The sequence below is a fragment of the Mustela putorius genome, unplaced genomic scaffold (genome assembly GCF_011764305.1).
Source record: "Mustela putorius furo isolate JIRA1106 unplaced genomic scaffold, ASM1176430v1.1 tig00000242_pilon_pilon_pilon, whole genome shotgun sequence".
NCBI lineage: Eukaryota > Metazoa > Chordata > Mammalia > Carnivora > Mustelidae > Mustela > Mustela putorius.
Window position 1 is genome coordinate 15,104,511 of NW_025421325.1, and position 288,358 is coordinate 15,392,868.

The window sequence follows — 288,358 nt, forward strand, 5'->3', positions numbered from 1 at the left end:
AAGAACTGGAGAATCAACAACAAATCAAACCAACTCCACACATGAGAAGGGAAATAATCAAGATTAGAGCAGAGATCAATGAGGTAGAAACAAGAGATACAGTAGAACGTATCAATGAAACTAGAAGCTGGTTTTTGAAAGAATCAATAAGATCAATAAACCATTGGTCACACTAATCCAAAAGAAAAGAGACAAAGCCCAAATTATTAAAATTATGAATGAAAAGGGAGAGATCACAACTAACACCAAGGAAGTAGAAACAATCATCAGAAGTTATTATCAACAGTTATATGCCAATAAGCTAAGCAACCTAGATGAAATGGATGCACACCTGGAAAACTATAAACTCCCAAAATTGAACCAGGAAGAAATTGACCCACTGAATAGACTGATATCTAGTAACGAGATTGAAGCAGTGATCAAAAACCTCCCAAAAAACAAGAGCTCGGGACCTGACGGATTCCCTGGGGAATTCTACCAAACTTTCAAAGAAGTAACACCTATTCTCCTGAAGCGGTTTCAAAAAACTGAAGCAGAAGGAAAACTTCCAGACCCTTTCTATGAAGCCAGCATTACCCTGATCCCCAAACCAGGCAAAAACCCTAACAAAAAGGAGAATTTCAGAACAATATCACTGAAGAAGATGGATAAGATTCTCAACAAGATCCTAGCAAACAGGATCCAACAGCACATTAAAAAGATTATCCACCATGACCAGGTGGGATTCATCCCTGGGCTACAAGGATGGTTCAACATTTGCAAATCAATCAATGTGATAGAACAAATTAATATGAGAAGAGAGAAGAACCACATGGTCCTCTCAATTGATGCAGAAAAAGCATTTGACAAAATCCAGCATCCGTTCCTGATTAAAATGCTTCAAAGTATAGAGGGAACATTCCTGAACTTCATCAAATCTATCTATGAAGACCCACAGCAAATATCATCCTCAATGAGAAAAAGCTGACAGCCTTCCCTTTGAGATCAGGAACACAAGGATGCCCACTCTCACCACTCTTGTTCAACATAGTATTAAAAGTCTTAGCAACAGCAGTCAGACAAGAAAGAGAAATAAAAGGTATCCAAATTGACAATGAAGAAGTCAAAGTCTCTCTCTTCGCAGATGACATGATTCTTTATATAGAAAACCCAAAAGACTCCACCCCCAAACTACTAGAACTCACACAGCAATTCAGTAACGTGGCAGGATACAATATTGATGTACAGAAATCAGTTGCTTTCTTATACACTAACAGTGAAAATACAGAAAGGGAAATTAGAGAATCGATTCCATTTACTATAGCACCAAGAACCATAAGATACCTGGGAATAAACCTAACCAAAGAGGTAAAGGATCTGTATTCGAGGAACTACAGAACACTCATGAAAGAAATTGAAGAAGACACAAAAAGATGGAAGACCATTCCATCCTCTTGGATCGGAAGAATAAACATTGTTAAAATGTCTATACTGCCTAGAGCAATCTATACTTTTAATGCCATTCTGATCAAAATTCCACCAGTATTCTTCAAAGAGCTGGAGCAAATAATCCAAAAATTTGTATGGAATCAGAAGAGACCCTGAACTGCTAAGGAAATGTTGAAGAACAAAAATAAAACTGGGGGCATCACGTTACCTGATTTCAAGCTTTACTACAAAGCTGTGATCACCAAGACAGGATGGTACTGGCATAAAAACAGACACATAGGCCAGTGGAACAGAGTAGAGAGCCCAAAGATGGACCCTCAACTCTATGGTCAAATAATCTTCGACAAAACAGGAAAAAATATACAGTGGACAAAAAACAGTCTCTTCAATAAATTGTGCTGGGAAAACTGGACAGCTATATGTAGAAGAATGAAACTCGATCATTCTCTTACACCATACACAAAGATAAACTCAAAATGGATAAAAGATCTCAACGTGAGACAGGAATCCATCAGAATCCTATAGAAGAACATAGGCAGTAACCCCTTCGATATCAACCACAGCAACTTCTTTCAAGATATGTCTCCAAAGGCAAAGGAAACAAAAGTGAAGATGAACTTTTGGGACTTCATCAAGATCAAAAGCTTCTGCACAGCAAAGGAAACAGTCAAGAAAACATAGAGGCAACCCACGGAATGGGAGAAGATATTTGCAAATGACAGTACAGACAAAAGGTTGATATCCAGGATCTATAAAGAACTCCTCAAATCCAACACACACAAAACAGACAATCATATAAAAAAAATGGGCAGACGATATGAACAGACACTTCTCCAATGAAGACATACAAATGGCTATCAGACACATGAAAAAATATTCATCATTACTAGCCATCAAATTAAAACCACATTGAGATACTACGGTACACCAGTTAGTATGGCCAAAATTAGCAAGACAGGAAACAACATGTGTTGGAGAGGATGTGGAGAAAGGGGAACCCTCTTATACTGTTGGTGGGAATGCAAGTTGGTGCAGACACTTTGGAAAACAGTGTGGAGATTCCTCAAGAAATTAAAAATAGAACTTCCCTATGACCCTGCAATTGCACTCCTTGGTATTTACCCCAAAGATACAGAAGTAGTGAAAAGAAGGGCCATCTGTACCCCAATGTTTATAGCAGCAATGGCCACGGTTGCCAAACTGTGGAAAGAACCAAGATGCCCTTCAACAGACAAATGGACAAGGAAGATGTGGTCCATATACACTACGGAGTATTATGCCTCCATCAGAAAGGATGAATACCCAACTTTTGTAGCAACATGGACGGGACTGGAAGAGATTATGCTGAATGAAATAAGTCAAGCAGAGAGAGTCCATTATCATATGGTTTCACTTATTTGTGGAGCATAACAAATAGCATGGAGGACATGGGGAGTTAGAGAGAAGGGGGTTGGGGTAAATTGGAAGGGGAGGTGAACCATGAGAGACTATGGACTCTGAAAAACAATCTGAGGGGTTTGAAGGGGCGAGGGGTTGGAGGTTTGGGGAACCAGGTGGTGGGTATTAGAGAGAGCACGGATTGCATGGAGCACTGGGTGTGGTACAAAAACAATGAATACTGTTATGCTGAAAAGAAATAAAAAATTAAAAAGAAAGAAATTAAAAATAGACTTCCCTATGACCCTGCAATTGCAATACAGGATATTTACACCAAAGATACAGATGGAGTGAAAAGAAGGGCCATCCCTACCCCAATATTCATAGCAGCAATGGCTACAATTGCCAAACTGTGGAAGATCCAAGATGCCCTTCAATGGACAAATGGATAAGGAAGATATGATCCATATATACAATGGAGTATTAAGCCTACATCAGAAAGGATGAATACCCAACTTTTTAAACAACATGCATGAGACTGTAAGAGATTATGGTGAGTGAAATAAGTCAAGCAGAGAGAGTCAGTTATTGTACGGTTTCACTTACTTGTGGAGCATAAGGAATAACGCAGAGGACATGGGGAGATGGAGAGTAGAAGGGAGTTGGGGGAAATCGGAGGGGGAGAAAAACCATGGGAGACTGTTGATTCTGAAAAACAATCTGAGGGCTTTGAAGGGGCAGTAAGTGGGACGTTGGGTGAGCCTGGTGGTGGGTATTATGGAGAGCACGTATTGCATGGAGCACTGGGTGTGGTGCATAAACAATGAATTCTGGAACATTGAAAATAAATTAAAAGAATCACTATATTATACATCAGAAACTAATGTAACATTGTCTGTAAACTATATTCAAATAAAAAACCTTCTTAAAAAATAAAAAGAAATATCTTGCACTTACCTGTGTTTTGGGGGAAGAGGAACTTCTTCAGATTTTATTCTACTTGAGCTTTGTATATTTGTTAATGAGAGAAAGAGAGGGGCAGAGGTTCACACACTGCACCTATCCTCCCCCCCCACAGACGATGGAATGATAACTGAGCATCTTTGTTCTGCAATGCCCCCCGTTTATTTTTAAAGCTGATTTATTTAAGTAATTTCTATACCCAGTGTGATGTTTGAACTCACAGCACTGAGATCAAGAATGGCGGGCTCTTCCGACGGAGCCAGTCAGGTGTCCCTGCAGGGCCCTTTGATTCATGTCCTTCTCTGTGTTCCAGGGGCTTCCTCTTTCCTTATTCAGCAGCATCATTTGCAATGAAACCAGGCGTTTCACTCTCCCCCACGAATGCTGGGAATTTCCTATTTTCTGGCTCTCCTTTGGGTTTGCCTTCATGCATTTATTCTTCTTTAGTGCTCATATCTTACTCTTTCTGGGCCTTGAGCTGCACTAAGATCTGAGAAGCCATTTGGGCTGCAGTAGTTTAAATGTACTTTGGTTGTGTCTTAAAACTCTTCAGCTACAGTGTCTTCAACGAAAGATGGTTACAGATAGAGAATTTTTGTGTAATAGGGATTTTTGGCTTCCTCTTATTTATTACATTATTTACTATTTATTAAGTCATTCTAACTTTCATAGAGTGAATGCCAGGAAAAGGGTGGGCTAATAATCCTATTCTGTATGTCATGTGTTCTTGGGAATGATAGGGTATTTGTATATAAATGTGATATTTCATGAAATGAGAAAATCAGAGGACATAAACATACATGAGTATCACATTCAGGGATCTTGGGCATTTTAAATTTATTTATTTATTTGTTTATTTATTTATTTAGAGAACCAGTGAGCACGAGCACAGGAGGGGTGGAGGGAGAGAAAGAATTTTAAGCAAGTTCCACACACAGAGCCGACGCAGTGTTTGATCTCATGACTGAGCCATCTAGGCTTCCCTCAAGCACTTTAATTTACTGTTTTTTTCCTCAAGTGAGTAGACTATGTTCTTTGAGTTCAAATGACTTGTCCAAATTCACCATCTAGCAGCTGGGAGAACTAGGTCTTCTAATTCTAAGTGCACTCTCCCCTTTTTTTGCTATTTCATATTTTAGAAGAAAATGTGAAGGGATAGTACTACATTTTGTGACTGTTAAGTAAAGAATATGTATTAAGGGAGATAATATTTAAAATCTATCTCTAAGTGTCAGCTGCTTTACATATATTTTTTTCATTAAGTCATGCAAATTTTCACAATAACTGTGAGAAGTAAGTGTTATTGGTCCCATTCTATTTTCTTCTTCTTGGCCTCACACGCAAACATAATGGTAAATGAGAGTTCACTGCTTTTTAAGGAAATTTCTAGCAAGACATACATAGATCAATGTTAGATAAGTCTTGTTCATCCCCATTCTGTTTTATTTTATTACTTTTTCATTGGATCCCTGTTGTATAGAATTGGGTTAGTCATAATCCTAGGTTAATGACATATTCTTGTTATTGTATTGTGCATGGTCGACTTTTATTTATAAAGTTGGATATTTTCTAGTAATGTGAAAAACACCCACATTCACTACCCAAGACAAAAGCTAGGATCTTGACAATAACTACATCTGCTTCCATCTCACTAATTCCTCCCAGCCAAGCTAACCATCATCCTGGATCCTGTGTGTGTTGTTATCTTGTATTCCTTTTTACATCATTTTATTACATCTGTAAGTATTCTTACACTCACTTTAACTTTAAAAAAAGTATATACAGTAGCTTCTATTTTACAAAGCCTACTTTTTATATCCAGTATTATTTAGTTAAGATTTATCCACGCTGTGTGGATGGCTACCTTTTGTTCACTTTACCTGATGTATTCTATTTCATAGTGTAAATACATTCCAGTTTGTCCCCTCTCCAGCTGATAGGCACCAGGGTCGTCTCCAGGATTTTTCTTTTGTGAATGATATTGCTATGAACATTCTTATGTGTCTTTATTAATTAATTAATTAATTAATTAATTATTATTTAATTCCATTATAAGTAATATACAGTTATATTAGTTTCAGGTAAACAATATGTGATTCAACAATTCTATGCATTAATTCTGTGCTCATCATGGTGTGTGCTCTCAGTACCCTTCCCCTACTTCACACATCTCCCCACTCACCTCGCCTCTGATAACCAGTTTGTTCTCTGTATTTAAGAGTCAACCCAAGTGCCTATCAATAGAGGAATGCATAAAGAAGATGTGATATATATAAACAATGGAATATTACTCAGCCATAAAAAGAATGAAATCTTGCCATTTGCAATGATATGGATGGATCTAGGGGATACACTGCTAGTGAAATAAGTCAGTCAGAGAAAGACAAATACCATATGATTTCACTCATATGTGAAATTTAAGACACGAAACAAAGGAAAAAAGAGACAAGAAACCAGACTCCTAAATATAGGGATCTTTCTTGTGTGATTTTTTCCTGTATGTGGGTCAATCTGTCTTATGTGTGTTTCTAGGAGCGGAGTTGGTGAGGCAGAGTCTATAAATATTCAACTTTAGAAGATCATGCCAAATTGTTTTTCAACATGGTTGCACCAGTTTTTATATCTATGAGTAATTTGTAAGAAATTCAACAGTTTCACATACTCTTCAACACTTGGTATTGCCAGATTTTACTTTTTTTTTTCTCACCACATGGGCGTAAACTGGCATCTCATTGTAACCTTGAATTACATTTCTCTGAAGAAGATGATGTTGAACATCTCCACATGCTTCTTGGCCATGTGTATTTCCTATAGTGGAATGTCTCCTTACTCCCATTTTACAAATGAGAAAATGTAGGCTCAAAGAAGTATTGTACGTAAATGGTATCATGGGGCAGATGCAGCCTTCAAAGTTAAGCCCATAGGTACACACAACATTCGTTTTCTCCACCATCCGACAGTTTCCTTAAGCAGTGGGACTGGTTTTTAATAAATTTATCTGAAGTCATTCACCCATTCTGCATGACTCTCAGCTGTTTAAAAAACCAAAATACCATTAAAATTTTTGAAAATGTGTCTCACAGACTCATTTCAGTGACTTTCTGGCTGTGTCCTGAAGCCCTGTGGACATACCCAAGGAAGAAAAGGAAGCTGAGTACCCATTTCTTTTTTTTTTTTTTTTAATTTAATTTTTTAAAATTTATTTTAAGCGTAACAGTATGCATTGTTTTTGCACCACACCCAGTGCTCCATGTAATCTGTGCCCTCTCTAATACCCACCACCTGGTTCCCCCAACCTCCCACCCCCTGCCCCTTCAAAACCCTCAGATTGTTTTTCAGAGTCCATAGTCTCTCATGGTTCACCTCCCCTTCCAATTTCCCTTCTCCTTTCTCTTCTCTAACTCCCCTTGTCTGAGTGCTCATTTCAACCGAGAATTTCATGTTTCTGTATTAGGATTCTGCATAATATTCATTTGGAAGAAAAGAATTTGGTAAAAATCAATGTATGAGATGCCTTTCCCAAATCCTTAAGCCCCTCTGTTACTTCCCATCCTTTTACCCTGCTAATGTTCTTCATGACTCTTACCCACCTGATCAACACTTTGACCAGTCGTTGGCTCTGTACCCACCGGAATGTAATCTCCACCAGGGGAGCCTCTCTTTTCCTATGTGCTCTCATCATACGAGAGCGCTAAATACAGAGTAGATATTCACCAACCCTTCGATAAAAGAAATAATGAGAAATGTTACCCTGAAGGGCCACGGCTCTTAGGAGCACACTCATTCCATCTTTGCCCGCTGTTCTACTTCCACTCACAGATTGCAAAAAGAAGGGGGGAGGAGATGCCAGGGTGCATTGCCTCATGGGAAGTCTAACACCCACCTCCTTGCCCCCTGTAAGTAAGCATTCGATGTGGGAATCAGAGACTAAAAGAACTCACACTGGTACATTTTGGGAATTATAATTTTATATGTGCTTTATCCTTTCAGAGCCTCAGAATCAGGTCCTGGAAATAAAATTTGATTACATTTTAGCTTAACAGACTCACATCAGATAAATCTTCCTAGACATGAAAATTGACCCAGAAGCTGAAGTATCAACTCCTCTCCAGCTGCATATTTGAGAATAAAATTCAGTTAGCACCCAAGTAGAGAGGACTTAGGGCCAAGGACAGTCCATACACCTTGAATTTTAGTAAACATCGAGTCCAGATGGATATCTTCTCTTTACCAAATAAGTCAACAGAAAAAATTTCATCATGGACCTTATGAAATCCTCCTGCCAAAGAAAGAAGAGGGCACATCTTCCTGAATATTCAGTTGGAGATTAAAGTCTGGAACAACTTATTGCAGAAGTACAAGAACATCCCAGGGAACATTTGCATAACAGGATACAGGAAGACCTAGCATAAATGATGGAGGAATAGATGTTTATAATAGGAGAGCCTGCCTCCCTGAAAATCTAAGAGGATAAAGTAAGAAGGGAGTTGGGTACATTAAGGAACCTTTGCAAAGTCATTAAAAACACAACAGCTGCATCATTATCCACTTGCAAGGCAGTAAACTGCAGGGTGGGCAGAAAGTAACAGGCCCACTAAGGTAGAGCACAAATGTTATAAGCTCTTCTAGAATGCAGAAGAAAAGTAAAAGGACTTTTAATCAAGATGATGTGGGCTGGATAAGAGCCACTGAAGATAGCAAAGAAAGCCAACCTCAGAATTTCAGATATTTCCAAAGAGGAAACAAAACAATGGAAATGGAAGCAATAATCAAAGATCTGCTTAAAACAACTTTTCTGAGTTTGTTCCAAGGAAGACATTTTCACCATATTCTAGGAAAAGGCAATGAAAGATCTCACTCCCTCTCCTTGCTGCTGTTAATTTTGGAGTAGTGATGGGTGAGGCAGTAGCAGGAAGTGAGGTGTATGTCACCAGGACCTGAAGTAGTGTCTTGGAACAGAAGTGCATGGTGGACAGGGTATGTAAGTCTTCTGTTGTGTTTCTAGAACAGGTCGGTGGCTTCTTGTTACCTTTTGAACTGGTGTAGCTTTAGGACTACCTGGCCAGAGGCTGCGAATTTTATGAGATCTGTATTAGTCAGAGTTCTCCAGAGAAGTAGAACCGATAGAATAGAATGCATGTGCATGTGTACACGTATACATGTATGTATGTGCATACATGTATATACACGAACACACATATATACATGTATGCATATACATACATGTACACATACACATACAAGTATATGTATAGATATACATCCCAAGATCTGCAGAGTGTGTCAGCAGAATGGAGACCAGGAAGTGTAATTCTAGTCTAAGTCTGAAGACCTGAGAACCAAGAGAGCTGATGGTATAGTTCTAGTCCAGCAGACCAACAGACCAGCAAGTTTAGATCTGGAACAGTTGATATTTGAGTTCCAACCTGAAAGCAGGAAAAAGCCATTGTCCCAGTTTGAAGACAAGTAGGCAGGAAGAATTCTTTCTTACTCGTGAGAGTTGGCCTTTGTGTTCTGTTCGGGCCTTCAAGTGATTAGACAAGGCCCATCCACATTTCAGAGGCAATCTACAATATCTATAGACTCTATATCTATAATCTATATCTATATCTGTATCTATATCTATAATCTACAATATCTATAGACTCCGTCTACTGATGTAAATGTTAATCTCATCCAAAAACCCCTTCACAGAAACCACTGGAATAATGTTTGGGCACTCCATGGCCCAGTCAAATTGATGTATAAAATTAACCATCATAAAGTTGTTGTCTGTCTCTGATCACATATGCTGATTTTTCTATCTTTTACTTTCTGTGGCCTGGGGAGGGAAGGAGCCTAGAGTGAACTTGGAATAGTCCAAAAACACAGCCTCCAAGTCTTTTTCATGTCAAACAGGACTATTTTGGGGCCTTGGGCAGGGGTCTCAAAGACAGAAATTCATACTAACCATAACGAAAGGTGTCTCTATGAGAATTGAAGCACAAAAACTCACCTTACACCTTAAACTGTGGCAGGTGGGTCCCAGCTGGCAGTTCTTTTGGGAGGTGGGGAAGTAACTGCCAACAAAGCAGCAGCTTTTCTGGGTAAGGAAACATTATTCACGTAGGCCAGTGGTTCTTAACCTTGACTGCACAATGAAAACTCCCGCAGGTTTTAAAAACTAGAGATGCCTGGATCCCACCTAGAAATTCAGAATTAATTAATCTGGATATGGCCTGGACGCTTGGATTTAAGATGAAATATATAAGTACTATTCACTTTTGGGAGGATGTATGTTCCTATGAGCTTAACACATGTATAACAGACTCTTGTAACACACCCATCACGATCAGGGTACAGAGCAATTCTAATACCTCCCAAATGATCCTGGCTCATTCTTTGCGGTCAGACCACCCTCCCCTCCACCCCTCAGCTCAGACGCCGGCTACCATGGATCTTTTCTTTGTCCTTATAGCCCCTCCCTCCTCCCTTTAAGAACCTCATGTAAATGGAATTATATGTATGTGGTTTTTGGAGCACTGGGACTTTAAAAAGCTTTCCATGTGATTCTGATGTGCTGCCAAGGTCGAGAACCACCAACAGTCTTTGTAGCTTATTCCTTCAATAAGTGTGAAGGCTGCTTCCTTCTTAACTGAAAATGAGCAGGGACATCGGATAGAGACTAAGAATATTTCAACATGAAATCCAGAAAGTCCTCCCGATATGGAAAAAAGATAAATAATTTTTAAAGGAAAACAGGTGATGCAAATTATTGAAAAGCTAGTCCAGATTAAAAAAAAAATGTCCTAAAATGGGATTGTTCTAGGAGCTTAAAAATAGGGAACGAGACCTTCTTGGCAAAGAGCAGCATTGGATGACATGCGAGAGCCCTGCCTCCTCTGATGGCCATACTTGAGGGTTTGCACATAAGGGAGGAAATAAGACACCATTCATTCGGTCCAAATGAGTAAATTACGATTGCCGCCAGATGTCCCTAGGCAAAAATGGAATTTCAAGGAAACGATAAAGCTGTGTCGTTTTTTTGTGGCACTTCTTTGTGAGATTGTCCCTGAACTATGACAATTACAACAGCGAGGTTCTAATTAAGGCACTGTGTACCCTGAGCCAATTCACCGCGGGGGGATATCTCAGATAGCTTTGAGGATAAAACTTACGGGTTTTTACTGCATTCTTCTGTGTCAGGCGTTCAAGAAGGAGTTCCCCTGGAGGAATGACAGACTCCACCTCCCTCCTTTATGAGCTAGTTGTGAAGGCAGGATTGCCCGCCTCCCTTGGACTAGGAAGCACCCCTCCAGTGCACATTCACCCTCTTGCTATCAATCTTCACCTCAGGCAGCACCAGGAAGAGCATTGAAATTCAGGCCCGAGTGGAGGATAATTTTGAGGAAGCCCCTGAAGCCCATCAGAGTCCCCCACGCCATATGCAAATGCATTCAGGGGCGAATTTGTACTTGAGTATTTCCTAATGGAAGTAGATGCCTCTCTGGTGCCTCTCTGGGTAATGCTAGGAGGCCAGGAATAAGAAAATCAAGCTTCCTAATTTAATGTAACTACCTCCTTTGGTTTTGTGAAATACATCAAGGGAGTCAGTGATACTACAGTTTTGGGTTCACCTAAAAATAGCCAGACTGCAGACCTGAGACTGTGGATGGTATCCTTCTGGCAACAGGGATACTTGGCTCTTGACATAGAATGAGTTGTAGACACTGTTTTATTGAAAGCAAATTGTGGTTTTCCTTAAGAGGTCATAAGGGTTGGGAGTTTACTTGCTCCGTAAAAGTCCCGACTTCTTGTCCTGAAACACTACATTTGAAGTCAAAGAATTCTTATTTTATTATTGTTGGTACATTAAAAAAAAATTTTTTTTGGGGGGGGGGTCGTCTTTCCTGTGTGTGGGTCTCCCACTGGCCTGAAGTTCAGGCTGGGTGACTTTTAGGTCATTTACTTCTCAGTCATTATAATGAACACATGCTGGGTGATGAAATAATATTCGAAACGGTCGCCATCATCTGGATTGTTTTAACCAGAGCCAATCCCACATGTAGGGGTGCCGGGGACCTGCTTGGCCCCTAGCCACCACCCACTGTCAGTGGTAGGTCTGGGCAAATGCAGGTTCAGTTCGGCAGCCTGGGTCTTCATTGTTTTTCCTCCTCTCTGAGATCTGTACTCTTTTTTTTTTTTTTTTTTTAAAGATTTTATTTATTTATTTGACAGACAGAGATCACAAGTAGGCAGAGAGGCAGGCAGAGAGAGAGGAGGAAGCAGGCTTCCCGCTGAGCAAAGAGCCCGATGCGGGGCTCAATCCCAGGACCCTGGGATCATGACCTGAGCTGAAGGCAGAGGCTCCAACCCACTGAGCCACCCAGGTGCCCCTGAGATCTGTACTCTTGTATGTCAAGAAGCAGTTGGGTTGCATCCCTGTATGTCCATGGATGATAACAGTAAGGCCCTCAGACCAAAAGCCAGAGTGGGAAGAAGTGGATCTGATATTCTCAAACAAGATTTGGAGTTTCCCAGGACAGGGGAGCCTTTGGCATTTTGTGCAGAAATGTCTCATCTATTGCAAGACGTTGGCACACTTGGCTCCAACCCACTAAATGCCATTCTTAGTCATCCTGAGAGCTCACACATAATAAATCAAACAGTTAGCCAGCCAACCAACCTACCCAGAAGCTAGACAAATCCTGTTCCCATACACACCCAAATGCCTCAGGTGGGGAGTACTGAAGAGCAGAGAAAATTTCAGAGAAAGAAGACTACAAGGAATGACCAAAAGTGATGAACGTCTTTGTTTTTGTTTTCTTTTGAAGAGGTTAAATGTTTTAATTTATTATAAAAGTTATATGTTCATTTCAAAAATTTAAGCAATATGGAAGCATAAAGTAAAAAGAAAATATCTGTAATACTCCCTGATAATGCATTTTAAGAGATTTATTTATTTATTTTAAGAGAGAGAGCGAGCACCCATGGGCACTTGCGAGTAGGGGTTGAGGGGAGGGCCAGAGAGAGAGGGAGAGAGAGAATCTCAAACAGACTCGACAGGCATGGGGCCTGTGGCAGGGCTTGATTTCATAGCACTGGGATCATGACCTGAGCTCAAACCAAGAGTCAGATGCTCAACCTACAGAGCCACCCAGGTGCCCCCTGATATTACATTTTTAATAGTAGACAGTTAAAGATGTATCTATGTTTGGACACAGAAAGATCATTTCAAGGAATCTGTTCTTTAGAAATGATATCACTTACGTGTGCCCACAATCATTCTTATACATATAAGGGCACCTGGGTGGCTCAGTTGGTTGAGTTACTGCCTTTGGCTCAGGTCGTTGTCCTGGAGTGCTGGGATCGAGTTTCACATAAGGCTCCCTGCTTGGCAGGGAGTCTGTTTCTCCCTCTGACCTTAAAAAAAAAAAAAAAAAAAATGATTGTGATTGTGGCAGATTTACTTAGTTATGGTGTATACCATTAAAAGTGGCCAAAGTATATCTAGCTGTCATGATTCATCCCAGATACATTACTCATTCGGAATATATTATTAAATGAGAAAGCAGAATATAGATAATTTTGAATAGGTGGATTTCTTTTTCATTAAAAAAAAAAAAAAATGTCTGGCTCTCTGCTCCGCAGGGAACCTGCTTTCTCCCCTCTCTCTCTCTGCCTACCTCTCTGCCTACTTGTGATCTCTGTCTCTCTCTGTCAAATAAATAAAATCTTAAAAAAAAAATGTGTGTGTGTGTGTGTGTGTGTCTGTATATGTATATGCTTTGGAGCCAGGAAAGAGATGCAGTGAACAGAAATTCTTTAAGGATGGGATTAGATAGGAGGAGGGAACTTGAGGGGGAAAGATGACTTTCTGCCTTGACAAAATTTAAAAAATTGTATTGCTGACTTTTAAATTTTTGTGACTTAAAGAAATGTTTTAGTGACACTATTTTTTTTCTTAAATTAATTTTGTCCTTTAAAATTACATAATAGCATAGGAAGATTAAGCTGTGATAAAGCCAAGTTGAATATATTTGACACACAGTAGACAATTTAATGACATTTAGTGAAGTAAATTTGAAACAACAGAAATCAAACTGTGCAGTTCATGTGGAGCTCTTGAAAGAGTAAAAAAAGTAATTGACTTTCTAATTTGAGATAATTGCAGGTTCCCATGTAGAAAGCATCCCCTGTATCCTTTTACCCACTTTCCCCTGCTGGTAACATTATGCAGAACTTATGGTACAATATCATAACCAGAATATTGACAATATTTGATATAATATTTGATATAATACATAAATATTACTAAAATTTTCCCAGTCTGACTTGTACTCACCCATGTGTGTATCTATTTTGTACCGGGCCTTTGTATCACATGTGGAGGCTCTGTACCCATGACTGCCAGTCTAGATACTGAAGAATTCATCACCATGAAGATCTCTGTGCTGCCCCTTATAACCACATGAATGTTCATAGCAACTGTATTCATAATGGCGCCAAACTGGAAAGAATCCAGATGTTCTTCCAGGTGGTCAAACAAACTGTGGTACATCCATCCATACTACTCAGCAATAAAAAGGAATAAATACTTTTTTAAAAAAGATTTTATTTATTGATTTGACAGAGAGAGACAGTGAGAGAGGAACACAAGCAGAGGGGAGTGGGAGAGAGAGAAGCAGGCTCCCCAGTGAGAAGGGATCTTGATGCTGGGCTCCATTCCAGGACCCTGGGTCATGACCTGTGCCGAAGGCAGATGCTAAAGACTAAGCCACCCAGGCACTACAGGAATAAACTCTTGATACACAGAACAGCTTGGAAGAACCTCAAGGGAATTGTGCTGAGTGAATAAAAGCTAATCCTCAAATGTTGCATACTGTATGGTTCCATATCTATGGCATTCTTGAAATGACAAAATTATAGAGACAGAGAACAGATCACTGGTTGTCAGGGTTTAGGGATGGGGTGGGTAACCACTGAGACATATGGATGTGTTTACAAAAAGACAAAATGAAGGCTCTTGGTGGTAGTAGAACTGTTTTTAAGTATTTTTTTATTAGTTTTTTTTTTAAAGATTTTTTTATTTATTTGAGAGGGAGTGAGAGAGAATGCAGAGAGTGAGAGGGAGAAGCAGACTCCCCACTAAGCAGGGAGCCTGACAGGGGACTCGATCTCAGGACCCTGAGATCATGACCTGAGCTGAAGGCTCCCTGCTCAGTGGGGGGTCTGTTTCTCCCTCTCCCTCTGTCCCTCCATTCATACTCTCACTTTCTCAAATAAATTTAAAAAATAAAGTGAAACAGATAGGAGGGGTCAAGATGGCAGAGAAGTAGCAGGCTGAGACTATTTCAGCTAGCTGGAGAATCACTATAACAGGCCCCTCCCCCAGAAGATCAACAAGAAATCCAGCCGAGACCAAGTTCACCTACCAAGGAGTGTGGTTTCAATACCAAGAAGAGCAGCAGAATTCCAGAGGAGGAGAAAGCAAAGCACAGAACTCATGGCTTTTTCCCTGTGATTTTTTTTAGTCTTGCAGTTAATTTAATTTTTTTCTTTTTCATTTTTTGTTTTTTTTTCTCGCCTTCGGGTAAAATTTTTTTTTAACTTTTACCTTTTCCGTTTTTAACGTTTTTTAACTAGTTTATCCAATATATATATATTTTCTTTTTTATATTTTTCTTATTTGTTTTCGTTTTTTAAATTCTTTTCTTTTCTTTTTTTCTTTCTTCCTTTTTGAACCTCTTTTTATCCCCTTTCTCCCCCCTCACGATTTGGGATCTCTTCTAATTTGGTTAAAGCATATTTTCCTGGGGTTGTTGCCACCCTTTTAGTATTTTACTTGCTCCTTCATATACTCTTATCTGGACAAAATGACAAGAGGGAAAAATTCAACACACAAAAAAGAACAAGAGGCAGTACCGAAGGCTAGGGGCCTAATCAATACAGACATTGGTAATATGTCAGATCTAGAGTTCAGAATGACAATTCTCAAGGTTCTAGCCGGGCTCGAAAAAGGCATGGAAGATATTAGAGAAACCCTCTTGAGAGATATAAAAGCCCTTTCTGGAGAAATAAAAGAACTAAAATCTAACCAAGTTGACATCAAAAAAGCTATTAATGAGGTGCAATAAAAAATGGAGGCTCTCACTGCTAGGATAAATGAGGCAGAAGAAAGAATTAGTGATATAGAAGACCAAATGACAGAGAATAAAGAAGCTGAGCAAAAGAGGGACAAACAGCTACTGGACCACGAGGGGAGAATTTGAGAGATAAGTGACAGCATAAGACGAAACAACATTAGAATAATTGGGATTCCAGAAGAAGAAGAAAGAGAGAGGGGAGCAGAAGGTATACTAGAGAGAATTATTGGGGAGAATTTCCCCAATATGGCAAAGGGAACGAGCATCAAAATTCAAGAGGTTCAGAGAACACCCCTCAAAATCAATAAGAATAGGCCCACACCCCGTCACCTAATAGTAAAATTTACAAGTCTCAGTGACAAAGAGAAAATCCTGAAAGCAGCCCGGGAAAAGAAGTCTGTAACATACAATGGTAAAAATATTAGATTGGCAGCTGACTTATCCACAGAGACCTGGCAGGCCAGAAAGAGCTGGCATGATATTTTTAGAGCACTAAATGAGAAAAACATGCAGCCCAGAATACTATATCCAGCTAGGCTATCATTGAAAATAGAAGGAGAGATTAAAAGCTTCCAGGACAAACAACAACTGAAAGAATTTGCAAACACCAAACCAGCTCTACAGGAAATATTGAAAGGGGTCCTCTAAGCAAAGAGAGAGCCTACAAGTGGTAGATCAGAAAGGAACAGAGACCATATACAGTAACAGTCACCTTACAGGCAATACAATGGCACTAAATTCATATCTCTCAATAGTTACCCTGAATGTTAATGGGCTAAATGCCCCTGTCAAAAGACACAGGGTATCAGAATGGATAAAAAAACAAAACCCATCTATATGTTGCCTCCAAGAAACTCATTTTAAGCCCGAAGACACCTCCAGATTTAAAGTGAGGGGGTGGAAAAGAATTTATCATGCTAATGGACATCAGAAGAAAGCAGGAGTGGCAATCCTTATATCAGATCAATTAGATTTTAAGCCAAAGACTATAATAAGAGATGAGGAAGGACACTATATCATACTCAAAGGGTCTGTCCAACAAGAAGATCTAACAATTTTAAATATCTATGCCCCCAACGTGGGAGCAGCCAACTATATAAACCAATTAATAACAAAATCAAAGAAACACATCAACAATAATACAATAATAGTAGGGGACTTTAACACTCCCCTCACTGAAATGGACAGATCATCCAAGCAAAAGATCAGCAAGGAAATAAAGGCCTTAAACAATACACTGGACCAGATTGACATCACAGATATATTCAGAACATTTCATCCCAAAGCAAAAGAATACACATTCTTCTCTAGTGCACATGGAACATTCTCCAGAATAGATCACATCCTTGGTCCTAAATCAGGACTCAACCGGTATCAAAAGATTGGGATCATTCCCTGCATATTTTCAGACCACAATGCTCTAAAGCTAGAACTCAACCACAAAAGGAAGTTTGGAAAGAACCCAAATACATGGAGACTAAACAGCATCTTTCTAAAGAATGAGTGGGTCAACCGGGAAATTAAAGAAGAATTGAAAAAAATCATGGAAACAAATGATAATGAAAATACAACAGTTCAAAATCTGTGGGTCACAACAAAGGCAGTCCTGAGAGGAAAATATATAGCGTTACAAGCCTTTCTCAAGAAACAAGAAAGGTCTCAGGTACACAACCTAACCCTACACCTAAAGGAGCTGGAGAAAGAACAAGAAAGAAACCCTAAGCCCGGCAGGAGAAGAGAAATCATAAAGATCAGAGCAGAAATCAATGAAATAGAAACCAAGAAAACAATAGAACAAATCAACAAAACTAGGAGCTGGTTCTTTGAAAGAATTAATAAAATTGATAAACCCCTGGCCAGACTTATCAAAAAGAAAAGAGAAAGGACCCAAATAAATAAAATCATGAATGAAAGAGGAGAGATCACAACTAACACCAAAGAAATACAAACTATTATAAGAACATACTATGAGCAACTCTACGCCAATAAATTTGACAATCTGGAAGAAATGGATGCATTCCTAGAAACATATAAACTACCACAACTGAACCAGAAAGAAATAGAAAGCCTGAACAGACCCATAACCAGTAAGGAGATTGAAACAGTCATTAAAAATCTCCAAACAAACAAAAGCCCAGGGCCAGACGGCTTCCCGGGGGAATTCTACAAAACATTTAAAGAAGAACTAATCCTATTCTCCTGAAACTGTTCCAAAAAATTGAAATGGAAGGAAAACTTCCAAACTCATTTTATGAGGCCAGCATCACCTTGATCCCAAAACCAGACAAGGATCCCATCAAAAAAGAGAGCTATAGACCAATATCCTTGATGAACACAGATGCGAAAATACTCAACAAAATACTAGCCAATAGGATTCAACAGTACATTAAAGGATTATTCACCACAACCAAGTGGGATTTATTCCAGGGCTGCAAGGTTGGTTCAACATCTGCAAATCAGTCAATGTGATACAACACATCAATAAAAGAAAGAACAAGAACCATATGATACTCTCAATAGATGCTGAAAAAGCATTTGACAAAGTACAGCATCCCTTCCTGATCAAAACTCTTCAAAGTGTAGGGATAGAGGGCACATACCTCAATATCATCAAAGCCATCTATGAAAAACCCACCGCAAATATCATTCTCAATGGAGAAAAACTGAAAGCTTTTCCGCTAAGGTCAGGAACACGGCAGGGATGTCCATTATCACCACTGCTATTCAACATTGTACTAGAGGTCCTAGCCTCAGCAATCAGACAACAAAAGGAAATTAAAGGCATCCAAATCGGCAAAGAAGAAGTCAAATTATCACTCTTCGCAGATGATATGATACTATATGTGGAAAACCCAAAAGACTCCACTCCAAAACTGCTAGAACTTATACAGGAATTCAGTAAAGTGTCAGGATATAAAATCAATGCACAGAAATCAGTTGCATTTCTCTACACCAACAGCAAGACAGAAGAAAGAGAAATTAAGGAGTCAATCCCATTTACAATTGCACCCAAAACCATAAGATACCTAGGAATAAACCTAACCAGAGAGGTAAAGAATCTATACTCAGAAAACTATAAAGTACTCATGAAAGAAATTGAGGAAGACACAAAGAAATGGAAAAATGTTCCATGCTCCTGGATTGGAAGAATAAATATTGTGAAAATGTCTATGCTACCTAAAGCAATCTACACATTTAATGCAATTCCTATCAAAGTACCATCCATCTTTTTCAAAGAAATGGAACAAATAATTCTAAAATTTATATGGAACCAGAAAAGACCTCGAAAGGCAAAGGGATATTAAAAAAGAAAGCCAACGTTGGTGGCATCACAATTCCGGACTTCAAGTTCTATTACAAAGCTGTCATCATCAAGACAGTATGGTACTGGCACAAAAACAGACACATAGATCAATGGAACAGAATAGAGAGCCCAGAAATAGACCCTCAACTCTATGGTCAACTAATCTTCGACAAAGCAGGAAAGAATGTCCAATGGAAAAAAGACAGCCTCTTCAATAAATGGTGTTGGGAAAATTGGACAGCCACATGCAGAAAAATGAAATTGGACCATTTCCTTACTCCACACACAAAAATAGACTCATAATGGATGAAGGACCTCAATGTGCGAAAGGAATCCATCAAAATCCTTGAGGAGAACACAGGCAGCAACCTCTTCGACCTCAGCGGCAGCAACACCTTCCTAGGAACAATGCCAAAGGCAAGGGAAGCAAGGGCAAAAATGAACTATTGGGATTTCATCAAGATCAAAAGCTTTTGCACAGCAAAGGAAACAGTTAACAAAATCAAAAGACAACTGACAGAATGGGAGAAGATATTTGCAAACGACATATCAGATAAAGGACTAGTGTCCAGAATCTATAAAGAACTTAGCAAACTCAACACCCAAAGAACAAATAATCCAATCAAGAAATGGGCAGAGGACATGAACAGACATTTCTGCAAAGAAGACATCCAGATGGCCAACAGACACATGAAAAAGTGCTCCATATCACTCGGCATCAGGGAAATACAAATCAAAACCACAATGAGATATCACCTCACACCAGTCAGAATGGCTAAAATCAACAAGTCAGGAAATGACAGATGCTGGCGAGGATGCGGAGAAAGGGGAACCCTCCTACACTGTTGGTGGGAATGCAAGCTGGTGCAGCCACTCTGGAAAACAGCATGGAGGTTCCTCAAAATATTGAAAATAAAACTGCCCTATGACCCAGCAATTGCACTATTGGGTATTTACCCTAAAGATACAAACGTAGTGATCCAAAGGGGCACATGCACCTGAATGTTTATAGCAGCAATGTCCACAATAGCCAAACTATGGAAAGAACCTAGATGTCTATCAACAGATGAATGGATCAAGAAGATGTGGTATATATATATATACACAATGGAATACTATGCAGCCATCAAAAGAAACGAAATCTTGCCATTTGCGACAACATGGATGGAACTAGAGCGTATCATGCTTAGCGAAATAAGTCAAGCAGAGAAAGACAACTATCATATGATCTCCCTGATATGAAGAAGTGGTGATGCAACATGGGGGCTTAAGTGGGTAGGAGAAGAAGAAATGAAACAAGATGGGATTGGGAGGGAGACAAACCATAAGTGACTCTTAATCTCACAAAACAAACTGAGGGTTGCTGGGGGGAGGGGGTTTGGGAGAAGGGGGTGGGATTATGGACATTGGGGAGGGTATGTGCTTTGGTGAGTGCTGTGAAGTGTGTAACCTGGTGATTCACAGACCTGTGGGGATAAAAATATATGTTTATAAAAATAAAAAATTAAAAAAAATAAAGTGAAACATCATAATATATCCTTTTTTACATAAACAGGATCATTTATCACATTTTTCTTGAAATTTAGTTTTTTACACTTAATATGAATTACCTATGTATCCTTTCATCACATAGGGGTAACTCATTTTTAAAAATAGTTACATATTGTTTATAGGATGGATGTATCATAATTTTTAACTAGTCTCCTATGAATAGATGAGAAGGTTTTTGCTATTGCAAATAGTAATGCACATTTTTAACAGTAAGCAGTTAAATAAAAACGTGCTGCAAAAAGCATCTCTGTAAATATAGCTTCGTGCACTGGTGTGACTTTGTAGAATAAATGCATAGAAGCGGGATTGTTTGGTCTGAAGCACTTTTTAAGTTTTGATAATGATTTGTCAAATCATTCTTTGAAGCATGGTAACTTATACTCCCATGTCTGTTTCCCCATACTTGTGTATGGATTTCAAAAGGATAAAGGCTCGTTTGTCCACAGAAGGAGCAAAATCTGTTTAGAAATAGAGGCATTTACAGGGTCATTCAATCAATAGGATCTCTGCTCAGCCCCAAGACCAAGGCCCATGGAAGCCTACCTTCAAGAGTGATCCAAGTTATTTGTAGGCCTGTATAGGGTTCTCCAGAAAAACAGAGCCAATTGGAGGGACACACACACACACACACACACATATTTATTTATTTTGAAGAACTGGCTTATGTCACTTTTGGATTGAGAAGTCCCATAATTTTCTATCTATAAGCTGGAGATCCAGGAGAACTGTTGGTGTATTGGAGTCTGATTCTGAAGGCTTGAGAACCAGGGGAACTGTTGGAACTCAAGAAGAGATCTATGTCTAGCTTGAGCAGTCAGGCAGAGGGAATAAATTTTCCCTTCCTCTACCTTTTTGTTCTATTTGGACCCTCCATGGATTGTATGTGGCCTGCCTGCCCTGGAGAAGGTGATATTCTTTAATCAGTTTACCAGTTCAAATGTTAATCCTTCCTCATAGGCATAACCCAGAATCATTTTTAACCACATATCTGAGCACCTCCTGATTCAGTCAAATTGACACATGAAATTAATCATCACAAGGGCTATGCTTGTCAAGCTAGCAAAGTCTCAGGGTGTCCCAACAGAGAGGGCATCACGTAGAATGGCTCAGGACAATGGCTGGTATATGTCATTTTGCAGAAAAACTACATGCTTGCTCTTTTCTCCTGCTGTGTGTTCAAGTCCTGGCTCTCTGAGCCCTGACTCCGTGGGATCTCAGTGCCTGTGGGTTTTCCCTTCAGTTGTGAGGGCCTGTCCCAGTTCCAGTCGTTGGTTAAGTTCTGCTGTGTCCGTCTGACTTTGGTGTCCCTGGAGCCTTGCAGGAGTGACTCGGACCAGATGCAGCTGGGCACAGCGCTTAGGAGCACAGACAGTGGTGTTAGGCATGCCTGAGCTCAAGTCCCAGCTTTAGCAAGCGTGTGACCATGTGCAAGTAATTTAACATCTTTTTTTCAATAAGATTTACTTATTTATTCCAGAATGGGGGAGGGGCAGAGGGAGAGAGAGACTCCCAAGCAGACTCTACACTGAGCACAGAGCCCAAAGCAGGGCTCCAGCTCATGACCCTGAGACCACGACTTGAGCCGAAACCAAGAGTCAGGTGCTTAACCAACAGAACCACCCCAGGGCCCCAGTAATGTAGTCTCTAACTTCAATTCCTTCAGGGGTAAGATGAGGAGAGCAATACTATGTACAGTGTTGTGTAAGGTTCAAAGGCGAGAAAGCATATTAATTGCTAAATATTAAACATACAGTGTCTCGCACTTAGACCTTTTCAGTCTCATTATCTTGAGACTATAAAACGGGATTCCATAAACTTCTCATTCACTGATGTACTTTCTGGAAACATTATCCCCTGAAAATGTCAATCCCCTCCCCTGACTATTTCTGCAGGTTCCCAGGGCACTGACTGGAAGTGTCCAGAATCCGTGTCTTGCTGCCCTGACTCTTGTGTGGCCTCCCCACTGCTGCCTCACTTCTCTTGCTGGGAAACCCCTGTCTCTGTGTCCGCCATGGACACCCCACTCTGGCCTGTGCAAGGAGGAATGCCCTCTCTGCTTTCCTCCAGCACAACTGCTGCCAAGCAAAACCTTCATGCACCACTGGACTGAGGGCTCAGGGCTAATGGAAGTGCTGACAGGAACCTGCTTCTGGAAGGCCCAGCATGGTGGGCCCACATTGGCAGCATCTCCACAGCTCAGAGTCCAGGCCCAGAGCCCCTTGACTTCCCCAAGGCTAACTGCTCTGCAAGTCCACTGACTAGTAGAGATACAGTCTTTCAGGGGGACACCTTGACCCTCATCCCACCCTCATGGCCTGGAGAAGGCAACCACAATAAAGATCTCTCAAGGCTTTCTCTCAAGGAAGGCTTACTTCCTTCTAAATAACTACTTGTGCATAAAACCTGCAGTGCAGTTCAGTGTGCTCTGCATCAGTTTCCATGAAGGTCTTCTATAATCTTTCCTCCCGAGGAGACCAAATCTATATTTTCCATTCCAGGCTCAGGACTTCATTACCGGTAAAAAACATACCTGGAGAAAGATGACATGCACATCCCTTAAGGGTATTTTTTTTTTTTAAGTATTGGAGAGTCAAAATAAAAATTTAAGAAAAGCCTTTTTAAGATTTCACAGATGAACCATGATTATCCTCCAAAAGAACCCAAGTGAACTTACTCAATAGAACAGTTAACCCTCTGAGCCTGGATCACATCCATGTGAATTATTTCCTGCCTCTACAGAAACATCTCCATAACTTAGCAAGCTTCACAAAGTGGTCTCTTCCAGAACAGAGTGAAGCTCTATCTTGAAGACAATTTTGTTCTTCGCCATAAGGTGCAAAAGCTTCTCGCAACATTGCAAACACCGGCTTTGGGGCTTTGATAATTCAGAGTTGCCATTGTAGGGACCTTATGTTGACTGTACCTGGACCCCTTGGAGAGGGAGACTGAGGCACTGAGTGATGTAAACTATATTCTGCTGCCCAAGACCATCCTAACAATCCTGAGAGATGAGAAGACCAGGAATTAGTCACATTTCACAGATGAAGAATTTCAGTTTCAGAGAAGCTAAGTGACTGCACAGCTATATGTGGCTGAACTATGACTGGATTCCTGACTTTTGAGCCCCAATCTCGAAATCCACATAATAAATAAAAGTGATATTTACTGAGCCCCCAAAAAAGTCATCTTGAAGGCCAATCCTCTGAGCTGGTTGATAGCCTTTCCACGAATCTCAGGTTTCAGAGAGCTGATTTCTATTACTTGCAGTCAAGAATTCTGTCTGCTACTTAATGTTTTCTATCATATGCTGAGCTCAGTTAAGATGTACTGACTGTACCTGGATCTGAGTCAAATGATATAACCCTCCATTGGGGGCTTGAAATCAGATGGTGGATGTCACCAGAAACCAAGCTAAAGAGCCTGCGAACTAAGAATGTGTGAACCATGTGAAAAGTGAAAGACTCAAGCAATTAATTCACTCAAGTTTTCAATTTATTTTATTTTATTTTTTAAAAGATTTTATTTATTTACTTATTTGAGAGAGTGGTGGGGGAAAGGCAGAGAGAGAGGGAGAAGCAGACTCCCCACTGAGCAGGGAGCCCAATGTGGGGCTTGATCCCAGGATCCTGGGATCATAACCTAAGCCAAAGGTGGATGCTTAACAGACTGAGTCACACAGACACCCCTTCCATTTATTTGATTTTTTTAATTTGATTTTTTCTAGAGTTGATGGCATTCCTGGACATGTGTTCATGTAGGCTGTATGTAAGCCTTGCACCGGATTCCTCCCTGCAAGATAATTGGGTAACCAGGGGTGGGAGGGTGCTGATTATTTAGCTTCCAAAATTTATATCACATATTTGAACATGGAGATCAGGTTTGGACATCTGATGGGCGCTAGTGCCAAGGACTCCTCAAGGTTAGGTGTAGGATTTGATTTCTGCCCTCCTTCCAAGCTGAGAAGGTAGTCTGTCACCATTTCATAGAATGTTTCATGGAATCTGGCAGAAGAATCAAGTCTCCTGAGTCGGAGATGAAGGACTTTGTTACTCCTGACACATACTGATACTAAAAAAATTATTTGTTGTTCATCTGAAATTCAAATTTAACTGGGCAGCCTGTAATGTGATTTGCTATACCTGGCAAGTGCAAGCACAGCAGTCTGCAGGAATGTCAGTGTATTTCTGTTGGTTGGTGGTCAAAACCGTGGATCCTTGGCATGCCCAGCAGGGCACACAGGACCACGAGAGACCCGCGGGGACAGTGGCAGCTGCACTGGCAGGTGGTAGAGGCATGTCAGGCAGCCATGGGCTCAGCAGCAGAAGTGCTTTCTGTCCTATTGGTGGGTGTCTGGGCTGCTGGTGGCCTGAGCCAGCAGCATGCTCCCTCCGGCAGCATGGCCATGGCTCAAGGAGCTGAGCACCAAGGGTGGGTCTGAGGTTTCCAGGCTAGCTCTCTGATATTTGGATAATAATTCTCTTTTTTCTTTTGCTCTCCTAGCCTTTCCCCACACCCTTCTTTCTTTTGTCCTTTCAGTCACTACAGCACATTTAAAACTAATTCCCTGCATTATATTTCTCTTTGGATTATTTAGAGTGATGCCCATTTTTCTGGCTGGATATTGACAGATATAGCTAGGCTGGCCTCTTCTTACTTAATAAGCCTGTGAGTGTAGCCCAGTGCTCAGCATGTCATGGATGAATAAGAAATGCTTAAGCTTCAAATGAATTAAATTACTGCTGGAGATTCATAGGTACAGATACAGGATAACACTACCCTAAAATAAATGGGAATCAGAAGCACTGGGGAATGTCACAGGAAAAGCTTCTCAAGCCAGGTATAAAAAATGGTGGCATTTGAGAAGACATTATATATAGCTTAGAAGTATAGGCTGGGGAAGATAGATTATTAGACTGAAAGAATTTTTTTTATTTTTAGAACACTTTCATTCATAGTTCTAATCAGAGCATCAAAGTGTTATTCTCTTCCATAAATCTCCCCAAGTGATGAAGTGAAATACAATATCACATGCATAAGAGAAAAGTATTTTAGCAGCATGAGCATAAAAGTAAAATTGGATATTCTACATTCATTGATTCAACAATTTTTATTATGTACTTCGTACAAAGTACAGGGTTTTAGGTATGTATTACTAGAGTTAAGTGACCTTTCAGATATAGTATATCAGTATAAATGTAATGATTCTCAAGGGAATCTTAAAACATTCCCCTTGAAAGCTATGGGCTTGATTTCTCAGTTTCTGTCAAGCATAATTTGTCAGAACTGATTGCATATGGGATATGGGTTGAGAAGGTAAGAGGCCAGCTGGTATTTACATTGTTATTTGGTTTGCTAATAAATATTGCTTTATTTTATTGCTCCTGTGTCAGGAGCCATGAGAGGAAGAACACTGCCTCCCATTACAGAAAGACGATTCTGGAAAAATCTCAAACCATAGCTGGAGAAAAGCTGCAGGAAGATTTAGCAGTTCCAAGTTGCTGAGTCTCTGATTTTAGTGATCAGTTGCACATTGCTCATTAGCAGAGCTGGAGCTAATTGCTACTCCTGTGTATCTCTCCATGATGGTTAATTTTATGTGTCAGTTTGACTGGGCCGTGGGGTGCACAGATACTTGGTCAAACATGATCCTGGGTGTGTCTGTGAAGGTGTTTCTGGATGAGATTAACATTTGAATTAGTAGACTGAGTAAAGCAGATTGCCCTCCCCAAATGTGGGTGGGCCATAGCCAATTAGTTGAAGACCTGAATAGAATAAAAGGGCTGAGTAGGAGGGATCTCCTTCTGCCTGAGTACTTGAGCTGGAATTTTGGCCTTTTCCAGTCTTTAGACTCAAAATTAAACATCAGCATTTCTGCATCTCCAGCTTGCCTGCTGCAGATCTTGTGACTTCTCAGCCTCAATAAATTCTCTCTCTATAAACACACACACACACACACATCCTTTTGGTTCTGTGTCTTTGGGGGAACTCTGACTAACATATTCTCTAAGTAACAAAGGTTCTTATGGGGGAGGAATTCAAGGAAATTAAGAAAAAGTTCTACCTCAAAGAACTTAAACTATGGGAGACAAAGAAGAAACATACAGAAAGTTAAATAATAATGTAATTCAACTCAATTACTATTGGTCACATAATAGCATAAAAATTGTCAAAATGCAGTGCAAGTGTCCCTTAAGTGGAAGGTACAAACAATAAATGCTTATCCTTCATGCAGATATCATCAGGGAAGCCTTTTTGGAGAGCTGGGGGTTGAAGATGCATCACAAAGGATGAGAAAAAGAAGAGAAGATGTTCTAAGTGTGAATGTGGGAGAGAAAATTGTAGCTTGGTACTGAGTAGAACATTTCCGATTGAAGTGTTGCTTGATATAGGGGAAAAGAGGACTGAAATGCAGGCTGGGGAAAGATTGTGGAGGGCACTGAAAACCAGGCTAAAGAGTCTGTGATTAATTTTATAGGCTATGCATTGCTAATGAAGATTAACAAATCATACTTGAGAAAAATTAGTTTAGTGGTTGTAGTAGGTTTAATGGTATCTTCCTCATCCAAAGGATACATCCACCCAGAGCTCCAGGGTATAACCATATCTTATTTAGAATAAAGATCTTTGCAGATGTTATTAGGTTAAAGATCTTGAGGTGAGATCATCCTAGATTAGTTTGGAATATAAATGCAATGGCAAGAGTCCTTATAAGAGACAGAAGAGAAGGAGACACTGATACAGAGGAGAAGGCCATGTGAAGATGGATGCAGAGTTATATTATAATATTATATGATATTATAATATTATATTATCAATATTATAATACTGTGCACCCTATGGCCCAGTCAAACTGACACATAAAATTAACCATCATGGAGAGATACACAACAATATAATATCAATATTATAATATTGATGATATTATAAGCCAAGAAATACCAAAAGCTTCCAGCAATTACCAGAACCTAGCAAAAGAAACATGAAATAGTTTCTTCCTCAGAGTCTCCAGAAGGAACCAGCCTTGCCCGCACCTTAATTTTGGACTCCTCACCTCCAGAACTGTGACAGAATAAGTTCCTGTTATTGTAAGTCTCCAAGTTTGTGGTTATTTGTTATAGCACCCCTAGAAAACTAGTGTCATGAAGATGTGTAGGTAGTTTATAAAGGGCAATGAGTCTAGAGATGGAACAGCTAGCTGGTAGTAGTATATTTCGACAACCCAAGTTATTTCTATGAACTCTACTTTATCAACACAGTGTACCTGTGTTCATTTCTCATAAACTCTGCCTACATGAAGTGAATACTAAGTGGTTGGAAAAATTTTAGGTATTATGACCTCCAAATCTTAACAGGAAATTTAAAAAACATGAGCACTGGGTGTTATAGGCAACTAATGAATCGTTGAACACTACATCAAAAACTAATGATGTACTATATGTTGGCTAATTGAACATAATGAAAAAAATAATGAAATTTTAAAAATTAAAAAAAAGTAACCCAATGTTTGTTGTTGTGATGGTTAATTTTATGTGTCCATTTGAATGGGCCATGGGATGCCCAGATATGTGGTTAAACATTGTGTCAGGGAGTGTCTGTGTCAGGGGTGTTTTGAGATTAGCAGATTGTCCTTACCAGTGCAGGTGGGTATCGTCCAATCTGCTGAGGGCCTGCACCAAAAGGCGGAGGAAGGTTGAATTCACTCTCTCTGCCTGATTGCTTGAGCTGGGACATTGACCTTCTTCTGTCTCTTCTCCCCTGGTTCTCAGACCTTCATATCCAGGCTGGATACACAATCTCTACCTTGGGTTCTCTGGTTCTTAGGCCTTTGAATGATACCACCAAATAATATGGATGTGTAAATAAATTTAGTAAGACAATTTCTATAAATGGATGAATCCTTAAGGACACACTCCCACAAATGGACTTATCCTACCCCTCCTCCTTTTTAGTGAAGCCCACCCCCATGCTTATTCTGGAGACATCTTCCAAATTAGGATGAATTAGGCCGGAACTTCTATGGGTTAGAATGAGGGGGTTCAATTCTATAAATGAAGATTGCTCAGGAAAATGATGATACTGGTGACATCCACAACAACTGTGGTTTTAAGGACTATGAAATGTTCTGAACATTCATAGGCATCAGTTTATTTCATTCCCTCAGTGACTTCCCTCCTACCACATAAGAAGCCACCCAGGCTTTGAGAGATTAAGGAACCGGTCAAGGTCACAGAACTGGTAAGTGACACCAGAACTCAAATCTAAGTTTGTTAATTCCAAGGGCTTATTTAAATCCTAACCAATCTCCCCTGTGAGTAATCACATAATCATGGAATTGCAGAGCATTAATGCTGGAAGTGCTGTCAGAGACCATCTAATTTAGGGGTGAGGTTTGCTTACATACCAAGGCCTTAGCGTGTGGTTTTTATCTGATCTGGGACCACGATCCAGGGCTTACCAATGAAGACATTTTCTGTAGTACTTTAGTTGTGCAAAGGAAAAGATGGTATGGCGTGGAGAGGATTTGATGGCATTCAGTTTTCCTTTAAAAGCAAAGAGTTTTCTAGGAAAAAAAATAGCAGTAATGCAAAGGTCAAGGCTGATGCTCTGTGGGAAGAAGAGCAGGACAGATTGATTTATAGGGATTGGAACAGAAAATGTGGTTTAGAATGACAAAGAGGAATAAAATAACATGGCTTGGCTAGGAAGGTATTTCACTGCTTGTTTATGTGATCTTGGTAAGAGAGGGCTTAAGGGAATGTCCTTCAAGGGAACTGAGACTGTCATTTGCAAGAAGAGTAGAAAACTTTAAAGCCAGAATGAAAAAGAAATTAGAAATTCTTTGGCTAGCATTAAAACTGCAACCCCACTTCATTTATTGACCTGGTCAACAGATATTTTTAAGTTATTCCTATGGGCCAGACACCATACAGGACACATGGAGGCCACAGGAATTCTGTCAGATGTGGTTCCCACCCACATGGAGCTCACAGTCTAGTAAAAGAGAGAGATATGGGTCAGATAATTACATATTAGTTCTGTAATTATAATTTAATAAGTACTATCAAGAAGTATGGGATGCTGTAAGACGCTACAAAGAGGATCTGACTTAGTCTTGTGTCTAGTGGTGTTGAAGATGAGATTCAAAGGATGAGGAGAAAGAGACTGAGTGGAGAAGGAGGAACTTTCCAGACCCAGGTGTGGGGAGCGGGGAAGTCCAGGAGCTGGAAGGCAGACTGAGTGGAAAACAGAGAAGTGAAAGAGAGGCCTGTTCAGCCAGGGATTCGTTAAGGATTCTGGATTTTTTCCTGAGGGCCATGAGAAGTCGTTGGAGGGTTTCAAGAAGGGAGTGACAAGATTGATTTGGCAGGAGACCAGAAAGGGATTTGAGCCAAATCCTCGTTAGTAATGATTAATTGTCACTTGCCTGGCCCCGCTCTTCTTGCCTAAATGGCTTGGAAACCCAGCAGGAATAGCTAGCGGTGAAAATAGGATGCCAGGTCTCTAGATCCTGACTCCCCTCCTCAGATTCCTAACCTTCTTCTGCCGGGTGGCCAGGGCACCTGTCTGGGGCCTTGCCTTGTTCTTTCAGATCCTGCCAGTGTGGGATCAGATGATGTAGTCTGTGTTGAATTCCCATTGGAAGAGAGTAGGCACTTGTGGAAGGAGAAGTTCCTCAAGGACGAAGTTCTGTAGTAGGCAATGAACCATCAGTTCTAGGGTCAGCTTGGCTATTTCCACACTGCAGCAGGTGAGCTCTGACCCTGAAGAAAAAGATTCAATTCAAAGGCCACAGTGGACTCAGCTCGAAATGACCTCCAGGGCAGAGGCTTTTAAGGTAGGAGATGGCTTGGCATTTATCACTTTCATCTCTTTGTTCCTCTTTATCCTTCCCCTTAACCTGGCTGGCAGTTCCTTAACCTGGCACTGCAGAGGGAAGGATTTAGGTGGGTACTACTACTGTAGTCATGTAGTACATGTAGACATGTTGAAAAAGAAACTTTTATTTCCCACGTGCTCATGATGTTTATTCTAGGACATCACATCCCCATCACATCTCTATTTCTAGAGAGGCATGGTCTAGACAATAGATCCCGAGGCACAGACTTGGTGGCATTTGGGACAGAAGCAGCATGTATCTTAGACAATCCGGACTTTTGTTATCTACTTAGAGACATAACTGGAAAGACAGCTAACACTCAGGTAGTACCTCTTATGTGTCAGGGCAGCAAAAGTCTAAGCTGTAAATGTGTATGAGCTCATGTAATTCCTACCATAGGTCTGCTAAGTAGATGTTTAGTACCACCCTCATTTTACAAATGGGGAAACAAAGGCAGAGTGGATTTTTCACTGCTAGTAAGAGGCAGAGCTAGGATTGGAATCTAGGCAGTCTGGTACCCAAAGCCATGAGGTCAAGCACTCTACTAGATTCTTCTGTAGAATGAAGAACAGGGGACCGACTGGGCTTGTGCCCATCCATTCGCAAAGTGCTTCTTATAAAGGGCCGATGCTTTATGTCATAGTCTGCCCAGACTGCTATAGCAAAATACCAGAGATCGGGTGGCTTATAAAAGGAGAAATTTATTTCTCACAGTTGTGGAGGCTAGGAAGTCCAAGTTCAGGGTGCCAGCATGGTTGGGTTCTGGAGAGGGCCACCTTTTAGAGGACGTTGACTTCTCGCTCTGTCCTGACATGGGGAGAGGGATCCCTCTGGGGTCTCTTTCATAAGAACACTGATCTCTTTTATGAGGGTTCCACCCTCATGACCTAAGGTTTCCCAAGGCCCCACCTTCTAACACCGTCACCTTGGGCGTTAGGTTTTCAACATAGGAATTTGGGGGAAACTCTAACATTCAGATCATAGCACCCCATCTGTAATCTAGAGTGGAGGCTGTGTTATTAGATAGGCATGCATTGAATTTGGCTTTGAGGTACCAGGAACTCAAGGATAGAAGGATAGAAGAAGATAAAGGGAATCTCTGAAATTTTGAAAACGGAATTTAATTGGAGACACTGAAAGGAATAAGGGGTCTTCGGAAATAGCTTGGGAACCAGAAGGGCCGCAGTCCACAGACCTAAAAATTTCAAGTATTCACAGTTATTTCAAATACTACTTTACGAGAGAGAGGCTAGTTTCTCTAGTTGTGGATGCCCTCCCCCACCAAAGAAAACTGTACAAATTAACCCTCTATGGGGCAAAATCTCCCAAATGACTTTTAGTTCAGAGAAATAGTCTTTTTGACTTGCCACTGGCTGGGGAAAAGAGAAGCCATGAATTATTTTCCTCTTCCTCCATTTCTGTCTACTTACGCCTTTGAGAACTGTGGAGTGCCAATCATGCTCCATGGCCAGTGCTAGAAGTGTGTTATCTTGAACCCCACCTACCTGCAGAATACCCAGCCACATAAAAGGATGCATACCTGTTTTGGAAGCTGCTGCAAGGAGTCCTATCTAGTTCTGAAGCTGCTTCTGTTTTCCAAATTCTGAGACTGGAAGGAAATACAGAGTCTTTCAAACTGATGGGCATCTAGGATTGGTCTACTCCGATTGTGGTGGTACCAATGGGTCTGATCACGTGGCTGTGCCTGCTGAGGAGCAGACTCACGACCTAGGCCCCTGAAGACACCCTCTGTGGGGGCCACGCCAGAAGATGGGATTGGGGGTTCCACTGAGTCCTATTTTATAACTTATATGGGAGGCATATAGGAAGATTCATTATGTAGAGCCAATGAGATTTCTTTTCGGGTATAGGGCATTGAATTGATAGAAGAGTAAGTTCAAAATGTAAAATTTTTATATGGTGATAAAACCAATGAGATAATTTGAATATCTGGAACACATTGAATTGTCTTATCTGTTGAGTTTGGGTGGATGGCACAATTAAGTATACTTGGAAGTAGAAAATAAATGAAGTGGCTTCTTTTTTTTTTTTCCTACACGATTTTGTTTTTAAGTAATCTCTACACCCAATGTAGGACTTGCACTCACAAACCTGAGATCAAGAGTTGCATGCCCTACCAACTGAGCCAGCCAGGCACCCCAATGAAGTGGCTTCTTGATTTAGTGTTTATTGTAATGCCAGAATGAACAAATTCAAAGATTTCTGGGCATAAGGGAAAAGATACATCTACCAAAGTTCTGAGGGACTGAATGCCAACCTTCTTTATTCCACGTCAGTTTATAGAAGCACTGACGAGACCTGAAGGTCAGCCGTTAGACTTTGTTGGAATAATTAGACAATTATTTACAAAAAAATAAATTTAGAGCCTGGCCCTATATCACAAACCAAAATAAATTCCAAATTAAATGTGTTAAATATACCTTGTAAGTACTTAAAAGAATGAGAAGAAAATGCAGTTGAAAATTATGTTGTGGCCGAAGTCCCTCTCATGTAACCAAAAATCAGAAATCATAGGAAAAGGGGGACATATTTGACTGGCTAAAATTTTTCAAAAGGTGAAGCAAAATAAAGCCTGTACATAAAAACACAGCGTAAACGAAACTCAAGCAAAACACTCAGAAAGCATTTGCAACATAGGTAATACAAGTTGAATTTCTTGGTATGTAGAGTCCTTACAGCTTAATAAGAAAAGGCAAACATTATAGTGGAAAAGGAGACACAGGTTGTACAAAGAAATGAAGATAGACAGATTGTCAGCGTGTCCGTGAGTTGATGAAGCAATGTTTCACCTTCCTAGTACTCAGACCACACTTACATAGCAAGCGGCCGTTTTGGTCTACCACATTGAAAAAGAAGAAAATGGGACGATAACACTGAAACGAGTGGTGTGAGAGCATGGGGACATCTGTGCTTGGGAATGCTGCTGGCAGAAAGGTAAATTGACCCTTTTCAGATGGCAATGTGGCCATCTGTATCAGAGACTTAAAAATAGACATGTGCTTTCAACCAGAAGTTTCACTTCTATTTATCGCATCCAGGAGCTAATAGTGGGCATGTGCAAAGACTTAGCCATAAGGTTGTTTATAGAAGTGTTTTAGAATAGGCAAAAATCAGAAATAGCCTCAGTGTCCGATGGTGATCATGGGTTAAGGAGCTCCCTCATCTAATGTATAACAGAAAACTCTAGCTACAAAAGAGCTAAATAGAGCCCAGAAGGATCGAGGCTTCCCTGTCCCGGGCCCAGTCTCAGGGACTCTGTGCTGCTCCTCTCTTCCTCTGTGGGTCTGGTGTGCTTGAGCTCTTGGAAGGATGTGTCCACCCCTCACGTCCTACTGACATGCTCCTACTGAAGGAGATGTATGCAGCGTTGCCCAATCATGCCTTCCACCCCTGGCCCGAGCTGGGCTTAAGGATATCCCTGCTCAGGAGGAAAGGCTCATAGCAAAGATAAGAATTCCTCTCAATTAATTTATGAATTTAATGCCATTTTAATAAAAATCCAGTGATTTTTTTTTTCTTGGAACATGGCGAACTAATTCTATGGTCCTGAGATTTTCCTGTAGATTAAACGGTTAAGTCTAAACAAAAGCTTTTGGAAAAGGGATAAACGATGTGAGGAACTTGTCCTAGCAAGTCCTAAAACATACTATGAATTCCCTGGCAGGAATTTTTGTAAAGATAATAAAGCATGACTTGCAAAGTTCCTGGGAATGGTTACATGGCAGTTGATGCTATCTTATTCTTGGTGTGGCTTAGATACATTTGTGGGGCCGGAGGTGCAATAAAATCGATACCTGCCTTCTCACCTGTGCTGTTGAAATACGGAGTGAGGACTTCTGTGTGGGAAGTGGGGAAGGGGTTGGTTTGGGACCCAAAGAGTACCCCAGATTTGGAACAGCAGCGGATGGGAGTGATGGTGATCAGGGACAAGTGTGTTGAGAGCCTGAATGTAATTGGAACCCAAGGATCCATCGACATTGCTCTACAATGTCTACAATGTCTACAATGGCTGACTCTCTAGCTGCTCAGCCCTGGGCGCGTTACTTCACCTCTCTCGACCTCGGTTCTCTAATGTGTAAAATGTGCATGAGTAATTACCATCTGTAATAGTGCTGTGAGCAATAAATGATAGGATATGCGAAGGGGCTTGTGTATTGCCTGGTGCATGGAGATCATGTTGTAAGCGGTAGCAATGATTGTTTCTGAAACACACGGTTGGTTTTGCGGGGCTCTTCAAGGAGAGGATGACTGAGCTAGGCTGCTGAGGGCTCCCAAAGTCCCAGGGTCCAGCCATGGTGAGAAATGAAACAGGAGACTGAGAACATGGAGCTATCAAGAAAGATGGGGGTGATTCTTTTGGTATGTCCAAGCACACCGTGGTCTTCCACATGGACTTCAATTCACTTAGGTCAAGATTGGGCTTGTCCACTCATTGGCTGCCATTCACTGGCCAGTAGCTCTGCTTGGCCCCAAGACTCTACTCTGGGGTCTACTCTTTCATTGATGAATGTCTGAAACTTGCACCATCTGTCATGTCAATTTTCTTTGCAGACACACCATTTTCAAGTTGCGTGAGCAGATTGATGGAGGAATTTATTTCTTGTCGACAGGCCTGCTCTTGACATTTCTAACCAAGGCCCAAATACTGCCATCTTAAATCAAATACAGTCCTCCTCATTCTTTCCAGATTCCATATTTGCAAATTTGTCTACTTGCTAAGATTTATTTATAACTCCCGGATCAATACTTGTGACATTTTTGTGATCATCGGTGGGTTCCCGGCAGAGAAAATGGCCTTCCTGTTTCAGCTCTCAGACTAAACACATGTCCTTTGTGCTTATATAGTGTCACTTTTTGCATTTTTTGTGCTTTTGTTGGGGATTTTGCTGTTTAAAATTACCTCCAAGAGTAGTGCTGGAGTGCTGTCTGGTGTTCCTACATGTGAAAAGGCTGTGATGTGGCTTACAGAGAAAACATGTTAGAGAAGCTCCTTTCAGGCATGTGTTTGAATGCTGTTGGCCATGAGGTTATGTATTGATGAGTTGACAAAAAGTTGTATTCAGAGGCCCATGGGGCTATCACCCAGTATTTCCCTAGAAGCAATGGTTCAGTATTCTCTAAACCAGTGTTTGTGGTGCCTTTATAGAACATAACTACTGTGAATTAGGAGATATGACTCTGTGTTTTTCCTCCTCCTATGGCACGTATATATTCCAGGCCAGAATGTTCTGGAAGGCAGCTTCAGATGGCAGAACCAGTGCTGGAGAGCTGGCCCCGGCCTTTGGCTCCCTTCTTCTCTCTACCCCCGAGCTTGACTCTGGAGGCCACAGGTCCAGCCTCTGCCCACAACCCTGGAAACCACCCCCTTGACCACTCCCTGCGCTGAAGTGGGCAGATGTGGGGAGAGACCAGGGAGAGTTTGAGAAGCAATCTCTGGGCTGCCTGGGCAGGGCATTCAGGGCCTAGGGTACTGGACTGTGGTCTAGAAGTTTGAAGGGATTATGGATTTCTTGCCATATCCAAAGTGAGGTCTCTGAAGGTCAAATTTGATGGCTCGATTGCCTGTCTGGACAGCTTTGACCCCAAGCCCACGGAAACGCGTTGTTTGCCAGTCAGAGTGATTTTCTCATTTTCTCTTGATTGTTTCTCAGGTGGCTGCAGTCCAAACAGTGCACAGGGACCTTGTGTCTGGGGCATAAGAATCTTGTCTGTCCTGCTTTGTTCCCGCATTTTCTTCTTTAGGTTTATAGCTGCTGCCACAACTTGAAGATGTCTCTTCAAATTCTTCTCATACCTCAATATTCCTAAGTTGCCGTAGGGGCCTGGGCCTGGAGACGAGGGTCTCTTTTTTGCCTTACTAAATATTTACCATAATGTGACAAGACTTGTCCTGTCCTTTATGGGGGCACCCAACAGTGATCAAAACATCAACTCTCCGATTACCAGCTAACTGGGGGGCAAGGGTATGAACTTGGATGCCATTTTTGCAAATGATGAGAAAGAGTGTTTCTGAGATGAATTCTAGGAGGAGCTTTTTATGGGGGTAACATCTGGAGAATTTCAAGATATGAGTTCTAAAGGAGGCTTCCGCTGCAAGGCTGGAAGTTGCTGCAAAAAGAATCATTTTCAGGGCCTCGATGCTGGTGTTCACATTTCATTGGTGCTAGGTTTCTCCATGGTTTCTCTCTAGAAAGTCAAGAATCAGTTGTATCAGCTCACTCTTAGGACCATGAAATTAGTCTTGGGGATCCTTACTGCAGCTGAGCCCAGGACGGTGTTAAACTGACAGTGCTTGCTTTGTTAGCTGGGACCAGTGTCCTCAAGCAACTGCGTGTCCAGGGAGGCCCCACAACTAAAGATCCTGCCTTGTTTCAAAAACTGCACATCCTACATTGGGGAAGAGAAAATATCGACAACTGTAGGAACTGAGTATACTTTCAAAGAGAAGCCACAATTAAACATTTCATTAAAAGCTTTACTCTATGAAATGGAGAGTTCTAGAAGCAGTTCTATAATTCAGGGTAGCATTTGAATATGTGTGCCCAGCCCCAAGTTCCTCTTCTTTCTCTGCCAGAAAGTGAGGTTTACTAGAGGGAGAGCCATTCGCATGGCCCTGGCATTCCATAGCTGGGAACCTGGGTGGGTACCTAAGTCTCTCCAGACCTCAGTTTGGTCATCTGTCAAAGGAGCACAGTACGTGCTTTCAAAGAGGGCTGTACAGAGCGGATCAGGCAATACGTGTGGTGTGCTTGTCCCATGAACGTGTTTGGAGCCATGTAAAGAATGGTATAGGTGCTGACTCTTTGCCTAGCCCCAAGTTTCATTTTTGGCAGTTTCTTTCATCCCAGGATATTCCCAGGTTTTAGACCCTTTGCAAGCAGTCAGAGCATCCACTTTACTTTATCACAGGTTTTTTTTTTTTTTTTTTTACCACCCTGTGTTTTGTTTCTTACTGGACTTGGGGTGCACTGCTTCCCTGATCTTGTGTAGCATCCTGTGTGCTTGGGGTTAGAGGGAGGGTTTTTACTTCATTTTCATTCATCCCATGGAGGAGCTTAATCTGATTGAAGAAGTTGGAAGAAACAAACAGGACAGGCTCAGCTCAGACTCTGTCTCTTTTTATCTGGTGAGCTGGCCTCTGGGAGCAGTTGAGTCCTTCTGCCCCTCCAGGCTGTGCCCTTCCTGGGAAGCACCCCCCATGCCCCCAGAGCCTGCCTGCCCACAGGGCAGCCCCATGCAAAGCTTATGTGCCTGATAGATGTGCCCACTGACAGAAGCTCTATCCTCCAACTTGGAGTTTTACTAGCAAAAAGCCCCCCGCAGTCCAATTTCCAAAGCCATCATGGCATAGTAATTAAGAGACTGGCCTCTGGAGTCAGAGAAATGGGATTCATATTCTAGCTTGGCCACTATCTGGTGCGTATATTCATAGAGCCTTAGTTTCTCTTATGTGAAAGGGGGAAAATAATGGAACCTGCTTCATAGGTTTGTTGGGAGCATTTGATGAATTAGTATATACAACACATTTAGAATAACACCACTGTTAGTAAGTAGTAGGCAAGTGTTAACTAATTGCCACTCCCTGGTCAAATTTTTTTCCTTAATTTATTCAGAACTTGCTGAGGGAAGGTGGATGGTGGATCCTGGGTCTCTCAGAGGCCCAGTTCCTCCTCCTCCTCCATGGGTCTCCTCCACCACTGCCCCTGCTTCTGACCCAGGGTGTCTCCTGACCACCCCTTGGTGGCTGTGATTGCCACAAATTTCTGCTCAAATGCATATGCCTCACTTGTCTCGTTTTTATCTTCATTATTTTTTCTTTTCTTGTTTTTACATAGACTATTATCTCTGCTGTGGAACAAAATGGAAATCAAGTATTTGTCTTGTCCTCTGTCGTTAGTTGTCATTACACCATTCACTCCACCTGTGTAGGCCTGTAGGCCTGTCCCTACAGGAGTAATGGGTACTCATCACATTAGTAAGAGTAATGGGTACTCATCACATTAGTAAGTCAGAGAGAGTTAGAGCACCCCTATTTCTTTTGGCAGACATCACCACTTTCTGCTTGCCCTGGATTCCCACCTTCAGGAGCTCATTCTGGCAGATATGAACCTCTGTTTGGTAGTTCTCTTTGGTTATTGGCCCTTTATTGATCTTTAGCAGGCCTTTCTAGAACCTGAACTCTTTAAGGAGACATCTCACTCCTCTTCTGCATAGCCTTTGGCTACCTGGCCCCTCTGGCTCTTGGGAAAACTTTATTGACTGAATGCCATGTGCCAAGGCTATGGGAAGGTAAGATACCCTTTTCCCCAGAAGAATGTGCAGTTCAGTCATGCTTAAGTCCTGCCCCAGGGGGTCCTAGGGTCCTGTAGCAGTCACCAGGGAGAGGGTGTGTGGTGGGGTTTTACCCTACTCCCCACATCATTCCAGAACTGTTCTGCTCTTCTTTGTTCTGTATATTGGGCTTCTGTGTGAGTTTCCATCCAAAGAACAGATTGCACTGTTGTCTTTTTTTAATAGTTTGAAAACCATTGACCTAATTTTTTCCACTGAATTTATGCAGAATGGCTTTTTATAGTGGTTTGACTCTCCCAGCTTATGTTTGGCCAACATGATGACAGAAGAGTCTGGCCAAGGCACTGGCACCAGTCACCCACAGAGTCAAATAGCGCCGACCTCTGAATTTGTCCCCTCAGCTGAAAGGCTCACCTTCTGTGTTGGAGCAAGACCTTTCGTGGTCTGGTCTAGTACTATTTGTGGTAACATGTAGGATTTTTTAGGGGAGGTACCATACATAAATTGACCCTAAAGGCAATCTCTGAAGAGCTCCAAAAATATTTTAAGCAGTGACAACACTGTTGAAATAAGTTTATGGGCCCCTAAATATGCTAGAAGCTCTAAAATAAGCTCTCAAAGTTTTTTGTAGGACACATGATATCAAACTGTAACTTTCCAAAGGGCAAGAGACTGGATTTTGCTTAATAAACTTTGTGAGGTGTTTGTTAAGGCGAAACTTTGGAGATCTGAGATAATCAAGGATCGACCAATTGTTTCATCATCAAATTATAAAAATGCATCTTCCGTAACTGATCGGAATATCTGGCTTATTCTGATTTTACAAAGATATTTAAAAGTTCCATATGTTTGCCTCTACATAGAACATTTCTGAAGATAAATGCTCTGAAATGAGAGTTTCAGAGGCAAGCCTTTTTTTCCCCCTGGCTTTGCTTATTAATGTTTCCTGAGATGGTACCTGGCGTATAACCCATGTTCAACAGAAACAGGTTGAATGGACACATTCACAAGAAAAGGTAATGGTGGTTAGTTTTGGGGAGTGGGACTGGGGCCAGAGTATGACTTTTCAACTTTTACCCAGGTGTGCTATATCTGTAGGGAGTGTGGGAAGAATGACAGCTTCTCTTGTACTTTTATTCATAGAAAGGAAGAAGCTGTGGATTTGTTATCACTGTTGTCCTTTGCCCTGATGGTCACCACATTGCCAAACAGAGGAGAAATGTATACTCTGGCTGGTTGTTCTTGGACCTTACATCCTTAGTGGGCAAGATTTTATTCTTCTTCCTCCAATTCCCATCCCCGTTGCATAGTGATCTGCGTTTCACCTGGAAAAGTAGAAGAAGGAGAAGCAGGTGTGGCTGTAATTAGACTTTCAACTTCAGTTTCCTACCAGAGCCTAGCTCATGGGGCTGAATGGAAGTGGACACTGACACTGGAGCTTGTTCTTCAGATCTGGACATTTCCTCCTCCTCTTCCTCTTGCTCTTCCTCTTCCCCTTCTTCTTTTCCTCCTCCTCCCCCTCCCCCTTTCTCAACCTTCCTCCCTTTCCCCTCCTCCCCCTTCCCCATTCTCCCTCCCCTCCTCTCTCCTCCTCCTTCTCTTCCTCTTCTTCTCCTTCTTTCCCTCCTCCTTTTCCTCCTCCTCCTCTTTCTTCCCCTCCCTTCTCTTCCCCCTCCTCCCACTCTTCCTCTTCTTCCTCCCCCCCCCTCCTCCTCCTTCTCTTCTTCTTCCTTCTCCTCCTCCTTTAAAAATAAGTTCCAGGGCACCTGGGTGGCTCAGTCAATTAAGCCTCTGCCTTTGGCTTAGGACATGATCTCAGGGTCCTGGGATCAAGTTCCAAATCAGGTTCCCTGCTCAGCAGGGAGTCCGTTTCTACCTCTGACCCTACTCCATCTCATTCTCTCTCTCTCTCTCTCTCTCTCTTTCTCTCTGGAATAAACTTAAATAAGATCTTAAAAAAAGAAAAATTGGCTTCATGCTCAATGTGGAGCCCCATGTGAGACTTGAACTCATGACCCTGAGATCAAGGCCTGAGCAGAGATGAAGAGTCAAAAGCTTCACTGACTAAGTCACCCAGGTGCCCTGGACATTTTAGATTCAAGAAAGTTGGTTTAAGAAAACTTAGGTGGGAACAGAGCTGTAGGTGATTAATAATTTCTGCTTTGGTTCTTGTCATTCTCTGCATTGTTTCCCAAACTCAACCCAATTCCTTGATGCTGCAGTGATTTAATTACTTTTGTTATGTGCATATATTATTTTTGAAAATAGGGTTTGGATCATTACATAGTAACAGAATGAAGAGTGGGCACAGAGAGAGAGGTTTTTCTGTCCACCTACAAGAGAACAATTATTTTTCACAAACTCTGTTGGAGGCAATTTGCATTTATAAAGTGGAGAGATAATAATAATTGGCTGGCAGAATGATTTGGCATTAAGAGGCTCTTGGAGAAAACCAGTTCACAGGATCATTAAATGGTTAAAATGAAAAAGAGCAGAATTTCAGTGAGACACTTTGCAGTCTGGAACAGAGACTAACAAATCAGTGGGGATGGGTTTGGGGGTATGGAGTCAGTTCAATATAATGTCCGAAAAAGGATCACAATACTGCCCCTGAGGAGCTGCTGCACTAGGAGCTGAGTAAGAACGAACACTTGCTCTTTGGAGATGGTCCTTGCTTTGTGCCTGGATGAAGCAGTACTATGCGCTAAGCACAGAAATTCCTTACACGTGTAGTGCAATGAGGAAAGTATTATCATTATACACACAGATAGGCTTACGCCGCACATTGCTAAGGGGCAGAGGGGGGATTCCAATGGTGTGTGGGGCGGGGGGGATTTGTACAGGCTCTAAAGAGGCAACTGGGTCCAATCTATCCCCCAAATTATGTTCCATGACGTCATGCTGGCCACTTGACATCTGCCAGTGTGGGAGAATTTACACCACGGAATTCGCAAATACTGCCCATGGTGTGTGTTTTTAAAATGGATTTCCCTCTGAGATGTGGTTGCTCAATGTTTACTGACACATCGCTGGATAGGGGTCATATTCAGGCAACTTGAAAAGATAAATGTTTTCCTGCCAAATTATTGGTAATACACTGTAATCAGTGGCAGAGCTGACCAGGTCTCCATTTTCTCTGTCTTCCGTCGTCTAGATCTGGGGGGCAAAAAATAAATTAGTTAAAAAAAATGAAGTCGCCAGGATAACCCAGGGACACTAGTCTACAAACAGCATTTGGCAAAACCCACGTCAGCCTAGGAGCTGTGGTACTGTCGTTTAACTTAGATGCCAAGGGCTCCCCCTCAACTCCAGGAAGGCAACGGTCATCTTTGTGGACAGCCTCAATGGGAACTGCTGGGTGCCAACTGGATGTCAGGCATTTTTCCGAAACATTTTACAGTGTTCTATTATCTGAGTGATATATAGTAGTCATTCCTGTCTTTGAGAGGAGAAAACTAAGGTACAGAGAGGTTGACTAACTGGTTTGAAATCATGTAGGTACCATGGGGCTGAAGGAATTGGAAGCCTGTGACAATCTGCCCCCAGGGTTCTTGTCCCCAGAGATGCTGACATGCTACTTTGAGGCCTAAGAGGGTAGTCCTGGGGCTTGCAGGTTCTGAGAATGTGGTCAAACAAGAATTTCCATGGAAGAACTCCCCTTGAATCATGTAGCCCATGACCTTCTCTGAACACTAGTCCCCTATCTTATTGCCTTGGCTTCGGGTCACTTAACACCCCAGCCTTAACGACATTCATATTCTCCCGGGTCTTACTGCCACTACCACATTTCCCTCCCTCTAAACCGGATGATGTGGGTGTATTTTGGCTCTTACTGGTGCCTCAAATGCTGCCAACCAGCATATTTTACATCTACGCTCCTTAGCTGGTCAAAACCCAGCTCTCCCTCTCTGAGCTACCCTTTCCACTTCTCACCGACATGGTAATGATCCACTATGATTGAAGAGCCAGGACATGGTGTGTTGAAAGAAAGAGGTTTAAAATATTTTATTAGGGAACATACATCAATATTCAATAACACTTAAATATTATGGCATCCATATTTAGAAGGACAATATAAATGCTTATAACCTGAACAGTTACTTTATGAACAAATAAAATAAATTTCTTTTGAACGGTGGGCTGTATGATCCATAAAGCATATTTTTTCACTTTATTTACTCATCTGCTTAGGAATATGTACATCTGTTTTCTTCAAAAAAAACAAAAACAAAAACAAAAAAACAAAAACCAATGTGATCGTTCACCGTATCACATCATAAAACAAATGGACCTGTAAAAATGGCATGTAGAAAATTCAGAAACACTTAAACAGCGCATTCCAAAGATACTGAATCCATTTAAAAGGAATTAGATGCGTCAGAAGCCACTGCAATCAACCTGGGTGTCATATATATGCGTCAGTACAAAATGCTGCAGCAAGTTCTGGAATAACGACTCACAAGCATGAACATCTTTATCTGACTTAGGAGAGAAGTCTCTCTCTTACAGCATAGGACACATACCAAACTCTCAGCAAGGTTCAGACGGATTTTGTTTGTTACATGAAGGGCAAGTTCGTGACAGCAACTCAATCAACCAAATACTAAAAACCTGGAGAAGGTGGCGTGGTCTGCAAACACTGCAGAGTTAGAAAATGTCCCTGCGGGGACCTTATTCACTGGGAGAGTTGTAAGGGTTACAGGAAAATCACAGCAGCTAAAATCAGCCAGTCTGGCAAAGTGGAAATGCCATATTTGTATTTGAACAGATCTAATGAGTAGACAAGCAGCAAAGCTGCAGTAAGCCAGGAAATGTCACAGGGTTCATATTTAAATGGCATCGGCTTTATTTGCTAAAATACAGTTTTAATTTCACAGGCAAAATGAAATTCCAGAATTATTTTCCGTAGCCCCACTCAGCAAGTCAAGTCCTTCCAATTGGTAGCTGATTGGAGAAGTGCAGCTTCAAGGTCTTCATTTTGTTTCAGTTGCTCCCACCACCTCCCCTGCATTGTGGATCTATCACAGAAAAATCTACTGGGTACCCTTCGCTACTATATAGCGGTGTCCTGATGCCGACCCTCCAATGATGGGTGATGTGAAAGTCAGCCTCCTGGGGCTGTAGCGATCCATTTATTTTCTGCATTTTTTGAGGGTTAGGGAAAACTCTTTCTTTTAATATTATGTGACGTTTTTGTGCTAAAAACACTCTCTCAATTTTTCAAAATACTGAATTGCATCATGTAAGACTTGCTCTCAAAGACTTTCAAAGCATTTAATTATTTGTAAAGATTAGCCACTTCATGGTCATCAAATGTTTATTTGCATAATGAGCAATAGATTTTTTTTTTTTTTCCTGTTTGGCCATCTCACTGTAATGCTGTGTGTTAAGCCTTGAGGAAAAAGAGAATCAGACAACTGAGAAACCAAGGCCTTTCAATGTTCAGCCAGGCCAAACATGGGAGCTCTACCAGGAAAGCCCCACGTTCATTATTTCCTGGCTCTTCCTTGGTTCATACCTGGCTTAAACAATGTAGGAAGAAAATCATGCATGGTTTTCCTGCATGGGACTTGAGGGATGGGGTTTGAAGAGCCAGCTGGGCACCACGAAATGGGAGGCTGCTTTCCATGTCCCCTGTCAGACATGCCTGAGTCTCACTCTGGGCCTGCACTGGTTTATTCCTTACTTACTTGGAAGAACTCCCTCTGTTTCCCAGTCCATGTTGTCCTCCAGAATCCAAACCAGAGGTCACCCTTTCTGAAAAGCCCAGCTCCAGGGGTGGCTTGGGTGCCTTGGGCTAAACTCCCTTGGCCCTGTGTGAATTCTTGTGCCACGGAAATTTACTGTGTTCTGTTATAATCATTGACTTTCCTGTCCTTCCCATGGTCCACAGGCACCTTGAAGGTGAGGACCATGTGTCCACCTTTATTTCCACTACTGTTTGGAGCTGAACCTGGAGCCCTCACTGAATATTACAGAACGAATGGATGAGGAAAAGAACCACTGTGCACAATGACAGCTTCCCTTGGAAAAAGGAGATTTGGTTTTGAAGCATGGCTTCATCTACTTTTAAGGAGGTGTAGAATTCGAGGAACACGAAGGGAACTTTAGTGTTTAATGTTTAAGAATGCAATAGGGGAAGCTATACTAAACTGATTCTCAAAAAATTGTACTCTTTGTCCCCCAAACCTGTTTTCTGTCTTGTTTTTACATCCACAGCCACTCCTTAAGTCACTATTTTCTCAGGCTTGATAAGAGTGATATGTTAGACTTGTATCTTAGATGAATATTTGACAAAGAGGTAAATCTATGTGGCAGCTAAGACTTACAGGTTTCTGAGGTGGATTCAAAACACAGGCACCTTGGAATTCAGCAAACTTGGAATTTGGTGCCTGGGTAGCAGGAAAGGGGCCTGGACTGGACACCCCCTTCACTGGGCCATGAGGATAGCATCACGGACATGAAGCTGGTTTCATGTAATGAGTGTATGTCGCCTTGAGAAAAAAATAAAGCACATTCACTTTTAATGGATTACATTAATACTTTTTAATATACTATGCATCATGTGTCAACATGACTAAAATTGTGCCCTTCTGTAGAGTAAGAATTCTTACTACAAACCCAATGCATGCATTTTCACAAGTTCATACTTTGGTTGACCTGGTTCTTTGTACACTGAGGCTCCTGTTTCTTTCCCTGTTGGCCACTCTAGTCCCATTCTGCTCCCTATGAGGTGAAGTTCTCAGTGTTCCTTCCCCTAGCAGGAAAAGAATGAAAAAAACCCTTCTTTTTAATTTTGGACCAACACTACCAGGTTGACACAACTCAGCTTCTCAAAAACCCAGAAGACGGAAGTAGCCATAGACGGTGTTTACACAAAGTAGATTTAGGCCAAGAACTTCATCCCTGAAAGTGACTGCCCCCTCCGTTTAAAACGAGTTTGAGATTCCAAGTCACAGGAGACCATTTGGCAGGTCCCTGTCAAACACAGCCTCTCAACATGACTGCCTTCTCCTCCACAGACTGAGTCATTGTGAGTAGAGCTTGCAGGATGGATTTTCCTGTGATGCCACTAGCCCAGAAGATCATTCAAGGGGGTCTACAGAAACTCCAAGGCTCTCACTGGCCACTTGAAATTAGAGTGGACACTGAGTTGGGATTTCCACAGTGTGGATTTCAATTCTGACAAGACTGCCTGTGGGTCATGACTGGGGATTTGCTGTTTTGTCTGGTAACTACTACTGAGAGTCACCCAGGCCGGGTGGTGGCCTATTTATTTAGACAGTTTAAAACTCAAACTTTGCTTCAAACATTATACCATCTTCCAGTGGCCAAAATTACTTCTCTTTCTCATAGCATCATTTACATAAATACACACACATCTTTTATAAAATGATTGCATGCTATAGAGTGTCTTTCATAGAACAACCATCATTAAAAAATACACCCTATTGCCAAGTAAGTTGTTAATTTGAGAGAGATTGCAACCACCAGCACCTGGTGGGGTATTCTTATTCTGGGCTGTCTATAATGTGAGAACTTGGTGAATAGCTCCAAAGTGGTTCATTGAGTCGATTTTTAGGCATTAAAGCAAAATGCTCTGGTGACGGTATTTCCAACCCCCCTCCTCCAAAATAACATAGTTGTGGTAGGTGGCAAGGGGTTGGGGTGTGGATAATGGAAACTTGGAATTCGGTGCCTGCACTTTTAGAATTGATAGAAGCAATGGTACCACAGCTTTTGCCATTTTCTCATGAAAGCGTTAGTAGTGTCTTGAACTGGTGACAACCAATTTCTGGAAACAGATCAACTGGGATGGAAAGGAAAAAGTGAAGGACATTCCATCTTTTCCAGCATGTAGAGTTCTCGGCACTTTAAGATACTTTAAAGATGATGTAATTTATAATAAAGTTGAATTTATATAGCATTTGGGAGGGGAATGAAGACAGGGAAAGAGTGCTAGCATTTATTGGGGGCCTCCTCTGTTCCCAGACATTGTATCAGCCCTCATTAGGCATTTTTATTGCACCACTGCATTTGCTTATCCCGTTTCACAGGTGAGGAAAATGCCGTCAAGAGAGGTCAAATGACTTGTCCAGGATCACTTCGTTAGGTAAGGAGAAGGGGCCTGAAATTAAGCCCTGGTCTTCTGGCTTCCAAGCCATGGCTCTTCCCCTAACCCTACTGACAAGAGCCCTGTAGTTCTCCTCTGATGACTGGTTCTGGATAGACGTGGTAAGTTAGACATAGTAAGGTAAGTGGTAAGTTAGGCCAGGTGGGTGGTCAGCACAGGTGAACTAACTACAGGGAGAGGTACCGGAAGACTCAATTCCTTCCAGTCATTGTGTCTTTCCTCACTTCCTACAGACTTGACTCTATTCTTCTCACACCCATATCACTGTATTTGTTCTCTGTGAAAACGTTTCTTTCAAAATGTGACTATAGAGTCTTACATGTTAGGGGCACCTGGTTAGCTCAGCTGGTTAGACATCCAATTCTGGGTTTCGGCTCAGGTCACAATCTTGGGGTCGTGAGATCAAGCCCCGAATCAGGCTCCAAGCTCAGCATGGAATCCCTGTTCTTCTGTCCCTCCCCCGGTCACGTGCTCTCTCTCTCTCAATTCATTAAAAATAATCTTACATTTTACCATATCCAAATGTGCAAAGGACTTGGCACATAGTAAATGCTCTAAATGTAATCTCTCCTACTGAAACTTGATCTCTGTGCTCCTCATTGCAGTGCTCATTTCATTGTCTGCAGTAGCGGGTTAAATAGGTATGGTATTACTGGAAAGTGGGCTGCCTGTGACTTGTTATACCCCAGAGACAAAAGGAGCTATTTTTTTCTCTCCACATCTGATGAAGAAAGCATGTGTTTGGATTCAGGCTTTAAAAGCTGAAGTAAAATTTCTGTTGCAGAATGTCGGTGACCGTGTGCTGAAGTTTAGGTATTAGGGTCTTGCATAAAGTTCTGGAGTAGGAAGGCAGAGGGTGAGGTGAGCTTCTGGAGATTGGGACGTAAGCACACCTGGGACCCCATTTTTTTAATCCAATTAGTCCCTAGTCGATGTTTAACTCCCTTAAAAAATATGTAGAACACTAACAACTAATTGTTATTTCAACATTTGCAATGCTTGTTTTACTCTTAAAAAGATTTCATCCCCTTACTTTTTTTAATAGCCTTCTTGTCAGATGGCATGTGGGCATCCTTATTTTTGATTAAAGCTGCTCATTCGCCTACCGATTCATCAATGCTCCCTCTTCCCCTGCCCTTTAGGAGGACTGTCACCACTGCCAGGAGACAGGGGCTGGTGAGGGAGGAGCCCTGGACAGAGAGCATTCATCCTGATGCTCCCTTGTCTTTTGATTAATGAGCCAAAGGCTTTCCAACCCTTGAGACTTCAATTAGCCAAGCTGCAGAGCTGAAACCTTTTTATTATGAAGATAAGGCTGGGTTTAGCAAAAGGAATGGGGACCAGACTGTGGAAGAAAGACAAGTTTTTTTTGTTGTTGTTTGTTTGTTTGTTTTTCAGTGAATATATCAATAAGCCATTGCTGTCCTCAGTCAAACCTGGTTTTGGATGGTTTTCGTTTAAATACACTCACTACTTTGGTAGGCTCTGGCTTTTCATGTGATTTTTCCTCCTGTGATTTCTAGACGGGATGGAACCGGATGAAGTACAAACTCTTAGCCAACAAGCCCGTTCCATTGTGATGGAGATTGTGCGGCAAGAAACACTTCCAACTTGAGCAGTGCCCCAGGGAGGCATGGGAAACCAAAGTGGCACTGTGCCTTGCCCAGAAAGCACGACAGCCGTGGTTATGCAGTGAGAGCAGTCCCGGTCCTTCCAAATGAGGATAAATGCTCTTTGCTTCTCAGCAGGAACCAGGCAGAAGACATCACTCCATGACCGTCATGGCAGTACCCTGCCAGCAATCAATTTGTCTACAGTAAAAGGCTTAGGTGGGGTTGATGAAGCAGAAATGGGGCTGAATTTCTCAAGAGAAGCAAGGTGACCAGGCCAAGACACTCTAAAATCACAGAGAATGGGCAGTAGCCACCGAGAGGCAGGAGCAGGGGGCAGCTAAGACCAGACACTAGAGTCCCTGAGGGCTGGGGCAGAAATAGCGGTCTTCCGAAGGTCAGAATTAGAACGCCTTTTATCAGGGAATGGCTGTCTATATCCTCATATCCAAGCAAGTCAGTGTCACTTTCTTTCGTCTATTCTTCCTGAGCTATGAGATAGGGTGAAGGGAAGGCACGCTGAAGGCTCGTTGGCACCCATTTCCCATGCTGCTCCTGATGTGGGGCGGACATCCCTGAAACAGCGTTAACTCCCCCATCGCCAGGATTGGGGCCTAGTGGGGATCACAGCCTACAGTGTGCTCCTCAGTGAACCATTTCCTGGGACTGGATTCTGTTGTTGGTTCTTCACCCCACCTTACTGTGTCTCACCTGGCTCGCAGGGTCTAGGGTCTGGCCCACTCACAGATGGTGATCTGTTTTTCCGGGTGCACAGGTCTCCTGGGGATTCGGTGCCTGCCCTGTTTTAAGGTGGCAGTTAACTCGGGATTCCCTACTGCTGTGCTCTGCACCCCTGGTTAGAATCTCATTGTCACTGTTCAGAAGCCGTATCACCCAAGCCTTTCTGGTGGGTCATCTGGTATTTCCAAGGCCCTGTCGACCTGGTCTCTCAGTCTCTGCCTGAGCACTAGTTCTTGGCTCTGGTCCCTTGTCCCTCTTTGACCCTTCGCTGCTTGCTCAGGAGGGGCCCTGCTCTTTAGATAGGATCCCCCAGGGGATGAGTACTGCTCTGGGCATACAAAGTGACGTGACAGAGTTTTAATCTGGTTGAAAGACAGAATTTATAGAGGCGAAGTGTAAAGTATGTTTTAAGTTGAAAAAACTATAGATTTTTTAAAAAGCAGGGACAGATGAAAAACAGAGTGCACAATTAATTGTCAAACACAATTTAGAGATAATTGCCGTAGGAACTCAGAGAGGATGGTCGGAAAGGGCTCAATTTGAACATTTGATTTGGGGAAAGAATTGTGGATAAGATTTTGCAGACAGAAAGGAGAGAGTGGGGAGAAAATTGTATGGGTTAAATTGTCCCCCACCCTGCCCCCCACCCCCAATTTCATATGTTGAAGTCCTAACCCCCAGGACTTCAGAATGAGACTGTGTTTAGAGAAACATTCTTCAAAGAGGAGGTTAAGGTTAAATGAGGTCTTTGGGATGGGCCCCGATCCAATCAGGCTGTGTCCTTAGAGAAGAGGAGATGAGGACACAGACACACTGATGGGCAGACCCTGGGGGGAGGCAGCCAGCTACAGGCCATGGAGAGAAAGAGGTCTCTGAGGAAACAAGCCTGGAGACCCTTGATCTCAGACATCCAGCTTCGAACACTGCAAAAGAGTAAATGTCTATACCGAAGCCCCTAGACTGGGGTTTTCTGCTGTGACTGCTGGGATAGACTACCCCAGGAGGAGCTGTGTGAGCAAAAGTGGGAGCACTCTGGGTAGGAGAGGACCCTCTGCAAAGGGGAGAGAGGTTCCTGGCACAAAGTTACGTTGAGAGAATAGAGAGAGTCCGTGAATAAGTTCCTAGGACAGAGGAGCTGGTGGGGATGGAGACAGGCATTGGGAACAGCCGGTAAGGAGCACTTTTCACCCTGTTGGGATCTGTTGAGTTTTGTTCAGTGTGCCTTCTGAGGGAGCGACTGTTGCTTAATTGTTTATCTTGCTTAATGCTAACAGGAAACCAAGTTTGCTTTGGGATTCACCATGGCCCTAAGGGCTAAGTGGGAGAGTGAAAGGTGAAGGCACACGGAGGCAAGAGACCAATGACGTGGGGGAGAAAGAGAAGGTGACATTGTAGGGCGAGAGACTTCTGACATGTCCAAGTGAGAGGGAGGTGCTGGTCAAAGAGGTGCTCACCTGTGGGTGGGGATAGAAATAACCGGAAATCATGCCTGACCATCACCACACTGTGTTTGTTCCCTTCACGTGGAACTAGTCGTAGTAGAAGCCCAGAAAGACAGCCGTGGGGGCCCAGGTACCAGTCCTTGTGGAGGGGTCTCTCCTGCCTGTGGCTCCCCGGGGCCTCAGGGACTCCAACTTGCAGTGTCAGGCCTGACCCGAGGAGGGGACAGAGATGCTGAGGGAAGCCCTCCTTGTCACCTGGGTGACGCACAGAGCACTGTATCCATGGGACCTGGCGCCCCCTGGGGCAAGGGTAACTACCCCCTCATTCATTGCTTGTCAGTTTGAAAAAAATAGAGGGTAGATTCATGGAGAGGAAGCCTGGGATAAGAAAAGAAAACTGGAAAGAAGAATAAGGTCAAGATGGAAGGGGACGGGGAAGAGAAGCTGCCACACAGGGTCATCCCAGGCCTTCCTTTCTGTGCCCAACGTAGGTATTGCTGTTAGTACTGATATTTTTGATATTATTCCATTACTAGATATATTCCTGATATTATTATCGATAGTTCTGGGTCCTTCCTCATCAGTTCCGCATCCATTCCCATTCCCTCACCCCTGGCCCTGCTGTAGAGTCTCATCTCTCAACACGGTGGACGTTGGCCAAGGTCACCAGAACAGCACCCCTTGTTTCCAACCGACAGTGTGTGCCTTCCCCTCACTGCCCATCAGGACTGGATAGGGGATGGGGACGGGGAAGGAAGTTTCTCTCCAATAACGTGCTAGCTTCGGGAAACATGGCTTCATTGTTGCAGGGGAGGACTGAATGTTTCCCTATGGGAACACCATTTAGAATCTAGTTAGGTGATTTCAGACTTAAAAATGAAAACCAGGGAAAGAAGGGAAAGGATGAGGAAGAGAGGGAAGAGAAGTCCTGCTAGAAGCTATTACATGTCTTTGGAAGATGTCCCTCCCCTCCAGCACCCTTTTCTGTACCCCGCTTCTTGGTGATCCCCAGGGCGGACCCTCAGAGGTCCTGGTGCAGGGTGCTGTGGTCAGAAGGCCTTCCCAAGGAGCCAAGTGTGACCCCCAAAGCCTCTGGGGACCCATTTTAACAGGATCCAGTGCTCTGGCAGAGATGTCAGATCAGCTGTGGCCAAATGTCACCCACCGGTTGTTGCGACTCATGGCGTCAGCTGGATTGTGCTGGGAGATTTTTAGTAGGGTGAAAAGATGAAAGGTCCTACCCCCACACCACCGGTGGGCTTCTGCAGCCTGCCTGTTCTACAGAACCTAGCAGTGGTAAGGGGTGGTGTGTGCTCCCTGTTTGTCCCAATGCTTGGGTAGAAAGTTACAATGAGGTACTAGAGTATGTCTTTTGGGTGAGTGGGTTATATGGAGCAGCCCCCCAACCCCGCCCCAGGTACGAACTTGTCTCTTCATCTAACAAATCAAACAGCTTGGAAATATTAATGTGGTCAAGTAGAGATGTGACAATGGCATATTTTAAAAAAGATGCTTTTAAGTTGAACACCAAAATCCACTGCTTAGCAGTTATTACTCTTATACTGTAAGCTTGAGATGGCCTAGATCAAGGATGGTGAATTAAGGCCCATGGGCTGTTTGCGTTTTTGTTTTTGTTTTTTGCTATGGCCTGTGAACTAAGAATGGATTCTACATTTTTAGAGGGTTGTCCAAAAAAATGCAAAAAATAAAACCAACAAAAAAGAATGTGTGACAGAGAGCATATGGCCCACAATGCCTCAAATATTTACTCTCTAGCCATTTACAGAAAAAGTTTGCCAACCCCAGGTGTACATTAAATAGATCTTTATTATTTTTTTTTTTTTTACTTGTTTTGGGAGCACCCTTCCCCTCCCCTTTCTGTAACAATGCTTCTTGGAAAAATGTGTTCTTGACTTGGAACCCACCCAGCTCCCAAGCTGGGGACTGTCTGTGCCTCTTAGCATTTTTTGGTGCCGAATGCAGTGCCTGGTGAAGGAGAGGAAGCGAGCAGCTTGCTGACAGTGATGAAGGGGCTCACTGGAAGAGGAAACCTCCCAAACTCCCTTTGCAACCTTTGCAATCCCAAGGTCCTTAAGGTGTTTACCACTTCTGGCTTTGCCTGTCTTGCCACCCTGTTGACCAAGCCAAGCGCCTGCGGCCCTGCTTACTTCTTTAGCTCTGGTGCTGCCTAACTAGGGAGAAAGAACAGAATGACATCTGTTAGTCCTTTAGCCAATGACAAAAGCACAGGCAAATATGCACTCCGAACAATCTTACATTGCCCAACGCGGGCAGGGATATAATATGAGAGAAGGTGCCAATGGAGCTGAAAATAGGGATCAGAGATGAGTGAGTGACATATGAAATTCATGGTCTTAAGAAACAGTGGACCTTGGGGGTACCGTGGGTGTCACGTAAAACAGAGTCAGAGGCTGGATTTGGGGCTATCTGAAGCATCCTCCTTAAGTCTCTACATCCCCTGGTTTCTTCAGATGTTAAGAATTGATGGCACACCCTTCCTTAGCTTTGTCCCTCACAGGGACGGCTTGAGTTAGGCGAAATTACTTGGGCAAGTACAAAGTGTTCTGTAAATGGGAGGATGTGCTAAGCTCATGTTGGGACATCCTGTCTTAGCTTCCTTTCTACTGCATCTGAAGGTACTTTCTGTACTTGGGCTTCTTAATAGGTTGGCGCCTTATTTTTTTCCTACAAATACAGTAAGAATTTGCTCTTGGAATTTTTTCTCCCCTAATTAAGTCTGTATTTTTCATAGTTTAGTTCTAATCATTTCCAGCTTCTAAGGTGCTCTGTTGCCTGTAATACAGAGGACAGTGCTGTAATGACTCCTGGGCCCCACGAAAAGGAAAGACAATCATTTTGCGTTTGGAAATGAAGAAGTGAGCGGCTTCACGCAGTTCCTTGCTTATCAGAGGCAGCCCAGTGCTAGGAAACCACGCATCCTGCTTTGAGCGCCATCCAGGGTAAGCTTTCCCCTTCCTCCTCAACACCGCCCCCTGCCAACTTCCATAAACTGCCATAACCTTCCTTTTAGGTGGGAGACTCAGGAATCCATTTTGGGGTAGCACGGAAGAAATGATATTTTCTTGCACAGAGCAGATGAGCTCCACTGTCATCTGGGTCTAGAATGAGGGGCATGAGGGAGGCCATGCTGATGGGAATAGTGGCAAGGGGCCCGGTGTCCTCTGTCGAGATCCTAGTCTGATTTTGTCAGCCCGCCCCCAAAGTCATTTCCACTCACTCATCCTGTGGGGACTTTGGAGGCCCAGGAGGCCACGCTGTCATTGCTTTTTGAAGACGGTGGACCCCACAGCAGCCTGGGTTCAGCCCTGCTCCCCAGCATAGTGTGTAGACAAGGAGCAGGTGTCAACAGTGTTCCAACCAGGCTGGACCGGAGCCGTGTGCAGGTGGTTTCAGGGTTAAAAGTCCTAGTAGTATAAAAAGAAATCAGAGTAACAGTGAGCACACCTCTGATGCCTTCCTACTGGCCACCATTGCCTTCTTTTTGGTCACCCTATTTTTGCTTGCGGATTTTACCTTCCACGGGCTTGAGCTCCCTTCTCCCTTTGCTGACGAGCAGAGCTCTTTCCTTAATTAAGTCAACAAGTACTCATACGCAGAGGCAGCATCCCTTTTGGCAAGAGGACCTGTGCAGAACCAACCCCAGAAGCAAATGAGAATGTTTGTCAAGCTCTGATTGAGTAGCTGTGATTAAAGAATGAAATATTACCTGCCCGAGCAATGAGTTCCTAAAACCTTCTCTCTCCCAGGCCTTGACCATGGGACCCATGGAGCCAGAAGGTCTATATGACTTTGAGGGGCTGAGGCAATCCGAGATACTCAGGGCATAAAGCTCTCATTTGCAAAAAAGAAATCCAAGAACGAGAGGCTACTAGCTAATCCACAGTCACAGTTGCCAACTGGTTCTTCATTTCCACAGATTGCCTACATCTCTGGCTACCCGGGGATCAATTTTGTGAACCAATCCTCTATGGGAATGCACATGAAATTCACATGTCTGACATGCTCTCTAGGTTCGGTGTAATTCCTGGTGAAATGTCTATAATTCTTTCTTTCTCTCTCTCTTTCTAACTCAAATTAAAAAAAAAAATAGTGTTGGAGTATAGGGGAGAGTGATGTTGTATTCTTCTTTGTTTTAAAAAGGGATATACTTCCTGAAAGTGCACCAATTAACTGGTTAGTCAGTAACCCCAACATCCTATGCAACGTGTTTCATACCCACAACTGGATTTTGCATTTCTAGTCCAGTGCAGCCTCTTCTGCATTCTCTTGTATGCCCATCTGCTCCCAGTTTGATAGAATTTGTCTTTCTTGCAAGGCATGAATAACTTTCCACATCATTGTCCTCTACAAAATGGTGCAGTCTGAAACGTAGAAGTGCAGGCACCAAACCCTTCTGATCATCATCTGTTTTGGGGATTTGGTTGGGCTGGAGTTAGGCAGCGTTTATGTACGGAGGTTGACTGGATGGCAAATCCCCAAGAAACAAAATGTTAAAATGTTGTATGGTTTCCTGTCCTCAGCATCTCCAATTCAAACTGGGGAACATCCTCCCCTCCCCACCCCCCCACTATTTAGGAAGCAGAGGAACTGGGAAAGATGTGTAGACTTTAGTATTAGGCAAATCCAGGACTGAATCATGATTCCTCACTGGCCTAGGGCGAGTCCTCCAACTATTAGATTTTTACCTTTGAGAGAGAAATGTGTAATTGCTATGAGGCTTAGAGCTAATGGGATATAAAAATGCCCTGCCGATGCACACAGAAGAACCCTACCAAAAGCCTTCCGAATGGATTTATTTAACCAAATATCACTTGTCCACCATGGCTGGACAAACCCAGGTAAGCAGTGAGAGTCTGAAGCCTTCATGTTTTAGAGAGTGTTGGTGTACACCAAGTGGTGACAGGCAGAACGGTTTTGGACAAGAGAGGAGTGAAGTCAAGTGAAAGAGAAGCGACAAGCAAAACGCTTTCCTGAAATCCTGGCAGTAGCTTGGGGCAATGTTTAAGTAGAGCGCTTCAAGATCTCTCTGAATGCGTGCAATTTGAACTGCAGAAGAAACAAGTTTTGCCTACCCCACAACGTCAAGTTGATTTTTTTTTTTTTTTTTTTTTGCAATGTTTCAACAGTCTCAAAGCAACTGCTTTTTATAACACATTAGAGAAAACATTTGGACCACTGTTGCTCTGGGTAAATTCTTCAAACTCCAAATAGAAGCAGTAAACATGTGAGTATAAATATGACAATCATTTGTTTAACTGTGACAATTTTAGAGAGTTTTTGGCATGCTCAAAGGTACAGAGATTTTTGTGGATGAGTAAAAAATAGCTCAAGTATTGTTTATCCCACTTTGACGAAGTCTTGGGTGATATTATCAATTTCTTGTAAAAATTGGCGTGTTTGTACCTAATATCACATTATGGGAAAGGAAATAAATGTTAAAGTTTGCCTCCCTGGAGGGAGTGGGGTTGGTGAATAGTATAGCAGATAATTATTTACGGACAGTCTTACATGAATAAAATTGTCATGGCTTTTATCTGATGACCAAAAGATTTTCAGTTGTTTGTTTTGATTAGAAGTGGCATCAATCCTAGCTCTTTGGTAATCCTTAACTTTCTAAAATCTAAAATTTAAATTTGTCTGGGAATGTGTTTCAAGGGAGACATATTCTATGGAAGCAAAACTATTACTATTCTTTTCACGGGGATGCCCTTCCTGTAAAGGGAAGCCTGACAAAAGGGGTTATTAAAATTCAGATCCTGAAAGAAACTCTTCTCCACAATGAAACTTATCTCTCCTCTCAAGGCAGAAGACAAGAGAGTCCTTCCCTGATGCTTACGTCCATAATAGGACACCCACATCTCGTAGAGCTGTTATGGGACATGCAGACAGAGTAGAAGAGTCCAAAAACCCAGCCAATATCTAATGCCAGAATCAAAGTTATAAGCACAAGTCACAGCGCCTGTCTGGTCAGCGAGAAGACATTCTCCAGAAAAGGCTGAAAAAGGAAAATATTCAATGGCCAAGCAGGACCAACAACAGCCTCATTCACATGCAAACAAACCCCCCCTTCCCACCCCCAAAGCAGTGTGCAAAGATATTAGCCTTCAAGAAGCACTTGAAGAAATTTTCATTTTTCTGCATGGGAAGAAGACAAGATAATGGGCCCCAGCCTTGGCTGTGAAGGCTAAATAGGGGCTGCGATCTACTTTGAAATTCTTACAGGAAATTACTCAAACCAGGGGGAAGAGGCTAGAGAAATGGTCAGTCAGTAGGTTTAGACCAGTGATTCTGGCCAGGAATTATGCCCAAACCACAAATCTTATTTTAAATTCTTATTGCAGAATATGAAAAATATTTTAATTTTTTAGAGATAATCCTCCTCTCTTTAGTCATATACGGAGTTATATTTTAAGGTTGACCAGAATTTGGTATACAGAAAGCAAAAGTAGCACGTTCCCCAAGTTCCCACAGAAAGTGGGAACAGATGAAGTGAACGGGCTCCTGGATCTTTCACCAGAATACATGGGTTTCTGTCGAAAACTATTCGCAAATTCCGGCTTTAGATGGTTTTCTGGTGACCAGTCGGTATCCTCCCAAGCTAAGCTGGTGTATCTTTCCGAGTTCAGGAAGGATACACCCGGATCCTAAGGCTTGTTCGGCCATTGGCTACCTGTGCATTCGGGACCTTGAACCTCACTCCTCATGCAGTAGCGAAGCCGTGGAGGAAAAACAGAAGTCTAGATGCGCCTTCCAAAACATGAAAAGCTCTGGATTTTCATAACGGTGTTCTAGAAAAGGTAAGCGATTTGCCAAGAAAAGCCTTTGTAGGCCACATCGAAGCGGCTGTGCCGGAAGTCTGCAGCCTCTTAGCATGAAATTAACACCCGCCCCATACCCTTGATCTTTAAATATGTTTCACAAGAAGCCTTCCTCGATTTGATCTTGGAGCCGCTTACAGGATTTTTTTTTTTTTTTTTTTTCCTGTAGAAGTAAAGTTGAAAACACGGACCTTCACCTCTAGCATCTCCCATCAGGAAAAGCCATCTTTTTCCCCAACCGTCTAGACCTAAGCATAACCTATGTGCCTCCGCTAGTCCCGAGGCTTCACGAGCACCCTTCACCCTCCTCTTTAGGGACTCGGGAGCAGGAGCCAGTGAAATTGCAGCAAAAGGTAGATCTCACTGTCGAGTTGCACCCAAGTGAAGAAACTGGATATGGTCAGAAATGGTGGAGTTTAAAACGTGCTCTAAAAATAACGTGCCTGGATAGTGGCCACCGTCTTAAGGCTCTTCCTCTCCAGGCCCTCTCCTCATAAATATCCACCATGGCTGTCATTAAGTTTAGCCTGAAAATAAAATCCCCTCACTCCATCAAGAAATAGCTCCAAACTTAGAGTGTGTGCTCAAAATATTCATGATGAAATCATAACCTTATATTTATAGTCTTTTGGATTGTGTATGACATTCTGTTTCCCATGGTGTTTTTCGTTTCGAGGGCCAGACGTGGAAAGCGGCCTCGGAGGATGACCGCGAGAGCACTAGCCTCAAGGAAATGCTGCTTATCGTCATTTAAAGCTGGATGGTCGTGTGACATCCTCCTCCTTCCCTGAGCCCTATCCCCTGCCCCAGAGTCTGGTCTCTTCCCCCACCCCATTCCCAGCTGGTTCCCCGTTTCCTGGTCCTGTTTCCTCATCCAAGAAGAGTGAACTGGACTTCCAAGTAGGAAGTGGGGTGTGTGCCTGAGATCATCCCCTCCCCCCCGCAACCCCTTCCTCTTTTCTGACCTTTCCTGTCCTCTAGACTTCCTCCCCATTTTCACTGAGGGAGATGGTGTGGATCTTAATGGTTGGAACTTGGTGGGTCTCTCCACCGCTGTGGGTGGAGGGCCCCGCACAGCAGCACACCTGCAGAAAGCTTTTACTTCTCACCCGGGCTGTGGTGCAGGCTGACTGGTCTTTGGACACTGTAATCCTGGCAGATTCACGGGGCATCGAAGAGAAAAATTTCCATTCACAGACCCCATCCGTCTTGGAGATCTTATAGAAGGTCTCTCCAGATCCTACTGGGATGCGAACCAGGTCCTTGTGTTGCCCCTCGAGGGCGTGGCTGGGCGGGTGCAGTGTATAGCCCAGGTTGTGTTTCGAAGACTGCTTTCGGCGGAGACATTGGATTCTCAAGACATTCTGGAAGGCCTTTTTAAACTCCTGACTGGAGCACGGGTATATAATGGGGTTGATGCAGCTGTTTAGGTATCCGAGCCAAAATGCTATTTTAAAAACGGTTTCCGAGGGCTTGAAATCAGGGAAGAAAGACCCTGGAAGAAAACAGAGAGTTGGACATATTATTTGGGAGCCAACAGGCCAACTGGCTAGGAAAACAAGCAAACAAACTGACACACATATTTTTACATCTCTCAGATGTCTCATGTGATTCCGAGTGCATCTGTGTTTCTCACATCTACTGGATAGCCCGTGTGGACTGTCCTCCGAGGCCCTTCTCACCTGGTTCACATGTGCAATATCTAATATGGGAGCCAGACCCACTGGATAGGTTTGTACCAGTTCTCATCGACATCACTTGATTGCTGCGATGAAGCTTTAAATAATAAAAAAATGAAGGCTGAGTGTGCATATGTGAGTTGTTTTGACTGCATTTAAAAACAAGTTAGGGGGGTTGCATGGGTGGCTCAGTCAGTTAAGCATTTGTCTTCGGCTCAGGTCATGATCCCAGGGTCTTGGGATAGAGCCCCAGATAGGGTTCCCTGCTCGGTAGGGAGCCTGTTTCTTCCTCTCCTCCCGGATTGTGCTCACTCTTCTCACTCATGCTCTCTGTTGCTATCTTTGTCTCTCTCTCTCTCTAAAATCAATAAATAAAAATAAAATCTTGAACAAAACAAAAAAATAGAAACCAGTTGGAATCCATTAAATAAGTGACATTAAAATGGGGTTACCTAAAAATTCGTTGTCCTTTGATGTGGGGTTACATAGATACAGCCTAAGTTATTATGAATCTCTTCCCTCCCGCACATGGGAATTGTAATTTTTTTATTTTTATTTTTTAAAGATTTTATTTATTAATTTGACAGAGAGAGATATATCACAAGCAGGCAGAGAGGCAGGCAGAGAGACAGGGGGAAGCAGGCTCCCTGCTGAGCAGAGAGCCCGATTCGGGGCTTGATCCCAGGCCCTGGGATCATGACCTGAACTGAAGGCAGAGGCTTTAACTCACAGAGCCACCCAGGTGCCCCAAGAAATGCTTTTCAATATTCAATTCAAAAATATGTACCACCAACATAGAACGTAATTGTATTTCACCCTCCCAAACATGTATTTTTATATCAGCATCCTCAATTATCTATGCAAGAGACTGACATTTCAAGAATAAATGATTCATGGGGTGCCCAGCTGCCTCAGCAGATAGAGCATATGACTCTTGATCTCAGGTTATGAACTCAAGGCCCAGTTTGGGTGAAAAGCTTACTTAAAAAAAAAAAAAAAAAGAAGGGGGGGCACCTGGGTGGCTCAGTTGATTAAGTGGCCGACTCTTAGTTTCTGTTCAGGTCATGATCTCAGGGTCCTGGGACTGAGCTTCAAGTTGAGCTCCATGCTCAGTGGGTAGTCTGCTTGAGGATTCTCTCCCCCTTCCTCTGCCCTACCCCCTCCACCAACTCTCTCTCCCAAATAAATAAGTTAATTTAAAAAATATGCATCTTACAGTGCATGAAGATTGCAATGTTTACAATGAATATCTAGAATGTGTACTATAAGTAATTAAATAAAATTTAAAAAATTATTCTAGAACATTCTCAGTGCTTACAGTCAACAGATAAGCAGAGGAAAGTCGCAGTTACATTAACTTTATAATAACGTACATATAACATAGATTAAATGATCAAAGAAAGGATTAAACTGACAAAACAATGGAAACTTACAGCATGAGCAGTTTTAGGAATTATCATTACTGAGGTTTCAAACTGAAAAAACAATGACTGAAAAGGCTGTCACAAACTTGATTGTTACGGTGAGAGATAATTACTGCCATGGTGATGGGTAAAGGCATACAGAGCTCACAGTGTTCTTTAGTCTCTGGACCCCTCTTTTCTTTTGCATCAACCTAAGGTCTTGAGTTCACATCTCTTTCTCTCTGCTCGACAGACCCATCAGAGTCATGACAAGCTGTTGAGGGGTGCTTAAGATCCACTCTCGAGAACACTGCCCTGAAACCCAGCAGGGGATCTCCAAATACAAGTGAGACTGAACTTAAATATTATAGAAGCAAATAAGACAAAATGATACAGTGGTGGCTGGGAGCATTTATTGCCTCTAAAATATGGACACACATATAGATGATTGCTGTTATGTGAGAAAGTGAAATTCTTTTAACTCCAAACCATTAAATGTTTTCCTGTAATTTTAATGGAATTGACTTTGTATTGAGTGCCTGGTTTGTGGTAAATGTTTTAAATACAATTTAATCACCATTAGTAACATTGAGAATTTTGGGGTTCTTCTCCATATTCCTATTTTAGGAAGGAAGAAACTGTGATTTCATGGGGTTGAATTACTCAGGTCAGGTCACTCAGGCAGATAATTAATAACTGGTAGACTCGGGATGTGAAACTGGCCAGCATGACTTCAGGATCTGTTTCCTCAGGAAGGACCAAACTATACCGGAATAACAAATCTCGGGGAAGGAAGGTGGTGTGCGGGGAGTGATGAAGTACACAGCTGGCAAAAGTGAAAGTGGAAAGATGCTTTCTCAAACTTTGCTTGAGAGGTGGAGAAAGTGGCCAATGCCAATGTGACTGGTAGCTTCATGTGAATATAGTCAGTTCTAGAAAAAAAATTATCTTACATTATGACGCCTATATATTGTCCACTATTTCTTTCTAATAGCGACAGTGACACAATTAAGGGACCCTGCTTCATGAAGGCATGCCTTGGCCTGGGCTTAGCAAGGATATATGAGCCAGGCACACCTCATCTGTGGATGTCACCGATCTGTAAATCAGGTAGGCAAGGGAGTGTATTTCTCTTATTTGAAGAATTGTGATAAAAAAGAAAAAAAACATATGAGTATGAATTCTGAATGCAAGTGCTAAGAAAGTGATTTGGGAACCCTGGAATTTCCCACAATGTTTTCAAGGACATTTCAATGTTCTCACAGAGCCCAGTTTTGCATTCATGAATCTCAAGAAATCTCTTCCTTCCCCTCAAATTTCAGGTCTGGCTGATGCAGAGCCGGGCTCCAGGGTTTCTCTATACTGGCCTTCCTGCTGTGTCCACAGTTTAAGAGGTGAATACTGGTTTCCCAGTCTGTGTGCTCAAAACACCGTCTCCTGCCTGCAGCTAGGGTATGGGGGAGACAGGGAGATGGTTAAAATGAATTTACACCAAGATTGAAATGTCAGACGGTCTCCAGCTTTAATGTTCCAGGGATATTGTCTCAGGTAATCCAAGCAAATCTCTAGATGTTGACTTTTCAGACTAATCGAGAGATACTTCTGGACCACAGGCCTTCGCATAAAATGACTCCCTTTTAATTTATCCCATTAAGGGTGTGACAGCGCCTACATGTGTCAAAACCTAGCATAATCTGCCCATGTCCAGTCTGACCATCCCTAGGGGCAGGTCGTGGGATCCATTTTTCCTTCTGGCATGTTCTTCCTCCCTGGGGGGAGGGGGGGTCCCTTTCAGCAGCTGCTGGCAGATATAAGAGAGGCAGTCGCAATGGTGTGTCTTTCAGGAACTTTCCAAAAAGGCGAGGAAAGCCGGCATGGGCCATTTCCCTCCTAATTCATATCCTTCGATGTCTTTTTTTGTCTTTCATTTTCCTCCCCCAGGTCGGAGAGATGGAGTGGAATCTGGCTTGGGAAAGCGTTGCTGCTGTCTGGTCCCCAGCAGGATTCCCTCATGCCTCCATCTCCTTCTCTGTCCCAACCTTCCCCCTCAGGCACTGTCTTCTCGACCTGCCCCACTATTTCTATCCCGGCCTCAATTTCTTCTCAGTACTTGACGACGATGATGCTTTTTAGGATGGGAGGGCTGCTGAACCATGCTTCCTCCTGCTTTCTACCAACCCCGGCATGGAGTGCCCAGGTGGAACCCACCTGTTCCAGGATGGTGCCTCTGAGCCGGTCACTGGGCCGTAAACCCCCTCTGAGCCTGCCGGGCTTCCGTGTTGCTCGCTGGCAGAGCTCTAGAACCCAGCACGATGTCGGCATCTCAGAGGCCCCTCCCAGTTACTGCTGAGTGAGTGGCCTACCCCTGACTCTACTTCCCGACAATGTGGCCTGGCTTTTTTTTCTGCCTGACAGCTGTAGCCCTCATTTCTCTGCCTGCTAGTGCCTTCCTTCTTTTTCTGTGTGTGTGTGTGTGTGTGTGTGTGTGTGCGTGTGCGTGTGTGTGTTTCCCTTTCCCTTTCTCTGCCCAGTTTCTGCTCAGTCCTCTGGTTTTCTCTGTGATGGTGCTTCACTGTCTTTTCTTCCTCGCTGCATTATCTGGTATCAAATGCCGATCATTGTTCCCATCACGCTCATAGGGAGAGCCACACTTCCGAATGAACCGCAGGAGCATAGAGGCTATTTCTTTTGTCACCATAGGCCAGCTGTGCTCTCCCACACCTCCGGCTCCCCACCCAGACTCTGCTTCAAAAGGAGCAAACAGCCCCCAGCTTAATTCTCTGAACCCCTGAGCCTGCAGGTCATGTCATCCCTTGCCTGTGAATCTGTCTGGTTAAATTCTTGGACTTTGGAAAATCCCAAGCCCCTAGGGACTCATCTCTTCACTGAGTTTCCTTCCACCACGTGTTCTGCTGCAGAATTTCTGGCTTTTTTTTTTTTTTTTTTTTTGGGGGGGGGGACCCTCCAAAACATCTTGGTGAACTAAAACTTGGCCAGACATGGCAGGAACAACATGAGTCTATCCTTGAAGGCCATCCACGCCTTTACCCTTGGGGGTTCAGAACCCTCACCTCCACTGTCGAGGCCTCTAGATTTTGAGGGAAATTGAAACTGATGGTTTCAAATGATGTCCCTTATGTCTAATCAGTCCATGTCCTCTCCATTGGAAACACGACCTTTCATTTCTGACCCAGGGCTCATCTGTAGGTTTATGATGGGGGCACGCCAGGAGCTACTCAAGTAAAAGCCTGGCCACCTACAGTCATATTTTAGCCACCAAGTGACTGCAGTATGTTCTCTCAATGCTCCCAACACAAGAGAACCCAGTTTTTCTGCCCATGTTGGTCTCCTAAGTGAGTTTTCTCCCCCAGGGTTTCAGTTCACTCTAAAAGGCAGGAAGGATCCTAATGGAGTTCTCAAGTTCTAAACCAGCACTGGTCATGAGAAAGTTCTTCTTCAGTCCAGCTCTCTCAGAATCAGGATGCCTTGCTATGGAAGCAGAAGGCTAGGAGTCCACATTCTTGGCTCTAGCTTTCCAGCCTCTGCTGCTTCATTTCACCCCCTGCAACCTTCACATCTTAATGACAACTTCGAGAGACACCAGGTTATGATAAGCCTGAATTAGCCAGAATCACAGAATGCTGCAACAGTGGAGAGTGGTAGAAAATTAGTGCCTAGGCAGCCCTGCTGTCCCTCCTTATAGATGAAGACAGTGAGACCCAGGAGGGGAACAGTTTCCACAAAATCAGCCAGTTCATTTGTGGTCCAGCCAGGCCTCGACCCGGGCTCCGTGTGGCTTCACCTATTTCCGCTCCTGATCTCATGTGCCATTTAGCCACCCCCCGCTGTGGCCCAGGAAGCATTCATGGCCGTTCTGTGCAGCTGCTATCATAGGATGATGACAGGGTTTTCAGAGATCATGAGAATCAAAGGGGAGGAGAGCGGCACCATCGATAACGACAGCACTTAAAAAGTTGTAATGTAGTGTTCAGACCCTGGAAAAAAGACCCTGGAACAGCGCCCCCTGCAGGGCGTCACATTCTGAAAACTGGAGTTTAAATGACTCCAATTAAGAGAATGCGGACTCCAAAGGATAAGCTAATGTTATGTGACAATGGGAGCAAATGACCTTGCATTGTTTCTCCCCGTCCACCCTGTGGTCTCTCTCTGTGTGTGGTACCAGGTCTAATGTGACTGTTATGCATCCAGTGAACTGAGGAGAGACACCAGCTGTTGAACAAAGAGGAGGCCAGCGCCCCAGGCCAAGGAGTTCCAGTGCCAAGCAACATTCAGGCCAGATCAGTGGGAATCTTATTGCCAAGAAGAAAACTCTGGCCCACTGAACACAACTTTCCCCAAAAAGAGCTGTTGGAATTGAAAGGTAAGTGCGGGACCAAGTTTCTGGGCTCCCAGTTTGGCCATGTCTGAGTGACATCCCCGAGCCCTCCTGAGGTTCATCCAGGGGCCACCCTTGGGGGGTTCTCGGCCAGACAAGAGTCTTCGGGTTCTCCACCTGAAATCACGGGCAGGAATATTGAAGAATTCTGGCCAGACTGACCATGATCTAGAACACTAGGCTCTCAACTCGTGGAAAGACTTCCCATGAAATGAAATAAAAGTCCGTGGACCCACAGAGATCCATTTTCCTGAGAAGAAGACTCCAGCTTCCATCGGCTTCCCACTGTGATCTTGGGGGCATAGCAGTTGGCTAAGCCTGGCTCTCCGATCCTGAGAAGAAGCTGTTCCCCTGGCTGGCACACTTCACTGAGTGCATCTATCTTGACAGCATCAAGCTTACAGAAGGAGCAAGGGGCTGTTATTTCCACACATCTTTAGAAGGACCTGCTCTTTAATTCTATTTATTTAACTGAGGCTTGAAATGGTGTAATTCTGGTCTTGTGCCTGTTAGGGAAGTAATGAGGTTGCTCCTTTCAGAGAGTTAACAGGTTGAGTCTTTTCTGAACTTTCTGGCAGGGAGCTGGGCTAGTGGTCAAAGGGAGGAAGCCTGGAGGTGTTCGAGGGTGCAGTGAGTAGGTGGGAAGGTGCAGGCTGTGTGCTAGGTACACAGCACCAAACAGAACAAACCTGGGCACTACGGGGACCACTCAGTGCGGATGAGAGTGCTGCCCCTTTTCCCTTTTTCGAGGGACTGGGGTTACAGGCCTATGGTTTCCAGTGTCAAGAACCACTGCTTCCTCGGACCCAGGCAAGAAAGAGGTCACATGGAGGGAACATTCTCTCATATTTCACAGTTCTGCAAGTGGGACACACTCTTTAATGGGACCCTTCTGGCTAGCCGACATGGCTCTGCAGAAATTAGGGATTTTATTCCAGAAGAGTCCAGGCTGCTCAAAGTGAAGCTCTACAAAGGGTTTTTTCACCCTTTGTATCAAAGCCCCAGCTGAATTCCTCCTTTGAGAGGGTTTCCCAGAACATGAGTGTGCAGCCCCAGTGTTCTCCATAAGCTGGAGGGAAAAGAACTCCTGCCCAGCTGGGCTAGAACTCCTGCACATTTCACTCAAGTGAACCCTGTGTGGTATGTTTCCTTTTGAAATGAATTAGTAATTCAAATGCTTTCAAAAGACAGCAAGATTCCTCCTCCCCTTCTCCCCCCTTCCCTGCAGTAACAACGCCCCCCCCCCAACCCCGCCCCTGCTTTACTTGATTTGGGAAAATCCCAACTTGATTTGGGAAAATGCCAGCAATTAAGCCATCATGTTCTTTTACAGGTTGTTTCCTTAAAAATGCTCTCCTTTCATAAACCAGCCCATTTTCCAAACATTGCCACTTTCATCAAGGTCATCACCCTTCCATGAGTCTCCCATTTGAAACATCTTATCATCTCCATGCAAGAACTGTCTCCAGCCACCTGGTCTAAAGAAGAGCAGTCCTCAAGTCTGTGTGGCTTCTTTCCTTTGTGCTACATATCACGATCTGCAAGCTTTTGAAAATTTTTTTCTTGTGATGAGAACTTTGCAGATTTACTCTTTTAGCACCTTTCAAGTATGCAACACAGTGTTAGCTGTAGTTCCCATAGTATACATTGTATCCTGTGACTTATTTGTTTTAGAACTCTAAGTGTGTACCTTTTGATCCCTTTGCTCATTTCATATACCTGCCACCCCCCCTCAAGTTTTCTCATCTGCCACGTTTTCTTTCATCACCTCTTCCTCTAGAGTGTGCAATAAAGTTCTATGGTGCTTGGGTGGGGGGGGGGCTGGGAGGGGGGAAGGGGCAGACTGTCGTTCTCACTGTAGGGCAAGCCCAGGGGTTGGCTCAGTTCTGGAAAGGAGTGTGCATATTTGACTCCTCCTCCTCTTTGTCTTAAATTCCAACCAGTCACTAAGCCTCACTGGTGTTTTCCTTCAAAATACCTTTTTAAGCCTTGCCTTCCCCCACCTCCCCCACAGCCAACCCTTCACCCCTGCATTGTGGCAGAACATGGAGGGTCTCTTCACTTCCAGCCTCACTCAGTGCTGAGCCAAGAGTGCCCGACTCATCACCCTGCAGCCTTGTCAGGATGGTGCCCCTTTCCCCCTCAGAAATCAAGGGAGTTCAGGATGGAGGACCAAGAAGGCATGGATCGTCCTTTCAAGCTGTGTGAGTCAACTGTCCCTCCTGAGCCTCAGTCTCCACATCTGTGAAATGAAAGGTTTGCACCAGGTCATGGTTACCATCCCTATAAAAGCTTTCACCTCTAGGAAAACTGAAACAGTCCAAAGTGAACATCAGGCATACGTCAGATGGGATGGTTAAGGAGCCCGGGGTGGGGGTGGGGGATGGCCAAAAGGGAAGAGGGCAGACTGGAAGGAAGGGCCCCCAAGATTTGGGGTAAGGTTTTGAGAAGGACATTCCAGTGTCCTTCCTGAAGATTCGTGTCTAAACTAGAGGGGAAGAGGAATGGAGAGGAGACACCCAAGGGCTGTGGTCATGAGCCACTCCCGCACAGGGGCGCATCCAACCCCCTAGGCCCACTGACATGAGTTATGCTGAGCAGGGACAGTGTTTGCTCTTCCTCGTGGGGCATGACACACTCAGGCTTCTGGCAGAATCAGGGCTCCCATGCTCCTTGGTAATATGGGGGCTGCATACATGCACATCTAGAGCCTGAGAGGCTCAGACTCTGGTCACCTGGTCATCTCCATGGGGATAGCACAGAAAGAGAAGAAAGTGCTAGAAGACATGAGACAACATTTTCAGAAATAACTAGAAGGGAGGGAGACTTTTCAAGGGGTTCAGTAATACAGGGAGGGGAACCTCATCATGGTGAAGATGATCTGTCAGGATGTGTGTTGTATCTTTGTGCTGCCCATAAGATAAAATTCAAGCTTATCACCTGTCAGTCCAGGCACTTCATCATTTGGCTTCCCCAGCCTTACACAACTTCCTCTCTCATTACTCATACATTCAACAAAATGATGCCCTTAGGATCTTTGGTGAGGTAGGTGCTGTTGCAGATACTGGACATAGAACGATCAGGAAAACGAGTACGTTCCTGTTCTTGGAGTTCACGTTTTGTGAGTATTTCCAGTAAGTGCCCGTGAAATGGAACTGTGGATATGCAACCCCAATTCTGTCTTTCTTCCGTGATAGACTGTTCGCCGTAACTCTGTCAATCCACCAAGGTGACCATGGCCTCAGCTCATGGGCTTCTCTCCCTCACTCTCCTGCTCCCCTCTCCGTGACTGAGCCTCTCCCTTGTACCCATTCTAACTGGAGTCCATTCTGGTTGTTGATCTTCAAAGCTGTGTTCAAAATCCAGCTCACCCACGAACCCCTCCTGCCTGGCGGTCTATCTCACTTTCTCTCCATTCCCCCTAAGCCCTGGACCTTAGCATTTTTCTCTGTAGTACTCATCACCTCCCGTTTTCTTGAATATAAACTCCCTGAGGGGCAGGAGTTTCCATTTTACTGCTGTATCCTCCACACCTATGACAGCGTATGGCATATGGTGAGCCATGATAAACACTTCTGAATGAATGACACAGTCCATCCGTACGGTTCTAGCCTCTCCAAGGACACACAGCACTTCTCAGCCCTCACTTGCTCCTCAGTGAGGAGCATGATTCACAGTACTGAATCAGTGGATGCCATTTGTTGATGAAAGAAAATAGCATTTTGAATAAAATTCTCACTTGAAGTATTTAGAGCTGGAAACATACTCGTAAATGGGGAAAGAGGTGCTGTCTTACCTCACATTCCAACACTTTATCTTCCTGATCTATGAGACTCTCGTATTTACATAAAAACAAAACCATTCTGTAAATAATTTTGTACAGCTAAGTCACAGGTACTACCTGAAATTATTACTCCAGTGCTTATAAAAGCATTTTATAGGGTCTTACAGGAAAGGCTGAAGCCTGTAATTAAGATGAAATCATCTTATGCATGTGGGTGGCTCAGTTGGTTAAGCCTCTGCCTTTGGCTCAGGTCATGATCCCAGGGTCCTGGGATTGAGCCCCACATTGGGTTCCCTCCTCGGCGGAGAGCCTGTTTCTCCCTCTCCTCCTCTCCCTCTCCCTACTTGTGCTCTCTTTGTCAAATAAGTAAAAATCCTAAAAAAAAAAAAAAAGATGAGATCATCTTCAGCAGCCTCTCCTCTTTGTGGGATGGGAATCCAAGGGCAAATGCCACAAATCCGGAGCAGTGACACAAACAATCAAAACTGGTCACCCAGGGAGGCAGTGAGGGACTTTCTCAGAAGGACGTCCCTTTGCTGTGTGCTTAAAGGTTAAGGCAGGTTTCATCCCAGAGTCTTGCCAGCAAGGACATGGGTAAGTCGGCCGGCCCTTATGTGGTAATAGGTAAACAGGCGAGCGGGCAGATGGACTTCTGGTTCTGCACTGACCATAGAGATGCCAAATCTGAGTTCTCTGGATAATTCTCTATTTGGAAATGACACACCAGGTCCTCTCACCAGGTCACCCAGAGACCTGTTCCCTCATACTATGGCCACCCTCCAGGAATATTCTCTAGTTCTGTTTGAAGTAGAATAGGAGTAGTACTTTGATCTCCACTCCCAGCTCTGGCATACCTCCTCCCCTGCCCAGGTTAAGCCAGGGACAGAGGGCATCTGTGGACTTCTGCTCACCTCACCCCAGTCCTAGGCTCAAACAGGACCAGACCAGCTGAGTGCCTCACTCAACTCCATCAAAAACAGGTGTTGTTCAACTGACAAAACAAGCATGGGAAGGCATCTTAATAGCTTGTTTTCAAAATAAAAATTGTCTTTTTGGAAGCTTGAACACGGCTTCTAAATACAGTTGGGCAAACCAGATTTCAAATGCAGAGAGGACTAGAAAAAATTTCTCCTGAGTTTTAAAAGGCAATAGAGTATGGCACTGTTTTGATTATTGACATCTTTGAAAACAGAGCTGACCCTGCTTCCATCTTTCCACATAAATGCGATATGGAGAAATCTCAGTTGGATAATTGGATGGATAACCAGTTCCCGAGGTATCTTACTGGGGACTCAAGCATCATAAAGCATCCTACTATGATATTCTTGGAGGCGCACTCAAACCCTGAAGTTTTAGATCTTCCTAAGTGAGCAAACACTACTGGGAAAGAAAAGTTGGTTCTTCTGAATGCCTTGCTTCCTTTTTAATATGGCAATAAAGAAATGGTGTGATGGAAGTATTTTTAAGAGGAAAATGCATATAAAGATATGGACATGGTACTGAATCTGACAAATGATATGCTTAGCATGACTTACCTTCTTCTGTGAGTGGGACGAGTCTACGTATAGCTCAACAATACCTCAATTTTATTCATTAAAAACACAGGATCCAACAGACACATTTTGATCCAAATTGTCATTGGAATCATTTGTAACCACTCTCCTATAAACCCTCCAGGCACCAAAAACCAAGCTGACATCTGGACTAAATGGATAAGGTTGTAAAAACACAGAAAGCGTATGACACTTGCTCAGGGTTACAGAGCTGGTGAGCAGGAGGAAGAGATGAATAACTTTGGTCTTCCCTTCAAAAATATTTCCATTATTAATCCATTAAATTTTTCAATTGCAAGAGGAGACCCAGTTATCTAGGACCTTTCAGAGAACCAACTCTTAAATAGGTATACTTTCAAGATTAATATCTGAAGCTAGCATTTAGACATCAAGTGTATAATTTGAGTCCTTGCTTGGTTTTTGAGCTCATGAGCCATATATACATTTCTACTTAGATTAACTATAGGAATTTTGATATTAATGTGTGAAAATGACACACCCTAATCTGCTTGTCTTCTCATGCTCCCTGTCTCTATAAATGATTATTAACATTCACTCACTTGTTTATGACAAAAACCTGGCAGTCAATCCCAATACTTTCTTTCTTATATTTCCAGTAGATGATATCACCTAGCATTGCCCAAGCCTTTCCACATCTCTCTAGATCCACTGTCATGGGCTAATTCAAGCTGCCACCATCTGTCACTTCTAAAGTCCTTCTTGTTGGTTTCCTGCATGCATGCATAGTCCTCCCTTTTCTCTAGGATGATCTCTGTGAAATGCAACTCCAGTTCAGTGACATCTCTGTGTCAAATGCTTCCCATGCTCTTGGATGAAATCCACAATCACTAACATGGCTCATCAGGCCAAATGATCCGGTCCTCCCTCCCTCTTCTGTCCTGCCTTGCATACCTTCCTTGACTTCCTCCTCTGATCACTCTGATCTTCCCTTGATTCATGCACTGCTTCTGTGCCCCAGAGCCTTTGCACCGGCTGTTCCCTTTGCATGGAATGTTGTCTCCATCTCCATCCCCAGTGTGGTGCTAATTCTTCTGCATCCATTAGGTTTTTACCTAAATTCCATTTCTTCAAGGAAAACTATCTGTGACCCCCTTCTATCCATCCACCGACCCAAGATGACAGGCTAGGACAGATTCTCTTGTTAAATGCTACCAAAGCATCCTAGGCTTTTCACTCACTGCACCTGTCATGGTTGTTTTTGTAAGTTTACATGTGCAATAATTTGCTTAGTAACTCTCCCTATGCATAAAATTTCATCAGGATAGGCATTGTACCTGATGCATTGTAGGTGTTTAATAAATAGATCTATTCATGGATAGACATTCATTGAGCACTTATTACATGCCAGACATCATGCAAATTATTTCACAAACATTATTCCATTTAATTCCCCTGTACAGCCCTATGTGAATATATTATCAACCTCATTTTACAGATGAAGAAATGGAGGCTTAGGGAGTTTAATTCACAACTAAGGGAAATGTCTGAGCTCAGATTCAAATCCAGACTTGTTTGTTGCCAAAGGTCATGCTGATTATGTTATCTAACAGTCAGTCTGTGCTTTACTGGTGAAAATAGTGCACCGTGTTAGAGTACTCAAAGTTCAGTACAAAACCAATCATCCGAGGGGCTATGAAACCTAATCACACATTCCATGTACTATTTTTCAGAAAGCAGAGAAATATATGATTCAAATCATTAAAATAGAAACAAATTCTTGAGCATTCAAATTTTGTTTGCTCAGGATAGTTGTGATTGGCTGTGTGAAAAAACCCACAAACATTATATTCTGTCAAAGAACCTTTTGACAAAACTCCATTAATAAAATATACCTAAGAAACAATCAGGTTAGCCTACGTCTAAAAACACTAGACAAAGTCCGGACCTAAAAGGAGAACTGAGATCGGCAGCTCCTGAACATGGAGCGTAGGGGAAACGTGGAGAACAAATGGAAATCATTACCATCTGTCGTGCTGTGTGAAAATACCGATTCCTGCCACAGGCTTTTAGTTGCTCTGTGTTCCCTGGGAAGGAAATCCTGACGGCTCACTTACAAGTCTGTTGATGAGAGCCAGTTTCATCCCTGGTCTGGACCTCAGATCCCACACCCCTGTGGGCACAGTGGCCGGTTGTAAGCATTCATTCCATTTGGACTATGCCTTCTTCCATATGTTTGAGTTCCATATCCTTCAGGGTCTCCTGCTCATTCATTAGTGTTCGTCTCATCTCTTTTTAACCATCAGGGATACTTTCGAAGGCCAGAAACCAAATGTTCGGACTATCTGAGTCTCTCTTCGTATTGAGATGCATCTGGAATTCTTGTTCTGGCTCTAAGGCTCTGGCCACCTGTGAGGCCTCCTGATAACCTCAATCATCTCCTTCAACAAGGGCCAGCCAGTCATTTTCTCTGAGCAGCTGCTCTGAGAGTCCTCACGTACCCTGACAGAACTCTGTTATTCAGTGTGCTGGGGAAAAATTATGTCTACCAACGGACCTATGTTCACATTTCTTGGATAGCCTGTGGCCCAATATTACTAAAGCTAAAATTTTAGATACAAAATGAAATGGTGTAGTTTTGTCCACTTGAAGATTTTCTTGGACTCGGCTGAATTCAATTAGGCAAATGACAGGTGCTTGTCCACGTGGTGCTGTGCCCAGACTGAAGCTGGGGCCGTGTAATTATTACACTGTGTTTCTCTCTGGAACTCCTGCTTCTTGAAGGCACACCTGGCCTTTCTACCACACCAGGCACTTTGTTTCTTGTTTTTGTCTGTTGCAGATGAGAAGGCCCCTAGCAGTTAGACAAGATTTTGTTTTGTTTTGCAGGTTTTATTTTTTAAAATTTATTTATTTTTATTTTTTATTTTTTAAATTTTTTATTTTTTATAAACATATATTTTTATCCCCAGGGGTACAGGTCTGTGAATCAGCACTCACCATAGCACATACCCTCCCCAATGTCCATAATCCCACCCCCTTCTCCCAACTCTCCTCCCCCCAGCAAACCTCAGTTTGTTTTGTGAGATTAAGAGTCACTTATGGTTTGTCTCCCTCCCAATCCCATCTTGTTTCATTTATCCTTCTCCTACCCCCTTAACCCCCCATGTTGCATCTCCACTTCCTCATATCAGGGAGATCATATGATAGTTGTCTTTCTCCGCTTGACTTATTTCGCTAAGCATGATACGCTCTAGTTCTATCCATGTTGTCTCAAATGGCAAGATTTCATTTCTTTTGATGGCTGCATAGTATTCCATTGTGTATATATACCACATCTTCTTTATCCATTCATCTGTTTATGGACATCTAGGTTCTTTCCATAGTTTGGCTATTGTGGACATTGCTGCTATAAACATTCGGGTGCACATGCCCCTTCGGTGTTTTGCAGGTTTTAAAGTTTTTAAGGTTTTGTGAGCTCATAATACCTACAAGAATTCTTCAGAATTCCTTTAGGATGACAGTGGTGGTTCTAGGGGTCAGATGTAAACTATTGAGCATTTTCAAGTTTCTGGCTTCATATGTACATTACCTTACTGCCTTATCACACCTGTGAGGTATATATACTGTTTCTCCCCGTTTTACAGATGACAAAAATGGTACTTACGGAGTTTCATAACTTGCCAAAGAACAGTCAGCCTGTAGGAGGGCAACTGGATTCCTACCCACCTCTGTCTGGCTCTGGATCCTGCTCGGCTCCCCCTGGTTCTGAATTTGCTGAGAATGGGCATTCCCTGCAGTCTGGTTTCTCGCCTGCAGTGCCGGGTGTTTACCGCTAAATGTCCACAGGCAAAGTGAGATCCTGATTTAGACCCCAAATAGAAAGCAGTACTGAATGGGTTAAGAAGTTCCAAGAAACTTCTTAACATAAACATGTATAGTCACTTTCTTTCTGGAAAGCATTTCTTTGTGTTTTGTAACCAAAACAGTTTGAAAAAGATCACAGCAAGTTAAGTTAAGAAAAGATTGTGTTTTTCTCAACTATAAAATGAACCCCTGCGAAATGGGGATGGTCTGTATCAGCCATGACCCTGGTGCCATATACAAGCCTGTACACACACATACACATGAAATAGAAGTCAAGTGTGATGCTATGGTCTCTAAATAAGGATACATTTTAAATAACTGGGATTGTATTTATAACACAAGCTTTTTATTTTTTATTAACATATAATGTTTTATTGACCTCAGGGATACAGGTCTGTGAATCATCAGGCTTCTATATTTCACAGTATTCACCATAGCACATACCTTCCCCAAAGTCCATAACCCAACTACCCTCTCCATAATCCCTACCCCTGCAGCCCTCAGTTTGTTCCGTGAGATTTAGAGTCACTTATGGTTTGTCTCCCTCCCGATCCCATCTTGTTTCATTTATTCCTTTCCTACCCCGCAAACCCACCACATTGCCTCTCAAATTCCTCACATCAGGGATATCATATGATAATTGTCTTTCTCTGATTGACTTATTTCGTTAAGCATAATACCCTCTAGTTCCATCCACATCATTGCAAGTGGCAGGATTTCATTTCTTTTGATGGCTGCATAGTATTCCATTGTATATATATACCACATCTTCTTTATCCATTCATCTGTTGATGGACATCTAGGCTTTTTCTGTAGTTTGGCTATTGTGGACATTGCTGCTATAAACATTCGGGTGCATGTGCCCCTTTGGATCACTACTTTTGTATCTTTAGGGTAAATACCCAGTAGTATAGCACAAGCTTTTGTGACCAGGCTTTCTTCACTCAGTATATCATGAACATTCTTCTACTTTATTTTTACTCCAGAGCACTATTTTTCATGGCATCCTAAAGTATTTCACCACGTGAATATAATACGATTCATTTATGTACTCTTGTTAATTTCAAATTTGGGTCTTTCCACACTTTTTCTATTATAGATAACTACAGAAGAAATTTTCATGGGGATAGATCTGCAAGCACATTATGGAGAATTTTCTCCAGATAAATTTCTAGAAAAAAGAATCTGGGTTATATGGTTGAAAGTTCTGTAAGGTTTTTTTTTTTTTTGTTTTGTTTTGTTTTTTTTTTGTTGTTGTTGTTGCTTTTGTTTTTGATCAATTTAGTTCTCTCTGGAGAAGATATGTCTATTTGCTCTTGCACCACTACTGGGAACATAATGACAATATGGAGCTGACGGTGACTGTGAATTATGATCAGTGCCCGCTATGCGCTAAACATCGTGCTAGCTTTTTCCATGCAGGTGCTCAAGGAGGGTGTGTACCGGGAAGCCTGTCTCACACAAAACATGACTTTTCCTCATAAGAGTCAAGAAATACATCCCTGCCAAGGACAACAAGGGGGCTATCAGAACTGCCCTCTGCCATTTGGTAAGAAAACATTTAATAGCTAATGCCAAACCTCTTTTTACTTCTCAAACTGCCCCACCCAAATGAGAAACAAAAGAAAAGAAAAAGAAAAAGAAAAAAAAAGAAGAAGAAAAAAAAAAAAGAGAGAGAGAGACAGGAAAGAAAGGGAAGATGAAAAAGAAGCTTCAGCCCAGATGGGCCCCAAGGTATGATTTATGAAGTAGACAAACAAAAAGAGATAAAAAGACTGATACAAGTATATGACAAGAGAAAAAAATATATATGCACATAAAGAAATTACCTCGTCAAAGAGAATCACAAGTGTAAAATTTATATGCTATCAGGACAATCACAAAAAACACAGAAACACTGGTGGAAGAAGATGGGAGAGTTCTTATAAATTCTCAGTGTGTGCAAGGAAGGTTGTTTTGATTCTTCCTGGATCTATCTTGATATCTTTGTTAAAGGACTCAACTTTCCTAAGATAAAGGGGATTAAAAATTGGTTTACCTATAGGGGCAGTTTTGATTGGGGAAAGGGGATTACTTTGAAGTTTAACTCTATATGAATATTAGAGGATAAAATTAAAAAGGAATAAACTAGACTAAACTAAACTAAAATTTAAAAAAAGGAATTCAAAAAATAAAAATGCAAAAGAAAAACATAGGTGTATGTATCAAAAAGTTCAGGTTAGAAAGGTATTATGGAATTTGATGTACTGTACAACTCACTGTGATGGTAAATAGGCTAAAAAAATTACCTATGTGTAAAAAAAAAAAAATGAACCGGAATAGTGGGAACGAGTGAACAATATAAGTTTTCCTATGAAGTAGTGGTTGTTCTCTTGTAGTCCTTTTTTTTTTTCCTCTTTTTTTTTTTTTCTTTCTTGGTTTGTTTTCTGGGGGAGGGGCCTGCCACGTGGGTTGTCAGTCAATGATGTTTCCTGAGTTAAGTCCACCCGCCCCCCTCAAGGGGGTGGGCTGTGAGGAAACTGGTTTTTTTCAGGCTTTTGTTCTCTGGCAGTTTTTATGTTTGTTCACTTTTTTTTTTTTCTCTCACCTTGACTGCCTTTGATGGTTTTTGTAGTTTTAGAGGAAAACAAACTGCACCCTGATCTCCCCCTCAGAGAGAAGCCTCAGTCTGGGTACAGAGCCTAAATAAGTTCCCCCTTGGCCGCTGGCAGAGCAGGTTCCAAGTTGCAGACCCTGGGGGCGCAGGATCCTTTGCTTGTACCCAAAGCCAAGGCAGTGGCAGCTGTCTGGGAGCTCCGGACCACCAGAGAGGTTCCAAGCAGTGATCGCACACTGAGATTTTGCTGGCCCGGGCTGGGAGTGCCCGGCTTGCATGCACCTTTCAGAGGCGGCTATGGGTCGGGCGCGTGTCTTGGGCACTGAGAACGGGGTGCTGGTCCGTAAGCACCAGGCTGGGCTTTTGCGCACCTCTGTCAGGGGAGAGTTTGGGGCGCGCGGCTTAGGCTTTGAAACAATGGCGCGGGTCAAAGAGCCCGGCCAGGCCTTTGTAACTCAGGGGAGCATGAGGGACGTGCGCGGGTATCTCAAGCTTTGTGGTAGGGCTCACGCGTTCTGCCGACTGGCATAGCTCCCATCCCCTCACAGGAACTAGAACCCAGGCATTCTGCCAAGATTTCCCAAACTCAAAGTCTTGATGCTTGGGTTTCTCTTCTTGGTATGCTCTTCCCTTGGGGTCGCATTTCAAGATCTTTCTCTTTCTCAGTTCTAAGGCTACCTCCTCTGCGATGCCTTTTCTGCATTTAAAGATTACTTCTTTACCGAACTCCCCAACCTCCCTCATCAGCATCCCTGTCATATTACCTCACTTCATTCCTATTTATTCCCTATGAACTATTGTCAATTTGTCATTTTCTAAGACATTTTAAAATTGTCTTCCACCAATGAAATGTAATCACCCTGAATGCAAGGCACACTATGAAAAGGCCTGGTGGCCTCCCAGTGGAAGTTTACCAAAATTTTGAAGAAGAATTAGTATCATCTCTCCTGAAGCTTTTTCAAAAAACAGAGGTGGAAGGAAAACTTCCAAATTCATTCTATGAGGCCTGCATTACCTTGATCCCAAAACCAAAGACCCCACCAAAAAGAAGAATTACAGACCAATATTCCTGATGAACATGGATACAAAAGTTCTCACCAAAATTCTAGCTAATAGGATCCAACACGACATTAAAAGGATTGTTCCCCACGACCAAGTGGGATTTATTCCTGGGCTGCAAGGTTGGTTCAACATCTGCAAATCAATCGATGTGATACAATACATTAATAAAAAGAAGGAAAGGAACCATATGGTCCTCTCATTGGAGGCAGAAAAAGCATTTGACAAAATACAGCATCCTTTCTTGATTAAAACTCTCTGCAGTGTAGGAATAGAAGGAACATACTTCAATATCATAAAAGCCATATATGAAAAACCCACAGCTAATATTATCCTTAATAAGGAAAGAACTGAGAGTTTTTCCTCTAAGGTCAGGAACATGACAGGGATGTTCACTCTCACCACTGTTGGTCAACATAGTGCTGGAAGTTCTGGCCTCAGCAATCAGACCACACAAAGAAATAAAAGGCATCCATATCAGCAGAGAAGAATTCAAACTCTCATTCTTCACAGATGATGTGATTCTCTATGTAGAGAGCCCAGAAATGGACCCTCAACTCTATGGTCAACTAATCTTTGACAAATCAGGAAAAAATATCCAATGGAAAAAAGAGTCTTTTCAATAAATGGTACTGGGAAAATTGGACAGCTATATACAGAAGAATGAAATTTGACCATTCTCTTACACCATAAATAAATATAAACTCTAAATGGATGAAAGACCTCAAAGTGAGATAGAAATCCATCAAAATCCTAGAGAACATAGGCATAACCTCTTTGACATCAGCCACAGCAACTTCTTGCAAGACATGTCTCCAAACACAAGGAAACAAAACCAAAAATGAACTTTTGGAATTTCATCAAGATAAAAAGCTTCCGCATAGCAAAGAAAACAGTCAACAAAACTAAGTGGCAACCCACAGTATGGTAGAAGATAATTTGCAAATGACATTACAGATAAAGGGCTGGTATCCAAGATCGATAACTCAAACTCAACACCCAAAGAACAAATAATCAAGTCAAAAAATGGGCAGAGGACATGAACAGACACTTTTCCAGAGAAGACATACAAATGGCTAAAATACATGAAAAAATGTTCATCATCTTTAGCCATCACGGAAATTCAAATCAAAACCATATTGAGATACCACCTTACACCAGTTAGAATAGCAAAAATTAGCAAGACAGAAAACAACAAGTGTTGGAGAGGATGTGGAAAAAGGGGAGCCCTCTTACACTGTTGGTGGGAATGCAAGTTAGGTGCAGTCACTCTGGAAAACAATATGGAGGTTCCTCAAAAAGTCAAAAACAGAGCTACTCTATGACCCAACAATTTACACTACTGGGTATTTACCCCAAAGATAAAGATGTAGTGAAAAGAAGGGCCACATGCACCCCAATGTTCATAGGAGCAATAGCCACCATAGCCAAACTGTGGAAGGAGCCGAGATGTCCTTCAACAGAAGAAGATGTAGTCCATATACACAGTGGAATATGACTCAGCCATCAGAAAGAATGAATACCCACCATCTGCATCAACATAGATGGAACTGGAGGGGATTATGCTGAGTGAAATAAGAGAAAGACAATTATAATATGGTTTCACTCATATGTGAAACATAAGGAATAGCACGGAGAACATTTGGGGAAGTGGGGGGATCGGGAAGAACAAACCATGTGAGACTATGGACTCTGGAAAACAATATGAGGGTTTTGGAGGGGAAGGGGGTGAGGGTATGGGTGAGCCCGGCAATAGGTATTAAGGAGGGCACATGCTGTAAAGAGTGTAAAAGGTGTTATATGCAGATAATGAATCATGGAATACTCTATCAAAAACTAATGATGTACTGTATGGTAACTAACATAGCATAATAATAAAAAAAAGAAATTAAAAATTGTCTTCAGGATTAAAAAAACAACAAAAACAAACAAAAAAAAGTTCTAATAATAAAAAAAATGTAACTATGTGAGGTGATAGATGTTAGTTAATCTTATCATGGCAATCATTTTGCAATATATGCATATAGCAGATGGTGTTGTACACCTTAAATTTATACGATATTAATGATATTGTATTATTATATGTCAGTTCTATCTCGATAAAACTGGGGTGTCTGCTTTGGAATTTCTTTCTTTCTTTTCTTTTTTTTTTTTTTTTTTTAAGATTTTAGTTATTTATTTGACAGAGAGAGAGACAACAAAAGAGGGAATACAAGCAGGGGGTAGTGGGAGAGGGAGAAGCAGGCTTCCAGCTGAGCAGGGAACTCGATGTGGGGCTCCATCCCAGGATCCTGGGATCATGACCTGAGCTGAAGGCAGACGCTTAACAACTGAGCCACCCAGGTGCCCTGCGCTTTGGACTTCTGACCTCCAGAATTGTAAAATAATAAATATCTGTTGTTCCAAGGCACACACACAAAAAAAAAATTCAGAAAATATAGAAAGAAAACCCAAAAGTTACCTCCAAAAGATTGCTAGAACTGATACAGGAATTCAGCAAAGTCACAGGATATAAAATGAATGCACAGAAGTCAGTCGCATTTATATGCACTAACAATGAGGCAGAAGAAAGAGAAACCAAGGAATTGATCCCATTTACAACTGAGCCAAAAGCCATAAGCCTAGGTTTTTGTTTTAAAAAGAAATAAACCTAACCAAGAGAGGCGAAGGATCTGTACTCTGAAAACTATGGAATATTTATGAAAGAAACTGAGGAAGACACAAAGAAATGGAAAAACATTCCATGCTCATGGATTGGAAGAACAAATACCGTTAAAATGTCTATGCTGCCCAAAACAGTCTACACATTTAGTACAATCCCTATCAAAATACCATCAACATTTTTCAGAGCTGGAACAAACAACCCTCAAATTTGTATGAACCAGAAATGACCCCAAATAGAAAGGAATGTTGAAAACCAAAGCCGGAGGCATCACAATTCCAGACTTCAAGCTGAATTACAAAGCTGTTGTCATCAAGACCGTATGGTACTGGCACAAAGCAGACACATAGATCAATGGAACAGAACAGAGAACCCACAAATGAAGCCTCAACTGTGATCAACTAATTTTCGACAAGCAGGAAAGAATATACAATGGGGAAAAAAAATCTCTTCAACAAACGGTGTTGGGAAAATTGGACAGCCACACACAGAAGACTGAAACTAGACTATTTTCTTATACCATACACAAAAATAGACTCAAAATGCATGAAAGACCTCAATGTGAGACAGGAATCCTTCAAAATCCTAGAGGAGAACACAGGCAGGAACCTCTTTGACCTCAGCCGCAGCCAACTTCTTGCTAGACATGTCTTTGGAGGCAAGGGAAACAAAAGCAAAAATGAACTATTGGGGCCTCCTCAAGATAAAAAGCTTCTGCACAGCAAAGGAAACAGTCAACAAAATGAAAAGGTAACCTATAGAATGGTAGAAGAAATCTTCAACCAAGAGGTCCTTCAGTGGGTGAATGGATAAATTGTGCACCCAGCACAGAACATTATTCATTGCTAAAAAGAAATGAACCATCAAGCCATGAAATGATATGGAGGAACCTTAAATGCATATTGCTAAGAGAAAGAAGCCCATCTGAGAAGGCTACATGCTGTATGATTCCAGCCATATGACATTCTGGGAAAGGTAAAACTGTGGAGATAGTAGACAGATTGTGGTTGCCATGGGTTAGGGGGAAGGGAAGGATAAACAGGTGGAACACAGAGGGTGTTAGGGCAGTGAAGCTTTTCTGTATGACACTGTAATGGTGGATGCATGTCATAATTTGTCCAAACCCTACAGGATGTATGAAACCAAGACTGAACCCTCCTGTAGACTATGGGCTTTTGGTGATTCTGATGTGTCAGTGTCAGTTCATCAACTACAAAAAAATGTACCACTTATGGGGGTTGTTAATGGGGAGACTGTGCATGTGTGAGGACAGGGGGTACAGGGAAATTCTCTGTATTTTCCTCTTATTTTGCTGAGAACCAAAAACTGAATAAGAAATCAAAATTTTTATTAAAAAAAAGACAAAAACTTTCAGGGTTAAAAAAAAATAAGTATGTATGATTTATGAAGGAACCAAAATACAAATGAAATAAAAAACAAAATACCATTCCATGACTAAAGGGATAATATAGTTTGGTTTGGAACTACATACAAAGAAGCTTAGGCAAAAAGAATCTGGGAAAGCAATATTAATACCAAATAAAGAATCCCAGGCATAAGATATTTCTTGGTATAAAGAGGCTTATTTTATGTTGATTAAAGGCACACTTCCCAATACAGCTATATTTGTTAAATTTTATCTATGAAATAATATTGAATGCACATGTATATTTGTATATGTATGTACATTTTAAAAGCCCTTAGACAAAACTGATGAAGCTATACTAAGAGCAGGATGACTAAAATAGAGACACAGCAAAATATTGGTAATTTTTCAGTAGAAATCAAAACTGCAATGACAGGACAACTTAGAAAATACTTAAGTTTGAATTTCATGTAATTTTCATGTGTCACCACATATATTCTTGTTTTTATTTTTATTTATTTTTATTTTTATTTTTTTAAGATTTATACATTTATTTGACAGAGAGAGACAGAAAGAGGGGGTACACAGCTGGGGGAGTGCGAAAGGGGGAAGTGGGCTTCCCGCCGAGCACGGAGCCTGATACAGAGCCCGATCCCAGGACCCTGGGATCATGATCTGAGCCGAAGGAAGACACCTAATGACTGAGACACCCAGGCACTCCATCTTATTTTGATTTTTAAAAATCATTTAAAAATGTAAAAATCTTAATTCACAGGCCTATAAAAAAAAAAAAGGCAGGCTGGATTGAGGCCATGGGCATTAGTTTGCTCACAACTAAAGCAAAAAAAATTGTCTGAGAGCAGAAGTATTTGTTCTGTCTCTTGACTATTAAAAATGTTTACGATGAACAAAATGCAGATGTCTAAAATTAGAATTAATGAACAATGTTCTAGAAGACTGCATCAATGCCATGACAGAAGAAAAGAAATAGGAGCTACAAATAATGGAAAAGACCATTTATTATTATTTGAATACTATGAACTAATGATTTGTTACCTGGAAAACATATGGTGTGCTTTTATCTTTTTTAAAAAATCATATTTCCTAGTTTTAACTAATAAAAAGACCTAGGAAAAATGACCAATACAGTTTTAATTAGTACTCCAATAATTTGTATCCTCTAAACACTGTTTTCCACTAAAAACAGAATGAAGGGCTATTGTAGAAATGGCTGATTCCAGGTCTGGGCAGGTAACACAAAAATGCACACACAGAGAGTAGTCATGATATATCATAGGACCATGCCAAAAGTACTCAGATACTAGCCTAAAAAAGTTACCACTGGCCAAAATTGTTACTGTCTGAGACTCAGTAAGGATTTCAAAAACATTAACCATCCCAATAAGGATTAATAATGAGTTTCAACCGAGAAGTTTTAAAGATGCTGGGAGTTGAGGGATCCTCACTGATTACCTTTGAAGGATGTTAAATAACCACCTTATTATTTTTAAAGTTGGTAATCAAGTAAACAATTGAGCATTTATCCTGACTTTCTTGTAACACCTATTCCTCAGTGAACCAAACAGTTGATGAGTAGGAGTTACTCTTCATAGGTGTTTTCAAGCTATAACAAGGGAAGACAGGACGACAGAGTTAGGATGTCACCATTTCACAATCCTAAATAAATAAAGCGAATTGATGGATCTAGGCTACAGTCTTCCTTACTGAGATCTTAAGAGAGTCGATAAAATATTATGTACTTCCTGATGGAAGTATACATTCCCTAAGAATTAATTTTAAAACTAATAAACAAACATCTGATAGAGGCTTCTAGATCCAAAGCCTGACCAATTTCTATAAGCTATAAGGAGAAAAGGAACAGATTAAGTGATGAAGTCAGCAAAATCTAGACTATGGAAAACTATCTGTTCAAATAAAATAAAAATAAGAATTTCAAGGAAAGGAAATAAAAAAGCAAGATCAAGGGGGACATGTAGGGTAAAAAAGACTTAAACATAAAACCAACCACAATATATGAACCTTTGTGGATCTCAATTTAAACAAAAAGATTCTAGAAAATTAGAGAAACGTCAGCACTAACTGGATATATTGACAATAAGAAATTATTGTTGGCTCTGTCTTAGAGATGATAATGGTATTATGGGAATGCATTTCAAAAGAGTAATGTTTAGGGGTACATAGTGAAATATTTACAGATTAAGTGATGGGCTGTCTAGAATTTGCTTCAGTAGGATCTGTACTGAGTGCAGAATTCAATAAAACAAAACTGCCTACGTATCTTCTTAAAATTGGGTGATAGGTACACCAGCTTCGTTGCACCCTTCTCTCTACTTTGTGTGTATTTGATAATATCCATAATAAAATTTTTAAAAATTAAAAAAGAATAAAAGCATTTAAATATAAAAACTGTTCACTTATTACCTGATTTTTTGGGTGCTTTCTATCTGTATTTCTAAGTTTCTTAAAATTCTCTTAAGTGAGTTTGGTCTTTGACCCATTTTGTTTAAAGGTCTGTGAGAAACACAGTTGAGACTTTGGTCCTTACCTCCTGGATCCATTCTGAACCCAGACTCATAGAGGATCCACCAGTATTTCCTAACATACAATGCCATAAAAAATGTCAGAGATGGTCAATGAGGTTGGGAAGCCCTCATGGAGGAAAGATGGCAAGACAAACAGTCCTTTTGATTAAAATGAAGAGGGTGGGCAAAGATGAAAGGAGTTATTGGAAATTAAGGCATTGAGATTCACACAGTGATAACCCAGCAGCCTCTCCAGTTTGTGATCACAGAGAATCCTGGCATAAATACAGCCTAGATTCTATGGTAGATGTGTTCAGGATCTATGGGAGAGGTTTATTCACTCACTGATCAAATATTTGCAGGCATAGGATTTGAATCAAGTGTGAAATGAAGAGAGTCATATGCAACGATCAGTTCTCAAAGCTCTCTTCCAAAAGAGCTGCAAAGTGGGGAACAGATTTTTTAGTAATTCCAAGACATTGTTTGCTTTTTTGCTATCATCCTGCCACAAGAACACAGCAGAATGTTCTAGAGTGGTCATAATGTGTTAATTGTGACAGACTGAATGCAGAAGTGGGGATGAGGTTCCAGCTGTTTTTGAGAGCCAGATATTAAAGAGATTTGTAAAAATACAAAACAATGTTATTTTTAAAATTTTTTTTATTTTGGAAAATATAATTCCTTTGCACAAAAATATTATTGATAATAACATTCATGGGTTTCTTACTGTTATTTTAAAAGAATAAATATTTTAAAAATTTCTAATATGGCAACATCAACATATGTGAACTGTATAAACAAAAGCTGTTTGAGGGTTTCAATAATTTTTAACCAACTAAGGGTTTTAGAAGGGGGTGAGATTGGGGATGGGTTGGCCTGGTGATGGGTATTAAGGATGGCACATACTGGATGGAGCCCTGGGTGTTATACACAAACAATGAATCATGGAACATTGCATCAAAAACTAATGATGTATGCTTTGAAACTGGAGCTTAATCACAAGGAAAAGTTCAGAAGGAACTCAAACACCTGGAAGCTAAAGGCCACCTTGCTTAAGAATGCTTGGATCAACCAGGAGATCAAAGAAGAACTGAAACAATTCATGGAAACCAATGAGAATGAAGACACTTCGGTCCAAAACCTATGGGATACAGCAAAGGCAGTCCTAAGGGGGAAATACATAGCCATCCAAGCCTCCCTCAAAAAACTGAAAAATCCAGAACATAGCAGCTGTCTCTACACCTTAAAGAACTGGAGAATCAACAACAAATCAAACCAACTCCACACATAAGAAGGGAAATCATCAAGATTAGAGCTGAGATCAATGAGGTAGAAACCAAAGATAGAGTAGAACATATCAATGAAACTAGAAGTTGGTTTTTTGAAAGAATCAATAAGATCGATAAGCCACTGGCCACACTAATCCAAAAGAAGAGAAAGCCCAAATTCATAAAATTATGAATGAAAAGGGAGAGACCACAACTAACACCAAGGAAGTAGAAACAATCATCAGAAGTTATTATTAACAGTTATATGCCAATAAGCTTAGTAACCTTGATGAAATGAATTCATTCCTGGAAAACTATAAACTCCGAAAATTGAATCAGGAAGAAATCGACAACCTGGATAGACCGATATCTAGTAACGAGATTGAAGCAGTGATCAAAAACCTCCCAAAAAACAAGAGCACAGGACCTATGGAATTCTACCGAATTCTACCAAATGGGGAATTCTACCAAACATTCAAAGAAGAATTGAAATTCTAGGGGAACTCTACCAAACTTTCAAAGAAGAAATAACACCTATTCTCCTGAGGCTGTTTCAAAAAACTGAAGCAGAAGGAAAACTTCCAGACTCTTTCTATGAAGCCAGCATTATCCTGATCCCCAAACCAGGCAAAGACCCTACTAAAAAGGAGAATTTCAGACCAATATCACTGATGAATATGGATGCTAAGAGTCTCAACAAGATCCTAGGAAACAGCACATTAAAAAGATTATCCACCATGACCAGGTGGGATTCATCCCTGGGCTACAAGGATGGTTCAACATTTGCAAATCAATCAATGTGATAGGACAAATTAATATGAGAAGAGAGAAGAACCACAGGGTCCTCTCAATTGATGCAGAAAAAGCATTTGACAAAATCCAGCATCCGTTCCTGATTAAAGCGCTTCAAAGTATAGGGATAGAGGGAACATTCCTGAACTTCATCAAATCTATCTATGAAAGACCCCTTGTTATAGCTTGAAAACGCCTGCAGCCTTCCCGTTGAGATCAGGAACAAGACGAGGATGCCCACTTTCACCACTCTTGTTCAACATAGTATTGGAAGTCCTAGCAACAGCAATCAGACAACAAAGAAAAATAAAAGGTATCCAAATTGGCAATGAAGAAGTCAAACTCTCTCTCTTCACAGATGACATGATTCTTTATATGGAAAACCCAAAAGACTCCACCCCCAAACTACTAGAACTCATACAGCAATTCAGCAACGTGGCAGAATACAAAGTCAATGTACAGAAATCAGTGGCTTTCTTATACACTAACAATGAAAATACAGAAAGGGAAATTAGAGAATCGATTCCATTTACTATAGCACCAAGAACCATAAGATACCTGGGAATAAACCTAACCAAAGAGGTAAAGGATCTGTACTTGAGGAATTACAGAACATTCATGAAGGAAATTGAAGACACAAAAAGATGGAAGACCATTCCATGCTCTTGGATCGGAAGAATAAACATTGTTAAAATGTCTATACTGCCTAGAGCAATCTATACTTTTAATGCCATTCTGATAAAAATTCCACCAGTATTCTTCAAAGAGCTGTAGCAAATAATCCAGAAATTTGTATGGAATCAGAAGAGACCCCGAATTGCTAAGGAAATGTTGAAAAACAAAAATAAAACTGGGGGCATCACGTTACCTGATTTCAAGCTTTATTACAAAGCTGTGATCACCAAGACAGAATGGTACTGGCATAAAAGCAGACACATAGGCCAGTGGAACAGAGTAGAGAGCCCAGATATGGACCCTCAACTCTATGGTCAATTAATCTTTGACAAAACAGGAAAAAATATACAGTGAAAAAAAGACAGTCTCTTCAACAAATGGTGCTGGGAAAACTGGGCAGCTATATGTAGAAGAATGAAACTCGACCACTCTCTTACACCGTACACAAAGATAAACTCAAAATGGACAAAAGACCTCAACGTGAGACAGGAATCCATCAGAATCCTAGAGGAGAACATAGGCAGTACTCTCTTTCGATATCAGCCACAGCAACTTCTTTCAAGATATGTCTCCAAGGGCAAAGGAAACAAAAGCGAAAATAAACTTTTGGGACTTCATCAAAATCAAAAGCTTCTGTACAGCAAAGGAAATAGTCAAAAAAACAAAGAGGCAACCCATGGAATGGGAGAAGATATTTGCAAATGATAGTACAGACAAAAGGTTGATATCCAGGATCTATAATAAACTCCTCAAACTCAACACACACAAAACAGGCAATCATATCAAAAAATGGGCAGAAGATATGAACAGAGACTTCTCCAATGAAGACATACAAATGGCTACCAGACACATGAAAAAATGTTCATCATCACTAGCCATCAGGGAGATTAAAATTAAAACCACATTGAGACATCACCTTACACCAGTTAGAATGGCCAAAATTAACAAGACAGGAAACAACATGTGTTGGAGGGGATGTGGAGAAAGGGGAACCCTCTTCCACTGTTGGTGGGAATGCAAGTTGGTGCAGCCTCTTTGGAGAACAGTGTGGAGATTCCTCAAGAAATTAAAAATAGAACTTCCCTATGACCCTGCAATTGCACTCGTGGGTATTTACCCCAAAGATACAGATGTCGTGAAAAGAAGGGCCATCTGTACCCCAATGTTTATAGCAGCAATCGCCATGGTCCTCAAACTATGGAAAGAACCAAGACACCCGTCAACGGATGAATGGATAAGGAAAAGGTGGTCCATATACGCTATGGAGTATTATGCCTCCATCAGAAAGGACGAATACCCTACTTTTGTAGCAACATGGACGGGACTGGAAGAGGTTATGCTGAGTGAAATAAGTCAAGCAGAGAGAGTCAATTATCATATGGTTTCACTTATTTGTTTAGGATAGCAAATAGCATGGAGGACATGGGGAGTTAGAGAGGAGAAGGGAGTTGGGGTAAATTGGAAGGGGAGGTGAATCATGAGAGACTATGGACTCTGAAAAACAATCTGAGGGATTTGAAGTGGCGGGGAGGGGTGGGAGGTCAGGGTACCAGGTGGTGGGTATTATAGAGGGCACGGATTGCATGGAGCACTGGGTGTGGTGAAAAAATAATGAATACTGTTATGCTGAAAATAAATAAATTTAATTAAAAAAAACTAATGATGTACTGTACGGTGACTAACACAACATTTAAAAAAAGAAAAAGGAGGTAAAGAAAGCCTGAGACCGAAAGTCTCAGCACTACTGTATTCAACTGTTTATTAAGAATATGGAAAAAAGAAGAGATTTGAGGGGAACTTCAAGGGAAGAGTGGTCAAGACATGATGATTACTTCAAGTAAATGGTCGTTGAGCACTCACTATGTCCAAAGAGCTGAAATGAAGCAGGGGAGTGGGGGATAAAATGTGTCTTCAGCTTGTCAGGCTCATTGTCTGTGTGACTGTTTATTTGCACTGACAAATAAGTTAGCTCTGGATAGCTTCTAGTGATGCTCCAAATTATCTGCTCTTTTAGCTGAGTGAGCAAAGTTTTGGATCTCTCTCACTCAGGAAAGCACAGCTTTATTAACCCACATAGAAGTGACATGTTCTAAAAAGGAGTCCTGATATATTAAGCAGATTCTAATACACTTATCCCTCTGCTTACACGGTCATAAACACTGTCACCTCTCACCTGCCTTCTGCTTCTTCTCATTTAATTTTGCTCCAAGGACATTTTTCATTCCCAAATTATTTCCCCAGACAGAGGTAATAATTCAGTTGTCTTGACATGTCATTTAATGTGTGTGTAGAGAAAGCCGACTCATTTGACTAAAGTGTAATGAAAAATAGCAGTTGGATGGTATCTGCCTGCAGAAAAGACACACAGCTTATAAAATATTCTAAAGTTTACAAAAAGAGGGTGGGGGGGTTGTAGAGATTACCATCCTTCAAAAGCAAAGTGAAAGTGACAGTTTGTTGTATGTTTCTTTCTGCGTTGCCTCCCTGCCCAGGGAGATCCCTGGGCAAGTATTTTACTTTACTAATATTTGATTCTTGACAATGCCTTACATGGTGTCAAATTTTAGTAACGGATGTTGATTTTAATAAGCTAAAAAAATCCCGAGAGTTAGCAATATCACACTTAATTATTTTTTCCAGTATGTAGTTTTCCAACATTTTATCACTGGGGTTCCAGCCACAGCACAGTAAACATACTCTCTCACCTTAAAAAAAAAAAAATAAAAAAAGAGTTGAACACAATATATGAAGCACCTGTTTTTAGGCATTTAGGGTTTGGATCCTCAAGAGAAGGAAATACATGAGATGTGCTCCACATCCACCCTGGCTGTCTCCCTAGGGGTATTTTCTAAACTGAGGCCTAGGGAAGTGATGCTCAGGCAGAGAACACCTCTCTGGGTGAGGGAAACAGAGGTTGTGGCTCCGGGATGTGGAGATGGGCGGAATCTGAAAGAGAGGGTCCTAGAGAGGAGAAAGCCATGTAAACAAGTCCCCACAATCTGAAGATGGGTTCCCTTGAACGGGTCCCCAAGTATTGCACTGTGTAAGCACAGGATAGGGGTCTGTTAGAAGACCTGTCAAGCAGATCAGTGTGATTCTGTTGAGAGTTGGCTTTCGGTTTTATTATTTTTTCTAGGGCTAGAGTAGTCCTGCTTCTGAGGCATACTTTCCTGGGGTCTCAGCTAAGCCCAGAGTATGGAACAAGGTCTCCATTGTAGCTGGTTTCACCTTCAGTGTATCCACATGTGTATGATCTCTCGGACTTCTGCTGAACTCACAGCCCCTAGGGATAATAAGTAAATATTTTGGACTTCATGCCAGTGAATTCAACAACCTAGAGGAAAAAGATAAATTACTTGATATTAATTTTTCAAAACCTGATGTACAAAGAAATAGAACATCTCCATACATCTGTTTATATGGAAACATTAGTGATCTAAAACTTCTAATACAATTTGGAAAAGAAGAACAAAGTTGGAGGAGTTATGTTACCTAACCTTGTGACTTTTGACACAAATACAGTAATGAAAACAATTGTAGCAGTGTAAGAATACAAATGAATGGAAGAGAACAGAGACTCCAGAAATAGACCCCACACATACAGTCAACCGATTTTCAACGAAGGTACAAAAGCAATTCAATGAGGGAAAGGAAAAGTCTTTGCAACAAATGGTGCAGGAACAGTTGTCTATCTGTACGGGAAAAAAAAGATGAACTGTGACTGATACCTTACACGAGCCACAAAAAAATAATTTGATAATGATTATGAGCCTAAACATAAAACTAAACTATAAAGTTTTGAGGGGAAAACATACAAAAACACCTTGGTGATCTTAGAGTAGGGAAAGGCTTAGACAGCAAGGCTTCAAAGTGGATAAATGAGCTTCACCAAAATGAAAACTCCTGCTCATCAAAAGATAACATCAAGAAATGAATAAACAAAAATATAGCCTGGGGGCAGTATATGCAATAGAAATATCTGAGAAAACACTTGTATCCAGAATAGAAATAGATCCTACAACTCAATAATAAAAAACAAGGTAATAAGAAATAGACAAAAGCCTTGAATAAAAAGACACAGGAAGGTATATAATGGCCAAGAAGTACATGAAAAGATTCTCAGCATAATTATACATCAGGAACATGCAGTTTACTTATTTTTTAAAGATTTTATTTGACAGAGAGAGAGAGAGAGAGTGAGCACAAGCAGGGGGAGTGGCAGGCAGAGGGAGAAGCAAGCTTGAGCCTGATGCAGGGCTTGATCTCAGGACCCCGGGATCATGACCTGAGCCAAAGGCAGATGCTTAACCAACTGAGCCACCCACGCTCCCCCAGGAACAGGAAGTTTAAAAGCACAGTGAGATATTACTGCAGAACCACTAAAGTGGCTATAATGAAGAAGATAGACAATAGACAATACCACATTGTGGGGTAGCCACTGGAGTTCTCACACATTGCAGGTGAAAATGTAAGAACATTCTGGAAAACTGACAGCTTTTTATAATATTAAATTTGTATCTATCATATGACAGCAATTCTACTCCTAGGTATTTCCTAAGAGAAATGAAAATACATATCCACACACAAAAAAATGCTTAGTACCTGAATGCTCAATGCAGTTTTATTCACAATAGGCCCCCAAACTGAAAACAACATAAATATCCATCCACAGGAGAATGGATAAATAAATTATGACATATTCATACAATGGAAAATAATAAGATGTAAAAAGGAGCAATGATTGGTACTTGCATCCAAAGGATGGATTTCAAGAAATATGCTGAATGATATAAGCCAATCACAATATAGTACGTGCATGGTTATATTTACATGAATTTTGAGAACAGGTAAACCTAATCTATACAGGGGAAAATCCATACCATGGTTTTACTGAGAAGAGCACAGATTTATTAAGCATGGGCAGGACGTGATGATTTAGTTTTTATTTCAGTAGGGTATAGTTTATATGGGTATATACATGGGCCCAAACTCATCAGAATGTGGACTTAAGATGTGAGTATTTTATTGTTTGTAAATAATACTTCAAAAATACAGTTACTCCACAATGAAAGAATAGACAATCAAATTTAAGGATGGACAAAGGATCTAAACAGACGTTCTCCCAATAAGAACAAATGAGCAGTATGCACATCAAATGATGTTCAGGGCACCTGGGTGGCTCAGTCAGTTAAGTGTCTGCCTTCAGCGCAGGTCATGATCCCCAGGTTCTGGGATAGAGCCCCACATGTGTCTCCCTGCTCAGTGGGGAGTCTGCTTCTCCCTCTCTCTCTGCCTCTCCCCCTACACATGTTTTCTCTGACACTCTCTCTAGTAAATAAATAAAATCTTTTAAAAAACTGAACAAAAAAAGATATGCAGCATGATTAATGATTAATCATGATTAATGATTAATGCAAACTGAAACCACGATATACCATTTCACACCCACTGGGATAGCTTTAATGGAGAAGATGACTAAATACAAAGTGTCAGTGAGGATGTGGAGAAACTGGAACTCTCATACATTGCTGGTGGGACTGTAAAATGGTACAACCATTTTGGAAAAGAATTTGGTAGTATAAAAAAATTTAAACAGTTACCATATGACTCTGCAATTTCACTCCTACGTGCGTGTGTGTGTGTGTGTGTGTGTAAGATAATGAGAAACATGGACACACAAAAACTTGAGTGAGAATGCTCAAGAACACCATTATTCATGATAGCCAAAAAGTGTAAACAACTGATGAATGGATAAATGAAATGTGGTATATCCATGCATAGAATATTATCTGGCCAGAGAATGAATATACTGATATAAATTATACCATGGATAAACTTTGAAGGAAGCCAGACCCAGGAAGTTATCTATTGTATAAGTCCATTTATATGAAAATTATCTATTGTATAAGTCCATTTATATGAAATTTCTAGAATAAGTAAATTCATAGAGACAGAAAGTAGATTAGAAGTTACCAGGATCTAGGGGAGTAGGGAATAGGGAACTATTGCTTAATGGTTACAGAGTTTCTGTTTGGAGTGATGAAAGGTTTTGGAAATAGACAGAGGTGATGGTGATACAATATTGTAAATGTAATTCATGCCACTGAATTGTACATTTAAACAGGCATGTGAATTTTACAATATGTGAATCAAAATCAATAAAAAAAAACCAGCATGAGAAACAACACAAAAATAAAATGCGACGGAAAATAAGGTGGATTAACAGCTACATAGTGGCATGGGTAGATCTGTGGTAAGAGTAGGCATATGGGCAATCACAGTGTAGGTCTTTCAACTTTTTTCTATGTCTAAAAGTTTTCACCATAAAAGGCTGGGGCAAAAACAGAGAGTTCCTGTCCTGGCATGGCAGTGTAAACTCCTTATACTTCATCCCTCTTGCTGATCAAAACTAAAATTTCTACATAAATATTAAAAGGAAAAACTTAGCTGAAAACTCAGTAAATAAAACATAAAAGTAAAAGATGTTAGATTGTGGGTGGGTGCCAAAATTTAAAGAAGCAATTTTTGGGGGAAGGAGAGTGTAGGGAAAGTTTCTGATCTGTTTTGTTTTCTTCTTCCTCACTCTTCTGCCTTGAGGGTGGGTCCCAGCTGCAGAGCTGAATGGTGGCATTGCACGGGTGGTTAAATTTGCCATAAAAATTTCTGCTTTCTGGCCATGGCCATCAGAAGGAATCCTTGTGGATCACAGAATGTAGGAAATCCCAAAAAGAGATATACATATAATTATGTATATGAACATAGAGCAGGCTCAGGAACTTACCTGAGCCACCATGCAATGTGCACGTGTGGGATCCACCCCCAAAATACAGCAAGGTCTTGGGGAACTGAACTGAATCACTTTCCACAGAAAACAAGACACAATTTGCAGTCTCAAAGAACTTGATACTCAGAAATATCAGGGCACCCAGGTGGCTCAGTCACTTACATGTCCACCTCTTGATTTCAGCTCAGGTCATGATCTCAGGGTTATGAGATCAAGCCCCAAGCTGGGCTCTCATTGGGTATGGAGCCTAATTAAGATTCTTTCTCTCTCTCCCCTCTCTACACCACCCCACCCTTAAAAAAAAAAAAAAAAAAAAAAAGCTCCAACAGTTTCCAGAACATTAAAATGACCCAGTATCTATACAGAATAACTATCACAATGTCCAGGATGCAATCTAAAATTATCTAAGATGCAATGAAGAAGATGGTCAAAGGAAAAGACAATCAAAAGATGTCAACCCCGAGATGACCACCATGTTTGAGTTAGAAGAATAGCTTTAAAACTTTTATTTAAACTACTCTCTATAAGACAAAGGGAACCATTTGAAATGAATGAAAAAATATGAATTCCCAGCAGAGAAAGAGAAACTATAAAGAAGAACCAAATGGAAAATTTAGAATTGAAAAAGATGACATCTGAAATTTAAAAGTCACTGGATTCGCTCAGTAACATAACAGAGGTAATAGAAACTAAAGGTAAACCAAAAGAAATTCAATCTGAACAACAGAAAGAAAAAACATTGAAAAAAATGAATGGGAGACTCAGGGACCTGAGGACCAGTATCAAAGAATCTAACACACGTCATTGGGATTCTACAATGAGGAGAAAAACATTGGAGGAGGAAAGAATGTTTGAAGAAATAAAAGGCCAAAAAATACCTCACATTTGCAAAAGCGATAAATTTACAAATCCAAGAAGCTTAATGGACCTCAACCAGAATAAACTTGAAGAAACACATGCCAAATACCTCATAATCATACTGCTGAAAACCAAAAATAAAGACAAAAAATCTTAAAAGAGCTAGAGGAAAAAGATTACACTAAGCGGAACAAAGATTCAAATTCTTGCAAATTTCCTATCAGAAAGCATGGATCATTAGACAGTGAAATACCATCTTTAAAATTTCTAAAGGTTCTCCAAAAAGGCTGCACCAACTTGCATTCCCACCAACAGTGGAAGAGGGTTCCCCTTTCTCCACATTTCCTCCAACACATGTTGTTTCCTGTCTTGTTAATTTTGGCCATTCTGACTGGTGTAAGGTGATATCTCAATGTGGTTTTAATTTGAATCTCCCTGAGGGCTAGTGATGATGAACATTTTTTCATGTGTCTGATAGCCATTTGTATGTCTTGATTGGAGAAGTGTCTAAAGGTAAGAACAGGCAACACAGAATTTTATGTACAGTAAAGGTATCTTTCAAAAATAAAGGCAAATGAAGACATTTCCAGATGAAGAAAAAGTGAGAATATTGACTTAACTTGAGAGTGAAAAAATAGTCATTTATAGTTACCATTTCTGTCTGCTGTTCCTTCTTTATTTCTGAAGGTTCACTTTTCCCTCTGGTATCAATTTCATTCACCCTAAGGAACCTCCTTTGGCAATTCTTACTCTGTAAGAATTGCCAAAATTCAATATTTGTTATTGTTGAAGACAAAAATGATAATGTCTCATGGAATTTTATGAAGATATAATAAATCTCACAGTTATAGCACAAAGCTCAGGGGTGAGGATTTAAAGACTCCTATCTGATTGCAAGATTTCTACATTTTTTCTATAATATAAACTCTAACTAGACAGTGCATGTATGTATGTGTGTAAGTATAGAGATATGTGTATTATAATCTCTGGAACAACCACTTGAAAGATAATTCAAGGACAAAAAGAAAAATATCCAATAGGTACATTGAAAAGAATACAATAAATATGTAAATAATCCAACAGAAAACAGGAAAAGGAGAAGAGAGAAACAAAAAACACAAGGGACAAACAAAAGCAAATAATAAAGTGGAAGATCTGGGGGCGCCTGGTGGCTCAGTCAGTTAAGTGTCTGACTCTTGATCTTAGCTCAGGTTTTGATTTCAGGGTTCAAGCTCCATGTTGGGCTCCAAGCTGGGTGTGGAGCTTACTTTAAAAAAAAAAAAAAAGAATAAATAAATAGTACAGCTAAATCCAACTACATAAATAATCACTTCGGGGGTGTCTGGGTGGCTCAGTGGGTTAATCCTCTGCTCAGGTCATGATCTCAGGATCCTGGAATTGAGCCCCACATCGGGCTCTCTGCTCAGAGGGGAACCTGCTTCCCTCTCTCTCTCTCTGCCTGCCTCTCTGCCTACTTGTGATCTCTGTCTTTCAAATAAATAAATAAAATCTTTAAAAAAACCAATAATCACTTCAGATTTTAACTAGTCTAATCATCCAATAATGAAAAGGCAGAGATTGACAGAGTAGATAAAAAAGAAAGTGCTACTGTATGCCATCTGTAAGAGTCACACCTATGACAAAAACACAGGTTCTTTAAATACACAGAGAGACACTTTAAATGTACACACAGACATATTTTAAAAATACATACAGAAAATTTTAAAGCAAATAGATGGAAAAAGGTTCCATGGAATCCATAAGGATAAGACTAGAGTGGCAACATAAACAGAACAAGTAGATTTCAAGACAAATACAAGAGAGAAAGGAGGGCATTTTATAGTAATGAAGAAAAATATCCATCAGAAAGTTATGCAAATTATAGATGTGTGCCAAATAACAGACCCTCAACATCCATAAACCAGAAATTGACAAATATAAAGGGAGAAAAGACAATTCTACAACAAAAGCAGATTTAATAGTCCCCTCTTAGCAAAGAATGAGTAGACAAAACAGCAAGTCATATACACTCTGAATGTTATCAAGCCCCTTGATCTATCATCATTTATATAGAACATTACATCTGAGGGTGCAGAATACCTATTCTCTTTCAGTGCACGCATTTATGTATTCCATAAGCTGCTTTATAAAACAAGTGAATTCACTTAAAAATGTTGAAATGATACAAAATCCAAACACACACTAAATTAGTAACTGTAAGAAATGTAAATAATTCATATTACATTATAGTTTCACATTTCTGAATAATTCATGGGTTAAAGATGAAATTGGGGAGATATTAGAAAATATTTTGAGCCAATGAGTAAAGAAAATAAAGCATACCAAAATTTTAATGGACACAGCTAAAACACCCAAAGATGCAGCTAAAGCTTAGAGGGAAACTTAAGAGCTTTAAATGATATCATAAAAGAAGAAGAAGGGTCTAAATTTACACATTAAGAAGCTAGAAAAAAAAAGAATAGTAAATTCAAAATAAGTAGAATGAAGAAAATAATAAAAAGGAGAAATCAGTAGATTGGGAAACTGACATAATACAGAGAAAATTAAAAGTCAAAAGCTAGCTCTTTGAAAAGATCAACAGAATTGTCAGATCTCTAGCTAGACTGATTGGAGAAGGGGAGGGAGCTAGGGAAGGAAGAAGAGGTGGGGAGGCAGGTAGGGAAAGAGGGAAAAAGGGAGGAAGCAGGGGGAGAGGAAAGTAGGGAGACAGAGAGAAAAGGAATCACCAATATCATGAATGAGAATGGTGTTACCACCACATATTCTAGAGACATTAAGTGGATAATAGGAGAATATTATGAGTCAACAAATCTAACAACTTAGTTGAATTCAACATGTTACCAACCATATATGGAAAGGATAATACATTATGACCAATTAGAGTTTGTCCCCATAATACAAGATTGTTTCCATCTTTACAAAAATAAAGATAAAATTCACCATATTAATAGAATGAAGAAGGAAAATCATATAATCATTTTAACAGATAGAGAAAAATCATTTTACAAAACTAAACACTCAATCATGATAAAAACTCTCAGTAAACTAGGAATGGTAAATTGAGAAATGGCATCTATGTAAAACCTACAGCTAATGGTGAAATACTGAATTGTTTCCCCCTGATATCTGCTCAGGACAGCAGAAAATAAAAGGCATAAAAGTGGAAAAGACAAAGGAAAACCATCCTTGTTTGCAGATGATGATTGTCTGTATAGAAAATTCCAGGGACTCTATAAAACTACCAGAACTAAGGAATGCATTTAGCAAAGTCACAGGATCAAGGCTAATATAGAAAAATCAATTGTACTCTTATATTCTGGCAGGAAACACTTGTAATATTTAAAGTTTAAAAATTCATTTATAGTACCACTTTAAAACATAAAATACCCAGGAATACATTTTAAAAATTGTCAAGGACTTCTATGCATTTTTGTGTGTGATGAGGGCACCTAAAGTCACTCTTGGTATGTCTCCAGTGTTTAATACAGTATTACTAAGGGTAATAATGATGTCTATACATTAGATCTCTAGACTTATCTTATAAAATTGCAAATATGTACTCTTTGGCCAACCTCTCTCCATTTCCCACTCTCACCAGCCTCCCTCATTACCTTCTGCATCTACGAGCTGGACATTTTGTAGATTACACATATAAGTGAGGTCATACTGTATTTGTCTTTTCACATCTGGCTTGTTTCACTGAGCAGGATGTCCTCCAGTTAGGGTCATCCATGTAGTCAAAAAAGGCAGTATTTTCTTCTTTCTTGTGGAAAATAATATTTCATATATACATTGTAAATAATATTAGATAATATATTGCATATATATGTATACAACACATCTTTGTTATCCATTCATCTGTTGATGGACTTGGCTTATTTCCTTAGCTTGGCTACTGAAAAAAACATTGCTATGAACATCAGAGTGCAGTGTAATCTTCATGATCTTGATTTCAATTCCTTTGCATAAATACCTGGAAGTGAGATTACTGGATCATATGGTAGTTCTATTTGGAAGAATTTCCAAACTGTTTTCCATAAAAGCTGTATGAGTTCACATTTCCATCAACACTGCACAAAGTTTCCCTTTTCTCCACATCTTTGCCAACACTTGTTACCTTTTTTCTTTTTGGTAACAGCCATTCTAACAGGCATGGGGTGATACCTCTTTGCAGTTTGAATCAGCATTCCCCTCATGATTAGTGATGTTGAGCACCTTTTCATGTATCTTTGGCCATTTGGATGTCTTCTGAGAAATAACTACTCAGATCCTTTGTCCATTTGTTAATCAGGTTATTTATTTTTTTGCTATTGAGCTGGGTTTCTGACATGTTTTGGATATTAACTCTGCATAATGGATAGTTTGCAAATATTATCTTCCATCCCATCTCTTCACTGTGCTGATTGTTTCCTTTGCTGTACAGAAGGTTTTTAGTTTGATACAATCCCATTTGTCTATTTTTTGCTTTTGTTGCCTGTGCTTTTGGTGTTATATCCAAAAAATTATTGCCCAAACCAATGTCAAGATACTTTCCTCTACATTTTCTTCTAGCGGTTTCATGGTGTCAGCTGTTACATTAAGTCTTTAACCCTTTTGAGTTGACTTTTGTATATAGAATGAAATAAGGGGCTAATTTTTATTCTTCTGCACGTGGAAAGCCAGTTTTACTAACATCATTTATTGAAGAGACTATCATTTCACTATTGCAGGTTCTTGACACCTTTGTGAAAGATCAGTTGACCATAAATACATGGATTTAAGTCTGTGCTCTATTCTGTTCTCCTGGTCTATGTATGGTTTTTTTTTTTATATCAGACCATATTGTTTTGATTACTATAGTTTTATAGTGTATTTTGGAATCAGGTAGTGTGATGCCTCCATCTTTACTCTTTTTGCTTAAGACTGCTTTGGCTTTTCAGAGCCTTTTGTGGTTCCATACAAATTGTAAGGGTTTTTTTTTTCCTATTTCTGTAAAAAAGTGACATTGCAATTTTGAAATTGGTTGTGTTGAATCTGTAGATAATTTTGGATACTATAGCCTTTTTAATAATATTAATTCATCTAATCCATGAACACAGGATATGTTTCCATATATTTGGTCTACTGCAGTTTCTTTCATAAATATTTTATGGTTCTCAGTGTATGGCTTTTTACCTTCTTGGTTATATTTTATTCCTAAGTATTTTACTGACTTTGATGTTATTGTAAATGGGATTATTTTCTTAATTTCTTTTTAATCTAATTCAGTTGGTGTATAGAAATGCAAATTTTGTTTGTTGATCCTGAAACTCGAGTGAATTAATTAATTAGTTCTAAGTTTTTTGGTGCAGTTTTTTTTTTAAAGGATTTTATGTATGTATGTATGTATTTATTTATTTGACAAAGAGAGAGAGCATAAGCAGGGGGAGGGTTAGGCAGAGGGAGAGGGAGAAGCAGGCTTCCAGCCTAGCAGAGAGCTTAATACAGGTCTCAATCCTAGGATCCTGGACTCATGACCTGAGCTGAAGGCAGATGTTTAAATGATTGAGCCATTCAGGCACCCCTGGTGTAGTCTTTAGGGTTTTCTGTACATAAGATGATGTCATCTGCAAGCAGAAAACTTTACTTCTTCCTTTTTTATTTAGATACGCTTTATTTGTTTTTCTTGCATAATTATTATGGCTATGCCTTCTAATACTATAATGAACAGAAGCAATGAGAGTGGGTATCCTTGTCTTTTTCCTGATGTTAGAGGGAAAGCTTTCAGCTTTTCATTGTTGAGTATGGTATTAGCTCTGGCCTTCTCATATATAACCTTATCATTTTAAGGTATATTTTTTCCGTGACTAATTTGTTGAATGATTTTATTATGAATGCATGCTGAATTTTGTCAGATGCTTTTCTGCATCTATTGAGATGGTCACACAGTTTTTTTTTTTTTTTAAAGATTTTATTTATTTATTTGACAGAGAGAGTTCACAGTAGACAGATAGGCAGGCAGAGAGAGAGAGGGAAGCAGGCTCCCTGCTGAGCAGAGATCCCGATGCGGGACTCGATCCCAGGATCCTGAGATCATGACCTGAGGCGAAGGCAGCGGCTTAACCCACTGAGCCACCCAGGCGCCCCGAGATGGTCACACAGTTTTTGTTCTCCATTCTGTTAATGTGGTGCATCACATTTATTGATTTGCATATGTTGAAACACCTTACTATCCCAGATGTAAGTCCCACTTGATCATGGTGTATGAGCCTTTTAATGTTATTGAATTCAGTTCTCTAGTATTTTGTTGAGGATTTTTTCATTTATGTTCTCCAGGGATATTGACCTGTAATTTTCTTTTTCTGTGCTACCTTCATCTGGCTTTGGTATAAGGGTAATGCTGGCCTTGAGAAGATGTTGATAAGTTCCTAGAAACATACAATCTACTAAGACTGAACCATGAAGAAATAGGAAATCTGAACAGACCAAAAGTAAGAAAGGAGATTTCATGATAATCAAAAATCCCCCAACAAATAAAAATCCTTGACCTGAGGGCTTCACTGATGTTTTCTATCAAGTATTTAAAGAAGCATTAAGTGGGTAGGAGAAGAATAAATGAAACAAGATGGGATGGGGAGGGAGACAAACCATAAGTGACTCTTAATCTCACAAAACAAACGGAGGGTTGCTGGGGGGAGGGGGTTTGGGAGAAGGGGGTGGGATTATGGACATTGGGGAGGGTATGTGCTTTGGTGAGTGCTGTGAAGTGTGTAAACCTGGTGATTCACAGACCTGTACCCCTGGGGATAAAAATATATGTTTATAAAAAATAAAAAATTAATTAAAAAAAAAAGTAAAGAAGCATTAGTATCAAACTTTCTAAGTCTTCCAAAAAACTGAAGAGGAAGAAACACTTCTAAACTCATTCCAATAGGTTTTTGTTTGTAGAAATCAAGAAGCTGACTCTAAAATTTATGTGGAAATACAAAGCATCTAGAGAGAGCAATTTTTAAAATTTTAATTCCAGTACATTTAACACAGTGTTATATTACTTTAAGGTGTACAATATAGTGATTCAACAGTTCCATATATTACTCCATGCTCATCAAGACAAGTGTACTTTTAAGTCCCTTCACCTATTTCACCCATTCCCCCAACCACCCCTTTCTGGTAACCATGTGTTTTCTCTACAGTTGAGAGTCTGATTTTTCGTTCCTCCCCTCTTTTTTCCCCTTTGTTCATTTTTGTTTCTTAAATTCCACGTATGAGTGAAATCATATGGTGTTTGTCTTTCTCTGATTGGCTTATTTCACTTAGCATTGTACACTCTAGAACCACCCATGTTGTTGCAAATGGCAAGAATTCACCATCTTTATGGGTGAATAATATTCCATTGTATACATACACCACATCTTCTTTATCCATTTATCTATTGATGGACATTTGGGCTGATTCCATAGTTTGGTTATTGTAAATCATGTTGCAATAAACACACAGGTGCATATATCTTTTTGAATTAGTGGTTTTGCATTCTTTGCGTGAATACCCAGTAGCATAAGTACTGGATTATAGAGTAGTACTAGTTTCAATTTTTTGAGGAATCTCCATACTGTCTTCCACAGAGGCTGCATCAGTTTGCATCCCCACCAACAGTGCATGAGGGTTCCTTTTTCTTCACATCCTTACCAACACTTGTTGTTTCTTGAGTTTTTTATTTTAGCCATGCTCACAGGTGTGAGATGATATTTCACTGTGGTTTTTATTTGCATTTCCCTGATGATGAGTTACATTGAGCATTTTTTCATGTATCTGTTGGCCATCTGTATGCCTCCTTTGGAAAAATGTCCATTCATGTCTTCTGCCCATTTTAATTGGATTATTTGTTTTTAGGTGTTGGACTGTATAAATTCTTTATATATTTTGGGTACTAGTCATTTTTTGGGTAAGTCATTTGCAAACACCTTAGTTTGAAGACTCATCTTACCTGATTTCTAGACTATATTAAGCTAGAGAAACTAAGACAGTTTGGTATTGGCAAAAAATCAGATATGTAGGTCAATGATATGTAATAGATAGCCCAGAAAGCTCCTAAATGTATACCATTGTTTGATTTTGGACAAGAATGCCAAGGCAATATGTGGTAGGCAGAATAATAGACCCCTAAAGATGTCCGTGTCCTAATCCCAGAAACCTGTGGAGTATGTTATAACTTACATGGCAAAAGAAACTATGCAGACATGATTAAGTGAAGGATATTGAGGTGGGAAGATTCAACTGGATTATCAAAGTTGGCCCAATGTAAATTACAGTCTTCATAAGTGAAAGGGAGAGGCAGGTGGGTCAGAGTCAGAGAGAGAGATGTGCTAATGGAAGGAGAAGTCAGAGTGATGAGAGTGCTGACTTTGTAGACAGAAGGGGGCAACGAGGCAAGACTTGCAAGCAGTCTATACAACTCTCTGAAAGGGAAAACACCGTTTCATCTCTAGAATCTTCATAAAGAACACAGCTCTGCTAATACCTCAATTTTAGCTCTGCAAGACCCATTTGAATCTCCTGACTTATAGAACTTGAAGACCACAAATTTGTACTGTTTTAAGGCACAAAGCCTGTTACAGCTGCAATAGGAAACTAATACTTTACCTGATGGTAAAAGAACATTTATTTTCAACAATGTTTTTAGATAATCTTATTATCCATATTGAAAAAAAATGAACATTATCCTTTTCTCATACCACACACAAAAGTTAACTCAAAGTGGATCATAGGCCCAAGTGTAAAGCCTAAGCCTATGAAATTTCTAGAGGAAAACATAAGAGAAAATGCTTGTGACCTTGGGTAGACAAAGGTTATTTAGATAGAACCCCCAAAGTATAAAATACAATGAAAATAATTGATACTTTATCAAAGTTAAAAACTTGTTTTTGAAAGACACTATTCAAAATACAAAAAACCAGCACAGACTAAAAATATTTGCAATGTATATATCGAAGGATATGTGTCCAAATATATGTGTCCAGAATATAAAAAAAACTCCTACAACTGAATACTAAGACCATATGTATTGCAACAAAAAAGATGTGTACATGATTTAAAGATGCACTATGCCAAAAGAGGAGCAAATGGCCAATAAGTGCCTGCAAATATAATATGCATTGTTAGTCATCAAGAAAATGCAAAGTAAAATCATCATGAGATACCACTGCCTACTGAGTATAATGGATAAACCTAAAACAAAAACAAAAACAAAAACAAAACTGACAACAGCACTTTATGCTGAAGAAAACAGGAAATCTCATACACTGTTGGTGGGAAAGTAAAATGGTCCAATCACTTTGCAAAAGAATATTTTGGGAGTTACAAAGCTAAAACATACATCTATTCTATGTCTCAGTCATCTCTGTCCTAAATACTTCCTGGTGTGAAATGAAAATGTAGGTCCACACAAAAGCTTATATACAAATGTTCAAAGCAGCTTTGTTTGTAATAGTCCCAAACTGGAAAGAGTCCATATGTTCATCAGTAGGTAGAGGTATAAACAAATTATAATATACATATTACTTAGCAATAAAAAGGAACAAACTACTGATACACACAATGTAGACACACCTCAAAAAAGAAAAGAGGGGAAAATGTATATACTGTGTGTTTCCATTCATGCAAGCTTCTAGAGTTCCAAGCTACCATATAGTGACAAAAACAGACTAATGTTTGCTTGGGGCAGAAGTCCATGACTTCGTGAGGGCCCAAGTTGTGCTCTGAATTACTCTAATATTTATCACAGTATAATGAACAAATGATTGGACAAACTGGAAAAATCGCTAAACTTAAAGTTTGTGGTCTAATTCCAGAATGACCACTGAAAAATCAGGTAGTCTCTGCGTGTCCCATCTGAAGAATATTTGATGCGTCGGGAGTTGATTGTATTAGAGATCAAATGAGGTGACATGTAGCATTTATAAAGTCTGATAAAAACTTAATTTATTCTTATTGTTTGTCATTAACAGTTAAAGAGAAGCATGAAATTGAGATTTCACAGCTCATCATCAGTAAGCATCAATGGTATGCATTAGAATCAGTTCTAGACACACACACACACAGGTTCCACAGATAAATGGGCCATAGCTTAAAATTCTTTTTTGTGCCACTGGTAATTCAGATGTTCATTACTAGCCAAAAATCAAGTCCTACATGATCAGTTAGATGGCACCTCATTGTGACCACTGAAAATGGGGTGATATATACCTACGTATCTCCTTACTTTATGTCACCTTCCTAGTCTGCCCAGGGCAGTCTAGGTATTGGTATGATTATTCACAGTATTTCCTTTTGTTCTCTAAAGTGTTGGGGCTGGATGACAAATTACCAGAGTTTGTATTTACTAGTTAGGACCTCCAAGGTAGGCATAACGGCGCTCTGGTTAGCCAAGACCTACACTTACTGCTGGTTCAGTATCTCCTCTGTACTTCCCATGTATTATCTCATTAATTTTCCAGAAATCTTATAAAAGTACTCTTACAGATGAAGAACCAGGCATGAGAGGGTGAGTAACTTGCCTGATACCATGGAAGAAGGAAATGGAAGAAGTGGGTTTGAACTCTTGCAACCCAGCTCTGGAGACCATACTACACCCACGGCCTTACCACAGGTGGCCACATCCTTTTTGTTCGATGAGTTGCATGTCCACCTAACAGTTTTCTTCCTCTGAAGGAAGGAAGAAAATGTCTGTCATGCCCCTACTTCCACTCCACCTCTGCTCTCTCCCCCAACCCCAAGCATGACCCATTGTGGGGAATTATTACTGTTCTATTTTTAACTGGGTTGCAGTTCATTCAGCCTCCTGTGTTTGTATCAAAATAATTTCCTCACAGTCTTCTCTGGATGCAGTGAAACTGGCCTCCAGAGCTGGACGTTTATGCTAAAGAGTTTACTTCTTAAATTGAAAGCAGGCTACTGTTTTGCTCTCCCCTTGTAATGCAATAGATAAGAAGGTGCAAAAAGCTCTTTATCAAGTTAATATAGTGTCCCTAGGTGAGGGGGAAAAAAAAAAGAGCACAATTCAAGTTTTCTGTGACTTCTGGTTCAGTTTTAACGGAATGCAAGTGCAATGCCAGAGCCTGATAAAAATAGAAGTTCTCCGGTGTCCAGGCTTTTCTCCAGATGGTGCATGGGAATCCAGATAGTAACTCATCACTGAGAAGGGTCACTATTAATTAGTGGGAATATGTCATGCCTCACATGGGGCAGTAAATGAAAATGGCTCAGGGTTTAGAGTGGAAATGCCGATGTTGCCAGAGCATCTGGGTTGCTCCCTAAGTCTTGCTGCTCTGGATTAATTGAGAGTTCAGTCATTACATAAAACATGCCTTGAAGGGTGACAGAGACAGGGCAAGTGCAGTTGGCTCTGGTTAGAAATGGCCCAAGGGAAGTTCCGTAAAAGGAAAAAGAACTGTTCATATATTCACACAAAGGTTAAGTGACATTCTAGACTCCTTTTAAGAGAAGTAAATGGAGAAAGAGGGCAGAGCCCACCACCTCAAGTCACCAGAGAAAAGGTCATCTGTGGCTACCAAGAGAAGATGAATGGGAGGGGGTAGGGACAGACTCATACGTCTGACTAAGATTATCTGCTTCTTTACTGAGGGCCCCCGTAGCTTGACTTTGGCTTTGCTCATAGTGTAAAACTTACATAGCAGAAAATGCTACAAAAACGAATGTATCCAATGAATGAGTGAGACATTTTGGTCACCCTTGGCTCATCAAGGTCTTACAATGAGGTGGAATCAATATGAGAAAAGAACCTAACCATGGTTTTTCACAGAATTATTTAACTCCTTCCCATTAAGCATTGTTTCCTAAGAAGAATTTGCTTGTTGGCCTTGAGCGAGCCACTGACCTATCCACACCTCTCTTCTTTCTAGATACAGTAAGGATGATCACAGCAATGTCCACCAGGCTTCTTTTAGCAATTAAATTGGACATTTATGGAATAAAGGAATGAATATTTGTGTTGGTGGGAAACACTGGGAAAAATACTTTCTTTGGTGGGAATGTGGCACCAATGAAAGTGAGAACATACTTAGAATATTCAAGAAAAGATGGGGGAGACCAGGTGGTGGGTATTAGAGAGGGCATGGATTGCATGGAGCACTGGGTGTGGTGTAAAAAATAATGAATACTGTTATGCTGAAAATTAAAAAAAAATATATATATAAGCAATAAATAAATAAATAAATAAATAAATAAATAAAAAAGATGGGGGAGGGTGGCCTGGCTAGGGAACAGAATTGGGGAGGACTAAGAAAGAGATCCACAGAGGCCAGAACCACCTGCTTTTGCTCCTCACTTGTAAATTCTGTTCCCTCCTGCCTTTCAAGGACTCACAAAGTAGCTAATTGTCTCCAATGGCATCTCCTGCTCCTTTCTGGAAGAAGAACTAGTTCCTGAGTCTTTTACACTACACATAGGGCTCTCTGAACTTCCTTACTTTTTAAAGTTCTTCTTTTGAATAGCAATACATTAGTTGTTTCAAAAGTCAGAACAATCTAAGAAGGTATGCATTGAAATATCATACCCTTAGACTCCATCTCCCCAGCCTGCCCTACCCCCCTAAATCCTTATTATTTCTATTAGGAAACCATTTTTATTAGCTTCTTCCTTATTCTTCCAATGTTTTATTTAATGCAAATACAAAGAAGTATTTCTACACATCCTATTTGCTTATGTTTCCTACACAAAAGATAGCATACTATTATATACTTCTACACTTGGCTTTTTAAAAATATGCAGACTTATTTATTTTTTTAAGTTTTTATTTAAATTCCAGTTAGTGAACACAGTGTAATATTAGTTTCAGGTGCAGAATTTAGTGATTCAACACTTACACTTGGCTTTTTTCACTTACTACGTCTTGGTACTCACTTCCCTATCAATGTGCAAAGACATTTTCTTCCTTTTAACAACAGATTACATTCCGTTGTGTGTATTTTGCATAGTTTACTCAACCAGTCCCATATTGCTGAATACTTGACTTGATCCTTGTTTTCCCAGCTATATACACCGTGGAAATGGATAACCTAGTGATTCTGAAGAGTTTTTCAATTTTTTCTTTCTTGTTGCCTTTTGTCCCCTGGTGATCTCAGTCATTGTTAGGACCCCACAGATGATTTCCACACTGACAATAAAGCCTTCTTGCCATTGCGTGTCTTCCCCTCTGTCCACCTGCCTGTTAGTCCTAGATGTGATCTTACAAACTCAACTGCAACTCTAAAACTGGCCTCATTTCCTTTTTCTGAACCTCTTCTGCTTATAGATTTTCCTAAAAAAATGTATACACCAAGATGTCATGCTTACTCCCCTACTCACTAAGATGTGAAACTTCTGTTGCCTGTGATTTCTTCCCTTACTTGACTTCAACATCCAGGGGGGCAACAAACTCAATTTTTTCTTCTTCTATGAGATTTTGGGCATACATCCTTCTTGTTTGTTTGTTCTGATTGCTACTACCTAGTTCAGGTCATTGCTAATAATGCATACCTAGTCCATTTTTAAAAACAACATAGAATTTTTTTTTTTCCTACTCTAACCACCTTGAAAACTTTGGGAGGGAAATCCCCACAATTCTGATGGGATTATTTCCTGCCATCAGTCTATCCCACTCCCGAGTGAAGAAAATTTACATCACTGTTTGTAATCGGAGATTTAGATGTCCATATATCAGTGAGCTCCCTACACGTAAGGACCTGCCTACCCATAAGCCATCTTAACCCCAGCATCTCCCACACTATATGTGGTATGCTAAGCTGCTGATTTTGTTTCTACACTGTAAATCCGGTGGGCGTTCCAATCTTATCTCTCACTAATCACACAAATGAACTTTTTACCAAATCCACCTGACCTACCATTAAGATACATTTTTTTGGATTTCATGACTTGGATTATGCCATTCTCTCTACCTGGAATGTTCCTCTCTTCATGCTGGCCACATACTGAAAACTCATTAGTCTCTAAAACCTACCATCCCTGAGAAGTGTTTTATGGAATCCCCAAAGGAATCAACTTACTCACTAAAGGATATTGAACCAGAATCCTGGTGTTTCAGCTTCCCTGAGCCAAGACACAGTAGAGACTCTGATCAGGAACTACTCATTTGTATTTCCCAGTAAACCATGTCATCCTGCCATAGAAAGCCAGACTGAAATTAGCCTTGCAACTTTTATTATTAAAGAATAGGGAGGATCCCATGGAATAATACACAGTCGTTGTAAACACAATATCTTTCTGCTTCAGTAACATACATTACACACTTAAATAAATAAACATGAGTTAAGCTTGTATCTCCATTATATACTGAACACTGTGGTATATGCATGGAATGCAGGGACGATCTCTTCCCTCAGTGGGCTGAGACACAGTCATGGCCACTGAGTTAGCCTCATAAAACGCAAAATAACATCATCTACTCAAACAAAGACAAAAGAGTGCTAATTCTGGACATGGCTTACCTCTGTGAATGACTTGTTGTATAATTTTGGCAGTCTCTTGAGCAATGTGGTCCTCGACAGTTAATAGAATTTCTTTCTTAGATTGTTACACTCTGTTCTGTGTCTCTGCTTACAACTTTCATGACAGCAGTGGAACTCTGGTTCTAAGAGATCTTACTGTGAAACCTGGCTGCTCTTCCCCTAACTAAATTCCAATGGCTGGCACATATCTTTCATATTAACTATTAATGCTTTAAACTCAGAGGTCAAATCAATAAAACCAAGATCTTGACCAATTTGTGGCCAAGTACCAAAGCCATTTTTACCAATGAGTATTCATGCAAGTTCTAGTAATTCAGACAAATTCTACTTTGGGTTAGTTTCCCAGTGCATTTATGAATGGGTATTTATGAATACCCACTGCAATTTCTAGTGAATGTAGTCATGATTGTGGATTTTTTTCCTCTCTCCATCCTAAGAGTTGGTGACAGGCAATAAGCTTAAAACAGCTGCTCTGTTTCACTAGAGAGACATTCTACATGTATACTCTAAATGAAACCATCTGTTATAATCTTCCAGCAGTGTGCTAAGGAAGGAAGTGGTAGGGAATCTTTCAAGAAACTCAGTTAAAGCTAACTAGGTATTTATGGAGTGATGTAAAACATCTCAAATAAGAAGTCAAGCCCTTATTAGCATCCTACTCCCATGTCACACTGCCAAAGTAGACCTGGCATGTTCCAGCCTAAAATATGTTTAGTGATCTTTCTTGAATAAAATCAGCTTATTTATTAGAGATTTGGTGCAAAATGTTTGGTGGAGACCAGAACCCATATTTCAGGTCCACTCTCCAAACCCAACATGATTCACTCTCATAGAATCATGCATGGCCAAGACATCTTTCTTCTTTGGATGGCCCGTTCTGCAATCATTCATATATATATATATATATGAATGTTTTACATATATATATGAATTGTTTTACTTTCACACTGTCTGGGGGCCAGTCAAGTAGGAAGTATACTAATTTTATATATATATTATAAAATTAGAATACTAATTTTATAATATATATATATTATGAAAGTAAAACAAAAGAAAGTAAAACAAAAAGAAGCTATGTTAATTTAAAATAGGATTAGTCAATTATTTGGGAAAATATCTGGAAAAAAAAAAAGATTTACCTGGCATGACATTTTATTCTTTCATGATTTCTTCTAAATGTGCTTCTGTGCACTCCAACACTTTTTAGAATGAACTAATATGAAATCATGGATTTAAAGGAAATGATACGAACCCAAGTGGGACATTCTATGCCAAACACGAAGTTCACTAACAAACATAGACTCACTCTGGGTGCATTTGCTTGTTCATCATTTCGTGCATGACCCTTGAGGGAGAAATAAAGGTAGAAGGCTGGATCCTGCCTATGGGGGCTCCCCATCTAGCTGTCTAAAGACAAACTGACTGTTACCCCAATCTCTCTGCACCCATTCCCACTAAACCCCAGTCCACTCAGAGTCCACTCAAAACCCTTCAGCAACCTATGGCACCACATAAATGGGGATCACCTCTCATATTTCTTCCATATTTTTTAAAATGAGGTAAAACTTAAGACATATAAAATTTCCAGATCTTTACTGTCCAGCTCAATGGTTTTACACAAATGTACTCACACAGGAAATTGTTCCCAGATTCAGATCCAGAACATTGCCAGCACCTCATAAGGCTTCCTCATTCCCACTTCCGGTCAATGCTCCTCACGAAGGCAATGACTATTTTAACCTCTAACATGATAGCTTAGTTTTACCTGCTTTTGAACTTCATATAAATGGAGTCATGCACTATGTACTCTTTTGTGTCTGACTTTGCTCACTCAACATCATGTCTGTGGGATTCCTTCATAATGTTATCAGTATCAGTAGTTTTTTTTTTTTAATGCTATAAAGAATTCTACTGTATTAATGTAACACAACCTACTAACCTATTTAACAACTAATGGACATTTGTTTGTTTCTTGTTTAGCTGTACAAATAAAACAGCTATGGATATTCTTATACTTTGGCAGACATCAGCCTTTATAAATGTCTGATTTGATAAGCTGGATTTATTTTATATATTTTCTTTTTGGAAGAAGATGACATGGGAAGCTGAAAAAAATGAACTCTGGCCAGATGAATCTAGAGATGAATCCTCTGCAAAACTCTATCTTCTCTGTCTTTGAAACTCCCACTCCTGACTCTTCCTCCCCTTCTGCCTCTACTCCTACCAATGGCAACTATTACTCATCCCCTTCTGTTCTGGGGCTTTCTCCATATTCTTTCAGCTTATATCTATTCAGAAAAAAGTATAATCAAGGAACTAATACTTAAGTTTAAATAATAATGACACTACTTTCCTGAGGATGCATGCCTATTAATAGGAAACAAAGGAAGCACAGTCTATAATTTTTAGGTTTTAATTGCAAACATATTCCTATAAATTTAATTACAACCATATTCTTATAAATTTCCAGCCAGGTATTGAAACAGATAATTAAAGATTATCCTTTTTAAATAGTAAAAACACACTAGAGGATGATTTTTCAGTTAGAGTTTCAGAGTAGTAAAAGTTGTCTAGCAGCTCTGAAGGAATAAAAACCGGTAAATATTGGGATGCCTGGGTGGCTCAGTCAGTTAAACGTCTGCCTTCAGCTCAAGTCATGATCCTAGGGTCCTGGGATCAGGCCCTGCATTGGACTCTGCATCAGGAAGCCTGCTTCTCCCTCTGCCTGCTTCTGCTTGTGCAAGCTCTCTCTCTGACAAAAAAATAGAATCTTAAAAAACCAAACTTGGTAAATATTTGTTTCTTCTCATTGTATCTGGAGTAGGCTACTTATTCTAAGCCACCAAAGGAGCAGGCAAAATGGTTTTCAGTGACAAGACTAGGATGAGGACTCTCTGTTTTTTTTTTTTTTTAAAGATTTTATTTATTTATTTGACAGAGAGACACAGTGAGAAAGGGAACACAAGCAGGAGGAGTGGGAGAGGGAGAAGCAGGCTTTCTGCTGAGCAGGGACCCTAATTTGGGGCTTGATCCCAGGACCCTGGGATCATGACCTGAGCTGAAGGCAGATGCTTAATGACTGAGGCACCCAGGTGCCCCTAGGATGAGGATTTTTAAGGAAAAATTGGAAATAAGGCACAACAAATACCTGGCACCCTTTTGTCTTTCTTTTCCCAACCCTAACCCTCCGAAACTTTCGGCCCCATTGATCCTGCTCCTTAAAAAGAAGTGAATTAACGAAGACTCATCCTAGGAATGGAATCTGTGGCTGAAATATCTGAACTACCCTTGCAACTATCCATCCATCCATTCACCCATCCAACCGTCCACCCACCATGCATCCTCTCACTTCACCTACCCATCCTCTCACCCATTCACTCACCCCCACCCACCAACCCAGTCACCCACCAACCCATCCATTTAGCTACCCACCCATGTACACACTCATCCACCCATCCACCCACTCACCCCACCCATCCATCTGCCTATCCACCCATCCATTCACCCATCCATCCATCAATCCAATGCTTGGATCCTAGACCAGTATTCTACACTGGACATTCAGTCTCTGTTTAATTCTTTCCAGTGATATGGGACTCATACAAGCCAAGCAGCGACTTCATTCTGATAAAGTTACAAGGTGAACAAGCAGTTTTCATGAATTAGTGTTCTTTTATTCTCATTATTTTATTCTCCATTGCTATTAACAGTTGTTTCAACCACTGGGCAATAGGGCCTTAAAAACAAAAACCAATTTCACACACAAAGATCTTTTAAGACTGTACTCTAAAACCTAGACAAATGAAGGCAATTTTGAGAGCTGAATTTTTTCTGTGAGATTTGAAGAAGGAGAATAATTTTTCTACAAGTGACTAGGTCCTAATTCTTATTTGGTCAAATTTTGCAACCCGGGGCCCACAGATGTATTGTTTGCTCAGCACCATATTTCCAAAATAACCAATCAGCTGCTAAGTTTTAATATTAGACAATTTCACATAAACCTTGAGTCTAGCTTATCATGACAGAAAGATGGTGCTTAATGATTTTCATGCTCTTGTTTCTTTCTTTCTTTTTTTTTTTTTAAAGATTTTATTTATTTATTTGACAGAGATCACAAAGTAGGCAGAGAGGCAGGCAGAGAGAAAAGGAGCAAACAAGCTCCCTGCTGAGCAGAGAGCCTGATGCGGGGCTTGATCCCAGGATGCTGGGATCATGACCTGTGCCGAAGGCAGAGGCTTAACCCGCTGAGCCTTAACCCGCTGAGCCACCACCCAGGCTCTTGTTTCTTTTTTCTTTCTTTCTTTCTTTTTTTTTTTTTAATTTAATTTATTTATTTGACAGACAGAGATCACAAGTAGGCAGAGAGGCAGGCAGAGAGAGAGGAAGGAGAGCAGGCTCCCTGCCGAGCAGAGAGCCCTATGTGGGGCTCCATCCCAGGACCCTGGGATCATGACCTGAGCTGAAGGCAGAGGTTTTAATCCACTGAGCCACCCAGGTGCCCCCAGGCTCTTGTTTCTTAATATTAAAAGAATATCTTCAGTGGCAGATGATGTGGCAAATTACTGGTTTTCTGGAATTATTGGTTCTTTCAGTTTAGCTTTAGTATATTCTTTATTTCTGCTAAATAAATTAAATTTAATATTTTCAAATAAAAAGCATATCTGACACAATTTTATAATTTTTGTTCATCCATCCATCCATCAATCCGTTTTTCCATCTGCAGTGATATCTAGACTGTGCTGTCGAAATGATATCCACACTTATCATTTCTTTTAAAAAGATGTGCTGGATAATGGGATTTTAACTTTCTTTTTTTTTTCTGTATTTTTCTGAGTTGCTGTCATTTTTGGTATTCAACACATATCAGTTTTACATAGCATTAGTCCTTGTCAATTAAAACAACTCCCCTAAAATTCAAATATATCTTTTTTCTTTTATTTTTGAACTGAACTTTTTAATGAATGTGGTTCAGAAAAATCTAAGTTAATAATGAATGCCATTTTTCAGATTATAGGAAAAAATAAAAATAAAAACAATTTCTCTCTTAAGTTGCTTCCTCTTTTAATACCAGTCCTTAAGTATTTAACTCATTTTAAGAAGTAAGGAAGACATATGTTTCATTCCTTTTGTTGTTCAATATTATCTAGACATATGGGCCAAATTGTAAAAAATTTTCACTACCAACTTCTCATCAAGCAAGACACATTGAATTAAATTCTATGGCATCAAATAGTCCAATAATATTCTTTTTTTTTTTTAAGATTTTATTTATTTATTTGACAGACAGAGATCACAAGTAGGCAGAGAGGCAGGCAGAGAGAGAGAGAGAGGGAAGCAGGCTCCCCGCGGAGCAGAGAGCCCAATGCGGGACTCGATCCCAGGACCCTGAGATCATGACCTGAGCTGAAGGCAGCGGCTTAACCCACTGAGCCACCCAGGCGCCCCGAGTCCAATAATATTCTTAAAGAGACTTAAAGATCACAGGTAGACTTCGATTTCTGGAAATAGGTAAGGCAAGACATATTGAAAAACCTCCTATAGCAGAACACCTAGACATGACAGATAAATTTAGTAAGCTCCTCCTTTAAGTACATAGCTAAATGGCAAGATGGCAAAAAAGTCTCTAAGAGCCAGCAGCAAGCAGTAGTTGAAAACTATTTACACAACACTGACCTAAACCTTCCTTATAGGCATTTGTTGTTCTTGATTATCAAGAGATGTGACTTTTATGAACCACACAAGGGCAGAAGATGAAGCCTTGAGCCTGTATAAGATTGGGTGGAATATACACTGAGATCTCTTCAGGAAACCTGAAACCCTCAGAGGCCTAGGCCTCCAGTGAAAAGGTAGATGAGTAGGAACCTTATCAGTTTCAGCTTGGATCCTACTGTGGGAGAGAAAAGTTTCTGCTGGGAACTGAAATGTAACAAAAATTAAATAGATCCAAATTTGTAGAATGCAGCCAAAGCAGTATTTAGAGGGAAATTTACAACAGTAAATACTTCCATTAGAAAAGAAGAAATTTGAAAACTAATAAACAAGGTATCTATCTCTATTATCTGTAAGATAGAGACTGGTGTAAGGATTAAGTCGTAATGCTTTATTTGGAAGGTCTACTTCCAGGGGGGAAGGAATGAGAAAAAGCAAGTGAGGAAGGAAAGGTAGAAACACAATGAAATGATTTTAAAATTCATGTGGGAAGACAAAAAATTAGGGTACCCAAAATAATTTGGAAAGAAAAAAGAATAAAGTTAGAAAACTTACATAATTTGATTTCCATATCTATTATAAAGCTACAGTAATTAAGACAGTGTCATATTGGGGTGCCTGGGTGGCTCAGTTGGTCAAGCATTTGACTTTGCATGATCCCAGGGACCTGGAATCTAGCCCTGCATCAGGGCAGAGCAGGAAACCCACTTCTCCCTCTCCCTCTGCCATTCCCCATGCTTGTGCTCTCTGGCCCTACCTGTCAAATAAATAAATAAAATCTTAAAAAGAAAAAAAAAGGGTGATGTTGAACTAAAATAGATGTAGGCCAATGCACCAGAATAGAGGATATGCAAATACTTCCATTTATATTTGGCCAATAGATTTATTTACAAAGGTTTCAAAGGAAGTTCAATAAAGAAAATATAATCATTTCAACAAATGGTATTGAAAAAACGGAATATTTATTTGCAACAACATGAACCTCAATCTTTGCCTCTTACCCTTCATAAAAAATTAACTCAAATGTAGACTCTAAAGCTATAGTACATCTATAAAACAATTTTTTTCAATCTACAAAGATATTTTTATCTATATATTTAAAGCAATAAATTGTTTCTGTGGCATTTTGGTGTTTCCGTTTCTCTTTCATTTTTTTTTTTTAGAGCAACAGAAATTTATTCTCTTGTCATTGCCAGTAATCGTTGACAATTCTTGTCTTATAGCTTCATCACAGAGTCTCTACCTTGATCTTCACATAGCCTTATTCTCTGCATGTTTTTCTTTTTTAAAAAATTAATTAATTTATTTATTTTCAGCAAAACAGTATTCATTGTTTTTGCACCACACCCAGTGCTATAAAACATTTAGTAGAAAGTCTTCATAACTTGGAGTCAGTCAAAGATTATGTGGCCAGGAAAAGATTTCTTAGATATGACTCCAAAACCATGATCCATAAAACAAAAAATTGAAAATTGGGTTTCACCGAAATGAAGAGTATGTTATTTGAAAAGACACTGCTAACAGAGTTAAAGGGCAAGCCACACACTAGGAGAAAATACTTGTAAACCTCATATCTGGTAAGTGACATATACCCATAGTATTTTAAAGGCTTTAAAACAATAAAAATATGAATGGAAGACTTGAACAGACACTTCACCAAAAGAGATATACTAATGACAAATAAGTAAATGAAAAGATGCTCAACATCATTAGTCTCTAGGGAAATGCAAATTAAAACAATGAGATACCACTACACACTGATTAGAATGGCTTAATTTAAACCAAATAAATGAAAACCCCCTGACAATTGTCCAAACTTGCAGAACTACACACAAAAAAGGGTGATTTTTACTCTATGTAAGTAAACTAAATGTTTAATTTAAAAGAAGGAAAAAAATATTAAATAAAGAAAATCCCCTTATATCTCACTATCCAAAGATACTATTAACATGTTTTTGTCTTGAACATTTCCTGGAATCATAAAGAAAATAAACAAACAACTATACTTGCCACTTTCTATACACAAATAACAGGTTCAGAAAACTATTTACAGATGACTTTTACCAAACATTCAAGGAACTAGTAGTTTAAATGTCTTAAAGTGGGGGGGGGGCAAATTTCTCCAGCTCATTTTATATGACTAGCATTTCCTTGGTACAAGGCCAGAAAAGAAGACTATGAGAAAAGGAAATTATGAACCAAATGTACTTGCAAATATGAGGGAAAATTCCTAATCAAAGTACCAAAAACTGAATCCAGACCTACATTTAAAAAATATGTATCATTATTATAATTATACATCTAATAATATAGAATATCATTTAAAAATACATATCATTATATTACTAGTAAGTGTCATCCTAATTAAGCCAGCAATGATTTAATATTAGAGAACTGTTCTATTGGAAAATATTGGAACAATCTATGAATGCAATTCACCACATTAGCAGATTAAAGGGAAAAACAACATATGCCTGTCTCAAAAGATTCTGGAAAAGCACTAATAAAATTCAATATCCAGAAATGACAAAACCTCTTAACAAACAGGAAAAAGATACATTCTTACTTTTTAGGTAGGGTACCCACCAAAAACCTATGGCTACGCTGGGCTCAATGGTGAAATTTCAGAAGCATCCTCTTTAAAGTCACAGGTAAGAAAGTCATGGCTCCTGGACACTTGTTTTCAACCCTGGAGGTCTTGGCCAGTGCAGTAGAAGAGAAAGCAACAAATTGAGAAGGAAGAAACAAGTGACCCAGATATACCAATGATGTGAATGTTACATAGAAAGTCCAAGAGAATCCACCGACAAATCATTAGAATTAATACAAACTCAACAGGTTTTCTGGGTATCAGACTAATATACAAAAATAAATTTTATCCCCATCCTTAGCAACAAAGTAGTAAAGCTTTATTTATTTAATTTTTTAATTATATTATGTTAGTCACCATACAGTACATCATTAGTTTTTTGAAGCAGTGTTCCGTGATTCATTTTCTTTGCTGATAACACCTAGTGCTCATTGCACTACATGCCCTCCTCAATACCAACCACCAGGTGAAAGCATGTATTTAAATAAATGCACTGCACAATAGCACTGAAAGTATAAGGCATCTAAGACAACCAATAGAAGAGTAAATCTTTCTTGAGAAAATTATAGAACTTTAAAAGACATTGAAAAACCTAAATAAATTGAGAGGTATTGTACTAATCAGGGCTTTCCAGAGAAACAGAAGTAAGAGGATATATGAAAAGATACAGAGAAAGAGGTTTACTATAAAGGACTGGCTCAAACAATTACAGAAGCGAAGTCCCACGATCTGCTGTCTCTGAGATGGGGGAACAGGAAAACAGGTGGTATAGCTCCTGTTCAAACCCAAAGGGAGCCAATGGTGTAAGCCCCGGTCGGAGTCCTAAGGCCTGAGAACCAGAGAGACACTGATACAGGAGAAGATATACAAAGCAGCTCACGAGGAGGGAGTGAATTCCCCGTTCTTCTGCCATTTTCTTCCATTTGGGCTAACAGCGGATTGGATGATGCCCATCCTCATTGGTGAGGTCAGTATTCTTCCCTCAGTTTATGACTCAAATGCTTTTCTCTTCCAGAGACATCAGACACAGCCAGAAATGATGTTTTCTCAGCTCTCTGGGAATCACATAAAATTAACCATCACAGAGATAACATGTTCTTTCATGGGAAGACTCATTATTGCAAAGGTACCATTTTTCTCCAAATTAACCTATTAGGGAAATCAACAGAAGAAGGTGGGGGAACTCAATTTCCTAAATATCAACATATCATAAAGCTTTTAAAAAATAAGCTGGGGCGCCTGGGTGGCTCAGTGGGTTAAAGCCTCTGCCTTCGGCTCAGGTCATGGCCTCAGGGTCCTGGGATCGAGCCCCGCATCGGGTTCTCTGCTCAGCAGGGAACCTGCTTCTCCCCTTCTCTCTCTGCCTGACTCTCTGTCTACTTGTTATCTCTGTCTTTCAAATAAATAAAATAAAGAAAAAAAAAGAAAATAAGCTGTATTACTTCAGGAGCCCATTTAGGTCTAAACAAACCAAGGAAAAGAATGGAGAGCCCAATGATAGTTCCATATACATAGAATCTTAATATATGACAGATGTTTCATTGCCGATTATTGAGGGAAAGTCAGATGGTTCAATAAATGGCCATGGTAAAGCTGGTTAACCAAGTAGGGAAAAAAAGTTGCACTGAATTCCAATCTCATGTCATATGTAAAAATCCTTTCCAGGTGAATCATATACTACAATTTCATGCAATAAAATGAGTGCATCTCAAATGTGTTATGCTAAGTAAAAGAAGCCAGATTCAAATGGCAACATACCATAGAATTCCATTTATATGACAATCTTGAAGGGGCAGAACTTACAGAGACAGAAAGTAGATCAGTGGTTGCTAAGGGCTAAGGGTGGGGAGAGAGGCTAACTACAAAGGAGTTGGAAGAAAGTTTTCGGGATGATGGAACTTTTAAATACCTTAATCATGCTGATGGTTATGCAACTGTACATGTGTGTTAAATACAAGTAAGTGTGAAGCAAAAAAGAATGAATTTCACTGTATATATAGTACAACTCACAGGGAACATTCTATTAATAACATATACTAATTAGCCATTTTATGAATCTCTTATTATGTGGCAGGCACTGGGGTTAGTGTCTCTACATGCATCCTATCCTTTAATTCTTCACAATCACCTTATTATGAAATAGATACTATAATTATTTAAGTGAAAAAGATCTGAAGAGACAGAGTCATTCATCAGTTTCTTTTATTCTGGTAAAGTTGTTTAATTCTTTTAAAAAATTCTTTAAATCTCCTCTCAAGGAGCAATTTCTTGATTAAACATTCTTAATCCCCTTTGACCTACAACTCCATTTCCACTCAGTTGGACAGGGTAAACATTAATTTTTCTATTAGACTTTTTGCTATCTTTCCTAAAGCATATACCAAGCAATCTCCTGCTTTACTACCAACCACCCTACCAAGCCATGCTTTCGTGGGAATATGCACACCCCTATACATGAATGCTGCTACAAAAAATAATTGGCTTTGTTACACTGAGATTCTGAAAAGATGCAGCTTCTATACAGATTGGGTGAATAAAAATTGTCACATTCTTTAAAACTTAAGACTTGAGATAATTTCAGATTCACATATAGTTTTAAGAAAAAATAGAGGGGAGTCAGCCAGAAAATTAAAGAATTGAAAAAATTCGTGGAAACAAATGATAATGAAAATACAATGGTTCAAAATCTGTGGGACACAACAAAGGCAGTCCTGAGAGGAAAATATATAGCGGTACAAGCCTTTCTCAAGAAACAAGAAAGGTCTCAGGTACACAACCTAACCCTACACCTAAAGGAGCTGGAGAAAGAACAAGAAAGGAACCCTAAACCCAACAGGAGAAGAGAAATCATAAAGATCAGAGCAGAAATCAATGAAATAGAAACCAAAAAAACAATAGAACAAATCAACGAAACTAGGAGCTGGTTCTTTGAAAGAATTAATAAGATTGATAACCCCCTGGCCAGACTTACCAAAAAGAAAAGAGAAAGGACCCAAATAAATAAAATCATGAATGAAAGAGGAGAGATCACAACTAACACCAAAGAAATACAAGCAATTATAAGAACATACTATGAGCAACTCTACGCCAACAAATTTGACAATCTGGAAGAAATGGATGCATTCCTAGAGACATATAAACTACCACAACTGAACCAGGAAGAAATAGAGAGCCTGAAGAGACCCATAACCGGTAAGGAGATTGAAACAGTCATCAAAAATCTCCAAACAAAAACCCAGGGCCAGATGGCTTCCCAAGAGAATTCTACCAAACATTTAAAGAAGAACTAATTCCTATTCTCCTGAAACTGTTCCAAAAAATAGAAATGGAAGGTAAACTTCCAAACTCATTTTATGAGGTCAGTATCACCTTGATCCCAAAACCAGATAAGGATCCTATCATAAAAGAGAACTACAGACCAATATCCTTAATGAACACAGGTGCGAAAATTCTCACCAAAATACTAGCCAATAGGATTCAACAGTACATAATAAATCCCACGATCAAGTGGGATTTATTCCAGGGCTGCAAGGTTGGTTCAATATCCACAAATCAATCAATGTGATACAACACATTAATAAAAGAAAGAACAAGAACCATATGATACTCTCAATAGATGCTGAAAAAGCATTTGACAAAGTACACCATCCCTTCCTGATCAACCTCTTCAAAGTGCAGGGATAGAGGGCACATGCCTCAATATCATCAAAGCCATCTATGAAAAATCCACAGAAAATACCATTCTCAATGGAGAAAAACTGAAAGCTTTTCTGCTAAGGTCAGGAACATGGCAGGATGTCCATTATCACCACTGCTATTCAACATAGTACTAGAAGTCCTAGCCTCAGAAATCAGACAGCAAAAGGAAATTAAAGGCATCCAAATCAGCAGAGAAGAAGTCAAACTATCACTCTTCGCAGATGATATGATACTATATGTGGAAAACCCAAAAGACTCCACTCCAAAACTGCTAGAACTTGAACTGGAATTCAGTGAAGTGTCAGGATTTAAAATCAATGCACAGAAATCAGTTGCATTTCTCTACACCAACAACAAGAGAGAAGAAAGAGAAATTAAGGAGTCAATCCCATTTACAATTGCACCCAAAACTATAAGATACCTAGGAATAAACCTAACCAGAGAGGCTAAGAATCTATACTCAGAAAACTATAAAGTACTCATGAAAGAAATTGAGGAAGACACAAAGAAATGGAAAAATGTTCCATGCTCCTGGATTGGAAGAATAAATATTGTGAAAATGTCTATGCTACCTAAAGCAATCTACACATTTAATGCAATTCCTATCAAAGTACCATCCATCTTTTTCAAAGAAATGGAACAAATAATCCTAAAATTTATATGGAACCAGAAAAGACCTCAAATAGCCAAAGGAATATTGAAAAAGAAAGCCAAAGTTGGTGTCATCACAATTCCGGACTTCAAGCTCTATTACAAAGCTGTCATCATCAAGACAGCATGGTACTGGCACAAAAACAGACACATAGATCAATGGAACAGAATAGAGAGCCCAGAAATAGACCCTCAACTCTACAGTCAACTAATCTTCGACAAAGCAGGAAAGAATATCCAATGGAAAAAAGACAGCCTCTTCAATAAATGGTGCTGGGAAAATTGGACAGCCACATGCAGAAAAATGAAATTGGACCATTTCCTTATACCACACATGAAAATAGACTCAAAATGGATGAAGGACCTCAATGTGTGAAAGGATTCCATCAAAATCCTTGAGGAGCACACAGGCAGCAACCTCTTTGACCTCAGCCGCAGCAACATCTTCCTAGGAATATCGCCAAAGGCAAGGGAAGCAAGGGCAAAAATGAACTATTGGGATTTCATCAAGATCAAAAGCTTTTGCACAGCAAAGGAAACAGTTAACAAAATCAAAAGACAACTGACAGAACGGGAGAAGATATTTGCAAACGACATATCAGATAAAGGACTAGTGTCCAAAATCTATAAAGAACTTAGCAAACTCAACACCCAAAGAATAAATAATCCAATCAAGAAATGGGCAGAAGACATGAACAGATATTTCTGCAAAGACGACACCCAGATGGCCAACAGACACATGAAAAAGGGCTCCATATCACTTGGCATCAGGGAAGTACAAATCAAAACCACAATGATACCACCTCAAACCAGTCAGAATGGCTAAAATTAACAAGTCAGGAATTGACAGATGCTGGCGAGGATGCGGAGAAAGGGTAACCCTCCTACACTGTTGGTGGGAATGCAAGCTGGTGCAACCACTCTGGAAAACAGCATGGAGGTTCCTCAAAATGTTGAAAATAGAACTGCCCTATGACCCAGCAATTGTACTACTGGATATTTACCCTAAAGATACAAACGTGGTGATCCGCAGGGGCACGTGCACCCAAATGTTTATATCAGCAATGTCTACAATAGCCAAACTATGGAAAGAACCTAGATGTCCATCAACAGAAGAATGGATCAAGAAGAGGTGGTATATATAAACAATTGAATACTATGCAGCCATCAGAAGAAATGAAATCATGCCATTTGCGACGACATGTATGGAACTAGAGGGTATCATGCTTAGCAAAATAAGTCAATCAGAGAAAGACAACTATCATATGATCTCCCTGATATGAGGAAGTGGAGATGCAACATGGGGGGTTAAGGGGGTAGAAGAAGAATAAATGAAACAAGATAGGATTGGGAGGGAGACAAACCATAATTGACTCTTAATCTCACAAAACAAACTGAGGGTTGCTGGGGGGAGGGGGTAGGTAGAAGGGGGTGGGGATATGGACATTGAGGAGGGTATGTGCTATGGTGAGTGCTGTGAAGTGTGTAAACCTGGCAATTCACAGACCTGTACCCCTGGGGATAAAAATATATGTTTATTAAAAAAAAAAGAAATAATAGAGGGGATCTCTTATTACTTGGTTTCCTCCAGTGGTATCATCTTGCAAATACAGTATGATATTATGTCCAGGATACTGACATTGATAGAGTCATGATACAGGACATTTCCATCACTGCAGAGGTGGCACCCATACTTCCCTCCCAACTCCACCTCCTCCTTAATCTCTGGCCACCACAAATCCGTTCTCCATTTGTATAATTTTGTCATTCCTATAATTTTGTCATTTCAAGAATGTTAAATAAATGAAGTGATAAGGTCTGTAATCATTTTGGGATTGGCTTTTTTCTTTTTCACTCAGCATAACTATCTGTAAATTCATCCAGAGAATGTCACAGGTGTCAATAGTTCCTTTTACTGCTGAGTAGGAGTGTTATCACAGTGTGTTTGACCATTCCCTTGCTGAAGAACATCTGGATTGTTTCTGGTTGGGGCTGTTACAAATAAAGCTGTTATAAGTATTCCTGTACAGCTTTTTGTGTGAGCATAAATATCCCTCTGGGAAAAATGCCCAGGAATGCAATTACTGGGTTGTATGGTAGTTACATGTTTAGACTTTTAAGAAGTTGTCAAACTTTTCCATAGTGTATCATTTTACAACTGCCACCAAAAATGTGAGTGGTTTGGTTTCTCTGCATCATTGCAAGCATCTGATATTGTCACTATTTTTTTTACTTTAGCCATCTCGATGATTGTGTAATGATATCTAATTGTGGTTTTAACTTTGCATCTCCCTAAAGGATAATAATGCTGAACATCTTTTCATGTATTTGTCTGCCATCTGTATACCCTCTTCAGTGAAACGTCTGTTCATGTCTTTTGCCCATATTCTACTTGGATTGCTTGGGTGTTTTTTAATGAGTTCTTTATATAGTCTAGATACCAGTCTTTCATTGGATATATGGCTTGTGAATAACTTCTCCCACTCTGTAACTTATCTTTTCATTCTCTTAACAGGGTCTTTTACAGAGTAAATTTTTTTTTAATTTTTATAAAATCCAATGCATTAATTTTTCCATTGATGAATAGTGCTCTTGGTGTCACGTCTTATCTAAACCTAGAAGCTAGATTTTTCTTTTGTTTTTTTTTTTTCTAAAAGTTTTAGTTTCATGTTTTACATTTAAGTCCATGATCCATTTTGAGTTAATTTTTGTATAAGCTATCAGGTTTAGGTCAAGGTTTAATTTTTATCCTTGGATATTCAATTGTTCTTGCATCATTTATGGAGCAGGCTCTCTGGCTCTATTGCTTTGGCATTTTTGTCAAAAATCAGTTGGATATATTTATGTCGGTCTATTTTGGAGGTCTCCACTTTGTGTGTCTGCTCCTGTGTAGACTGCCAATCTACACAGTCTTGATTATTATTGCTAAAAAAATAAGTTTTGAGAGCAAGTAAAGTGATTCTTCTTCCTTTAAACTTCTTTCCAAATGTTTCTGGCTATTCTAGTTCTTTGACTTTCTAGAATAGTCTTGTGCTGTATATAACTACCAAAAGGTCTTGCTAGGATTTTGGGAGCAACTACATGATAAGTGGATATGAATCTGAGGAGAATTGATAACCTTACTATCCATGACACAATATTTGAGTCCATGATACAATATTTCTCTCCATTTTTTCAGATCTGCTTTTAGTTTTTTCATCAGCATTTTGTTGTAAAAACTGTACATACATTGTTAGATTTAAACATATTTCATTTTTATGAGCAATTGTAGGTGGTATTGCAGTTTTAGTTTTGGTGTCAATGTGGTCATTACTAGCATATAAATAAACAACTGCTTTTTATCTTGTATCTTGAGACTTTGCTAACTTCATATTTTACTTCTGGAATTTTTTTTTTAGATTCCTTGTAATTCTCAACAGAGATCCTTTATGTAAAAATAATGATACTATATCATCTATAATTCATGATGATTTTATTTCTTCATATCTAATTTGTATATCTTTTCTTGCCTCATTGTATGGGCTAGACCTTCCAGCAATGTGTTGAATAAGAGTGGTGAGGGTGGGTATACTTATCTTGTTCCTGACTGTAGAGGGGAAACATCTACTCTTTCACTGTTGTATTTAATGTTACCTGGCATCCTTAGTTAGTTAATACTACCTAACCTGGCATCCTTGGAATAAATTCCACTTCATAATGATATGAAATCTTTCTATATTGCTGAACTCTATTTGCTATTATTTTGTTAAGACATTTTGGAAGGATAAAGATATTAGACTGTAGTTCTTTTTCTCCTCCCTTCCTTCCTTTCTTTCATTTGCTGTCTTTCATTTTGGTACTAGCTCCAAAATCAGTGAGGGAGTATTCCATGCTCTTCCATTTGCTAGAAAATATTGTGTAGGGTTTGTGTCAATTTTTCTTTTGATAGAATTCTTCACTGGAACCGTCTAGGTCTGGAGATTTCTTTTTTGGCAGCTTTAAAGTATTGGATTCAGTTGCCTATATAGTTGTAGGGATATTTAAATGATCTATATTATACTGGGTGAGTTGTAGTAGTTTGTACTTTTCATGAAATTAGTCTACTTCATCTAAGTTTTCAAACTGATGCGTATAGAGTTGTTCATAGTATCCTTCTCTCCTTTGACACCCGCAGGATCTACAGTGATATCCTGCTTCATTTCTGATATTGGTAACTTATGTCTTTTCACTTTTTATCTGGGTCAATTTTGCTAGATGTTTATTAATTTTATACCTTTTCAAAGAACCAGCTCTTTGTGTTACTGATTTTTTGGGGGGAGTGTGATTTCTGTTTTCACTTTCAGAAATGGCTATTACTTTTTTCCTTCCTCTTCTTGCTTTGGGTTTATTTAGTTTTTTATTTCTTTTAATTTTTCTAGTTTCTTAAAGTAGGAATTTATATTATTTGAGACTTTTCCTTTTTAATAATGTATTTATAATGTAAGTATGTCCACCTTAGCACTACATTCACTGTGTCCCATACATTTTGATGTTTTATTTTCATTTTCATTCATTTCAATGTATTTTTTAAAGTTCTGTTGAGATTTCCTCTATTACCCATGATTATTTAAAAATGTGTTGTCTAGCTTCTAAGGGTCTGGAGTTTTCCTTGTTATTTTTCTTGTTTGATTCCAAACAAGTATGGTTTTATGTATGATTTCGATTTTACATTTGTTAAAATATGCCTTGGTCTAGAATGGTCTGTCATAGTATGTGTTCTGCAAGTACTTGAAAAGTGTGTATAATTCTGCTGTTGTTGGGTGGGCATATTCTATAAATATCAATTTGACCTTCTTGATTGGTAATGTGTTAAGTTCTACCTGCTTGCTTATTTTCTGTCTGGTTGTTCTGTCTGGTTGTTCTGTGTTGAAATTTCCAAGTTGGGGTGCCTGGGTGGCTCAGTAGGTTAAGTGTCTTCTTTTGGCTCAGGTCATGATCCTAGTGTCCTGGGATCAAGCCCCACATCGGGCTCCCTGCTTCTCCCTCTCCCTCTGTGGCTCTCCTTGTTTGTGCTCTTTCTTTCTCAAACAAATAAGCAAAATCTTAAAAAAAGAAAAGAAAAGAAATCCCCAAGTACAGCTGTGGATTTGTCTGTTTCTCATTTCAGTCAGATCAGTTTTCACTCCACATTTTGCAGCTATGTTGTTTTGTGCATATACATTTTGGACTGCTAGGTCTTCTTGTTGGATTGACCTTGCAGTTATAGTGATTTGCATACTCTGAAGACTACTTTATCTGGTGTTATGATAGCCATTCTTGCTTTCCTTTTTTTTTTTTAATTTTTTCAATTTATTTATTTTCAGAAAAACAGTATTCATTATTTTTTCACCTCACCCAGTGCTCCATGCAATCCATGCCCTCTATAATACCCACCACCTGGTATCCCAACCTCCCACACCCCTGCCACTTCAAACCCCTCAGATTGCTTTTCAGAGTCCATAGTCTCTCATGATTCACCTCCCCTTCCAATTTACCCCAACTCCCTTCTCCTCTCTAACACCCCTTGTCCTCCATGATATTTGTTATGCTCCACAAATAAGTGAAACCATTTGATAATTCACTCTCTCTGCTTGACTTATTTCAGTGAGCCTAATCTCTTCCAGTCCCGTCCATGTTGCTACAAAAGTTGGGTATTCTTCCTTTCTGATGGAGGCATAATACTCCATAGTGTATATGGACCACATCTTCCTTATCCATTCGTCTGTTGAAGGGCATCTTGGTTCTTTCCATAGTTTGGCAACCGTGGCCATTGCTGCTATAAACATTGGGGTACAAATGGCCCTTCTTTTCACGACATCTGTATCTTTGGGGTAAATACCCAGGAGTGCAATTGCAGGGTCATAGGGAAGTTCTATTTTTAATTTCTTGAGGAATCTCCACACTGTTCTCCAAAGAGGCTGCACCAACTTGCATTCCCACCAACAGTGGAAGAGGGTTCCCCTTTCTCCACATCCTCTCCAACACATGTTGTTTCCTGTTTTGTTAATTTTGGCCATTCTAACTGGTGTAAGGTGATATCTCAATGTAGTTTTAATTTGAATCTCCCTGAGGGCTAATGATGATGAACATTTTTTCATGTGTCTGATCTTGCTTTCCTTTTGAGTACTGTTTGCCTGATCTGTTTCTTTTTTTTTTTTTTTTTTACTTTCAACTCTCATATATCACTATATTTGAAGTAAATTTCTTGTAGATGGCATTTTTTTTTCATTCAATTCACTCTGCTAAGTGTGATATATGTGGCAAAAAAGAAAACCCAGGAAATTTATCTTTGTGGTGTTCCTTGGGTCTGAAGGACTCTACCTGGTCTGCCTTCTCTCTGTCTTTCAGAATCTTCTTATGTTTATTTCATGTATAATGCTGAGAAGTTCTAGTTGTAGTTAAGTGGGAGGATTAGGTAAAGGTGTATCTACTCCATCTTCCTAGATGTAGAAGTCACTAGTCACATTTTGTAAGTCTTTTGTTATTGTTGTTACTATTTCTCCATTAGGAGTACAGTATACTACGGTGGTTTATGGAGGAAGTTTTGGAGTTAGAACAGTCAATATCCACCACTCTTTTGCCATACAAGATCGTGGCAGGGGAACAAATTTGTCCAAGACTTACATTCTTCACCAGTAAAGCCATACTTATCTCCTAACTTGCTTTGAGCGCTAAAAAAGATTATGTGTACAAGTGCTTAGCATACGACTATTGAGAACTTGAAATATGGCCAGTAGGACTGAAGAAGTAAAGCTTTTAATTACTCAATTCTAAGTCATTTAAATTTAAATAGTCCCATGTGGCTTGTGGCTACTATATTAGACAATGCAGAGTTACAGTGTTATAAATAAGGACAGCAATAAGCCTCACAGTATTATTGCAGAGTAAAGAAAAATAAGGAAAACTGCTTTGAAGACACTAATAGACAACCTAAAGTACTATTTTTAGTCAATATAATAACTAAAATATGTTTTGGGTAGGTACCAGAAAGTTATTTTTCCCCTTCCAAATGAGAACTGACCATTTTTGTTATAGACCTAAAGAGAAGGATAAATACCATCCAGAAATGAATGAAATGGAGAAGGACAGCAATAGGAAGTGAAATGTATGATTAGCCTTCCTCCAACATGCGCTCCCTTCTGTGACATACTCATTCAGCCGCACACTACAGCATCTGCCTTCCATACTCTGTTACCTGCTGAGCCCCATCCTACATGATGGCTATGTCCTGGGAGCTAAGCATGGGTAGCAACTTCCATCTGCTTCCTCACAGAGCATTGCCTCATATGGAGCCCAGTCACCAAGAAGAAAGTGCTCTCTTATGAAAAACTGGTCCCCTGTTCTCAAAAAGATTCCCCTCCGATAAAAAGTCATCTAAGGGAAGTAGATGAGGTTTGTTGACAAATTATTTACTGCCCCTCCCCCAACCCTCCCTAGCTACCCCAGGACCACCCACCAATCCTGGCAGCTGTGGATTCCATTGTGGAAATGAGGACAAGGGAACTGGCTTCAAGAGCACCAGGATGGGTATTAGGTACTTGAGTTATTTACTTGTGCTCGCCACCAATGATCTATGTGGTACCAGAAAACTCCCCTCCGTTTCATCCTGTGTGACATGGATGCTCAGAACTTGATGGCCCAAGACACCCAGTAGGATCATAATTCCATTATTTATACCAGACATTTGTATGTTTCTGTGACTTCAAAGAAACAATCACCCCCCTGATATATATTACTGCACAGTCATAGATCTGAGGAACCAGAGGCGCGATAAGGCCATGATTTGGTCAAAGCCTCAAAATAAGATGGTGGCAGAAATGGAAATGAAATCATCAGACTCCAAGCCCTTGGGTGCTTGCCCCATACCATGTTGCTCTGATCTCATTTAGAAGAAAGCATTGCTCAGGGCTGGAAAATGAAGACTAGAAATGCTTCTCTCTTCTTCCCTGCCCTCTCCTTGCTTAACCTTTACACCTATTAACACCAGCCCTAGTTTGGATGTATAGAAAAGAGAAGAAAAGCAGAACAAGAGAGATAGGGAGAACAAGAAAAAAAGGAGTGAGAGACATGTAGACAGAGAGTTTCCATCTGTCCAGATAGAAAGGCACTTGGGAGTTTCTAGAAGAGCTAGCACCTTCACAGAATCATGAACAGTTAAAGAAAGTGAAGATGGAGAGGTGATGTGGCTTTGTTCCCTTTAACAAGGTCTACTTAGAAAGCAGATACAGGGACAGCAGAGCCTGTGAGTTAAGGCCCACTGGAATTCCAATCTCTGTTCTGCTGCTTTCCATCTGGGGAAACTTGGTCAGGGCAGCCTCTCTGAACTTTATTTTTCTCATCGTTGTAAAGGGGGTTGCGATAACCACAGGGTTACTGTGAGGATTAAGTCAGAAAATGTATGTAGCACAGCTGTCCAAGATAAGAAGGCAATAGAAGAGAAAATGTATTAGTTTGTACTAGAACCAGATATTCTGTTTCAATCAAGTGATCTTCCCGTTATAACATGTTGCCCTACCTCTTCCCTCCCTCCTACCCAGTGCCAGCTCATTCTCCTAAGCCCTCTAATTAGCTAAATAAAGAGTGCAGACAGGGCCTATGTAAAAAAATGCTCTCTGAGCCAAGTAAAATCCCCAGGGAAGGAAAGAAACCCACATGGCCAATTACCATAGCATCATTTCATTTCCTCGGAGTGACTAATAACCAGAGATAGTCACTTAAACCCTAATTGCAGAAGAACAGGTAGAAATCATGTTAAATGAGCCCATCTTTATTTCTGGGGGGAAAGGCAGCAAGGCTCTCTGATCCATGAGTGTGCTTGCTTCTTAATCTTCCACAGAAAGAGAGGATATTGGACATTGCACTTTGACCGCATTCATACTTGTTTTTAAGCGAGTGGGCAGGTTTACTGGGTTGGGACTGAATTGTCAGCATAACAGTGGGCCAGCACCGTTCTGTCAGCATTTGATTTTTCTAAATTCAAGCACTGCAACAGTGATGCTTGCATGCTGCGGAGAAACCACTGACACGTGTCTGGTCTTAACCTTCTAGACCTTCCAAGACATCATTCCCCATACTGTGCTGAGCAGGGGTGGGAAGAGCGCCTTCTTTAGGAGGGTTCGATGGGATCTCTTCACTAAGGGCTACTGTGAATCATCACTGCCCACCCTGCTTGTTTTCTGTTTCCACCTGTAGCTTCTTTACCATCCTACTTTCAACCATTCTTCCAGCTGACACCAAAGTCACAGGTTTATTTCACAAAAGGTGGAAGGCAAGTAGGAAGATAGATGCCTTTCATTTCCTAATTCTGTCCTACTTCCTTACCTACAAAGTGACCATGAGCTCTTTTCATTGGCTATCACAGGGTCTGTCTTCGCCCAAAAGGTCATGCGTATACCACCTGCAAGCCGTTGGCCATTCCTGCCAAAATGTCCTAATCCCTCCTACTTAAATGCTACTTATTTCCTAAATCCCAAGTCATTCGCCACCTCCCCTAAAAGTCTTCCTTAACTACTTCAGCCCTTATAAAACTCCTATCACTTCTTCAGAAAAAAACAACAAAGTTTGGTTCATTATAGTATACTAACAATATACAAATTATATTGTGCATGTAATTTAGACTCCTCATTCTGATTTAATGATCCTTGAGGGAGGTGACCAAATCTCTCCTCAGTCTCTTACCTTCCATAGGTGTCTTGGTTGAAGGCGATGCCCAGAATTCATTGTCAATTTGATACCTGCTTAAGATGGAAAACTTACTTCCAAGTTCAGCACACTGGTGTTTGCGTGAGGGCATGAGACCAGTAAGCCACAGAAACAACTTTCCACAGTATAATGGTTTAAATCAGCATAGAACACATTTCTTGAATGCCTCCAAATTTCTAGGTACTGAGCTGGCTGCTGGCCATACCAGAAACATGTTCTGTCCAGAACAGTCTTTACCTCTTCTTTATAAAGAGATAACCAATCCAGTTACAAGCTGGTCTTATTCTCATCGTGGAGACAATAAAAACAGGGTCCATTCTAGCTGAGCAAGTACTTCATGCCTGTCAAGCTCATCTCAAGTTAAATTTCCTTCTGTGAGCTTTCTTAGACTGTGTAACTGTAAGACTGTGTTTCCTAAAAATATGAAATGAGGAACGTTAGAAGAATTGAGGGGATGATCTTTTGAATCTACTTCCATTTAGCCGCTGAGTGTTTCTGATTGGTAGGCGGGTCTATGTGCTATATTTGGAGACCCAGGCTCCTTCCGCAGGCGGCTCTGCAATGCCCCAAGACATGGGGGTGACCTGGACCCAGGAGGAATGGCAGGGCTACATTATGGCTTTCATGATTCTAACGACTTTGGCCTTCAGGGGCTCCTTCTTTCCTACAAAAGAGTACATACTGTATTGTATGACTCAGTATAAAATATTATGTATGACTGTATTTTCCTTGATCTAAAAGTTGATTTTTAAAGTTCTGATTTAAAAAAAAATTAATACATTTCCATGAGACCTGAAAAGTCTTGTGGATCCCTAAGTACTGTGCTCAGCTAGTCTGTGCTTCCATCTTCTTGGTCTAAACCTCTGTAGTGCCAGCTGCCCCATACTGTTGCCACGCAGCTCATACTGCCTTTCTGTATCCACTTGATTCGCACCCCTCAGCCTCACCTGAAAGACAGTAGGACAGAAGGATCTGGGGCCTTTTGCTAGCTCTCTTGCACGCTGCACAGTGCTTTGCCTAGACACAGCTATCCTGGATTGGGCAATTTCCTTAGCTCACTCAACCTCAGTTTCCTCATCTGCAAAATGGACTGCAAGATCTGAATCCCCCTCACAATCCTGCTGTGCAGATGAAATGAAATGATTCCTGCTTACACAACATTCGGAAAATGATAAGCACTAAATAAATGGTAACTTTTTTTTTATCATTATGATTTCTTTAACATTTAACACTTTTTTAAAACATTATTTATCATTATGATTGACTATGACAGTAACTCATATTTATAGAATACTTGGGTGCTCAAAGAACTGCCCCAGGATGACAACATTCCTGCAGATTTTTGTCTCCTCATGGTCGAAGCTTGTTTACGTAAAACTATGATGTTCAACGGAAAGGTTCTAGAATAAGACAGATGAGGGTTTAAATCCCGCTCTGCCCCTCACCAGCTGAGTGACATATCACACACACTTGGTCTCTCCGAGAGTCTCTTTTCTCATCTGTAAAATCAAATGACAGTGGTACCTCCCTCACAAGTATGAAAAAATTATCCTGGGTCTCCCTGTCACCAGGCCACCTTCCTTTTTTGTTGAGGAAGAAGATTAGTGTCTAAACAAATACCTCTACTTGTCTGTGGTTATGAAAGCCTTTAAGGGAGACCAGGAAGTTTGGTAGTTAAGCTCAAGAACGCTAACTCCTTTCTCTGTCCCTAGCCCTGTGAGAATCAACCAGGGAAGTCCTCCATCAGTCATTAACAACTTTACCTAAATGTACTTTTTGTCTCCAAAAAGAATGTTCCATCAGCTGAGGCAAGGAGGGAGGATTTAAGAACCCAGGAGAGCTGATTTCCCTACCCCAACCCCATATATATATATATATATATATATATATATATATATATATATATTTTTTTTTTTTTTTTTCCTGCATTGCCAGAGTATGATGAAATCCTCTTGGTTTTAGAGTAACTACACTCCCTGTACACCTCTCCTCTACTAAATGAAGTCTTAGGATATGAATTACAATTCTTTCAAGTCTTTGTGATCCACCGCCTCAACCCTAAAATGGCAATCCTGCCTGCTGCTTGGTGAGCTGACCATCCACTAGGGACACGTCATGACCACATACAGGATGACCTGGTTGAGAACCCAGGAACTGATTCCACTACTGCCTTTGCCACACACGAGCTCCATGAGCTGCATCACTTAGTCTCAGGATTCCTTGGCTTCTTTCCTTATAATGTGAATAATAATACAGTACCCACTTTGTAGGATTGTATGCATAAAGTGGTACATGTCAAGTTTACTCTGCCTGGCACATAATAATTTTGCAAAAGTATCACATCCCAGTACAGCAGAGGGACACTACAGAAGTGACTGCTGGCAGCTGGGAAACACACCAGGAACGTGAGTGACAGCCTTCTAGCTGTCACCTGAGCCGGGGATGGAAGCATCACTCGCACAGACCCACAGAGCCACTGGTGGCAAGTCTGCGTTACTTGCAGGCAAAGCCAGAATCTGGATAAACTCTACTGGATTTAAGACCGTATGAAGAGAGGGCAAAGTAGAGGGCTGACAAAAAATGACAACAAAACAAGGCAAATTCAAATGGCTTCCAGAAGGATCCATAAAGCAGAGCTGTCTGGGAAAGGGGCAACAGGAAGATAAGATGGGTCCCGAAGAGCATTCAAAAAAATGTGAAAACGAAAATATATACAGGCTCCTGAAAGCAAAGACTACTACTGCAAATATTTCAGTTCATCCTATATTTTTAATAAATCTAAAATAATCCGAATGGAATTTTCCTTGGCACTTAAAATTGTGTTCTAAATTCCACCAGTAAGAAAAACTGTCAAGGAAGAGATGGATGATTCAATAAATGGAGAAAGAAAATAACAAGAAACGAACAATAGGCAATATGATAAAATGTTTAATCACATATCAAAAAAATATGGCTAGAAGTCACATAACCCTTGATTCCACTTCTGAACACACAGAGCTTGCACCTGGAGCTCATTATGAACATGGGCAAAGAGGAAGCCACAGGACTCTGAAGAACAGCCTAACAGAAAATTAAAACTTTGAAAAAGATCAGTAGTTCCATAACCCATCATCCCTCTGAGAGACATCTCCATGTGCACCTGGTAAGTTTCTACAGATCTGGAAATCTTGAGCCAAGGAGCCATCAGATCCATTAGGGAAAGACTGTCTGCACATCCCTAACTGCCAAGGGTGTGGAGGGAGGGTGGACTAGGGTTTCGTAAACTCTGGGAGACAACAGCAGGTGTGTGTGCAAAGAAGCCACTGCTCAACTCAATTCAACAATGTGCATGCGAGCCAGAAGGACCCACCCCAGCCCACAGGAGGCAGAATTTAGGGGGAAAGGCCTAGGAATCCATAAATTGAAAAGCTTTCTAGATCATTCTTAGGCTCACCAAAGTTTAAGAACCAACACTTTAGCACATCCCACACAGAGCTGTGCTGCCACACACCCACAGGCTGCCCTTGGGCAGGGCTCATTGGTCCCCCATAGGGAGATGGGAGACTAGGTTAACAACCAAGACCACTCTTACAGAAGAGGCTTCATGACTTCCTCCATCTGCACCCACCCTTGAAGCTTGGCAGCAGTCATGCACCCCCGTCCTTCAAAGACAGGGGAGGATGTGGAGAAACTTGGCTGTGAGATTATGATGCTCTTTATAATCTCATTCTCATCAACTGGGTGCTAAGCCTGACATTCTTCTGTTATCTCCCGAAAACCAAACTTAATCATCAGGACTTCCTGTTCTTGAGCGTGAGGATGATAGCCGTCTGGAACTACAAGGAAATGACCATGAAAGGATGAGGCTGCAGAGCCAGAAGATCTTTTTTTTTAACACCAAAAGGGGAAGACTTGACAGAAGGTAAAGCCAGAGATGGTTTGTCTGGTGGGACGGCAGAATTAAACCTTCTTATCAGTGTGGCTATGGCAAGAGTTTATAGAGATGATGGTTTACTTAAGGAATTAACTGAAAAATAAGCTATTCTGGCCACATCATTTTAGCTGCCAAAATCCTAATTATTTCTTAGCCTGAAATGATCCTAGGAAAGGAACAGTCCAAGTTCTACCAGTGTCAACTACTCCCTCTCGACTTTGTGCTAACTCTTTCACAACATTAAACTGTGATTCTTCGGCCTCTCGAACTGACCTGGGTTACTGCAGTAGCCTCCCAGATGGGGTCAGCTGGGGTCTCTCTCTTTCTTTCTCTCCCTCTCTCTGCTATTCTCTCTCTTTCTGCCTCTTTCTCTCTCTCATACACACATACACATTTTTCTCCTTTTTATCTACTTCTTTTCACAAGGTTAAGGAATTTGATGAAAGCCCAAGACATTGGTCTTTATATTGGTCTCACTTTTGCAGGAACTTCTTAAAACTTCAGGAGACTGAGGTCTTCTCAAAAGAAATAGGCTCAGGGGATCCTGGGAGGCTCAGTCAGGTGAGCATCCGACTCTTGGTTTTGGCTCAGGTCATGATCTCAGGGTCGTGGGATCGAGCCCTGGCTTGGGCTCTGCACTCTGTGAGGAGTCTGCTTGAGATTCTCTCTCTTCCTCTGCCCCTCCCAACCTCAAAAACAAACAAACAAACAAACAAATAAATAAATAAAACCTTTGATAAATAAAAAAGAAATAGGCTGCTCAGAGAGTCAGTGGGGCTCTGGAGCATGGGTCCTTGATCATGGACCCTTGGCAGCTAAGGCAAGATCCCTGCTGACTTGTCAAACTCTCACATGGACGTTAAGAAGATTAAGATACTAGCATGCCTAACATAGCTAATAAGAACGATTTAAAACAATTGGCAAAAATAGACTGAGTTATGAAACGCTTATTATAGGATAATGGTCTGTGTCATAATAACAGCATATTGGGTTGGCTTAATTTCACACACCAAGAAGAAGAGAGACGATGCAGACGATACCAAGGCAGAAGAAGACTGAAACTGTAATGTTTGGTGGTCAGTGCCCAACCTGGCAAGCAGAGACAGCCCCACCTGGCCACAGGCACCCCCTGCCCGCCCACTGCAACACCCTCATCCCTGATCATGGCCAGTCTGGGAGAGGTGCAGAGGTCACAGAGATGTCCGTTCATACCCATGTGTCAGATATTGGAGGAGGATTACCAGTGTGCCCAAATATCCTAAATAGATTTCCCTCAATTTAAGAAGAGTCACACCAGTCTTCCCCTTTGTAGTTTGGGCACATCACTGACATGCTGGTTCTCTTCCTGTTCCTCTTCAGGGACAAGAAGAACCTAATTCCACTCAAAGAGAGCTGGCTAAGAACCCCTTTGGGCCCAGAAGGATGGGGAGCACACCACATGCAGCCCTTTCCCATGCCCCTCCCTGCCTCTCCTTTGCCCTGCACTGCTCCCCTCTACATCCCTAAGCTGGCAGCTGGCAGCTGTGGCTGCCCTGAGCCTGGGCTCCCCTGCCCTATGCAGCTAGAAGCTCCAGGCTTATAGGCTGGGGCAGGAGAAGAGCCCTGCTGGTCTCTACTCTGTCTTTCTCATCCAATTAGAGGAAGCAGCCACCTGGAGGCCAAGGAACTTTCCCAAGCGTTGGCCTTGTCTTTCTCTCACCAAATTCTCTTCTCTTTTCAAAAGGGAAATGGGCGGGGCATCTGGGTGGCTCTTTAGGTTGAGCACCAACTCCTGGTTTTGGCTCAGGTTGTCATCTCATGGGTCATGGGACGGAGCTCCGAGACGGGCTCCATTGCTCAGGGGAAGTCTGCTTGAGATTCTCTCTCTCTGCTTCTCCCTTCCCTACTCTCTGCCTCAAATAAATAAACCTTAAAAAAAAAAAAAAAGACAAAGGGAAAGGGGCCAGTTTCAGTCTACAATGAGAAATGACAGACCCAAACAAAGGCCTGATCAAAGATGAGCCCTGTGACCTTCAGGGGGATGCTCAAGGTGGGAATATAAGCAGCGGGAAACTGATACCGCTGGTGATGTCGGGTGGTATTAATGGAGTCTGAAGAGGTTATCTGCAACATATTTTAAAACTGAAAGCATGTACACCCTTTAAATCAGCAACCATCATCTCAGGAATCTGTCTCATGGAAGCAAAAGCTTCCCACGTACATACGCACTTCTGTAAACTCTGTGCGCTATTTGGAGGCAAAAATCTGGAAACTGGGTGAGCATCCATTGATAGAGGAGCGAATGAATGCGATAGACCACAGATGGCTTTCACACAGAACTAAACAAACAGAGGAAAAACAGAGGCAAATACATGGGCGCCTGGGCGGCTCAGATGGTTAAGCAGCTGCCTTCAGCTCGGGTCATGATCTAGGGTCCTGAGATCCAGCCCCACATGGGGCTCCCTGCTCAGTGGGGAGCACTCTTCTTCCTCTTCCTCTGCCCCTCCCCTTGCTTGTATTTTTTCTCTCTTTCTCTCTCATAATAATAATATAAAAAAACCCCACAGGCAAATACAAAAACATATATAAGCATGTTATTTCTTGGGAGTATTTGGTGGGGCTGATGTTAGTGTATAGGAAAAGAGATGGGGAGGAACTGCCCCTCCCACAAAAAAAAAAAAAAAAAAAGGAAGAAAGAAAAAGAAAAAGGATGACACAAAAAATTCAAGCAGGTGGTATAGTCAGAGAAGTAGATTGAGGTTTATGGGACATGTTCTCAGGATTGCATCTGTTGGGAACAGAAGTGAGTCGGGCCTCTACAATCCCAGTGGAGCTGGTAGCGCTGGACAGTTAACTTGAATCAGGACGAAGACCAGTCACTGGACTCGGGCTGCTCCGTGGAAGGAGGTCAGGAGAGGGTGGCAACAGGCCGCTGGGAGCTGTGAGGTGTCAGTCCTCTGGCACCAGGGGGTGTGGTCACATTTGTGTGTTTGTGAAATTATAGGTAGAGTGTGCATGCTGCTGCACAAAGAAAATGAGTGAAGAGAGGAGTGGCCTCTTTGATTCTTGGATTTTAAATTTATTTCCAACACTGCCACTTCTGAAGCCTAGCCAGCATCCGTACCAAGGGGAACCAGACAAGACTCCCAGCCAAGGCAATTCTGGTGGCAATACTGCCTGATGATTTCCCCTGACCACGTCACAATGGAAACCAGGCGCCAAGCTCCCAGCCGAACTAAGGTCTGCTCCTGAGAACTCTGACTGCCTTCTATTTTTGAATGGGTTGGAAATAGCACCAAGGGATAAATTTTGTCTTCCTTTTGCTTGTCAGGGGTGGGTACCTTGAATATGGGTCCAAACTGAAATCAACCATAAAATACAAAGACCTCAGAAGGACAGGAAGGGATAGCTACATAGTGTGCTGTAAATTTGAAGCAATTGCTCTGATGCAGCCCTAACTAGGAAGCCCAGTGGTGCCTCGGTTAGGCACCCCTTGAGACCAATTAAGATGCTATGAAAAAGTCAGGACCCTCATAACTAGACATATAATCACTCCCTCAATCCCATTTTCTCTTCTTGCACCATATTACTAAGGCAAAGTGGACATGCTGCTTCCACCCTGCATATTTCTCCCAAGATTACCTTCCACAGTCATCTCAAAGATGTCACCCCTATCAGCAAGCATTTGAGGAACAAAGGTGAGGAAGAGGAAGCTAATACAGAGTTTCTAAGTTCCGTGTTTTTACTGATATGGAAAGAATGGTCCAGCAGCCTTTCAAGTTCCAACCATGTCCACTGTTCTGGGAATAACAGCTAAGGTAATCAGCCAAGAAAAAGGTGAGTTATACATATTGAAAAGGAGGATGAGAATTAGTGAATGTATTTTTGTATATCTGGATTTTTGTATCTTTGGATAACCCAAAAGAATTAGCTGCACAAAGATTTACTAGTACTATAATAAGAAAGCAGGTAGGTGGGCTGATTAAACATTAAACATAGCAGAAATCTATAGTTTTCTTATATACTAGAAATAATTAGAATTGTTAGAATATGATGGGGAGACAAGATTCCATCACAGTAACAATAAAAATATAAAGTACTTAGGTATACATTTAGCAGGGAATGTACAGAATAAACAAAGATAAAGCTACAAAAACTAACCGCCTTCAACAAAGTGATCCCTTCCTGGGTGGGAAGTTTTTATATTGCGAAGATTTCAGTTCTGTTCGTTTTGATAGACAAGTTAACAGAATTCCAACCAACAGTCTGTTTAGGACTAGGCGATTCTAAACTTCACTCGAGGAATAAACATGAATGAAAAACCAACATGTAACGGGGACTGTCCTATTGGACTCTGATTACATTAGATTAATTTATAAAATATGGATACCAAAAATGGAAAGACTGTCTGCTGGTCATTCAGCCACTTCTGATGGGTCTGGGCGTGGAAACTAGCATTCTCTCTTCCCTCAGTTGACCATGGACTCTTGTGAATGTTATTTAGCTTTGTGGCCACCCTCCCCCAGGTCCCAGTGGCCCAGGAAGGGAGCCATCAGCCCCCATGGTCCTCAGTACCATCTTAAGAAATGGTCGATGCTGTGGACTTTTGTTCCTTTTGGTGATGCTGAGTCAGTCTCCAAGGTCAGGACATGTCCTCTGATTGTCCCTCAAGGACACCAAACATCTGGGAGAGAAGTGACCCATCCACTTGGAACCAACCCTTATGTTTTCTGCTTCCTGTCGGCCTTTCACGGGATGAATAAAATATACAGACTCTTAATTTTTCACTTGTCTCCTGGACTTTTGATGCCTCACATACCAGTGTCTCAAGTCATCTGAGTGAAGGGCTAGTTTATTTTCAAATCCAGCATGTACCAGTATTTTTTTTAAATGTAAGAAAAAGAAATTACAAAAAAGAAAAAGAAAGGAAAAAAAAAGTCAAGCAAATACAAGCCCCAATTTTTATTATGATATTCAATAGACCTAAAAGTTACTTTGTCATATTGCTACAAATGTCTCTGAGCACTTTTCGTGGACTGATGACAAACCATAGGCACCAGACCTCCTGCCTGCTGACTACACAGTCCTTACCTCATCATCAACAGACTGGCTATCTTATATACTTGGAGTCTTCACACCCCGTGGACTGTGTAACAAGACAATCTTACCTCCTTCCAATACTTTGCTTTTATAGCACTCAAATCTTCTCCCTCAGATGATGCTGCAATATTATCCTGAGGTAACTGGGGCACCTTTCAAAAAAAGCCCATTTGTCAGGCCAGTAATGCAGTTCCTCACAGGGACATTCAAGGATGTGTTGACTGTGCTGAGTGATAAGACTGGAACTCACCTGAGGTGCTCTGACTCACAATCCTGGGTTCTTTCTACCCCTTGGTGGACCCCCCCGTATGGACTGACCAACTGCAAACTGATGGACTCCATGAGTCTCATCGCAGGACCCTGGCTACGCAAAGCCTTTGAAGTGCTAATCCTGCAAACATCCCTTTCATCCCTTTCTGCCTTTCTTTACTCCATATCCTTGACAAGAAAGCACCCCCCGCCCCCGCAAACTGTCCAGAGCTCCTGGGCTAATGACACTGTTCTTAGACTGCATCACCATGTTAGGAAAAAAATTTCTAGTGATCAAGAGTTCTCAAAAGCAATAGCAAATCTCCAATCGCAGCTACATCACTAAAAACTCTCAGTAAAGTCCTGAAGAAGTGTAGCAAATTACTGAGGTTACCTGACCACAACCAAGGTGACATCGGTCACCTCCCACATGCTTTTCCAAATGTAGGTACAATATACCACGTAAGAGCAAGCAGGTAGCCTCTCGCATGCCAAGGCTGCACATCAGAGTATGAAGATTTGGGGAACCTTCAAACAAAAATCTCTGCTTATTACTCCAAAGGGGACGTTTTCCCCCCTGTCTTCTGCAGGACGGGCCAGCAGCAGGTTCAGGGTGGGTGAGGGCACAGAGACGTGCTCAGAGGATCCCCAGGTTAAAGGCAGTTCAAAAGAGCTTCGGGGATGCAAAGGGCCAATCCAGGAAGGCAGCATGGTGCAGGGGAAAGGCTTGGGTTCCAGAATCAGAGGGGCCCTCCTCCTATCCCAGTCTGGCCACTCCCTAAATTGGTAATGGGCCTTGACTTCGGTATGCTACAGAACTGTGGCTAAGGAACAAGGTATATGTAAAGTGGCTTAACACACATGTGCTGGAAAAATCTTGTCTTTGTAAATAGGATGAAAGCATACAGAGTTCACTTTCCTCTACTAGGCATCTGCCTACATCTTTTCCAAAAGCCCCTCTGAGAAGGTTTTTGACTTTTGATTTATTTTTCCTCTGCACTGACCCCACTTCAGGGGAGGTGCAGAATCCACATGAAAAACCACGGTGAAAAAGAGTAGTAGGAGTCACGCTAAAGTCTACACTAGCTATTGGGTGCTCAGCTAGGTAGCCTCAGGGCTGACTAGTGTCCACGATGCAGATGTTTGATAGGACAGGATTAAAAATCTTTGCTTTATGAAACAAATTTGCGAGGGCAACTGACGCCCACCTCCAGAAGCTCATGTGTGTGGAGAAGATAAATCATGGCTCAGTGTGCTCCTACCTTTGCTGGCTTTGATCCCTGTCCTAACATAATACTTTCAGCAACTCAGAGACAGGGAAGAAGAATCATCTCTAAGAGGTGCCTGGGTGGCTCACTTGATTGAGTATCTGCCTTTGGCTGGGGTCATAAACCCAGGGTCCTAGGATTGAGGCCCACACTGGGCTCCCCGCTCAGCGCAGAGTCTGCTTCTCCCTCTGCTTCTGCCCAACCCCCCCCCACTTGTGTTCTCTCTCTCTCTCAAATAAATAAATAAAAATCTTAAAAAAAAATCATCTTTAATTCACTTGAAACATTACCACATACAATTAGGACAATTCAATTTTTTTTCTTTTTTTTTTTTTGGCTTGAGTTGTCCCAGTTGGCTGTCTATACCGATCACAAGACTCCTGTTTCTCAGGACTGTGTAAAGTTAAGCCAAGCAACCAAGTACAAACCAGGACAGGCGTTCAATCATACAGATGTTCCACGCCATGTTTTCTTCTCTGGCACCAAAAGACCCTTGGAGACTTTCTTAAGTTTACAAGACCACATTTTAGTACTTTGGATAACTGAATTTTTTTCCTTTTCTATTTAAATATTTAACAACATGAGGCCCAGGCCAGTTTTTGCCTGAAGGTACCTCTGAGGAAGCAAAGCAGGCTCAGCTTGAAGATCCAAGCGAGTCACTTGATGCCATCCTCCTTCTGAGGGTCTGTGGCAGGGAGAAAACCCAAACCCTTGGTTCTGCCACTCATACAAATTTGATCAGGTTCTTTGGACTCTACATTGACAGCAGTTTCTTCACTTCACATGTAGAACTGGATTTTGAAGTAGAAGAGGACTCTACATCCTCTTTAATTTAATTCAGCAGATATTTATTCAGTACCTCGGACCTGAGGATTCAAGGATGATTAAGACTGACTCAGGTTAGGCCTGTAGAATACAACTCCAAGTCTTAGAGACAATCATCTAAGCCAAACCTACCATTCCGCTGATGAAGATTTGAGGCCTGGAAAGAAGACTCAGACAGTAAGCAAGTGTGAACCCTCAAAAGCCATCCTTCTAAACCAGGGTAACTCCAAAGCCTAAAATCATATAGCTACGATGCAGGTGCCATTACTATCAAAGAAATGGAACATTACCCAGACATCAGAAAGGATGACTACCAGTTTTTGCATCAACACAAATGGAACTGGAGGAGATTATGTCGAGTGAAATAATTCAAGCAGAGAAAGACAATTATCATATGGTTTCACTTACTTGTGGAACATAAGGAATAGCATGGAGGACATTAGGAGAAGGAAGGGGAAAATGAAGGTGAGAAATCTGGGGGGACATGAACCATGAGAGACTATGGACTCCGAGAAACAAACTGATGGTTTTAGGGGTGGGGGGGAATGGATTATCCCAGTGATGAGTATTAAGGAGGGCATGTATTGCATGAAGCACTGGCTGCTACACACAAATAATGAATCATGGAACACTGCATCAAAAACTAATGCTGTACTGTATGGTGTCTAACATAACAAAAAAAACTAAAAAAAAAAAGAAATGGTGGAAAATAAGACAGATGGCTGAAGATATAAGTCTTGTGTGTCAATTCCTTATTGTGCCACTTTTGGTCTCCCATCCAAGTACTAACCAGGCCTGACCCTGCTTAGCTTCTGAGATCAAACAAGATCGGGCACGTTCACAGTGGTATGGGCGTAGACTATTGCATCACTTTTGGATGTCACTGTCAATCCATTGCTCCACCTGAATGCAGCACCCAGCTGTCTGCACAAGGCCACCCACTCACATAAGCCACCTCCAATCTGTTCTTTGTTTCTGAAGGCAGAGTCAAGGCCACGATGCCCCTTGCTATGTTCTCAGCTCTATTCTATGTAAGTCAGACACGGAGCCTTGTCTAATAAAGATCAGATGTTTGCACTCGAGATTTTGATGATCTAGGGAGAAATCAAGACAGACTTGCACACACACATGTTCAATAAAGCCCATGCTAGCATTATGGAATGTATGTGTTAATAGTGTGAGCAGCCTATAGTTCATGTTATCAAGTTGCTCCTTTCAGGAAGCCTTTTGACATCCTGCCCCCCAGAATGGAAAACCAACATCTTCCCATTGTGCCTGTGTATTTATCGTGACCCTGTATTGGGCTCCGTGATCTATTGGTCTCCACCTTGAAATCAGGGTCCACTTGTGTCTGCCACCCAGGAGGCTTCCATAAGTTTCTTGCATAAAGTAAATAAATGATATTTTGAGATCCCAGTCCACTCTGGGGTGGCTTCCCAGAAGAGGAAAGTTGGGATTTATTTTAAGAAATGGTAATGAGTTAGTGGAAGGAGCCGCACTTCTTCCTTAGTTCCCTTCACTACGCCTGGAACACAGGAGCAAGGCTTTGGCGGGGGGGGGGGGGCGGGTATAGTGAGAAGGACATGGGGGAGAGGAGAGGCACACACTGCTCCTGAGAGTCTCCCATGATTGGAGAGAAGTTCTCAGGGGCAGGCTGACCCTGCCAAAGTCAAGGGTGAGAACAGGAAAAGAAGTCCTGACCTACACCGTCACACCATATGTTCGCCACACGAGAGACACCGTTGCACTGAGCTTTGCCGTGACCTTGGGAAATCATTTCCATCTGGAAGCCTGGGTGAGTCACCGGAAGGCAAGATGCAATTTCTCCAGTTTGCATTTGGCCGGGACTGTCAAGCCTGCATTCTGACCCTTATGAAACACTATTACCCAAGAACATTCTGATGGATGCAACATTAGTAAATCAAAGCCTGCAGTTCTAATTCCCTTCCAATGCACACAGTTAGACATCAAAGTCACAGTTGAATGCAGCCTATGGTTTGCCTCTGTGAGAATGACAGGCTTTGGAAAGCTCTGGGCATGTGATCAGGACAGTAGCAAAGTGCAAAGGTTTGGAAGGTAGCGGTTGGGTGGGAGAGATGTTGCATGGAGTTTTTTCTATCTGGTTTCTAAATGGTCCCAGGAGATCCATCTGATATTGATACCTGAACTCTGGAACATAGCCAGGTCCTGCTCCACTGGCTTCTCCACACACACACACACACACACACACACACACACACACCACGATGCAAACCAGCTGGGTTTGTTAACAGTTACCATGGAAACCCAGACTTTAGTTTGGAAAGTAAAAGTGATATTTATGATGACCACAGCTATGGTTTGTACCAGTGTGCTTCCTGGAAAGTTTCTTTTTATCCTGAACTTTAGCATTCCTTTTTTCCCCCCTGTGGAATTTGGCAAAAGAAAAAATTTTAAATCAGATTGGAAATTTTACCTTCCCAATTAAATAGCTAAAACAGGAGGTCTTGATTTATTCAAACCATATTTGTTGAAGACAAATTTAACTCTAAATGGAGAAACTGCTTAAAGGTCAAGTTTTGTCTTGGATACTTTGAAAGAGTTGCTAAAGCATCTTGTCCCCCGTGAAGGCCGGGCTGACACCAAGAGGTGTTATTTGTTACTTCCCCATGATCGTTTTCTACCTCTCCGGAACGAGAGGAGAATTATGGCTCCAGAGTGCAAACACGCCCTTATGTGGGCATGCTCACAGCTGTGGCCAAGCCGGTCACTGCAGCAGGAACAGGCGGTCACTTTAGAGTACTGGTTCGAGAATGGAGGACATTAAGGACAAGAGATTGGGTGCAGGAGAGAGCCAGGTTGCCATTTCTATCTGCCACTCACACTTGCCACATGACCCCGGGTGACTGGCTTAACCAGCCTCTGCCATGATTGCCTCATCTCGGAAATGACAATCAGAACGCCCACCTCTCTGGCTTGCAGGGATTAAATAAGATGATGCACGCAAAGCATTTTGTATCAACACACCGTGAACTAAAAATTAAACCCAGGAGGACGGATTATCTTGGGTCAGTGGTGTGGTCCGTGCACGCAGGCACTCACAGAAACTGTACATTCAACTGTATACATCTATGTTTAAAAGCAGCTCTTCAAATATAAATATAATTACTGGTCTTTATAATGAAGCAGTACTGAATTCGCTACCCATATGTTCACAGTGATATCATGAGCCTTGTACAGCACAAGGAAAAAAGAGCCTGCCCTTGTCCGTATAATCCTAAAGAGATGATGCAGACATGGGCAAACAATACACGCTGTGTATAGCTGCAACAGTCTTAGAGAAATCTAGAAAGCTAGGTAGTAACACTATACATAAATATGAAGGTCTGATGCATTAGGAAAAAAAAAAAAACAACAAAAAAAACAAAATCAAGTCAACCAAAAGGAAGAATCCAGTAGAAGGGTGGTGAGGAAGACAGGAGAGGAAAAGGGAACAGGTCAAGCTGATGCATTCTCTGGCTTCTAGCCACTGTTCCATCTCAGGGCAAAGTGGCCACAAGCCTGCCCATAGCTCCCCTGATGACCATCCCCGAGGCCCACCCCCCCCAACTGAACCCCTCTCTTTATAACCCCTTTCTTATGCCATCCTAAGGGCATCTGGTACCCTAAGGGCATCAGGGTACCTCAAGGGTACCCTGTTCTAATCCTCTTGACCAGCCCCGGACAATTCCCTCTTCTTTTGTCCCCATCTTCCTTTTCTTGGAGAAAAAAGCAATGATTGACCATGAAGCCCTTGGTGATGGCCCCTCAGTCTCCTTCACTCCTCTCCCTTCTGCTCCCCACTCTATGTTCTTCCCCATACTCCTCCCTTAACAAGCTCTCGTCCCTACCCCGACACCGACACCGAGACCCAGACTGTTTCTAGGCCCCAGATGCCAGCTGCAGTCTTATAGGAAGCCAGTGACATTCCTATTTGAGGACATCTCTGCCTCACTGTCCCTCAAGTTTCATAGGTCACCGATGACCTCAGATTACCAAACGCAATTCTTTTTCCCCTGGTTCTCTTTCTCCTTGACTTTTCTGCAGCAACTGACACTGGCACCACTCCCTCCTCACTGACATTTTCTCCCTTTCGGTTGCCAGGATTTTATGCTATGCTGCGTCTTCTGCTTTTCTGAAACCCCAGGCAATGTTTGTTTGTTCTCCTTCTGCCTCTTTCTCCCGACTTCATACATGTCCTAGAATCCAGCCCCAGGCCCTCCTCTTTGCCAGATGACCCCACGACTTAGCGTCACCTGTTCCCTGCTCCCGTCTCCGGAGCAGCCCATGCACCCAAAGACAGATATTCACCATTGACCTCTGCATCGGTCCTGTGCAACCGAACATTCTGAGATGATGGAAATAGTTCCATGCGCACCCTGTCCAGAAGGGTGGCCATTCATTATACGTAGCTAATGAGCATCTGAAATGCTGTTAGTCTGAATGAGAAACTGGATTTATAATTCTGTGTTAGTTCCATAAATTTAACTCACATTTAATTCACCACATGTGGCTTGCATCTACCATAGTGAATATCACAGTTCTAGAAGCTTTCACTGAAGCATCATGATTTCAGGCAGAATCTGGTCACAACCGAAGGCCTTCCAGGACATGTTCTTCCTCCTAGCATCTCTGTCCACACTCAAATGCTCCATGCATGCTGGGTGGCTCAGTCCGCTAAACATCTGACTCTTGGTTTTGACTCAGGGTCTTGAGACCAAGCCCTGCATCAGGCTCCGTGCTGAGTGAGGAGTCTCCTTGGGATTCTCTCTCTCTCTCTACCTCTGCTCCCTACCCCCCTGCCAACCTAGGGCACAAACTCTCTAATATAAATAAATAAATATTTTAAAAAACCAAAAAACTCAAATGCTACATTTTGTTGATCCCAATTCCTCAAAAGCAGCCTTTGGTTCCCACTGACTCTACCTAGAAGTATCCCTGCTTTCGGCACAACCCCTGGATTACCCCTGTGTCTCATGGCCATGCCCCGTTCAGCTCCTATTCCAACCTACAGTCAGCTGGTCTCTCACTTCAACACATCTTGCCATCACTAACACTATTCTACCATGTCCCTTCCCTGTCTTACCAGACCCACAGGACCTCCTCACATTCTCTTGCTCCAAGACCCAAATCCTTGTCTGAAAACCACCCTGGAGAACACAGTGCCATCAAGCCTGGTCATGCTGTCATCCATGGTTCTCTCTGTATGCACATGAGCAAGCATGCATACGTGCACACACACACACACTGAACCACCCTTTCCAAGCGGGCCAGTTCCCTAGCGCATGAACATGGCATGCTTACTCCTGCCTTGATGCTTGGCTTTTCAAATCCTACCTTTCATGATCCAGCTGAAGACCTCCTTCCTCTACCTTCCATTTCTCTGGAAGGCCAGAGATTCCCAAGCCCTGCCTCACACACTTTGCCCCTGACCTGGTAGGGCATTTATAAGAATGTTATCTTGTCTTGATAACTATTGTTTCGAGGTTCTATCCTCTTCTCCCCAATTAGACCTCAAGGCAGTGAGTCGTCTTCCTCAGTAACCTCCATCAGACTTAGCTCAGAACCGAGCATGCGGTAGATGCTTTGCACTTCATAAACACTTCTGGACTCATCAGCAAGTTCAGGGTAAGAACTGGACATGAAACTACCCAAGAACTCAGTGAACATTAAACCCATTTTGTTAATAATTTACTCCGTGCTCCCCTTCCTCCTCCTCTCCTCCATTTGTCGTCACCTTTTCCAGCTTCAATTCTCTCATTTGCCTACTTCGTCCCTTCTTATCATATGAGCTAATCATGACAGGTCATGGTACAGAGTGTAAGATTCTCTATTGTCTCCTGTAGATGGTGGCCACAGTTAATGTTTCTTATGCCACATAATCAACATGATTTTTTTTTTAAAGATTCTATTTATTTACTTGAGAAAGAGAGAGACACAGAGAGAGAGAGAGTGAGATAGAACAAAGAGAGAGAGGGAGAAATAGACTCCCCACAGAACAAGGAGCCTGATGTGGGCTTGATCCCAGGACCCTGGGACCATGATCTGAGCTGAAGGCAGACACTTAACCGACTAAGCCACCCAGGTGCCCCAATTAATGTGCTTCTATTGGGGGAAGTTATGCTATAGAATACAGAGGTAAAATCATGACAGATCTCTGTTACTTACTAGTTTGGTGTCACTGGATAGACGATTTAACCTTTATGAGCCTCATTTCCTGGGAAGGTAAAATAAGGATAGAAACACCGCATTATAACTTTACAAGGGAACTACAAAGTTAAATAAAATACCACTTGAACAATGGGCTAAGGATGTAGGGTTTGATGTACCAGACACAGAATGCATGTATGTCATGGATGACCTAACCATTTCATTTTAGAGGATGATCTTGAAGGCCAATATTTAAACCAAAAGAACTCCTAAAAGGGCAAAATTCCAGACTGTGTTAACTAATCTGAAGGAAAACAATCATCTGGAAGTCACAAACAGCCCATGATGGCTGCGCAGAGTCACACAGAGGTGAGAAGGAATCAGGGCAAGTCTGCTTTCTCTCTGGAATGATGAGGCCAAATGAAACTGTAAAAGGGAAAAAAGCAGTCCTTATACAGAGGCCAGAGCAGACAGAGGCCACCCAACCACAGGAGGAAACCACTCTTTGGTTTCCCACCAACAGGAGCTAAGCAGGACCTTGAATTCCGGACAAAGCCTCTCTTTTCACTTCCTCCTGTTAATAGAAAGAAGCTCAGAAAAACCACTCCCTACTTTTCACGGCCAAGGGTCGCTTTGTTATTTTTCCCCACAGGACCTATGCTTTGAAAAACTGTAAACGAGACAGAGTAGATAAAATGCCTAAAACACTGACTAATACAGATCTGTTGTGCCATGAATATTATTCACATAAAACACGTGCTTCTTTGTTTCTCCTCCTCTTTTTCTAAACAAAGACAGAATATCATCAGAGTTCTGAGCATCATGAGATATTCAGAAGGAGACAGGTCTTTTCCAAAACCTTTGGAGTACGTGAGTTTTGGAATTCAGGATTTTTCAGATTTTATAAAGATTCTATGGTCTGTATATTGTGTGCCAGACACTACCACCAGAAGGGTGTGGGTCCGTATCAAAAAGAATCCACTTTTTGGATATCTACTTTGTGGATAAGATTGTCCACATCAAACACATAATCTTTATACAACTTAATGTGTGAATATAAAAATCTATAAAAAATCTGTATACTATGTTCTATATTCTGAAATCTAGATTTTCATAAGTCTCATAAAATCTATAGATTCACACTGAGTGCAGGTTGTGTTCTCTGCCAGATGAGTTCTGATCAAGTTAGGTTTGGGGCCCCAAATTGGTTATGTAGAACGTTTGCATCTTCAGAGTTTTTGAACTTTGGTATTCCAAAGGAATTGTGTACCTCTACTAATCTGTGTAGTTCTTTAAAAAAGAGGTAGTCTTTTTGAAAGAGTTCATTAAACTTCAGAAAATGTAAAAAATAGTAGATAGCCACTTTAAAACTTAGTACAAATCTACAGCAATCGACACAGTGTGGTACTGGTATTAGGATAACAGACATGTAGAGAGTATGGAAGAGAATTAAGTGCCCAGAAAAGAGTCAAGTATCAATTATTAATTGAATGTTGACAAGGGTGCAAGGGGAAAAAGACAATCTCTTCAACAAGTGATTCTTGGGCAGCTGGATTTCCACATACATGAGAATGACTGGAACCTTAACTCACACTAAATATAAAAATTAACTCAAAATGGGTCCAAATCCTAATGTAAGAGCTGAAATTCTTACGTTAGGTGCTCTTAGAAGAAAGCAGAAGCTCTTAGGTTACGGTGCTCTTAGAAGAAAGCAGAAGCTCTTAGGTTACGGTGCTCTTAGAAGAAAGCAGAGTGATAATAAGTCTCTGTGACCTGGAGTTAGGAAATGTTTTCTCAGCTATGACACCAAAAATATAAACAACAAAAGAAAAAGCAGATAGACTGCACTTCATAAAAATGAAAGACATCTGTGCATCAAAGGACACTCTCAAGAAAGTGAAAGGGCAACCCACAGAGAGAATGTAAGAAAATATATACAAATCATATTAATGTGATAAGGGTCTAGTATCTCGAATATATAAATAACTCCTACAACTCAACAATAAAAAGACAACTTAATTTAGAAATGGGCAAAGGACTTGAACAAAACAGAAATTGCTTTAAAGAATATATGCAAATGGCTAGGGAGGCCTGGGTGGCTCAGTGGGTTAAGAATATAAGCAAATGGCCAATAGGTACATGAAAAGATGTTTAACCTCAATAATTGTGAAGGAAATGCAAAATAAAACCACAAGGAGATAAGACTTTACATCCACTGGGATGGTTATAATTAAAAGGCAAGAAAGGAAAATAAGTATTGGTCAGCATGTGAGGAAACTAGAGCCCTCATTCATTGCTGAGAGGTACACAAAATGGGGCAGAAGCTGTGGAAAACAGGTTTTTTTTTTTTTTATATTCTTCAATAAGTTAAGTATAGAAGTACCATATGACCCAGAGATCCTACTTTTACATATATACTGAGAAGAACTGAAAAGAGGTGTTCAAACAAAAACTTTGGCATGAATATTCATAGCAGCACTATTCACAAGAGCCAAAAGGCAGAAACGACTCAAATGTCCCTTGACTGAGGAAGGGATAAATAGAATATGGCATCCACATGATGAAATATTATTCAGTCATGAAAAGGAGTGAAAAACTGGTCTGTGCTACAACATGGAGGAAGCCTGAAAACATGCGAGGTAAAAGAAGCCAGGCAAAAAGTCCATATAGTACGTGTTTCCATTTATTTGCACTACTGAGATTTGGCAAATCCAGACAGGGGAAAGCAGATGGGCAGTTGCCAGAGGCTTGAGATGGGGGAGATGAGGAGTGACTGATAATAGGTACAGAGTTTTGTTTTGGGGTGAAAATTTTTTGGAGGCAGATAGTGGGACAGTTGCACATTAGTGTCAATGTACTAAATGTTACTGAATCATACACTGTAAAATGATTAAAATGGTGAATTTTATGTTATGTGAATTTTACCTCAGAAACAGTGGTTAGACAATTATTAGCTCCTGAGAAACCTTAGCTATATGGAAACCTTAGCGGGTTTTTTTTTGAATGACTAGCCAGGATGTAGGAAACACACTGAAAAGACTCTGAGTGATAACTGAAATTGGTGCTGTGCTTTTCTAAAGATGTGGACAGATTCTAGGAATTCCTGGAATAAAAAGCAGAGTTCCTCAGGCCTGTCACTGTTGTCATTTTGGGCTGGGTATCGCCATGTGGTGGGGCTGTCCTGGGCGCTGTGACAGGTTTAGCAGCCCACTAGATGCCAACAGCGCTTCCCAGCCCGACTGGGATACTGTGACAACCGAAAACGCCTCCACACGGTGCCACATGTCCCTAGGGAGCAAAGTTACCCCGGGCTGAGAACTGACTTCTGTGGGACAGTTTGTTCTTCTGGGATTTTACTTTCTCCCAGAGTCTCCTTTAAAAGAATCCACTTCTGAGCCTGTCCTTAAGTTATCTCTTAACGACGGTGAAATAGTTAAAAAAAAAATAATAAACCAACACAGTTGTCGATTGTAAGGAAGCTTCCAGAAACCTCTCTCATTATAAGGGATCAACTACGTGATCAATTCGTAAACAGCACGTTTCTCACTGGCAACTACATGGCCTGGCAATAAGCTAAATGTGGACAGCACATAAAAAAAAAGAAAGAAAGAAAGTTAGTGTGCAACGTTCCCTTTTCAAACCCTTTTTGGGCAAAGACTACGGCTCTGCCAGCATTCCAGAATAATGACAGCTGATGTGCCCTTTGTCAACTTTCCCTCTTTCTCCTTTGAAAATGCAAACCTAACTCCTTCCAGAACCTCCTCAGACACCCTCTACTGAGTCTGGAATCAGACAATGTTAGCACAGAGAGCAACCTGCGGTCTAAATCACCCCCACACACAATGGCCACTCTCAGAGAGGCGAGGTAGGAGGTCCAGGACCCCGGTCCCCTGGCTGCTTCGTTCCACCCGCCAGTACCACTTTGTGAAGCTGGAGTTTCATCTGATTTCATGTGAACGAAGAGTTCTGAAGCTGAGAAGTCTGAACGCCACTGGCCCTACACAAGTCCCCTTTCCTGCCGATGAGGAACTGAAACCCAGACTTTTAACTCATGGCCAGATCACTTTCCCCACTTCCGGGGCAGGCAGCCAAGGATCTCCTGCAAGACATCAGTCCATGTCTGCTGTGCCTGACTTTCTGCATCCCTACATGAGCACACAACTTCTACTGTATGGGCTTGTTCTAGGAATTAAACTGATGTAATCAATGGCATGTCAGCACCACTGCTATGAACTCAATGTGTGTGTCCTCCTCCAAATTCATATGTTAAAGTCCTAACCCCAGTGTGAAAGTCTCTGGAGGTGGGACCTTTGGGAGGTGATTTGGGTTAGATGAGGCCATGAAGGTGGGGTCCCCATGAGGAGATTGGTGCCCTTGTTAGGGGCCAAAGGGACCAGAGCTTGACCTTGGCCTGTCACATGAGGACACAGTGAGACACTGGACATCAGTGAACCAGGAGGAGGCCAAGCCCTTGACCATGCTACACCACGATCTTGAACTTCTCAGCTTCAAAACTGTAAAAAATATCTGTCTGTTGTTTAAGACACCCAATCTGGGGTATCCTGTTACATACAGCAGCCTGGAGTGACTAAGGAAATACCTACCACGTCAGCTTCATAAACTACTTCATCTCTTTCTCTAGGAAGAGGATTGTTAACTCTTCACTTGAGTCCATCTAAACCTCATATGGTCAGGGCCACAAGAGAAGGTTCAGCTTACAGGATTATCAAGGGGCTTTGCCACTGTCCAGCCCCATGGGTAACTTCCTCCTTCTGCCTTGCCTGGAACCACAAGTTTCCATGGCACCAAAGGAAATGGTCACACATTGGGTTATTCTCATTTCTGCTTTCCATTCTGATATCAACGTGAGAGGTACCTGAGCCAAGGAGGTGACGTCAGTCAAGGTCAAGCTGAACTTCCTCATCCCCTTTCTAAGTTCTTGGTAAAGCTAAAAGAATAGAGCATAGATGACATTTTACACCACTGCTGAAAGACATGAGGGAAAGGCAACATCTAAGCCAGAACCTCTGAGAAATTTCTGGAACTACAGATTGGTCACAAGGCAGCCTGAATGAAGGACTGTTAAGTCCTCAGTTTATCTCAAGAAAAGAGGGTAAAGGTAAGATGTTTCCCAGTCGTTGCTTAGTGACACCCCCAGGGGCTTTGAATAATGACTCTGGAGACACAGGCAGACTCAGCGGTAGCTTTTCAAAGACAAATATCAACTGTACTCAAGCTTCTGAGAAGAATACAATGCTGAGGTTCCCACAGGGTGGGAAGCCCCTTGCTTCTCTGAAGCAAGCTCCACAGACAAGTAAAGGGAGGCTTTCAGGGACGTGGATCCCCAAAAGATCGCAGATTTCTTTGTCATGCCACAAGGAGAAGACACCACCGAACCCTCTGGGCCAAGGAAACAGGACGAACAAACTACTAAATAAAACTGAAACCTTTTCCTTCTATCTCCTTCTTGGCTCCCTGTGGATAGAGAGGTCTGTACCCTGGTAAACTTAAACTACAACAAAGACAATACTTTTCCTTCTCCTCTTAATCTGGGTCTGAGAGTTGGGCACAGGGACCCATCCAGTTCCAACCAGAGCCCACTTCTTATTTTATTTTCAGGTCATCCTTAATGAAGTTTAACAAAAAGAGAAGGATTACTGCTCACATGATAGATTCAGCTGTTCAGCGTATGAGGTGCCTCCGAGAAGTCCGAGCAAAAGCCCACCTTTCAGAGAGTGATATGGAAGAAAATCTCTCCGTTGTACTGCAATGGGACATAAGGAGCTTTTTGGATTATAAAGTCAGTGTAGGCAAGAATGACAAGACAACAATGTGCCAAACAAGTCAAGTGGAGCAGAGAGAATGTGGAGGAGACTGGACATTCCTGAGACTAATTCAGTAAAATGGAACACAGACGTGAGAAACTTGAATGGAAGCCGGAGAAAGACAGCTGAAAAGGTGACAACATGAGAGGGGAAAGCAAAAGGAAAAGGAGGATGACACAGGAGCCACAATGAATTCCAAGGGGAAAAGCGAAGCAGAGGAAGTGAGCACTGAAGAAGCCATCTTTAAATTCAGAACAAAAAAATGTGCAGTGGGTTCCAGGCAACAGCAATGAATATTACCCCCATACCAGAAATTTCCAGGAGACATTTTTTAAAATTTGACTGGGAAAAAATTCTATCCACAACTCAAGTTGACCTCACATCGTTTATAAAGTGTTAAATACCAAGAAACAAAGGAGTACTTACAGTATTTCAAAATTAAGAAATATATGTATATAATTCAAGTTCTCTACTCAGGGAAGTTGCTGTTCGTGAGTTCAGGCTCTGGCATGTAAGGGCTTAGAAAATATGTTTTGCATATGTCTTCATGGGTAAAATTTTATTTGGTGTTATACTCTGCTTTAGGATAATAGTAAATATTTTAAACCTTGTGAACCATGTGGGCTCTGTAGCAACTCCTCAAGTTTGTCACCACTGTAGCCTAGAAGCAGGTGTGAACAATTGGTAAGCCAATGGGCATGGATGTGTTCCGATAAAACTTTATTTACAAAACAGGCCAGAGTTCCACATGGCAGACAGAGCAAAATCCTGAGCTCATGAGTAAGTAAATCACAGTATATAAGAGGAGGGCAATTGGTATTACTAGATTAAATTATAGAAAGACACAAAAGCAGGGTAGATAATACAATCATTTAATAGCAATAATCCAAATTTAAATGTAAAATTTCATTAACCCAAAGATGTGCTTCAGGAAGAAAAAAAAAATCCAAGCATGCTAAACTTGGCTTCCCTTACATGGGCAAAGGTGACTGATAGAAGTTGCGGTAAGAAATAACTGAAGGTTTAAAAAATGCTTTTGAAAAAAAAGAAAAGAAAAAAGAAAAGCTCTAAGATAACTTGTTGTAGAAATAAAACTGGGAGACAACCTTTCCAAAACACTGCAGAATTAAAAAACAAAGAAAATAAATAGTACAATTTGCAAGAGACAGAAAACAAAGAAAAAGAAACAAATACAAAGCCAGAAAGCATAAAGCAAGAAGACAAACATCAAACCAAATATATCTGCTGAAATTGCTGGAAATTAGTTAAATCCTTACTGAGAGACAAATACCCAGATCAAATGCGTACACTATAAAAAAATCTATGTGATGCAAAATACACAAGCCGGTACAGAAAAAGACAGGCAACGCTATGCGGGCAAATGCAAACAAAACCAAATTAAAGATTACAGTATTAATATTTTTAAATGTGCACATCAAGGAAAAATAAATATAGGATAAAATTTTGTCTTTAATGAAGATATTAGCGACTCAGTCTTTAAAGTATCAAGCAACTGCATCAACATATATAAAGCAAACCTGTTAAAAATATGAGAATAATCGGAGAGTTATTCCCAGTAGCTGTGGGAAGCTTTAATCATACCTCCCTCAATATTTGACAAAGAAAACAGATGATGGATAAAGATAAAGAATAGTAAATTAGGAAGATCTTAAAAATGTCATTATTAAAGTTTAGTTAACAAGTACCTATTAAACAGGAATCTATTAAATATACTGATTATTGATCATATGTTAAGGCACAAAGAAAACCTCACTGAATTCCATAAGCTAGAAATTATTTAGTTCACGTTTTCTGACCCCAATGTAGTAAATCTGAAATTGAATTTTAGAAGTGGGGCATTTAAAAACACCAATTATTTTCAAAGTAACTAACAGCAAGAACACTGCAACGAATCCTCTTACATCTACATAGGACAAAGGGAACATTGAAAGGGGAATCGGAGCAACTAAATGAGAGCACTGCTTGGCAACACAGAGGGCAAAGAGCTCAAGCCTGCATGTAGGAAAACGTACAGCTTTGATTGTTTTGAATCTTAGACAAGAAAGAATGAAAATACACGAAGCAGACAATCTGTGCAAGGGAATTAAAAAAGGGCCAAATATAACCAGAAAAAGTAAAAGAAAGAAATGTCTAAAGATTAAATTATTGCACTTGAACACAGATTAAAAGGTTCAATATGTCCAGGACATGGGTTTCTTGAAAAAAACTAGTAAAACAGACAATCCTCTGAGATATCTTAATGAAGACAGAAAGAAGAAAACATAAGCACATGATGTGGGAAATGAGAAAGATAGAAATGAAAAATTAAAGAATTTCCTGTAGAATTCTATGTGAAAATGTTAAGCCTCAATAAGAAGGAAAATGGAAAATAAGAAAACAAAGATTATCAAATCTGACAATCAGAATAGACCACTATCCATGGAAGAAATAGAAACCAGTCTCCAAGAATTGCATCCATAAAAGGAGCTGTGCCCAAATGTTTTATGGGCAAGTTCTTTCAAACCTTCAAAGAACACATAATTCTTATGCTATTTAAACTGTTATGGATTGTACAAAAAAATGGGAAGTGTCACAGTTGACTTTATGATGTTAACATAAACTTGATACCAAAATGTGACAAACACACCACAATAAAATAAAATACATTTGCTTCACATGGAAATACAGATGCAATCCAGAAATAAGACATTTAGTATAATACAGCAGAATAAAAAAGGAAAATGCCACGGATCAAGATAGAATTTAATCCAAGAATACACAGATAGGTTAATATTATGAAATAAAATTTATCAGAACAGTGTCAAAGAAAAAAGGAGGTAGTGATGGGTAGCAAAAAAGAAGCATTTGATAAAATTAAAATTTAGTTTTGATAAGATGTTTCTATAAACTTTAGAAAGATACTGCCTTGATATGATGACGTGTGTTGATCTAAAACCAACAACGAGTGCCAAATCTAATGTTGAACCACCAAAGCAGTATTTCCCAAATCTACTATCATAGTTTTCTAGGACATGTTAGTAAGTGTGATGAAAAGTAAAGTGTAAACAATAGTTCAAAAAGTAGCCAGGGAAATGAATGGGGTGACATGTCATAAGTCTTAACAGGAGGACTCAGCATGATAAAAATGTCACTTTTCAAATTAATCTATACATCCTAAAAATTTACGATTAACATGTGACAGGATTTGTGTGTGGTGTGGGCTGGTGGGGGACGGGGTTTTTCTGGAAAAAGGAATGCGCAAGGATGGACAAGATAATTTTGAAAAAGAATTTTCATCCAGGGCCTTAAACCAAAAAATGTTAAAATGTATTATGAAACCATAATAACTAAAATAGTATACAGAACTGTCAAGTTACTGTGATGTACATCTGAAATATACATAATATTTACTATAATCTAATATATATTAAATTATGTTCTATATTATACATAAAAATATAGATATACTATATGATAAGTATGATATTTATGTCATAAATACAAATATTACATGTTATATGTGAGCCATACTACAATAAAAAAAAGAGTAAAAATTTTTAAATGAAAAATAAAATAGTGTGGCTCCAATACTAGAGCAGAGAAATGTAAATTACGGAACAGAAGTGGGAGTCCCAAGATTCTTTTTAATATAACAAAGGTGATTTTCCAAGTAGGATAGGAAAGGATAGATTATTCACTAAATCTTTTAAGAACATCTGGCTTAGGGGCACCTGGGTGGCTTAGCTGGTTGAGCGTCTGCCTTCAGCTCAGGTCATGTTCCAAGGGTCTTGGGATCAAGCCCCGCATCGGGCTCCTTGCTCAGCAGAAAGCCTGCTTCTCTCTCTCCCTCTGCCTGCCGCTCTGCTTACTAGTGTTCTCTCTCTATCTCTCTGTCAAATAAATAAATAAAATCTCTAAAAAAGAAAGAACAAAAACAAAAAAAAGAACATCAGGCTTAAAAAATAAAAGAATATCTGACTAACCATCAAAATCAATACAGTTAGACATCACTGACCAAAGTACAAAAATAAATTCCAGTTGGATGACAAATGATGCCCTAAAAGAACAGGGGAAAACAGAGGTTATCTAACTGGCACTGGGGAACATCTCTCCAAGCATCCTCAGGAAGGCACAATTCATAAAGAATTAGATTAAAATATGTGACCACATTAGAAATGTTAAATGTCCATATATTTGCAAAAACCACAAAAACAATAAAATGTGAAAAAAAACCCAATGGAAAGCATAGTTGCTAAATACGTGCAAGAATTATATTATTAAGTACTCCTCATCTTTATTCCCTTTTTAGTAAACCTCTCTGTCTCTCTGTCTGAAATCCATCTGCCATTCCACAGAAGGGAGATGCCACCCAGGGAAGGCAGAAGACATGGTTCAGAGGAATGTCCTATTTAACCAGAAAAAGGAAGGGAATGTCTTCCCCATCTACCTTCTACAGGTGGACTGTGGGGGGAAAAGGGGAAGAAGGTAGTGAAAAGAGGCGGCTGGGTGTTCTGAGCTCCCCTCTCAACAAGGACCTCGAGGCATTTAAGATAAAGGTGGGAGTGAAGGTGATTTTTCCCACTCTCCATTCTGGGTATCTGGGAGATGCCACATGACAGCTACTGCACCGTGAAAGTTATAGCCGGCACAGCTGGGCAGAGAGCAAACCTGGTCAACATGCTAGTGTGGTGTGGTTCAGTGTGTGTGCTGTGGGTGGCATGGTATGTTATGTGTGGTATCTATGGTGGGTATGGTATGTGCGGTATGGTGTGGTACGGTACAGTATGGTATGGTATGTGTGGTGTGGTGTACGTGGTATGTGTGTGGTGTGGGGTGTGGTATGGTGTGGTGTGTATGTATGGTGTGGTATAGTGTGTGTGGTGTGATGTGGTATGGTGTGTGGTGTTGTGTGGTACAGTGTGGTATGGCGTGGTATGGTGTGTGTGATGTGTGTGGTGCGGTGTGGTATTTATTTGTGGTGTGTGTAATGTGGTGTGCTGTGGTGTGTATGGCGTGTGGGGTGTGGTGTGTGTGGTGTGGTGTCATGTAGTGTGTGTGGTGTGGAAGGAACTCACGGGGATCTCCATGTCTCTCAAGGGATCAGGGGTGAAACATTGTGGAGGACTTTAGCTCAGGAGCAAGAGATGATCACGGGGGGCTCTAGGGACAAAATGATTCCCTGGGTCATCAAGTGGGACAATGGACCACAATGAACAGCCTCAGACTCATCAGAGGACAACTAGTGCTTAGTCACTATACTACACCATCCTCCCCAAAGCAGGACACAAAAAATCACACTTAAGTGTCAGCCAAGTGTCCTAATTTCCTCTCCACATACCCAGGAGATCATGTGAGCCCCTCGACCTGGTCAACAACTTAGCGGACAAATCTGTATGGCTTGTGTTACTTCAAAGAGACTAAGGATATAAAGACGCTGCTTAAACGAAGGGATCAGGCTGAGCTTATTGGATTTGACTAAAAGTGTGTGTGTGTGTGTGTGTGTGTGTATTTCCATGGAGTTCATGAAAAAGATCACATCACTTCGTGGAAAATAAAGAAGCTACATTTTCTCAGCAATATCTGGTTATAGCATGAGAAAAAAATTGGCAACCCAGTATATACTATAAATAAGTGATTAATATCTTCAATGTATAAAAATGAGCTTACAAATAGAAAAGAAATAAAAATAAATGGCTTTATAAAAAGCAGCAAAAAAGCAGACAAGCAATTTTGCATTACAAAAGTCGAAATACAAATGACTATAAGAATACAGGGGGGACATTTTTCAAATAGCAAAGAAATATACAACTTAAAAATGAGAAGCTGTGATGCAAGCCTCCAGCTAGCAAACCAAAGGGCACTAAAATACAGGGAACCTGTTGGACAAGGAAGGTGGGTCTTCCCATCTGAACCTGAAACCAGGAGGCAAGAAAACATAGCAAAGCCTTCCTCCTTAAATGCTGTCTCCTTCAAAGTAATGACTTGCCTGTCTGTAGCCTAATTTGAAAGAGTCGGCTATTGTTCAAAACATTGTTGGAACTCATTCTAGATGTTTTCTGAGCCTGCAGCACATTCTTCTGAATATGACAGTAAATCTTCATTGACAGTTTCGTCTCGTGGAAAGAGCCAGAATTAATTTAAAGCCACGTCTGCTTATACTATTTGTGATCAGAGAAAGGCTTTCTCATAAATCTGTGCCAGAGGCAATGACAAGGAGGAATTCCAGAACTATGTAGCAGCTCACGAAAATAACTATTTGCCACCGCGGGTGGGAAGGATGGCGCCTGGTAGGACATGGCTCACCTGTCCCGTGTAAAGGTCTCCCACTGGCCTTTCCAGAGTCCTCTTTCCACGAAGGCTTTGACAGTCTGAAATATAGGCTTGGTCATGTCACCCTTGTTCCTGGTTAAAAACTCATAAAATGGCTCGAAGAGCGTATCTGGTCTGGTTCCTTTCTCTCCAGCTTCATTTGTTACCAGCTATCTCACACACCTTTGTTCTGGTCACACCAGCCAACAGTCTTATCTTTTGTGTGTTCGTTTGTTTTTTCAGTACATGAAGGGGACAGTCTGTGTCTATCCAGTGGCAAAGGAAGGATAAAGGATTTTGGACTTGTTCACTGAATGCAACCCCTTTACCCCCACTGCCTCAGAGCTTGGGAGAACATTTGTGGGTCATACACCCACAAGATAGAGCAGAGGCTGACTGAGAGAGAAAATGCAAGTGTGAGCAAATGTTAAGTGGTGAATCTAGTGAAGGACAGACAAGTGGCCATCGTACTTTCTTGCCATTTTTCTGTGTGTTTGAGATTTTTCAGCATCAAGTTTGGGAAGAAGGGAGGAGTCTCAAATATTCTTAACAATTTGTTCTGAAATTAGGGGAAAGAAAACATCAGTGGAAAGTAAACTCATGCTACAGATCTCACCAGGCTATTGAGAACCTTTCCATTCTGTGTCTTGAAGAATAAGATCTACGTGGCCCCCGTGCTCAACATACAGCAAAAATGATAAGTTTTCTAGAAAAGGCATCACGAAACCATGGGTAGAAAGAATTAACACACAGCAGATGGGGGAATGTCCATGAGGACTTTCCAGACAGCTAACCTTGTTGGGGTCCTGACCCATTCTGTACCCCCCAATCCACCCCATCACCCTTGCAGCCAGGGAGCATCTCCCCATGCTGCACATCTTGGCTCAAAAGTCAAGCCCTCCTTTGCAGCAAGTCTTTTCTGCCCTCCCTGCTCAGGGTCATTCTTATCCACAGTATATGTTTTCATGGAACCACCTACATTCTCTGCACTGTACACAGTTTGGTTTTTTTAATCAGACATTATCTGATCCAAAGAGATTAGAAGCCTGCGGGAAGGCGAGGACCCAGACTCTTCTTACCTGGCGCATGGCATAAAGCCCAGCATATCGGAAATTCTCAATAGAAAACTAGCAGATAAAAGAGAAATGCTATTTGATATGCTTGTGAGAGAGATGTGCTGCAAGGTGGTCAAAATAACCCTCCCTCCCTCTGTGCATTCACCAGTCGCTCATCAGGACATCAAGCTATGTCTTTCCCCCCTGCACCTGTGTGGGCCTTATAACTTGCTTTCACTGCAGAGTGAGACAGCAGTGACACTGGGCCAGTTCTAGCTCTTCAAAGGCCTGGCAGTGTCTGTCCTGGCTCTCTTGGAAAGAATTACCAGGCTATAAGAAAGCTGGTCTAATCCAAATGGCCAACAGACACATGAAAAAGCGCTCCACATCACTCGGAATCACTTGGAATCAGGGAAATACAAATCGAAACCACAGTAAGATACCACCTCACACCAGTCAGAATGGCTAAAATCAACAAGTCAGGAAACGAGAGGTGTAGGAGAGGATGCCTACACTATATGGAGTGCAAGCTGGTGCAGCCACTCTGGAAAACAGCATGGCAGATCCTCAAAAGTTGAAAATAGAGCTACCCTACGACCCAGCAATTGCACTACTGGGTATTTACCCTAAAGATACAAATGTAGTGATCTGAAGGGGCATGTGCACCTGAATGTCTATAGCAGCAATGTCCACAATAGCCAAATTGTGGAAAGAACCTAGATGTCCATTGACAGATGAATAAAGAAGGTGTGGTGTGTGTATACACACACACACACACACACACAATGGAATACTATGTAGCCATCAAAAGAAACGAAATCTTGCCAATTGCAACAATGTGGATGGAACCAGAGGGTATTATGCTGAGCAAAAGAAGTCAATCAGAGAAAGACAATTATCATATGATCTCCCTGATATGAGGAATCTGAAAGGCAGGGCAAGGGGTCGTGGGCGGAAGGGAGGGAAAAATGAAACAAGATGGGACCGGGGAGGGAGACAAGCCATAAGAGACTCAATCTCAGGGGAAAAAATGAGGATTGCTAGAGGGGAGAGATGGGGTGGCTGGGTTAAGGACATCATGGAGAGTATGTGCTATGGTGAGTGCTATGAACTATGTAAGCCTGATGATTCACAGACCTGTACCCCTGAAGAAAATAATACATTATATGTTAATGAAGAAAGAAAGAAAGAAAGAAAGAAAGAAAGAAAGAAAGAGAAAGGAAGAAAGATGGTCAAGGGGTGCCTTGGTGGCTCAGTCACTTAAGTGTCTCGCTCTTGGTTTTGGCTCAGGTCCTGATCTCAGGGTCGTGGGATCGAGTGCTGTGTCAGGCTCTGTGCTCCGCAGGGAGTGTGTTGGAGATTCTCTCTCCCTTTCTGTCTCCCTCTACTCCTCTCACTCATGTTCATGCTCTCGCTCTCTCTCTCTCCCTCTAAAATAAATACTAAGTCTTGAAAGGAAGGAAGGAAAAGGGGAAAGAAAAAGGGAAGGGAAGGGAAGACAAGGGAAGGGAGGAAGGGCGGGAGGGAGAAACGTGGGTGTATAACCACTGGAGGAAGAGACGGCCGCCAATTCTGAGAGGCAGCCCCAATGGTCAGATAGATGTACTGGGCTTTGACTCATCCCTCTCCCACAGAATCGTGAGCTATAAAACATTTGTTGTTTTAGGCTGCTATGTTTTGGGATAGTTTGTGGTAGAGCCAGAGTAACTGAGAAACTGGCCTCCTATCTCAAAATTGTAGCAAGTCTTAGATTATCTTCAAACCGTTATCTCTAAGAGGTCAACCTTCCCCATGGAGAATCAGGGCCTGACCTCTTCCCGTCTATAGCAAAGCAACCCGATGTCTGGTTATTTGGGGCATCCACAAGAGTCGTTATATGTCATTTATCTGTCATTATCTACACTCGCCCTTCTTCCTTGCCCTGTCTCACGCATCACCATCTGGAACTTGGTGATGCATTTCATTGTGCAGATTTTCAGCTTCACTAGAGTAGGGATTTTGTTCTTGTCTTTTTCTGCAGCGATTCTTTAGCTGCCTGGCCCAGTGGATGCTCCATGAAATTTTGCTGAACAAATGAATCTTTCTTTGCCTCACTGCTTCTACCCAGTAAGCCCCCTGACAGCTCTGCCTCCCCTCAAACACCCCATTTTAAAACACATTCTTCCTCCTTACTGCCACATGGTCCACTATCTTTTTAAATTTTAACATAAATATCAAATAGTCTATGTCCACAGGAGCCACAACTCAGCCCAACACTTCCTCCTTTGACTCAGAGGTCACAGCAATGAATAGGTCCAGCAATAATGCCCACTTTGTCCTGAAATCAGAGATCCAGAGTCCTGACACACCAATACGTTCAGTAAATGTCCCCATCTTTTCTTTCTTTTCTACTTTTCCCACTCGGCCCAATGACTCTGGAAATGGCAGGCTCTAGACCAAGGGATGAAACAAGCAAAGACGATACCCGCTCTAGAAAAGCTGGAGCTCTCCAGAAGATGTATTTTTCACCCTTCCTTCTTTCGCCTTCCTATTCTCCCTATTCAGCTCCATGACCAAAACCTGGCTTTTCCACACAGTCACTGATAACCGCCTCAGAGGTGACGTCCCTCCTTACAAGGGCTTCTGACTCAACATTTTCACCAAACACTGAGGCGGCAAAAAGAAAACAAGACTTGAGGGTGGGCAAGTCCATCTCTACCGGCAATCACGCTACTCAGTCCAGTCCGACAACTAGCCGGTCCTTGATGGTTGGAGCTGGGGAGGAGGGAAGTGTGGAGGTGCTGGGGAGCCCTCTCACAGGGTAGAGGAGCAGCCTTCGGCCACGGAAGAGTGCTCACTCACTATCCTGGGCTGCTTCCCGCACCTGTGGGTGCTTCGCTCCTTGGCTTCGTACACCACGTGTGTCCCTGCCTGCCTTCGTTTCGGACCCCGCTGTCCTCTGACAGCCTAGCTCGGGCTGATAATCTCTGCTTCCCAAGAGAGCACTTGTCATACTTAAGAACTTGTGTCCATTGTGTCTGAAAATCTCATGGCATATTTATTCTTCGGTTCACGTTTTGCATGAAAAATGTCCTTAAGTGACTCTTAATCTCACAAAACAAACTGAGGGTTGTTGGGGGGAGGGGGGTTGGGAGAAAGGGGTGGGATTATGGACATTGGGGAGGGTATGTGCTTTGGTGAGTGCTGTGAAGTGTGTAAACCTGGTGATTCACAGACCTGTACCCCTGGGGATAAAAATATATGTTTATAAAAAATAAAAAATTAAAAAAAAAAAAACAGCTACTAAAAACAAATAACATCTCACTGATGCCCAGCAGAAGTAGTGTAGGCTTCAAGTCCCTGCTCAGTCAACAGTGGCACTTCTAGAAGTCTCCTCAGTGACCTCCAGACACAGTTCACGGTGATATTCTTTTGCACTTCGAATACCATTTCATAGACTTGTGGTAATTGTTCCTAATTTGTTTCCTTAACTAGACTGTGCTTCCCTTGAGGGTTGGGAATGTGCTTTATTCATCTTTTTGCTCTAACTCAGTGCCTGGTACTTACTATACAGTCAATCCATCCTGGAAGAAATAGTCTCTCGCTCAGACGGTAGCATGGAGAAACTCTGGACCACAGATCCTGGTAGGTTCAGGGACTTCCTTCCGACTGAACAGCCCGGTCAGACTGCCAACTGTACGTTTTCAATTTCCTTCCTGCCACACTGCATTATTGGGATTTAAAGGAAGCCCAGTGATTCTGGGTGCTGCTGTCTTACCACGGCTTCCTGCCACTGTAACCCCTCACCTCAAAGTCCCTAATTCCCCAAGAGAGCAGATCCAAGAGGGAGGCCATGGTTAGACTAGAGTTCTCTCTGGTTCACTCTCTGAATCTGTGTGACTCCTAATCTGTTCCAGTTCATGCCCTTACTGTGGTTCCTGACCCTCTGCCTCTTAGCTATTGGAAAGGGACACCAGCCTTCTTGACTGGTCTTCCTTTCAATTTATGACTATAAATCTCATATACGTCCGTAGGACTTTCTGGGAATGCTACGAAATTTCCGTCATCTATTTGCTCCCTCGCCTCAAAGATTAATATTTCACATCTTCTTTTGCTCCTCAAACCAACGTCACGTTCTATGCCTTCTTCACCTGTAGCTGATGATCTTGCTTTTGTTTAGGTCAAGGGCATGAATACACTCTGAAGAGCTGATTACGCTTCTCCTACGCGCGTGCTCGTCTCTGTGCTTACAGACCCCGGCTTCTCCCTCGCTTCTCAACACTCCACTTGGGCACTGAATCCCACCTCCTCCCTCAACTACACCATCAGCAACTCTACTCCATCGTTCCGTCAGAATATACACATGGTATCCTATCCCCCACCTTTTGAAATTCTCTCCAGATCCTTCCGGCTCTCTTCCTCGATTTCCCCGCTTCACTGTCTAGAAAAGACTTTCCCAAGAGTTGTCTCTTTTCACTGCTCTCACTTCATCTCTCATTCTCTCTGGGAAGCACAAAGTCAGGCTTTTGTCTCCCTCACTCTACTGAGACTGTTATCCTCAAAGGATGTCCTCATATCTCCAAGGACCTCCTCCACATGGCCAAGTCCAATGTTGATTCCCAGCCCTCCTCTGACTTGGCCGAGCAGCTGCCTGTGACACAGCTCAATACTTTTGCCTTCTTGAAACATTTCCATTTGGCTTTGGGAACAATGCAGTCTCCTGGTTTTCCTCCTACCTCCCTGCCCACTCTTTCTCAACTTCTTCTGCTAGTTGGTTCTCCTCCTCTTCCAGGTCCTCAAATACCAGAATGCCATGGGTTCTGTTCTTATTTCTTCTTTCTCTCCATATGTCCTCCCTTGTAGACCCGTCCACTTCTGTGGCTTTAAGTATGTTGCTGTGTCCCCAGTTTACAGGGTGCCCCAGCTGCCCCTCTCAGCTTGGAGCTCATGCATCTAACTGCCGGCCACTTGGCATCTCTACTTAGATGGTGAACAGACACTTCTCAGCAGGGCTACACAGAATAAACACTTGTGATTCCCATTCCTGCCAGCCCCTAACAACTCCATCATTCTCTAGTTTTCAACCAGATGCACTATTGTTTACCCCAGTGCTTATGCCCCAGAACCAGAAGTTATCTTTAATTCCTCTCTTTTTTCTTATACCCTATGTCCAAACTTGTCAGCTCCACCTGTGAAATAAGTCCTGAATGTAATCACATCTCACACCCCACCTGTTCTCCCCCAAGCGCTAGGCATCACGACTTCTCCACCCTTGGCCGCTCTAACAGCCTCCCACCCAGTCTCCCTGCTTCCACAGTTGGCCCCCAAACAGCCCACTCTCGACCCAACAACCCGAATGATCCTTTAAATATCTAAAACCAGCCACCCCCCTGCTAAAACCTGTATGAGGGGATGGCATCCCAACGCAATTGGAATAATAGGCAAATTCCACTAGGGCCTAAAAGATCCACGGCTCTCTGACCTCGTCTCCACAACGCGTTTTTGAACTTGTCTGCCCACACGTTCTCTGTCGTTCAGCCACTCTGGCCTCTCTGATCTCCCTTGAATAGGTCAGGCTACTTTCCAAACTTGCCATCCCTCTGCCCAAAAGGCCCTTCCGGACTTGGCAATGTTTGCTCCTCCATATCATTCCTCCGAGAGGACTCCTCTGATGACCCACCCCATTGCCCTACAAATCTTTATGCTCTTATCCTGCCTTTTTTTTTTTTTTTTTTTTTTTTTTTACTGCTTAGTAATCCTTGACTTCTTAAGGTGCATTCATTTGTTTGTCTACCTCCCTTAAGAGAATGCAAACATTTTACTGCCAAGGAATTTGTCGCCTTGTTCAAACTACCCATCGAGAACCAGTGCTCAGTGTAACAAATGCCGTATGAGCACACAGATACACGAATAAACTTCAGGGGGAAGAGATGGGAGGCAGAAAGGCAGGGTGTTATTTAAATAAACTCAAAGCTGTGATGTACTTCCAGGAACAGAGTCAGCAATCGTGATAGGCAGGCACCATGGAGAGCCAGCAAGAGGACTCAGGAGGGCCTCTTAAGCAGCCCCTCTAGAGAGAAATTTCTGCAACCATCAAAATGTTCAATATCTCTGCTGTCCCCAACAGGAGCCACTGGCCATGTGTGGCTATTGAGCACTGGAACTTTGGCTAGTGAGAATGAGGGACTGAATATTAATTATCTCTAATTTTAATTCATATTAAACAGCCACATGCAGCTGGTGGCTATGCTATTAGCAAAGCTCTAGAACTTGAAGAATCGCTTCACTCCACTTGGGATTTCAGAATAATAATCGGAGAAGGAGAATGAAATAAAGATCCTGGACAAATGAAGTTTTGAGTTGGCCTCAGAAACAAATAGCTGCTATTACAACACAGAGTTGCAAGTTAAAGTACTTTGAATGTATGCCACTTAAATTTACCTCTAGAGTGCCAGAAACGAACTTTTACTAATTTTTAACTTTTTTTTTTTTCTAGAGTTAGTGGACAAGCAATGCGTGGGTCTATATTTGAGCTCACAAACTAAAAATAGCAAACAACCATTTTGGGATCTCATGAAGGCCTCTCAGATATAGATGACTAGTCCAAGTGGATCAGCTTGCTGATACTTACAATGTGCTAATTAGTTTTGACAATAGCTAATATGGCATTTGCAAAAATTGGATTTGTAACATTACTGTATTATTTTCAAACAGTGTCATCTGCAACTTTCAGAATGATCTTGGACAAGACTACTGTTCGTTTTAATACTACTAAAATAAAGGGGTAAGTATTCATTTATTGGAAACATTATGTTGAATTCTTTAAAGCTTAAATTCATGTGGACACAAAATCATCTTTTTTTTCCCCTTGCCAGTGGCTGGCCACACTTTCTTCCATACTGAGTCCAGAAAATAAAATTAACACAGATATAGAACATAAGCAGACCATTATGACTAACCCTTAGGAGTAATCTAATCTAATAATAAAATTACACATTTGTTCAGAATAAGTATGGTGCTTATTTTTAGGCCAAGAGAATTTGCAGTCCAAGCAGCAGAGGTGAAAGTGGCATTCCATAGCCCCTGCCTAAGTGTGTGCCCGAGACTCTGAGACTCCAAAGAAGAGGGATCTATTTAAATTAAACCAATGCTTAAAGGCATTAAGAAAAGTTGACGTTCTTATTAAGGAGACCAATTAATCTGCTGGAAGCCACTTTACACTAGTTGAAAAAGTGCTCTAGGACATAATCATATAAATGAGACTGAGAGAAGAAAGGGAACTAAAATTCACTTTTCTACAAGGGAGCATTTTCCAAACTGCCCCCCACCCCCACCTCGGGCTTTGCTGTTTGAAATGCAGATTCTTTTTCTTTCCCCTGTCCCCTGACCCCCGCCCTTGACTGTGAGTCTGGGGAAACAGAGGGGAGCAATTTAACAGGGTGTTTAAAGACTTACCAATGGGCATCACTAGGAAAAAAGGCAGCCAGCAGAGGACGAAGCAGCCCACCACGATGCCCAGTGTTTTGGCCGCTTTCTTCTCCCGGGAAAACTTGAGGAGCCTCACTGAGAAGTGCGTCTTGCTCTTGGCGCTGGACACCCCGGTGCCTCCTACTGGGGCATTTTTCCGATGGATGCGGAGCGTCACCTGCTCTGAGTCCGACTTGTCGGTCTTGAGGCCAGACTTGAGGCCCCTGCTTTCCCTCTTGGCCACCACGTACACCCGACAATACATGACCAGGATGATGGTCAGAGGCACGTAGAAAGAGCCCAGCGCCGAGAAGAGCACGTAGCCGGGCTCCTCGGTGATCTGGCAGATGGTCTCGTCCTCCGGGGCAGGCTGCCTCCAGCCGAAGAGCGGCCCGATGGAGATGACGAGGGAGAGCGCCCAGACACAGAGCAGAGCCATTAGACCCCTCTTCTGGGTGACGATGGTGGGGTAGCGCAGCGGGTAGCTCACACCTATGTAGCGGTCGATGGAGATGATGCAGAGTCCCATGATGGACGCGGTGCAGCACAGGACGTCCACCGCAGCCCAGATATTGCAGAAAACCCTGCCAAAGGCCCAGTAGCCCAGGATCTCGAAGATAGCTGAGAAGGGCAGCACGGTGGAGGTGAGCAGGAGGTCGGCCACCGCCAGGTTGACGATGTAGTAGTGAGTGACCGAGTGCAGATGCCGGTGGCAGGCCACGGAGAGGATGACGAGGATGTTGCCCAGCACACCGAAAATGATAAGGCCCCCCAAGATCACTCCAAGCAGAATGGCCTTGGATATGTTCACCGGTGCCGACGGGTGGGTGCAGTTGGAACTGTCGGAGGCATTTCCAGAGAGAAACACCATGGTCCCAGCCGGGGCCGGCGAGGTCCGGCTCTCAAGAGCCACCCCCGGGCGAGGGCGGAGGCGGAAGCTGGGGAGCAGAGTCAAAAGGTCTCGGCTCAGGGGAGCCCTGCCCGTTGGGGTTAGCTGGGGGTGAGAGAGAGCGCGCGGGTGAGAAGCAACCCCGGCCTGCCGCGCAAACCCTCAGAAGGCCACGCAAAGGGGCAGGACGTTAAAGGTGACATGGCCGGGGGCGCGCGGGGCTACCCGCGGACCCTGTCCTCCCGGAGCGCTGGCCTCCGGCCCCAGCTCCCTTCCTACCCGAGGCTTGGCGCGAAGCTCGAGGAGGCACGTTGCAAAGTGCAGTCGCCGAATTACAGGGGCCTGCTTTTGCGTGCTGTCTGATCCGTCCTGGTTAGAAGATTCAGCATTTTGCACGTTATTTAGAATTCAATAGTCCAGCGCCAGTCTCCCCGCAAACCACAATCAAGAACGGGTTTGCCGTCGACTCTCAAAGGCCGGGATCGCCAGCATCTGGGCGCTTCTGCCGGCCCGCAGTTACCCACAGGGTGACTGGACCGCGGTGGACTCGGGCTACAGATGCAGCTTCTCCGCGCGCAGGCCGGGGGAAGTGGATTTGGCCAAGAGCGAGGCGACTGCGGGTCGTTGTTTGCTCTCGTTCTCCTGAAAGAGCGCAAAGAGAAGGGCGGCGTGTGTACCAGGCGCCCCGGGAAGCGAGGCCAAACCCGGGCTCGACGGACCGTGGGCGGCGGCTGGGAGCCCCGCCGGCTCTGCGGTCCCGGAGCGGCGTGCCCTGCTGCAGCACAGGCGGCGCGCTAGAGGACCGCGCGCTGTGCCCCCGCCGCTGGGAACCTGCCCTGGCGCGCGGCCCGAGGCCTCCGAGATCCGAAGCAAACCAACCCAAAGCCGCCGCGGCCAATGATGAGCGGTCGCACAGCGAAATTAAAACCCCGCGAAGCTCGCGAGGCGGGACTGCGGCTGATGTGTGTGTGTGTGTTGTGTGTGTACGCGAGTGTGTGTAGCGTGGAGCCGAGTCGGTGAAAACTGGCGGTTGCCGTTTAAACAGGTTGCTTCGCAGCCACCTGGAGGGGGCGGCCTGGGAGAGGGAACCGCAGCGGCCCGAGCACCGCAGGCCAGCCAGAGCCGCGCGCACGTTCACGCCCGAGTTATTCGCACTTGGGTGTGCTGTGCGCGCGGGTCTGTGGAGCAGCCCCGCCGGCTCGAGAGCCAGGTACCGAGCACAGCCTGTCGGGCCCGAAGGCTGAACGCGACCCGGGTCGGTCCAGGAGCCCTTTTTAAGCCGCAGGATCGGCCGGGCGGGAGGACTCGAGCCACACCCGGACCGGCCGCGCGGGTGCAGGCCAAGTGGTGGGGAGGGCAGGCGCCCCTCTGCAGAAGGGGCTTTACAAGTGGCGGTCACTGCGGACTGGGTAGGCTAAAAAATCAGAGGAAAAGTGGGCGCTTCGCGGTTTTCTGGGCTGGGGCCACGGTCTGTGTGAGAAACTTAGGTTTCCACGACTGCGAGCCGACCCCAGGGACTCAGGCAGGAATGCGAGGGGTGGGGGGGGGGCCCATCTTCCCTTCGAAGGACTCTGGCTGGGGGCAGGCCCTGAGGCGGGACCCCAGGGGCAAAGACTATTGAGAAAAAAATCACAAGTTCAGGAGCTCACAGGTGGTACTAAAAAAGCAAGCAACTGCAGAAAGCCTTTTGCCTCTACCTCGGGGCGATAAATACGAGCTGAAAAGCACACTTGTTAACTAGGAGATAACTTTCTAAAATATATAAGGGAATCAGGGTGGGGTGGAATGGTGGTATCACAGCGGGTGAAAAAAGCGGGATGGGGGCGCTTAGGTAAAGTGCGGGTTCGGGCTCACGGGGAAACTAGGGAGCTGGGCCCTCACCCACCCCGCCCTCCTGGACGCCCGCATCCTGCTTCGCCGCGCACTCACCTGGAACGGAGTGCGGACCGGGGATTCGGTCCCACGAGCAGCCCTGCCTCTCTGGGGGAAGAGGCGACCGTCTCACCAAGGAACCAATTCTTAGTTCTTCTGCACCCGCTGACTCACCCCTCCACCACAGAGGTCTTTAAGCTCCCAGCTCACTCGCTTTACCTGCAGAATTTAAAATAAAGAGTGAAAAAGAAAAAAAAAATAGCCAAGCAATAACTCCACATTTACCCTTTAAATATTCATCTCCCCGACATCAGCAAAGAATGGCAAGCAACTTTGCAGCTAGATCTTGCTGACGTCACACAGGCAGTAGCCCCGGCGAGTACCGTAATCGGCTGTTTACCGTATTACTCTGCGGCAACAGGCAAAATGCGCACAGCCGTATTTTTTTCCCCTCCCGCCTGTCCTGAGTGTATTAAGTTTTCGCTTTACTTTAAAAAGGTTTGTGTGGGTGGGTGGCTGTGGGTGTGAGTGTGGGTGTGACTTTTATTTATAGTAAGTAACTTCTTTAAATGATAGGATTTTTTAAATAAAAGAAAAATTGACACTTGCCGCACAGATGTTATTGCATGTATGGTGTGTTCAAAGGAATGACCCAAAAGTTACATTTGAACAGCTTTATTCAATTAACACTTGGACTAGTTTCTGTTAAAATCAAGAAAAGCATGTTGTTATGCCAAATACGCAGGTAAATTATATTATTTGCAGATGTTTTAAGATGAGAGTAAAATCAGATAACATTTAATAAATCTGATTGTAATAAAATTGTGATTCCGAGAAGATAAGGTGAGCATATCTAAACTTTATTAAATATGATCCATCTCTTATTTCTTTAAACAAATGAATTTAAAAAGCATTGTAGTGCCGGTGTAGTTTCCAAACACGGTTTGGTGTTGGTAAAGTGCCACAGATTCTCTTGCAGTTCTTAGAAGAAAATGTATTTTTTAAAGGAATGTTAATTCTGTTACTTCTCTTTTAATTCTTGTTGATTCACTAAATAGTTGGCATATGACAAGCTGATATCACCAATTTTATTTGCCTTTTTTTCTGGTAAATTCCGTGTTCTGTTTACCTTGCAACTGGATAAAGCCATATGTGTTTTTGGAATATTGGGAAAATACTAAAATTTTCTGTACTCTGATTCCCACCTCCTACATCATCTGCTTTCATCTTTATTGATTTAGACAAAATACACTGTTCTTAGAATATTTACAGGTACCCCTAAACCTAGTAACAGAGAACTTTGACCCATGGTATGCATTGGAATTCTCTCCCTTGAACAAAAGTTAATTGATATTGTTTTTTCCAAGGGGATGTTTGGGAGGCTCTTTTATAGCAAAATACCTCTAATGCCTTGGAGGAATGCCCATGGAAAGATCAGGGAGCACTACCTCATTAAAAACCCAATATTTAGACTTCCTTTTCTCTTACACAAAATGACACCCACCTCCCCCATCTCTAGGGCTAGTATATATACCTATCACATTTGATTAGACTTTAATATCATTTGATTGGACTCTAATATTATTTTAAAAATATATACAAAAATGGCTTGCTTATCCATAAACTGAATTTAAGGTTGTAGAAGAATAGTGGATAAGGATACAGGAAATCTGGCTTCACTCTAATTAAGTAACTAAGTCTCTTTGGGACTCAGTCCCCTCAGGTAGGGAGCACTGGACTATAATTCCCTATAACCCTTGTATCTCATCCTCAAAGATGTATATAATGTATGTTCCTTAGGAATCCCATCCACCAGACAGAGATTGTTATTGTTTGATTTCATATTCATTAACCTTATACCATTGAGGGCGAGCTTTCTATTAAGATCTGTTCCAGGTAGATAAGGGAAGTAGTGTTATCAGCAAGAAAAGCAACCCCAAATTGCTCAATTCTGCAAGGTTAGAATGTAACAAAGTCTTTGGAACTCTCAGACCTCCAGCCCCCTATAAATAAGCATGCAAACCCTCCTTTCCCCTACCAGCCGGAGCCAAGGCTAAGGAAAGCTGCCTTTCTTTCTTTCTTTCTTTCTTTCTTTTCTGGGTAGCTTGGTCCTTACACATTGCCTGGTAAGTCTTTCAGATCTGCCTGTCAGCCAGTGACATCAGTGTTTATGACACTAATTCTCTGGAACCAATTCTTCCTGGCTAACCATAGACCCACAAGCAGGGAACTATCCATCTATGGGTTATTATTTTTTTTTAAAGATTTTATTTATTTACTTATTTGAGAGAGAGAGAGAATGAGAGGGGAGAAGGTCTTAGGGAGAACCAGACTCCCCGCGGAGCTGGGCTCAGGACCTGAGCCAAAGACAGTGGCTTAACCAACTGAGCCACCCAGGTGCCCCTGTGGGTTACTCTTTAAAAACTAGTTGAGGTGCATGTCCCAGAAGGTGTTGAGTTAGACACATGGGGATGTAGGGTGAAGATAGAGTAGGCTCTAGAGTCATAAAGATGCTTCCCTGCACTCCTATAAGACCAGGGGTAAAACCCAGCTTTTCGGAACCTAGACTTACTAATTTTTAAAGGGGCACAATCAGACCCCCCAAGGTTGTTATGAGGACCGACTGAAATTATATCTCACGGAGTTTATCCACCCTCTTGTTAGTAATCTCATTAACCCTTACCTTTTCTGTTCATTTTGTGTGCTACTTTACACTGAAACATACTTCTAAACCAGAGTGGTCCCAATCTCACATTTAGCATGAGCATGATTCACTCAGCTGGAGAAACTTGTGCCATGACCTGAGAATTATGCTCAAGCCCACTGCTATAAGCAAAGTGGCCCAACAAGGGGCCTCCAGGGATACTCCCCCTTTCTTCCCACTCCACCTTGTCCCACATCTTGAAGGGCCATGAAAATGTGTTCAAATACTACAGCTGTCCCTTGGCCTTTGGCCATGGTCTGTTCCATGACCTGCCTTAGAGAAAATGGGTCCAGGAGAAAAGGCCTACGGCCCTGAAAGTGGTTTTATGGCCATTTGGAGCAGAAGATTCTGGGTCAGCATAATCTAGAAAGAAGTGTGTGGGCTCCATTCAGAGATATTAACCTTCGTCCTGTAGTCTTATGGATTCTGGGATCTCTAAAGCCCCAAACTCAAGTTAGGGGTCCTCTTGCCTTAACCTAAGGGTGCTACTCTCTAGACTTCGGGTGTAGTGGAAGCTGAGAAATTCACTGCAGGGGAGATTCGGGAAGGCTCATGGGAGGATACGGCTTGATGTAGGGCTTGCAGGATAAACAGGAGTCAGATTGGTAGGCACTGAGGAAGGCAAGTCAACAACAGCTGTACAACAGACTGCGTGTGCATGTGTGTGTGTGTGTAGGTGTGTGCACTTGTGCATGTGTGTGCTTGTGTGTGTGCATTCAGAGACACTGGTGTCTAACTGGAGAAGAAGAACTTGCAATCAATATACACCCCATACCTTTGGTTGGCAGAACTCTGTTAGTGACTCGTGAGAAACTCAGCAAGTATAGCAGACTTTAAGAAGAAGAAAAAAAATCTGTCAATCATTATTTTAGAAGACAAGGCACCATGGAATTATGAGCTGGCTTTCCAGGCTTATGATTCCAAGTGACAAAGTAGAGGGCTTAATGTTAATATCTACCCCAAAGACCTGGCTTTTCAACTAATTCTCTTAAGGCTTAAAAAGTTAGAGTGGGAGGAAAATGAAAAACATTGCTCAGAATGATATTGATGCAGTATCAAGTCACAATTCTCTAAACAAGCATTGTGTTCTAATCCTTTATCGAACTGAGAAAACTGCACAGGGCACAGACACTACTGGGGGAAGCCTTGGATGGGATCATAATTCTGCCCCTGTCATCATCCTGCTGCTCACTGTTGTTCCTGGGAAAACGACTTGTTCCAAGTCTCATATGAGTCGTGGATCCCATCCCTAATGGTAGATTACGGTGGTAAGAGGAGGTCAAGTCAGTCTGTAGCTGGTCTGGGTAAATTATTTCTTTAAAATGATAAATCTTTGCTCTTGCATACGAAATGTGAGTTATCAATCAAATTTGTCAAATATCCTCTAAAAGGGAGGCGAAACACCAAAATCAATATTTGTACCAAATGTGGAAATGCTTCATCTCATTTCTCTACCCTCTGGTGAACTTCTGTAGGCACATTAACATGCTTACTGACCTGTATTTCATTATAAAATACATGCTGATAAGAACACATTTTGTAAATGATTAAAATAAGACTTATCTGTAGTTCTGCCCCTGGAGAAATAGTTACTGTTCAATATTTTATATTTTCCCATTTTTCCATGTGTGTGCATAATATAATACATATACAAAATTGATTACATACATATAATTATGATGTATATATAATGTGTATATATTTGCATTATATACAAAACTGTGATCATGTTGTATCTACCATTATATATCCTGCTTTTTCATTTAATGTTATTTTATGAACACAAACTCATATTATTAAATTTTTGCAAGAATATGATTTATAGTAACTGCATAGCAATTCCATTAGTATATATGTCATGATAAAGTTGACTATTTGGATATTTAGGTTTCCCAAAGATGTCTGATTTAAACTTGTACTCTGATAAATACTCCTATATAATGTTTTGCTCTAATTTTTCTTCAGATTAACTCTCATAAGTGAAATTAGAAGATCAAAATTTATGAACATTTAAGAGATTATAATCTATCACCTTCCAGAAAGTTTTACAGATGTAAATACAAAATGTAAACTCATAGCAGTAGTGTGTGACAGAAAATGTTTTCTGTTTTTTGTTTTTTTCTTTTTACTTCTGGCCAATCTTGAGTATTGATAATAAAATAGATAAGTACATAAATATATAAATGAAATAAACCTTAGCCAATTGGACAAGTAAGAAATATCTCATTTAAAAGTTCTTATTCTTGGGGTGCCTGGGTGGTTCAGTGGCTTAAAGACTCTGCCTTTGGCTCAGGTCATAGTCCCGGGGTCCTGGGATTGAGCCCCACAACAGGCTCTCTGCTCAGAGGGGAGCCTGCTTCCTCCTCTCTCTCTACCTGCCTCTCTGCCTACTTGTGATCTCCGCCTGTCAAATAGATAAATAAAATCTTTAAAAAAATTAAAAGTTCTTATTCTTTAATTGTGAGCATATGTTCATAAATTTATTTGACATTTCCATTTATTTTGTGATTGGCTTGTCCATGTTTCTATCGGTCAGGAGTTAGTCAGAAATGGATGTAAATATTTCAGGCAGGCAGTGATTTAACACAAGGAATTAGAGGCTTATAAGACAGTTGGAAAAGATTAAGAAGCACACCAGGGAAAACTGATATTTGCTTTCAGGAAATCTGGAAGGACAGGAGTATCAGGAAACCACAATGATGAGCTCAGCTGCCTGAAGCATCAAGAACGTGCCGGATACCCAGAAGTTCCTGGCAAAACCTCCCAGGAGCTGTTGGCTGAAGCCTTCCTTCCCAGACGACACTGTCACGGGACAAACAGTGGCTTCTGCTTCACTTTTACTTTGAAAACCTGGTAGGCATTCCTCTCTTTGGTGGATTGTAACCAGAATCCTCCTGACAGAGATGCTTCCAGCCACTGAAATGCAGAGAAGAGCACAGAATGGGAAAACGGGTCTGAGTGGACAATTCAGTAGAAGGTCCATTGCCCACTATTGTATTGGTATTTTCCCCTTTTATCTTACACGTTTGTAAAAACTCTATATATCATGGTGACAGTAATAATGTACCCTCAGATCTCCTGCTGCATAACTGAGCAGAACTGAATGACATTCTCAGACTTTGTCCTTCTGGATCCATCCCTGTGCTCATGCCATGCTTCTCTACCGGCTGCTCCCAACCAATGATTTGGCATGGCAAGGGTTCTAACACAGGCCCATTATCACTAGACAGGCGATTTGTCAAATGGGAGGCTGTCTCAAGGACTTTCCATCAGTCAGCCACAACTTCCATATAACTGGGCAACAGTCTAACACTTTTCTTTCCCCATCCTCCTCTCCTCCCCTCTGCTTTACAGGATTCTGACTTGGATTGTATTCTGAAGGATCTCCTTCTTCAACTCCTCCTTTTTCCTTCACAGGACTTTTCTCCAACAAATCTTTTGTATAATTTTTTTAATATTTTATTTATTTATTTGAGAGAGAGACAGTGAGAGAGAGCATGAGCGAGGAGAAGGTCAGAGAGAGAAGCAGACTCCCCATGCAGCTGGGAGCCTGATGCGGGACTCGATCCCAGGAATCCAGGATCATGACCTGAGTCGAAGGCAGTCGTCCAACCAACTGAGCCACCCAGGCGTCCCAAATCTTTTGTATAATTAATAGTGGCCTCTGTTTTGTTTTGTTTTGTTTTTAAAAATTTTATTTATTTATTTGACAGACAGAGATTACAAGTAGGCAGAGAGGCAGTCAGAGAGAGGAGGAAGCAGGCTCCCCGCCGAGCAGAGTACGATGTGGGACTCCATCCCAAGACCCTGAGATTGTGACCTGAGCCAAAGGCAGAGTCTTTAAGCCACTGAGCCACCCAGGCGCCCCTGGCCTCTGTTTTTTGAAGGACCTAAAATACACATTAAAGATTTCAGTCCTTGGGATATTTGTTGTCATTTCTTCCTGTCACATATATTTAAGGTAAAAGACTTTATAAATTTCTATAAAGAGGGCGCCTGGGTGGCTCAGTGGGTTGGGCCGCTGCCTTCGGCTCGGGTCATGATCTCGGGGTCCTGGGATCGAGTCCCACATCGGGCTCTCTGCTCAGCAGGGGGCCTGCTTCCCTTCCTCTCTCTCTGTGATCTCTTCCCTTCCTCTCTCCTACTGTGATCTCTCTCTGTCAAATAAATAAATAAAATCTTTAAAAAAATAAAATAAAATAAATTTCTATAAAGAGAGAGGCTGTTCATGTAAGTTTTCTCATAATCAACAGAAAGTGACATATTTATAGGTTGGCAATCTATGAATGTAAGCTGTCCAGTATTTTGTACATATTTTATGGGCGTTTAATGATCAATGATTTTTCTTCATGGTCAGAGTGGTTGACCTCATGAAAGGACCTAAAGGAGCTTCCTTACTCCTATCGACTCAAGGAATTTTCCTTCCATACTTAGGACTTCTGATAAGACTGAATTTAACCCATATGAAGCATATGGGAGTTTGCATTAATTTTAAAAATTATTCTAAAATGAAAATTTTGTATGTGATAAGCATTGAGGAGGAGAGTGCCCTTAATTTCCTTTGGCTGAACTTGAACAGAAAATACATGATAATTCTCGTCTGAGAAGGAGTGTCTCTTCTCTCTTATGTAAGGATAAGATTAAGTTATGGATAAGTAATTAGAGGCTTTTTATCTAGTCTTTTTAATTTAACTGCTTTAATGAAGATTTGTTTTTGTTTTTTGTTTTGTTTTTGCCTTCTATAAGTCATGCCACATAAATTGACAACATGGTCATATTCCTCTGTTCAGCATCAGAAAAAGCAAAACAAAACAAGTTTTACTGTTCTTTTCTTCACTTTCTGAACCCACTATCATCATTTTTGTTTACTTCCTTATAGTAATCAAATGAACCCAGTTAAGAAAGCTAAAACGAGCCATAAGGAAAAAAAAAAAATCAGAAGTCAGGCTAATTTGATGTTATCAGAAATGCCAGCTATAAATGGGAAATTCTTGGAAAGAAGAGTTAAGTTCCCAACACAGAGAAGTTTAGGGGCCGGGGGAGGGGGGGGATACCTAGCAAGCCAAGGATCCTGAGCATCTATTTCATGTTTTCAGTGACAAGTGAGTTTCCAAATATGAGAAAGTAAATTTTTAATGAATCAAACTAAATATCAATTTAGAATGGTGTAGAAAATTTGGTGTTCCTTAGCCTTCTCCTCATGGCTTCCTGAAAAAAAAAAAATCTAAATAAAAAAATGCACTTGCTATATAAACTCAACTTCAAGGAAAAAACCCCAGCCTTTCCTTCCAACCAGATTAGAATGTCTCAGTTCCCATAGATAGAAATCATGTAATGACCAATAGTCTATGTCAGAAAAAGTAAAATGAGGGGGCCTGTGTGATACAGTTTGTTGAGTGTCTGATTTTGTTTTGGCTCAGGTAATGCATGATCTCGGGGTTGTGAAATCAAGCCCAGATCAAGCTCTTTCCTCAGTGTGGAGTCTTCTTGAGATTCTCTTTCTTTGGATCTATAAATTTAGGTTTTTCCCTACCCTTCAGAAAACTTCTTCAGAGATATTTTTCTGCCTCATTTTCTCTTTCTTCTTTTCTGGGATTTCCATCACATGTAGGTCAGACCACTTGGTGTTGTCTCACTAGTCCCCAAGGTTATGTTTATTTTCCTCAATGTTTTTCTCCCTGTTTTTCAGATTGGAAATTTTCTACTGATCTATATTTAAGTTAACCAACTCTTCTTTTCTGCCATCTCCAATATACTGTTAGACCATCCAGCAATTTAAAATTTGTTAGTATACTTTTTTTATTTTTAGAATTCCCATTTGTATATTTTTTATAGTCTTAATTTCTTTGTTAAGATTCCTCATAGGTTAGGGCAACTGGATGGCTCAGTCGATTAAGTGACTAACTATTGATTTCAGCTCAAGTCATGATCTCAGGATGGTAAGTCCAAGCCCAGGTTGGAACCCCGGGTTGGAGCTCCTCCCAGTATGGAACCTACTTTAAAAAAAAAAAGATTCCTCACATGTTTATTCACTGTAATTATATTTTCCTTTAAGCACTTTATATACTTTTTATAAATCTTTTTTTGCTAATTTTAACATTTGAGTCATTATGAAATTAGTTTTTATTTCCTGTCTCCCTCCCCTGAACACAGATCAAATTTTCATATTTCTTCCAATGTCTATACTGGACATTGTGTAAATACCTTTTAGGGACTGGATTTAGCTATGTTGTTCTGAAGAGTATTGATTTTTGTTTCATTAGGCAATTAATTTGCCAGGATTACAACTCTAAACTCTGTCTTCCTTGTGGAAGGCAGCAGCTAAAATTCTATCTCATTTATTTTAGATTCTTCTTAGTTTTCACAGAGTTCCATGGAGTCTTCCCTATACAGCAATAGGTCAGCATTCAGCCAAAGATTTAAGGGGATTTTATATGTAGATTTTGTGGCTCATGTCCTTCATACCGTCCTCCTTTTGGGGATTTCTCCTGTTAATTTTTCAACTGCTCCACCAGCTTTGAATTCTATATTCTAACACATCAAGCAAGGAAAACTGGAGACTTCCATCACTGTCCTCACCAAGGACTGGGAAGTGCCTTAAGACAACAGCAAAGAAAAAAAGAAAAAGAAAAAAAAAGACAACAGCAAAGATAAACAATCTTTCCTGAGCAATTACTTTAAAACATGGATTTTCCTCCATTTTCTGCCCTATTGGGGTCACTTTCTATAGAGTATCTTCATATAATTTGTAGACATACAGGCAATCCCCATTACTTGCAAATTTCACATTTACAAATTCAGTTACTTATTAAATGTATTAGTAACCCTTAAATTTACTAGTAACCATTATGTTTTTGCAGTCATTCACAGACTTGTACAGAACAGCAAAAAATCTGAGTCACCAGTTGAGTTCAAACAGGGTGATGCCCTACCATCTTGTTTCAGCTCCATACTATAAATAAGTGCTCCTTTTGTGGTTCCACTTAGGGCCACATTTCCACATTTTTGTGCCTTTTGGTGGTGATTACATGGTTTAAAATGTAGTGCCAACATGCTCTAGTGTTCCTGAGTATGATAAAGCTGTGATGTGCCTTATGGACAAAAGCATGTGTTAGATTAGCTTTGCTCAAGTTTTATACACACACACACACACATATAATATCTATTATACATATACATATTTATATATATAAATAAAATAAGCCATCTATAAACAGAAATACACATATAACAAAATTATGTATCAATCAATTGATGGAAATGTTGTGACCAGAGAACCTAACCCTGTATTGTCCATAGGAACAATGGTTCAGTACTCAGTAATTCAGTGTTTGTGGTGACTTTGTAGAATATAACTGCCACAATTGAGAAAAAACTGGGTGTCTGTATCACACATAGATCCACACACACATGTAATCTAGGATTTATAATTGTTATATGCAGAAAGATTACTATGACAAATATGCTCTACCATTTCCAGAAGCTAGAAATGTCATTCAAATTTTAATGACTTTGTTGGATTCCAATCAATATTTAATTGAAACAAGAATTAATCTGTGGAGAATTAACATTTTATGATAGTCCTATCACCTACAATGATATATTTTTCCTTTAACTTATAATATATTCTTCAATAATATTTAAATAATTTTCCATAAGCGTCTTGCATAAGTTTGGTTATTTTAGATACTTATATTTCTTTTTACTATTATAATCAGTGTCTTTTCCCTCTTAAATTTTAAAAATTTCCTTTGTTGACATATATGAATGGTATTAATTTTGTATACTAATCTTATCTGCTGAATTGCTTCTATTATTTTCTTTAAAAAATTGATATATTTTTTTAATTTTTTATTTTTTATAAACATATATTTTTATCCCCAGGGGTACAGGTCTGTGAATCACCAGGTTTACACACTTCACAGCACTCACCAAAGCACATACCCTCCCCAATGTCCATAATCCCACCCCCTTCTCCCAACCCCCCTCCCCCAGCAACCCTCAGTTTGTTTTGTGAGATTAAGAGTCACTTATGGTTTGTCTCCCTCCCAAGATGGGATTGGGAGGGATACCTTAGGTATTTATTGAAGTGGTTGCATGTAACAAGAATTCATTCTTCTTTATTGCTGAAAGGTGTTCCATGGTATGGATGTCCTACAATTAGTTTTAACCATTTACCTTTTGAAGGACATATAGGTTGTTTTTTGTGTGGGGCCATTACAAATAAAGATGCTATAACCATTTGTTATAGGTTTTTATGTGAATGTGAGTTTTCCCATTTCTGAGATAAATGCTGAAGAGTGCAATTGCTGATTTGTATGGTAAGTAGACATTTAGGTTTTTCTCTTTTTCATTTATTTAAATTCAATTAATTAAGATGTAATGTATTATTAGTATGAGAAATAGAGTTCAGTGATTCATCAGTCCTATGTAACACCTACCACATTACATCCTTAATGCCCATCACCCAGTTATCCTATCTTCCCTGCCCCCTTCCCCTCCAGCAACACTCAGTTTGCTTCCTATGATTAAGAGTCTCTTATGGTTTGACTCCCTCTCTGATTTTGTCTTGTTTTATTTTTCCTTCTCTTCCCCTATGCTCCTCTGTTTTGTTTCTTGAATTCCATACATAAATGAAATCATATAATTGTCAGTCTCTGACTTATTTCACTTAATATAACACTCTCTAGTTCCATCCACATCATTGCCAATGGCAAGATTTCATTTTTGTGATGGCTGAGTAATATTCCATTGTATATACACACCACATCTTCTTTATCCATTCATCTGTTGATGGACATCTGGGCTCTTTCCATACTTTGGCTGTTGTGGACATTGCTGCTATAAACATTGGGGTGCAGGTGACCCCTTGGGTCACTATATTTGTATCTTTGGGGTAAATACCCAGTAGTACAATTGCTGGTTTGTAAGGTAGCTCTATTTTCTTTTCTTTTCTTTTTTAGGATTTTATTTATTTATTTGACAGAGATCACAAGTAGGCAGAGAGGCAGGCAGATAGAGTGAGAAGGAAGCAGGCTCCCCACTGAGCAGAGAACCTGATGTGGGGCTCGATCCCGGGACCCTACGATCATGACCTGAGCCAAAGGCAGAGGCCCCAACCCACTGAGCCACCCAGGTTCCCAGGTAGCTCTGTTTTCAACTTTTTGAGGAACATCCATGCTGTTTTCCAGAGTGGTTGCACCAGCTTGCATTCCCACCAACAGTGTAGGAGGGTTTCCTTTTCTCTGCATCCTCATCAACAGCTGTCATTTCCTGATTTGTTAATTTTAGACATTCTGACTGGTGTGAGGTGGTATCTCATTGTGCTTTTGATTTATATTTCCCTGATGACAGGTGATGTTGAATACTTTTTGTGTGTGTCTGTTGGCCATTTGTATGTCGTCTTTGGAGATAAGTCTGTTTGTGTCTTATGCCCATTTCTTGATTGGATTATTTGTTCTTTGGGTGTTGAGTTTGATAAGTTCTTTATAGATTTTGGATACAAGCCCTTTATTTGATTTTTCATTTGCAAATATCTTCCCCATTCTGTCAGTTGTCTTTTGGTTTTGTGGACTGTTTCCTTTGCTGTGCAGAAATTTTGATCTTGATGAAGTCCCAATAGTTCATTTTGCCTTTGTATCCCTTGCCTTTGGAGATGTATCTAGCAAGCAGTTGCTGCGGCCAAGGTCAAAGAGATTGCTGCATGTGTTCTCCTCTAGTATACACTGAAGTTTATTTAAAAAAATTGTCAAACTATTTTCCAGAGTGGCAGTACCATTTTACATTACCATCAGCTAACACATGAATGATCCATTTTCTCTATATTTTGCCATATTCAACCAGTACTTCTGATATTGTCACTTCTTTTTTTATTTCAGATGCCCTGTGTAGTGATACCTCATCATGGTTTTATTTTGCATTTCCTTGATGGTTAGTGATGTTAAACATCTTTTTGTGTGCTCATGTGCCATCTGCAAACCTTCTTTAATGATTTTACTGAATATCTCTTCTTCTCTTTTGCCCATTTTCTATTTAGATTGGATTGTGTTTTGTTTCTTGTATTTTTTTTACTATTGAGTTTTGAGATATGAAGATAGATAAATAGATAGATGATAGGTAGATAGAAATAGATACTATTTCTCTGTTGGATGTGTGGTTTGTAAATGATTTTTCCCATTTTCTAAAAACTTGGTACATTTATAATGCAAATGAATGCCCTAGTAGCATTAGTTAATGTCTCTGTCACATTACATAATTATCATTTCTTCTAGTTGTGGGAACAACTAAGATCTAGCCTCTTAACATGTTTAATATTCATAATACACTTTTGTGGCCTATAATCACTGCATTGTGTATTAGACTTCCAGGACTTATTTATCTACCAGTTTCAAGTATGGAACCTTAAAAATTTCTCCCATTTCCCCATCCCCCCAACCATTCCACTCTGTATTTTCTAATTCTTTTTTCCTAGATTCCACATATAAGCAATATCATACAGTACTTGCCTTTCTCTGTCTTATTTTACTTAACATAATGTCCTCAAGGTCCATCTGTGTTGCTGCAAATGGCAGGATTTCCTTCTTTCTCATGGCTGGATAGTATTTCAGATATATACCAAATCTTCTTTACACCCTCATCCACTGATAGATACTTAGGTTGTCTTCATATCTTTGCTATTGTGAATACTGCTGCCATAAACATGGGAATGCCGATACATTTTTGATCACCTGTTTTTATTTCCATTGTATATATATATATATACACACAGAAATGAGATTGCTAGATTCTTTGGTAGTTCATAATAATTTTTTGAGGAATTTCCATACTGTTCTTCAATAGTGGCTGAACCCGTTTACAATCCCATGAGCAGGGCACAAGGGACCCTTGGCTCCACATCCTCTTACCAACACCTGTTGTCTTCTTCATGTTAACTATTCTCAGAGGTGTAAAGTGGTATCTGTGGTTTTAATTTGTGTTTCCTTGATGATTAGTAATGTTGAGCACCTTTGAATGTAACTGTTGGCTATTTGGTTGTGTTCTTTGGAAAAATGTTCACTTAGTTCATCTGCCCATTGTTTAATCAGACAGTTTGGTTTTCTTGTTATCGAGTTGCATGAGTTCTTTGGTTTGCAAGTATTTTCTCCTATTCCATAGGTTGCTTTTTCACTCTGTTCATTGTCTCTTTTGCAGTGCAAAAGCTTTTAAGCTTGATGGAATCCCACTTACTGATTTTGTTGTGGTTGCTTCTTTTGGTTTCATACCCCAAAACTCATTGCCAAGACAAATGTCAGGGAGATTCTATTCTTCTCTACGATTTCTTCTAGAAGTTTTATGGTTTCAGGTCTTATGTTTAAGTCTTTGATCCTTTTCTAATTTCTCCAGTTTTTAGCTTTTGTTTTTGTGCCTTTACTAAGAGCAAAATTCTTCTCATTGGTCAAATCCGATTTATCAATTTTTCCTATTACGGATTGTGCTTTCGGCATCAAGTCAAAGAACTCTGCTTACCTCAGAGTTATTTTCCTGATTTTCCCCTTAAGTTTCATAGTTTCAACTTATTAGTTTTTCAATATCTGCTTTTTAGTTTCTATTAATATTGGTTTTGTCTTTTTAAAGAAATCCATGTTTTTATTGTTAATTTCAAGTTAAATTGTTTGGGGATCATGACACATTTTACTATGCTTTCTTTTCCATTAATTTTTTATCTTTTTCCTTTAGTTTTCCCTTTTTTCCTACTTTATTCAGTTTTAGCCTGATGTTATTATTCTGGCATGTTAGAAACACACACATGGAACATCTTTTTCATTTATTTTCAAAACAAAGGCAATTATGGAATAATTTACCTCCAGATTCCATTAAACATGCCCACAAATTTTGATTTGTTATGTAGTGCTTTCATAGTCATGCAGATCCAAATATTTCGCACATTCCAATGTTTTTCTTCCTTATCCATTAATTAATTAGGAGTGTGATTTTTTTAGAATCAAAATTTTAAGGTATTGTTTTAATATTGAAATGAATTTGATTACATGGAAGTCTAGGAAAATCATCTATACAATACTGACTCTTTGGAATTTTTCAGACTTTATAATTTAGTATATGGTCATTTTTTAAAATGTTTCATATCTGCTTGAAAAAGATGCATATTCTTGAGGTGCCTGGGTGGCTCCATGATTAAGCATCTGTCTTCGACTCAGATCATGATCCCTGGGATGAGTCAAACATTGGGCTCCCTGCTCAGGGGGGAGTCTGCTTCTCCCTCTCCCACTCTCCCTGCTTGTGTTTCCTCTCTCTGCTGTGGCTCTGTCAAATAAATAAATAAAATCTTAAAAAACAAAACAAAACAAAAATGCATATTTTTTTATTTATAGGCACAGGGGTCCCTATACACTCATTACATCAAATACAATTTTATTATGAAAATTTTACCTCTCCTTACTAATATTAGGCCTGATGTTTGGTCTACTAGTTTCTGATATAAGTGACTTAATGTCTTATACTGCCACTATGGATATAACATTTTCTCCTTATAATTCTGACAGTTATTGTACTACATCTGTTAATATTATAGCCAAGTTCATTCCAATGTATGATTATTTATTAGACAGTATTCATAGTGTTGAGGAGTAGACCAAGAAAAAGTCCCTGCCACATCATAATGTAATGTCCCTTCATTTTTTCTATTAAGGTTCTTTACCTGAAATTATATTCAGTCTGATACTAATACTGCAACACCAGCTTTGTTTTAGGCAGCGTATTTTGGTTTATGACTTTCTAGCCCTTTATTTTCAACTTTTATGGTCATTTTGTAATAGGACTGTTCTGTATAGATACTACAAAACTTCATCTTTTTTTTTTTCTAAGTATAATCTGATGGTTCTGTATTTTAATAGGTCAGTTTTATCTGTTCTCATGCATTATGATTACACATTGTTAGGGTTTATTTGTATGTTCTCAAAAGCTGATTTATTTTAATCATATATGGTTTTCTTATAATCATCATTTTTCTCTGCTTCTCCTCTTACTTCCCTCCTTTCTACTGTATCGACCAAGTTATTTTATATTCTTCTCTTCACCTAATATTTGTTTGGAAATTGGTATATATTAATTACTTCCTATTCTGCAAGAAGTAACTAACAAATTTTTGTTATTTGTACTTAAATATGTTTCTCAAACAAAAACATGACTTAACCTTCTGTTTCTCTTTCCTCTCCTAAAACTAATCATTTTAACAGACTCTAATTACCCATTGAAACACAATTCCAATTTTCTCCTTACTGCTAATTATCCACTGATTAAAAACAAAAATTTTACAATTAATAGTTATAATTAAACCAACTGGAGTATTTTCTAATTTTTCCTCATTTTACTTGTATCTACCTATTCTTTCCCTCTGATTTCACTTTCCTTCTTCATTCAATAAATTATTAAGAACTTCCTCTTGTGCTAGACACAGTTTTAGGCAGTTGAAATACGTTGATGAGCAAAGGAGACAAAAAGCTCTTCTTTTATGAATTTTTAAATTCTTGTTAAAACATAATCTTTAATAATTCTTTTATATACATTTTGTATGTCATATAAAACTTTTTAAATCTGTGTATATATGAAAACATGTTTATTTCATATTTACTCTTATAAGATAGTTCTGTCGGTGATAAAATTAACGTTGGTGATAAAAGTTAACATTATTTTCTTTATGGTTTCTTACTCTTGAGTCATAAAAGGGGTCCCTATCCGGATAGTGAGATAGTTCATGTTGGAGCTTGACATAATCTTTGTTCTATTGGGAATATTCCTTCTTAATGAAAATGTTTTTATTTAAAAAAAAAAAACAAGTTAACATTTATTTTCTCTTTCCTATTTAGATTACTCCTATTTTCTATTGTGTTTATTTTTGCTGATGATAATGTTGCTATCATTCTAATTGACATTTATTTGTAAGTAATCTTTTATCTCCTCAGTAGCTTTTATTTTTATCTTTTATGTTCTGCAGTTTCATTAAGTGTGAATTTGTTTTCATTCTGTTGGGGATTATGTCCTTTCAAGTGAAGATTCATGCAACTTTTTATTTCTTAACAATCCTCATCTATTATTCTTTGTTTAAACTCTTAAAATTAAATAAAACACATATGCAGAAAAATGTACCAGTTGTAAATGTATAGTTTGTTAGATTATCACAGCTGCCCAGGTTTTGATATTATCTAATTGATATCTAATTATTTACTTATGTCTATTTTTGAAATTTAGATAAGTACTATGATAAATATTCCATCATATCTGGCTTCTTGAGTTCAAGGTTATGTTTGTGAGATTCCATCATCCTGTTCCATGTAGATCATTTATTGGCATTGCTTTATAGTATTTCAGGGTTGAATAAGCCAATATTCATTTATCTCTTCTTTGTCCAGTGTTTAGCTATTATAGATAATATCTCTATCCATTGTGTAAAAGGCTCTTGGTGTACATATGCAGAATTTCAACTGGGTATATTTCACAGAAATAAACTTCTTGGTTCATAAGGCAAACTGTAAATTCTAAATGCTCTACTTCAGTAAATATTGACACATACTTTTCCAAAGTTGCTGTACCAATTACACTCCATCAAAGATACAAGAGTATCCATTGTCAGTTTTTTTTAATTTTAGCTATTTTGGTGTATGTGCATGTAGAGATAGTTTATTGTATTTTAGTTTGCATTTTCTGATTAGTAATAGACGTTGAGCCAGTTTTTATATGTTTATTGGTCTTTTAACTGTCATTTTTGTGAAGCCTTTATTCAGGTCTCTTTCTGAAATTTTCTATTGAGATTCTATTTATTTCCTTATTTAATTTTATTTTTAAAAAGACTTTATTTATTTATTTGACAGACAGAGATCACAAGTAGGCAGAGAGGCAGGCAGAGAGGGGGGTGGGGGAAGCAGGCTCCCCGCCGAGCAGAGCGCCCGATGTGGGGCTTGATCCCAGGACCCTGAGATCATGACCTGAGCTGAAGGCAGAGGCTTAACCCACTGAGCTTTACCCACGTGCCCCTCCTTATTTAGTTTTATTTTTAAATAAATTTTTTGTGAAGGGGTAACCTGTGTAAAACAACAACAATGACAACACCAACAGTAGAATCGTATGTGTACAGCTAGTTAGATTTTCACAAAGTAAATTCCCCCATTAAGAAATACAATCCTACTAGAATCCTATAGGAGCTTTTATGCCCACTTCCAATTATTAATATCTTCTTTCTCCTCAAAAATAATGACTATATGACTTCTAAGACTATAGGTTAACTGCTTTTTTTTTCAATGTAAGAGAATGAAACTCGACCACTCTCTTACACCGTACACAAAGATTAAAGACCTCAACATGAGACAAGAATCCATCAGAATCCTAGAGGAGAACATAGGTAGTAATCTCTTCCATATCAGCCACAGCAACTTCTTTCAAGATATGTCTCCAAAGGCAAAGGAAACAAAAGCAAAAATAAACTTTTGAGACTTCATCAAAATCAAAAGCTTCTGCACAGCAAAAGAAACAGTCAAAAAAACAAAGAGGCAACCCACAGGAATGGGAGAAGATATTCGCAAATGACAGAACAGACAAAAGGTTGATATCCAGGATCTATAATAAACTCCTCAAACTTAACACACACAAAACAGGCAATCATATCAAAAAAATGGGCAGAAGATATGAACAGACACTTCTCCAATGAAGACATACAAATGGCTATCAGACACATGAAAAAATGTTCATCATCACTAGCCCTCAGGGAGATTCAAATTAAAACCACATTGAGATATCACCTTACACCAGTTAGAATGGCCAAAATTAACAAGACAGGAAACAACATGTGTTGGAGGGGATGTGGAGAAAGAGGAACCCTCTTCCACTGTTGGTGGGAATGCAAGTTGGTGCAGCCTCTTTGGAGAACAGTGTGGAGATTCCTCAAGAAATTAAAAATAGAACTTCCCTATGACCCTGCAATTGCACTCCTGGGTATTTACCCCAAAGATACAGATGTCGTGAAAAGAAGGGCCATCTGTACCCCAATGTTTATAGCAGCAATGGCCACGGTCACCAAATTGTGGAAAGAACCAATATGCCCTTCAATGGACGAATGGATAAGGAAAATGTGGTCCATAAACACTATGGAGTATTATGCCTCCATCAGAAAGTATGAATACCCAACTTTTGTAGCAACATGGACAGGACTGGGAGAGATTATGCTGAGTGAAATCAGTCAAGCAGAGAGAGTCAATTATCAAATGGTTTCACTTATTTGTGGAGCATAACAAATAGCATGGAGGACATGGGGAGATAGGAGAAGGGAGTTGGGGTAAATTGGAAGGGGAGGTGAACCATGAGAGACTCTGGACTCTGAAAAACAATCTGAGGGGTTTGAAGTGGCAGGGGGGGGAGGTTGGGGTACCAGGTGGTGGGTATTATAGAGGGCATGAATTGCATGGAGCACTGGGTGAGGTGTAAAAATAATGAATACTGTTATGCTGAAAATTAAAAAAAATAAAATTAAAAAAGAGTAAATATCCCATTTTATTTTTAAATTTTATTTATTTATTTTTTGTTAGGTTATGTTGGTCACCATGCAGTATATCATTAGTTTCTGATGTAGCATTTCATGATTCATTGTTTGTGTATAACCCCCAGTTCTCCATGCAACACATGCTCTCCTTAATACCCATCACTGGGCTAGCGTATCCCCCACCCCAAAACCCTCAGTTTGTTTCCTGAAGTCCATAGTCTCTCATGGTTTTTCTCCCCCTCCAATACCCCACCACCCAGCTTCATTTTTCCCTTCCTTCTCCTAATATCCTCCATGCTATTCCTTCTGTTCCCAAAATAAGTGAATCCATATGGTAATTGACTTTTTCTTTCTTTCTCTTTTTTTTAAACCTAAAACTCAATTTTTAAAAATTAACATAGAATGTATTATTTACTTCAGGAGCACATGTCTATGAATCATCAGCGTTACACACTTCACAGCACTCACCATAGCACATACCCTCCCCAATGTCCATACCGAACCACCCTATCCCTCCCCCGACCCCCCAACAATACTCAGTTTGTTTCCTGAGATTAAGAGACTCTTATGGTTTGTCTCCCTCGGGGTCCCATCTTGTTTCATTTTTATCCTCCCTTCCACCCATGATCCCCTGCCCTGCCTCTCAAATTCCTCATATCAGAGAGATCATATGATAATTGTCTTTCTCTGATTGACATATTTTGCTCAACATAATACCCTCTAGTTCCATCCATGTCACTGCAAATGCCAAGATTTTGGGGTTTTGATGGCTGCATAGTATTCCACTGTATATATACACACCATATCTTCTTTATCCATTCGTCTGTTGATGTACATGTAGGTTGTTTCCATAGCTTGGCTATTGTGGACACTGCTGCTATAAACATTTGGTGCATGTGCCCCTTCAGATTACTACATTTATATCTTTAGGGTAAATACCCAGTAGTGTGATTGCTGGGTCATAGGGTAACTCTATTTTCAACTTTTTGAAGAACCTCAACACTGTTTTCAAAAGTGGCTGTACCTGCATGCATTCCCACCACCAATGGGAGAAGGTTGTCCTTTCTCCACAACCTCTCCAACATTTGTTGTTTCTTGCCTTGTCAGTTTTGGCCATTCTAACTAGTGTAAGGTGGTATCTCAATGTTTTGATTTGAATCTCCCATAATGATGATGAATATTTTTTTCATGTATCTGTTAGCCATTTGTATGTCTTCTTTGGAGAAGTGTCTGTTCATGTCTTCTGCCCATTTTTTGCTGTGATTATTTGTTTTTTTGGGGGGGGGTATTGAGTTTGAAAAGTTCTTTATAGACCTTGGATATCAGCCCTTTGTCTTTAGTGTCATTTACAAACGTCTTCTCCCATTCTGTGGGTTGCCTCTTTGTTTTGTTGACTGTTATCTTTGCTGTGCAGAAGCTTTTGATCCTGATGAAGTCCCAAAAGTTCATTTTTGCCTTTGTTTCCTTTGCCTTTGGAGACGTGTCTTGAAAGAAGTTGCTGTGGCCAATGTTGAAGAGGCTACTGCCTATGTTTTCTAGGATTTGCTGGATTCCTATCTCACATTCAGGTCTTTCATCCCTTAGAGTTTATCTTTGTGTATGGTGTAAGAGAGTGGCTGAGTTTCCTTCTTCTGTATATAGCTGTCCAATTTCCCTAGCACGATTTATTGAAGAAATTGTCTTTATATGTGTGTTTTTGTGCCAGTACCATGCTGTCTAGGTGATCACAGCTTTGTAGTATAGCTCAAAGTCAGGCAACATGATGCCCCTAGTTTTGTTTTTCTTTTTCAACATTTCCTTGGTTAACTGCTTTTTTAAATTTTTATTTTATTTTATTTTTTTAAAGTTTTTATTTATTTATTTGACAGAAAGAGAGAGGGAACACAAGCAGGGGGAGTGGGAGAGGGAGAAGCAGGCCTCTCGCTGAGCAGGGAACCCAATGCAGTGCTCAATCCCAGGACCCTGACATCTAGAGTAGCACTTTCCAATAAACCTGTGTAATGATATAAATTTTTTATATTCTGCACTATCTGATATGGTAGACACTAGCCACATATGACCACTGAGAACTTGAAATGTGGTTAGTGTGGCTGAGTAACAGAAATTTTTCTTTTACTTAATCTCAAATGATTTAAAGTTTAATAGCCACATGTGGCTAGTGGTTACTGTGTTAGACATCACACCTCTAGAATAATCCATGTATGAATATGCCATAAACTATCTATCAGATTTATTGTAGATTGTTGTTACAATTAGTTTAATGAATAAAGCTACCATCAACATCTATGTGCAAGGCTCTTAGCATACGTATGTATACATTTTGTTGAATGTACACCTAGGAATGGAATTGCTGAATCCTAGCATACATGTATATTAACCATTAACAGATAAATGCCAAATGGTTTTCAAAAAAAGATTATACCAATTTATTTTTCTATGTCCATATATTTGTAATTACAGCTCCACCACCTTTTCAAATATCTTTTTCATTTTAGTCATTCTAGTAGATGGGTGTTTTATCTCACAGCAATTTTAATTTGCATTTAACCAGTGGAAAATGAGATTGGACATCTTTTAAAATGTTTGTTAATTGTTTGGAACGTTCTACTTTTTGAAGTATTTTTTCCATTTTTCCAATAGATTTGTAGGAGTTCTTTGTTTATTTTCTTATTGATTTGTAGGAGTTCTTCATATATTCTGAATACTTGTGCTTTGGCAATTAAAAGTATTGCACCTTCAACAGATGAATGGATAAGGAAGATGTGGTCCATATACACTATGGAGTATTATGCCTCCATCAGAAAGGATGAATACCCAACTTTTGTAGCAACATGGACGGGACTGGAAGAGATTATGCTGAGTGAAATCAGTCACGCAGAGAGAGTCAATTATCATATGGTTTCACTTATTTGTGGAGCACAACAAATAGCATGGAGGACAAGGGGTGTTAGAGAGGAGAAGGGAGTTGGGGTAAATTGGAAGGGGAGGTGAATCATGAGAGACTATGAACTCTGAAAAACAATCTGAGGGGTTTGAAGTGGAGGGGGGGTGGGAGGTTGGGGTACCAGGTGGTGGGTATTATAGAGGGCACAGATTGCATGGAGAACTGGGTGTGGTGAAAAAATAATGAATATTGTTTTTCTGAAAGTAAATAAATCAATTTAATAAAAAAAATAAATAAAACTACCTTGTACATTAAAAAAATATATATATATTGCAGCTCTCTTCTCCTAATCACCATGGCTTGTCTTTTCACTCTTTTAATGGTGTTCTTTGATGTACAGAAATTTCTATTTTCATGTAACAGATATATTCATCTCTTCTTGCATGTTTAATGTGTTTTATACCTTAAGGCCATGAAGATAATACCCTATGTTATTGTTCTTCAATCCTAGTTAGAATGGATTTTGTGTGCCATGTGAGGTAGGGATCAATGTGAATTATTTTTCATGTGATCCAAATTACTTTTTATTATTCAAGGACCCAGAATTATTTATTTAAAAGATCATCTTTCCCCCCACTACTGTGCAGTGTCATTTTGGTCTTAAATGAATTGAGTATATGGGATTGGTTTCTGGCCTTATTCTGTTCTGCTGATCTACTTATCTGTCACTATGCCAATACCAAACTATTCAATTCTGCTATCTTTCCGATAACTTTAATATCCATTAGTGAAAGTCCTACAATCTTGTTCTTCAATATTTTGTTAGCTATATTTGGCTCCTTCACTCCTACATATATATTATAGAATCCCTTGTTAATTTCTGAAAAAAAAATCAAGTGGTGAACTTGGCTTTGGTGAATTTTATTTCTCATTCTTCAGAGTCGCAAAAGATTTGCCTTTTTCTATTTCTATAATCCAAGCCCAGAAACCTTTTCAAGCTTACCCACTCCTTTGACTGTGCCTGTTGTTTAGATCCATAGAGATATTTATCTTATTCTAGAGTATGTCTTCATATTTTTAGACTTTTAAAATGGTTGAATGCTTTGTATATGTTATAATTTATAAGAGTGGGAGAGAGCAAAGTAAGACAAAAGCTGAAATACAGTGCCAGTCTGACAAGAAATTCCCCAAATATTTTCCCAAACCTGTTTCTCACTATTGTTCCTTTTTAAGCCAGCTCTATTGAATTATTTGCTATTCACAAAGCTTTGTTCTCACTACTCATTTAGCCTGATTTTCTTCCATGTCTTCGTGTGCAAATCATAACTATTTTTTTTAAACTCATTCAAATGTTACACCTTTCAGGTTATTTTCTCAAATATATTCACCCAAAATGAATCTCTCTCTTAAATTTCCAAATTTTATCTATATTATTTGTTTATAATATAAATTTTTTACTTAATTTCATAGTTATTTGTGTTTATTTTCTCTTTTGTAATAAGGCTTAAATCCTGTGAGACAGGAACAATACATTATACATAACTTTGCACTATGTATAATTTCTAGCCCAGGTTTAGGTTACTGTCCTGATGACCAAGCTAGTTAGCCCTCCTACTTTCAACACTGTCCTGGTTTATATGTGATCTTATTTGGCCATCCTACCCATATTTGAAGCTCAAAATAATAATAATAACAACCACCACCAAGCAATTGAATTGATGGTTGATGAGGGGAGATACTTCCAAATGATTGTGAAAATAGTTTGTGACTTTCATGGAAGGTAGGCAGGAGCAGGGGATCTGTGGAGTGTTTAATAAGAGTGTTAAGTGTGGCTTGGCTATGTTGAGTTTGAGGTAGTGGAATCCAGAATTTTAGAGAATGTTGGATATAGAGCATTGATTAAAGCACAGGGAGTTACAAGTAGGGGAATTAAAGCGGCACTGGGATCACTAGGATACTGAAGCCAGGTTCCATATTTCTTACATAAGGATTTAGTAGGGAACAAAATAAAGCCCCTCTTCTAATGGAGCTTAAAATATAATGGGAATGGTTGCATGAGACAACTGCTTGCTTGTAAGTATGATTTGTTGCCTGAAGGATGAAACTGAGGAGGGGGGGGTCAATCAAAAACTATTTGGGGGGTGCCTGGGTGGTTCAGTGGGTTAAAGCCTCTGCCTTCAGCTCAGGTCTTGATCTCAGGGTCCTGGGATCGAGCCCTACATTGGGCTTTCTGCTCAGCGGGGAGCCTGCTTCCTCCTCTTCTCTTTCTGCCTGCCTCTCTGCCTTCTTGTAATCTCTCTTTGTCAAATACATAAATAAAATATTAAAAAAATATTTGGAAATTCTCATGTTTTGAGAGCAGGATAAAGAAGAGGATCCAGAGAATAAAGGACTGGAAGGTTAAATGTCAAAAATGTCAGGCTATGAAGAAAAAAAATTGTGATCTGATGTCAAATGTTAAGGATTATTATTATTAGTTTTAGAGATTTTATTTATTGGATAGGGAGAGAGATTGAGAGAGAAGAGTACAAGCAGCAGGTGGAGGGAGAGGGAGAAGCAGGCTCCCCTCTGAGCCGGGAGCCCAGTGTGAGTGGGGCTCCATCCCAGGACCCTGAGATCATGACCTGAGACAAAAGCAGATGCTTAACTGACAGAGCCACCCAGATGCCCCTAATGCTGAGGATTAAAAAGAGGAAATTAGAAATAATTTGTTGTACACATTTTGTAAAGCCACACACTACTTGTTTATCACCACTTACCACAATTTGCTGATGCCTTTAGATAAATTTTGGAAGGAGAAATACCTTAAAAGTCTTATGGAAAGAATATGATTTCGCTTGTCTTGTTTGTTACCAAAGTTTGGTGACATTTAATTGCAGTTCAATTCCTAAATGTATTTGACGTGGTAGCATTGGGCTTCCAACCAGCCAACACCATTTAATTGAATGTGCCTTTTCTCTTTACCAAAGTATGTTATATTAACTTCCAGCAAAATCTCAATATCCCTTTTTTCTAAAGAAACGAGTCTTTACTCATTTTAATTTCAGAAGAACAGAAACTTTGGTATTTGAAAATGGATTTCCACAAATATTTTTTAAGAAATTTTTTTTTTTGTTTTGTGGTTTTCTTTTTCAAATGCAGAGGATTAAGAAACCACAAGGGTTTTCTTTTTCCCCCATACAAGTAATTTCCTACATAAGCAAAATAATAGCTTCTAAGAAAAGTTCGAAGCTTTCTAATAATTTATGGTTCGAGCCAAATATTTCTTTGGGATTTTCCCACATTCTATTATTACCACTGTATGTATACAAACTAAAACATAATGTCATCAGAGTATTTCTTTTTCCTATGAGTTCAATAACATTAAGAGTGGTAATAGCTAACAGTATTTATAATTTACAAAGAACTTTCACACGTGTTATCTCATTGGAGTCTTTGAACAACCTATAAGATACTCATTCATTACCCATATTTTTATTTATTTTTAAAAGATTTTATTTATTTATTTGTCAGAGAGAGAGAGAGAGCATGAGAACACTAGCAGGGGGTATGGCAGACAGAGGGAGAAGCAGGTTCCCCGCTGAGCAAGGAGCCCTGATACAGGGTTCAATTCTAGGACCCTGGGATCATGACCTGAGCCCAAAGCAGATGCTTTAACTGACTGAACCAACCAGGCACTCCTTTTACCCATATGTTTAGATGAGGCATTTGGAGCTTGGAGAAGTGCAACCAGCTGACCTGATCTCACAGTGACTTACAGGTAGGAACCTAGGTTTCTAAATTTAAATCCTTCACTCTTTTCAATAAAGGGGAAAGGTCCAAAATAAAATGAATTTACTGTTGATTTGGCGGTATCATCAAAGAAAAAGAACAGTGCGCATGTCTCTACATCAAACTGACCTTTTGCAGGGGTTGGTAAACCATACTCCGTGGGTCAGATCTGTCATCCTTGTCTAAATTTTTGTCCATGTCCTCCAGCTAAGAATGCTGCTTGTGTTCTTAAAGTTTATAATAAATAAATAAATAAATAAATAAATAACACAATGAAGAATATAAAACTGGTAGGTGATCTGCAAAGCCTAAAATACCTATAATTTTGTCCTTTAGAGACAAATTTTGCTGATCTCTGTTTTATGGCATTGCTGATACTAGGCACACCTGGAGGCAACTGCTTTGCTGGCAGAATGCTCCCACAAGCTGATGAATTTGCAGGCAGGTCATCTTAGCAATTTCAAGGTACCTCTAGCCCATAACTTCCAGAAAGTCCCTAGGAACTGACCTATATGGTTTCTGGGCTAGCGAACCGAACTCCAGTGGAAAAGGATAATTCATTCAGGCCTGACATCCACCAGGCTTCTGCCTCTACCAAGTGCCTTGTGCTGTATGGAGGAGAGCAATTTTGGAAACATTCTGCACTTTAGACTTCCCCAGTAATGTTCTGGAATGTCGGGCTTAGAACCTGTATCAGTATGGTCGCTTATGGAGTACTTTTCAATAATGACTCTTATGGAGATCAGGTCAGCTGGTTGCACTTCTCCAAGCTCCAAATGCCTCATCTAAACATATGGGTAAAAGGAGTGCCTGGTTGGTTCAGTCAGTTAAAGCATCTGGCTGGCTTTCCCATTCTCATATTCTCATTCAGAGCAGTTGTGTGAGGGAATGCACAGGGGATCAAGGACTTGAGTGGGTTTCTTTCTATTTAAAATATTTACTTATCCATCATTTAAAAGATTTATATGGGACTCATAATCGAAAGATGCAGTTGCTAAAGATGGCTTTTCCATCACGTACTTATACTGAATATTTACTATGTGAAAGACACTGTATCAAAAGCTAGGAATGCAGAGATCAGCAGCACACTACACTTGCCCTCCAGAATTCAAGGACTGGTGAAGGAAGTAGTCATGTAAATAATTGCACTAACACATTACAATAGGTATTAAAGAGAAATTTAATGGAAAAACATAAATATGTTTTTGGCATAGAGTATTCCTGGATTTTGGCAACATCTATAGACTTTTATTGCTAAAATGCATTTTAGAGATAGCCCTTTCTCAATGGCTGGCCAGTGCAGGTCCAGAAAATTCTATTAGTATTTACTAGGAACATAGTCTATAACAGGCAGGACTTTTCACTCCCACCTAAGAAATTTCTGCAGGAAGATGGCAAGCAGCACCAACACCAAAAACCACTTAAGCCTCCAATTAAGTGTTGAGGCAGGAATCCCACCATTGCTTAAGGGCAGCTCATGCACTGGCCACAATCAAATGTGTGCTGTGTCAGCCTGAGAAAGTTCTAAGAAGCCCAGTGATAATCCACGTGTAGCAACCAAAGCAACGTTTGAGAGATGGGAGTGTCTGGCAGGGGAAAGTGGCTGGGGCACCGGCACACGGATGCATCTGTTACGTGACAGCTCCTTGGGGTGGCTCTGTCCTTAGTGTTCTGAATCACATGCAAATGTAACCTTTATCTGCTGTTATCACAGACGGGCTCTGCTTTTTCACTTGCCAGATTTGCCTACTCACTTTCAGATGTCACTGCTTCTATTTTACACTGGAGTAAAATAGTCATTGACACCAGAAACAAATCTACTCACTGCAATTTATTTCCCGCTCTACTCAGAGGTTCCAGAGGGAGCATCTGCTTCCATCTGAACTGGCCTCAAGCCCCTGGATATTGCCGATGGGTGCTCACTCGGTCACACTCTGGAGTTTTCTTTGGCTCCCAGGGCACTCTGAGTTGTCCCAGGCTTCCCGATGAATTGTGAGAAACTGGCAGGGGGAGCCGGGGTATCAAAATCAGAGAAGCAGAAAGTGCTGATGCCAGGCCAAGTTCAAACAGAAAGAGTCATTCTGCTCTTGGGCCTATGAAAATGTAAGCTTATGTGAAGCATTCAGTGGAAGGCTCTTCCTTGGCCATATCAGTTGTTTCCTGGGGGTATATCCTGGATGCAACATGCACCGAGAATCTCCTTCTCTGCAAGGGACATCAAACTAAGGAAGCTGGAAAAGCAAGTGGACTCTCTTTCAAAGGCAAAGGCAAAACGAACCTAAGATATTCTGGAATTTTGATATTGTAGGAAGAAGAGCAAAAAGTTTCTAATCCCTGTTTGTCAGCAAACTATGCCGCAAAAATGGCGTTGGGCAGTGGTCGTTGCCGACAGACAGCCATGACCTCAGGTGTGGGGCACCTGGAACAGAATGTTCTTGGAAGAGGGAGAAGTTCAGTGGTGCTAGATGAAAAATTTCCGTTGCTTTCAGATTATAGCTGACTCAGCTCAGTTTGTTCCAACCGATTTTTCTGGCAGGCTGTGAATGTAAGGCAAGGCATGTCTATTCCATACTTTCAGAAGAAGTATGGGAAAGGGAAGAGCTGGCCACCAAAGCCACTGAGGAAAGTGATCTCTCTTCTGAGGACTTTCTTCAGGCTCATCTTTGTCAGAACCATGAATGCCTTTCCTGGGATTTTTGGCCACTTTGCTCGCCGAGGTTTACCACAGTTACCCGGTAGCAAAGGAATGTGAAGTCAGTCCGAAGAACACAGATATCCCTAAAGTCAGCCTGTGAACATGAGCAAATAACTTCAAAGCTCTTTACTAGTACAGATGCAGTTATATCTCTATTTTCCAGGTTAACTCTTACTTAAGTCCCCACCTGGTATATTAGAAGAAAACCAGATAACTTTGTCTCCTTTCCCGCTCCAAATTTTCTAGAACCATAAGGCATTACACAGCCTCAAGGAAGGACATTGGCCCCCATTCAGTCTGTTCATACTGATGTCCACTCAGTGGATGAAAGCATGGCATCTATGACCAGACTTCTGGGGTTTAGAGCCTACTTTGTCATTCGCCAGCTATATGACTTGGACAAGTTATTTAACCTCTCTGTGCTTATTTTCCTCAATGGTGAAATACAGATAATAATAACACATATTCATGAAATCATTGTGAAGCTTAAATGAGTTAATATACGTGTATTTGTCTTCCTGGGGTATTATAACAAAATACCACGGACATTTCGATCTCACAGGTCTAGAGGCTGGCAAATCCAAGATCAAGGTGCTGGGAGATCTGGTGTCTGGTAAGAATGCTCTTCTTGGCTTGCAGACAGCCTCTAACTTGCTGGGTCCTCACATGGTGGAGTGAGATAGCTGGTCACTTATTCTTTTTATAAGGATACTAGTCCTATCATGGGGACTCCTCCTTCCTGATCTTGTCTAAATCTAATTACTCCCCAAAGCCCCACTTTCTAATACCATCTCATTGGAAATTAAGGCTTCAACATATGAATTTTGGGGAACACACATTCAGTTCATAACAAGTTTTTTTTTAAGTTTTTTTTTTAATTTTTTATTTTTTATAAACATATATTTTTATCCCCAGGGGTACAGGTCTGTGAATCACCAGGTTTACACACTTCACAGCACTCACCAAAGCACATACCCTCCCCAATGTCCATAATCCATAACAGGTTTTTTTTTAATTTATTTTTTATTTATTTTCAGCATAACAGTATTCATTGTTTTTGCACCACACCCAGTGCTCCATGAAATCTGTGCCCTCTATAATACCCACCACCTGGTACCCCAACCTTCCACCCCCCGCCACTTCAAACCCCTCAGATTGTTTTTCAGAGTCCAGAGTCTCTCATGGTTCACCTCCCCTTCCAATTTACCCCAACTCCCTTCTCCTCTCTAACTCTCCATGTCCTCCATGCTATTTGTTATGCTCCACAAATAAGTGAAACCGTTTGATAATTCACTCTCTCTGCTTGACTGATTTCACTCAGCATAATCTCTTCCAGTCCCGTCCATGTTGCTACAAAAGTTGGGTATTCGAGTTTTCTGATGGAGGCATAATACTCCATAGTGTATATGGACCACATCTTCCTTATCCATTCATCCGCTGAAGGGCATCTTGGTTCTTTCCACAGTTTGGTGACCGTGGCCATTGCTGCTATAAACATTGGGGTACAGATGGCCCTTCTTTTCACTACATCTGTATCTTTGGTTTAGCTTTGGTTTTGGCTTTGGTTTAGAGGTGCTTTCCCCATCTACCTCACGGAAGAAATCAATCTTTTTTATGGAAACTTAGGTCCTTATCTCGAATTCTCCTCTTCAGCTTGGACTCCCACTTTTCTCAGTCACACACACACTATATATATATATATTTTTTTTTTTTTAATTTTTAGATTTTTAAAATTTATTTGACAGAGAGAGAGTGAGAGAGCACAAGCAGGGGTAGCAGCAGAGGGAGAGGGAGAAGCAGGCTCCTCACTGAGCAGGGAATCTGATGCGGGGCTCGATCCCAGAACTCTGGGATCATGACCTGAGCCGAAGGCAGTTGCTTAACCAACTGAGCCACCCAGTTACCTCACATTGTATTTTTTGCTATCTTTCCCTGTCACTGGGATCTGGTTGAGGCCACCTGGGTCTAACACAAAGGATTGCCTCAGTTCAAATCCTGAAAAGTCTGGATGATTTTGGTTCTTTCCCTCCCACAAGTCCTTTCAGGGAATGGCAACTCAAAATCAGGCATAATAAGTTTTCTAACATTGAAAATCCAGAGCTTAGAAGAGCATTTTGGGTTGGTAATCCTTCAAAAGATCTCAGTGTATGCTTTAGTTTATGATACTGCTCCCACATTTTTAAAAGTTTTCTTTTGGATTTATTTTACTATTCCTTTTATTTCCTCTATTAGTTTGGAATTTCTCCTGTTTTGCTAATGGTTACCTTAGAATTACCTAGTGGTTATCCTAGAAATTTGACATCTATACGTGACCTATCAAAGTCTAATATTAATTAATCATTTACCCATCTGAAACAATAAAAAGAACATTTTGCTTTCTTTTAATCCTCTCTTGAGTTTTATGTTATTGTTCCCATTTATTTCAAATATACATATATATGATATCCAAATAAGACTTTATTGTTGTTTTGTCCCATCAATGCTCATTTAAGCTTACCGTTATGTTTATTGCTTTTGTTGTTCTTTTTTTCTTTCTGCATCTCCAACCTTCTGTTTGAGATTGCTTTTTATCTGCCTGGAGAATATCCTTTAGGACTTCTTTTAGTGTAATTTCCTGGGGGCAAATACTCTCAATTTTTTGTGTATCTGAAAATGTCTGTAGAGCAACTTTATCCTTTTTTAAATTTTTTTATTTTTTATAATCATATAATATATTTTTATCCCCCAGGGTACAGGTCTGTGAATCGCCAGGTTTACACACTTCACAGCACTCACCATAGCACATACCCTCCCCAATGTCCATAACCCCACCCCCATTCTCTCAACTCCCCTCCCCCCAGCAACCCTCAGTTTGTTTTGTGAGATTAAGAGTAACTTATGGTTTTTCTCCCTCCCAAAACCATCTTGTTTCATTTATTCTTCTTCTACTTCCTAAACCCCCCATGTTGCATCACCACTTCCTCATATCAGGGAGATCATATGATAGTTGTCTTTCTCCACTTGACTTACTTCACTAAGCATAATATGCTCTAGTTCCATCCATGTCATCGCAAATGGCAAGATTTCATTTCTTTTGATGGCTGCATAGTATTCCATTGTGTATATATACCACATCTTCTTTATCCATTCATCTGTTGATGGACATCTAGGTTCTTTCCATAGTTTGGCTATTGTGAACAATGCTGCTATAAACACTCGGGTGCACGTGCCCCTTCGAATCACTACGTTTGTATCTTTAGGGTAAATACCCAGTAGTGCAATTGCTGGGTCATAGGGCAGTTTTATTTTCAACATTTTGAGGAACCTCCATGCTGTTTTCCATAGTGGTTGCACCAGCTTGCATTCCCACCAACAGTGTAGGAGGGTTCCCCTTTATCTGCATCCTCGCCAGCATCTGTCATTTCCTGACTTGTTAATTTTAGCCATTCTGACTGGTGTGAGGTGATATCTCATTGTGGTTTTGATTTATGTTTTCCTGATGCCGAGTGATATGGAGCCCTTTTTCATGTGTCTGTTGGCCATCTGGATGTATTCTTTGCAGAAATGTCTGTTCATGTCCTCTGCCCATTTCTTGATTGGATTATTTGTTCTTTGGGTGTTGAGTTTGCTAAGTTCTTTATAGATTTTGGACACTAGTCCTTTATCTGATATGTCATTTGCAAATATCTTCTGCCATTCTGTCAGTTGTTTTTTGGTTTTGTTAACTGTTTCCTTTGGTGTGCAAAAACTTTTGATCTTGATAAAATCCCAATAGTTCATTTTTGCCCTTGCTTCCCTTGCCTTTGGCGATGTTCCTAGGAAGATGCTGCTGTAACTGAGGTCGAAGAGGTTGCTGCCTGTGTTCTCTTCAAGGATTTTGATGGATTCCTTTCTCATATTGAGGTCCTTCATCCATTTTGAGTCTATTTTTGTGTGTGGTGTAAGGAAATGGTCCAATTTCATTTTTCTGCATGTGGCTGTCCAATTTTCCCAACACCATTTATTGAAGAGACTGTCTTTTTTCCATTGGACATTCTTTCCTGCTTTGTCGAAAATTAGTTGACCATAGAGTTGAGGGTCTATTTCTGGGCTCTCTATTCTGTTCCATTGATCTATGTGTCAGTTTTTGTGCCAGTACCATGCTGTCTTGATGATGACAGCTTTGTAATAGAGCTTGAAGTCTGGAATTGTGATGACACCAACTTTGGCTTTCTTTTTCAATATTCCTTTGGCTATTCGAGGTCTTTTCTGGTTCCATATAAATTTTAGGATTATTTGTTCCATTTCTTTGAAAAAGATGGATGGTACTTTGATAGGAATTGCATTAAATGTGTAGATTGTTTTAGGTAGCATAGACATTTTCACAATGTTTATTCCTCCAATCCAGGAGCATGGAACATTTTTCCATTTCTTTGTGTCTTCCTCAATTTCTTTCATGAGTACTTTATAGTTTTCTGAGTATAGATTCTTAGCCTCTCTGGTTAGGTTTATTCCTAGGTATCTTATGATTTGGGGTGCATTTGTAAATGGGATTGACTTCTTAATTTCTCTTTCTTCTGTATTGTTGTTGGTATAGAGAAATGCAACTGATTTCTGTGCATTGATTGACACTTTACTGAATTCCTGTACAAGTTCTAGCAGTGTTGGAGTGGAATCTTTTGGATTTTCAACATATAGTATCATATCATCTGCAAAGAGTGATAGTTTGACTTCTTCTGAGCAACTTTATCCTTGAAGAAATTTCCAGTCAACATAGAATTCTAGGTTGGCAATTATTTTCCTTCAGTATTTTGAAAGTGTTCTGGTTTCTGACATTGCTACCAAGAGGTGGACTATATTCCATCTTTCCTTTGAGGGTAGCTTGTCTTTTATCTCTGACTACTTTTAAAATTTTCTCTTTACCTTTGGTTTTCTCAATTTTACTGTAATACCCCTTCATTTGGGTTTCTTTTTATTTGTCCTACTCGGAGCTTCTAGACTTCTTTAATCCATAGATTGATTTGTTTCATTGGTTTTGAAAAATTCTCAGTCATCATCTTTTCAATTGTGCCTCCATTGTTTTCTTTTTCTCCTTCTGGGACTTCAATCAACTCTATCTTAGATCTTGTTACTGAATTTCCCATATGCACTCTTCTTTGATTTCATCCTTTGGCCACTCTATCCTTTCGCTTCATAGAGTGTTCTGACCTATATGCTATTTACTCTTCAATTGTGTGTAATCTGAATTATATATCTATTTAAATTAGTGAATTTCTAAGGTAACCATTAAAATAATAGTAGGACAGTATATAAATTCCAGATTAATTAAATTCTTAAGTTTGAGTATATGTTTCAGTTCTAGAATTTTGTAACAGATTTTGAAAATCTGTTTTCATCCATGAAGTGTTTTTGCTGTGTTTGACTCTAAAGAGCATTGGAAGAGAGCTGTTCAGGAGGTTTTCAGTTCAGAAAAATTTCTGAAGATGGAATGGAGTTAGGAAGCTGGTGAAAGTTCTGACATTTGAGAAAGGAAGTCACAAGAGGCCAGCAAAAGCAGGAAAATGGGGCTCAGATCCATCATTTCAGAAAGCCATCCAGAGCAGAACTCCTGAGGATTACAGATGAACTTTGAACCTAAGGGTGATTTACTCTTTATATTATATGCTTTCTGTAGGGTGTCATAGGTCTGGAGACAGGCACTAAATGAAACTAGAAAGTAGAAAAAAAATCTCACAGCTGAAAATCATCCCTAATTGAGAAAAGGAAGATAAAATTCCTTGCCAAACAATATCAAGGCTTGATCGAGGCTGATCAAGTTTTGTGGTAAAGAAAAATCATAATAGAAGTAGCATTTTAGTATTATTCTTTCTAAGGACTATATTTTGGGTAATTTTTCAACTATTTTGCCTTATGTAACTCTCACTATAAAAATAAATGCATTAAGAAAGGAAAGAAGAAAATATTGCAAATCTGGAATGAGAAATTAGAATTAAATTTATAATTTTAAACTCTATGGATATGAACTTTGTAATCAACTTTCTAGTTATAATTTTAGGCATTTTATAATTTTATAACTGGCCTAAGTGCTTGCAGGGCCTTCCTGCTAAGGAAACAACACATTTAGTTCACGTAACATCTATTCATTGCTAACATATTTCAAAGATTAATATCTAAAAAAAAAAAAAACAGAATCATTATATTATAGAAATGCAAATATAGCTTAGTTAGTGCATCTCCTGAGAGTAAAGCAATTTTTAGAGAAAATCTGCTCTACTGACAAGGACATGAATGTTCTCTTCACTCTGGAAAAACCTAAGCAGTGAGTGGTAGGGCAGAACCTTTGAGTGTTGGAAAGAAGAGATTGTCATTGTTGAATTGTTGGTGGTGGGCAGCATCTGAGGTGGGGTTGGGCACAGGGATGGTGTTAATTACTGAAGCATCTACAATCCTATAGCAGTATCAGGGACAGCTGTACTGATTGTGTCCGAGGCCAAAGCAGATGGCCTGAAAGAAATGGAGTCAGTGGCTCTGGAATGGCAGCCATGTTGGCTTAGTTATGAGCCATGTATGGGCAGGACAGACTCCAGGAATCAGAATGTACTTGCAGAATGATGCTCAGGAGTGAAAAGACCTGGTTTCTTCTCTGGGTTCTATCACCCACCAATTATGTAGCTTTGGGGAACATGTCAGTCACTCAAGGCACCAATTTCCACATCTTTGAATTGAGGGTGTTAGAATAAATGTTCTCTAATACTTTTTCCCAGTTCTAAAATTTTCTTATATTATCAATGTGTTTGCATGCCTTATATTGTTTCTTCCTCCAGGAAATCTTAAATTTTTATAATGAAAGACATTTTAAGCAGAGTGAAATGTAGAAAAAAAGTTATATTTCTCTAAATACTCTTCACCAACATTCAATAACTATTAACATTTTGCTGCATTTGTTTTCTTTATTTGTGCTTAATTTTTAAAAAATAATGGATGTCTTGGGGCACCTGGGTGGCTCAGCAGGTTAAGCCTCTGCCTTCCACTCAGGTCATGATCTCAGGGTCCTGAGATCGAGCCCCACATCCGGCTCTCTGCTCAGCTGGGAGCCTACTTCCCCACCTCTCTCTGTCTGCTTCTCTGCCTACTTGTGATCTCTCTCTCTGTTAAATAAATAAATAAAATCTTTAAAAAAATGTTTAAATTATGGACACCATGCTATTCATCTCTAAATAATAGAGATATTGCCATAACTAGTAAACTAATATAACTAAACCATCATCACAACTAATAAAATCAATAACAATTTTATTTTTTAAAAATTTTATTTATTTATTTATTTGAAAGACAGAGTTCACAAATAGGCAGAGAATCAGGCAGAGAAAGAGAGGGGGAAGTAGGCTCCCCACTGAGCAGAGGGCCCAATGCAGGGTTCAATCCCAGGACCCTGAGATCATGACCTGAGCCGAAGGCAGAGACTTTAGTCCACTGAGCCACACAGGTGCCCCTAAAATAAATAACAATTTTAATAAAAATTAATAAAATCAATAACAATTCTTTGACATTGCCTACAAACCAGTCTCCGATCAAATTTCCCTTTTTGTTCCCAAGATATTTTCTTCCTTTGGTTTACTTGAACCAATTAAGGTCCACGCCTTTCATTGGGTTGTTATGCTTTAGAATTCTTCTTCTTCTTTTTTTTTTTTTTTAATACAAACCAATCTCCTCCGGCTTTTTTCATGACATTAGCTTGTCAAAGAAAATAAAAATTTTGATGGCAAATAAGCTATTAGCCTGCATCCTCTTTATTAGTAGTGGTGCAATGTTTTGCTGTCTTGGTTTGGGTTTATAAGCACCATTTAACTCTAAGTCCTCTCTCCAATAACCCTGCTCTCAGTAAGAAACAAAACAGAACAAAACTGACATCTTTGGCTCAGACAGCTGTGACTCAAATCAACCAGCTCTTGTCCCCAGACTCTGGGTCACAATTCTTCAGGGAGTCAGACTGGGGTGTAAGGTCAGTGGCTGATAACTGCAAAAGGAGACAGAAAGAAAATGTTTTCCTTGCTGAAGGGGGAAAAATTTAATGGAGGACATTAAATCTGCAATATATATTAGACTTTCTATTTTATTAGATTCAAGCCTAGAATTTCTTCAGTCCTAGGGGAATTCTTAAAAACATTCAACTACCTTTTTCCATTACAGAAGCTATAATTTTTAAAATATTTCTTAAGAATATTTTAACCAAAAACTATAAGGTTTTCAATTTTACGGAACACAGCTGAGATTTTGGGGGGACTTTGCACTTAATCAAAAAATTTGGAACAAGGCTGCTCATTATACAAGAGTTGCATTAGTGGTATTTACTTGCAGAACAGTTTATAAGTCCCATAGTTAGCATTAGCTATCAATTGAACATTTGAATCTTTAATGCTCGCTATATATAGTCTGCTTACATTCTTTTTTGTTCCTTGGACTTTCTAACTACAATTTGCCTTTCCTTGTTTTTTTTTTTTTTTTTCACTAGTGGTATCTGGGTTATAATTTTGTCCTCCAAACAGCTGACCTCCCAGAGTTGTGATGAATGATATTTAAATTCAATTGTATTTTGGGGCACCTGGGTGGCTCAGTGTGTTAAGCCGCTGCCTTCGGCTCAGGTCATGATCTCAGGGTCCTGGGATCGAGTCCCGCATCGGGCTCTCTGCTTAGCAGGGAGCCTGCTTCCTCCTCTCTCTCTCTCTCTGCCTGCGTCTCTGCCTACTTGTGATCTCTCTCTGTCAAATAAATAAATGAAATCTTAAAAAAAAAAAACTGTTTATAAAATAAATAAATAAATAAATTCAATTGTATTTTTAAAAATTTGATGGAAATAGCTCAATAAACATGAGTCTCGTCCATCTATCCTCATTAAAAAAAGTACTATAAACACATCTTGTAAAAATGATTATTACTGAACAAGTACAGAAGCAGAAAAGAACCATAGATAATCTGATCATCTGAAGCTGTTCCTGTTACAATGGTAATATTTGTTCTCATTTTTGTGCATTTCAAATATATACACAGAAAAGTGTATAGTGTTCTATACATACCTTTATTATTGAAAGCTTCTAGGTGCTGGCACTGTAATAGGTACTTGTAATGTTTCTCTCCCTTTGCACCATTTGCCTACATTTCTGGGTTTCCTTCCTTTCACACGGGGTAGAATTGCAGTTCTCTGTCCCTTTAAGTCAGGTCTAGACATGAGCCATTTTAGACAAAAACTTCAATCAGATTCATGTCTTGCTAAGTTCCTACCCTCTGCCATCCCATGTGGCAGGGATGATCCAGACAGCAGAGGCTCTATCAGCCTGACTGCCCAACCAGGGATGAGATCATGCAACCCTTGTTGAACTCAAAATGTGAGAAAGAAATAGGCCTTTGCTATTTTAAGCCAATGGGAGTTTGGGGTTGTTTTTTTACTAGAATATCCTAACTGCTAAAGCTTTGACATATGTTAGCTAATTTAATCATCAGAGTGATCCTAGGACATAGTCACTACCATTCCCATTCAGCAGATGAGGATAGATAGAGACTCAGAGAGGTTAGGCAACCTGCTGAACGTCACACAGTTCACACAATGAGTGGCGGGGGTAGAATCACACCTAGGTCTTTAGAACCACTGCCCCCCACCAAATCTACTCTTAACATGCCCTGACTGTAGAAAAACATTTTTTTCAATTTTATTTAAAACTCTTTAAACATATTTGCACAGGCTGCATAATATTTGACCATACTGATGCTCCATGATCTGTTTATGCATTCCCCACATTGATGGACATCGATATTTTTTGAATGTCTTGTTTGTTATTAGATGCATGTGATAACAAATAGTTTGTACAAAATCTTTTGCCTGAACTACTTCCTGGAAGGCAGGATCTGCAGAAGGATGAGATTTCAGGAGCTGGGGGATCAAAGTGAGAAGAAGACAGCGCTAGTCTTACAGCCTCCTGCCATGAAGTGAGCAGGCTGCGGCCAGAAGCTGGAAGATTCGAGAATTAGATGGGCTGCCCAGTCAAACTTCATTCCATAAAAACATTGAGAAGTGGTCAGTCTAGACCCGTGGCAATAGAGCTACCATGGAGTTGGTGGGACAAACCAAGCCAGCACGGGAGAGAGGCAATGCACTCTGGAGACATTCTCTGGAAAGCTGCTGGCTATAGAGGCAGGGGATTACACCAGAGGAGCTGCTAGCATTTACTTAGTGCTTACTGTGTGTTAGGTGTCTTAGTCAGTTGAGGTTGCTGTAACAAATAGCACACACTGGGCATTTATTTCTCACAGTTCTGGAGGCTGGGAATTCCAAGATGGAAGTGTTGGCAGATCTGGAGTCTGGTGAGGTCCTCTTCCTGATTTGCAGATGGCAGTCTTGCGGTTTCCTCACATGGCAGAGAGCGAGTCTTGTGTCTCTTCCTCTTTTTATAATAGCATGAATTTCATCATAACAGCCCTACCCTCATGACCTCATCTAACCCGACTGATGTCTGAAAGGCTTCACTCCAAATACCATCACATTGGAAATAAAGGCTTTAAGATATGGATTTAGGGAGACACAAACATTCAGTCCCTAGCAGATGTTGGACTAGGAGCCATGCATGAATTACTCATTTATCCCCACAGAGTCCTCATCTACTTTATAGAGATTAGAAACTGTGATAGTTAATATTATGTGTCACCTTGAGGAATCAAGTTGGCATGGTGTGCTCAGGTTAAACATTACTTCAAGGTGTGTCTATCGAGGTATCTGGATAAGATTGGCATTTGAATCAGTGGACTGAGTAAAGCAAATTGCCCTCTCCAGCATGGGTGCACATCACCCAATCCATTGAGGTACTGGAAAGAGCAAAAAGAGAAAAGGAGGATTGGTCCATTTCTTGCTTCACTACTTGAGCTGGGACACTGGTCTTCTCTTGCTCCAGAACTAGGATTTACACCATCCCTGGTTCTCAGGTCTTCAGACTCAGACTAGAATTACACCACTGGTTTTCTTTGGTCTTCAGCCAGCAGACAGCAGATCATGGGACTTCTCAGCCTTCACAACTGTGTAAGCCAATTCTTTATTTTATATAATATTGGGGTTTTTTTTCTCCCTCTGGAGAACTCCAATCAATACAGGAACCACAAATCAAAAAGTTGAGAAACTTGCTCAAAGTCACATTATAAATAAAAGAATCTGGGATTTGAATTCCAAGCTTGCCAATTCCAAAATGTATATGCCAAACCATCATGCGATATCACTCATGGCTTCACCCGTGGGCTGGGAGAAGGCTGTTACGGGCACAGAGCCCATTATAAACTCTTAGGTAACTTTTCCCATACTTTTCCAAAGGTAGAGTAAAAGTCCTTGAAAAAAAACAATGGGCTAATAAACACTATTTTAAAATGTAATCCAAACAAGACAGCACACATTCAGTAACACACACGCATAGGTATGAAAGACGTTTTACTAATTCTTACCATTTTCAGTGCATTTCGTTGAATTCCAGTTTTTCCCAGGTTTGAATAGAAACCCCCCTCCTTTTTTTTTAACTTCTAAGATTTTAGAACTTTTTCTTTTTGAGATTTTATTTATTTATTTGACACAGAGAGAGGGAACACAAGCAGGGGGAGTGGGAGAGGCAGAAGCAGGCTTCCTGCTGAGCATGGAGCCTGACGTGGGCCTTGATCCCAGGATTCTGGGATCGTGACTTGAGCTGAAGGCAGACTCTGAATTAATGAGCCACCCAGGCACCCAAGATTTTAAAACTTTAAAAACTACACTGGTATCAGTTCCTTGGCCAGTGAAATCAAAACTGGGGTCACTATTTGTCAGTGAGGATCTTTATATGGCTCTGTCAGATGAGCAAAATCCTTCGTGTTTTTTAAGAAACTAGGGTGACACACAGGTTTTACATTTATACCGCAACTAAATAAAGTTAACTTTTCAAATATATTTAAGTGAATTACACAAGCATCTAAACCGATTACATGGCTGGCTGGCTATTTCAGCTTCTGTATAATGAAGAAGCTTAAGGAGAAGGATGCTGCTGGTACAAGGAGCCTCTTTGTGCTCTGGGGGAGGCTCAATTTGCCTTTCTGGGAAGATCAGGCTCTTCAACTCCCACCTCTTTCATTCTTCATTTGCTGCTCGACATTCCTAAACCTACCACCTGTGTCCGAGCTCACCTCACCCACTAGCCTGCTCCATTCTTATTTCAGCTTCTCCCACTATCCTTATGGAAACTTCCCTGTACGCATCCATTTTTTCTTTTTTTAAGAAGAGAGATTTCACTTTTTAGAACAGTTTTAGGTTTACAAAAAAATTGAGCACAGTGTTCCCATATACCCCCTCAGTACCCACTCCCCAGTTCCCTCTATTATTAAGATCTTGCATTAGTGCATTTGTTATGACTGAAGAACCAACATGGGCACATTATTATTATTATTGTTTATATTTATATGTTTTTTCCTTTTATTTATTTATTTTTATTCTGTTATGTTAGTTACCATACAGTACATCAGTTGTTTTTGATGTAGTGTTCCATGATTCATTGTTTGCATATAACACCAGGTATTCCATGTAATATGTGTCCTCCTTAATACTCGTCACTGGGCCAACCCATCCCTCCACAATCCTTCCCTCTAAAACCCTAAGTTTGTTTGTTGGAGTCCACAGTCTCTCATGGTTCATCTCCTCCTCCAATTTCTCCCCCTTTTCTTCTTCTAATGTCCTCCATGCTATTGCTTATGTTCCACAAGTATTTGAAACCATATGATAATTGACGTTCTCTGCTTGACTTACTTCACTCAGTGTAATCTCCAGTCCCATCCATGTTGATGCAAAAGTTGGATATTCATACTTTTTGATGGCTGCATAATATTCCATTGTACGTATGGACCACATCTTCTTTATCCATTTGTCTGTTAAGAAGGGTATCTTGGCTCTTTCCACAGTTTGGCTATTGTGGACATTGCTATGAACATTGAGGTAGGCATGTTATTATTAACTAATGTCCATAGTCCACAGTTTACATTAGTGTTCACTCTCAGTGTTGTGCATTCTATGGATTTTGACAAGTATATAATGACAGGTGTCCACAAATAGTTTCACTGCCTTAAGAATCTCCTGTTTCCCATCTATTCCTCTCTCCACTCAAACCCCTTACAACCACTGATCCTTTTACTGTCTCCATAGGTTTGCCCTTTCCAAAACATTACAGAGTTGAAATCATATAGCACATAGACTTATGTGTCCATTGTTTATTACCAATCACACCCTTGTTGCCTACTGACCCCACCAAATTCTCTTTTCTTCCTGGATTAGCTCCTGGCCAATTCTCAATTTTCATGTTCTGCAGATGGACTGGGTGCCCACCTGCCACATTTCTCAGCTGGTTTCACCCAGGGAATGGATATACAATTACTTTTATCAGTCACCACTTGCTGACTGTCTAAGGGAGTACTGGCTTACTTAAAAATGGTTCTGAAGGTGGTCTGCTGACTTGGAGATTCCAGTTAATTTGAGTCTCCAACTTGGTTTGGTAGTTCAGTACTCTGTTCTGTCGTTTGATTTCAGACATGATGCTAACCAAAAGGGAGAGTATGGATCTTCAGCAGATTAGTGCAGAGTCTCACATATATTATCATCATCCATTTCAGTGTGTTAAGTTCATTGCTAACAAAAGTATTTAACTGCTTTTCAGAATGCAAACAGTAAGCTGTTAAGAACGGGATCGATTCTATTCATAATCGTTGTTGAAAGGGAGTCTTCTGGCTTCTACATCTTTGAGATAGAATGAGAGAAGGCCAGGAGGTTCTTTGATGAAATGTTTCAGTTAGTGGTTTCTATTGTTTTGATGTGAATACAGTTACTACTTCTACAAAGAGCTGAGCCACTATGGAAAGGTTCCTGGGAAATCAGTGAAAGATGAACACATGGATTACAGAGACGAAGCACAAATTCAAGAGGAATCAGCCAGGCATTAGGTGCTAAAGTTGGACATAAAAGACACAAATGAAAACTAAGCAAAATTAAGCCTTGAGAATTTCTTGAAGTACCCATAAAATGTTTGCATAGTATGTGACTTTTAAATCAAACATATAGTAACACATAATGTGTGCATTGATACATAATGTGTAAAAATACATAAATGTAATTTTTTAAATTTATTTTTTATTTTCAGCATAACAGTATTCATTATTTTTGCACCACACCCAGTGCTCCATGCAATCCGCGCCCTCTATAATACCCACCACCTGGTACCCTGACCTCCCACCCCCTCGACACTTCAAAACCCTCAGATTGTTTTTCAGAGTCCAGAGTCTCTCATGGTTCACCTCCCCTTCCAATTTCCCCCAACTCCCTTCTCCTCTCTAACTCCCCATGTCCTCCATGCTATTTGTTATGCTCCACAAATAAGTGAAACCATTTGATAATTCACTCTCTCTGCTTGACTGATTTCACTCAGCATAATCTCTTCCAGTCCCGTCCATGTTGCCACAAAAGTTGGGTATTTGTCCTTTCTGATGGAGGCATAATACTCCATAGTGTATATGGACCACATCTTCCTTATCCATTAGTCCGTTGAAGGGCATCTTGGTTCTTTCCACAATTTGGCGACCGTGGCGATTGCTGCTATAAATATTGGGGTACAGATGGCCCTTCTTTTCACTACATCTGTATCTTTATGGTACTATAAACTGCACTATTTATGTTATTTTCTTTTTTAAAAAAAAATCTAGGCAATTTTCAATAAATTTATGTCAGTATGATACTGGCTGTTAGCTTGAGTTACATATTTTTGTTATGTTAATATAAAATATTTCTATGCTTCTTTATTTAAAGTTTGTATTAAGGATAAATGTGGCATATTAGATTGTTTTGTTTTGTTTTGTTTTGGCCTCTAACAAGACCACCATATGGATTTTCTTTCTTTTTCTTTTTCTTTATTTTTTTTAATTTGAGAGAGAGAATGAGAACGAGGGAGTTGGTGAGGGGGCAGATAGAGAGGAAATGAGTGGATCTCAAGCAGACTCTGCTGAGCATGGAGCCTCAGATGGGGCTCTCTTCCTTAACCCCGACATCATGACCTGAGCCAAAACCAAGAGTCAGATGCTTAACTGACTGAGCCACCCAGGTACTCCTGGATTTTTTTTTTTTTTTTTTGCTTTATTGGTATGATTTATATCAACAGATTTCCTAACATTAAGTTAGCCTTGCTTTCTTTAGTCAAGTCTTCCTTGAGTATGGTCTGTTACTCTTTGGAATAATTGCTAAATTTTATTTGTTTACATTTACTATAGTTTTCTTTCCAGTGCTATTATGTTCAGAATTGAAAATCAGAGTATGTTAGTTGCATATAACAAATTGGGAAGCTTTCCATCCTTTGTTGTATTCTAAACTGTTTATATCACAAAATTTCTTTGAAATTTTGGAAGAACACATTGGAGTATAAGCAACATTTATAAATGTTGATATATGAAATATTTTCATTACCATTACAATCTAAATATTCTCTAATGGTGGTACTAAACTCTTTTACTGACTTCAGACTTATTTAAAAAATTGCCTTTTGATGTCCAGGAGTTTGAGAATATTTCCATTTGTGTAATTTTTTTTGTTGTTATTAAATTTAATTTTATTATATTATAGTCACAGATTATAGTCTGTACAATTTCTTGTCCTCTATTTTTATTTTGGTTTTTGTTATGATCCTATAAAAGACTTTTTTGCATGCTTGATAAAGAAAGTATTTTTATGTTTAAGTCATAAAGTATTATAATATCTACTTAATCAGTCTTATTAAGGATGTTACTCAAATTCTCTCTGTTTTGCATATTGATCAGTCACCGATTGAGGATGTATGTTTGAAGTTACCCCATCACCAGTTCATTTGTTAGTTCTTATAGTTTTTGCCTTATGTATTTTGGTACAATATTATGTGGCAAAGAAAAGTTTGTGATAGCTTTATTTAAATTATGGATTAAATATTTTGTCATTGTAAGATAATTTTTTCCTATATAGTCTTACAATTAGGGTTTCCTTCCATTCTATATTGAAATTTCCATTGTTTGTATTTGTTTGACATGTCTTTGCCATTTTAAATTTTTTGACTTTTTTGTATCTCTTTTGTATTTTTCTCTAATAAGCAGTATATAATTGGCCTTTATTTTGTGACATAATTTTATGTTTTTGTCATTTGGTAGAAAAATGTACCTATTTACACTTGTTATCATTTCTCATATGTTTGGGCTTATGATTGCCATCTTAGTTTACACTTACCAGTATCAATGGTTTTGAGTATTTTTCACTTTTTATGATATTTTATAGACATTCTTTTTGTCTTTTACCTATCATATCATGTTTATTTATATGAGTTATTTTTTTAAATTTTTTCTGTAATGATTAATAATTTATATATATATATAATATCTTACTCTACCATTGGTTACCTTTACTTTTTTTTTACCTTTACATTTTTGAAAATAATCATATTTAAATCTATTTTCCCTAAAATCAAAGAAAACTTGAAGTAGTATTAGTTGACTCCCATACACTCTGATATGAGAAACTTTCATATTTTATTTTTGTCATCACTACCTCTGGTATTCTTCATTCTACTTCTCAAAAATTTTTTTTCTAAGATTTTATTTATTTATTTGACAGATAGAGATCACAAGTAGGCAAAGAGGCAGGCAGAGAGAGAGGAGGAAGCAGGCTCCCTGCCGGGCAGAGAACCTGATGTGGGGCTTGATCCCAAAACCCTGGGATCATGACCTAGCCGAAGGCAGAGACTTTAACCCACTGAGCCACCCAGGTGCCCCTGGAGATAATATTTGACTTTAATTTTTTTTTTTAATTGTTAGAAGTCCTTGATCTTGACCTTATAGACATAGGCTCTTTTCACCTGAAGACTCAGGTCTACTTTGGTTGGGAAAATTTTCTTTGTAGTTTTTGTTTTGTTTTGTTTTAAATTATTATCTTTCTACTCTGTTCTTTTCTTTTGGACTACTATTAAGTATATTTATTATAATCTTGTTTTTCAGGTCTCATATTTTATATGATACTCGTTTTCTCTCATTTTTTTTCTGTGTTGTTAGAGAATTTCTCAAGCTTGTCTTCTACTTCACTGATTTGGACTTCTGTAGTGGCTACTCAGCTACTCAGTATTACATTGAATCTCTGAATTCAGAAATTGTAATTTTCATCACCTTTCTCTTTCCTGATCTCAAATAATTTCCTTCCTTTTTACATTGCCTTTTATTTTTTTTTAAATTATTTATTTTCAGAAAAACAGTATGCATTATTTTTGCACCACACCCAGTGCTCCATGCAATCCGTGCCCTCTATAATACCCACCACCTGGTACCCCAACCTCCCCCCCCCACCACTTCAAACCCCTCAGATTGTTTTTCAGAGTCCATAGTCTCTCATGGTTCACCTCCCCTTCCAATTTACCCCAACTCCCTTCTCCTCTCTAACTCCCCATGTCCTCCATGCTATTTGTTATGCTCCACAAATAAGTGAAACCATTTGATAATTCACTCTCTCTGCTTGACTGATTTCACTTAGCATAATCTCTTCCAGCCCCGTCCATGTTGCTACAAAAGTTGGGTATTTGTCCTTTCTGATGGAGGCATAATACTCCATAGTGTATATGGACCACATCTTCCTTATCCATTTGTCCGTTGAGGGCATCTTGGTTCTTTCCAAAGTTTGGCGACCGTGGCCATTGCTGCTATAAACATTGGGGTACAGATGGCCCTTTTCTTCAATACATCTGTATCTTTGGGGTAAATACGCAGGAGTGCAATTGCAGGGTCATAGGGAAGTTCTATTTTTAATTTCTTGAGGAATCTCCACACTGTTCTCCAAAGAGGCTGCACCAACTTGCATTCCCACCAACAGTGGAAGAGGGTTCCCCTTTCTCCACATCCTCTCCAACACATGTTGTTTCCTGTTTTGTTAATTTTGGCCATTCTAACTGGTGTAGGGTGATATTTACAGTGCCTTTTAAAATGGAGAACAAAGATAACATGATTTCTTTAAAACACCTCTGTCTCTAATAATAACTGTGGATTTCAGAAGATGGCATTCATCACTCTTGTTATAAACGACGATGGTGTCAAGGGCTTCTGTTTATTCTCCCTTTAAGAGGGAGGTTGAGGTTTCCCCAAGATTGGCTTATAGAGTTAGGATTTCTTGGTTTTGTTTCAGAATGAAGAGTTCTAGTTCTTTCACTCTCAATCTTTCAGACTTAATGGAAAGGAGACAGGACAGCTGAGCTCTTCTCTATTTGGGGTTTGTTTCTTTGTTTGTTTGTTTGTTTTTCACTGCAATTTCTTACTGCCACACTCTCAGCCCTGCTCAATGCCAGTCACTGTGGAGCACCTGGAAGCCTGAGCCAGGGCTGGAAGGCATCTCAGCGTGGAGCCTCTCCATGCCGGATCCCCAGTGGACCAGTTCCTTTTGAGCTTGTCCCTGTTCCATGCCTTCTGTGCGGCTGCAGCTCTGGAGGATGTCCCACGGATGCTGGAGGAGTGGAAGAGCTCCATGAAGCTCCTCGATATTACACTTCACACCAAATGTTGGAGGTAATACACCTCTGTCTCCCCCCACAGCCCATCAGTACCAACCTTCCTTCCTTTGCTTTCTAGGATTTTAATGTAGTTTTGTTATTCCTTCCTCTCATTTTCTGGACACACAACACAGCAGTAGATGTGTTGTTTCTTTTCACCCAGTCCCATCTTGCTATATCTACATGATTTCTTCCATTGTTTCTGGCATATATATAATCTTTCCTTTAACTGAGGCACTGATATCTACTCATAATATTTATACCCTTTAGTAGGAATGGAGAAGGAACAAAGTATGTTTGTATACAACATCTTGCCTTATACATATCTCTAACTCGAAGGCAAAGGGCCAGGCTTGGGTTTTCTTTCATTTTCCACAGAGTAACCAGTGTTTTGCATATCATTTATATTTCATAAACACTGGGCGAATTGGATTGAATTCTAATGCAATCTCCCCCACTTCCCTACCTCCAAACCCAGGCTTTAAATATCAATATTTCTGCTGCCAAGGATTCTTCCAAAAATAAGAATGGAGTCTCTAGTATTCTTTTTTGGTGTCCAGAATTTAAAAAGTGACATTACAGCACCAGATAAGAGAGATTTTCTTTTAGTTAGTTACTAAATAAATAAGTTATTTAATAAAATAATTGCATTAATATGCCTGGGCCTCTCTCATTGCAAGTGAAATCCAGGCTTCATTGCTTTTCAACTGGGTGAATTACCCAGGGAAGCCGATAGACTGAAAATGAAAACAGCAGCTTGTTTTTTTCCTGACTGCTCCCGCTCCTACCTTCATATTCAGCTTGTATGCAGAGATCAAGACAACAGGACAACACTGTTTAAATTTCTCTTGAAATGTTCAGTGGATATAGTTCTTCTACTTGTTATAAACGTCAAAACCAAGCCACTGAATTAGTTGGGTGAGTCACCTGTGAAGGCTGTGTCTGAGAGGGTGAGCTGACTAAAGATGGTTGGGCATGGGAAGGATATCTTCTGTAGCCCACTTCTCAGTTTCATTCCTTACCCTCCTTAGTGACTGACACCATCACTTGATCATATAGATGAGTGGTTTGACTCCTGCTTTACCAAGAGTCAGGGGCAGAGGAGGGAGGGCAGTAGTTTCATCAACTCAGCTGCCATGACAAAATATTCTAGACTGGGTGTCTTAAAGAACAAAAATGAATTTCTCCATTCTGGAGGCTGGAAAATTCAAGATCAAGGAATTAACAGAGTTCAATGCTAGGTGAAGACTCTCTTTCTGGCTACTGACAGTTGATTTGCCCATCCTCACGTGGCCTTTGGTGTATGTATGGGGAGAGAGCATGACAGTAAGACCTCTAATGTCTCTTCTTATAAGGGCACAAATCCTATCAGAACAGCCCTTCCCCCAACTTAGGACCTCACTTAACCTTAGTTACCTCCTTATAGGCCCTATCTCCAGATACAACCACATTGGGGGTGAGGGCTTCAACATATGCATTTTGGGGGGAACACAATTGGGTTCATAATGGGTAGGCTTGGGATACAGGTACATGTGGAGAGATTTGGACTAGCACTCAGAAAATCCCGTTTTTCCCTAGTTGTTATGTGAATTTAGCAAGTTATATAACATTTTGTGTCTTAATGATCTCATCCGAGGGACTTGGATGAGAAAATTACAAGCTTGACCCTCCAGCGTTTTATGGTTTATACTAACATCAGACATGTTCCAGCTTGTCAAGTTGGGTCACTGGCTTATCATCACGTATGCTTCCTCCCCTCAATAGCCATTATTCCTTTGTCCTTGGATATCACTATGTCCAGAAAGACTTTCTGTCACCAGACTATCAGATGAAATCCCCCCAGTCTTCCTCCAGAATACCTCATATTCAGCATTTTATTCAGTCAGTCTACATTTGTTTTTAACTGTTTTGTTTGCTGTTTTTAAGTGCTGGAGATGGCCCCGCTCTGATGAAGCTTGTATCCTCGGAGACATGCATGGATAAAAGGACAACAGACAAACATATGGTATGTCAGATGGTCATAGGTGTTATGGAGAAGAATAAAGCAGGGTAAGGCAGCAGATGTGCTATCCAGGTGGAAGGTTGGAGGACTGTTATTTGTTATAAGATGGTGAGAACAGAGCTTTGTGCTGGTATGTGGAGAATGTGAGCTAGCCAAGCAGCTATGGGGGACAGGGTTCCAGGTCGAAGACAAAAATCTGTCTTTTTCCCATTACCAATGGTTTGTATGATTTTATTTACTTTACATATGTTTTAAAAGATTTTATTAATTTGAGAGACAGAGTGCATGTAAGTGGATGGGGGGTGGGGCAGGGTGGAGACAAACACAGAGGGAGAAGCAACTCCCCACTGAACAGGAAGCCCTATGTGGGACTCAAACCCAGAACCCCAAGATAGTGACCTGAGCCAAAGGCAGACACTTAACCGTCTGAGCCACCTGGGTAACCCTATTTTATTTACTTTATATTAATTGTGTAAGGAAAGTATAATCTGTTGAAAAAATTAGAAAGGACTAAGTTGTTTGGTTTGGGAATGGGCTGTACATCAACATATGTATTAAAATGTAATTACTGCATTAGAAATCAACAGAAACTGTCTTCTTGACCATGGATTAAAAAAACAACTGTTTTGGGGCGCCTGGGTGGCTCAGTGGCTTGGGCCGCTGCCTTCGGCTCGGGTCATGATCTCGGGGATCTGGGATCGAGCCCCGCATTGGGCTCTTTGCTCCGCAGGGAGCCTGCTTCCTTCTCTCTCTCTCTGCCTGCCTCTCTGCCCTCTTGTGATCTCTGTCTGTCAAATAAATAAATAAATAATCTTTAAAAAAAAAAAAAAAAAAAAAAAAAAAAAAAAACAACTGTTTTATTTTTTGTTTCTACATGATGAGACCAGAGAAGATTTTAGGTTGCTGTGTCTGACTTATTTTCTTAAATAACATAGTGTATTATTCTTATCTGCTAAATGGTCAATTTAAATATGTTCATTACTATATTTCTTCTTTTTGCTTTTTAGAAAAAAGGAGTTCATATATATTGATTTGTTGCAAATTATAATTTATACAAGGCACAGATCTGAAGATCAATTTGAGATAAAATTGCAGAATAATTATTTTTATTCTTATAATTTGAAAATTGATGTTATATTTTTGTGTTTTCTCCAACAAATGGTCCATTATGGATATAAAGGGAAAACTCTAAGACTACAATTAACAGCAATTCAAACCATCATGGCTAGTGGGATTCAGCTGAGTGACAAAGTAGGTGAGAAGTGAATTTGTTCACTTTGAAATTCATTGGCCACAGCCCACCTGTTTAAAGTGAGAAATTGGGGAGCCTGGGTGGCTCAGTCAGTTTAGAGTCTGCCTTTGGCTCAGGTTATTATCCCAGGGTCCTGGAATTGAGCCCCACACTGGGCTCCTTACTCAGTGGGGAGCCTACTTCTCCCTCTCCCTCTGTCTGCTCCTCTCCCTGCTTGTGCTCTCTTTCTCTGTCAAATAAATAAAATATTTCTAAAAATAAAGTGATAAGTTTCCCTTTTAAAGGGAAAAGTATTTAAAAATCATTTAACTTATTTATTTATTAGTTTTGAAAAATTTTTCCTATTCTATTAACTGATTGATAAAACTCAAGAGGAATGGGTGTCATTGTTGTGAGTGACATGACCCTTTTGGAACCTCTCCGTTAAATCCCTAAGTGCTCTCTAACCACCAGCTGGGCAGAGCCACTAGAGTGATAAAAAAGCCAGTGAAGAGATTTAAGCAAGAAATACACTTAATCAGACTTTCCTTTTAGAAAACTCACTCTGGATTGGACAATGAAGTCACTGAAGCAGGAAAACAATTGGGAGCTATTGGAACAGTCCCTCAGGTAAAGAAAGGTTAGTTGACTAGGGATTTGAAAGAATGAAGTGAAGAAATTTTTTAGGAGGTGGAGTTAACAGAATATGGTGATTAATTTGGAGGAGAACGGGAGGAGAGATTAAGGGCCTAAGGTGGTTGAAGGCACAGTGAAGCGTGCCTTAGACAAGGAAACCAGAGGGGAAGAGGGTACGTGATGAGTTCTAGTTACCTGTGGGATTTATTTGTGGACTGGTTCGGTGGCACAGGTGGTTAGAAATTTAGTTCAGGGCTTTAGGGGATTCATTCGTCCTCAGTGAAAAAAATAGTATTTGAGGATTTGGGAATCACCGTTTTAAAAACATACTTTGGAACAGCATGGGAACATTTTAGGTTGCCAAAATGACTGGGGAGGGGAGGTATTGTTGTTTAAAATGAAGGGTAAGGAAAGAAGGATGCTAGACCCAACTAGAAAGTAAAAGATGAGGAATTGACTATCTAAGTATCAATTAATACTCTCTTGAAAAACAGAGATGTGGTGCTGGAAATCATAGCCTGTGTAAAAGAGTATAGAACTTTGTCTATCTATCTATCTATCTATCTATCATCTATCAATGCTTTAAGTCACATACACTACTAATTAAATTTTTGCAAATACCCATATATCTATGGGGAACGATGGCAGTTCATCTGGGGCACATTCCGTTGTCAGTATGATAAATGTCAACAGATTTGTCTTCCATAGGTTTACAAAATACAAAGCCAAGATGTTTTACCATCTGAAGAAGGGTGTTATAAGATCCTCTGCTTTTGGGGCACCTGGGTGGGTTTGTGGGGCTCAGCGGGTTAAGCCTCTGCCTTCAGCTAGGGTCATGATCTCAGGGTCCTGGAATCAAGCCCCACATCTGGCTCTACTCAGTGGGGAACCTGCTTCCCACCCCCACCTGCCTCTCTGCCTACTTGTGATACCCCTTCAAATAAATAAATAAAATCTTTATACAAAAAAAAAAAATCCTCTGCTTTTGCCTTTCTCTCTGATTTGGTAAATTCTGTCCTTCCCCAAACTGCTTGAGATGCAGAAGTCTGGGTGGCAGTGGGATGTCACCAAAGATTTTCCATCTGGGAAAACTTTGGTGACTCTGATGATTAGCATTCTGGGGCAGCCAAGGGCAAAAAAGTTCCAAATAAGATTACTTTGTGCCTGGAAATAGTGGTAACCAGTGGGCTAGTCTTTGCTCTGGAAGAGGAAGAGGTTGGTTCTGGTACTCCAAGGTGGCAGAGATCTTAATGCAGTCAGTAGTTCTTCACCTGGCACACTGAAAAATATGAGTGAGTGTAGGCAGCAGATCAAATACGTCTGCATGTACAGAAGTAAGCCCAGGCTTTAATATTATTTAAAAACTCTGCAACTCATGGAATGGAAGAAAATACTTGCAAATCATATATATATAATTAAAAACAAAAAACAAACACAGCTGAAACTGGGCAAAGGACCTGAATAGGCATTTCTCCAAAGAAGATAAGCAAACAGTCAACAAGTACATGAAAAGATGCTCAACATCATTAACCATCAAGCGGCAAATCAAAATCAAAATGGGAAACTTCACACCCAATAGGACAGCTAGATTCAAAAAGTCAGACAACAGATGTTGGTGAGGTTGTGGGGAAATCAGAGCTCTTATATATTGCTAGAAGAGATGTAAGATTATTCAGTCTCTCTGAAGACAGGCTGGAAATTCCTCAAAAGGTTAAACATAGACCATTTGGCCCAGAAATTCTACTCTGAGATATATAGGCAAGAGAGTTAACCAACTTATTTTCACTTAAAAGCTTGTACACGAATGCTCATAGCAGCATGACCTGTTATAGCTAGAAGGTGGAAACAACCCAAAGGTCCATCAGCCGATGGATGGATAGACATGATGTGGTGCAGCCACACAATGGAATGTTATTTGGTTATGAAGAGGAACGAAGTACTAATACATGTAACATGGATGAAGCTTGAGAACATCCTGATGGAAGGAAGTCTGTCACAAAGGACTACATAATACAGGTTTCCATTTATATAAAATATCCAAAAGAGGCAAATGTATAGAGACATGAGTGGATTAGGGGCTATTTAGGGCTGAGGAGGATGGGGACACAGGGATCAGAGGGGTGATGCCTTGAGGGTATGGAATTTCTTTTTGAAATGATGAAAACGTTCTAAAATTGTGGTGATGATTATGTGGCTCTGTGAATATACTAAAGGTCACTGAATTCTAATCTTTAAATGAATGAATTGTATACTATATAAATGACATCTCAATAAAGCTGCTACAAAACACACAACCAAATAACCAAAATCTTCCAAAGTGATTCTAATATTGAACTAGAATCGAGAACCTCTCATCTATCTATTGTAACTTATTCCTGGAGGACAGAGATTTAGGGCAGGGTGGGCTGAAAACAGGGACAAACTTAGTGCTTAAGAATCTATGAACTGTACCCTTGAGAAACCAGGTCTATTTGGGCACGGAATCTCCTTGATTGGATTTCCCAGTGGAGGTGGAGCCTGTGATCCTCCCTCCCTTGCAGAAACAGGGTAGCTTTGACACCTTGCCATTATGGGCAGGAGGACAAGGTTCAATCTGTTCAGTGTCCCCTCAGATCTGGGGAGAAATCAGGGCCAAGCAGCAGTGGTTCTTCACTGGTGAATTACTGAATCACATAAAGGGTATGGATTAAGATAGGAATAGCCTGACTATTTGCTACTAGTCCACGATAGGCCATAATTCACATCCCAGTTGAAATATCGACATGCCATTTATATGTGGGGAAGTGCACAGTGAGACGAAAAGGGAACTGTGGACCAAACTGTTTGTTTAATTGAATTTAATAATGTGAACATGGTTCTAAATCAATGGACAAAAGTCCATCTGTTGAGTAAAAAGATAATCAGTCACAGAATTTTAACGATGGATTATTCCTCAAGGAGTGTTAAATCTAACGTGTTCTCGGATGACCAGACAGGGCACCAAAAGGTCAGCTGACAATACCGACATTTAAAAATCTGCTTAAAGGACTCCTTCTATTTTGAGCGGCACCTGGCTGGTGCAGTTAGGTGGGCCTCCGACTCTTCGTTTCAACCCAGGTCATGATCTCAGGGTCATGAGATGGAGCCACGAGTCAGGCTCTATGGTCAGTGCTGAGTCAGTCTGGGATTCTCTCTCTCTCTCCTTCTGCTCCTCCAGCTTGTGTTCTCTCTCCTTCCAAAAAAAAAAATAAATAAATAAGGAAATCTCTAAAAAAAAACAAAACAAAAAACGAATAAAAAAAAATCAAAACCCTCCGTCCATTTTGAGAGGGTAACTAACATTTCCTGGACACAAGCTATATGGTCCCTTGTTTCCCTGGAGCCTATCCTTCCACAGAAAACACAGTGTCAGTTGTATGCTCTACAGGCTTTGACCTCTCAGTGTGGAACATCTGGATGCATTCTTCTACATGTACTAGAAAATTCTTTTTGTTTTTTAAAGATTTTATTATTTATTTGACAGACAGAGATCACAAGCAGGCAGAGAGGCAGGCAGAGAAAGAGGGGGAAGCAGGCTCCCTGATGAGCAGAGAGCCCGATGCAGGGCTGGATCCCAGGACCCTGAGATCATACCTGATCCAAGGACAGAGGCTTTAACCCACTGAGCCACCCATCTTTAAAAAAGAAAGAAAGAAAGAAAGAAATGGTAAGAAGATGATGATATCCCTAAATTTTCTAGCCCCTGTACTAGAAAATTCTTAACTCACAAGGGCAAGGAGAATATGCTGCCACTGTTGTACTTTGAGTAGATAATGAAGGCTGAGAAAACTGGTGAGGTCCAGAGCAGCTGGACAAGTTCACAGAAGTGACACAGATTGAGCAGTGTCTTGAAAAAGGCTGCTTTTCCTCAAGTGGTGAGGAGAGAAGGTTATCTAGTTGAGAAAGCAGCATGAACAAAGACACAGGTCTGGGATTGGCCGAGGAAGTGGGTGGTGTGACACAGAGAAAGCAGCCTGATGGGAACAGAATCCATGCCGGAAAACCGGAAGACACAAATTGCAGGGATATGGCACCTTAGAAACGCGACTGAAGAATTTAGACTTCACGCAATAACAAAAGGAAGCCACATTCTGCAGAAGCTGGGCATTTATCTGGTGAAAATGGCATTCCAGAAAAAGTTGTCCATTTGGTTAGAGTAATACTGAGAGACAAACAACTGGTCAAAACATGAGTCTCCAATGGCTTCCTTATAACCAGTCACCTAAACAATCATAACTAAATGTATTTCACTTAAAGTATAGTAATAAAAACTATTCAATAATAACAAAAAAATGATTTCATTCTGCTCTTGGTGTGCCGAAAATATTAAGAAGCAAGTTCTCCAGGCTTTACCTGAATTTCAGAAGTGTATTCCCAGTTTTACATATGGCAAACTGAGGAGATGGTTTCAGAATATCATGTAACCATGTAACCTGATAGTCTTAAGAACTGTTGTAGGGATCATCATTTTTAATTATGTTTTCATATTCTCCTTTCAATAATATTGTGATCAGTCTAGAAATAGGCTTGTAGTTGGGGGATTTGTCTCTTTTATTTCCCTTTTATGCAGAGCCTAACTTTGCAAGGAAAATGCTTTTGGAATAATTGAAAACTGCAGTGTGTGGCTGCTTACCATTTGACCAACATTGTTTCTCCCCAGTGCATGATTAGGAACAGAGCCATTTCATTGTCACAGCACAATAATTGCCACTTTCCAATTCAGAGGGGAAACATGTAAAAATAATTTTATAATCAACAGTTCTCAGACCTTACATATGGAGGGTACATTTCTAGGACAAGTGTTAAGATGCTTAAGCTCATTCCCAGATTATCCCCAGCTATTAAAGGGAAACAGAGAAGCCATATTAGGAGAGCCACATTTATAATTCCTTTAGGAATGTTAAGAAGAGGGGCACCTGGGTGGCTCTGTTGGTTAAGCATCTGCTTTTGGCTCAGGTCATGATCTCGGGGTCCTGGGATGGAGCCCCATGTCAGGCTCCCTGCTCAGCAGGGAGTCTGCTTCTCCCTCTGCCCCTACCCCTCGTTCATGTGCATGCTCTCTAAATAAATAAATAAATAAAATCTTTTTAAAAATGGTATGAAGATGATGATATCCTTAAATTTGAACTTGAATATCCATATCATGTGTGCAGACCTATCAGATAGGTTCAAATGTTCTGTTTCTTCCCACAAATCACACTACACTCCTTTTTGACATCTTTTATCTTCCAATCAATCTGGATGTAGACCCTTCCGTCAGAGACTCGGGAGAGAATTATATATCTTGAGTGACTGATGCTGTTCCTTTATTTTTTCCCCCCTTATAAAATGTTGTAATCTGTGTTACAAGAAACCTGATCCCAAGAAAGTCAACCTCCCTTTCAAACTGCAGTTAAAAAAAAATCCTTCTTAAAGGTGACAGTAAGAAGGAGTTGAATTGGAGAGAGAGTAGTGCTGCAGAAATGAGGGGTTAAAGCCCTGGTCCTCAAACTTAGTTGCATGCTAAAATTACCTGGAGAGTTTTCTTCAAAGATAATAATGCCTTGATCTCACCCCCAGAGATTTGGATTTGATTAGTGTTGAGTGCAGCCTGGGTACTGAGATTTTCAAAAGCTCCCAGGTGATTCTACTGTACACTCAAGGTTGAGCCACTGAGGTAATGGCCATGGGTTTAAGTTGAGCACTAGTGGAGGGTGAGTCTGGGTACCTTATTTTTCCTGTATGTGAAAATTAGATAAATACCAGTATCTTACAGGGCTATTGTAAGGATCAAATAAAGTAATGGATATGAAATTTCCTTGAAAACCATAAAGGGCCACATAAATGTGCACCATTAGAGATATATTTAGACCCTCTTTACTCCAAAGAAATAATTTAACAATCTAATTTGTACAAAAGGTCATGCTTCAATCACTTCTGCAGGAAACAAAGGTCCTGCCAATTTTTAAGATCATCATTCATCACTTGACAGGTTTTAGAACCCAGTGATCGTTCTGCGTGATATGTAGATTTTATACTACAGAGGAATATTTCCATGCTGTTGGTGAGATGGATATATGCATAATTTAGCAGTCCACGAAGTTTCTTTCATCAGGTCCCCCAAGTGGAAAACTGAGGTAGGTTACATTGGCTGTAGGATTTTATCTCTGCATAAACTAAATGTAGCAAAGAAGGGGAAGTTTCTGATACCATAAAGAAAATGAAACCTTTAATGAATGTGCAGAAACCTGCAAAAGACAGGGAAATTGCTCATAAATAAGATTTTCTGAAAAAGGGAGGGGAGAAAAAGAGCAAATAGTAGTGAGTTTGGGGGCCACAGATAGTTTATTCATAAGGTACTACAGCAACTAGAATATACTTGGATACTAGTAGGATTGATTCCTGGAGGTTGGAAGGATCCACAGAGGGAGAACGGATTGAAAGAAGATCTAATTGCCGGAGTGGGGTCCTTCAGAAGGTGTTATAGAAGCTATCCAAAAGGAGTAGCGTCTGGTAAGATAAGAGGTGGTACATTTTTTTTAAAGATTTTATTTATTTATTTATTTATTTATTTATCAAAGAAAGAGAGTGTGTGCACAAGCAGGGGGAGCAGTAGGCAGAGGGAGAGGGAGAAGTAGGCTTCCTGATGCAGGGAACCCAATGCAGGGCTCAATCCCAGGACCCTGGGATCAGGACCTGAGCCAAAGGCAGACACTTAATGGACTGAACCACCCAGGTGTCCCGAAAGTGTACACTTGTAACAAGAGGGAAGACAGACATTATAGACAAAGGTGCCAGCTCATTATAAATTTGAGAATGAAAAGACTGTTCCAATTTTATTGATAAAGTTAGAAGCAAGGTCATCCATTAAGAGTGTTGGGAGAAGGATTCCTGTAGGCAGAGGAGATGGTATGTGATACTCATCTTAGAGGGTGGAAAGCATGCTTGGTAAGAAAATGAGGTAAGATTGCTGATCAGTGTTCTATGTCAGTTTACTGTTGGCAGTCATGAATTCAGTACAAGGTCAGTCAGTACAATGGGCATGGGAAGGTAGCTGTTGAGTTTAAATAGCAGGGTGGTTTTGCATGGGGAGGATGATGTTGTTATATTGGTCAATTTAGTTTCATGAGACATTTAATGAACACTTGTCAGTGGGGTTTGGAGGTGAAATGTATAGAATACCAGCAGGACCTCTTCTTCAAGTGTCTCTTTCTTAGATCAGTGCAAGATTCGCCTAGTTAAGAGCCACATTTGGGATGGGTCCAACTGGGAAGCTTCAGAAGATCAGTGTGGTGTCTCAGGGACTCAACATCATTAAATACATCAGAAAGAGAGGACCAACTAACTCATGTTTCCACATCCTCTCTTTATATAGCTGACACTGGTGTATTGAATGGTGGCCTACCAAGGTATGTCCCACTGGAACCTGTAAATGGGAAGTTGTTTTGAAAAAGGGCATTTACAGATGTAATTAAGGATCTCAAGATGACATCAACATGGCTAACAGTGGACCATAAATCCAATGACAACTGACTTTATAAAACAAGAGAAAGAAGAAAGAAAGAAAAAGAAAGAAAGAGAGAAAGAAAGAAAGAAAGAGAAAGAGAGAGAGAAAGGAAGGAAGAAAGAGGAAGGAAGGAAGGGAGGGAGAAAGAAAGAAGGGAAGAAGAAAGGAAGGAAGGAAGGAAACAAAGAACACTCAGAGGAGAAGACCATGTGAAGACAGAGCAGTGACTGGACTTTTGGGGCCATAAACCAAGGAATGCCTGGAACCCCTGGAACAGCATGATGCAGGGAAGGATTCTTCCCTAGAGCCTTCAGAAAGAGCATGGCCCTCCAGGCACCCTGATTTTGGATGTCTGGCCTCACAAACTGAGAGAGAATAAATTTTGGTTGTTTTAAGTCACCACATTTGTGGTGATTTGTTATGGCAGCCCTTGGAAACTAATGGAACAGACAAAATGTAAATAGTTCCTGCTCCCAATGAAATGAACAGTGCCCTCAAGTAAATAATAAATCTTGCCAGTGTTGAGTGTGCTTGCAACACGCACGTGGCAACGTACAGGGCATGACATAGGGCCAGGCACTAATCCTTAACCAGCAGGTCGAGAGTCCCCTGAAGATAGCAGCAGAGCCATCCAAAATTCTGAAATAGAATAGCGCATGGCGTAGAGCTGTTTTTCAAAAAGGAATGACTCATTTTCTTATCTAAAATTAAAAAGCACTAATATCCTATCTAAGAACTTTTTTTTTTTTTTCCAGAAAACTGAGAAAGAAGACTCAAGAGAGAACAATTGCTAAAGAAAAAGCAATGTTCGGTTGTTGTTGTCCCCACCCCCCACCCCGTGGAAGTAAATCCGTGATTATGTTCTTGTTACTCCTGTTTTGGGTAAACGTTCCATGCGTGGGATCTGATTCCTGTCTCAGTTTTGAGTAGAAATTAGAATAATATTTTATTTTCTGCTGTTTCAGATCATTAACGTCAAGATACAATAACTGAAATTGATTGCATTAGTTTTGGGGTGTTTTTTTTTTTTTTTTTTCAGCGAAATGGCAGCTCATATAGTGAACTGTCATTTGACTGCCCCTGACATTAACAGCAAGGATTCTGCCTGGTGCCTGGGATGGAGAAGATTCTGATCGTATTCTGGTCGTGAGAGCATGAGTCCCAGGTAATGATGACTTTCTTTGTATGGCCGGTGATATGAACAGAAGTAACGCAGCATGGTAAATGGTTCGGTGTTTGTGGGGGTTGGCAGGGGTATCAAAGCATCAGTTTTGCTATTGCCAATTCTAGACTGAACGATATGGCTTGAACTTGAGAGCAAATGTGCCATTTTACCCCTGCTTCTGAATTTAACGTAATTGGCCCCCACCAAAGAGCAGAGTGCTGAGTTGAATTATCTGTCTAAAGGCTGGAGCAGAAGGATGAGACACCTAGCTAGAGCAGTCTGTAAGGTGGGATGCAGGTCTGCATATCCCAGGAGATCTGTGGGTAGGGGGTCTAGTGACTGAACATGAGAGGAGCTAGAGAAGATGGAACCTGGGTTTTTGTTTTGTTTTGTTTTTAACAGGGTGGTAGAGAATATACCCAGCTCATGCGCACCTCCCCCTCCCACCTCTGATTTCACTATCTGAACCAGTGATGGAGGAGAGGGAGAGGAAGATGTGGGGGAAAAGTCATTTTATTTTCAAGTTTCCAACAAGTGCTGCTTCCCAGATTCAAGACATAATAGAGGATTGCTAATGGAAATTCTGTTTATAAACTTGTCTTGTAGTTAATAAACTTAAAATTACCAAACTGTATTTATGATCATCGATGTCAAATAAGCATCTGAATTCTCTGTGGAAATTTGTCAGTTGAAGATGTTTTCTGTTATAAAAGTGAACCATGTCAGAAAATTTAAAAAACACATTTTTTCCAGCATGAAAGCAAAAACAAACAAAACAAAAACCTCAAACGAAGCCAATAAAATGGATTTATTTTATCCATGGTTGACTGACTGATGCTATCTAGTTATGTGACAAATCATAAAATGATAAACAATTCCAAATAAGTTATAGTGTTAAATTCAGTGCAAGTAATAAATCCCTTAGGTTGAACTCAGTGAAGGAAATATACACTTCCATTAATCATTTCAATCAGTCTGTGGACACCGTGGATCTTGGGCTAGCCCTGCCTGTTATGATATGAGGCTAGGCCATGTTAAGGTCTGCAACCCAGAGAAATACTCAGACAAGAAAAAGCAGGTGATGATGAAGACTCAGTGTTCGTTATTCTGTGATATTCTGTAGTTCAAACATACCACCTCCCCAGTTCTTCTGCATTTGGTGGGGATCAAAATGATAATGAAGAGATTCATTATCAATGCGCATTCGAGGTATCTCTTCTCCACCCTACTTGCTTTTTTATACTATATGACACATTTATTACTTCTTTTTGAGAGATATTCATATCCAGTTATATTATTAAAGCCTGTCGATATCAAAGGAATGGTTTTTTAAAACAAACTTTGAGGCAGTAATTTACTGAATTTAATAAGCTTACTTCCTTAAAACTGCAAAACATGAGGGATACTCTGCACATGCTAAGACAGGGCCCTAGACAACAGATCTGTCAGAACCAAAGGAAATCAGAGGTGGGAGAGAATCACTTTGGTCATATTGCCAGGAAACCTATGTGTCTACTTCCTTTTCTTCATGTTCCTATCTAGTTCATTGTTGGGTACGCCTTAACGATATGCTTTCCTCATCCCTTCAAGAGAGCACCCCGTTTCCATTATTCTTACTGAATCATTGACATCCTTTTCTACAAGAACCACTGCTTATTGCTTATTGTCCACAATCCAGACACGAGTGTACGTGCTTTACATTCACAAATTTATTTAAGCTCCACCATAAGCCATAAAGACAGTTACAGCTTTTATGCCATTTTGTAGACGATAAAATGGTTGACACTCAGATAGTCTGACTCAAGCCCACACTCTTAACCAATATGCTACTCTTCCACTCTCTCTTGCCTCTTCGATGGCCATTTTGCTCATGAGGATTCCTGCACTGTCTCTTCACTGAGTCTTCTTGCTATAAACGTTTCTGATAAGTCACAGAGAGATTAAAGGGCTCGCTGAAATTTGCACAGTGAGCAAGTGGTGGAACTGAACTTAAATCCAGGCCTTCTGATTCCAAATCCTATTATCTTTAATGACATCACACTACTGGATATAGCTGAAGTTTTCAATTTAGGAGGAACTGGCTCTGAAACAAAATAGCTGGCACTGTTTCATTTCTTTCAGAAATAAATTCCAGATGGATTTAAGAATTAAATCTTGCAAATGAAACCATAAAAGTACTGGAAGAAAATTTTGGTGAATATTTATGTCATCTTGGGGTGGCAAAGGCCATTCTAAAAATGGCCTTAAAGTAGGAAAGATGGATACATTAGATTGCATAAAAATAAAATTTAAAAAGTCTGTGTATGAAAACACTACGAATAAAAAGGAAAGGCAAACAACTCAGTTTGGGAAAGCAATTCTCTCTTTTTATTGATAATTCATTTATTCATTCCAAAAATATTGGCATCAGGGTCAATGGAGATTTGAGACAGATGCTGCCCCTGCCTTCATGAAGTTTATAACCCAGAGAAGGAGGCAGATCCTGACTGATGAATGTGCAACCACAAGAAACAAAAGGGGCAGGGTTCTACGAGAGTAGGTTGCGGATGTGCCTAAAAAGGCCTGACACCAAATGAGACGACAGGAATGGCTTCCTGCAGAGGAACATTTGAGTGGATTTCAGAAAGATGAGTCCAGGAGGCCTGGGGGCTCAGTTGGTTCAGTGTCTGCCTTCAGCTCAGGTCATGATCCCAGGGTCCTGGGATTAAGCCCTACATCAAGGTCCCTGCTTGGCAGGGAATCTGCTTCTCCCTCTCACACTGCCTGCTGCTCTCTCTGCTTGTGCTCTCTCTGTATCTCTCTGTCAAATAAATAAAAACCCTTAAAAAGAAAGGAAGAGGGAAGGAAGGAAGGAAGGGAGGGGGGAAGGAAGGAAGGAAGGAAAATAAAGATAGATAGATGAGCCCACATTGAGGGGAAGGCAGCAAAATTCCAGACAGAGAGAACAGCATACCCTTTTTGAGTTGAGTACTGGTCCATTTTAAGACAAAGAGGCCAGAAGACCCAAAGCCAAGGAGTAAGAATGTTGACCAGATGAGGTGGAGAAATAGGCATCATTCAATGATAAAGAGACCACAGGAGATGAGTAGGTTTGGACAGGATGGAAGATCAAGAATTTGATCTTGGACGTGTTAAGTTTGAGATAGTCTAGAGAAGTCCAAATTAACGGTTGGGTATAAGGATCCAATGTGTAGAGGATAGGACTGGTCAAGAGATATAAATTAAGAGTCATTGAGATTGTATATATAATATGCAAATACATATTTATGGGCATATATGTGTGTGTGTGTGTGTGTATATATATATATATATATATATTTTTTTTTTTTTTAATGGTCAAGGAGGGGATGAGCCTACACATGTAACTCAGAAGATTGAGCCAATAGGAAAGCCCAGAGAGTGATGTCATGGAAGCAAAGAAAGCAAGTGTTTTAAAAAGGAGAGCCAAAAACAATGCCAAGTGCTGTTTAAAGATCAAATAAAATGAAATGAAATAAGATGGAAAATACCCAGTACATTTAGGAGCCTAAAAGTCACTAATAACTTTAGTAAATGCTTTGTTGGTGGAATAATGATAATAGAAACCATACTGGAGTTGGTTAAGGGGTGAATGAGTAGGGAGGAATGAAATTGAAACAGTACAGAACATGTTTAACAAGCTTTTCTGTAAACAGGAAAAGTGAATGAATGAGAGTAGAGAGACATAGGATTAAAGGAAGGGTTTTTTGTGGCTTATTAATTTGCTTTAGATAGGAGAGAGTTATGAATATAGTGGTATAAGTCTGCGTTTACAGATTTAGTGTGCAGGATGTATAACTTCTGAATTTTTCTTAAACTGAACATAAGACATAATGTCTTATGTCACCAGACTGGTAGAAATTTAAGCTCAGTTAATTCAGAACAATTTTTCCTTTCTTCAAGGCAGTATCTAAATTTTAGGTGAGTCGACCCCGCTATCCTCTATGCTCTTATAATCTCTTGCCAGGAATTCCCCATCTGTCTATGATACACTCCACAGACTCTACCTCTCTAGGTCTGGCTGTTTCTTGGGATCTCACAGGAATGAAGGACTCCTTGCTCTGGAACTCAAGGACCTCTCCCTCTTGTGCTTCTCCCTTACTCTTTTCCCTGCCATTGAAGCATCTTTCCTAGTCTGAGTGGTGTGGGCATTGAAGAGGAAACCTTTCTCTCTGCCCTGCTTCTCTAATACTCCTCCTGGTTTCACTATGATCTGATGCAACCCAAATGAAGAAGACTTGCAGACATTCTGTTTTCTATCCTATCCCTTCTCTACAACTAAAATTCATTCAGGTGATAGTTCTGTTCTTTATTTAGCAAAACTGGTTACAAGCTTTTGGAAGTGAGACAATAGGCTATCTTGTGTGCTGTTATGTCTCCAATGCTCATAACAATGCCTGGAAACAAGAAGCTTTCAATGACTATCTGCTGATATTAAAAAAGGGGGGGGAGGAGGAAGGGAGGGAAGGAAAAATGAAATTATGTGAGGTAGCAAGGAGAGAAGGAAGGAAAAGATGGGAGCAGGGATACAGGGAAAGAGAGAGAGAATTGGTTGATGGGTAATAACAGTGTCCACTTCTCTTAAGAGTCTTTGATGTCAAATGTAAGTGAGAGCTAGCCTCTTAGCAAAATCTCCACTCTGTAATCCTTGATTGACTGATGCATTACCGAGAAATTTTAAAATTTCTCCACCTACTGCCCATGGAGACCTAGAAGACCCTTTCCATGTACTCTCCAGGTGGGCTTTTTCCTCTTCATATGGTGACTTGAACATGAATTGGCCCTTCCTTCAATCCAACTTCTTGTTTCTTGCAGATATCTGTTAACATTTCTGGCACTTGGATGCCATACTTCTCTAGTTCACAATTCCAATATAGTTATGCTTGCGCTGCATTCTTAGTTGGGAATCTAGAGGAAGAGGTAAGTATACATAATTTCCATCTTGAATCAGAGTCTGTGTAATTTTAGCAAATGTTCATTCTGCAGCAGCACTGGAAAGGGAAGCTACTGACTGTCCAACATAGTCAATGGACTCTTTGAGAAGGTTGAGGTCCTTTTGCTCTAACTCCAAGTAATTTCATTAAAGCCAGAGCCAACTTGGCCAAGAGAAAGACTGCAGTGTTTCCACTAATGGATGTCTATGCCTATTTCTTTCTCTGCAAGAAAGTGCTCTCAAGGCCAAAGGAAAAGGAAAGAGACCAGTTACCAGCAGAAAGAAGGTTTCCCTTGCTCTAACCATGCCCAGGACAACTTGGTCCTCAGTCAGTAGTGCTGAACTGTCAGAGCCTGAGCATAGAAACACATTTTTGCATGCGAAGAACGTCTAGCTGGAGGTCCTCTCTGTCATCTCTACTGTTCCTGTCCTCTAAAAGAGGTTTTAAAAAATTCGCTGAAGGAGTGCTTGGAATCTTTTCTCATTCTTTTCTGGCTTCCATCTTGCTTAGCAGCAGGCATTCTGTAACCTTCTATGGAAGTAGAACGCAGCCTAAACAGTTGTCCTCAGTAGAGTGGCTCCCCATCACTCCACCCCCATGAGACATTGACAATGTCTGGAAACACTTTTGATCGTGGGGGGGAATGTTGCTAGTGGCATCAGTGGGTAGAGGCCAAGGATGCTGCTAAACATTCTGCAAAGCATAGGATAGCATCCACAATAAGAAATCATCTGGTCCAAATGTCAACAGTGCTGAGGTTGAGAAATTTCGATGTAGAGATATAAATATTCCTTCAAACAATCTCTTGGAGCAAAAACAAAACAAAGCAGAAAGTCTTGAGGCTTGGTTATTTTGGGGGGGTGGGGAGGATGTACAGAAGGGGAACTTTGATTTTATTTCTCATCTATTTTACATACAATTCTCCTATATTTCACAAATAAAGGGGAATTTATAGACATAGGTTGTGGAGTCCAGATAACAGGTTTCACCATGATATGTAGTCAGATATACTTAATGGACCCTTTTTCATCATTTCCACTTTAAGACCAAATTCAAAACTTCTTTAAACATCCTTAGTAGAAAGACATATGGATAGTAATGTATTGTTTGGGTACTCCCTTTTTTAACTTTAACAACATTGCATATTTTCCCACTGCCTTTTAACTTTATAGCTAATTTTAATAGGCAGTTTATACCTGTTCCTTCTTTTAAAGATTTTGTAGAGCTTTGTCCAAAAATAAAAATACATTGATTTAATGTAACAGTATTTTTCTATCATCTCTAAATTATTCAATTTGTGTGCTTTTTATTTTCATCGTGCACTTATTTTACTTGTTTCTGAGAATAAGTTTATATTGCTTGACTTAACTCCACAAAAATGCTTATAAAAATTTCCTGTTCTTGCTCTAAAGTTCTCTTGGAATTATGAGCACGTGTTTTATACACAGCTTCTTCATTAAGAACACCCAGATGGCTAGGAAGTTACTCAAATTGGGATTTCAAAAAGAACAGTGAATAAATGTTTAACTTCTTCAGAACTGACTCCTCAGTGGCAATTTTTAGGACATCTGATTCTTTACATATTAAATGTGGTTTATCATTGGGAACTGCATTTGTTTGTAAATGACAGAAATGAATACTGGCTTGAGCAGAACAGGATTTTTTTTTTTTTTTTCACTCTTAAAATAGGTCTGGAGACAAGCAGTCTGGGACTGATACTGTATGATTGGCTTCATACTATCCTTCCCCGCTGAAGCTCCTCGCTCTCAGTTCCTTCATCCTCAACGCATGGCTTCTATCTTTAAGATCTCCCCAGAGTTCAAATTGAGGGCTGGAATTCCAACCATCACCTGCACTTTCCAGGCCACAGCAGAGGACAGGGGAACAAAGTGTGACCTTACCTTTCAAGGACTCTTCTGGAAATCTCATGTAATACATCTGCTGGCATTTCATTGGCTAGATCCTCATCTCTGTGAGGGAGACTGGGAAATGTAGTCTTTTGAGCGGGGTACCTAGCCATCCCAAATAAGATTTGAATTCTGTTACTAATGAGAAAAGACTTTTATAGCTAAACTGTTTTTGAAATCTCCTTTGGGAGTCCACTCATTTTTACTGATTTCCTCTGACATTACTTTTTCCCTCTCAGCCCTCCCAAGGTTTTCGATTTCCATAGAATCCTAAGGATTCCATAGGTTTGAAAATTATTAGCTATGATCATTTCTAAAGGTATATACAAACTTTAAAATTCTGATTCTTTGATTTTGTTTATTTCTAAGATAGTTAATATCTCGAGTATCACATTTCTCTATTGATGTGCTTTTGAAATTGTGGTTGCTAAAATATAGGTGTAACAACTCAACATTTTAATTAATTTTCCTCTATCTGAGCACTCCATATTCATGAAACATTAGCTCCCCTTTCCTTCCAGGCTTCACCAAGTTCTAAAAATGGATAAGGGTGAATTTGATTTTACATGAATACATTTTTTTAAGATTTATTTTATCTATTTACTTGAGAGAAAGAAAAAGAGACAGAAAGAGCATGCAAGTGGGGTGAGATGTAGAGGAAGAAGATCTCAAGCAGACTCTGCATTGAGCGTAGAGTCTAAAGTGGGGCTTGATTCAACAACCCTAAGATCATGACCTGAGACAAAATCAAGAGCCAGAAGCTTAACTGACTGAGCCATCATTGTTAAAGGTGCCCCTGACTGAATGCATTCCTAAATTAATTAATTAATTAGTTAATTAATTTTCTGTTTTCTTCTTACCATGTATAAGCAAAGTGGTGTTGGAGAAAGTTATTTGTCCTGAAATTGGGTTGGTTGTGTTTTATTGACCCCTGCATTTTCTGGATTATTTCTAAGGCACAATTTATCCCCCTCCATAATTAAAAAATAATTCTGCATTTTATCACTAATGTAAGAAGTTGTAGGAAAAACAGGGGTATTGAGAACACACTCCCTTATTTTCAGATATTGTTTCTGTCATTTAATAGTTGTGAGATCATAAACAAATTAATTTTCTTACAAGTTTCTTCATTTGTAAAATTAACATTATCTATCTTGTTGATTTTTAGAGTTAAATGAAATAATGCATTGTTGATGCTCTGTAAATGTTAGTCCTTTTAAAGATTAAAAGTTAATTACATCACAAGTAAGCCTTGGGGTCCTTCTTTGAAAGTGAAGAGCTAGAGGGGGATGGTTGTGTAGAAGGAGTCATAACTAGAAAGGCTTGGTCTGGGGACTCATGTCAAAGAATCAAGGAGGCAACAACTGTAGGACACAGGTTTGGGTATTCAATCTCAATCTTACATATAGTACTATTCTTGCACATTCACATGTGTACAAACCCGCACACACATGCATGCATGCATGCACACACACACACACACACACACTATGTGAATATGAAACATGAACCATCAACAGAAACATGACAGCAGAAGAAAATTTATATTTTCTATAACAATAGTCTGGTCCTGATTCTAAAACTTCTTGGCTCAAAAAGTAGCATTTGTCTGATTTAGGTTTATTCTTGGCTCTCCCATGAAAACAGCAGTCCTGGCCAAAGGCTAAATTATGGATCTTTCAAGTTTGACTTTGGCAAGCAACCTCCTTTCAGCACCTTTCTGACCGCCAGAATGGGGTGGAAGAAAAGAATGGAGAGATAGTCACCAAAAAAAGAAAAGCTTGGGTATGTACATCATTACTAGCTTCAAGGATATGAGGGAATGATGCAGAACACATCAACCTAGAGTCCAGAGTTCCTACTTTGAGAAACACTGACTTAAGAGAAAGTTTCTAAACATGTTCACTTTCCTCAGGAGACTATAGCTGATCAAAATATCTCACCCAGACCCAGCTTAGAATGAGGTCTATTACCATTCTTGTAAAAATATGTTAAGGACACACTTCTTGAAGAAATTAGAAGATACACTCTCTTTGGCAGCTTTTTCTCTCTTCATATATCTCCTTCCTTCATTTATCAACCTTTCTTTATTCAACCCATTTCATAGGTAGTGATGTGTAATACCTACAATCTCCAACCTTGATAACAATGGCAATTTAATGCCCTGAAAAGCTCAGTCAGCCCCTGACTCTGTACCTATCTGAAAGACCAAAAGTAGTTTTGCCTCCTTACTCCTACTTTTCAGTGCCTGGGTTGATTTAGTTATATGCTAGGGTGCCTGCCTTGGTTTCTTCATCTGCAGTCCAACTTCTCATAAGTCTTCAGTAAGTTCAGTAAGCTGAACTCCAGCAAGTTGTGCTAGAGCCTTGCCACTGCTGACCAAGACTAGATGTCTTTCACAAGGGACAATCTCATCCTTACCCCATGCCAGGTTTTCTAGCTGAAGTTTGCCTCAAATTCTTCTTCTCACTGGAAGCTTGTGAATTTCTATTGTTTGAACTGCCGTTTTCACCAACTTCTCTTACTTATTAGCGTTGATCTAACCTGAAACAGGTTTGTTGAGCCTCTTTGGATGGTTGGTCACAACTTTTGAGGATTACTTCCACTGAGGAGTTAAGATTTTCTACAGCCAAGCCTAGCATATCCTATGACCAAGCCCATGAAGAACAGTGCTCATTATGTCATTATGTAGCAATGATTGCATTTGAACAATACAATTGTGCATTAAAGATTGGCATGGGACATTAGACTCTGAAAGAATATCAGATGAGGTTTATTTCAAATGCTCTCTTCATATCTATGTTAAATTTCAATATATTTTTAGGTAGGTTTCTGGACTCATTTTTATCCTTGGGCTTTTTGTCTCATGGTGCACCTTTACCACACTATTATAATTATTATAACCTTAAAAATATGGTTTAGTGTATTGTGGAAAAACTTTCTACTATTACTTTATTTCCAAAAATGTTGGTTATGTGGATTTACTTGAGCTTAATTATTTTGGATAACGCTTTCCTTTTTTGATCATTTTCATGTTTTGGCATTTTCCTCTGAATACTAAGAAAATTTCTCAAGCTTTTATAATTTATTCTATTGGATGCAATGTTGATTCTGTTATTCTCTATATCTAAATTCATTTAAAAAATCATAATTCAGGAAATCAGGGGATCCAAGATGGAATGAAGAATGTGACTAAATCAAATCATACCACAAATATATAGAATCTCAGTGAAGGTGATGGGAGGAAAGTCAATAACCTAAGTTATTGGAAATAATCAGAGTCTGTAAGACTAAAAGTAACTGCACATAAGTACTGTATTCTAACTGATAAAGTTGTTTCCCTCTGGGTGTGGGTTAATACTTCTGATACCACTATACATGTATACTGATATGGAACAATTAAGTAAATCGATGGTATATGGTGGAAGCCAAATTTGTCACTGATGGACGTTATTGTTAGAAAAAAAGATGCTAGAATGATCTATGTGGTAATGGATTAAGATTTAGGGGCATCAATATTAACTCATGTTTAGCTTAATACAGATACAGAGAGGTACATGTATAAATATTTATAGGTATGTCTATATACTTGGGTCAGTACACAAACCTGTTTTCTTGCACTGACAGCTAAGAGGTTCTAGAAGAAATGACATCCCAGTGTCAATAAACATTCCTAGTGCCCAGATCTTGGTGTCTAATATATTTATCCAATAAAGGAAACCAGGGCTCCTAGAAGAAATACTTAGTTCTTGAGCTGGGAAGAGAAACATATAAGATGAATCTGGAACAGCTTGTAGTGCCAGAAAGTAAGGAGATACTAGAGTCTGCAATGATGAGAGTATGCCAAAGGGACGTAGGAGCCAAATTAAAGAGGTTCCAATGGCCAAAGGAAGACCATTTAAGCAATAAAATAAAAAATAAGTGAAGTAGGAATATGTGGTCCATAGACACTATGGAGTATTATGCCTCCATCAGAAAGGACGAATACCCAACTTTTATAGCAACATGGACAGGACTGGAAGAGATTATGCTAAGTGAAATAAGTCAAGCAGAGAAAGTCAATTATTATATGGGTTCACTTATTTGTGGGGCATAACAAAAAGCATAGAGGACATGGGGAGTTAGAGAGAAGGGGGTTGGGGTAAATTGGAAGGGGAGGTGAATCATGAGAGACTATGGACTCTGAAAAACAATCTGAAGGGTTTGAAGTGACGGGGGGTGGGAGGTCGGGGTACCAGGTGGTGGGTATTATAGAGGGCACAGATTGCATGGAGCACTGGGTGTGGTGAAAAAATAATGATACTGTTATGCTGAAAATAAATAAATGAAAAAAAAAGTGAAGTAATAATGGATTATAACCCAAGTATAAAGGAAATATCTATGACACCATACTGATTTAAATAAATGATTGAATAAGTAAATAAATGTGAAGACCATACAAATTACTAATGCAGAAAAATTCCAAATAATTTATGTAGAAATTCTGCATTCAAGGAGGTGGAACACAAATCCCTACTTATTGAGTGCGGACTGTACATTGTGACTTTCTTCCAAAGAGGAAGGATGGTGGTAAAAAAAGTATGAATGGTGAAAGATGAACTTTACAGTGGAGAAGTCTATAAGCACAACCTCAGGCAAGTGAACGAAGTCAGTTCAGCAGTCATAAATCATGTTAGTAGGTTTTCTTGATGTGATGGGTTGAAAATGGCACTTTATCATATAACCTTGGTCTAATCATGAGGGAAAAAAAATCAGCTAAATTCCAACTGAGGTACATTTTATAAAATTCCTGACCATACAGTAGTCCTCAAAACTGCCAAAGTCATCAGAACCAAAAAAATCTTAGAATCTGTCACAGGCAAGAGGACCCTAAGGAGACATGACAGCTAAAACTATTATGGTGTCCTGAGTGGGATCCTGGAACATAAATTGGACAAGTGGTTAAACCTAACAATATTCAAATATGCTCTGGGCTTTAGTTGAAAATGTTATATCAATACTGTTATAATTACTTAAGACAAATATACCATATAATGGTGAGTGTTAATAATAGGAAAAAACTAAGTGTGGGGTATATGGGAATTCCTTGTACTATAATTGCAATTTTTCTGTAATCCAATATTGTTCTTAAAAACAGTGTTTATTTTTATAAAGTTACCATGGCATTTTTTTCTGCATTTTTTAAAACACTGTCAGCTCTCTTATCATCTCAGTCTCATCTTTCTCTATTTTTACATACAGTTTTGTTTTATTTAGCTTTTTTGTGAAAGATACCAGATGATATTTAAAATCTCATCCCATTTCCTGTAAGTTTTAGGTCTTCCATTTCTAAACAAAATGAAGTAAACGGGACTAGATTTATTCTCTGGCTTGAAACAACCAATAGGCCAAGAGAGACTATATATGAGACAATAGTTTTTAAGACACTAGACATCAACAATGAGAGACAGTGATCTCAAAGAGATGGAAAACAAATCAAATGAACACTATAAATGCCCAACCTTACTGCCTTGAGATAATATTTAACCCTCAGAACAAGAAGGGGAAACCAGGTTGAGCATGGTAGGCTTCTTGAATTGAGGGCACAGAGCTGAAAGTCCAAGTAGAATAAAGACAGCTGAAGTTTGTAGGACTTGAGTACTGAGGAAGAGAAAACTGCACTGAGAGAGAATGTTGGAGATCTTCACAGGTCCCCTTGAGTGGTCAGCAGAGTATACAGCACCACAAGAAAAGAGAGATATTTGACCTTGGAGAAAGAAAATTCAGAAGAATTAAAGGAAATAGCACCTGGTGCTCATAGTGGGCTTTTAAAAGTGTCTCTTTCCGGGGAACCCTCCTACACTGTTGGTGGGAATGCAAGCTAGTGCAACCACTCTGGAAAACAGCAGTGAGGTTCCTCAAAATGTTGAAAATAGAACTGCCCTATGACCCAGTAATTTCACTACTGGGTATTTACCCTAAGGATACAAACATAGTGATCTGAAGGGGCATGTGCACCCGAATGTTTATAGCAGCAATGTCTACATTGCTAGGAAAGAACCTAGATGTCCATCAACAGAGGAATGGATCAAGAAGAGGTGGTATATATATACAATGGAATACTATGCAGCCATTAAAAGAAATGAAATCATGCCATTTGCAACGACATGGATGGAACTAGAGGGTATCATGCTTAGCGAAATAAGTCAATTGGAGAAAGAAAACTATCATAAGATCTCGTGATATGGAAGTAGTGATGAAACATGGGAGGTTAAGGGGGTAGGAGAAGAATAAATGAAACAAGATGGAATTGGGAGGGAGACAAACCATAAGTGACTCTTAATCTCACAAAACAAACTGAGGGTTGCTGGGGGGAGGGGGTTTGGGAGAGGGGGGTGTGGTTATGGACATTGGGGAGGGTATGTGCTGTGGTGAGTGCTGTGAAGTGTGTAAACCTGGTGATTCACAGACCTTACTCCTGGAGATAAAAATATATTATATGTTTATAAAAAATAAAAAATTTTTTAAAAAGTGACTCTTTCTAACAGCTAGACTAAGAAACTTTATAGTTAATGGAGAGTTGGATAGAATACTGAGAAGGTTAGTTGGAAATAATTATAAATAAATTAAATGCTGCTCTGGTCCTGTCTAGAAATTCTTATTAGCATAATCAAAAGGCTCAAGTTATTTCCCAAATACTTAATTGCATCCTAGAGCAAAGCTCAAAAATCTTCATGGAATACAAAAATATCCAGTATACAAAAGGCAAAATTCACAATATCTGGCATTACCACATATACCAAAAAAAAAAAAAAAAAGCAAAGAAATATGACCCATAGCTAAAGGAAAGATAGTTGAAGCCAAACAAAACTGAGACAGGTGCACAGAATTAGCAGAAAAGGACATTGAAACAATAATAATTGAATTCTGTATGTTCAAAATGTTTAAACAGAGACATGGGAATGAGTTTCAAAATCTATATAAAGCCTCTAGAGATGAAAACTAAAATATGTGGAATGAAAAACAGTTGGGTGTGATTAATGGCAGATTAGATATTACAGAAGAAAAGATTATTAAATTTGAAGACAAGCAATAGAAACTACCAAAATTAAACACACAAAGAAAAATGAAATGACAAGAGCATTAATAAGGTGTGTAGCATCATTAAACATCTGTTATATGTAATTAATTTTTGAAGGTGAGGAGAGATGAAGAACAGAAAAAGTTAAAGAAATTGGGACTGAATATTTTCCAAATATGATCAAAGTTATAAATCCTTAGCTCCAAGAATATAAACAAGGCCATGAAGAAAATTTGCATGAAAGCCTGTCACAATCAAATTGCTCAAAACCAATGATAAAGAGTATTTAAAACAGGCAGAGAAAACTGTACATTATGTACACAGGAACAAAGATGATGGAAGATTTCTTAGAAATAATTTAAGCAAGACAATGAAGCAACATCTTGAAAATAGGGAGGAAAAAAAAAAGCTATCAATCTAGAATTCTTTATCCTTGGGGGAAAAAAGAACTTTAAGAAATGAAGGCAAAATAAAGACTTTTCAGATATAAGAGAGATTTAAAAAAATTCATCAGCAGCAGACCCACACTACCAGAAATTATTCCTTTCAGGTAGAGGAAAAAATTATACCACATTAAAAGCCTGACAAAAACCTATACAAAGCAAGGAAGGGGAACAGAAATAATTCTGTACTATCCAAAGGTAGTGGTCCTAATAAAAACTTTTATAAGTGAAATGGCATGAAGTGAAGAATCCCATTGCTTTCTAAAAGTTTGCATTATGCCACCTCTTTTTTAGGAATCCCTTCATTAGTACAGTAAGGAGGAGAGATAAAGAGTCTCCCAGACAAACAAAAACTATAGGAGTTCATGACCAGCTTTGCAGGAAATAATAAAGGGGGCTCTGAGTGCAAAAGAGAGACCAAAAATGACAGACATGAAAGGATGAGAGAAAATTTCCAGAAACAATGACAATCAATCAAGATTCATGATTTAATCATGGTAATTTTTATGTTTTTAAGAATTATCTGGTTTTTCCTAAGTTATCAGATTTGTTAGTATATAATTGCTTATAGTAATCTTTTAACATACTATGTATTTCTGTGGTTATCTGTTGTATTGTTTTCTCTTCCATTTATCATTTTGGTTTTTGAGTCTTCTCTCTCCTTTTTCTTAGTTACTATAGTTAAAACATTGCCAATTTTGTTTATTTATTTATTTTTTGAAAAAACTGGTCATAACTTTCAATGTTATGATATTCTTTATCCTTATCTCTATTTTATTTATTTCTGATTTTCCTTTGTTATTTCCTTCTTCTATTAAATTTCAAGTAAGTTTCTTCTTTTCCTAGTTCCTTATGGTATAATATTAAGTTTATTTGAAATTTTTTCTTTACACAAGAATTTATAGCATAAATTTCACTCTAAAATCTGCTTTTGTGGCATCCCATAGGCGTTGGAATATTATGTTTTTCTTTCATTTTTGAGACATAGGTTGATTTGCCATTTGATTTCTTATTTGGCCCATTGCCTGTGCTGCTGTGTTAATATTAACATATTAAATATTTAATGTTTACATTTAGAATTTCCAGCTTTGTTTCATTTTGGATTTTAGTTTTGTACCATTGTGGTTGGAAAATATATTTGGTATGATTTCAGACTACTTAAATGTGTAATATGTAATTTAACCAGGAAATTATTCTATATGTGCTTGAAGAAAATGTGTATTCTATTTTTCTTGGATGGTATGTCTTATATATTTTTTTAGAACTGTGTATGCTTCAGGTAAAAATTGTTATTCTTGAAAAAAAAATAGTAACTTTAATGAGGGTTCTCATTTAAAAAAAGCATATCAAATGGGAAAAGGGTAGGGGGATGGATGAAATAGAGGAAGGTAATTAAAAGTGCACTTGTCATGATGAGCACTGCATAATGATGTATAAAATAGTTGCATCACTACATTGCATACCTGAAACTAATATAACACAGTATGTTAACTATACTTAAATTAAAATAAATATCTTAAAAAATAAATTCCATGAATTTGTGAGTTTCTAATAAAAAATAAAAGGATTAAAGTAGTAAAAACACATTCCTTCAATTCAGGTGAATTTGAGATCAATAATAGGAAGATATTTTTAACAATCTTGAATTATTTGGAAAACAAATAACACTTCTAAATAATTCAATAATTGAAAAGAAATAAAAAAATTACAAAGTATTTTTAATTGAGTAAAATGAAAACATAGCATATCAAAATATATAGAATGTCACTGAAGTAGTATTTGAGGTGTAATCTATAGTATAAGCCAACTATATTGTGAAAAATACAAAGTTCTCAAGTCAGTGATCTCTGCTCCAAACTCAAAAGAACTAGAAAAGGGAGAGCAAGTAAAGACCTAAGTGAAAAGAAAAAAGGTAATAATAAAGATCAGAGGAAAAATAATGTAGAGTACAGGTAATATTATGTAAAATCACTGAAACAAAAAAGTATTTTTTTAAAAAAGTAGTAAAATTGATAATCCTTTAAAAAGACTAGGGAAAAAAAGAATGTACAAATTACCAATATTACAAATAAGGTGATAACATTACAAAATCTACATATATTCAAGAATAATAAAGGAGTATTATGAACAATCTTTTGTCAGTAACTTCATCAATTTAGATCAATTGGATTATTAATTGAAAGACACAACCACCAAAGCTCATTTTAAAGAAAAACAGAGGACAACTTTTGAAATTATGTCATGAGGAGCTCCATGGACCCACTCACCAGCAAAAGAAGCATAACCAGAGAAAATTATCACAGACATTCAATGATTTTAAGCCTCTGGAGATTGTCCTAAGGGCATATGGCAAGTGAAGAAATATTTATTCAAGAAAATCTACTAACTCTTGGTAAGACAGCAAGAGTCTGTGGTGCTTGAGACATATCTCCCTTCTCATGTCCATTGCACCTCAGTATGTTAGTTTCATTCTATGCACTTAGGGTCAATATGATGGAACTCCATTTTCCCCAAGTCAAGGGCTATGATGTATCCCTTAAAGAAGCAGGTTGGCAACATTTTTCTTTCCTCCCATTCCATGTTACAGAAGCAAGATTCCAGATGTGTGCAGCCAAGAGTTTGAAGGCTCCCATTTTTCAGTCATAAGGTAGAGGCTTTACCCCAGGTATGGAAGGCTGAGAATACTGGGAGGCCAATCATCTTCACCATAGCTTTCTCATGGTACAGAGTTTCCACATTGTTATGGGCAAATGGACATGACCAGAACCACTGCTCCCACTCAGTGCCTCACTCATAAATTATGATGTCACTCAAAAAGAAGTGGGCTACTATCCTTGTTCCCAGCCCAGAACAGTGGCTCAGAGATTTTGTCCAGTGGATTAGGCAAGCTATAAAAACAGAGTGCACCAAAGCTCTCCCCAAAGGAATTGATTTAATTTGGAACAGAGTGTATGGAATTTGAAGTTTAAGTATTCTTTTGGAAGTAATAAAGATTTTGGTAATAGACAATTAAAAGGAAACTGGTAGCTCAAGGGGAGAGTAACAAGTTAAACTATAGCTCTAGTTTACCAGACAGACCCCCCAAAAAGAGAGCCAGGAAGAGACTTCCTGCAATCAGAACAATTCTCAAAGACTGGCCTTAAAAAATACTCCTGGAAAGGGGCCTAAATTTAATTGGATCAGACTGGAGCATTTATGTCTCATGGCCCTGTAAAAAGAATAATCAACTGGAAATTAGTGGAACCTAACAGCTGAATGTGATACCAACAGAGACAGAAAACTTAAGAAATATAAGGAAATAAACAGCCAAAGACAACCCTTTAAGATTACTGTCTTCCAGGATGACTATGTGCTTGCCCAAGGCTGCACCCTGAGCAAGGATATCAGAAGTTTCACACTGTGGGGAAAATATACTTAACTAAAAGAGTCTAGTCAAGTAATTAACAAATACACAACCATAAGTCCCGGAGAAATGGGGAGATTGGGATGGAATTCAGCATCCAGAATTGCTGCAATATACAATAAAAAATGTACAATTTTTAGTCAAAAATTATGAGACATGAAAAAAAAAAAAAGGCAAGAAAGTGTGACCCATTCCAAGCAAAATGAAGGCAAGAAAAACGGCTTGTGAGAACATTCAGATATAAAAAAAAGAGATCTCAAAGCAGCATTATATATATGTTCAAAAAACTAAAGGAAGCCATTTAAATAAGTAAAGTGAATGACAACATTTCATCAAATAGAGAATATTAATAAAAAAGAGAAATACAAAAATGAACCAAATGAAAATTTTAATTTAAAGATTAAATAACTGAAATATAAATTTCAACAGAGGAGCTTAACAGTAGATTTGATCTAGCTGGTAGAAGAAAGAATCAGCAAACCTGAAGACAGATTGATATATATTATACAATCTGAAGAACAGAGGAAACACAGAATGAAGAAAATTTAAATGGAGGTAATGTGTATCTATAAAAGACAAAATAAATGTATATTTTAAAGTTTTCTTCTTTTAGCTGGTTTAAAAAGCAGAAGCAATTGTGTGAAACCACATGTATATAATTATACATATAGAATACATATATAGAATAAATATAGAATAACATATAGAAATATACTATACAATAATAGTCCAAAGGAGGTGGGTGGGAGCAAAGTGTATTATAATAAGAAAATGACAACAGATAGTAACTTGAATCTACCAAAGCAAAAGTAGAATTTCAAAAATGTAAAGAAAATAGTTAAAATAACAAACTTTATAAATATATACTGCTTTCCTTTCTTCTTTTTAAGCGACATAAAACTATATAAAGTCATAATACATTTAAATGATATAAAACTATATAAAGTAATAATTGTAACAAGTTATTATAACATATGTTACATATGTCTGTAACATGTTGGTAACATATATAGTTGCAATATATGACAAATCACACAGATAAGGGGGTGAGGGATAGACCTACATAGGAGTAACATTTCTATATTCCAATGGAATCACATTAGTATGAACTTTAAGTAGCTTTTTTCAAGTTAATATGTATATGATAAGCCCTAGAACAACCACCAAAGGAATAGCTAACAAAAAAATGAAAAAAAAATTATTACAGATAGCACCTAACAACAGAGCCCTCAATATCTGAGAGAACTGAAGAGAGAAATAGACAGTTCTTCAATAATAGTTGCAGACTTTATTACTTCATTTTCAATAATGGAGAGAACAATTAGGCAGAGGATCAACAAGGAAACAGAACACCAGAACACCATGATAAGCCAACCATACTTAATAAATATTTATAGAACACTCCACTTCCAATAATAGCAGGATACATATTCAAGTGCACAAGGAACATGCTCTGATATGCTAAGATATCAAATAAGCCTCGATAAATAACTATAAAATGATATTACTTCTATAAAATGATAGAAGCAATACAAAGTATCTTTTCTAACCATAAAAATGGAATAATTAGAAATTAATAATGAAAAGAAATTTGGGAAACAACACACTTTTAAATAACCAATGGGTCAAAAAAGAATTCTGAAAAAAATGGCAAATGAAAAAGTTTGAGACAAGTGAATGAGAAGAGAATATACCAAAACTTAGAGGATACAGTTAAATCAGTACTTAGAGGCCAATTTATAATAGTAAATGTCTATATTAAATAAAAAAGAAAGAACTCAAATTAATAATCTGATCTTATACTTGAAGACATTGGGGGAAAACAGCAAACTTAACCTAAAGAAAGTGGAATAAAGGAAGTAATTAAGATTAGAGTGGAAATTAGTGAAACACAAAATAGAAAAAAATAAAAAAAATAAAGGGAACAAAAAGCCCATTCTTTGGAAAGACCAAAAAAATTGAAAAATCATTGGCTAGATTGACCAAAGGAAAAAAAGAGAAAAGATTCACATTAAGGGCATCAAAAATGAAACAAGGGGCACTACTATGGACCTTACAGAAATAAAAAGTATTATAAAGGAATAATATGAACAGTTGAATGCCAAAAGTTACAATATTTGATAAAATGGACAAATTCCTAAAATGATATAAACTACAGAAACTCAAGGAGAAATAGATAATTTAACTAGAACAATAACAAGTGAAGAAATTAAATTAATAATAATTTTTAAAACTACTCATAAAGAAAAACTCAGACCCATATTGCTTCATTTGTTGCATTCTACCAAGCATTTAAAGGATAATCAATCAAATCCAATACTTCATAAATTCTTCCAAAAAATGGAAAGGAGGAAACACTTTCCCACTCATATTATAAAACCAATGTTTTGGGTTTTATAAAAACATTAAAAGTAAATAAAAATGCAGACCAATATCTCTTATAAATAGGGATGCAAAAACCTTCCAAAAAACTGTAGCAAACCAAACCCAAACCATGTGTCTGTGATCCACTGATTTTTGACAGGTATGCCAAGACCATTCAATGGTGGAAATCATAGTTCTTTCATTAATGGTATTGGGAAAACTGGATAAATAACCAAATGCAAAAGAATTAAGTTGGAATCTTTCCTCAAACCATATACAAAAATTAATTTAAAAATGGATCAAAGACCTAAATGTAAGAGCTACAGCTATAAAACTCTTAGAAGAAAATATAGAGGTACATCTTCATAACCTCAGATTAAGCAATGGACTCAGGTATGGCTCCAAAAGCACAAGTAACAAGAGAAAAAATAGATCAAATAGACTTCATCTAAATTAAAACCTCTTGTGCACCAAAGGAAACTATCAAGAAAGTGAAAAGCCAATCCACACATTGAAAGAAAACATTTGCAAATCATACATTTAATAAGTGCCTTGTATCTAGAGCATACAAAGTTGTCCTAAAACTCAACAATAAAAAACAAATAAAACCAATGTAAAAATAGTTCAAAGATCTGAACTTATATTTTTCAAAGAAGATATGCAAGTAGCCAATAAGCACATGAAAAGATCCTCAACATTATTAGTCATCAAGAAAAGGCAAATCAAAACCACAATGAGATATTACTCCACACCCACAGGTATGACTCTAATTTAAAAAACAGATAATAATAAGTATTGGTAAGCATGTGAAGAAATCTGAATCTTTTCACAGTGCTGGTAGGAGTGTCAAATGGTTAAATATAGAGATACCATTATGACCCAGTAATTTTACTCCTAGATATACACTCAAAAGAATTGAAAACATTTCTAAACAAAAAAAATTGTACATAGATGTTCATACCAGTGTTACTTACAATAGCCAATAAAGAATATGGAAACAATCCAAATGTTTATCAACTGATAAACAAATAAATGTGATATATCCACAAAATGGAGTATTTTTCAGCAATAAAAAGAATGAATTACTAATACCTATTATGCCATGGGCGAAAATATTGTACTAAGTGAAAAGAAATCCATTCACAAAAAAGTCTATATAGTCTTTATATTTATTTGCCTATTCAGAACATTTCATGTAAATGGATTCATGCATTACATGGTCTTTGTGAATAGATTTCTTTTCACTTAATACAATATTTTCATCCATGGCTTAAATAAAGTACATTAATGGTTGCCTAGGGTTGAGAAGGTGGAGGAAATTGGATATTAAGTGGTAATTGGTATATGCCATTGTAAAAATGTTCTAAAATTGGTTGTGATGATAGTTGCCCAACTTTATGAATATACTTAAAACCATAGAGCTCTACACTTTATAAGGATGAATTATATGGTATGTAAATTATACTTTTTAGAAAGCAGTTATATACAGGGTTATGTGTGTGTTTGTATATGTGTATATAAAGCAAACAATGATACAGTTATTAAAGAAATTGACTCTGTACTTAGATATCTATCCACACACACAAAAACAATAACAACAAAACAAAACAAAACACCTTCATTGGTGATATCAACCAAGCAGGAGGAAATAACCACGAATCTACCAAAATTCATCCAGGAAAGTGAAGAGAAGGGATTAGTTCCCAATTCATTCTGTGAGGCATTTCACCTTGATGTTAAAACCAAAGATATAATAAAAGAAAACTACAGACCGTTGTCTCTCATGAAACCAGATGCAAAATTCTAAATCCGTGGCAAATTATATCTAACATCATATAGAAAGGATAATACATCATGACCAAATAGAGTTTATCTCAGGAATGAAAGACTCATTTAATACTCACAAGTCATGTGATTTACCACCACCACCTCCCCACACCCCCATCTATTAATAGATGCAACAAATGTATCTGATACAGTCTAAAATTCATTCTGACAAAAATTGCCAGGTAAATAGATGGCAACATCCTTAACTTGACAAATAACATCAACACAAAATGACAGCCTCATATTTAAAGGTAAAAAAAAGAAGAAGACTTCCTTTCATAATCAGAACGAAGATAAGGACATTCACTGTCAACCTTTCCATACAACATTTTCCAATCACTAGTGGATTGGAAACAAGAAACCTGTCTTTATCCCAGATGACAGAATTCTGTATGTAGGAAATCATAAAGAATCCACAACAAAATATACTAGTAATAATGTCTTTAACCAAGTTGCAAACTTTAAGAACAGCCGTAAGTATCAGGTTAATTTCTCTATATTAGCTGTAAGTGATCGGAAATTGAAGCAAAGAGCAGTAACATTTATTGTAGCATCAAAAATATGAAGTATTTAGAGGAGTCAAGATGGCGGAGAAGTAGCATGCTGAAACTACTTCAGGTAGCAGGAGATCAGTTAGATAGCTTATCTAAAGATTGCAAACACCTACAAATCCAACAGGAGATCGAAGAGAAGAACAGCAATTCTAGAAACAGAAAATCAACCACTTTCTGAAAGGTAGGACTGGCGGAGAAGTGAATCCAAAGAGATGGGAAGATAGACTGTGGGGGGAGGGGCCAGCTCCCGGCAAGCAGTGGAGCAACAGAGCACAAAATCAGGACTTTTAAAAGCCTGTTCCACTGAGGGACATAGCTCCAGAGGCTAAAGCCGGGTGAAGCCCAAACGGGGTCAGCATGGTCTAAGGTCTTGCAGGGTCACAGAAGGATCAGGAGTGTCTGATTGTAGCAGAGCTTGCAGGTATTAGAACAGGGAAGTCAGCTCCAGAGACAGAGCCTAGGAGTGAGCTCACAGCTCAGGGTTACCTTGAACCAGTGCAGGCTCGGTGAGCTCAGAGCGCGGCCGGAGGCCAGGGAGACCGGAGTAAATGGGAGCTCTTCTCTGAGGGCGCACTGAGGAGTGGGGCCCCAAGCTCTCAGCTCCTCCCGGCCAGAGACCAGGAGGCCGTTATTTTCATTCCTGTCCTCCGGAAATCTACAGAAAGCACTCAGGGAACAAAAGCTCCCGAAAGTGAACCCGAGCAGATTACTCAGCCAGGCCCCTGGTAAGGGCAGTGCAATTCCGCCTGGGGCAAAGACACTTGAGAATCACTACAACAGGCCCCTCCCCTAGAAGATCAACAAGAAATCCAGCCAGGACCAAGTTCACCTTCCAAGGAGTGCAGTTTCAATACAAAGGAGAGCAGCGGAATTCCAGAAGAGGAGAAAGCAAAGCACGGAACTCATGGCTTTCTCCCCATGATTCTTTAGTCTTGCAGTTAATTTAATTTCTTTTTCTTTTTCAATTTTTTTCTTTATCTCTTCTTCTGCTAATTTTTTTTAACCTTTACCCTTTTCTTTTTTAACGTTTTTTAACTAGTTTACTTTATATATATATATTTTTTTCTTCTTTTTTGTATTTTTTCTTTATTCATTTTCTTTTTTTAATTTATTTTATCCTTTCTGAACCTATTTTTATCCCCCTTTTCCCCGCTCATGATTTGGGATCTATTCTGATTTGGTTAAAGCATAATTTCCTGGGTTGTTGTCACCCTTTTAGTATTTTACTTGCTCTTTCATATACTCTTATCTGGACAAAATGATAAGGCAGAAAAATTCACCACAAAAAAAAAGAACAAGAGGCAGTACCGAAGACTAGGGACCTAATTAATACAGACATCGGTAATATGTCAGATCTAGAGTTCAGAATGACGATTCTCAAGGTTCTAACCGGACTCGAAAAAGGCATGGAAGATATTAGAGAAACCCTCTCGAGAGATATAAAAGCCCTTTCTGGAGAAATAAAAGAACTAAAATCTAATCAAGTTGAAATCAAAAAAGCTATTAATGAGGTGCAATAAAAAATGGAGGCTCTCACTGCTAGGATAAATGAAGCAGAAGAAAGAATTAGCAATATAGAAGACCAAATGACAGAGAACAAAGAAGCTGAGCAAAAGAGGGACAAACAGCTACTGGACCACGAGGGGAGAATTCAAGAGATAAGTGACACCGTAAGACAAAACAAGATTAGAATAATTGGGATTCCAGAAGAAGAAGAAAGAGGGGAGCAGAAGGTATATTGAAGACAATTTCCCCAATATGGCAAAGGGAACAAGCATCAAAATCCAGGAGGTGCAGAGAACCCCCCCTCAAAATCAATAAGAATAGGTCCACACCCCATCACCTAATAGTAAAATTTACAAGTCCTAATGACAAAGAGAAATCCTAAAAGCAGCCTGGGAAAAGAAGTCTGTAACATACAAAGATAAAAATATTAGATTGGCAGCAGACTTATCCACAGAGACCTGGCAGCCAGAAAGAGCTGGCATGATATATTCAGAGCACTAAATGAGAAAAACATGCATCCAAGAATACTATATCCAGCTAGGCTATCATTGAAAATAGAAGGAGAGATTAAATCTTCCAGGACGAACAAAAACTGAAAGAATTTGCAAACACCAAACCAGCTCTACAGGAAATATTGAAAGGGGTCCTCTAAGAAAAGAGAGAGCCTAAAAGTAGTAGATCAGAAAGGAACAGACACAGGATATCAGAATGGATTAAAAAACCAAAACCCATCTATATGTTGCCTACAGGAAACTCATATTAAACCCGAAGACACCTCCAGATTTAAAGTGAGGGGGTGGAAAAAAATTTACCATGCTAATGGACATCAGAAGAAAGCAGGAGTGGCAATCCTTATATCAGATCAATTAGATTTTAAGCCAAAGACTATAATAAGAGATGAGGAAGGACACTATATCATATTGAAAGGATCTGTCCAAAAAGAAGATCTAACAATTTTAAACGTGGAAGCAGCCAACTACATAAGCCAATTAATAACAAAATCAAAGAAACACATCAACAATAATACAATAATAGTAGGGGACTTTAACACTCCCCTCACTGAAATGAACAGATCATCCAAGCAAAAAATCAACAAGGAAATAAAGGCCTTAAATGACACACTGGACCAGATGGACATCACAGACCCAAATAAATAAAATCATGAATGAAAGAGGAGAGATCACAACTAACACCAAAGAAATACAGACAATTATAAGAACATACTATGAGCAATTCTACGCCAACAAATTTGACAATCTGGAAGAAATGGATGCATTCCTAGAGACATATAAACTACCACAACTGAACCAGGAAGAAATAGAAGGCCTGAACAGACCCATAACCAGTAAGGAGATTGAAACAGTAATCAAAAATCTCCAAACAAACAAAAGCCCAGGGCCAGACGGCATCCCGGGAGAATTCTACCAAACATTTAAAGAACTTTTTCCTATTCTCCTGAAACTGTTCCAAAAAATAAAAATGGAAGGAAAACTTCCATATTCATTTAATGAGGTCAGCATCACCTTGATCCCAAAACCAGACAAGGATCCCATCAAAAAAGAGAACTACAAACCATTATCCTTAATGAACACAGATGCGAAAATTCTCACCAAAATACTAGCCAATAGGATTCAACAGTACATTAAAAGGATCATTCACCACGACCAAGTGGGATTTATTCCAGGGCTGCAAGGTTGGTTCAACATCCACAAATCAATCAATGTGATACAACACATTAATAAAAGAAAGAACAAGAACCATATGATACTCTCAATAGATGCTGAAAAAGCATTTGACAAAGTACACCATCCATTCCTGATTAAAACTCTTCAAAGTGCAGGGATAGAGGGCACATACCTCAATATCATCAAAGCCATCTGTGAAAAACCCATGGCAAATATCATTCTCAATGGAGAAAAACTGAAAGCTTTCCCGCTAAGGTCAGGAACACCGCAGGGATGTCCATTATCACCACTGCTATTCAACATAGTACTAGAAGTCCTAGCCTCAGCAATCAGACAACAAAAGGAAATTAAAGGCATCCAAATCGGCAAAGAAGAAGTCAAACTATCACTCTTCGCAGATGATATGATACTATGTGTGGAAAACCCAAAAGACTCCACTCCAAAACTGCTAGAACTTGTACAGGAATTCAGTAAAGTGTCAGGATTTAAAATCAATGCACAGAAATTGGTTGCATTTCTCTACAACAACAACAAGACAGAAGAAAGAGAAATTAAGGAGTCAATCCCATTTACAATTGCACCTAAAATTATAAGATACCTAGGAATAAACCTAGCCAAAGAGGCAAAGAATCTATACTCAGAAAACTATAAAGTACTCATGAAAGAAATTAAGTAAGACACAAGAAATGGAAAAATGTTCCATACTCCTGGATTGGAAGAATAAATATTGTGAAAATGTCTATGCTACCTAAAGCAAAATACACATCTAATGCAACTCCTATCAAAGTACTATCCATTTTCTTCAAAGAAATGGAACAAATAAAAAAGCCAAAGTTGGTGGCATCACAATTCCGGACTTCAAGCTCTATTACAAAGCTGTCATAATCAAGACAGCAAAGTACTGGCACAAAAACAGAACATAGATCAATGGAACAGAATAGAGAGCCCAGAAATAGACCCTCAAATCTATGGTCAATTAATCTTCGACAAAGCAGGAAAGAAGGTCCAATGGAAAAAAGAAGGCTCTTCAATAAATGGTGTTGGGAAAATTGGACAGCCACATGCAGAAAAATGAAATTGGACCATTTCCTTACACCACACACAAAAATAGACTCAAAATGGATGAAGGACCTCAATGTGAGAAAGGAATCCATCAAAATCCTTGAAGAGAACACAGGCAGCAACCTCTTCGACATCAGCCCCAGCAACATCTTCCTTAGGAACATCACCAAAGGCAAGGGAAGCAAGGACAAAAATGAGCTATTGGGATTTCATCAAGATCAAAAGCTTTTGCACAGCAAAGGAAACAGTTAACAAAACCAAAAGACACCTGACAGAATGGGAGAAGATATTTGCAAACGACATATCAGATAAAGGACTAGTCTCCAAAATCTATAAAGAACTTAGCAAACTCAACATCCAAAGAACAAGCAATCCAATCAAGAAATGTGTAGAGGACATGAACAGACATTTCTGTAAAGAAGACATCCAGATGGCCAACAGACACATAAAAAAGTGCTCCATATCACTCGGCATCAGGGGAAATACAAATCAAAACCACAATGAGATACCACCTCACACCAGTCAGAATGGCTAAAATTAACAAGTCACAAAATGACAGATACTGGCGAGGATGTGGAGAAAGGGGAATCCTCCTACACTGTTGGTGGGAATGCAAGCTGGTGCAACCACTCTGGAAAACAGCATGGAGGTTCCTCAAAATGTTGAAAATAGTACTACCCTATGACCCAGCAATTGCACTACTGGGTATTTACCCTAAAGATACAAACGTAGTGATCCGAAGGGGCACGTGCACCCGAATGTTTATATCAGCAATGTCTATAATAGCCAAACTATGGAAAGAACCTAGATGTCCATCAACAGAGGTATGGGTCAAGAAGAGGTCGTATATATACACAATGGAATATGATGCAGCCATCAAAAGAAATGAAATCATGCCATTTGTGACGATGTGGATAGAACTAGAGGGTATCATCTTTAGTGAAATAAGTCAATCGGAGAAAGACAACTATCATATGATCTCCCTGATATGAGGAAGTGGAGATGCAACATGGTGGGGTTAATGGGGTAGGAGAAGAATAAATGAAACAAGATGGGATTGGGAGGGAGACAAACCATAAGTGACTCTTAATCTCACAAAAGAAACTGAGGGTTGCTGGGAGGAGGGAGGTTGGGAGAAGGGGGATGGTTTTATGGAAATTGGGGAGGGTATGTGCTGTGGTGAGTGCTGTGAAGTGTGTAAACCTGGCAATTCACAGACCTTTACCCCTGGGGAAAAAATATATTATATGTTTATAAAAAATTTACAAAAATTTTTTAAAAATAAAAACTGGAAAAAATATGATATATTTAGAGAAAATATTACAAAAATATTTAATATCATCACATAGAAAATTACAAAACATTACTGAAGGAAATTAGAGACATGTATAACTGTTTAGTATTTTGTTGCTCTATTTGTGTGTATTTGTGACTTGAAATTGTTATAATTTTAATCCTTCTCAGAAGGATCTGCTGATTCAACCCAATCCCAATTTTTTTAAAAAAAGGAATTTTTGAAGAAATTTACAAGATAATTCTAAAATTCATATGGAGATACAGTAGGTCTTGAATTGCTCAAGCAGTTTTTAAAACTTAAGTTGTGGCTGGAGGACTAATGCTATCTTATTTTAAGACATATTAAAACTATAATAATCAGGACCATTTGGTATTGTTAAAAAGGCAAACAAAGGGGCCCCTGGGTGGCTCAGTGGGTTAAGCCGCTGTCTTCAGCTCAGGTCAGGATCCTGGGGTCCTGGGATTGAGCCCCGCTTCGGGCTCTCTGCTCAGCAGGGAGCCTGCTTCCCTCTCTCTCTCTCTGCCTGCCTCTCCATCTATTTGTGATTTCTCTCTGTCAAATAAATAAATAAAATCTTTAAAAAAAAAGAAGGCAAACAAAAAGATCAATGAAGCTGAATAAAGTGTCCAGAAATAGACCTACAACTTTATAGACAACTTATTTTTTACAAAGGCACAGAGGCAATTCCATGTATAAAATACAGTCTTCTCAGTAAAAGGCACTGGAACCATTGGATTCCCAAGTGTAAAATAATAAACTGTGATCCATATTTTATTCTGCATACGAAAATACAAAAGGTAATTCAAAATGGATCCTAGAAATAAATGTAAAACTAGACAAAGTAGGAGACTTTACAATGCTGTATAAAGTTTTACCGTGATGAAGATATAACATTTCAGAGTATCTATGTACCATATGACAGAGAACCACTATATAAAGAAGAAATTAGAGGACAAGAAAGGAGAAAAAGGTAAAAATAATGTGCTATAAGACACTTAAACAAAAGAAGTCAGAACTCAAACATGATACGTCAAATTGACAAACAAATAAAAATGCTTTGGAGCTTCATTACCTTTGAAATAGGATTGCAACCCTTGCTTTTTTAATGTCTCCATCTGCTTTGTCCAACCCTTTATTTTTAGGCTTTTTAAACTATTCAGCTGTAGGTATGTCTCTTGTGTAGGTGATGGAGTTAGGTTTTAGTTTATGAGCCATTTGAAAATATTTTCTTTAACTTCATCTATTGACATTATTGATTGATGTGCCTGGGGTGAGCTGTGTTATTTTAGATTACAGCTTCTAGGTTACATGTTTTAGGTTTCAATTATAATCCCTGTACGTATTGTGCTGTATTTACTATGTTTGTTTATGTGATGTGTTCTCTGTTCTGTTTTAGATTTTACTTTTGTTATTTCTGATGATTTGTATTTATATTCAAATGGCTACCTTTATGTTGGTATTTTTTACAGTTTTTCCTTAATTCTTTACTTTCTAGTTTTTCAGTTGTATTGGTTTTCCCTTGCTGCCATAATAGAGCACCACAAACTTAGTGGTTTAATCACAAAGCAAATGTATTATATTATTTTTTGTGATTAAGGAGTCATCAAGGCAGCAGTCCTGTCTGGAGGCTCCAGGGAAGAATCTGATTCCCAGCTCACTCAGACTGTGGGCAGAATTCAGTTCCTTGTGATGGTGGAACTGAAGCCTCTTCCTTGCTGGCTGTCAACTGAGAGCCATTTCTGTCTTCCAGACACCACCCACACTCCTTGGCTCCTAGCCCCCCTCCTCCATCCTGAATCTCTCCTGTCTCTTCTTCCCACATGTATCTCTCACTGCGTGATTCTCCTGACCTCCCCTCCCATTTTTAAGAGCCCATGCTATTACAGTGGGCCATCCAGATTCATCAAGGATAATTTCCTTCATCTTAACTTCATCCGTGATATTCCTTCTGTCATTTAACTGGAGATTGTCACAGACCTTAGAATTCAGGCATGGGTATCTTTGTGTGTGTGTAGGGGGGTCCTTATTCTGCCCATGAGGTGAGTATTAAAGGGTACCTTTTAACCCTCATGGATTGCCTGAACATCAATTAATGCTCTTCTTTTACTTTTTAAATTCCTTTTCCTCACTTTTATTTTAGTCATAAAATTTCCATTTTATCAGAACATATATTTGTATATTATTTTTCTATCTATGTCTTCACCCCCCTCCTTTAGTTTTAGATATTCAAATAAATATATTAAATGCTCACCATCTTTTTTTTTTTTTTCCCTCCAAGATTCCCCAGTCACTTCTTGGTAGGATGAAGTTCCCCCTGCTCCTGCGGTAGATTTTTCCAGAAGAGTTTATGAGTACAGCATTTACTAAGGACTTAAGGGTTAAATCAGTTATCCATAGGGGGAGTCTGGGAAGCTCAATCAATTAAGATCCAACTCTATTTCAGCTCAGGTCATGATCTCAAGATTGTGAGATTAAACTCCAAGTTAGGCTCCATACTGGATGTGGAATCTGCTTAAGATTCTCTCTCTCAATGTAGTTTTAATTTGAATCTCCCTGATGGCTAGTGATGATGAACATTTTTTCATGTGTCTGATAGCCATTTGTATGTCTTTATTGGAGAAGTGTCTGCATTGAGATATCACCTTACACCAGTTAGAATGGCCAAAATTAGCAAGACAGGAAACAACATGTGTTGGAGAGGATGTGGAGAAAGGGGAACCCTCTTCCACTGTTGGTGGGAATGCAAGTTGGTGCAGCCTCTTTGGAGAACAGTGTGGAGATTTCTCAAGAAATTAAAAATGGAACTTCCCTATGACCCTGCCATTGCACTCCTGGGTATTTACCCCAAAGATACAGATGTAGTGCAAAGAAGGGCCATCTGTACCCCAATGTTTATAGCAGCAATGGCCACGGTGGCCAAACTGTGGAAAGAAACAAGATGCCCTTCAACAGATGAATGGATAAGGAAGACGTGGTCCATATACACTATGGAGTATTATGCCTCCATCAGAAAGGACGAATACCCAACTTTTGTAGTGACATGGACGGGACTGGAAGAGATTATGCTGAGTGAAATCAGTCAAGCAGAGAGAGTCAATTATCATATGGTTTCACTTATTTGTGGAGCATAACAAAAAGCATGGAGGACATGGGGAGTTAGAGAGAAGGGGGTTGGGGTAAATTGGAAGGGGAGGTGAATCATGAGAGACTATGGACTGAAAAACAATCTGAGGGGTGTGAAGTGGCAGGGGGTGGGAGGTCGGGGTACCAGGTGGTGGGTATTATAGAGGGCACAGATTGCATGGAGTACCGGGTGTGGTGAAAAAATAATGATACTGTTATGATGAAAGTAAATAAATTAAAAAAAAAAAAGATTCTCTTTCTCCCTCTGCCCCTATCCACTCACTCTCCAAAAAAACAAAGACAAAAACAAAAACAGTTACTCATAGCACTGATACTTCAACAATCATTTAGCTGGATATAAAATCCTTGGCTTTTCACTGTATTTTTTTGAGTTTCTTGAAAATGCTGTTTTGCCATTTCTGTGCTTTATATGTTTCTCTTGTCACGCCATCCTAAGTTTCTTATAAGTTGTTTGAGCTTTTTGTCTAGATGCCTGGAAGATTTTTTCATTGCCTTTGAGATCTAATTGTCTTTCTAGAATATGTCTCAAATTCAATTGTTCAGAACCAATTTTCTTAGGTATATGGCATGCCCTTTCAAGTGTGTACATTTGATTCCTTTGGTGTCTGAAAAGTTTTCTTGAATTATGGTTTTAAATATTAGTTCTGTTTTCTTGTTCTGTTTTTTTTTCCCCAGGGTCTCCACTTACACATGTTGAATCTTTTTTTCAGTCTTATTTTCAACCACTTTCTCTTCACTTTTTTTACCCCTTTATCTCATTTTTAGTCTTATATTCATGCCTTTCTTGATTATCCATTATTAAATTTTTATTTGATTTTAGTCCACTAGGGCTTTGGGATTTATTTTTTATCCCCCTGCCCAGATTTACTCAGATAGAATTGTCAAATAAGAGTTATATATTTAAGATGTACAATTATACAATGATGGTACAATGCACCATATTGTTTGTGGTGTGAACACCTAAGTCTACTCTATTTCAAGTATATAGGTTTCAAGTATACAAGTATACAGTATTATTACTATAGTCAGCACATACTCTTTATTTCTGAGTTGATCTTTTTGCATTTTCTTTAATTTCTTTCCTGATTTTGATTAGCTCTTGTTCCATTTCTTTCTGTGTTTTGTACATTAATATTTGCATGATTGTCTTAAAAATATTTCTAGATACCTGTTTGAAGGCATTTAGCTCAGTTTGGAATATTGTGTTAATTCTGCTTCTGTTTTTTCCCTGATTTTGGGGGGATAATTTCCATTTTCTCTTTTCTTCTTTCAGTACTGTGTAAAGTTGGTCTGATATTTCCTATTTCTGGGCATCCTATATCCAGAATAGTAAAATGTACTTCCTTTAACACATAATATTGGGAAGGGAAAGGGCAATGTTGTCATGCTTTTCATTTCTGCAGTATCTTTAAATTCCTCCTTCCTTCTTTCTTTCCCTTCATTATCCCATCTACTGGGGGTGAGGGGCTTCTTTATCTCCTTCTCCCCCTGACACAAAGCTTCTCTGAAGCTGTCACCTCATCTCACTTTCAAACCACATTAATGCAGCTGGTGCTGTGAATTTCCAAGTCTCGGGCTGACGTGGATATTTTAATACTTAGTGTTGGGTCTTTTCTTTCTTGGAGAGTGAACAGGGAGAGGAAGGTTTTGTTGCTTGGAGTAGTAGTTAGAGCTCAAGCTTTGTTGGAATTTGGTATTTATTTTCCTCTTTGTAGGCAATTTTAAGGTGTTAACAATTTTATGCTAAAGGCCCTGGTCATGTATGAGATTATTTGCACTCTTGCTGATGCTTGGGTTTATTTCTGGATTCTTGATTCTGTTTCATTCATCTATTTGTCTGTTTTTATGCCAGTATCTTCCTGTTTGGGTAAACATAACTTTATAGTATAACTTGAAATCAGGAAGTTTGATACCTCCTGCTTTGTTCCTCTTTTTCAAAATTTGCTTTGGCTATTTATGATCATTGGTAGTTCCATGTAGATTTTAGGGCTTCCCTCCCCCCACTTCTCAAAAAAGCCATTGGAATCTTAATAGGAATTGAATGTTTATGGCTGACTTTTGGTAGTATTGACATTTTAGCAATATTAATTCTTCCAATCTGTGAACATGAAATATCTTTCCATTTATTTCTAGTTTTCAGAGTGGAGACCTTTCATCTCTTTAGTTAAAATTATTCCTGGAGTGCCTGGATAGCTTGGTTGGTTCAGTGTCTGACTCCTGATTTTGGCTCAGATCATGTTATCAGGGTGGTGAGATTGAGCCCCTGTCAGGCTCTACACTCACATGGAGTCTCCTTGAGATTCTCTCTCTTCCTTTGCCTCTGCCCCACTCCCCATTCCTTTGCTTTCTCTCTCTTTCTCTCAAAATAAGTAAATAAATAAATCTTTAAAAAAATTATTCCTAAGTATTTTCTTGGTTTTGATACTATTATAAAGGGGATTATTTCTTTTTCAGAAAATTCATTGTTAGTGTATAGAAACATTACTGATATTTGTATATTAATTTTATATTCTGCAAGTTTAACTAAATTCATTGATCAGCTCTGTTTTTTGATCCACTCTTTATTATTTCCTATGTATAAAATCATGCATCTTCAAATAAAATGTTACTTTTTTCTTTCCAATTCTGATAACTTTTATTTCTTTTTCTAGCCTGATTGCTCTAAGATACATAGTACAATGTTAAACAGGAGTAGAAGAGTGGGCACCCTTGTCTTATTCCTGATTATAGAGAAAAACTTACACTATTAAGTCTGATGTTAACTGGTAGCTTGTCATATACAGCCTGTATTATGTTGAGATACGTTACTTATATGTCTAATTTGTTTTAAAGTTTTTATCATGAATATATGTTAAATTTTGTTGAATGCTTTTTCTGTATAGTGAGATGACTAAAAGATTCTTTTCTTTCATTCTATTAATATTATATACCACATTGATTGATTTGTGTATACTGAATCATCCTTACATCCTAGGATAAACCCCACTTAATCGTGGCGAGTGATCTTTTTAATGTAGTGCTGCATTTAGTTTGCTCACATTTTATTGAGAATTTTTGCATTTATATTCATCAGGAATATTGGCCTGTAGTTTTATTTTCTAGTTGGACTTGAAGTTGATGTTGATAATTGATGTTGGTCTTGTAAAATGAGTTTGGGACTGTTCTTTGCTCTTTAGTTTTTTGGAAGAGCTTAAGAGGATTGTTGTTAATTCTATTTAAATGTTTGTTAAGGGGCACCTGGGTGGCTCAGTGAGTTAAGCCTCTGCCTTTGGCTCAGGTCATAATCTCGGGGGCCTGAAATCAAGCCCTGCATTGAGCTCTCTGCTCTGCAGGGAGCCTGCTTACCCCCCTTTCTCACCGCCTGCCTCTCTGCCTACTTGTGATCTCTCTTTATCAAATAAATAAATAAAATAGTAAAATAAATAACTAAATAAATAAATTTTGTTAAGATTCGCCATTGAAGCCATCCAGTCCTGGGCTTTTCTTCATTGAGAGATTTTTGATTTCTGATTCAATCTCCATATCAGATTTTCTATTCTTCTTCATTCAGTCTTGGTAAGTTGTATGTTTCTAAGAATTTTATCCATTTTTTCCATGTTGTCTGGTTTCTTTGCATATAGCTCTTCATAGTAACATCTTATGATCCTTTGAATATTTGTGGTATCTGTTATAATGTCTTCCATGTATACTTTGGTTGGTATGTGTCCTTTCTCTTTTTGTCTCGGTTAGTCTAACTGAAATTTTGTCAATTTTGTTTTTATATTCAAAGAATCAACTCTTAGTTTGGTTACTCTTTTCTATTTTTCTGTTCTTTATTTTATTTATTTTTGCTCTAATACTTATTTCTTCCATTTTTTCTGCTAACTTTGGGCTCAATTTGTTTTTTTTCTAATTCCTCAAGGTAGAGTTAGGTTGTTTGGGATCTTTCTTGCTCCTTAATGAAGGAGTTTATTGCTATGAACCTTCCTCAAGGGGTATCTTTGTCATATCCAGTAAGTTCTGATATGTTGTATTTCAATTTTTGTTTGTCTCAAGAAAATTTATAAATGCAAACCTTTTTATTTCCCCTGTAGTATCTTCTTTGTCCATTGGTTGTTAAGGAGAATGTTGTTAAATTGCAATGTGGTTATGTTTTTTCCAGTTTTCCTCTTGCTATTGATTTTTAGTTTCATATCACCATGGTCAGAGAAAATACTTGATATAATTTCAATCTTCTTGAATTTGTTAAGATTTGTTTTGTGGCTTAATATATGGTCTACCCTAGAAACTGTGCCAGCTATGCTTGAGAAGAATGTGTATTTTGCTATTGTTGGATAGAATGTTCTGGATATGTTTGTTAGTACCATTTGGGCCATAGTGTTATTCAGATACATTATTTCCTTATTGATTCTCTGTCTGGATGATCTATCTGTTGTTGAGGGTGAGGTACTAAAATTCCCAAATATTATTGCATTACTGTTTATTTCCTCTTTTAGCTTTGTTAATTAGGACTTTATTTATTTATTTATTTATTTATTTTTAAGATTTTTTTTTTTTATTGACAGAGAGAAATCACAAGTAGATGGAGAGGCAGGCAGAGAGAGAGAGGGAAGCAGGCTCCCTGCTGAGCAGAGAGCCCGATGCGGGACTCGATCCCAGGACCCCGAGATCATGACCTGAGCCGAAGGCAGCAGCTTAACCCACTGAGCCACCCAGGCGCCCCGGACTTTAATTATTTAGATGCTTCCATGTTGGACACATAAATATTTTAAACCACTCAGTCTTTTTGTGTACTGCCCTCTTTATCATTATATAATGATATATATATCATTATATAATGATAACATTATATATCATTATATAATTTATCATTATATAATGATCTTCTTTGTCTCTTTTTACCATTTTTAGTTTAAAGTGTATTTTGTCTGATATTTATAGCTACCCCTGCTATTTTTGGTTACCATTTTTTTTTCATTAATTAATTTTTTATTTTTTATAAACATATATTTTTATCCCCAGGGGTACAGGTGTGTGAATCACCAGGTTTACACACTTCACAGCACTCACCAAAGCACATACCCTCCCCAATGTCCATAATCCCACCCCCTTCTCCCAAATCCCCTCCCCCCACCAACCCTCAGTTTGTTTTGTGAGATTAAGAGTCACTTAGGGTTACCATTTTTTTGAAATGTCTTTTTCCATCCTTTCACTCTCAGTCTATGTGTGTCTTTAAGGCTAAAGTTAGTCTCTTGTAAGCAGCATATTATTGGATCTTTTCTATTTTATCCAATTAGCCATTTAATATCTTTAAATTGGAGAATTTATTTTTCATGTTTAAAGTAATTATTGACAGGCAAAAATATTATTGACATTTTGTTAATTTTTTTGGTTGTTTCATAGATCTGTTGCGCCTTGTTTCTTAGCCTGCTGTCTTTGATTTCGTGCATGTCATTTAGTATCAGTATGCTTTGACTTCTTTATCCTGTTCTTTCATGTAATTACTATAGAATTTTCCCTTGTGGTTACTATGAAGCTTTCATAAAATATCTTAAATTTTAAACTTAAAAGAACTTAGCTTCAATAGGATTCATAAACTTTATACTTTTGTTTCTCTTCCCACTCATGTTTTAGGTTATTTCTTTTAAAAAAAAAACATTTAAATGTTTTTTTTTAATTGTGTAACTAATAACAGATTATTGTAGTTATGGTTATTTTTGCTACATTCTCTTTTTTAACTTTAAAAATAGGATTGTAAGTGAATTATGCACTACTATTACCATATTGCAGAATCTAACAATGACTGTATATTTACCATTCAAGTGAGATTTACATGGCCTTTTTATATTTTCATGATGCTAATTAGTGTTGTTTTACTTACACTCAAAGAACCGCCTTTAGAATTAAGGCAGATCTGGTGGTAATGAACTCTCTCAGCTTTTGTTTGTTTGGGAAAGTCTTTATCTCTCTGTTTCTAAAACATAGCTTCATCCAGTATGAGATCCTTGGTTGACCGTTATTTTCTTCCAATATTTTGAGTATGTCATCCCATTCTCTCCTGGCTTAAAATGTTTCTGTTGAGAAGTCTATCAACAACCTTATAGGGGTCCTCTTTCCTGTAACTTCTCTCTTTTCTCTTGCTGCTCTTGAAATTCTTTCTTTGTGTTTAATTTTTGACAGCTTAATTATAATGTGTCCTAGGGTAGCCCTACTCAGGTTCAACCTATTTGGGGTCTTTTGGACCCCATGTATCTGGAGGTCTATTTCTCTCACCAGATTTGAGAAATTTTCAGCCACTTTTGCTTTAAATATATTTTCTGTCCTTTTCTCTTATCCTTTTGAATTCCTAAAATGAAAATGCTGATTTTTTTCATCATGTCCCATAATTCCTATGGGCTTCTTCATCCTTTTCTATAATTTTTTTTTTCTTTTTTGCTCCACTGACTAGGTAATTTCCAATATCCTATGCTCTGGGTCAATGATTCTTTTGTGTGATCAAGTCTACTTTTGAAACTCTCTATTTAATTCTTTAGTTCAGTTATGGATATTCAACTCTAAGGTTTCCTGTTTGTTTTTGATGGTTGATATTTCCTTGTCAAACTTCTTTTTGTTCATGTACTGTTTTTCTAATGTTGTTTAGCTACCTCTGTTTTCCTATAGTTCACTAAACTTCCTTAAGAGTATTATCCTGAAATCTTTGTTTGACAGATTATAGATCTCCATTTCTTTAAGACAAGTTACTAGAGCTTTATTAGTTTTCTTGAGTGGTGTCAAATTTGCCTGATTTTTTTGTGATCTTTGATTCCTTACAATGGTATCTGTGCACTTGAGTAATAAGATTCCTCTTCCAGGCTTTATACATTTGCTTTGCAGAGACAATTCATCACTAGTCAACTCAGATTGGGTTTCTGGATGTGTTTGCTGGTAATGTCTTTGGGAAGGTGGGGCCTGCTATTATAGTCTATTTTGGGGCAAGGCAACTGGTCGAGGACTGATAACAGGAATGGGAGTGTGTGCCAGTGGCTGAGAACTATTGGGAAGGACTCCTGGCTTGGTTCCTTACCCAAGAGAGACTGCAGAGCAGGCCCTATGTTTCCCTGGATTCTCTGGTCAGTATTCAAATGGGCATCACACCTGATTCCCTGGTCAGACTGCATCCCAACACAGTTCCATAGATGAGCAAAGCTGCTGTTTGGTATGACTACTTGAACACTGCAGGTATAACTTTGGCCTCCCAAGGTCCCTGTGCTACTTATTGCAAGCCCCTTTCCCTTTCTCTGTCACAGTGAGATTCCTTCCCAGTATTTGAGCTCCCAGATTCCCCTGCTATCTCCATGGTATGAGATCAGAGTAGGGGCTTCTGCAAATTGACTCTAATGTAAGAGAAGCTGGATTTCCCCCATTTTTTTTCCAGCTGGAAAAACTGTAGGCTCAAGGAAGACCTCTTTGAGTGGTGCTGTGTTGGTCAACATTGAGAGGCTTCTCTTACCCTTCTAATGCAGTCTGTCTTGGTCTCTGTGTGGTACAGGGGGTGCTCTGGTTTCACCACTGTGTTCTAGAGTTTCTCAGTGACATCTCATTTTTCAACAGTTGTTACTTTTTCTTCTTCTTGGGAGCACCTTCAGGAATGGCTTATGTTGCCATCTCGGTAACAACCATCAATCCTTGCTTCCACTTCTTATTCCTTCATGTTAGCAACTATAAGAGGGCTTCTGCTGGCATCCACTTTCATTCTGCTACTTCTAGCCATTCTCTCAGTGTGAAGATTTGCTTAGCAGTTGATCAACTCCATAGACATTACATCTAAAACCAGTTCTTCAACCTTGTGATGAGGAGGTGACTTCCTTCTCTAGGATCCAGCCCTCAGGCAATTCCTTCTAATCGTTACATACCACTTGTCCAGCACTGTTGGCAAAGAGGACTTGGAGGGAGGACAGTGCTGACTCCACAGTCTTCCCCAGAAGCACAATAAATACTTGTTTTGTGGAGAATTGTTAATTGCCTACCAGGTTGCCAGGCACTTATGTAGGCACTTTGAATGTCAGCCATTTAATCCCTAAAACAACTCTGATTCTGTTCTAGAGTGCAGTGTTGAAAAAGAGACACAAGCAAATTCAAGCTCTTTCTCCCTTCCCTACTTGCCTTTTATATTGAAAAATTTTTTCAGCAAAGGAAAGCTATTGTTTTCCAGGCCTGAAAACTGGCTGATCCTTTTATATTGGATGTCCAAATATATGGACATATAAATATATATGTGTGTATATATATACATATATATGTATATATATATATGACATATACCTGAGCATATATAAATATGTATTATATATGTATTTTATATATATAATGTATAAATATATATAATTTTATATATAATTTTTTCTTCAACTATACTTTGGCTAAAAACCTTGACCTCTCTTTCTGGCCTTTAGAAATAAAGAACTATCAGATATATCTTCTTCATAATTAAAAAGAAATACCAAGTAAATCCCACAAAACAAAATCCTTTGTATTCTGTGGCATAGAGTCAGTTCAGTTGGGAGAATGTTGAACACAGTAACAGGTGGCCTAGGCAAGGTATTTCACGTTCCTGAACTTGAGATCCATCTGATAAGTGATAATATTTAGTTGGACAGCTTCCAAATTTCCTCTTGCCTCTAATATTCGATAATCCCACTCACTTATAGGTCTCCTGCAACATGCACAGTCATCACTCAAAAAGAGAATACATATGACCCCTGTTCCATGGCTCAGTATTATGAGTGACCAATATTAGCTTGTGGTTTGGATTCTACTTGAAGGAATGCTGGGAATGAAGATGAATCTAAACTTTAAGAGATTTGGATTGTTGCAGATGATGAAAGGGCTTTCTTGAGGCCCTTTTCATATTAGTAAGCGCTGACAATGTTAATTAATTCATTGGCATGATTTGCTACCTAATAAGATGATTGCACTCTGACGCACCAAGCTTGTGAGACTTGCTAACCTCAGGGTTCTTACGATTTAGTTTTACCTCCTACTGACTCGCATTTTTCTAATGGCATGAACCAGCTCTCATTCTAACTCCTTCGCATTTTTTCTAATTTCCCTGCTGCAACACTTCCTGCCTGCATCTTCAAGACAACAGATTGGGGATTTTAACTGGAGAATTGGAGAAATACTGAATGAGTAGGCAATTAGTAGTTGAAGGATGTGCCAAGTGTCATTGGAAATATAATTTTCCCCAGATTTGCAGGAAGGGATTCGGTTACACAGAGTGCTTCTGAACAGTGGTGATTTAGGCTGTCATACTTGCCAGGTCTGTAAATAGGCACCTGAACTTCATCTTCTTGGATCAAAACCTAAAAGTCTGCATTTTATTGTATTAAGCATGTCTTCAAATGTAGCTTCAACTTTTATTGATTTACTGCTTAATTAGGAATCCTGAAAAATGGCCACTTCTTTACTATTTTGTAAAAATCATGTTAGTGATCTCTATAGACAGGATAAATATGCTTTAAATTTTATTGCACATTTGTATTTTGGAACCATTGACCATCTATCCTCTTTTGGGGACAGAAATTGTCAAAAAAGAAGGCTAAGCTTCCCTATCAAACTAAATGATTTCAGAGATAAGAAAGAGCGCTGGTAATGGTAGCCATCTCACTTTACAGATGAGGAAACCATGATGCTGAGACATTGAATATCATTTTCAAGGTCACAGAACCGGTTATTGAATAGAGCCACATCTAGTGTCTCCTTCGTCTAGTGCTTCTCTCCCCAACCACATACCCTGTCCAATCAGAGTTACTGCCCTTGTGGACCAGAAAAGTAGGGATACCACCATGGTGGGCCTAGAGGACAGGGTGCTGAGCCAAATATTATGTTTGAGGCTTAAGATCTAATGGAATTTTCCTTACTATCTTTCAGACTCACTTGGATCCATGACTTCTTCCTTCTTTTCTATTTCTCCCTTGTAGAATGGGAATATCTATCTTATGCTTGTCCTACCATTGTATTTTGGAAGCACATAACTTGCCTTCCCATTTCATAGGTTCATAGCCTGAAGGAATTTTGACTCAGGATGGATCATACCTTGAGTCTCTCCCATATCTGATTTGGATGATATGTTGTTAAGATTTTGAACTTTAACCTTATTCTGGAATAAGGCTGTTGTAATGGAGTGAATGTATTTTGCATATGGAAAAGCCATGAATTCTGTGGGCAAGAAGGTTGAGTATTATGGGTTGAATTGTGCCCTCCCGAAATTCTTAGGTTGAATTTTGTTATGTTATTGCTAACCCCTACCCCCACATACCCCATAATCAGATTGTATTTGGAGACGAGGCCTTTAAAGAAGTAATGGAGGTAAAATAAGGCTGTATGGATGAGCCCTTAATCTAACATAACTGGTGTCTTTGCAGGGAGAGAAGATTAGGAGACAAATACGCACAGTGGGAAGACCAAGCTGGTGTGGTATTGGAAGAAGAAGAGAGCCATGTATAAGCCAAGGAGAGAGGCCTTAGGAGGGAGCACCCTTACTGACACCTTGATCTTGGACTTCAAGCCTCTAAGAGCTGTGAGAAAATTAACTTCTGTTTGTTTAAGCCACCTAGTTTGTGGCACTTTGTTATAGCACCGGAAGCAAACCAGCACACTACCCTTGATTATATTGTCAAAGTACCATCAGCATTTCTGGATAGTCACAATTTTTTGCATCAATTTCCTTACAACTGGATATTCCCAGGGTCCTTACTACTCATCCTCCACACATTAAGGATGTGGCTGCAGTAATGGGGGATATGGATGGAAAACTGGAAATAGAATAACAATCATGAACATCACATTCCCAGATTATTTGTAAAAGGGAAATTTTCCTTCTGATTTAAAGAATTGTGCCTAAAGAAGGGAATGACTAAAAAGCGAAAAGCTGTGGAGTGTTGCTTCTATGACAGGCAACGAGGTTGAGATGGTAATATTCATTCTTGAAAGGAATAGTGATTTTATGCTGAGCATATATAGTATGTCCACACAGAACTAAAAGAATCAAATCTTTCCCTCCATCATGTCTTATTTTAAAGCCTGCATTAGAAGCCATCCCTGACTGTCTGGTTACTCAGTGATTCAAAGATTAGTTTGAATATTTTAGAAATAAATAAAGACTAATTTGGACCCTTTCTATTCTCAGCTCATCTACTGCACTTTGTGATTTATTAAGTGTAATTTGAAGCAGACCAAGAACATTTTCTTCTCTACCCTTTATCGACCTTCCTATCCCACTCTATAACTCTGTTCATTGATTAAGCCACAGCCCTCCTAAGGATCTGACTGGGAGAGGGATCAGAGACTCCAGATGTTGGCCTCAGCTGGAAAATAACTGCAGGATAAATTTCCCTGCAGGATAACTTTTCCTGCCTTAGAACAGACCTATGCACTGAGACTACCTTCTGGGTACATCCAACCTGAAGAGCCCATGTTGGTTAGTCCCCACACTATTGAGTCTTTTGCATTTGGCAGGAAGTTCCTGTGTGAATGAACATGAAGCTCAGGAAGGAAAATCAAGAATGACTAAGGGGGCTTCCGGGGAAGGAGCCAGTGACTCAGAGGACAGGTTCTGAAGTCAGTCTCTGGACTGATCTCCTCACCCAATTCTGCCTTTTGAGTTATTACAGGCACCAGAGGAGATTTCCAGAAAAATTTTGGAAGAAGCATTTTTTTCTTCTCTTCTAGAAAATATACTCTTCTACATTAAGTAGTTTTCTTTGCTGGCATCTGGTTCTCTCCCAGCAGCATGGGGTTCTCCATACTGGCATTACCCAGGCATCCCTAGCCCTGCACCATAAAAATTCAACAATTGGAAGAAAGAAGCTAACCTTCCAGAACCAAGGGCCTCTATAGTTCTCCAAGCACCTCTGAGCACCTGCTATGAACTGGTATGTTCCATATCCTGGAAAAGCACCTGACCCTGGGCCAGACACTGTGGGAAACACGATACCTGCATTGTTTTATTCAACTTCCACAATAATTGAAGTTTTATTATTGGCCCATGTCACATGAAGGTTAAGCACAGAGAGGTTAATTTACTCGCCCAGTCACACAGTACTGAGTCTCCCAGTTTTTCCCTCTCTCCCACCTACCTACTTTTTTAAATGGGAAAGGTTGGGGTATTTTAAAACCAATCCAAGTGATGACATGATATCATTTCACCTATTTCAGAATGTATCTCTAACAGATGAGAACTTTAAAAGAAAACATAACCACAGTCCATATCACCCTTAATAATATTAAGAATGGTCCTTCAATGTCAACTAATGCCTAGTCCATAATTGTTTTTAAGGATTGTATAAATCATGTGGCTAAACCATGATTTCGTTAATGAATTCGAAGTTAATAGATATTTAGATTGTTTCTAATTTAGGGTGACTATAAACAGCATTGTTATTATCATCTCTGTGACTAAATCTTGGCATATTTTCTTGACATTTTTCTTACAATAAATTCTGAGAGACAGAACCAGTTGTAACTGTTACTCTCATGTTAAAGATTTATATCATATATATATATAAAATTGTGGGAGGCACCTGGGTGGCTCAGTTGGTTGAGTAGCCAACTCTTTATTTCTCTTACATATCTCAGAGTCCTGGGATCAAGGTCCTTATTGGGCTCTGGGCTCAATGGGGAGTCTTCTTGAGGATTCTCTCTCTCTCTCTCTCTCTCTGCCTTTCCCCGGCTCATGCATTCTTGCACACACGGTGGTCTCTCTCTCTCTCTTTCTCATTGTGAGACTTCCAGAAAGGCTCAGTTTGCCAAGCCATCATTGGTATTTGGCATCTTCTCCAAGATTATTAGACTTCATTAGCTATCCTTTGGGTCATTATAACAGGTGAGAATGAGGCTACATGGAGTTTGCATTTCTATGCTAACTGGAGTATGTTTATTGGCCATCTACACTTTTTTGGAGGGTGGGGGTAAATTGCTTGCCTTGTGCCTATTTTGAAAAGGTGTACCTTTTTCTTTAAATTGAAGTATAATTGACATTCAATATCTTAGTTTCAGGTATATATCATAGTGACTCAATATTTTTAAACTTTACAAAATGATCCCCACAATAATTCTAGAGACTATCACTCATCTTTTGCTTGAATTTTAAAGACTCTTTTATACTAAGGTGCGAATCCTTCGTTTAGAGTGTATGTTGCGAATACTTTCCCAGTTAATTTGTTTCTTCTTTCTCTCTCTCTCTCTCTCTTTTTTTTTTTTTTTTTTTTTTTTTTTTTTTTTTTAGGGAGAGAGAGTGTACACACATAGTGGGGAAGGGGCAGAAAGAGAGGGAGAGAGAGAATCTCAAGCAGACTCCTTGCTGAGTGCAGAGTCCCATGCGGGACTTGATTTCACAACCCTGAGATCATGACCTGAGGTGAAATCAAGAGTCAGTCACTTAACTCACTGAGCCATGCAGGTGCTCCTCTAGTTCATTTGTTTCTAAACACTGGGGTATTTTTTTGTTATTGTAGTTTGAAGAAATTCACAACTACCTAGCTTTTCCATTATGCATGCACTGGGATCATGTTTATAAAGATGTTTCCCCGCTCAGGACCCAAGTTTATATGGTTATATATTTCATTCTTGTATGTTATCTAACATTGTCATCTTTAATTTTTCTGGGACTGCTGTAAAGTGTAACTAAAATGTAGCTAGTATGATATAAAGTATAACTTACTAACGTAAAGGTATAACTAACTAATATATACAAACATTTATTTTTTTATATAATTTTAGTTAATTTTCCCAAGATTGTGTATATATAAATTCTCTCTATATATTCCATATCTCAATGTAGCTGTAGATAGAGTATATATATATGTGTGTATATCAGGATTACATGCATTTTTCTCATATTTTTTATGAGCATATAATGCTTTCATTTCCATCTTTATTATCCCTCTAGTGAACAACAATCATTGAGCTCCTACTAGATTCCATACACTGTAATTAATAGGTACTGAGGGTATCTTTGGGAGCAAAACTGAGAAAGGCCTCTCCAGCGTGGAGAACTGACTTCAGAAGAGGAGGGGTGGGCAAAACAAAGGAAATGTGTAGATACACAGTGGAATCTGAGTGCTCAGAAGAAAACAGGAAGGCAAAGGAGTAAGATAGTGATGAAGACAGGTGGAATTAGGAATAACTCTAAGGAAGTCAAAGAAGGCTTTTCTGAGGAGGCAACATTTGATCAGGATTGTGAATATTTATGGCATTTGTGTTTTTTTTGTCTTTTTTTAAATTGTATTAGTCACCATATATACAGTACTTCATTAGTTGTTTATTTTTTAATTTAATTTATTTTTTTTCAGTGTCCCAAGATTCATTGTTTATGCACCACACCCAGTGCTCCATGCAATACGTGCCCTTCTTAGTACCTACCACCAGGCTCACCTAACCCCCCACCCCTCCCCTCCAAAACCCTTAGTTTGTTTCTCAGAGTCCACAGTTTCTCATGGTTTGTCTCCCCCTCCGATTTCCCCCAACTCACTTCTCCTCTCTATCTCCCAATGTCCTCTGTGCTATTCCTTATGCTCCACAAGTAAGTGAAACTGTATGATAATTGACTTTCTCTACTTGACTTATTTCACTCAGCATAATCTCCTCCAGTCCTGTCCATGTTGATACAAAAGTTGGGTATTCATCCTTTCTGATGGAGGCATAATACTCCATTGTATATATGGACCATGTCTTCTTTATCCATTCATCCATTGAAGGGCATCTTGGTTCTTTCCACAGTTTGGAGACCATGGCCATTGCTGCTATGAACGTTGGGGTATAGATGACCCTCTTTTCACTACATCTGTATCTTTGGGGTAAATACCCAGTAATGCAATTAATTGCAGGGCCATAGGGTAGCTCTATTTTTAATTTCTTAAGGAATTTCCTTACTGTTTTCCAAAGTACTTCATTAGTTTTTGATGTAGTGTTCCATGATTCATAGTTTGCATGTTGGTCTTCTAAAAGAATGAGCCCTGTGACTTATCCATCATCTCGACTGGTTCCTTCTTCATTCATTGCTGTGTGTATATATATATTTTATATATATATATAATATATAATGTTTATATATTTATATATAATATATTATATTTAATATAATATATATTTATTTAATATATATAATATTATATAATATTTACATATTATATAATATTTATTTTGTTCTTATTTTATAGAGTCTAGAGAGGCTTTGGGGTAGAGAGCACTTATGAATAAAAGAGAGCTCAGTTCCATCCTCTGGCTGTGCAGTCAAGGACTATAATTCCCTGGCCTTAGAGAGGACACATTTTCCTGCAGGGCTCCAGCAAAGAGCAAACTGAACAGTGGCCAGAGTTTGCACACCCCCTTGAAAGGACTCAGCCCTCCAACTTTAATGAGAAGATTTACAGATCGTTATTTAAATGGTTACTCTTTACTCTAGAATTTCCTTTTCCCTGGAAAGAAGAGAAAAGATTTCTTTTCCCTGACAGTCTTGGGGGGACCCAGCATTCAAAGATTGTCACGAAGAAAGGAACATTCTTTGCCCCCAAGGGTGGTACTTTTATGTGGTTGGCACTCACTGAACCACAGCTTTTGCAGCTTTAAAGCAGCCTGAAGTAGGAGTCTACCTACAAGAAAGTGCTTTTTCATGCTAATTTTAAATTCAGGATTCATAGTACTGAAATGGAACCAAGAAGAATAACTCACTGTGAAATAGCATTAGTTGTATTTGAAGCTAGAAAATTCATTGAATTTTTCTGGCTCCTAGACTAGGCTAGTTCATTTACCAACATGTCTTTCATTCTCACATCATTTGTCCATTTCACTATTCAGGGTGATTTTTAAATTGCATAGCACCTATTCAAAAGGTGAGAGGAAGCACAGGGGCTATGTATTCGAGATGGGAAGGACCATAAATCACAAAAACAATGACAACCCTAAAAATCACCCATCAGAGAGCCATCATGAGCCCAGATACAGCCAAGTCCAAGGACCAGATGCCCATGATTATTGTAGAATTGGGTCTTGGGTTATTTTCATCACTGGGCAGAGAGATTATTCTTTTGCTCATGGATAAATAGCTTATTCATTCATGTCAGCATATATAGTAGCGTGTTAATTTGAGATGCAAATCAAAGGGTGTTTTTTGTTTTTTCAGTTCTTGCCTTTTACTTCTTTATTGATTCATGAATTGTCCCCTGCAAAGGGCAAGTTCCTGCTCAACCAGCCATTTGGCCTCAGAAGCCAGCCTCCCTGCTTCTTAAAGAAGGTTCAGGCACCACTTGGACAGTCCTCCACAAATCCCATCCCTCCAAGGTCAGCACTGGCTGGGAGACCTGGCAAGCCCAGGAGCCCATCCCCGTGGTTCTATGTGTGGGCAGTGGCCTTTGCAGGTACTCTACACATCCCGTTCGCCAACAAGCTCTCTTCCTTCCTAAAGAAACTTTGAAATGAACCAATGCATAAATCAATAAAGAAGTAAAAGGCAAGAAGAAAAAACAAAAAAACACCCTTTCATTTGCATCCTAAGTCTCAGTTTTGGTGGGGGGAAGGAGCGGCTGAGTCCCTAGGATTCTGGTTATCCTCATCCTCCCCTCCAGGTGGCTGCTGAGGGGGAAGCACAGGTGGGATGGAGTCTCAAAGGCTGGCCAAGGCTCCTTCTGTCCCCTTATTAGCTCTTGTCCCAAGTCCTTCCCCAGAGATACCTTTGTGTTTCAGACTTGTTAAAGAAATGAGCATCTGTGGGCTTAGGGCACTCACTTCCTCCTGCTCCCTCTGTCTTTTTTTTGGCTTGCACACTTTGGTGCTGTCAACTTGGCCTTGTAGATGCCCCCAGTGAAGTCAACAACTCAGCAGCAGGGAAAATGACTTAAGGCATGGAGTATACTCAGGTATTTGAAATAGGCAGAAGTAGTTTCAGGAATTGACTGGTTCTCATTTCCCCCAGGTCCTCCCTGCTAGGATTTCTAAAAGATTTTTTGAAGTACAAATCTATAGAGAGAGAAAGAGAGAAAAAGAACAAAAGAGAAATTTGACAACTTAGTTTATGTCATCTCCTTCTTACAGATTCACCATATACATCTTTGTAATAGAGACTGAAAACAATCCAAGAAACCTGTCTCATTTTATGTCATCTAACACTTCCTATAAAATTTGAAGAAATGAGTATTTCATGAAATATACATTGGAAAGCACTGTTCTCTTGCTGAATAGAAAATGTTAGTAATTTATGATCCATCTATGGCTGGTGCCCCATTAACCTGGAACCATAAGCTTACCTGGATTCTTAAACTTTTAAACCATCATGGCAAGTAATGCTGTTCTGACTGATTTCTCTATTTTACACTCATCTCCCAATGGTACACCTGTCACAGTTCTTTTAAAATCTTTCCATGCATCTGACACTTCTTCACCTACCTTAAAGGTTGTCTAATGCCGATTTTCTTGTTCTGAGACAATAATATTTTGGAATTCACAAAAATATATTTGGGTCGCAGTACCTAAGTCAAGTCATAATATAAAATCTGGTTTGAGGAGATTATAAAAATACTTCAAATCTAGTCTAATGATGTGGGCTTCAAATTGCTCTCTCCTCTGTGTGGTCTTATTGATCACTGGTTCACTGAGGTCTGGGGTCCAGAGAGTTCAAGGCCAACCCATCCAAATGTTGGCTGTCTCCCACAACAGCTCCAAGGGGATCCCCCACCCTAGCTGCACATTCAAATCACTTGAGAGTAAAACCATTGGCCTTTGATTATTGACGCAGTCTGCAGCCCTAATCCTCCTCGAAGGTCCAGTCAAAGGTCTGGAACAGGGAGCTAAAAATTCCACTCCTCTAATCACCTAGTTGTGTCCTCTGATAACCAGCCTCTATCCTCAAGACTGACCTCATTAGCATAAATCCCTGACAAGGGCTTATGAATAACAAAAGACACTCCTCTCATCCCTATCTCAGGAAATTCCAAGGGTTTTAGGAGCTCTAAAACCTTACTGCTAGGAATCAGTGAGGAAGACCAAAAATAGATATATATTTGTATTTATGTTTTTCGTAGCCATTTTATATATGTCAAAATGTGCTACCATTTTTATTCATTCTCTAGCGTTTTTTAATGTGCCACTGATTTTTTTTTTTTTTTAAGAAGGGTACACCCCCAACTCCATTATTTCCATAAGGATTTCCATTGCATGACTTTGCACAGTGTGATGATTTTTTGCAATTTTTATCATGTTACAGCAGAACTGACTGTATTTAGAACAGTGTCAGGTTCGCAATAAAACAGTCCGTAGATCATAGCTATTATCATGCTAAACAACTAGAAGGCCTGGAGGAAAGAAATACCAGCTTAGGCCTGAGGAACTGAGGGCAATTGCCTTGCCTTTTTGAGAGCCAGCCAGGGAGGAGCAAATGAGTGAAGAGGAAGATAGCAGGTTAAGAAGGGCCTGGTAGAATCTACTTGGAAATGTCCGTAAGTGATGGGAGACCATGGAAAGGTTTTGAGAGGGGAATTCAGGTGATCACATTTTTCCCTTTGGAAATAATCACTCTGATTTTGAGTGAGCAAGGGACTTGGGAATGAGTCTAGAGGCAGACCAAGGAGCTTTAGGAAGTCACTGTGAAGTGGAAAACAAAGGCAGAAGAAAAACTATTAAATTTCCTTACTACTTATAGCTCATTGACAAGTCCTTGAAACTGGCAGAGTGATTTTCCTCCCACACCTCAGCTGCCTCAATGTTAATACTTTGCTAAAGGCAAAAGGCAATCTTAGCCCCAACCCTCCAGGATCCTGTGAGTCTCTTATAAACATACAGACATTCCTTTGGAAGCTCCCTTTTTCTCCCCAGTGTCCTGCTTCCCCCATAGCCACACTTTAATAATCATCCTCCAACCATATGGCCTATTGGCATACATCTGAAGGGAATTCTGACTGAGGGTTTACTAAACAATAGTAAATGACTTTCCCAACAATAGCTAGCCCCCTCAGAGTCCTGGAAACTTTGTTTCCAAAATACCTGGAAGGCTTATGCTCTCCCCAACACCACCCCACCCCCCAATCTAAAGACAAATAATCCCCACCCTCAGGATTCCATTGCAGCTCTTTCTGCCCAAGGGTTCTGTCCCCTTGCTTTAATAAAAACACTTTTTGCACCAAAGACTCTTAAGAATTCTTTCCTGGTCATCGGCTCCAGACTTCACTTATATTTCCCAAACTACATCAACTGCACAAATATGTACCAGAAATAATGTGTGGACCTGGGCAGTGAAAGGGAAAGCAGGCCAGGAGATGAATGAACAGGGTTTGGCAGGATAGTGGGAGGTAAAGGATGACTTCTCTTGGTTTGGGGTTCTGGGTGGGGCAGGGGGAGAAGGTGGTGCTGTTTCCTGAGAATGAGCTCAGAAGGGAAAACAGATTTGGGAGGAGAGATAATGAGTTTTGAATCCACTGGGCTTTAACCATGGAATCATGGTGTTGTGGGAAACAGAGGCAGAAGAATAATTATTAAGTTTCCTTACCTACTGACAAGGTCTTAAAACAGGCAATGACTGTCCTCTAGGGACTCAACTACCCCCACCTTAAGGCTTTGCTAAGGGCAAAGGACCATCCTAGCCTGACCAGCCCCTTCCCCAACCAGGATCTGGTAAGTCTACTTTAACAATTCCTTTAGGAAACTTTATCTCTAAACCTCCAAGATAGTGTCAACAATCATTGCCAAGCATATGGCCCACAGATATCTAAAGGGTTTCACAAGAAGGTTTTATTACTGATAATGAATAACCTTTTCCCCAGATAATAGCTAACCCCTCAAGGTCCTAGAAACCTTGCTTCCAAAATTCCTTAGAGACTTACATCATCCCTAATCCCCTCCCCAACTTACAAGTATATAAGAGACCACTCCTCACATCCCTGGGGCAGCAGCTCTTCCTGCCCACAGGTCCTGTCCCCATGCTTTAATAAACCACCATTTTGCACCAAAGGTGTTTCAAGAATTCTTTCTTGGTCATCACCTCCAGACTTCACCCCACCGAACCTCACCTATGTTCTAGAACTTCATCAATGGGACCAAGAGCCATGAGGACTGGGAAGGCAAGGGCCCAGCAGCTCCCCAGGGCTCAGATGGGACAGGGAAGCTCTGAGGGAATGAAAACTTAGTGGGTATTTTAATCCAATTATATTTGGCAAAACATGACTTTGTGCTCCTAAGATGAAAGTGCCTGGTAGACTCTGTAAAGTGATTCTGGAACCCAGTGTCTTTTATAAGTAAGGGTGTTTGGTTTTATTTTAGTACATGCAGAGTTATGCTGTGAAAAGTTTTGATGAGCTAAGTGCCAATGAATCTGAAGCTGAGATAAATGTTTACGGTCACTTAAAAATGAAAAGAAAGAGTGTTTAGGACAAAGTACATTCTGAATTTCTCTGAGCCCAAAACATTTTATGGAGGTTATGAAATGCAAAGAGGCAGCCAAACTGAGGCCCATCCATCCCTGATTGTAGCAGAGTAACATTATTAGAAACCCAAAGACTTAACCCAAGTGGCTTCCTTGAATGGCAATACATATCCAATGAAAAGCCCCATTTCTCTGCTTTTTTACCTTTAGTGGGCAACGAATTCTAAAGGTATGAAGACTACAGCAATTTCATTTCTTTGAAAAAGCATTATGTCATTGTAATTGTTATTTATTTTCTAACTGGGGTACATTTGTGGAGTAAGCTGGTAGACTGACTCCGCTTCACATCAGTTTCAACTCAGCTTAGCAAACGAGGGAGTGAAGTGCAGCATGGCTATAATTATGGGCTCTAAACGTGTACAGTTTCAGATAGACTATATCATTATACAGTACGTGCAAAGCTGGAATAAACACTGGGCTTTCCAAAAATAATGCTTATAAAACAACGAATTGCAATTTACCTTTGTTCTACTTGTGGGGTTTGTCCTAGGATACACCAGCTGATTCCTCATGTTACATAAAGAGCCTTCTTAAAAAAAGGTTTCCTTTGTCACATCTGAAAAAATATAATAGCTGAATAAAGGTATATCTCAGTTAGGTGCATTTCATTTGTTTTTTTGAGAGCCTGATATGAAAGTGGAGATTTAATTTTTTTTTTTTTTATAATTACTACCTATTGAACTGAAAGGAACTAGAGATCTACAAATCTTACTTTTTTTTTTTTTTTTCTGTCTTTCGAAGTGTTCTTATTTGTGGATTTTAACTGAAGGAAAAAAATCTGTTCTCAATTTGACTTTCGATCATTTGTGCGTGGGGGTGTCTGGGTGCCTCAGTCAGTTCAGCTTTCTGTCTTCTACTCAGGTCATGGTCTCAGGGTCCTTGGATCAAGTGCCACATCAGGCTCCCTGCTCAGTGGGGAGTCTGCTTCTCCTTCTGCCTGCCATTCCCCCCACCCCCACTCATGGTCTATCTTACTCTCTCTCTCTCTCTCAAATATATAGAATCTTAAAAAGAAAGAAAAAGAAAAGAAACTATTAAATTCCACTGCACAGGATATGCCATAGAAACAGTATATGAGAAGCAGTAAGTAGGTAGGTGTTTTCTAGAATCTGACCAGTTGTACCCTGGCTGAAGAAAACCATGGAGTCTATAGTGGTTAAGAACTTGGGATCTGTAGTAATACTTCCTGGGACACAATCCTGCCTTGGGCAGATTACCTCACCTCTCATAACCTCAGTGTCCTTACCTGTAAAATGAGAATAATCATACTACCTCCCTCGGAAGATTATACCAACAATTCAGTGACAGCATGAGAAAAGCCCTTAACACAGAGCTGGGCATGTATGAAATGCTTTACAAATGTTAGTTCCCAGAACAACATCTTGGTTGTGTCAATATTTTTTTTCTGCTTTTTTCATCCTGCTTTCTTAGAAATACTGTCACTTTTTCTAGTTCCCTGTGCTACTTGTTTTATTTTATCTTTAAAAATTTCTCTTGATGGAAAACATTTAGAGCTACACCTTTGTATCCATTTTCATTTAATTTTGTGGTGATATCCATAAGATTTGATGTTCCTATTGCCTTATTCTCAACTAGTCTATAACTACAATTTTTATTTACCTTTGGGGCTTCTTATTAAGGATAATTTATTTTTCATTATTTATTTGGGGCATGTTCCTGTGTTACAGAGAATGTTGCTTATATGAGCTCTGCTTTTTGGAGTTTATTGTGGCTGTGATTTAGTATATAATAGTAGAAGTTAATATTTACAAAAACTTACTATTTAGAGATATTATAAGAAGTTCTTTAAGTGCAGGTTTTATTTAATTCTCATAATAATCTTGTGATGCGGGTATGACTAGTATCCTAATTACACATAAGAGGACATGAATGCTTGCAGAAGCTGAATCATTTACCGAAGATTAAACAGCTGTCAGTCAGACCTCAGGTCCAAGTTAAAAGCCAAATTAGACAATGACCCAGGGCACCACGTTATTAAGGGTGATATGTTAGTTTGCAGTCACAACATACCATACATTGGGAGGCTTACACAAGAGAAATGCATTGTCTCACATTTAGGAGGCTAGAAGTCTAAGATCAAGGTGTTCTCGTGGTTGATTTCTTCTGTGAGATGTGACAGGTTGATCCATTCCCTGTCTCTGTCCTACCTTCTGGTGACTTGTGGCCAATCTTTGGCATTCCTGAGCTTATGAACACATCCCCTTCATCTCTGCCTTCCTCTTCACAGGGCGTTCTCCTTTTAGGCATGTCTGGGTCCAGATTTTCCCTTTTTTTATGGACACCAGTCATACTGGATTAGGGCCCACTCTGATGACCTCATCTTAACTAATTACACTTGGCAATGAACTCCTTTCCAAATAAAGTAACATTTGGAGGTACTAGGGTTTAGGACTTCAGTATATGAACGGGGGGTGGAGGGCGATAATTCAAGCCATCACAGGTGACAAAAACCTATAAAAGTAAATGAAAAAAATGGGTTTCCAAGTAATTTAGTTTTTCTTTTTTCTTTGTTTTTTTCTTTCTAAGGTTTTATTTATTTATTTGTCAGAGAGAGAGAGAGAGCACAAGCAGTGGGAGAAGCAGCAGAAGGAGAAGCAGGCGGGGACTCTATTCCAGGACCCTAGGACCATGACTTGAGCTGAAAGCCAACACCCAACCAACTGTGCCACCCTGGTTCTGCATAATTCAGGTTTCTAAGCAGAGCTTCTCAAGTAACTCCTGTTGTAAACTGGAACTGCTCTGAAGGCATAGACAGGCTTCAGAAGACACTGAAAACGACAAGATAAAATTCTGCTCCAGTGCTGAGCTGTCAATTTATCTTCTTTGTGACAAGCATAGGCAAGTCGGTGACAGTGACCATGCGCAGGGGCCACCTTCTCTGAGATTTCTTATGGGCCTGTGCCTGATGTTGGCAGTAGCAGCAGCTAACAATTTTGAAACTAAATGCGGTATGGTGCTATTTATTAAAAAGAACTCATTTTTTCTATAAAAGAAATTTACATATTTCAGTAGTTCTCCCAAGGAACTATCAGGTTCTAATATCATGTTTAAAAATGAAGGCAACATATACCTAGGAAATGCACATCTGTGTTCCCCAAAAGGCATGCACTGAAAAGTCCATAACAATACAGCTGCCAACTGGAAACAACCTGAAACCTATCAGCAGAATAATGGACAAGCAATCAAATGGCTACTGCAGACCTAAATATGAACACAAGAACCTCAACACAAAAGCGTGTATACTGTGCGATCCCACTCACCTAAGTATCAAAACAGAATCAGTTTTTGCGTGTTGGGTGGGGCAGTTTTCCTTAGAGATGACTGACTGGAAGGGGCTGTTCCAAGATACTGGTAATGTTCTGGTTTTTATTTAGTTGCTGATTACATAGTGTGGTCAGTTTGTGAAAAATCATTGATCTACAACCTTATGAAATGTATTTTATTTCAATAAAAAGTTAAAAATAAATGAAACTATTAAATCTCTGTGCTTTTTTTGTTTTTATAAAAGTGTGGGATCACATTTTTATTCTTGAATATTCAAGAATTTTAATTCTTGAATATTTTGAATATTTTTGAAAACCTTAAAAAATTAGTACATCATTTCTCTTTACCCCCACAATGCAAAAGCCAAACAAATATTTAGAGGGAAGAATCAAGCATTTAACATGGCTTTTCTAGAACAAATTGCATAACTGGATAACCAAATAGCAGAAGAGGGAAAGCATTTCTTTGTAAAAGCATTTTATCTAATAAATGAAAGAAAAAATGATGGAATTGAAAGATCACCATTTTGCAACCACTAATGAGTAGATGAATCTAGGCACTGAGTATCAACAGCTGCTGAGACCACAAAGACAAGCAGACAGGTTCCTCCTGGTGGGAGCATACCATACCATGTAGTTTTACCAAAGGAGTTATGCCAGAGTCTCATTGATTGTGGGGTTCAGCTGCCAATTTTCAAGAAGACAGAGGAACTGCATTATGAGTCCACAATAAATAGAATTGAGAGTGTGGAATATTCTGTCAGGCAAAGGCCCTGGATTCCTAAATAGATAAGTTATGAGAAAAAAGAAGAGATGGAGGGCAAATCTATGGGGTGAAATTGACATAACATACTAACACTTTTTAAAAAGATTAAACTATAATTTCTAGGGGTGCCTGGGTGGCTCAGTGGGTTAAAGCCTCTGCCTTCAGCTCAGGTCATGATCCCAAGGTCCTGGGATTGGGCCCTGCATTGGGCTCTCTCCTCCACAGGCAGCTGGCTTCCTCCTCTCTCTCTCTCTCTCTCTCTGCCTGCCTCTCTGCCTACCTGTGATATTCGTCTGTCAAATAAATAAATA

At 39.8% G+C, this 288,358-nt stretch overlaps 1 protein-coding gene across 7 annotated transcripts; it reads right to left on the reverse strand.

Moving 5' to 3' along the window:
* Positions 1-42,918: 42,918 nt before the first annotated feature.
* Positions 42,919-170,846, reverse strand: ADRA1A (adrenoceptor alpha 1A). Of its 7 annotated transcripts, none has more exons than XR_006606256.1 (4): positions 169,943-170,846; positions 58,835-59,220; positions 54,421-54,530; positions 42,919-54,311 (listed from the first exon to the last, which is right to left on the reverse strand). XR_006606256.1 is itself a non-coding variant. In XM_004775087.3 (4 exons), exons 1-4 carry the CDS (start codon positions 170,823-170,825, stop codon positions 54,841-54,843), a joined length of 1,389 nt encoding a protein of 462 aa, XP_004775144.2. In that variant the 5' UTR covers positions 170,826-170,846; the 3' UTR covers positions 54,537-54,840. The 7 variants fall into 7 exon arrangements, 6 of the variants coding, with proteins under 6 accessions (XP_004775148.1, XP_004775146.1, XP_004775147.1 ...); XM_004775087.3 differs by lacking the exons at positions 42,919-54,311; positions 54,421-54,530 and adding exons at positions 54,537-54,951; positions 55,292-55,300; XM_004775091.3 differs by lacking the exon at positions 54,421-54,530.
* Between the last annotated feature and the right edge of the window lie 117,512 nt (positions 170,847-288,358).

What these genes read in the sequence shown, in the direction of transcription:
- ADRA1A (XM_004775085.3), bottom strand. Translation starts at nt 170,825, where the DNA reads ATGGTGTTTCTCTCTGGAAATGCCTCCGACAGTTCCAACTGCACCCAC. An exon ending in TTTCCTAGTGATGCCCATTG is followed by an intron (nt 59,221 to 169,942) that starts GTAAGTCTTTAA and finishes GTTTTCTTCCAG; the next exon opens with GGTCTTTCTTCCCTGATTTC.